The sequence below is a fragment of the Orcinus orca genome, chromosome 14 (genome assembly GCF_937001465.1).
Source record: "Orcinus orca chromosome 14, mOrcOrc1.1, whole genome shotgun sequence".
NCBI classification, from domain to species: Eukaryota; Metazoa; Chordata; class Mammalia; order Artiodactyla; family Delphinidae; genus Orcinus; species Orcinus orca.
In genome coordinates, this window is record NC_064572.1 from 82,255,783 (window position 1) to 82,530,957 (window position 275,175).

Here is a 275,175-nt window from a genome sequence, read left to right on the forward strand (position 1 = left end):
GTGGGATCCTCCTGGACCGGGGCACGAACCCGTGTCCCCTGCATCGGCAGGCGGACTCTCAACCACCATGCCACCAGGGAAGCCCTTTGCCTCCATTCTTTTTCCGAGGTCCAGGATCACCTTCACTATCATTATTCTGAATTCTTTTTCTGGAAGATTGCCTATCTCCACTTCATTTAGTTGTTTTTCTGGGGTTTTATCTCATTCCATCATCTGGTACATAGCCCTCTGCCTTTTCATCTTGTCTATCTTTCTGTGAATGTGTTTTTTGTTCCAAAGGCTGCAGGATTGTAGTTCTTGCTTCTGCTGTCTGCCCTCTGGTGGGTGAGGCTATCTAAGAGGCTTGTAGACGTTTCCTGATGGGAGGAACTTGTCTTAATATACTCTTTTGTTTCTAGAGGAAAGAAAACAAAGAAGGAAGTGTGTGTGTGTGTGTGTGTGTGTGTGTGTGTGTGTGTGTGAAAGAGAGAGAGAGAGAGAGAGAGAGAGAGAGAGAGAGATTAAACACAAAGACAGCATCCTGTCTGCCCCAGTTGAATATTCAGAAATAGACGAAAAATCTTCAAAAACAACAATATGCTAAGTCGCCCAGGGTTTTCTTTCTCAGGTGTTCGTGGGTGACAGGTGTTCTCTAAATCCAGCTCTCTTGTCAACTCTTCAAGGTGTTTCTGACCATATTTCACAGGGAAAAGACTGGTGATGGAGTGGAACCTCTCCTGGGCCAGCCGGGGGAGGGGGGTGTCACCTGCTGACTGGAGCGGCTCATGCCTGGGGGCACTGCCACCTGTCACGATGCCCAGGCAGCTGAACCATGTCCCGGCAGACTGTCTGCAGTCCAACAGGAATAGAAAGCATCTGTTTTTGCCATTTGTGTGTGGTTAGTGGCAGCTCTCAGCACAAATCTGAAGCAAGGCTAAAGAGAAACGAATGTGGCTCCATCCACCTGGAGTGCCGGTGGTTCCTCAAAGCCTTCAGGTGTTCTATGTCTGTGCATTTGCATAAAACATTCCTTCTGCAGGAGATGCCTTTCCTTGTAGGAAAGGTTCAGGACTCAGCCCAGACATTACCTGTTTCTTGGACAGCTGACACAACCTTAGCAAGTGCCTTGAAGGGCAGGCCTGTAGCATCTTTGTCTCTGTGCTTTCAGTGAGGTCCAGAGACCCTCTGTACTTTATTGAATGAAAGGATGGATGGATGGATGGATGGATGGATGCCATGTGGAAAAGTGAATGTGATTGCTTTAAGACGGTTTCTTAGAATTAGCTTATGGACACAGAACTGATGTCCTAAAGAATTAGTGAAAACTAACTGTGAACTTCTCAAGTGACAAACACAGACTCTTACGAGCAAGCCTTTCACAGATTCTCCAGGGTCGATACCAAAGCCCCACGCCCTGAGGAACCCACCCCAGCCCACATGGGCCTTTCCGTAGGAGCTCAGATCTTTCCACAAGAAAAAACCCTCTTGATTCCTCTTTGGATTTGTACAGCGAGCCTCACCAAAAAACAGCACAGCCCAAGGGAACCAAGAGCCTGGGTCTTGTCTCATCATGTGACTCAATACGAGGGCTTTGGGTTCCAATAGTTGGAAGCTGCAGTGATGGGGTGGGGCCAGTCCAGGATTTCAGGACCATGGGGTTGAAGTTCATTGGCCCTTTGCTTGTCTTTCTATTGTGGGCACCGTGCCCACTGACGGAGAGGATATAATGTCTGAAACTGCCTTCAAGTCCACGTGGATGCAACTCACCGGAACCTGGACAGAGTGAGTGAAAACTCCTGGAAGCAGCCAGCAGCAGTCAACCTGCTCTCCCCAATTCACATGCTGACCCTTCTGTTCCCTCTCTTAATTGACCAGAGAGATGGCCTGGGGACCACTTGGGTGGCAAAGAATGTGGGCTTTAGAACTAAACAGACTCTGGTCCTAATGCTAGACCTGCCACTTCTTATTGTAGAACCTGGGCCAGTTGCTTGACTTCTAAAATCCCTCTGTAAAATGGGGATATTAATGTGCTGTGAAGTGGAAGGATGAACCAGCATGAAGACACCCAGCGTGCTGCCGTCACCCAGGAGGTGTTCCCCCAGCCCTTTCCTCTGTTATGACTTTATACTGATGAGAAGAAGGAGAAGCTGAGTGTGCTCTCCTGAGAGGACCTCAGCTTCCTGAAAAAAGCAGGGGAGGAGTCTGAGGGCTGGGCGTGTAGGAGGTAGGAAGGGGGGGGGTGTCTTCAGGAACAGAAGGCGCGGGGGGCACCCACAAGAAGCCAGGAGCTCGTCTCCAGGCTTATCTGCCTGGACTGCGGCGAGGGGAGCGCCTCTCAGGACTCGGGACTATCTCAGCCAGGACAGCATCACATCCAAAGTGGGTATATTTAGTAGATAAATAAGGAGTAAAAAGATAGTCAATATAATGATTCGATATGAAAATGCAAATTAAAACTGCACTGAGATACCTCTATCCACTATTACAATGGATATTTTTACATCACTGACAATACCAAGTGGCAGTGAGCATGCAGAGAAACTTGAACTCTTGTACATTTCTGAGAGTAATGTGAAAATGTCACAACCATTTTGAGAAACAGTGTGGCAGTGTTTTATAAAGCGAACATTTCACAAGTCTATGAGTCAGCATAACCCTAATATTAGAACCAGATGAAGCCAGTAGATGAAAAAAAAAAAAACTCGGGCTGGTATTTCTCAAAAACACAGATGCAGAAAAACCTTAAAATCTTAGTGAAAAAGAATGGCTAACTAGGAATGCAGAGTTAGTGTAGCATTAGAGAGTTTAATTAATGTATTTCCCTAGGCTAACATTATAAAGGAGAAAATACAAAGAATGACACTTTCCCCAGGTTAATCTATGGATTTAATGTCACCCTAGTCAAAAGTCCAGCATGTGTTTTGTTTGTTTTAGTTTTTTGAAGATGGTAAGTTTAATATAAAGAATTATTAACTACAGTTAGGCTACTGGGAGCTCTAAAGAATATCGGAATAGCAGATGTTTTTTGAAACACAGTAAGCAATTTAATTTCTTATTCACTTGTGAAGATACAGTTCCCATTAAATAACAAGAAAACAAATTGTCCAAATTGTATGAGCTTATATAGGCATTTCTAATGCAAACAAAAAATTATAATGTATGCAAATATCAATTGTCCCCTCATCTCCCTCCATAAGCCATCCCACTAAAATACCTGCTTTCCAGCATGTTTTTTAAAAAACTAAATTGTCAAGCCAATTCTAAAGTTTATATGCCATCAAAGGACACTGTTAAGAAAAGGGATAGATAAGCGATAGATTAGGAGCATAGCTGCACATATAAATATAAGAAATGTCTTATATCCAAAATATATTTTAAAACGCCTACATTCAATAAGAAAAAGACAACAGCCTACTTCAATGTTAGTTGCATTGTCACATTGTACAGATACTTTGGAAACCTGTTTGACAGTTTCTTATAAAGTCAAATATAAATGTAGGTATTTGGGGCTTCCCTGGTGGCGCAGTGCTTAGGAATCCGCCTGCCAATGCAGGGGACATGGGTTCGAGTCCTGGTCTGGGAAGATCCCACATGCCGTGGAGCAACTAAGCCCATGTGCCACAACTACTGAGCCCGTGTGCCTAGAGCCCGTGCTCCACAACAAAAGAAGCCACCGCAATGAGAAGCCCGCACACCACAACGAAGAGTAGCCCCACTCGCCGCAACTAGAGAAAGCCGGTGCACAGCAACGAAGACCCAACGCAACGAAAAATAAAAAAAAATAAAATAAATTAAATGTAGATATTTACCGAAAATAACTAAAACATATGTATACTTAAAAAAAATAGTACAAAAATGTCCGCAGCAGTTTTATTCAGAATATCCCCAAATTGTATAGAAAACAGTTGTTCATTGATAGGAAAATGGCTAAACGAAATGTGACAGATTCATGCAATAGATTTCCACTCAACAACAGAAAGGAATGAACTAGCAAAACACAGAACATGTTTAGCATGGCTAAACCTTAAAAATATTATGCCGAGTGAAAGAAGCTTGATATAAAAGAGCACACACCATATGGTTCCATTCATATGAGGTTCTAGAACTTGCAAAAATAATCTATGATGATAGAAAGCAGAACAGTAGTTAGCTAGGAGGTGGATTGACTGGAAAGGGGCCTGAAGAAACTTTCTTGGGTGATAGAAACATTAGGGGGGTCTTACTAAGTGTGTGGATTACAGACGATGCATTAATCAAAACGTATCGGTGGTACCGTTCGGATTTGTACTTCTCACTATGTAAAGCAAACCTCAGTAAGAAAAGGAATTCTTATAATAAAAAATTTTAAAAGTGGATCTGCACAGGAGAAAGAGCTGCTTCTGGTACTGGAGCCACAGCATATGGAACAGAATGACTCAGGTGACCTGATTGGCTGCTGGACCGCCTCACGGGCGGAGGGGTGGGGTAGAGGGAGGGCCCAGTCATCCACTCCCATCTGCCTGGGTCAGGCTAGTGTGACACCCTTGGCAGGATCCTCAGGAGCTAAAGCTACCATATCTGGTTGAGAGAATAAGTTCTGATGCTGACAAGTGGTGTTTGAGAACATGTGGTCAGCCTTGGGTCTGAGAGAGGCAATTCCTTTCCTGTAACAGCCCCGCACTTACCTCTCTGCCATGAGCCAATAGATTGGTTTTCCATAAAGTGCCCCTTTGTATTCAATCAAGGTAAAGAATTGATTTTTCATGCTTTTTAAATCTTGCTAAGCCTCAAAAAGAGTTGTCATTTAGTAAAGAGATTTATGTCTGCCTCAGTTTCCCTATGTTCCCAAACCAATTTCCATACGAAAATATCACCTTGATGTCTCTAGCAAATCTTTTTCTCTCTGTCTTTCTCACACACACACATGCACACACACTGCCTCTGTCCCTGAATGCATATACAGAGCAGGACCTGATAAGCACATACAGACCACTTAGGTATGGCAAGCTGAGCCCCGTGATCGTTCTGACCAGGGCACAGTCAGGAGGAGTGAATCCTGCCCCCTCCCCCGCCATATCCTCACAGACCTCCGAAGCTGAAGTGGTGCATGGGCTTCAGCTACCACCGCAGCAGAAGGGATTGAATTCCAGCCAGATGGGGAGGGAAGGCCCCACGATACTTGTCTCTGCCCTCCTTTTCCTGCTTCCTCTCCCCTTATCAAGTCCCTGGTGACATCCATCCTCAAGCAGCCTAGATTCACATGTGAGATTGCCTCATCTACCCAGTTCATTCCACGGATGGGGAAGTCTGAGTCACGAGAGAGGAAAGAACTGCCCATGTGCATACAGTTAGTGAGGGGCAGTGCCTAGACCAGAATCCTGAGCTCCTGCCTTCCAATCCAGGGTGCTGTCTGCTGCATGATGCTGCCGGCCCAAGGTCTCTTTCCCATCAGAGAAGTGGGCTTATTCCTATTAGACGGTAATGGAAAGTAGTACTCAGGTCAGGGGCTCCTCCCATGCTGAGGTTATCATGGGACTGCTGCACCAGTCCCGGGGGTGGGGACACGATTAGGGTGACTTCAGAATCACCAGTAAAGGGTGTCTCCCTTCCAGACCTCTGGGAACATACACACCAAGGTAAAGACCCTGGAAACAGCCTCCAGGAAGCCCGGTGGAAGCCGAGTCAGGCCACACATAGGATAGCGAGCTGCCTGGCCTGTGCTCCGTTGTATGTGACCTGTGACCTATATACCGTATGTTATAGGAGCTGTGAGACGGACAGAGGAAGCAAAGTGGTTTCAAAACATCCCACATCCCCAAATGACTGGGCAATATAATTCACTGAATATGAGCATGCGTGCTGGAGTCTGACAGACCTGGTTGTTGCCCCTCACTAGAACTGAGCCTCAGTTTCTGAGTGCACTAAATGGGAGGAAATGGCCCAGAATCTGCTCAATACATGGTAGCTGGAGCTGGCTCAGTTTTGAAGACCTGGTTTCAGAACTCAGTAGACACTTGGAGGCCAGCTCTGGGCCTCCACAGCCAGTGTTTCTTAAAAGTGACCGGAGGACAGTAGAGAAACTGGGGAGAGAGGAGCTGTCCACTGTCTCAGTGCTGATATTCCTGGAACTCAATCCCAGGCAGGAGCCTCGCGGCTTCCAACTGCTCAGGATCCCTGGTTCCAGGCAGCAGTGTGGGAGAGTAGGGACGGGAGTGGGACAAGGAACTGAGAGAAACAGCTCTTCCTGAAGGTTCTATTCCTGGGGATACACGCCAAGCTCCTGTGCTCCACTGCAGCTCAGAGACGGGAAATGAACAGAGGCTAGTCATCCTCAGAAGTCAGTCCAGACTCCGAGAAGCCATTGCTCATGGACGGCTTCAATGCCTCACAGTCTGACACTCGGGAAGATCAATCGCTCACTTTTGTCTTTTTGGAGCCGGTACAGGTTGCAAATAAAGAAGTTTCTGCTCCACGGGCAGGATTAGTGGATTTTCAAGGCAGAGTGCAAACATCACTGGCTGGCTGTGTGGACGTGGTAAACCCAGTGGAAAAGCTCCGTATCTGGGCCAGGCAGACTCTAGCCGGACGGCAAGTCCTTCTGTTTTCCCAGCTGGTGGGGGCGATTTTGGTGTAGGTTGTGGAGCCCTGGTCTGGGGACGTCGGTATTCCAATCCCAGCTCTGCCACAGGCGATGAGATCTTGGGCAAACAAGCAGCTTAGCTGCAAGCCTCTGGCACCCCGTCCAACAGTGGGATGGCAGTCCCTCTCCTATGAACCGTAAGGCCTGGCTCTCAGGGAGCTCTCAGACAAGGTTACACATATCACACACCGACTTCCTACACCACCCAGGTAGCATGCAGCCCAAGGATCCAGTTCAGAAAAGGAGGTAGAGGAGGGAAGGGTGGGAGTGATGGTTGATTGGGCATCACCGGGAGAGAAGGAAGCAGGGGGAGGGGCGCCCAATCTGGGAACCAGAACAGAGTCATGGTGATTCCACACATAGGCGCTGAGTCAGACGGGAACCCCCCAGCAGTTCTGACACCCTGGGCAGTCACTTGACCTTTTCAACCTCAATTTCCTTATCTGTAGGATGGGGGGTAACTACGGTCTCTCTCGAATAGGGCTGCTGTGAAAATTAAATGAGATTAGGTAAGGAGAGTGTCTGGGTCACACCCAGCCTTCGACAAGTGACATCCTGAGTCCCCTCAGACAGAGGTGGCTTAGCTCCTCCCAGGAGATCACCAGCAGAGGCTGCCGGGTAGTAGGCTTCTTCTTCCCTTCCCTTGGCCCACTTCCTGCTACACCTGGCCTATGGGGCCTGGGACAGCCATGGAGACTCAGGAGTGACAAAGGCCCTGTTCAGAGATCCAATTCCTCTCCTCACCGATAGCAAGCAAGTGAGCCAGAGGCCCGATCCTGTTGGAAAGATTCTGTTCAGTTGATTCTGCTTGCCCAGCTTGAGGGCTGGACCAGGAGGTATGCACAAACAGCCTGCCTGGAAGGGAATCACCAGCCCGGGAGTGGGCAGCAGCTGGCAGCAGAGAGAGCACTGGACAGTGAGTCAGGGCCCTGTGCAATGAGAGCATCTCTGCGTCACTCCTAGACCTCCCAGTGTTCCATAGGGTCACATGAAACAGCAGGTGTGTAAGCGCTTTGAAAATAGAGACCTGCTGGCAGGCTCAGGTGGAGAGGCTGGCAGGGATGTATCCCTGAAACAGATAGAGGTTCCAGGTTCTGGAAGTCATCATCTGAAAGGGACTGACCTTTCTGTCCTTCAGTCTGGCATTGGGCTGGCATCCAGGATTTGCCAGCACCTTTCTTTCCAGCCTTTCTGCAGGCCCCCCTTTGCTCCAGAGACACAAATAGACAATAGGATCCGGCCTCTGGGTGTTTGCTCAGGCACCTCCCTCCCCTGGAACACCAGGCTCCCCCTCCACTTGCGGAAATCCTGAATCCTCCATTCCCCAAAGGGATGTGTTCTCTGTGTCTACTTCAGTTGGACCTCTCTTGGGGCATTGGTGACATTTTGGTTTCTGTTCAGTTTATATAAATCTTTCATCCCTTTCTAAAGATAGCTGTGGAAAGGACCACTTCCATCTCCAACATCTCATTGGTAGGTTATGAATCATGCGTGTGTGTGTGTGTTCAAGCACATGTGTGTAATAAATACAGTGGAAAGAACATGAGTTTTCATGTCCAATAGATGTGGATTCCAGTTCACATGATGACTCTACCTTCTTAATCAGCTCGTGCTACCCTATTTATTGATGCCAACTTGGAGGGACCTGGAGCAAATTAAGGAACTTGCTGGGTCTCAGCTCCTTCACTCATCAAGATGGAACCACGATGTCTACGTTGAAGGGTTGAGGCAAGAATTCCCAATGACGTGTGTATGTGCCTGCCTCTATGTGGAACTATATTAAACCATCTGAAGGGATGAGACTCAGTCCCGTTTTTGAGCCCTCCCTCAGGGCTCAGTTACAGCACTTCATGACTCATGTTAACACAGTCGTGAATATCCCATCACTTCTCTCCAGCTCCGATCAGCATGACATGCAGGTCCGGCCGCAGTGTGGCCCCCTGCTGGGCGCACTCCAGGCCCTGGGTACTCAGCTGCCCGGTCTTACGGTCCTCAGTTTACAAGGAGCAATGGGAACCCTGTGTCAAGGCCTGGACAGGGACAGGCGTCTTGCTTCTTTGGTGAGTGCGACCTCATTGCTTGTCTGGAGATCTGTCAGAACCTGTGCTCAGTGAGGCCCAGCCTGGGCGCTGAGGACCTGGTCCTAAGGAGGTCAGCCCTCCCAGACCCCCACTGGGAGCAGGAAATATTGCTCACAACCAGAGGAAAGTGAGTTTCTATTCTTTAGGAAACTGAGTTAAAATATTCTGTCTTTCTGCCATGTTAACCTTTCAGTGCTGCCTTTAAGGAATCAGAAAGCAAATGATCTTCAAAATGATGTGAGTGTGTGTGTGTGTGCATGTGTGTGTGTGTGTGTGTGTTCACTGATTTATTACTGTTAAACCCGGTTACCTGGTCACCAACATCATTCTGATGTTGCAAAGTTGAGATACCTTCAAGTGCCAGACCAAAGATAACCTGCTTGGGAAAGTGACTGAGGGCCTCTGGAGTACGCAGAAGGGGCCAGTCGATGGTGCTAGAGGTGCTGGCTTCACCCCTAACCAATTCTGCCACTTAACCTCTTTGGACCTCAGTAGCCTCATATCGAAAATGTGGATGAGAAGCATTTTTTCTTGTCATTGTGACAGGGATGAAATGAAGTGCAATAATGTTTGGACGTGTTTTCTAAACTCTTATGCGCTGTAAGAGATTAGTTAACACTTCACACTGTACTTCCTACACACACTGATGACCCTCCAGCAAGAGTCTCCAGGCCAGGGCAGCAGGCCACGGTGGGAGGATATACCCACGTGACGAGTTGGCCTCCAGCCGCTCCACCTGACCGCTTCTCATAGAGTTGGCTCTTCAGGGCCTATGGTCATGGACCACCCTCATCAGAATTACCTAAAGAACTCACTAAGAATGCAGAGTCCCAGACCCCGGAAGTATGGCCCAAGAATCTAACTCTTTAGCCAGGACCCCAATTTATCAGGTGATCCTGATAAATACTGAAGTATGAGAATCGTGGATCCAATGATGCTCATGGAAACATGTTAACTCAGTCATTTATCCCACAAACAGTTACCTGGTCACCAGTCTCTCGCCAGGGGCTATTTGTGGGGACAAAGTCTTTGGGAAAGGGGAGATGTGCAGGTGAACAGCTCACTCTGATGCCAAGTATCTAATGAAGATATATCCAACCCTGAAGTCTGTAGGCCACACGACAGGCCAAGAGATGAGGAGATTGCTGGCTTTCTGTTCCGTTTCCTCCTCTGCCGGGCAACACTTCACACACAGTATCTTAGCTATTTCTTCCCAGAACTCTGAAAGGTACAGAAGGACAATGAGACTCCTCGAGGTTCAGTAACTTGCGGGATGCTGTGAAGTCAGTGGTGTGTCAGTAAGTGTTCAGTCTCAGGGTGGGCAGGGGAGCCCTGATCCACACACCTTCCCCGGGGGATCCTGAAAGAAGGACAGAAGGGCCACAGTCCCTGCTCCATATCCTGAGGGGGAGCTGGGACCCTGCCTGCCCAGAGTTCCTGGGGTCTTCACCAAGCCACCCTCCTCCCCTTTTTCCAAAGAGTTCCCGCATGGTGTATCATTTAGGTCTCTTACAGACTGGAACTTGCTGCCTCACCAGACCCGGAGCAGGTGGTATGTGGGCTGACAGACGGCCACAGTGGAACGCAGGCCGGGAGCGCTGCGTATCAGCCACACCAGGGCTCTGCTGAGACTGGCCGTGCACGAGCAGGCCTGTCCACCTGTGAGCGCTCAGGGTCAGATACAGGCCTCTCCTGGCTGAGGGAACACCTAGGGGGGGTCACGGTGTGTCTCAGTGTCTCCCCCCCGCCACGCCGCCGCTGGCTTGAGGATGCTGCTGCGGCCCCAGCTGAAGGGTGATGGGAAGAGGGCACCGTAAACCAAGCGCCCCCAGGAGTGTAGCAGCTGCCCTGGGGACAGGCGGGGGAGGCCTTGGAGATAGCTGGGGCCAGGGCCTTGATCATGGAGGTTGGAGAGATGTGCGTTCCTTCCCCTCCCAGCAAATGCAGCTTACCTGAGCGCCCCCAGCTCAGCCCAGAGAGGGAGAAGCATCAGCCCCGGGAGGCTCAGCGAGGACAGGTCGGGTAGGACCTCCACGGTCTGGCCAGGCTGGCGCTCGGGCTGGGACGGGTGGCCCTGAGGCATGAAGGTGCCCAGACATCCCTCCCTTTTCTCAGGCAGACTTTCTTGACTCAGCCCGTCTTTGACACACGTAAGGAAGGATTCAGGGGTGGGGGTGGGGGACAGGAAGCTACAAAGAGCCAATCACCCTGCACCGGAGGCTTCAGGGCTGGTTCTTTCCGAGTGTGTGTGCGCGCACCCGCGCGCATCAACGGGAATTCTGTGATAGAAGCAGCCAGATTCTGGAGGGAGAGAGAGAAGAGGAGAAGATTGAGAGTGGGAGAGACAGACGGATAGAACAGCAGTGGGAGAGAGAGAAGCGCCGCAGAGGGGAGACAGAGGGAGGGAGGGTGAGGGGGAGAGGGAAAGTGTAGGGGAGAGCAGAAAGGGAGAGCGAGCAGAGAGAGGGGAGGAGGAGAAAGCACGGCTGTCGGAGAGGGCGCGGAGCGGAGCCGGAGCGCGGAGGGAAGGGGCGAGGGCAGGGGGAGCAGAGGCGGAGCCGGGCAGCAGGCGCCCGCCCGCAATCCGGGATCCCAGGGCGCTCTAAGCTCTCGGTTCGGCGACGCACCGGCGCTTGCACGGGAGGTGGCGCGGGCGCCAGGGCTCAGCCGAGCGCGCAGGTGCCGGCCCGGGAGGTGGCGCGGGGCTCCGGGGTGGCCGCGCGCCCCCCGGGGGGCCATGGCGGCGGGGACTGGGGGGCGCGGGGCGGCGGCGGCGCCGAGGGGCTGAGCGGGCGGCGCCATGGCGGCGCCGGGGTGCGGGCCCTGAGGGCCGGCGGCGGGCGCGCACCATGAACTCGTGGGACGCGGGCCTGGCGGGTCTGCTGGTGGGTACGATGGGCGTCTCGCTGCTGTCCAACGCGCTGGTACTGCTCTGCCTCCTGCACAGCGCCGACATCCGCCGCCAGGCGCCGGCGCTCTTCACCCTGAACCTCACGTGCGGCAACCTGCTGTGCACCGTGGTCAACATGCCGCTCACGCTGGCCGGCGTCGTGGCGCAGCGGCAGCCGGCCGGTGACCGCCTGTGCCGCCTGGCCGCCTTCCTCGACACCTTCCTGGCTGCCAACTCTATGCTCAGCATGGCCGCGCTCAGCATCGACCGCTGGGTGGCCGTGGTCTTCCCGCTGAGCTACCGCGCCAAGATGCGCCTCCGTGACGCCGCGCTCATGGTGGCCTACACGTGGCTGCACGCGCTCGCCTTCCCCGCCGCCGCGGTCGTCCTGTCCTGGCTGGGCTTCCACCAGCTGTACGCGTCCTGCACGCTGTGCAGCCGGAGGCCAGACGAGCGGTTGCGCTTCGCCGTCTTCACGGGTGCCTTCCATGCGCTCAGCTTCCTGCTCTCCTTCGTTGTGCTCTGCTGCACATACTTCAAGGTGCTCAAGGTGGCCCGCTTCCACTGCAGACGCATCGACGTGATTACCATGCAGACGCTCGTGCTGCTCGTGGACATCCACCCCAGGTGAGGGCTCTGGGAAGGGCTGCGCGGACTCGGTGGGGGAGGCGTGTCTTTGTGGGAGGAAGGGGGTCCTCGTCTCCCCCAGGCTCTACTGTGTGGCTTTGGGCAAGCCCCTTTAACACCGAGCCTCCATTTCCTTTTTGGAGAACTGAGGTCGGGGGGAAGGGCCACCGTTGCCTGTCTCAAGGCAGGTGCTTAGAGCATCAGCAAAGCAGGACCACCAAAAATCGTGGGTGAAACAAATAGGTACATTTTTGAAGCATTAGGGTAGAGACCACAGAGGAGCCGAACTTTGCTGGACTTTATACTTATTTTATGCTTGTAGTTTTCACTGTAAGTAGCATAGAAAAGGCAGCAATCTCTGCTCACTGCTCTAAATGGTTCTAGTCAGGCCCTGAGAGCGTGGCCCGGATGCTTAGGGCGCTCCTGAAGAGCTCTTCACACGGGAACGTGCTGCTCTGCGGCTCTTTCCTTTCTCTGGCGTCTGGCGCTGCCTCTGTCTCGTCCTGTGTGTGTGAGTCCTCGGGCTGCATCTTCCTCTGTGGGTCCTTAAAGGAGCATCTGAAGGGCTTTGAGGGGACGGGGGTGCTCTTCCTACCTTCCCAGACAGCACTGTCCCGTGTCTCCTGGACTTGAAGCCTGGAAACCCCTGCAGAGGGAGACCGTCATCCTGAGGCTCCGGTGACAAAACCTGCCCACCTTCCACGTTCACCTGGCCTCTGTTTCTCAGGAGGGCAGCTCGGGGCGGGCAGTTCAGGTTCACGTACCCCCCCGCCCCTGCCCCTGCCCCTGCCCCTGGGAAGTCCTGCCATCCTTCGGAGCCTCTGGGGAGAGAAGGGGGACACTCTTAGCTGAGGTGTCCTGAGCTCACCTTGGCTTTCCCCCAGAGAAGAGGGGAATGGCCGCTGGTGCCCCTGCAGTAGACTCTGCTGTTTTATATCCTGGTGCCCCAGACGCTAGAAGGGGGGTTTTGGTGTCAAGATGGCGTGAAAAGTGAGGCAGGCAGAATGTATCAGTGTGGAGGAGGCCAGTGGCAGGGAGGGAGCTCGGCCCCTGTCGTGCGGATGCCTCCCCGGCCAGGGAGAAGCTTGTGGCTGAGGGGGACAGACCAGAGGGTCAGTGTGACCAAGAGCTCCTTCAGTTCTGGGATTTTTCTGCCCGCGAGCAATACAAAGAGAAGACCTTGAACGTCACTGCGTCTGAACACAGGACATGTTCCCATGTGTTCCCATGTGTGTGTTCCCATGTGTTCCCGTGTGTCCATTGTTCCCCTCAGGATGGCCCTTCCAGATTACATGCTGGACCAAAGCTTCTAGTCACAGAACCTTCCTCCCAGAACCATGTACAATATGTACATGTAAATGACACCAGGGCATGTGAACCATGTGTGAAATTGTGTGAGCCTCACACACACAGTCCTATGTGTTCATGTATCAACTGCATGGGTAACACATCATTCCATGTCACAGGTGTGGCCCTCCTGCACACTGCCACAAAGGCGTGCACGGACTCACTGCATGTGGCCATCCATGGTTCAATGTCATTTAAGGATCACAGAGCTATTCCCCTTCCTAGCACCTTGGGGTGGGAGGACCTCACTTTAGAAGGTGCGTCACCCCTAGGACGTGCACGGGGACTGCTCTAGAAGCTGTAGGCAATGTTGTTGAACTCTGGGAACTTGGACAATTTCTGCAGCAAGCCCACTTTCCATGAGTCTAACAGCGGAGGAGGGAATGAGATGGGAAAGGAATCAGTTCTTATCTAGACCAGTATAAACCCCGTCCCCGCCCTCCCTCCAACTTCCAGAACAGGAGGGCAGTGGCTCCTTTTCAGCGCATTTAGGATGTAGGGTCGGCTCCAATCCTGCCGGTCTCTCACGGACTCCAGGCCAGACACTGCAGAGAGAGCTCCCGGGGGTGTCAGGAAAAGAGGCGGTTGCTCGGCTGCCCTCCGGTCCTCTCTTCTCTCCTCCACTTCCCGCCGGGGAAATTTGACTGCTTCTGAGCCCAGGAGGCTCTGAGTAGACCCTCTTCCCAGAGCCACGGACAGGGCCCTGCAGGGCCAAGGAGCAATGCCGGCCTACGCTGGGGAAAGGAAGGGCTTCCGGTGGGAGGATTGCCCTCGGCCAGTTCAGACAGGCCCCGCTGGCTGAGGGCTGGCCTGAGGTTATGCAATAGTGGGCAGGTGGGACAGCACTGCCCCATCAGTGACCACAGCCTGCCTTTCTCTGTGGGGTCGGTTCCCAGAGTGAGAGCCTGGGTGGTGGGCCACACGGGAGGGCACCAGCTCCCTGACAGTGGATTCACAGACTTCTTTCTTGGCGTCTCCAAACTCTTCCTTCCCACAAATGAGAAACTGCAGAGCTAACTCGGGGGGGCTGCCCCTAGGTCCCCCGAGCCTTAGGCACTAAGGCTTCAGGAAGTTTCCTGGCCAGTTGGTGCTGGGAGCTGGGGGGCGGGGGGTGGGGGTCCAGTCCCAGATCAGCAGAAGCCAGGCTTCCTTATCCGGGCAGCCAGGGTGGCAGGTGGAGGTGACTTTGCTCACTGGGAGATTCACTTAACAGCCACCACACTGATGGCCTCCTGGGACTTAATTTTGAGTTCCCTGAGGCCCAGGCTGGCATTTGTCAAGAAGCTCCCTAGTGATGCCAGCTTCCTCCTGCAGAGGGTTAAATGCAGTGAGTGACACACACACCCCCCCCACAAAAGGTCAGGGACCCTCTGCTCTAAATTAAATCAGGGACCCTGAGAGACGTCGCCCACTCCTGCCTTTCTGGGGTGGTTTCTCGAGTTACTACAATCATAAAAGAACTGGGAACCCACCTGGTCTCCAACCGCTCAGTGTGCTTGGTTCAGTTCTCCCAAACCACAACTCCAGACCAATTATAACCAGATCCTCTCCCTGGTGCCACCAGAGACATAGAAGGGGAGCCCGGACGTTGGTGCTGCAGCCCTTCTCTCCCCGTCCAGCTGAGGGCTCCACTCACCAGCACAGGTTAATGGCTTCAGACTAGACTGTTGGTGAAACATACTCATTCTTGTGATCAAGGGCTACGGGGGGCTGGCTGAGTGCCGAGCCGGAGGGTGTCAGAATTGTGCCACAGTAGAGGGAGGGGTTCTCACTGCGCCCTTGACTTTGCAGATGAGGAAGTTGGGAGCCCCAAGGAAGGGGGACACTTGCCGTATTTGATAGATCTGGACTGTGGCTTCACCCAAGGCTCACACCTAGGTCTGCTCCTAAGGTTTACGGATGGGGCGATAGTGCCAATGGAGTTTCACAAACCATCCACAGGAATAGTTAGGATTTCCAAATTCAGCTTACAAACTGTTAAACGAAATATGTTCTATCCTCCTACTTTGAGAAATATACATTTATAACACTTGGCAAGGCTGGGTTCAAATTTAGAGTTCTCGGGCTTCTTGGAGTGCAGCCTTGTACATGGCAGGGGAGCTGAGCTGGCCCCACGCCACAGCCCACCTCATCCCCCCGCCCCGACACCCCAGCATGGAAAGGGGCCTCCTCACACAAAGTGGACACTGCAGGCTATGCCTCCACATGTCACTCACGGATGTCTCCCCTCCGGCCTCAAGCCAAGCACGCGGGTGGGACAGCCCTCCCTCAGGAGGACGGGCCCAGGGGAGATGCCTGTGCACTTTCTGGAAGCCGGATCAGGGCATTTGGGCAAAGAATTCCGTGTCCCACGTACCTAGAGCTTGGTCTAGAATGGAGGATGTGGGTTCTGGGTGGGCACATCCCCTTGGCCCTGTGAAGTCTTCGTTTCGTGGGGAGGTGTGGGTCCTTCAGTAACCAGGGCCCAGGACAGGGCCCCTCTGGCCAGGTCGAGGGCAAGGCTGCTCACATCAGTCCTAACCCCAAACTCAAGGCTCTTTGCCACCAATCGGTCAGCTCGTTCCTTTGTCTTTTGTTTCATTCTCCAAAACGCCAGAAAGCAAATCTGGATGTCTCCCTGCGAACTCGAGAGCGTGGCTCTCGACTGGCTACCGTCCTCTGGCGATCAGTCAGGACCCAGACCCACCGTCTTGTAGCCACGATCGCCTCATTTACTGACTTTTCAGATATTCCCAGTAGCATCCGTCCCTCTGCTCTATTACGGAAGCCTCCTGGGGAACATGTCTTTGACCCTACATGCCACAGTGCTGGAGGGCTCATCTCCTTTTGGCTCAAGGAAACTCTGTGTCTCATCTCGGCCCTGGGGTCGCCCCACACTGGTACAGTGCTTGCACTCTGAGCAAGCGAACCCGGGCAGGAGAGTTTTGGGCCTCTCACCCTCTGCACTGCAGATTCTGCTGGGGAGTCCAAGGACTCCAGCTGCCACCATCAGGCCCGGGAATATCTGGGCGTTAGCGTAGCTAGACACAGCGTGCCCATGGCTCAGTGACCCAATGGGGGGACACCCCAGATTTTGGTGGAAGGAGACCTGGAAGGAGTCCTGGTCTGTCTTGAACTTACTTTGCAGCCCTGGGCACGGCATAAACCTTTCTGGCTCTCCGTGTCCTCTTCTGCAAGTACGTACAATGACTGCTTACAGGGCTGCGAGAGTTCAAGGAGCTCAGTTTTGCAAAGCTACGGCGGGAAATAAATGACAGCAAGTGCAAAGTGATTTTATTATGTTGTTGTTTTCGGAGCTGGTGAGCTGCTCTCACTCTGGGCTTAAACAATACTAACGATAAGCCAGAGAGCTGCACTGCTCCCCTCGGAGCCTGGGGGGCTGCCCTGCTGTCCTCTTGCTGCCGCCTCCCTGGTCTCACCTGGACACGGGGGTGGGGGGCACTGGGCACAGAAGTCGGGTCCATTCTCTTCCTTTGCAGGAGTTCAGGGATGCAGCCACGTGGTTCCAGACTGGGTGTCAGGAACTGGTGCTGGCCCTGCCTGCAGCCCACTCTCCAGGTGGGCAAGTCCCTGTCTTCTTTGAGCCTCAGTTTCCCCATCTGTGAGCTGGGTTGGGTGGGTGAGAGCATCTTTCATACTACACAGGACTGTAGAGCCTAGCCAGCCCGCCGCAGAGCAGACACATGACCAGGCCCGCGTGGATGTTAGCCAGGCGCAGCACCCATCCCACACACCCGCTGTGCTCCCACAGCACGCCAGGTGCCACTGAAATTACGGAATAGCATCCGTCGCGCCCTGGAGACCCAGAGAGGGTCACAGAACCAGCACGAGAGCCCAGACGCAAGTTCAGACCTGTCTGGCACAGTTCCTGGTCGCAGCACTCTCTCTCTCTCCCTCCCTCTTTCTCTCTCTCCCTCCCTCCCTCCCTCCCTCTCTCTCTCCCTCTCTCTCTCTCTCTCCCTCTCTCTCTCTCTCCCTCCCTCTCTCTCTCTCCCTCCCTCTCCCTCCCTCTCCCTCCCTCTCCCTCCCTCTCTCTCCCTCCCTCTCTCTCTCTCTCCCTCCCTCTCTCTCTCTCCCCCTCCCTCCCTCTCTCTCTCTCTCTCTCTCTCTCTCTCTCTCTCCCTCCCAGCTACCCTTGTAAATGCAGCAAGAGAATTTTTCCCGTGGGAGGGATCCCAGTGGTTTGGGGGTTCAAGGTAGTGCTGGCACATAGTCGTTGTTTTATAAATATATGCTGAATGGATAATAATTAGCATCTGCACTTAAGTGCTTACTCTGAGTCAGCACTGTCCTAGGTACTTTCTGGGTGTTGACTCAGTTAATCTCAACAGAACCCTACCAGATAGGTACCCGTATGATCCTCATTTTAGAGATGGGGAAGCTGACGCACAGAGATGCTGGGTAACTTGCCTGAGGCCACACGACAAGTAAGTGGGGAGGCCTGGATTTGAACCCAGAGGTGTGGCTCTGGCACTGCTCACATGCTTACCGCTTCCCTGTCAAGCAGACAGGACTCATGGAAGTGTGCATGGCCTGACAGCCACTGACGAGTCTTGCTTTGTCTGAAAAGCTCAAGATTTTTAAAGTCTCACTTTAAAAAATCTATTCTAGAGCAGATTTCTACTATCATCTCTTTTGAGAAGGTCACTTAAAAATGATTGAGTCTTAATTTTCCTAAGATGCTTTTAAGGGTTGTTCAGTAATTCAAAGACATACACTCATTAGGTGTTTTCTGCGTGTAAGGTGTTGAGCTTTGTACTGTGGGGACCCAAGGAAGGAACGTGTGTGCAGAGTGCTTGCTATTTTATCCTTCTCTCCCGTACAAAGCTTTGTAGGAACAAATAAAATTAATTTCCTGTAGGATTTTACAGCGTAGAAGAGTGACATTGATTATTCTAGCCTCTAAAGTGGCCGTTTTATTCCTGTAGGGTCACTGAAATGTTTCTGTGTATCCTTCTGAAGACCTTCAAAGCTTTAACCAACATCTGTCTTTAAATATTCCTCAGAGCTTTGGGGCAGGATTGTCTGGTGTGGCAGGTGGAGGGCTGCTTCTCCTGGGGAGACAGCTGAGTCCTCAGACCCTCAGCAGGAACCCAAGTCCCTCCTTAAGGGCAGGGGCCGGGGAGGGCAGAGGAAGCTCCTCACTCCTTAAGAGCTTGGTAGCTGGTGAGTCACTTCAGTCCCTGATAAATGGTAGCTCTAGTTATAAGTCATCACTATGAAATCTTCCACAGATAAGTGAGGAACCAAATTCAGAGAGGTTGAGTGACTTTCTTGAGGCCACATAGCTATGAGGGCACAGCTGGGACTAGGACACATAGCCAGCACTTGTTCAGTCCTCAGGGTTATTCTAAATGTCTGGGAAATGGATAACATGGTCAGGGCCACAGACTGGAGGAGGGCCCGGCCCCAGAGCACCACCGGTTTCTCTCGTGTCCCCTTGATTCATTTATGATGACTTTGGTGCTCATTTTCGAGGAGATGCCCAGAATGCTGTACTCCTCTCGTGGGGTGAGTATACTGTGATGCCTCAGGACACCCAGCTCAGGCCCCAAATCTCCCGCAATTCCTACATCGATTACTGAGAGTTTGGGGGGAAGTATTTTCATATTAAACAAGCAGTCCTGTGTCATGGAGAATGTGCCAGACACGCTGCTAGGTTGACCAGTGTCCTGATTTGCCTGGGACTGCAAGGCCTCCCAGGATGTGGGACTTTGAGTTTGAAAACCAAAACCATCTCAGGCAAACCAAGATGAGTTGGGCACCTCACTGAACACAGACCTCCAGGGTGGGGACCTAAGCCTTCTCTCCACGCCACCTGTGTTGTGCGTATGTCACAAGAGCCACAGGACTTTGGGAGAGGACACTGCAGACACCCGATGTAAATGGAAAGGGAGGAGACTTCAGACTGAGTCTCGCTGTGTGGCTTCAGGCAAAGTCTCCCCTCTGTCCCCGCCCCTTGGCTTGTATTTTTCAGATTTTCTGAATGAGGTGATGCCCCAGGGCCTCCCCAGGGATGTGTGATGACCCCAGTGAATTGACAGATGACACTCAAGCCTCCAGAGTCAGATGGCCTGGGTTCAGCTACTGCCATCACTTAGGGAGACCAGCCATCCTGGGTTGCCCGAGATGGAGGGGGGATCCTCAGACGCAGGCCCTTCTGTTTCTAAAACCAGGACGGTCCTGTGTAAACCATCCAGGCTGCAGGACCTTTAGTGCTAAAACTGGGACAGTGCTGGTTATCCGGGACAAGTTGGTCACCCTACTGCCACCCCTCACCAGATCACTGTGTGATCCTGAGCCCGTTGCTTAACCCCTCTGTGCCTCGATCTCCCTCCTTATCTGAAAACATGAAGATTACAATTGTATCAGTCCTTTGCTTATAGAGATGTGAGTATCAAGCAACAAATGCATATGAACCCCCATCACAGTATCTAAGATGACACATATTAAAGACTCAAGAAATGTGAGTTATTAATATTAGCTATTAGAAATTAATTCATAATGTTAGTCATGAGTAAGACCATTTCAGCCAGTATGAAATCTGTCTTTACTGGGCCAGACTCCAGTTCCCAACTCTCTAAGTTCCTGGAAAGACACAAGTCAAGGGAAGAAAACATCCTGCAAGAATTTCAGGGGGCTTCAGTCCAAACTCACATAGCATTGTCCCTCTGTGATCAGGAATCGGATAAAGAAGAGTCTCGATTAAGTATGAAAACGACGGTTCTTGTGGAAGGAAGGGGAGGCTGCCCTGGCGTTCGTGCTGCTCACGGACCTGGCTTCTGTTGAACAGACTGACCTAATTGAGGTGCCAGGTCACTGCAGCCCAAGCCTGTCTCTGCCAAGTTATCGTCACTCCTGGGCAACTCTGTCCACAGTCCTCCTCCCCATCCAGTTTTGGAATCATGTGATTTATTTGAAAAGTAAACAGTAGGAACACATGCCCACGTTGGGCCCCATGGTCTGGCGCATGTGAATCCTTACAGCTGGGATCGTCTTTACGTGCATGCACCTTGGCCGTGGAAATGGACAGACTGGCTGTTGCTTGTGCATTTCCCCATGGCTGCAGGAAAACGGTTGCAAGAACCACTGCTCCCAGGTGGCGTGAGATGTCAGGCCTCGAAAGGCCGGGAGCAGAGTGGAGTCAGGAGCAGGGTGTGGTTAGAGGCGTAGGTGGCCATCCGCGGAGCTGTGGCCCCGATTCTCCAGGGACCTGGCCGTCCCGTGGCTTCACCGAGCCTCGTCTCTGGACAAATCAAGTGACTTCTCCTTCAGTCACCTCATAATGCGTTACCTGTAGCTCCGGGCAGGGCTGAGGCTTTGGGATGGAAGAAACAGGGCTGAAGGTGTGGAGGAAAGGAAGCCCTGGGCCACACTGCACACAGAGTCCAGGCCATCCCAGCTGGAGAGGACCAGCTTTCAGTCACATGGACATGGGTTCAAGTCCCGCCTCCACTTACCAGCTGAGCAAATCATTTGGCCTCACTGTACTCATGGTCTTCATTGTAAAGCAGGGCAGGTAAAATCCACCTGGCAGGTTCAACTGTGGTAAGATAAGAATCAGATATTACTTAGGGAGTGTGGACTCGGGCTGGCCCATAGCACGTGATAAGTGAAGGATATGAGTACTAATAGTGAGTATATTTGCACTTGCTCGGGTGCTGTGCTAATCGCTTCAGCTGCTTCACGCATCTAATTCTCAAAGCAGCCCTTTGCGGCGTCTTATTATATTAGTATCCACATTTTACAGATGATGACCCTGAGGCTTAGTGATGTCACACAAGGTGCCCAAGGTCACGTGCCTACAGCTCAGACTTGAGCTCAGGTCTTTCTGGCTCCATGGTCAAGTTCCTACACTCGCGGCCACTGCCTGCGTGTACAAATAGTAACTCGCTGTGACCTGGCAGGCCCCCCCCATGACTCACCTGACCATGATTCCACTTTTTCCTCTCTCACACGCAGTGTGCGGGAACGCTGTCTAGAGGAGCAGAGGAGGCGGCGGCAACGCGCCACCAAGAAAATCAGCACCTTCATAGGCACCTTCCTCGTGTGCTTCGCACCCTACGTGATCACCAGGTGAGCTTGGCGAGCGGGACATGGGCTTGGGGCAAGTGGGGCGGGCACGGGGCTCTGGAGAGCGAAGCAGGGCCTGCGTGGCCTTTCGCCGTGGCCAGCCTTGCTTGGCCACATGTCTTCCAGAGGCTGGATCAGGGGATGAGAGTGAACTTGACAGGTTTAGCGAGAAGGGCACACACTTTTTCTCTTCAGCCTCAGATTCTTTTGGATTAGACTCCGGACCGAAAGGCAGTGAGACTCTCTCCCACTTGATCTCCAAATCACATCATTCTAACCCTCAGTCCCCAACCGCAGGAGACCCGAAAGGAGACGACAGGAGAGGAAAGAGAGGGGATAGCACCCTGCAGGGACTGGGTTCTTACTGCCCACTGAGTGCAGGAAAGCCCAGCTCGGCATCCTCAGCCCGGACACCCTGCAGAGCCAGTGCCACGTGCCACCTGCATAGGGACCAGGGAGCATGCTGCATGGGCCCACCTGTCCCACGGCTCCAGGGATCTGCCCCTGTTAGTTCAGGCAGTGTGAGCTTGTCACGTTCTCTCCCAATCCCAACCCCCCATGCCGGCCAAGGTTGCAGTGTGCTGGCCTCAGGGCTGTACGTTCCAGAAGCCAACCTGCTCCAGCTACAGAATTTTCCTCACACGTTGAAGCCAGCAAAAAAAAAAAAAAAAAAAGTATCACCCACTCAGTTTTGCTCACTGGAGGGGAAAATACCCACACAAATTAGTATCCAGAATGGCTTAGCTGTTTGGGAAGGTGACAATAAAAAGGACTTTGATGTTCTATTAGGAGGTGGACGTGGAGCCTGGGAAGTAGGATCTGTGCAGGGTTTTGTGTGCACGCACGTGCCTCTGTATGGAAGAGAGAGCGCACGGCCCATCCCCTTGCATCCCCTGGCATCCTCAGTTGGCAGGGACATGGAAGGGACGCCCTGCCTCAGCGTCCCCCAGAGTCGCGCTCTGGAGAGGAGGGGCTCAATGTGCCCAGGTCCCCCTGTCTTTCCCTGTCCCTACTCATACTGAGCTGAAGCCTGGCCCCCCATAGCTGCTTTCTGCAGCCCAGGAGAATGTCTGTCCTCTACTAACAGAGGCCCTGCCAATTTGCAGACAGTGAGCTGGGGTTCCCCAGAGCAGCCCCCATTCCCCAGACACCACAACCCCAGAGTGTCTGTCACTGTCTTTTCTGTGCATGCCACTCTCTCTGGGGGAAAGCCAGGGGGCCTGCATTTCACTTTAAACATAGGACATAGGACTGTCTGCAGGTCTCTTCATGGGTCTGCCCCAGGCAGAGCAGAGCCATCAATTCTTCCTTCTAGAACTGCCCGCTAGACCTCAGCGCTCCTGACATTTCTCCATGGGAGACCATCCTGTGTGTCGTAGGATGTTAGCAGCATCTCTGTCGTCTACCCACTACCCGCCAGCAGCACCTCTTCCCTCCTGCTCCCCAGTTTTGACAACTAGAAAATCTAGTCAACCTGGGGACCAGAATCACCCCCGGGTGAGAGCCCCTGGTCTAGGCCCGCCACGTCCAGCCAGGATGCCGAATACCATGTCATAGCATCTGATAGGGAAGCGTCCCAGGCTTCTGAGGCAGGAGCAAGTGAAGTGGGCTTGGCTCTGCCCGGGGACAATCCCAGCAGAAGGGACAGCATGAGCCAGGTCTAGAGCCCTGCACGGGAGCCACCAGCCACAGGTCCCTTTGAAGCGCTTGAACAAGGCTTTTCCAAACTGAGATGTGCTGTAGGTGTAACATGCACACTGGGTTTCCAAGGCTTAGCAAGACTGTGTATATATATATATATATATATATATATAAAAAATTAAAACTTTTTATATTGATTCCATAGTGAAATGGTGAAATCTTGGATATATTGGGTTAAATAAGATTTGTAATTAAAATTAATTTCACGGTTTCTTTTCCCACCTGTGGCTCACCTTCTCTTTCTGTTGGGCAGGGCTAGCCTGTAGTCAGGGAATCTGGGGTCTAGGTGTGCCAATGCCCTTGCTCCCAGCTCCTTTTTTCCCTTGACCTCTAGCTGCCCGTATCATCCTTTTCTGACCAGGAACCCATTGGTTCCCAGGATCGCCCTTCCGGCCGCGCTGCAAGAGTGCTCAGAAGTCCCTCCCTCCCTCCCCTGTCCAGCGCCCTGCTCGATGTTGGAGTTTCTAAGCAGTGGCCAAATCAGTGTCTTCCTCTGTGGGGTCAGGTGCATTGAGGCAGGAGTCCTCGGAGGGTCTGAATGAGGGGACATCAGGTCCCAACGCTGGGTGACAGTGTTGCGGCAGAAGGTCCTTGTGCTTAATCCTCTTGAAATCACGCCCCTCTGGGACCACCTCCCTCTGTCCACACCCCCATACCCCCCCTGCCGTGACCGCGGGGAGAAGAGATTCTGATGAGGTGCCTAGTCTCTGTGGCAGCTGGGCCCCCAGGCACACCCCAGGGAGATGGACACCTGTGAACTTGCTCTTTGCATGCAGGGGAGCCCCCTGGGCTCCAGGTGTGTGCTGGGCACGGCCAGGATCACACCAGAGCTACACTTCCACCACCAGGGCAGAAAAACTGCCAAACGGGGTGGGCTTGGATGGGGGTGAGGCAGGATTTGCTCTGACACCCACCTCCAAGGAGCCTGACCCAAACTCGCCCATCTTACGCTGAGTCCGTGCTGAGAAGCACACAGTGATTGTGGGGGGAAATCAGCATCTAGTAAGGAACCCATAAAACAACCCACGCAAGGCATTCACCCTGGTATATCCTACTGTCGCCAGCACTAGAGTCGGGACCGTGCACACTCTGGGCAGCAGCTGATTCTCCTGCTGTTCTCAAGCTGGTTTCCGAGTGCAGACAAAATTACCCCAGTCTCAGAAGAAGCTGAAATCAGACTCTGCTCTGGAAATGTAGTTGAGAATTTAACGTCTTGGAGGAATTGATTCCTTATGGAGAACCTAGAGCTGTGGGTTATGGAAGTGGAAGTTTCCTTAGCAGTGTCTCATCCCGGGAGGGCGAGCTGATTGCAGGCCACCTGGGATCCACTGCCTGGGGCAAAGCCAGCGCAGTGTCCATAGGGATTCTGAAGCCAATCCAGTGAGTGACTCAGCCAGGGTTCCAGCCCGGGTCTGCCTGGAGCCAAAGCCCACGCGTGGGGCCCCTTGCCCTGCACTGTTCTGCTTCTCTGAGGGCATGGGGGTTCCCTCCCAGAGGATATAGGAGGGCACTTTGTGCCGTGACCCCCTCAGAACCAGGAAGCTGCAGCTTCTGAGATGATAAGGTCAAGGTGTTCAGGTGTCACTTAAATGCCTCACTGAGCTGTCAGTGCAGAAACCGCTATTTCCCGAGGCTCCCCAGGGACAACCTCTATCCAAGCAGCCCGCCTTGCTACTCCCCCCATTGGAGCCTTATAGGTGGAGACGTGCACAAGCATGTGGGCTCACGTCAGGCCAACCGTGGGGAATGCTGGGAGCTGGCAGAATCAGAACGTCGAGAGAGAGAAGGGGCTTGTGCTGTGACACCTGCTGTCCCTCTAAGTTGATCAGGAAGGTCCGGCTGGCAGGGAGGAGGGCCCTTCTCTTTATTCCCAGTCTATTCACATCTGCCTGATAACTTTCTCAGACTGGGAAGCAGCATTCTTGGGTCAAGAACCATTCAAGTCTTCCAGTAGATTCTCAGGCTTCCCTTACTGGAGAACGTGGAGTCTTTATAACCATACCTATCAATCATTCGACACTTGTAATGTACCCAGGAGGTACCAGTACATACCCGATTGTGCCTAGTACAGCTGTCCTGCAAGATGAGTGCTAGAGTCCTCATCTTACTGAGGGTCAGCGAGGTGAGATGAGTGGCCCAAGGCCACAGGAGTAGTAACTGGCAGAACCAAGGGTTAAAGGTCAGTGCCAGGTCTGTTGGCAATAATTTAGCCCTGTGGGCATATTACATCTCCGAAGCCTGGGGACCCGGCACTGAAAATGTAGAAATGCTTATCTGCAGGCTTTTGATCCAACTTCCTATTCCCAGGCGTCTTAGCAGGAACCCAGACATAGTATCCAGCCTCCTGGGGGTAAAGGCAGGTAGGTGAGTGAGTTGTTTCACCAGAAGCAGCGGTGGGTTCGCGTGGAGTCACCTCTGACCTCCCACCCGGCTGACAGCAACTTGTGTGGACCTGGAGTGGGGCTCAGAGCCATCGTCAGACTCGGTGGACTAACGCTGACTGTGAAGCCAACACCTCCCAGAAAGACAGTCCCCCAGCTGCACCAACCAGCCGGAGAGCCCCTGGCACCTGCACTTTGTGGCCCGTCAGATGACGGAGGGACACTTTGGCAACCTCCACCCTCGCTCTTAATAGGAGTCGCTACCTTCTGTTCACACACTCACACCGGTTCCCAGGTCCTCAAAGCCCTAGCGGGTCACATCGGGCTCTTTCCAGAGTGTCTGAGCATGGTCTGAGGACTTGCAAGACATTCGCCTCCAAAAGCTCTAATTACGTTTTTCTGAATTAAAACGTACACGTCTAGAAGCATGTGTGAGGCTATTATCTCTGCAGCGGTTCAGGCTTACAAATAATTACGGTTGTCCCAGATCGTCGGAGTGGGGCTTTGAGGCATTTGTGGATCAGACAGCACCATTATTGTGGCTTTTCCGAGTCACAGAATTATGTCAGCGAGGTTTAATATGCAGGTGGCTGTCTGGTGTTAATATTCTATTAATAAAATGCCTTTTCCCTGCTAATGTCTCATGAACATTTAAAACTCCAGCTTATTACTTATAGCTCTTCAAATATGCAGACCGGATTCTCCAGAAGTCTTCTTGGGAAGACATTGGGCTTGCTTCCCAAAAGCTATTCTGTGGCCCACGTTGCATTTGGTGCACAGCATCTGTGTGTGTGTGTGTGTGTGTGTGTGCGTGTGCGTGTGTGTGTGTGCGTGTGTGCGTGTGCGTGTGGCAGCGGGGAGAGATGATGGACGCACAGGAGGTGTAAAGAGGGGGTGTGGATTTACCTCTTTAAATTCAAGGGTTGACAGTAAAGGCCTTGACTGCCCCCTGGAACCGAGTCAAGGAGCTGGGAGGGGCAGCCTGGCACCAGGAGGGCCTGTGGTCTCTGGTGCCCACAGTCCAGGGTTCAAATCCTGGCTCTTCTACGTCCAGGCCATGTGGCCTTGGCCCGTCACTTTGCCTGGGTTCCTCCTCTGTAGTGTGAAGCACAAGCAACACCGTCGAAGGGGGCGGGTGGGAGGTGCTTGAGACAATGTTTGTCAAGCGGCTGCCAAAGCCCTGAGCCTCTGGGGACACAGAGGAGGAGCTGGGTCTGGGGCTACTGGTATTACGGGTCTTGTTCTCATCCCCAGAATTTAGTTTCTTTGGAGAGTCCATTGTCGAGCAGAATTGAGACATTGGTTTCTCTGGGGGGTCTGAGAATGCCTGAGAGTTCTGGCAAGAGTACCCCATCTTCCTCCCGGGACCAGGAGGGTCAGGCCGGCAGGGGCGGGTGAGAGGTCACTGTGGGTGAAGGGCCAGGGGGCCGGCTTCCTGGCCTGTCAGCCCTCTGCTGTGACAGCCAGCACAGAGACTTCCCGTGACCCAGATCAGAGGGCCCTGTGCTAAGAGAAAGGACATGGCTCCTTGGAGGAGTCCCCCCGAACAAATACAGGGCTACGGGGTGCAGAGGTGGGGCAGACACATAGGACTTGGGGTGGCGGGAGAGGATGGGTATCTGTTCTGTGTCACCCTGAGTCAGAATAATACCCATCTCTGTGCTCTGCTTCCGATGTGGTCCCAGGCCACACCCTGCAGCATTTCACACCTCCCACCCCAGCCAGGCTCTGACCAGACGTCCCCAGGTGCTCACAGCGCGTCTCTGAACCACCTGCGTCAGAGTCACCTGAGATGCTTGAGAAAGCAGACTCCTGCCCTGGCTTCCCCTGCCCTTGTCCTCCCCCATCAACCCTCCGCCTGACCTCTCAGCCCAGGGGATCCTCGGGGGAGCTGTGTCAGGCTGTCTGGGGCAGGCATGTGTGCACTGTGAGCGCGGAAGCATAAACGTTTCCCCCTGAACGAGCCTGATGGCTGAGGTTTCTCCAGCACATACCTCAGGCGGTGCATGGAAAGTCACCTTGGTGCTTAATGGAAGGTGAGGGCAGGGGGCAGGGAGTGCTGGTTGCGGGAAAAACTCTGCTTCCCGGAGGGCAGGGAAGGGGCAGTGCCCTGCTCCGGGGGCTGCTACCTCTGCAGACCCCAGGGACTACCCTAGTGCTCACGGGCTCCAGGAACTCCATGGGGCTTGGTGCCATGCTGGTGTTATGACCAGGGACCCACAAACAACCGGATCCTGCCTAACAACCCCCTGCATCCCCACGGGGTTCCTTAGCGGATGTGGATCTGTTTCCCAGCACTGCCGCCGTAACTAGCTTCCACTGAGTGGCTTAAACAATAGAAATGTATGGCCTCAGTTCTGGAGGCTGGAAGTCCAAGATCAAGGTGTTGGCAGGGTGGTTCCTTCTGAGCCTGTGAGGGAGAGTCTGTTCCAGGCCTCCCCCTGAGTTTCTGATGGTGAACTTGCAATCTTTAGTGTTCCTTGGCTTCTAGAAGCATCACCCCATCTCTGCCGTCATCCTTTTGTGGAGTTCTCTTGGCGTGCATCTGTGTCCAAACTCCCCCCTTTTGTAAGGGCACGGTCACATTGGGTTAGGGGCCCACCATTCTCCATTAGGACCTCACCTTAACTAATTACATCTGCAACTACCCTATTTCCAAATAAGATCACATTCTGAGGTGCTGGGGGTTAGGACCCCAACACATGAATTTGGGGAGACATAGTTCAACCTACAACAGGGAGCTATAGCGAAAGGAAACAAAGTCCCACTTTATTAACACCTGAGCCCAATAACCCCTAAACGCAGGGCTCTTGGGGCAGAGCTGGGGGCAGGGGCAGGAGACGGGAGTTCAATAATCCACCATGATTCGTAGCAGAGAGAGAAGAGGCAGAGCGTGGCAGGCACCTCGCAGCACATGGTGACCCTGCTCCCGTGGAAACTGGGACTGATCAGAATAATAATGGCCCTTTCTTGGAGGGGAGGGTGTTTGGAGGAGATGAGCAGAGCTGGCTCTGGCATGAGAAGTTGGGCTGCAGTGCTCCCTTTCTAAAAGGTCATCTGGAGGGGCCCAGATGATCATTCCCTGTCCAGATCTAGCATTAGAAAGAAGCAGTTGTAGCAATACGGAAGTCCCTGCCCCTGCCCAGTCCCCTTAAACAAATGGGGACTTGGAACTGTCAGAGCTGGAACAGAGCAAAGCCGGCCACAGCAGGCTTTGGTGTGAGGGGTCCACGTGCCCAGGAAAATAAAAAAGCGGGTCGGCCAGCCATATCCGGTGGCAGAAGGGAGCATGCGAGCTTCAGCCTGGCCCGGGGGCCACATGGGAGCAGTGCCCAGGCCCAGACTGATCCAAAGCATCTCTTTGCCTGGAGGCCTTGATGGGGGCCAGATGCGGGCTTTTCAAAGCAGAAGTCGTGTACACTGTGGACGGGGCAAGTGACAGAAGTGCTGGGTAGCCCATAACCACTCCATGGAAGGGGGATTCTTGGGGCTGGAAGGGACCTCAGAACGCATCCTGTCCCATCTGCAATGTGGAGATTTGAATCCCATCGTGGCACCTAGACAAAACATGGGCTGCAGTTCGATGGAGCTGGGTTTCCCCGTGGAGGAGAAGCCGGCTTGCTGCTCAATCTCTCTGAGCCTTGATTTCTTCGTCTGTAAAATGGGACTAACGATGCCCATTCTGCAGAGAATAATTGTAAGGTTAGAGATTGTGCACGTCACGCATCTGGCCCAAAGGAGATACTTAACTGGGAATTATTGTTACTGAGCCAGGCAAGTTCAGATTTTACATAAAATCTCTGAGAAGCAAACGCAACAGATTTAACCTCTTAATTATCTAAATGGTGAAATTTTAAATTGTCCCAAATAGTTTTACTCTGTGAAATCTGCAGAACCTGCAAATAATCATTTTGATCTTGCTGGATGGTTTGATGATATTTGACTCAATAAATCCTCCTGGGAGAGCCAAAATGCTCAGACCGAATCTAGCAATGTATAGAAGACGAGACATTCTGGAAAAGCAGTTTGGCATCCCATAGCAACAATGCGTTCGTATTCAGCTGTTCCATTGTTATTATTAGGTGTGAATTCTAAACTCGGGGGGTTTTGTTCCCTTAAATTCATCACTTCCCAAAGTAGATTTCTTAAAAGTACAGATTTCTCAAATGCCAACAGCTCCATTTCCCCATTCGGGCTCCCAAGGACAGGAGCAAAACCATGGCGGCATTACCCCCTCAGAGTCGGAGGGCAAGAGTGGATAGTGGTGCTGGAAATGGGACGCCTAATAGAAGGGCCTCAGAATGGATTCATTAAGGATCTATTCGAAAAGGGGGTCATTGCAGTGGGGGATCTCATCCCACCAGCTTCCTCCTCCTTCCTCTCCTGGGCTCGTCCTCACAACCTCAGCCCAAAGAAGCCTTCAGGAAAATCACTGAAGTTGGCAGCCCAGAGTCATAGCCCAAGCTCAGTCCTCTCCGGACCTGGGGTCTCACCTGGGCAGCCCTCCAAGCTGAGAGCCACCGCTGCCTTCCATCTTGCTGACCTCCATGCCCTCCCCCCGCCAGGTAGAATACAGGTGCTAGGTCCCAGTCTGAGCACAGATGCTGGATTTTCCTCTACCACTGACTTGCTGGGTGATGTTGGGCAAGCCCCTCCCCTGTCTGGGCCTCCATTTCCTCATTTGACAGTGGGTGGGTAATTTATAATCTCTAAGTTCTCTCTCAGCTCTGTGGCCTTTTCTACCTTATATTAATGCTGGGTAACATCTAAATATGGCCAGGGGTGCTGGACACACTTGGGAGAAAAGAATAAATGGCTTGATTTGGGAGAATTCCGTTTACACAGAGGAGGGCTTTTACTACCTCACAGCCTGGCCTTAGCACCACTGAATGGAGCTGTTCGATGGATACCTGGAGGACTCTCAGAACTGTGCCCCTTTGACACAGGAGCTGCCTCTTCCCTCACCTTCTTCCAAAGAATGAGGGTCACTTTAGGGTACCCTGACTGCTGCTATAGCCAGGGGCCACCAGAATCCCAACCCTGGGAAGAAGCTTTTCCCACCAGCAGATTCTTTCCTGATGCAAGACATACTTTGAGCTTTGATGAATATTTGCAAAATTAATCTCAGCCCTTCCTCCCAGGCAAGCTCCCGTGGACAGCGGAGCTAGGATCTGAAGCCAAGAATCAGTCTGTCCTAGTTACAGTGATCATAGACGTGACCTTATTCAACTCCCCCTTTTTCGTAGAAAACACCCAGGCCCCAGAAGGGAAACAACTTGCCCAGGGTCACACAGCAGGTCAGCTGCACAGCCGGAGCAAATGGCCAGGGTGCAATTAGCTATTGGTGCAATTCTTAGATCAGCTTGGGTGCCTGGGTTCAAATCCCTGCCTTTACAGTTTACTGGCAAACTATCAGTACTTAACCTCCTTGGACGTCTATTTCCTCACATGTAAACTGGAGATGTCTAATCTCCCAGGGTTCCACGAAATCACGTGTAAGGTGCGTCCTTAGCCCAGTACCTGGACTAAAAGAAGCGCCTGGAGAACGGCCACCATAGTTATGGTTGTAAATTGCTGTTGTCATTGTCGCGGGAGGAGGAAGCCTCAGAGAAACTGAAGCGTGGCCGGGAAGCTGGGGTCAGGGGCTCAGGCTGGAGCCTGGGATGCGCCCAGCTGTGCTCTCGTAACGAACGCCCTCCCCGTCTCTGTCCGCAGGCTGGTGGAGCTGTCCTCCGCGGTGCCCATCAGCTCCCACTGGGGGGTGCTGTCCAAGTGCTTGGCCTACAGCAAGGCCGCATCTGACCCGTTCGTGTACTCCTTGCTGCGACACCAGTACCGCAAGAGCTGCAAGGAGATTCTGAACAGGGTCCTCCACAGGCGTTCCCTCCGCTCCTCCGGCCTCACCCGGGACTCCCACAGCCAGAACATTCTTCCGGCCTCTGAGTGAAGGACGCTGCTGCTGCTGCTGGAGAGCTTGGAATGAGACGGCTGGTGAGAAGAGGGGGCGGGAGGGCTTGGGGCGCCTGGGCGGACTCCACCGGCCGCCACCATCCGGCGAGCCCAGGGATTCCGGTTCCCTGTCTTCGGGGGAGGGGCTCCGAAGCCTGCTTCCTGCTTCCTCGAGGGCAGATGTTGAACTGTCCCTGTTTATCACCAAAGGATGACCAAGGGACATGCTGTGCGCTGGCTTTTCTCTTGGAGAAGCTCCTTTGAGCTCCTAGAGTCACCAGAGACTCCCCAGGAGTCACACCCCGTCCGGTCATGATCAAGGACACACAGTGCTGGTGGCAGGTGGGGAAGCATGGCGTCCACCTGCTCACTAAGCCCTGGACGCTGGGCTCCATGCTGAAGAAAAGTGGTGACCCCCGTGGGGCATCAGTCACGCTGAGAGTGAGGCTGGCAGTGGCCCTTTAGCCCCACATCTGGCATGGCCACCCTTCTCCACATGTCGTGGTGGCTGCCTTAACCCAAATATCGTTCAGCTGGAACTCACTGACTTGTGCTCGGCTGGGACCCTTGGGCCCCCACGTCCAAGGGGAAAATGTTTGCCGACTAGTATTGCCCAACTCTTGCTGACAAGTTGTCTTAGAAATGGCTATATTGGATTCAACTTTTATCCCTCTCTTCCCTCCCCCTCCGCCCCAAAGCTAACATTTGTGTGTGTAGACAATCTTAGCATGAAACTGGTTTAAATAAGCAGTTATTACTACATGTAATAATGTTCTTTGAAGTCTGACCCGAAGTCACCTTCTTCTGATTCACATGTCATAACTGTTGGAGCAAAGGAGAGGCAGAACTGACCTGAGCAGGGTTTTAGTCTTGATTTTAAGGCACTGGATTCCATTATCCTAAAGGTTCAATATCCTAGTTTCTGTAAGTCATCAACACACAGTAGAGGCTTCCCAAGGTGATCCAGAAAGTGCCCTGTGCCCATGATGGGAGAGTGAAATTTTTATTGAAAACCGTAACTCTAAAACATATGCCAATTCACTAGCAGCCCCCGTCTTGATTTAATAAAAACCAAGGTGAGTGGACCTTGAATTAAATTAAATGCTTTCTGCCCATCCATCTTTTTATTTTTATTTTTTTTACCATTTCAAATATTGTGTGAATGCTAAGAGCAGTTCTTTCTCTATCCTCCACTCTATGTGATTCCTCCAGGGTGGAAAGGATGGGAGCACAAGGCTTCGAGGGCTCATTCTCTCCTTCCTGCTCTGCAAAGCCTAACTTTGGAAACATAGAAGGGAGGACCCATTTCAATAGGGACCAACCAGGAAGAACCTGAAGTTTTTCACTGCCAGGTGGCCCCAGTGTTGAAAAACGAAGTGTGTGCGTGTTTGAAAAGATGGCGTCTTATTAACTTTAGCTCCTCTTTTAGAAAACGAATCACTGAGCCTGGCCTACTCTTGTCTAGTTTCTAAGTTTGCATGGAGACAGACATAGCCTTTGAAGCCTTGCCACCTTCCCGTTGCAGCTGGAGGTGTGCTCACACCTGTTTGGAGGAGCCAATGGCACACACACCCCTTCCCAATTCTGTGTTCTGGGACATAAGCTTGGTAGCTTGAAGTCAGCTGTGATGGGCATATTTATACCAAGAAAGTCAGTAAAGGCTACAAATTGGGCCTTTTTCTCCACTGAGAGCTCATTGCTAAACAGCTACCAGCACATCACTGCCCAGACAGGACTTTGTGTGTTACTGAAACAGAACTGCTTGGATTCAGAGCACATCTGGCCACTCAAGTTTGAATCACAACAGACATTCCTTTCTGTGGCTCTTTCCTAGCGTCAGGCAGCTGTTCACCCTTCATTGTCCCAACATCAAAAGAACCAATGAGGTCGAGGACAAGCACAGAGCCAGGAAAGTAAGCACAATTGAGTCTGACCATCTCCCTTTCACGCAAACACTCCTTGGGCAGCAGAGGCGTAGCGGCCCAGTGGATGAGGTCAATTGACAGTCAAGTTCAAACAAACAAATACATTTTCATCCATGTCAGGTTGGAGGAATAACTGTCATCTCTTCTTGCTCCCTCTGTGGAGGCAACAAGTTATACTCCCGGAAGCAACTCTATCCCTTTCACCTCTTCTTTAGTGAAAAAATAAGATCTGTCACCTACAGTGCCACATGTCTTGCAAAGATGCATTTCATAAATTACACTGAACCTTAGGACTGCCAAAAAAACAATAAAACCAGTTGTATTGGCATCATGGTGACAACCCCCCAGATATGCCAGTCGGCTGGGTATTTTCATTATTATTTGAACACAGGCATCAAAACCCTAGGAGGAGTGAGAAGAGAATCGTTGCATTGGCCATCAGCGTCAACCAACTCTGCTAGAATTACCTTTAGCTAAATGTTTATATACAGTCCATAAAATTCTCCCCAGCTCCTTTATTCCCAAGAGAATTATCTACCTCATTTGGTAATTTATCAAACGTAACATGGTAATGTGGATTTCTCAGGTAGAACACTTAGAAATGTCCAGATCAGCGTCTATGTCAAGGGCCTGGGATAACTTCCTTGACGTCAGTCTAGAATAAGGCTTGATGTTGAAGGCCCGAACTTGGGTAGACAGCTGGGCTTGGTGTGAGAGCAATTTAAGAAGATGGAAAATAAAGCCTCAATGGAGAGGCTCTCAAATTCCTAAACCCACATCCGGGGCTCAGTTTCTAGCCCTACCTGATCTGAACTTGCAGGTTTCAACCCCATCTGTGTTGGCTTTTGCAGTCACTCTGCAACTCTAGCTTTTCTTTATGCTGCTTCTTAGAGGGGATTTCAGGGCCCTGGGAGCCACTGAGGGAAAAGTGTTGTAGCATTTGGGGTTTGTGTGTCTCCTGGTCCGCTGACCTCCCAAAGATGCTTCCCTAAGAGCCTGCCTATTTCTACCATGAAGTTGGCTGGTGGGGGACGGGAAGTTGCCTTGACTCATCTCACACCAACTGTACATTCCTTCTAGGACTCAGCTCAGACTTCTGCCACCGTGAGCAATAAACCTCTCTCCTCATGTTTGTGAAGCTAGTTTTCTTTTTCAGGATGCCCTTCTTTCTGAGAGAAGATGGAAAGAACAGGCCAAGTCCAGGTCCTGGTTGCTGTCCTTTTACATACTTTGGTGCAGGTAGCTGATGCCTTTGCAGGGCTGCAGTGTGACCCTCGGGGGGATCGCAGGCTGTGCATTTTTAGAATTTACCCAAATTCAGCATCGACTAATTTGCCTATGATTTCAACGAGGTTATTTTGTCAGGTGCCAGAAATTCCTCACATCTGCTCGTATCCTCTGGAGCACTTGCACCACAGGCGAGAGAGAAGTTCTGGATATATCTGAGGCTCCCACTACCTTTCTGGAAGGTCAACAGCGTCTGCAATGAAGCCACTGGCTCCTGAACTTTACTATCCACAAGAATCACCAAGAGACGTTGTTTAAAACTCAGATTCCTGAGCCCCTTCCCTGGAGATCCGTCTAAGGAGGTCTGGCAAGGCCTAGGATTCTGCATTTTCAGACATCAGGGCCCAGGTGACTGTGGCAGGTGGACTTCAAAGTGTCCTCCCTGAGGAAAAATGGTCTTAGACACCTGGATAAGCTCTATGGAAAACTGGCTCTTTCTAAATATCTAGGTTTCAGTCGTCTTCTATGGTTCCCTAACATGCCAAACAGTTCAGTCTCCAGCTTAATCAAGGGCTGAGTCATTTTGTCCCCAGAGGAACAAAATTGATCATGCCATGAAATTTTTAAAACCTGTTTTCACGAGACTCTGGTGGAACGGGAGAAGCTGCCCACTCTACCTCTGAAGGCCTTTGCAAAACAGCCTCCTTCCTCTCTGTGGGGCTCCTGGCTGGTAAGCACGAGATGTGTTGGGTGTTGGCAGGGCGGCAGCACTCACTGGCTCAGACACTGTGTTAGAGAAAAGGGAGCCTGGTGCTCAGAGGGCCCCGGAGGGATGCTTGCTTGCGTCCTGACACAGACTCTGTCCGGGCAGCCTGGCTGGGGGAGTCGATGGCTTCTAGCCCCTTCGCTACTAACCAGAGCCCTCGCCCCTGCCCCCTTCCGACCAGCTTCAGACCCTGGGGGCCGAGCCAGCCGAGGCAGGGCCAGAGAGAGACAGTGCTGGATGCCCACCCTTGGGTGTGGGTCTTTTGTTGGTTCCCCGCTTCATCCAGCATGGCTGACCCTGCTGGGTCCCCCACGAGCAGCTCGTAATAATGACAACCTAAGAGCCGGTGTGTCCTGAGTGAAGACTAGACACCAGACACCACGCTGAGAGTTTGGGGGTAGCGTTTCCACGAATCCTCGTAATAATCCTCCGATGTTAGCACTATGACTCTCTCCTTTTTACAGATCGGGCAGAATCTGTAGGTCCTCGGGCAGCATGTAGAGATTTGAGGGGCAACACAAAATAGGTCTCCAGAAGGGTGGGCTGGTACTGATGGGAAGTCCCCAGCTTCACCCTACTCTGGGCAGTTCAAGGAGGAGCAGGTGACTTTCCATCAGCAGCAGAGAACCCCGTGCTCTCAGCTCCTGAGCTAACACCCACACCGGCCAGCTGGGCCTTGGGCCCCTCTGGTCACGGCCACCCCTCGTCTTCTCTTTCTCTGCATGTGCTTCTCGGGGTGTTCGAGGGGAAGTTGCTCGGCAGCAACCTCTGTACCAGAATTTATGGTCCATGAGTCCTTTTCAGCTACAGAGAATCTGACTGACTAAACGTTGTAGGTGTTTGCGGACTTGTTGTCCAAAGAATTTTCCCGAAACTCTGGGCCAGTAGCCTTCACGAGCATTAGTACAACACAGCAGTGCCTGGCACTGAAGCTGACCTTTCCCCTTCACACAGATGCCAAGAGGTTAACATGGAGAAGCCCGTGCTGACCTGGTGGCTATAGTGGGGAGAGCGTGGGGAGAGGGTGGGAGAGGCTGTCGCAATACCCACCTGTCACTCCTCTGACATTTACGGAGCGCCTTCTGTGTGCCTGGCCCTGGGCTGTGTCAGACTCCGGGAGAGACCAGAGATTACTCTACAACGTGGAGGGTGGAGCTGCCCTGGAGCAGTGTGCACAGTGTTGGGGGTGCAGGAGGAGGGCTGATGCACTTGGCGGGTGGGGGAGGAGCGTTCTGGAAGGTTTCCTAGAGGTGGTAGCTTTGGGCCTGAACCTGCAGTAGGGAAGCGCCTATGACGAGACATGAAGGAGGTGTGAACAACGTGCCCAGTGGGGAGTCTAATGGGGCGGGAGCTTAGCGTGTGTCCGGGAATAGGATGGGTTGGGCACGTAGGAGGTGACATGACTCCTGAGACAGAGTGGATGTGATCTGTGGTCCTGGGGAGAGCACCGAGGTCTTGAACTTGGGAGTTTCAAAATTAGAGCTCTTTTAGAAAGAGAAAACATGGGGGGAAATCCACATATATTTAGCTATTGACAAAGAGAGGGAAGAAAGAAAAGAAAGAAGACGGAAGGAAGGGAGGGAGGGTGGGAGAGAGGCACCAAAAGCATTGCATTTAATTTGTGGGGTGTCTACATTATACAGTGAGCGGGAAGGGGGCATGATTCACTCTTAAGAAACCAACCTCATTCGGCCAGGGCATATCCCCTGATAATACACCCGAGTGGGAATAAAGGTATGTCTTCAGTAGGAAGTGTACACATTCCATAGTAACACAGGGTCCTTGTGGGCATGGCCCATACCCCGGAGACAACTGGAAGAACCCACAGCAGAAACAACCATGTGTTTGCAAATGTGACCCTTGTCCCAAGTAACAATTCAGCCTCCCCCGCTTCACACCCATCTCCGTGGCTTGCACAGCTTACTCGTGCAGTGCGTCATGTAAAAATGCATTGAGCATTGAGGGTCCAACGTTATGCATCTACTCAATCTTAGCAGTGCGATAGTTTATCACGTATACCCACATTTAAGGACTTTTAAAATAGTTTAGGTTGTTGACTCCGAAGACTGTGCGTGCCCCTTGTGTAATGCGTGTGCTCTTAGGAGCGCTGACTCAGGGTGTTTCCTGTGGTCTTTCTCTTGTAGTCCTGGTGATACTATAGTCAGCATCTTAATTACTCCTGGCGTGGAAGAGTGGTTGCACGTGTTAAATAGAACCTAAAGTTCACGTTTTGAAGAGTCTGAAATCTGTATTTGGAGACAGGAATCCCACTGGGAATTTTGAGAGTCAGATTAGAGTCATCAAAGCCCCGGCAATACCCCAGACTACTCATAGGAAATGTGTTTGGGGAGCATCAGACACCATCGCAATGGCACACAACTGATTGGTTGACCTGAGCCGGTCAATTTCCCAATGACCAGATCAGAGAGACAGCTCCTGCCTGGCAAAAATACCAAACACCCAGCCCCCAAGGGCTCTGTCCACCATGGCCCAGCATTCAAGCCATTTAATACCAAATCTTTGCTTGAATTATTAGTAACCAAACCCCATGGTGTATTTGAATGCCAAGTCCCCTCGTAAGTTGAAATCATTCCAAACCTCAACAATCCTGTTTTATAGCAAGTTTGTAAACATAATCTCTTCTGGAACATTTGAGGGACATTTAAGGAGTACGGTGTCTCACCAACCCCATCAGGATTTCCCCAGGGGGAACTTTGAAAGTCCAATGACAAATAAAAGAGGTGTCTTGCCTTACCCTCCTTACCACATGGGACATTTTTATAAACACAGGGACAGGCTAGTCTCTATATTCTTAGGCTATAGCTCGGGAGAAGGAGTTCAAACCTTTGCCATTTGGATGTGCACGTCCATTGTAGAGAGGCAGCTCCTCGGAAGACATAAATCTGTCCCTCTGCTATGGTGTTGTGTTGAGCGGATGCCAGCAGACAATTTCAGCCACCCTCATCCATCCTCCCTAATGGAGCACGGCCATCTCCCACACAGAGCTTCATCCGGCCCTGTGTCCAATGGGAGAACCACCACCTCCCTGAGGTGAGACCGGTTAGATGCTACCCTTTGAACGCCAGAAGCTCCAAGTAATGAGTGCACCCAAGTTTAATTCTTTGCATTCCTTCAGTTTTCACAGATTTCATTATTTGGGGGGTTTGTGCAAAGTGGGCTGCGGGGACTTACTTACACCGTCCATAGCTTGGACATCCAGAGAATAGAAGGGAGTCTGCACTAAGTAACTCTAAGGCATGTGCCAGCTAGTTCAGCATTCCACGTGGAAATGTACTTTATATTTGGATACTTCAAAAATACTTTTGGAAGCCGAGATTTAGAAAAACTAAAGATATTTCATTCCCGGGGGACAGAGGGATCTGCAAATGCCTGGCTCCTGTACAATGTTCTGTTCCTAAAGTCAGACCTATAGGAAAATGGGTGGGACATCTGTGACTTTGTGTTGGAGCAAATGCACCTGTCACTGTGTGCCCCTATGACTCTGCTTCCCTCTGTGTGTCCTTATGGGCGAATGTTCACCAACAGCTGCGTACTAAGCATAAAACAGATGAAGCAAAATGTTACCATCCTCTAGTGTTTGTTTACATGGTAGTTTTTACTTTATTTTCTCCTAATTTATTAAACAGAAGTACAGCTCTATTAAAACACACACACACACACACACACACACACATTACCAGAAGCCCTCCCCATGTGGCACTGTTACCTTTCGTGTGATACACTTGCCTACAGCTGTTTACTATTGCAATGGGACTCAGGACTGATGAATCCAAGGCCAATGTCGCCTGCTCTGTTTACAATGGCTTGTGTTTAGTGACTACATAACAAATGTTGTAATAAATTTTTATGAGAGAATTATAAAATTCCTGTTATAAAATCTCATCCACACTTTGTTGACCTGGTGTGAAAAAATTTTTATTAGGCACAAGTTAATTGTCGGAAATGGTGGTTTTATAATTTCATGGTGGGACGTAAGTTTACATTTCTTTTTATCTTTCTATATATCTTCCTATTTTGTACCTCCTTTTCTTTCCTGCTCCCACTGCCCCAGACACTCCTGACTGTCACACAGCCTCCTAGGGTTAGGTGTTCATCCTTTGGGACCATTTCTTTACTACCCAGGCCCCCCAGCAGTCACCCCTCCCATACACACCTGACCAGGGATTGACTGGCATGGCCCCCACCCTCCTAAATACCAGGCAACCTTTGCCACTTTTGACCCAGTTCCTTAGGCTTTGCTAGATGACTAATTGCTGCTCAAATCCCAGAGAGAGAGCAGGAAGGGCCTCAGAAGGGAAGAAGTCCCATATTCGTTGACTGCTGCAGTGTGTTGGGCCCTGTGCTAGGGACCTGCCACACACTGCATGTGCGTGTCCCCCCAGAATTCATATGTTGAGACCTAATCCTCAGTCTGATGGTGTTAGGAGGTCATGAGGGTGGAGCCCTCATGAATGGGATTAGTGCCTTTATGAAAGAGGCCCTGGGAGCTCCCTTGTCCCTCAGGCACTGAGGGACACAGCAAGAAGACAGCATCTATGAACTAGAGAAGCAGGCTCTCACTAGACACTGAATCTGCAGGTGCCTTGATCTTGGACTTCCCAGCCTCCAGAACTATGAGAAATAAAGTTCTGTCATTTGTAAGCCATCCAGTCTATGGTATTTTTGTTATAGCAGCCCGAATGGACTCAGCCACAGTTCCTCATTGAAGAGTTCCAGAGGTGGCACTCTCATTTAGCAGCTGCAGAGACTGAGCTCAGAGAGGTTAAATATCCAGCCCCAGATCACATAGCTAGTAAGTGGGGCATGGAGGTTTGAACCAGGTGGCTGATGTTAAACTCCTGTTTTCACTAAATCCATGAAGATGTCTCCAAAACGTAGGGATGATTCAGCAAAACCTCTCTTTTTACAGTTGGGGAAACTGAGGCATGGAGGAAGAAATTACTTCCCAACATCAGACATTAGACCTCAAGTGTCCTATGATCTTAGGCAAGCAGCACAGAAACTCACATTTAGAAACTCTCAAAGTTCCAACATTACCTTTGTCCTGGGGTCCACTGTGCCCCAGCTGCTGCTCCTTTAGAATGGAACCTCCTACCTAACCAAAGAATTAACTTGTAAAATTAATATCTTCATTCAAGCAATGTCTAAGAGCCAGAGCCCATGTGATGAAATACCAGCTTTGCACTAATTTACTGTGTGACCTAGAACAGATGACTTAACCTCTCTGTGCCTCTGTTTCTTCATACGTAAACTAGTGATAACAGTAATACCTGCCTTGCAGTCCTGTGGAGTCATCGTGTTCTAAGTGCTTAGAATGGTACCTGACACAGGATTAACAGTTCAGTCAACATTGGAGGCTAATATTGGACTTATCTTCCCAGATAGCATCCTGTCCCTGTGAAAGGGGATCTTGGACTCACCTGGGAAGAATTCCTGGGAAAGGCAGGCGTGAGGGAGACATCGTGGGTGAGGGGGCTAAGCCAGGGCCCCTTTATCTTACCCTATGCCCCCCCGTGCCCACAACACTGCAGCTTTATCCATTTCTGAGCAGATTCGCACGGCAGTCTCAAGCTGGACACTCAGTCCAGGGATTTTAGCAGGAAGACCCAGACATGATGCAGCAGGTGCTGTGTGGTGCTTGGCCTCCCCAACACCCTCTCAGGACCCACAGTCCCTGTCCCCACCTCACTGGGCCTACTGAGGCCTCGAGAATGACCACGATGCAGGACGCATCACTGCCCTGCGTGTGCCTGGGGTGGGCTCTGGAGACATCCTCTTGAGTGGGGTCCAGGCCACTGCTCGGATTGGGCTGAGCTGCGTGGAGGAGGGCTGGAGTGTCCTCAGGGGAGTTGCGTGTGGGTCACAGCCCAGCCCCCAGGAGAACAGGGAAGAAAGCGGAGGCTGTACCTGGGAATGGGATGCCCAGGCCAACAGGGGCTCCCTTTGCTACCAGGGGACATCTCCAGGGTCAGCCCCAGGAGAAAAGACCCTCATGCAGCCTAAGGGTATGAAGGGTCAGTCTCCTGAGCGCCCACTGTGTTCCAGATGCCCCACTAAATACTTCCAAAGCATCACCTCATTCAATCCCCCAATACTCCTGTGAGGCTCGTATATTCTTACCCGCATCTTACAGCTGAGGAGCTGCGATGGTTAATTTCATGTGCCAACTTGACTGGATCACGGGATGCCAGATATTTGGCTAAACATTTTTTTTTTTTTTTTTTTTTTTTTGCGGTACACGGGCCTCTCACTGTTGTGGCCTCTCCCGTTGCGGAGCACAGGCTCCGGACGCGCAGGCTCAGCGGCCATGGCTCACGGGCCCAGCCGCTCCGCGGCATGTGGGATCTTCCCGGACCGGGGCACGAACCCGTGTCCCCTGCAAAGGCAGGCAGACTCTCAACCACTGCGCCACCAGGGAAGCCCTAAACATTATTTCTGGGTGTGTCTGTGAGAGTGTTTCTGGATGAAATTAACATTTGAAGAGGTGGGCTCAGTAAATTGGTTTACCCTCCCCAATGTGGGCGGCATCATCCAATTCGCCGAGGGCCTGAACAGATCAAAAAGGAGGAAGGAGGAACTTGCCCCTTCCTGCCTGACTGCTTGAGCTGAGACATCAGCCTTCTCCTGCCCTCAGTTCCCCTGGTTCTCAGGACTCTGGACTTGGACTGAATTACACCGCCGTCCTTCCTACTTGCGGACAGCACATCGTGGGGGCTTTTCAGCCTCCAGGATTGCATGAGCCAGTTCCTTATGATGTTCCCTTATACACATACAAAGACATGTGCGTGGCTCTGTTTCTCTAGAGAATCCAGACTGTGTGGATTCAACCAACAGGGACGGAGCAGCTCATGTGAGGTCACACGGCTGCTCCATGAAGAGCCAGCTCCAGCTCTCTCACTCCCGCTGCCTCTCACTTCTGCAGGGACCCCATAGTAAGGCTGGGAAGCAGTGTCCAGGGAAGCATTGTTTCCCAGCATCAATATCCCCACAGCGATTTACTGTGTCCCTCTTTGCTGACTTCCAACAAGAGTTAAAAATGAATATTTAGCAGATGGTGGCTTTTTCTCACAATGGTCTATGAATGCCACTGTGGGCAGTGCTGATAATGCCCATGGAAATGAAAAAAATGAATAAAAATGAATATTTACAAGAGTCATATTTCATCCTGGCCTCTAACTTATTTGTTTTGACCCTGTACAAGGCTTTTTACTCTTTCAGCTCTAAATTTTTCATCTTTAAAAATAAAGTTATGGGGCTTCCCTGGTGGTGCAGTGGTTAAGAGTCCACCTGCCGATGCAGGGGACACGGGTTCGTGCCCCGGTCTGGGAAGGTCCCACATGCCGCGGAGCGGCCAGGCCCGTGAGCCATGGCCACTGAGCCTGCGCGTCCGGAGCCTGTGCTCCGCAACGGGAGAGGCCACAACAGTGAGACGCCCGCGTACCGCAAAAAAAAAAAAAAAAAAGTTATGGTGTAAGTTTAGACATATGCCAGTGGAAAAGAATTGAGAGTCCAGAGATAGATCCACACACACATGGTCAATTGATTCCAACAAAGATGCTAAGGCAAGTCAGCAAGGAAAGGATGGTCTCTTCATCAAATAGTGCTCAAAGATCTGGATATTCACATGCAGAAAGAAATAATAAACCTTGACCCATACATCATCTGGTGCACCAAGTTTAACTTGAAATGTATCATCAACCCAAATGTAAAGACTAAAAATATATTAATAAAACTGCCAGAAGAAAACATAGGAGAAAATCTTTGCAACTCTGGGGCAGGCAAAGATATCTTTGATAGAATGCAAAAGGCATGACCATAAAATAGAAAACTGATGAATGGCCCACATCAAAATTTTAACACACTACTCTTGAAAACACCATGAAGAAAAATGAAGATGAGCTACAGAATGGGAAACACATTTGCAATATATGTGTCTAACAAAAGAATTGTATCCAGAGCTTCCCTGGTGGCACAGTGGTTGAGAGTCCGTCTGCCAATGCAGGGGACACGGGTTCGTGCCCCAGTCTGGGAAGATCCTACATGCCACAGAGCGGCTGGGCCTGTGAGCCATGGCCACCGAGCCTGCATGTCCTGAGGCTGTGCTCTGCAACGGGAGAGGCCACAACAGTAAGAGGCCCACATACCGCAAAAAAAAAAAAAAAAAAGAATTGTATCCAAACTAAATAAGAAGACAACCCAATAAAAAGAGGCAAAAGATTTAGGCAGACTCCTCCAAAGAACATTCGCTCATGACCCCCACACAGAAAAAGATGTTCAACATTATTAGCCATCAGGACAGTGCAAATTAAAACCATGATGAGATGCCAGCACACAGGGAATGGCTGGAATTAAAGACTGAGAATACCAAGTATTGTGAAGAATGTAAAACAACTGGGACTCCCATACATCATTGGTGGGAATGCAAAATGATGGAAAACAGTTTGGCAGTTTTTTATAAAGGTAAACATACACTTATCATATAACCCAGCAATTCCATGCCTAGGTTTTTTCCTAGGAGAAATGAAAACACGTGTCTGCAGAAAGACTTGTATAGCAATGTTTTTAGTAACTTTATTTGTGATAATCCAAAACTCAACACAACCCACACATCCATCAACAGGTGGAAAAACGATTGGGGTATATTCTATAGGACCCCATGTATGTGAAATGATTTATTAAAAACAGACAAAACTAAGCTAGAGGAATCAGGCTCCCTTACTTCAGACTATGCTACAAAGCTACAGTAATCAAGACAGTATGGCACTGGCACAAAAACAGAAACATAGATCCAAGGTAGAGGATAGAAAGCCCAGAGATAAACCCACGCACTGATGGTCACCTAATCTATGATAAAGGAGGCAAGAATATACAATGGAGAAAAGACAGCCTCTTCAATAAGTGGTGCTGAGAAAACTGGACAGTTACATGTAAAAGAATGAAATTAGAACACTACTTAACATCATACACAAAAGTAAACTCAAAATGGATTAAAGACCTAAATGTAAGACCGAACACTATAAAACTCTTAGAGGAAAACATAGGAAAAACACTCTTTGACATAAATCACAGCAAGATCTTTTTTGACCAACCTTCTAGAGTAATGAAAATAAAAACAAAAATAAGCAAATGGGACCTAATTAAGTTTAAAAGCTTAGGTTTAAATTTTTTTAAGTTTAAAAGCTTTTGCACAGCAAAGGAAACCATTAACAAGATGAAAAGCTGACCCTTAGAATGGGAAAAAATATTTGAAAACAAAGCAACGGACAAAGGATTAATCTCCAAAATATACAAACAGCTAATGCCGCTCAATATTAAAAAAACAAACAACCCAATCCAAAAATGGGCAGAAGGCCTAAATAGACATTTCTCCAAAGAAGACATACAGATGGCCAACATACACATGAAAAGATGCTCAACATCACTAATCATTAGAGAAATGAAAATCAAAACTACAGTGAGGTATCACCTCTCACCAGTCAGAATGGCCATCATCAAAAAATTCTACAAACAATAAATGCTGGAGAGGGTGTGGGGAAAAGAGAACCCTCTTGCACTGTTGGTGGGAATGTAAATTGATACAGCCACTATGGAGAACAGTATGGAAGTTCCTTAAAAAACTAAAAATAGAACTACCATACGTCCCAGCAATCCCACTACTGGGCATATACCCTGAGAAAACCATAATTCAAAAAGTCACATATACCCCAGTATTCATTGCAGCACTATTTACAATAGCCAGTAGGAAGGACATGGAAACAACCTAAAAGTCCATTGACAGATGAATGGATAAAGAAGATGTGGTATATATATGTATATATATATATATGTGTGTGTGTGTGTGTGTGTGTGTGTGTGTGTGTATATATATATATATATATAATGGAATATTACTCATCCATAAAAAGGAACAAAACTGGGTCATTTGTAGAGATGTGGATGGACCTAGAGTCTGTCATACAGAGTGAAGTAAGTCAGAAAGAGAAAAGCAAGTATCATATATTAACACATATATGAGGAATCTAGAAAAATGGTACAGATGAACCTATTTGCAGGGCAGGAATAGAGACACAGACGTAGAAAACGGACATGTGGATACGGGGTGAGGGGGGGGAGCGGAGGGTGGGATGAATTGGGAGATTAGGTATGACATATATACACTACCATGTGTAAAATAGATAGCTAGTGGGAACCTGCTGTATAGCGGAGGGAGCTCAGCTCAGTGCTCTGTGATAACCTAGATGGGTGGGATGGGGGTGGAGGGAGGTCCAAGAGGGAGGGGACATATGTACACATATATCTGATTCACTTTGTTGTACAGCAGAAACTAACACAACATTGTAAAGCAATTATATTCTTAAAAAAAGACAAAACTAGTCTATAGTGACAAAAAGTAGGTCAATGGTTACTTGGGTTTGGGGTAGTGGACATCATAAAGAGACACAAAGGAATGTTTTGGGAGTGATAGAAATACTGTGTCTTTAATTGTAGTGATGACTGGTTACTCGAGTACATTGTCAGAGCTACTCAAACTGCACACTTCTAATGGGTGCATTTTACATAACAACGTGAATATAATTAATATGGCTGAACTGTGCACTTAATATGGTTAAGATGGTAACGCTTATGTTATTTGTTTTTAGCCCCGATTTTTAAACAATTAGCACACGTAAAACAATGGGTGCATTTTACTCTATGTAAATTAAAGCCGAATAAGGTTCATTTAACAAATAAAGTTATATATCTCTAAGATCTCTTCTAGCTCCCGGAAATCTTGACAAATTCTCAAAATTATCTTCTCTCACCATTATCGAAAATTCTTCACTTTTCCATACTGCTCAAAATTTTCCTAATAGGATGACATTCATCTTAAGATAAATTTAGAGGTGGAGTCTTTAAACTTTTATGTGCCATGGACTCGCTGGCAGCCCGTGAACCCTATGGGCTCCTCTAAATAACATTTTTTAAAAGAATGAATACATAAGATTTTGAAAGAAAACAATCGTATTAAGAATGTAGTTGCCAAAATATTTTTTACATATGTTTGCAGTATAGTGATAGATGTGCTTTGTTATCAACACATTAAATAACAAGGAATAGTGACAATCTCAGAATTTACCATCATTTCAAAAGATGAGCCTAAATAAGATTTTGAGTACCTGTATCAACTGTGAAGTGATGCGAAGTTACCTGTGATCTCCACTGGTGACGGAGTTATAGGCTAACACCCCTATGTTCTACTCCTCATTCATAATTGAAGTTAATGCTAAATTTTTTAGTGAAAACGAGGACCACATTTTCCACCAAATTCATGGACTAAGTTCGGTCTGTGGAACGCAGAGAATCCCTAGTTTAGTGTGTGATTTTGTCATTCGCACCTTGATGTGAAAGCAGCTTTTGACAGCCTCGTTTTGATTAACCCTGAGATTATCCCCTCAGGTTAACCCTGAGATGATCCCCTCACCCACAGGAAGCTGAGAAGGGAGCCTGGAGCACAGGGAGGATGGAGGAAGGGGGTACTGAGAGCTCGCGGAGCTGGATGTAAATGGTGGGGGTGCCCAACAAGGGCATGGGGAGGGTCTATCTTGAAGTTTCCTGATGGGCTGGTTTAACCTCTCTCCTCCTTTATTTATTTATTTATTTTTTACATCTTTATTGGAGTATAATTGCTTTACAGTGGTTTGTTAGTTTCTGCTTTATAACAAAGTGAATCAGTTATACATATACTTATGTTCCCATATCTCTTCCCTCTTGCATCTCCCCCACTCCCACCCTCCCTATCCCATCCCTCTAGGCGGTCACAAAGCACCGAGCTGATCTCCCTGTGCTATGCGGCTGCTTCCCACTAGCTATCTACCTTACGTTTGGTAGTGAATATATGTCCATGCCTCTCTCTCGCTTTGTCACAGCTTACCCTTCCCCCTCCCCATATCCTCAAGTCCATTCTCTACTAGGTCTGTGTCTTTATTCCTGTCTTACCCCTGGGTTCTTCATGACATTTCAGAAATGTGGCGCAAGGAGGGGCACCTCGTGGGTTCCCCTGGTCTGGAGAGCCCGGCTCCCACAGAAACTGGCAAGAGCTGGAGGAAGGATGGGTTGGCAGTTAGGGGCGGCGTGAGCTCCTGTCCAGACTCTCCTGGAGGCAGGCTGGACGCAGGGCAGACCCTCCCTCCTGCCCCTCATGCAGCTCCGGCGCCCCCAGCGGGCTACGCAGTGGTGCAGGGCAGGGTCCATCCCCAGAGCCCACGCCACAGCTGCCCCGCTGGCTCTCACTGCCTCGAAGGTAGCTTCCACCCAGGGCTCTTGGCTTTGCCTTCAAGGTGCTTTGATTTCTGCGCTGAAAAATTCCCCGAGGCAAAGAAACAGAGAGGGGTGGTTATCTGCTGAAATTCCTCAGAGATTTACCCACCACAACTGAGGCCCAGAGAGGCGAGGGGACCCGGCTTGGGTCCCCAGGAAGCAGGTGGAGGGGCTGAGACCCACATCAGGTCCAGGTTCGCTGGCTCTCTTCTCCCCTGAGATGCAGGGGTGTGAAGGAAAGGGCAGCGTCGTGGGCAGCGCCCGGCTAGCCCGCCTGCGGACACACAGGTGGTCAGAGGCAGGGTGGGCCTCAGAGGTCATCAAGCATCTTTATAGAGGAGAGAAATGTGTTCCAGAGAAGGGAGGAGCCTCCTGCCAGCAGCTGGAGTGACAAAATGGTACTTTGGTCCTAGGTTAGCGGTTCCCAAGCCTGACCAGGCACCAGAATCACCTGGAGCCATCGTTCCAAACACGGCTCCGGGGACCAGTCCCAAAGCCACACATCAGAACCTCTGTCGAAGGGCCCGACATCTGCACTGTCACTGAGCAACCCACGCAGCTCCAGTGTGTGACCAGGCTCGAGGACCATGGCACTGAGCCATTCCCAAGTGTGCCCTGGAAGGGGCTGGGGTGGGACCTCTGACCCCTGCCCTGGGCTCTAGCCATGGGCAGACGGGAGGGAAGAGGGCAAGGAGAATGTTCTCCCCTTGGGGAGGAAGAACGGACCTCAAATAGGTGTTGGTTCAAGAAAAAGCTTAAGGCTTGAGCCAACCCTTCCTTTTCGTTGGGTGAATCTAGACCTGAGGAGTTGGGTGCAGGGAGGTGGGGGGAGGGGGACTTCATTGGGTACAGCATCATTTTAACTCTCCGATTCTCTCCATTAGATCCAAAGAAGGACAGAGGCTGCATCTCACTCATTTCTGTACCCCAAGTGCTCAGCTCAGAGACAGGTACACAGCAGGCACTAAATAAATGCTCCTGAATTCCCATTATTAGCTATGCTGCGTGAGTGGCGCTTTCACGATAGAGTTTTCTGCCGCCTCTTGGGTTTCCGCAGACACTGGGAGTTGCTGAGAATGCTGTATTCCAAGTCAAAATATTCATTATGACACACGCTGTGTGCAATTTCCACAGACCCATTCATTACCCCATAATGTGCTTGGGGAGGAAAACAAACCGCTCTTGGAAAGGCAGCCGTGCAGTAGCTGAGGTCAGAGCTCTGTCACCACACTCAGTGGCCTTTCCAGGGCGCATCTCTGTTGACCGTGACCAAAAGGGTCTCTGGACCTGGGAGCACTGGACAGTGGATCTTCATCCAGGCAAGATCCAGTCACACATCTCAGGCAAGGTCAAGAAGCCCGAGGACCCCAGGGATGAAACCCACCCCCTGGCCCCTGACACGTGCTAATTGCAGCACGTTTATTTGCAATGCTGGGGACCCTTTCAGTCATGGGAGCAACGTAGAAATCCCTCTGTTTGACCTTTTCCCTGTTTATCTCATTAAAAAAGTAGCTGCACGGTGCAGAAGTTTGCTCCTGGTCTCATTAGCTGCCTCCTCATAATTGCAGGTTTTTAAGCAAGTTCCAGGCAGAGCCTCTGATGGAAATTAAACTCAAAGAGAAAGAGAACGAGAAAAATGCGTAGGAGCTGGATAATTGCATGCCTGTGTCTCTAGCGGTGGGCTCAGGCACACAGAGCAGCAGATGGGGTCTAAGCTGAAGGAAATATGGAAATGAAGCCCAACTCAGACAAATGGTAAAACCAAAGCAAGCCCTGAGAACACTTCTGGACAAGCCTCTAGCTCTCTAGCTAGTGTTTGTTTGGTGACGTTACCTGGCAGTTGGCTCTGACATTTCCCCCCCACCCCTGACCGTACTCCCTGGACCTCCTCTCTCTCTTGGCCAGGGAGGGTTCCGGCACCCGCTCCCAGGGCTGCAGGTCACTGGACACCAGCCAGGGCACAGCTGGCCTGCACCTTCCCTCCCAGCCTCTCCCGCCAGCTGCACTCACTTCCATCCAGCCAGCTGCAAGCCTACCCAGGGCGTTCGAGGCCTCTTTACTCTCACCAAGCAGGTACTAGATTTTTTTTTAACCTGGTGTCCTCCTCAGCTCATCCTCCAGCGTGGGCGGGAGGAGAAGTCATGGGCTCTGGAATCAGAACGACCCGGTATGGAATCCATTCATTGCCATCTTTGTGACCGTTAACCTCTCAGAGCCGCCATCATTAAAATGGTGATAATAGGGCTTCCCTGGTGGCGCAGTGGTTGAGAGTCTGCCTGCCGATGCAGGGGACACGGGTTCGTGCCCCGGTCCGGGAGGATCCCACATGCCGCGGAGCAGCTGGGCCCGTGAGCCATGGTCACTGAGCCTGCGCATCCGGAGCCTGTGCTCCGCAACGGGAGAGGCCACAACAGTGAGAGGCCCGCGTACCACACACACAAAACAAATGGTGATAATAACACCCAAACTGTTAGAAGGATTAAATGAGCTGTCTCTGGAAAGCGCTGGCACGCAGCAAGTACTCCATGTATGTTAGTTCCCTACTCAGCCTCCAATTTCTAAGAAACACGTAATGTCCTCTGGAGTGAAGGTCAGACCATTCGGGAGTTTTGGAATTGCTAGCTTTTCAGGGCAGCCTCTCTGGAAGAGACAGTACGGCTCAGTGAGAGGAGCCCTGTGGGTTTGCGTCTCCTGTGACCCTTGGCCGTAGTCCCCATCCTCTTGGGTCTCCATCTCCCTGGTGTCATCGAGGATGTGGCAAGCCGGCCCCAGGTCCGCCCTGCTCAGCTGACGAGGCTGTCGTGAGTTCTGGGTGGCTAAGGTGTGAGAACAAGCTCTGGAAACTGGTAAAAAAGGAACTTTGACTCCAACCCAAATGGGTAGCTTATGGGAACGGGCGGCTCTGGAAACCCACAGAGGAAAAGAATTCTCAAGGACTTTTATTGGAGACTCCGTGTGGGCTGGTAGCACAACTTTGGTGCAGCTGGTGCCGTGGAAAGAGCCACAGCTTTGCAGCCTGAAGAATCTCGCTGACCTGTACCTGCTGTGAGGCTCCAGGCCGATTCTTCACCTGACAGTGGGAAACGGGAAATGCATAATGGATGTAAATGCTCTTTATAAACTGTAAAGCGCAGATCCACCTGTTAGTTGTTTTGTAATTCTTCACTCTAGCCCCAAGGATGTCCGGCTCAACATTATGTTCTGGTTGGTACTTAGTGTAAAATAGATAGTTAGTGGGAACCTGCTGTATAGCGCAGGGAGCTCAGCTCAGTTCTCTGTGATGACCTAGATGGGTGGGATGGGGGTGGGGGGAGGTCCAAGAGGGAGGGGACATATGTACACATATAGCTAATTCACATAGCTAGTTGTACAGCAGAAACTAACACAACATTGTAAAGCAATTATACTCAAAAAAAAAAAAAATCCTGTAGAAGCGAATATACCCAGACCCTCCCTGAAAGCACATTTATGTCCAAGCAGCCTTTGAAGAAATTAGCCTTAACAAGATGATATTTAATGCAGATTGGGGTCTGCAGAATAATGGCTCCCTAAAGATAATCCCCAGAGCCTGTGAATAGGTTATGTTACCTTAAGTGGCAAAATGGACTTTGCAGATATAATTGAGTTAGGGATCTTAAGACAGGAATATTATCCTGGATTACCTAAGTGAGCTTAATGTAATCACAGGGTCCTTAAAAGAAGCAAGACAGGAATCAGGGCAGTCAAGGAAGGAGATGTGACGATCGAAGCAGGGGGTCAGAGCCAGAGAGAGACTGAAGATGCTGTGCCGCTGGCTTTGAGGTGGAAGAAGGAGCTCAGGGATGCAGGCAGTCTCTGGAAGCTGGAAATGGTAAGTGGATTCTCCCCTAGAGCATCCAGAAGGAACGCAGACCTGATATCCTGATTTTAGCCCATTGAGACTCGTTTTGGACTTCAGAACAATAGAGCTGGAAGATGATAAACCTGTGTTGCTTTAAGGCGCCCAATTTGTGTAACTTGTTACAGCAGCAAAAGGAAACGAATACACAGATAAATGGAAACTTCTGCAACTTGCATACAAAAATCCCAAAGCCCAGGCACAAAAAGGGAGAAACCTGGTTTAGCAGGCACACTGTGGAACAGAGCCTAATGACTAAATGTCAGTGATGTGGCCCTGGTCACAATGGCAGCTTCAGTGTTGAGGCTCTGTTTGTTTGTTTTTAAAGAAGTAGAGTAACTGGAATGAGAGAAAGGATGTTTTACGTTCACTAAGATCACTGGTCACACAGAAGCAATGGGTTCAGCTCAGGGCAAAGCAATTCCAGGAGGGCATTACAAACTAGTTCATCTCCTAAGCATGAGAGAGAGCAGGAACTCTCATACTTTACTGGTGGAGAGCAAACTGGTACGACTTCATTGGATGGCAATCTGGCAATGTGTATTACAAATTTTAATGCACGTATCTTTCAATCTAGCAATTGCATTGCTCTAAATCTATGACACAGATACCTGTACAAAGAGGTATATGCAATGCAAGGATATTCATGATTGTTTTGTTTGTAGTAGCAAAAGATTGGAAACTACCTCGTGTCCATCAGCAGGGGACTAGTTTAATGAAATATGGTTTTTATGAAACTGCCTACGTTGCTTTTAAAAGAATCAGGTGCGGCTTTAAATACTGACGTGGAATCATCTCCAAAATTTATTACTAGGTTTAAGAAAAGCAAGGTGCAGAATAGTGTATGTAATATTTTTGTCTACAAGAATGTGTATACTTTGCAAATGCATAATTTCTCTTGAAAAGATAGGAAGTGGTAACGTGATTATCTCTGGGGGGAGGATTCCAGAGCCTGGAGGTATGGCAGATAAGGTTTGATTTGCCCTTCATCTCACTTTTACACTTTCTCCTCCCATGTGCCTGCGTTACCTAGTAAAGAAAAGGAAGATAAAAGGGAAGGAAACAGAAGTCCCTGAAACCATCTCGTGGGTGTGGCTGTTAAAAGAACTGGAATGTTTACTCTGTGCAGAGGGCCAGGCTGAACCTATGGAGAAGATTTGGTCTTTGAAATAAGGAAGAATTTTCCAGCCATCAGAGCCGCCTGAAGGAGAGCCAGGCTGCCCCCGTGAGGAGTGAGTTCCCTGTGGCTGTTGGGCTGATGAAGCTTAGGCTGCGTCAATCTTTCTTGCGGGGCTACAACGGGGTCTCAAGTTTTGGAGGACTCAGTATAGTGCAGGAAGTTTCACCCCAGCTCCATATTATTATTATTTTTTGGTTTTGTTTTGTTTTGTTTTGTTTTTGCGGTACGCGGGCCTCTCACTGTCGTGGCCTCTCCCGTTGCGGAGCACAGGCTCCGGACGCGCAGGCTCAGCGGCCATGGCTCACGGGCCCAGCCGCTCCGCGGCATGTGGGATCCTCCCAGACCGGGGCACGAACCCGCGTCCCCTGCATCGGCAGGCGGACTCCCAACCACTGCGCCACCAGGGAAGCCCTATTATTATTTTTTAATAATAAAAAGGATCCTTTAAATGTAAATAGTACCATAATTCATCAAAATACTTTATAATAGTTAACTGCCTCTTAAATATAATCTTATAAACGATGCCTTCTGGAGTTGAAAGTAATGTGGATGCAATCTGTTTAACATTATCTATTTAGAACATGGTAATAGAAGTGGAAAAAATTAACAATCTCCTATGAAGTCTTCTAAAAAAGGAAATCATAACAAGTTTCTGATCAGATAAATGCCGTTCCATTATTAAAATGGGTTAAAAAGAAGTGTAAATAGATTTGAATAGGCATGTCAGTTTCCTGGGTTTTGCCCTTCTCTGCAAACTTGACTCTTTAATAGAGTTAAAACTGAATTCTTGTTTTCTGTCATAAGCAAAAAATTCCTTAACGGCAGCTCAGGAGTGACCTTAATGTCTTGGTGAAACATACTTCTTCACCTTCTGATGGTCGCTTGGTGCTCCAATCTCTAGTATATCTGCTGTCTCACCTTTGCTAATCTTCTCAGGCATCTCCATTAGGAGCACAAGTGTGATGAATCACCGTTCCAGCCACGGGGTCCGTCTTAACTCTCCAAACGCCACCGTTGTGAGGAGCTGCCACCACAGGTTGCCATAGCAACACAGCCTTTGTGACTCGGTAGATGGACCACTCTTAGGCACTGTCCACCTGGCACCTGGTACAGCCAATTATTCTTCCCAAAATTCTATTGCTGGGCTGCCCCTGACCCATTACACTTCATGGGCACTTGATGAATGAGTTTCCGACATATCCAGGCAAAGGGAGATTATTTAAAATCAATTCATGCTCTTCATTATAAATTCAGAGCTGATTAGGGGTCACTGTAGCCACATCCCTGAAGCACTCCTAGGCCTCTCGTCTGACTTGGGCAGCCCTGGGCCACCAGACACTTACTGATCTGGAGGTGACAGAGCCTTTCCCATTGAAGGACTTGGGGCATTTTGACCTTCTTTCGGTAAAAATGGATTGCTAGGGGTTGGCATTGGGCTCGGGTATCTGCCTCTCCTGGCAAATGTTATCCAAATATCATTTAAATGATTTCCAAGCCAACTTCTTCCTCCATTCAACATGCTTATTGATGTTTCCAAAGCTTTTGGACCCCAGCCCAGGTCTTATGGAAAAATACTCCTGCTTATATTCATCCAACTAAACATGAACCAGTCTCATCACGCATGTCATGATATCCTCGCCTTCAGAAGAACCATACGGTCGCCTTTTTCCAAAAATGTGTCCAACGCTAGAGCAAGGGATGATGAAGAGCTTACCTCCACCCATCCAAATCCGAAATGATATTTCGAAATTTTCTCCTCCCCAGATATCCATGCCACTGTCACACTGTCCAAGTTCAATGAAATCGTTTCTCTTTATGGCAAACGACCCTCCAGCAATGGTCGGTGACTTTACTGGCGTCGTAGCTCCCTCCAGGCCTCCGAGCTTGGAAAAGGGAGCACGACCCCATCTGAAATGCAGCCCCCAGTTGAATCCCCCTCACAACACGGGAGGAGCTATAGGCGAGGGTCAGCACTGGTGGTGCTGGTCACCAGGCATACTACCGTCCACTAGTCCTCCTGGATGACGGCCAGCGAGGAGCCGGCCACGTCACAGCCGCTCTGATGATTCTGCCTCAAATCAATCTCCCACGCTTTGTATTTTTTATGACTTTAATTTTTCCGAGGAGGTAGTTTTGGACACATTCATCTAGTTCTCCTTTCAAATCACTGTGCACGAGCATGATGTCCTGAAGAAGCCAGGCAGGCACGTGGTCTAGGAGGCTGTGGACAGGCCAGAGCCAGGCACACAGCCTTCATTGCAGAAGCAAATAGCAACAGCAGCCGCTGGCAAATCCACTGAGTCAGACTTGTCTGGACATGTGCTGCCCTCCCCGTATCAGCTACATCTCTGTGGCAGCCAAGCCCTGACTCAGAAGCATATTGAAGGCATGTTTCTGATACCGCAGGTCTCTCAATGCCTGATCACTTTCATTAAAAATCATACCCAGGGCTTCCTTGGTGGCGCAGCGGTTGAGAATCTGCCTGTTAATGCGGGGGACACGGGTTCGAGACCTGGTCTGGGAGGATCCCACATGCCGCGGAGCAGCTAGGCCTGTGTGCCACACACTGAGCCTGTGCATCTGGAGCCTGTGCTCCGCAACAAGAGAGGCCGCGATAGTGAGAGGTCTGTGCACCATGATGAAGAGTGGCCCCCTCTTGCCACAACTAGAGAAAGCCCTCGCACAGAAACGAAGACCCAACACAGCAAAAATAAATAAATAAATTAATAAACTCCTACCCCTAACATCTTCTTTAAAAAAGAAAACATCATACCCAATGCAGAAGAGAATTTCACAGTGTCTTTTTCTGGATCTTCAACATGGTTCTCTCTCACATCGTCAATGTTGTTTGCTTTTAACTGTGATTCTAATACTCCACTTGGACCTCGAGTGAAACAGGGATAGAATTTGGGGAGGAAATAGTCCATGGAGCCCAGACACCTTGATGAGCACATTCTTAAGTGGCTGTCGGTTCACTGAAGTTGAAATAAACAAAAAGCAAAACTGTCCAGTTCCCAGGTGTAAAAGAACGTCCGCAACAGATATATCGCACGGTGACACTTCCCACTGTGGACCCAGCATAGCTGCAGGGCTGCACTTCCCACTGTAGACCCAGCATAGCTGAAGGGCTGCACTTCCCACTGTAGACCCGGCATAGCTGCAGGGCTGCTTTCAACTTCCTGGAGCAGGTGCTGGAGCCATAAGCTGGTGCTGGAGGCTGGGTGTGAACCGGCGTGAGAGTGAGAAACTCTGGGGATGCAGTCGTGGGTTGGGGGCCACACTTCCGGAGCCTGACCTCCAGGACCCTGGCTCCATACTGGAACCATGTGGGGGACTTTTACGTCTCACTGATGCCTCCCCCTCCCCCCGAGACCAACTGAATCAGAATCAGGAGTCTGGGCTCCATTCTGGCCTCATCTACTCCTGTCCCACACCCAGCTCAGAGTGACCGTCTAAAACATCAATCTGATCATCCCACAACCCCCTCCCGAAACTTCCAGTGGTTTCTCACTGTACTCGGGACAAAAATCATGTCCTTGTCAAGGCCTGAAGTCCCTCCGAGTTCTGTTCTCCACCGGCCTGGCCCTCTCACTCACTCACAGGATGCGGTCCAGCTACTCACCACCGTGAACTTACCAGAGCACCACTGACACATTTACTGTGCCTCTCGACTCCCCCTGGTTATTATGTTTCACTTTGATTAAAAACACAGGTGCACATATTCCTTATTTCAGGTGTTCTCTAGGGGCAGAGGCAGCCAATTATCCCATTACAGAAATCATGTACCTGGAATAATAATTATGCCTCAGAGGGATCCAATTGCATCACTTGCATAAAGTCAAAGCATTTAGATTGCTCTTAAGGAAATCAGGCGTGCACAAGAATGACTGACTTGTTATCAGGGGAGCTACTAGCTCTGCGTGGAAATTCTACCAATTGAGATCAAGAGCACGGGTGTGGGAATGATGGATCCCTTGGAAATATGTTTAGTCTGAGATGCCGTGCGGGACTCCGGTGGGGAAGTCCAGTGCACGGTTAGTTGGATGATTTTGAAGAAGGAGGGAGAGTTCTAGGATGGAGACAAAGTTGGGGAAGCACCAAGATTTAGGAGGTAGGGGCTTCCCTGGTGGTGCAGTGGTTGAGAGTCTGCCTGTCAATGTAGGGGACATGGGTTCGAGCCCTGGTCTGGGAAGATCCCACATGCCGTGGAGCAACTAAGCCCGTGAGCCACAACTGCTGAGCCTGTGCGTCTGGAGCCTGTGCTCTGCAACAAGAGAGGCCGCGATAGTGAGAGGCCCGTGCACCGCGATGAAGAGTGGCCCCCGCTCGTCGCAACTAGAGAAAGCCCTCGCACAGAAACGAAGACACAACACAGAAAAAATAAATAAATAAATAAATAAAAATTAAAAAAAAAAAAAAAGATTTAGGAGGTGGTTCAAACTATCTGAGCAAAGAGATCACCCAGCAACTGGGTGTTCAGTGACCGTTTCTGGGGCAGGTGGAGGGAGAGAAGGATGGAGACGAAGAGAAGATGCAGAGAAAGGGACAGGGAGAACAAAACCAAGGAGTGGAGGTTTCAAGAAAGAGAGGCAGTGTGTCCAAAAGGACGAGTAAGATGAGGCCATCTCAATAACCCAGGCTGGGGGAGTGAGGGGTCTGCAGGGACTGGATCAGATATGGTTTCATTAGCAAGATGGAGGTGGAGGTTGGAGCACAGAAGACAGAGCTATAAGTGGGAAACTAGGAAGGGCCTCGACCGGTGGAGGAGAAGTGGCTGCCCCCCTTTGCACACTAAATAAAATTTAAAACATAAAAAAGAAAGGCTGGTGTCCCTGTTTCCCAGCTCCTCCCTGGCCCACAGTCCTCTTCTTCCAACCTCTCAGAGCATGGTGTGCATGCATGTGCTGTGTTTAAGTCACTTTGCTTTCAGATTCTTGCCTTTCATTTATTTAAGACAAAAAAATGTTTAAATGCATCCCGTATTAGTCAGGGTTCTCCAAGGAAATGAAACCAAATGTATTAAGAGATTTATTTTAAGAAATTAGCTCATGTGATCACGGGGGCTAGCAAGTCTGAGATTCATACGGCTGGCAGGCCGGAAACTCAGGCAGGAGTTGGTGTCACAGTCTTGAGAGAGAATTTCTTCTTCTCCGGGAAACTTCGATTTTTGCTCTTAAGTCCTCCCACTGATTGGATGAGCACTCCCTGCCATTATCTCCTTTATTTGCAGTCATCTGATTGTAGATGTGAACCACGTCTACTTCCCGGCAACACCTAGATTAGCGTTTGATTAAATATCTGACCGATGCATAAAACTAACCATCTCACCTCCTAAACGATGCAAACTGCTGGTCTCCTACTCCAGCAGGACCAATGACGGAGTGTCGTGTCCATTTAATAAAATATCAGAAAATGGAAGGAGGACGTGGGGGTCCTCCTACAGCCCCTCAAATAAGACACGAAAATTGGAAGAAGCTGTAACTCTGCTTTCTCAGAGGATGATTTCCAGTTTCTTCGGAATTCCCCCACATGGCCTGTAAGATAGAAGGAACCGTCTTACTATGGATGCAACAGTGTAGTCTCAGAGGACTTCTCCAGGAGTTAACAAGCAGTGCCTTTACAACGACAAACAGTCGGGGAGCTGATAAAATGCTCTCTCCCACACTCCGCTCTTCCAGTGTATTTAGCAAGACTAAATCGGTCCTCCAAGCTTGCTGGTTTTTTCCTCCCTTCTTCTCATGTTAACCTGTCAGCTACGTGAGCGGATGATCCTCGAGGGCCACACCTCTTCTGCCACAAGGGAAGTGAGGGTCCCCGAGACACCCACACAGCCACCTCTGACGATGCTCTTTGTCCCAACAGAATACCCCCAACCCGAAGTGAATCCGACTGCAGGATCGGTCTGCACTGCAAGTCACTTGCTTTATAGATGGGATGGAGGGCTCAGGGGATGGATGGGGGATCCCTGGGACTCCTGCCTGCCCACTCCTTGCCAGTGCCGTTGCCGCCTTTAGCTTTCTGAAGCTCTTACGACTCTTAAACTGGTACGTCCACAGTGAGCAACACCCTTAAAAACTGTGGTTATAAACCTACCTGAGAAGCGAATCAACATCTCTCCAACTGACCAATAAGGCTCAGATCACTGAGATAAAGTGTGGCTCTGCTAGACCAGGGATTTCCATCTGGGGGTCCAGGGGCCCCTTGGGTTCTATGAACTTGAATGGGGGGAAAATGCTCCTTTTTTTTCACTATCTTCTCAAATGCAGCATTCCTTCAGTTATGAATGTAGGTGACACTCCAGAGTGGTGGTCTCAGCACCTGTGCCTTTGTCACCAACGGTGATCACAGATATTTCCACGTCTCACCACAGTCGTAGCAGAACTCTCAAAATAGCATTTTTGTTCATCCCTACTTCAGAATTCCAGCCAGTGTGAGTCACTAGCCGGATCTTGCATTTACTGTGTTAATTATGAAGCGCACATACTACTGTGTCACATTTGTTTTCTCGAATATGTTTATAATTGCATGTCAATCTAATAAGTTTCTATTGTAACCTGATGTCCGTTGTTTTGTGCATTGAAAACCATGATTCTGAGGAATGCATGGCAGAGGAAAGATGCAGAACTTCTGCACTGGATCAATGCTTTTCAAACCACAGCCGTCATGGGTCATAACATCAATTTAGTGGGTGGTGACAGGCATTCTTCTTGAAGAAAAAGGCATAAAGTAGAAACTGTCAGAGCCCATCATGTGTGCTAAAGATGAACTAAACATGTATTACTGTGTGGCCTGCGTGTGCTGGTTCACAAAGCAAAATGCATTTCTTAGTATGCCTGTGCTGGAAGTGTTTGAAAGTCACAGCTCCAGACAGCAACGCTTGCAAGGACAGGGTCACGGCTCTGTGCTGCTCACCCTTGCTTATCGCTCCAGTACCTAGGATGATACTTGGAGTTAACAGGTGCTTGTCAACTATCTATAAAATGGAGAAGTGAAAAATCCAACGAGTAACCACCATACGATGTACATCTCCATCAAAAATGGTTATAAAACCATTCAAGAAATATCTTTTGAGTTTCTACTATGTGCTGGTGGGCACTGGAATTTCAGTAGTAAACAGTTAATGGTTTAGCTTTTAGTGTAGCAGAAGGAAAAATTCTGTTAATTTTGACCACACATACACACACACAAAAGAAAAAAACCTAGTGAGGCTGAGATTTTTAACACATATTTTCTGGGTACGTGCTTGTCCTGAAGACCCGGAGAAGGATTTGAAGTTGAGGCTCATGTGGCTCTTTCGTGGAGAGCCCACTGGACTCTGGTGTGAGAATAACCAAGTTTACACGAGGCTAGAACTCAAGGCCAAGTGTGCCAAGAGCCAGGACATTCCAGCAGGACGCAGGTGTTGGGTGGTTATCAAAGAAATTCCCACAAGCACATGTCTTGGGTTAATCACAACCTTCCTGAACAATGTAAGAATCGTTGACTGCTTAACCACAATCCCCTCCCTCCTAGCTCAGCTGCTACTGTCATCTGGCTGTCTAGCTCCATCTTTTTCTTTTAAGCTCACGTATTACACATTTATTAATTTTTTTTTTTGCGGTACACGGGCCTCTCACTGCCGCGGCCTTTCCCGCTGCGGAGCACAGGCTCCGGATGCACAGGCTCAGCGGCCACGGCCCACGGGCCCAGCCGCTCCGCGGCATGCGGGATCCTCCCGGACCGGGGCACGAACCCGTGTTCCCTGCATCGGCAGGCGGACTCCCAACCACTGCGCCACCAGGGAAGCCCCACATTTATTAATTTTTAAAAAACATTCAAAATACCTAGGCTTATCTAGACATTTTCTATTTCATGAACTCATCATTTCTTTTCTTTACCTTATATCTTCCTTCTGGGATTATTTCCCTTCTTCTTGAAATATATCAATTAGAAGTTCCTTAGTGGGGATCTTCTGGTGGTATCAGGGGCAGGTATCAGAGGCACCTACGGTGTAAATTTTAAGGAAACACTCACTCTGAGGTGCTAATTCTAAACTGTCACGGCCCTGAAAGTGAGCACCTCCTTAAATTCCAATGCCCCCTGGCATCTCACTTGCCTCACCCTCGTCCCAGCCCTGGAGGTAAACTTCCTGTTTTTATTTATCTAAATGTATTTATTTCACTCTTATTCTTGAAAGGTAGTTTCACTGGCCATACAAAGTTAACAATTATTTTCCTTCATTTATCTGAAGACAGTATTCCACTGTCTTTTGGTTTCCATTGTTGTTATTGAGAAATCTGTTCCTCATATAATAGTTTTCATTTTGTAAGTAATTTGTCTTTTTTCTCAGGCTGCTCTAAACCATTCTATTTGACTTTGGTGTTCTGCTGCTTAAGTAGATGTATCTAGATGTGGATTCCTTTTAGTTAATCAGCTTAGTTTTGAAGGGCTTACTGATCTGAGAAATCCCCCCATTATCTGTGGAAAATGCTTAGCAATTATCTCACTGAGTAGTGACTTTTCCCCAATCTCTCCATTACCTCTTCTAGAACTTCAAATATATGTTGACCCATCATACTTGACCTTGCATTCCTCCTAACTTCTTCACGTTTTCATCTCATTTTGTCTCTGTGATGGTTTCTGAGTAATTTCTTTAGCTCTGTCTTCCAGTTTCTAACTCCCTCTTCTGCTCCATCTATCCTGGTCTTGAGCCTCTTTGTTGTCTTCTTAATTTCTGTCACTATAGTTTCAATGTCCAAAACTTACACCTGCTCCTGGTCACCTTTTATATTCTTCTGCTCCTTACTCAGGTTTACCATGCCCTCTATATTTCTTCAACAATGTTTAGCATACTTACTGTATACTCTGGACTTGAGAATTTCATTATTCAAAATCACTGTAGGCCTGCTTTTCATTTGCTGTTTTGTCTGACTGTTGCTCAGATAAACAGAACTTACATAGGAGATTAAAGAAAAAACTAAAGCAGGAAAGGGACTCAAGATTTCTTGGGGGAAGGCACATGTTTCAAGAGGTGTTTGGGAAAGACTTCACTGAGAAGATGCCATTTAAGCAAAAACTTGAAGATGATGAGGCAGTGGGCATTGCTAATATATAAGGGAACAGCAGGTGCAAAGGCCCTGAGATGGGGGGGTGGGTCTGGCATCTCTAAGGCTGGAGTAGAGGAGTGAGAGGGAAAGTGGTGTGAGGGCAGGAAGGCAGGATGGTAAGAGGAGGCCAGACCGTGAAGACCCTGTGGATCATGGTAAATACATTGACCTTTACTCCGTGTGAGGTGGGAGCCACCAGAGGGCTTGGGGCAGAAGAATGATATGTTATGACTTAGGTTTTAAAAGAATCACTCTGGCTGTTGGGTTGAGAAATGGCTGGAAGCGGGGCAGAAGCTGGGAGAGCAGTCTGTAGCAAGCACGGCTAGAAGCGAGTTGATATTCGTCCATCAGATCTGGAAATATTTGGAAAAGAAGCACTAGGGGGGTGAACTGGGGAATTGGTTGGGGTGCGAGAGAAAGAGGGAATCAGGTTGAACGACTCCAGGATTTTTAGCCAGAGCAACCAGAACGACGGAATCTCCCCCAGGCTGATGTGGGGAAAACTGTAGCAGAGGCAGGGGGGTGAGGAGAGATCGGGGCTCAGCTGGCTGCGTCCGAGCTGCCCAGGCAACTTCTAAGTGGGGCTCTCCGGTAGGCAGAGGGGTGGACAGTCTGAGATCAGGGGAGAGGTCTGGGCACAGACACAAATTTTGGAGTCGTCGATGCAGTGAGATGAGTAGAGATAGAACAGGGAAGGGGTCGAAGACCCGAGTCCTGCCCCCAGGCCCCACTCTCAACAATGAGTGCGTGATCCAGTGATAACGCCTGGACTTCGGGGTGGTCTTTTCAGATCACTCAAAGATCGTTCACATCTGCTGACTTGAAGGACACCCGGGTGAATCATTTTTATGTGGCTGACGACAAAGGCGCCACAATCCAGTTCTGAGCCATGTGCCCAACCCCCCCGGGGCCAACCTTGCCAAGTCGACTCGGGGCTGATCCTGGCTGTGCCGTCGCACCCGCTAACCCTCCTCACACACTCTCTTTCCCGCTCTGAAGAGCTCTTCCCCATTCCGGCAACGGACAAGTGCCGCCTCATTCAGAAACAAGATCACAAGTCGCCTCGTGGACTAGTTGATGTTTAGGGGCTACAAGTATCAGGAAACAGCCCCAATCCAGGTTGGGAAAAGGACGGGGGCATTATGGGCTTCAGCTGTCAAACTACAGACGGGAGGAGAAAGGCCAGGCTAGGATCATGGATCACGTGGCCGTCAACGCCGAGGAGGGGTAGGGCCTTTGAAAAGATACACACCCCGTTCCATTCGTTCCCTGCCTATTTGAAGGGGAAGAGCCAGCGAAACAGGTCTCTCCATAATGCACAAGACTTTCCTGGCCCCGGGGCAGGGAGGTGGCCCTGTTCTCTGGCTACAGCCCCTAGCAGCCTGTTTGCTCTGATTCCTGGTTTGCTTGCCAGCCTCCCCATGCAGACTGTGAACTTCGTAAGGAAAAGGGCCACACCTATTCAGCAGCGTGTGGAGCAGTGCCCGGCAAACAAGAGGTGCTCGGGAGACAGTCTGCAGTGAGGAAATAGACACAGGTTCCTAGATGGAGCGTGTGTGCCAGGGACGCGCAGATGCCTTCTCATTCTCATCTCCGCTCCCAAAACATATCCGTTCAGGCTCCAAGAGGCCAAAGTCATAGCTCCTACCTTCGGTTCTGGAGCAGACCAAATGCTTGTCCAAGCTATTCACCGTCACATAACTGAAACTATGATGCAGTCTAACCTCTGACCTTAAAGGCTAACAAAAGCCAGCCGCCTAGTAGCCCAGCAAGCCTTCGGCCGTGAGGACCCATTAAGATTTGTGGCGAGCTGTCCCGGAGGTTTCTCCTACATCATCCAGGGCACGCCTGGTGACTTTTCATTGTGATTTCCAGGAGTACATGTCTCTCCTAAGAGGGGACGACCTGTGCACATGTGGATATAGAATTTCACGTCTGTAACATATAAGCATCCGTACACACACACACACACACACACACCCCTCAACACAGAAGATGCCTCAGGACCGCTGGTCTCCTGTCTGCAGGGAAAGTATTGAGGCTTCCAACGCTACCTCTGTCTCCATCCCGGTCTCTATGGAAACCTTGAAAACAGACAGGACTAGGCCAGGCTGAGTTATTTGTCTCCTAAATGAGGAGCCATAGCAGAGCCCAGTCCCTGCGGCTACGAGTTAATAAGACAGTGCCTTTCAAATAGACAAGCGCTACACTTCTCTGCCTCTAAACACTGGGCCCACGTAGACCAGGGACAGTCCTTCAAATAGAGCCAAATGTACCTCTGTGTGAATATAGTCTGTGCCAGGACCAAATACAGGCTGATGTCTGCGGAGGAAGAAGTATCAACTAATGTGATATAGCTACTGTTTAATAATAATAATAGAAATGAAATAATAAGAGGTATAATAGTTGAGTACTTACTATCTGTCAGGCACTGCGTGTAATGCTTTACCTAAAATTATCTCCTGTAATCTGCACAAAGATTAATCTCACTACAGTTACATAAACACCGTCAGAGTCCCAAATCCACGGGTGCCCTCCCTCTGCTGGGGGCCCCTGCAGTCTAGTTGTAGCGGGCTGTTGCTTGGGTCTGCTCTGCCCTGCACCATCGCCCTTCTTCTGGTAACTGCACTTTGGTCTTCCTTTGGAAAAGGCTCTTTCCCACTCTGTCTGGGTGGCACTGTTTGAGAGTTGACTGCATCCCAGCTCCAGGGCTGGATGTACAGCCCAGGTCTGGCTGGCCAGCACCTTCCTTAGCCATGCTCACACCAGTTCATGGATGGGTACTTGGCCCTGTGAGCATGTAGGCTTGGAACTGCTAGGCACCTATCTGGGTTGTCTATCGCTGTATTACAAGCCACCCCAAAACTTAGTGGCTTAAAGCAACAACTATGTTATTATCTCTAGTGGTTTTGTGGCTTCGCTGGGATCATCTGGGATGTTCTTCTGTGCCATGTGACGATGCTTGGGCTGTACCCGTCTGTGGGTTCTTCTGGGCTGGAACGTCCAAGATGGTAGTTGATGCTGGCTGTGGGCTGGGAGCTCAGCTGGGGCTGCTGACCAGAGGGTCTCTGTTCCCATCACAGCCTCTGTACATGTCTGGGCTTCACAGTGTGTCAAATCAGCTCCACGAGCAAGTGGTCCAAAGGGACAAGCCCAGTGTGCAAGCACTTATCAAACCTCTGATTGTCATTTCATGACTAGCATATAAACAAAATCATGCAGTATGTAACTTGATGAGCTTGGGTTTTTTTTCACTCACATAATGACCTTGATGTCCACCCAGGTTGTTGAATGTTAACAGTAGTTCGTTCCCTTTTATTACTGGGTAGTGTTCCATGGTATGGATGTATCACAGTGTTTCAATCCATTCATCTGTTGATGGATATTAAGGTCGCTTCCAGTTTTATTACAAACGAAGCTGCTGTGAACATTCATGTACATGTCTTTGTATAACATGTACTTTTGTTTCTCTGGAGTAAACACCTGTGAGTGGAATCGCTGGATTATTTAGTAGGTCTAAGTTTAACTTAAGAAAATATACCAAACTATTTCCATTTTACGTTCGCACTAGTAGGATGCGAGAACTCTAGGTCGACCACATCCTTACCAACATTTAGCATGGCTGGTTTTCTAAATTTTAGTAATTCTCTGACATATGTCATGGTATCTCGTTGTGGTTTCAATTTGCATTTCCCTAATGACTAAGACGTTGATTGCATTTTCATGTCTGTTTTGCCCTCCATATATCTTCTTTGATATATAGAATCCTAATATAAAGCCTAAAACCATAAGACTTGGAGAAGAAAAAAATATTTGTGAGCTCAGGTTAGACCAATATTTCTTAGATACAAAATCAAAAAGTATGATCCACAAAATAGCAAATTGAGAAACTGAACTTCATAAGACTAAAAACCCGTGTTCAGAAGACATTTTAAGAGAATAAAAAGGTTGCCGCTGTTTTTATTTCGTTTTGTAGAAGAGTATGCTGAGTCTCATAAAGATGAAGTGATTGGCCTAAGGTTACTCGCCTGGAACACGAGGATCAGACTTTGAACCAGATTGTGAACCGTTCCAGACTGCATACTCTTCAATGGTTATCCTCTAGTATTTCCTTGCAATGTACCAGCCTCAATTTTCCCTTTAGAAATGGGTGCAACCCTTTAAAGCACTTTCCAGTAACTCAGAGATGGTGAAACACTCTGAAACATTTTCAAAGTCCAAAAAGAGAAGAACAAAGACAGGCATGTTTAGAAAAAATCTCAACAACTTAAATACTCAGAACAGCTCCATCAATAGACTCAACACTGCATCCTCGAAGTCTATGAAATGATCACTCCTTCAGCCTCTTAGGAGGAAATGGTGAGGTGTATTCTAGAAAAATGGTTTCCAGCCAAGACTTCAAAGGTGGTCCTTCCCTCACAGGTGCTCAAGGACCCCGCTGTGTTGGCTTGAAGAGGAGGCTACATCTCCAAGCTGGGGCCATGAGAACTGTCAGGTAAGACTTGGCTGGATGAAGTTTGCGGACTCCCTAACGGCACCAATGGCAAGGCTCACTGGACTGGCGGTAGGAGGAACCAGCCCCTCTCCACCTCCTTCACTTTACTTCTCATCCCTCAGCACAAAGCTTCATCTCATCGTGCTTGCAAAGTCCACACTGAAGGCAACTTCTCTTGGATCATCTTCTAAGTCTGCCAGGCTCAGCCCCACAGGGATGCAGAGTCCAAGATAAATAAAACACATCTTAGCATGTGCTCACCGCAGTCCTCTCCACACAGCTCCTGCACACACGAACCAAGGTTAAAATAAGCACCAAAGGAGATTTTGAAGGGAAAAAGAGGATGCAGATGGGTGCTCAGAGAAGAAGCTGGTAGAAGGGAAAGAAAAGTTAACAACAATTCGCTTAGTCTGGAAGTGTCAGGAGGGACTGTGGAGAAACACAAGTATAATAGGAGGTAAAGGGGCACCATCGTTTCAAAGCACCACTGCTTTTATAGACACCAATATTTTAATCAGTATTACACCATACACAATATAGATGAATTTTCCGTAGATATCTTTCTCTTATAAGAGAATTCACAGTCATTACTAAGCATTTTGTATGTGTCAAGCACTTTCTAAAAATTATTATATTTCATCTTTTAACAGTCTGGAAATGTTGGTATTATGATCCCCATTTAAAAGATGAAAAATTTCAGCTCATAGAGGTTAGGGTCTTAGACTAACTAAGTGGCAAATCTAAATTCAAACTCAACCATTCCACTGTACCTCAGGGAGGTTTCTGTCATGAAATGGATAAAAGTCACTGGTATAAACCAAATTCTCCCGGGGTGGGGGAGGGGAGAGGGGGGTTCATGATTAACATAGAAAAAGGAGGTAGTTTCATGTGAAGAGACCACAGTAGGTAGGAAGGCAGGAGTGGAGGATACAGTGAGGGGTGGCTGAAGGTTGGTGGAGGGGTTTCTGCAGGAAAAGGGAAGCAGGAACTTGGGGGCATAGCAAAGAGTCCCTAGGTCTTTGGTCGGGCTGCCTGCACCTGAGCTGCTGGAGTGGGATAACAGAGTGTGTTATGGGGACTTTTAGCTATGGGCTGGCTCTCTCATGCAATCATTTCAAGCCAGCCGAGGGCACGGCAGGGGGTGGGGGTCCTCTGGGTGCTCAGCAACAGTCAGACTCTCCTGCTCAGGGACCCCAAGTTAGGTCCATTTGCTCCTAGGAACTCTGGTCCAGCTGGTAGCCTCTCTTCAGTCTTCCTGGACTGTGGCTTTTGGCTGAAAACAAACGTGGCACCCAGACTGTCTTGTGGTCACCCCAAAACTACCTGAGCCCCAGGCTCACCTGGGGATCAGCTGGTTCCAAAGCACAGGTAATGCCAGATCTCCCTGCCCTAGAATAACTGACTCCAGGAATTCTGTAACACTGCCAAGACATTTCCATGGGGATTGTGCAAAGTCATGTCTCCAGTTTCTAAAACTGAATCTACCTTTGGTCAGGTTCAGGGTCAGGAGATGAGAAGAGAAATCAGCAGGTTAACAGGATGACCTACATTACCACTCAGGACTGTGCTATTGTCCTTCACAAGACCCTCAAATGATATCCATGTTCAGCCCTTCTGTACCCCAATCCAGAGTTAGAGTCATCTCGAGATTGCACAGTACAGTTTTATACAGAAATTCTTCATTAAAAAAGAAAACCCACAGCCTGAGTTTTGATGGCAGAAATGTGCTATTACAGGTTCAAGAGTTTCTTCTCTTCCTCCCATTTTGTCAGTCAGGAAGGACATTCCACTGGCCATGCAAAGGCTCATCAGTAGATTGAGGGGATTTGGAAAATACAAGCTAATAAGGTGCATCTGTGAATTGGAGTAGCAAGCAAGACGAAAACCAAAGAAATGTGTCATCTGAGCTGGTTCCCTGCACATCCAGTTGTCCCCAAGGCCCTGCTTCCCTCTTCTCCCAAAACAGCATGTCCTCCAGAGCCCTTAAATGTCAGGGGGGAAAGGGACTTCCCCAGATCATAAGCGGGGCTAGCAGGGAGAAAAGGTGGGCGGTGGTACCTGTCTACAGACACTGTTCCTGTAGACCCAACATGGGGGCTATTCCAATTCACAGAGTGTAGTTGACTTGGGGGCTTATACGTGTATTCCCCCCAAACATCCCCCATACAGCACAGGCACGGGGTACACCTGTCAGGGAGACACATTTCCTCGTGGGGCTTGTGGAATCTTATGAATCAGACTCAGAGACAACCTTAGTGCTTGAAGGGAACACAGAGGCCCAATGATGTAAGATGGTTTTATCAAGATCACCTACAAGATGTTGCGAAGACCAGATCACGGGTTCCTGCTCCCAGGCAAGGGCACGGCCAGCAGAGTAGACACACATTCCACACGCACCAGGGTTAGAGCAGTCCACAAGGCTGCAAGAATCACCGTCTTCACAGGGCTGACAGGTTGCTTCTGCAGCCCAGCCATCCTCTTTTTCTGGGAACAACCCGACTGCCCTTTGTAGAACCACCCTCTCCCCCATTCTCCAACCATGTTCTTAAAATGGGCGTGATCCCCTCCCCCCGGCCCTGGAGGTGGACATGTGACCCAGGCCCAGCCACTTGGAGCACTGCATCCCCTGTGCCAAAGACATTGGGTCAGAGATGGGCATGTCCCCCTGTGAAATAATAAGAATATATATTTATATTTATACTTATATTATTTATATTTATATGCGTGTGTCTTTGCTCTCCGTTCCTGCTAATATTTGGTCTATGACCCTGGTTCCTGACACACAGAGTTCCTAAATCCCTTGGAACTTCCTGGGTGAAAGGAGCACCTTTCGTTTTTTTTTTGTTTTTTTTTTTGCAGTACGCAGGCCTCTCACTGCTGTGGCCTCTCCCATTGCGGAACACAGGCTCTGGACGCGCAGGCTCAGCGGCCATGGCTCACGGGCCCAGACGCTCCGCGGCATGTGGGATCTTCCCGGACCGGGGCACGAACCCGTGTCCCCTGCATCGGCAGGCGGACTCTCAACCACTGCGCCACCAGGGAAGCCCCACCTTTCGTTTTTATGAGGTGACTCTGGGTGGGCTTCTGGATGGGGACTGCTCACTGGAAAGATGAAGCCATGATTAGAAGCTTGGGACTTTCAGCCCCACCCCCGATTCTCCACAGAGGGGAGAGGGGCTGGAAGTGGAGTTAATAATTGATCATGCCTATGTGATGAAGCCTCCATAAAAATCACTAAAGCATGGGGTTCAGAGAGCTTCCAGGTCAGTGAGCACATCCACGTGCTAGAAGGGTGGGGCACCCCAACTCCACAGGGACAGGAGCTCTTGTAACCGGGACCCTTCCAGACCTCTCCTTATGTATCTCTTTATCTGGTTGTTTATCTGTATCCTTTATCATGTATTTTGTGATGTAATAAACTGGTGAACATAACTAAATGTTTCCCTGAGTTCTGTGAGCTATTCTAGCAAATTATCAAATAGAAAGAGGAGGCCGTGGGAACCCCAAATTATAGCCAGTCGGTCAGAAGTGCGGAGGACAACCTGGGACTTGTGACTGGCCTCTGAAGTGCGGGCAGTTTTGTGGACTGAGCCTTAACTGCGGGTAGATAGTGTCAGAACTGAACTGAATTGTAAGACATCTAGCTGGTGTCAGAGGATTGGCTGGCATGGGAAAAAAAAACCCACACCTGGAGTCAGAAGTATTCAGTGTGAGGGTAAAGGAAAACAGCGTGTTTTTCCTAGGCACAACCCAAATTTGAAGAACCACTGTCAATCCAAAAAGATTTCTTGGAATTATTAGGGGAAGGAGCTCTCCTCTCCTGTGTTGAGCTGGTAGGATGGTCTGGTACTGCTAAGGCTTATCCCCGACAAAATATGTTGAGAACCCTCCCACCATGAAGCAACTTCAGAGAAAATCGGAGACAAGGTATGAAGAAAGATTTCCCATGACATCATCTGCACCCAGATCCAACTATGCCTGATGTCCACTCACTCCTTGAAGTTTCAGCTGCATCGAATGAATTCCTTCATATCTTAAGCCCATTTCAGTTGTGTTTCTATCACTTGCAATTGAAAGAGCCCTGACTTCTATCATGAGGATGACCCTACGTACCCCCTTCAAATGGAGCTACCCTTGAGAAGCAAAGTCAAGAAGGAACAAATCAAACCCCTTTCCTATACAGGACCTCCACTTACACTCAGACCACTCCCAGCTGTCAGTTCTCTCCTCTTCTCCACCCCATAACCAACGCTACTTCCCCTCCCCTGCTTGCACCTCACTTCAACCCCCAATATCCCAAGTCCTTCTACTTTGCCAGGCCATTTTGAGCAGCCATCCCCGTCTCTGTCCCTTTCCCTCAGAGTCATTTTTGGTGCCAGGAGCCACAACTCTGTGAGGGGCCTCTCTCCTACTCCCTTTCCTGGCCCCAGGGGAACACTTTTCCTTCCTGCATCCCTGCCAGGAGAGAAGAATTAGGCAGAAGCAACATGTAGCATCTTATCGAGCTTTTCTAGGACATAAAAGGAAAAAAAATCCTGAGAAATATAGAATACAGCTTTTTCTTTGGAGGACTGGTAGACAGTGGCAGTTACAAACAAGTTTAGAAGACAGAAGTTCCTTTATTTGAATCGCTTAGAAACAATATTACTTGTTCCCCCAAAAGGTTAGTAAAAAATCACCCAAAATGTGATCTTGGTAACCTCACCTCTTCTTAGAGCTCATGTTCCCCACTGACAGCCAGTTTTGGGGAGGGGCTTAGGCTGTAATTGAGTTAAATGCTTTGAAGAGATTGGATCAGACTCTAAAAGTTGAAATAAAGGTACTCCTTGTTTTCCAGAGTTATCGGTAGGATCTTAGAGGTTCTATGCACTGGGTGTTTGGAGGTGGGGTGGGAAAGAGCAAAGGAAAGGAAAGGAAACTTTAGCAGAGCTTTAGGTCAAATCAGAAGTTACAAACTCGTGCCCACAAACCCCAGCCATTATTTTTATTTGAATTAGTGACCAACATGTAACTCCCATAACAATCCCAATTTCTGGCTTTTCTTGAAAACCTAGCAGAGCTAGTAACTCTGGGCCACCTCTCCGTGTGGTGCTCGGTAATTCCGGGCTGGGAGTACACGCTACAGATGCCCTGTTACCGGCCTGGCACACCCAGCCGCCACCCCGTCCTGCGTCTGAGCTTGAATGAAAGCAAGATGGCGTCTCCTCTCGCAAATCACCGCCTGGGAAGCCGGTTAGGGCACGCGGGTCCTGTGAGGAGTGACCGCAGCCTTTCTGCTGGTAGGAGAAGGGTGGCAGTTGTTACAGCAAGGCCCTGCCTCCCCCCAGACCTCCTTCTCCCTGAGGGTCCCCCCAGCCTCCCAGGAGGCCTGTCCCCTCCACCCCACCCTGCGCCCCGCACGGGCTGGTACAGCCACACTCTCGGGCTTGGAAAGGTAGGCCTGCGTGGGCCCGATTAACCCCAGACCATGCGGAAGAGGGTCTGGGGCTGGCCCAGAGACCACTTTTCCTAAAGAAGGACTTCAAATAGAAGATGGAGATTGGGAAGTCCTAATTCAAATCTTTCTTTAAAGAATCTTAAGGCAAGGAAGCCCCATGACCCTGTGAAACAGCCTATAATCAGAAAATGGGAGGGCTGCATTTCCGCCGGTGGCTCAGTGATGCTGGCTGTTCCCAGGGGCTGGGCGTGAAGGATGCCATTCCTGGGCTGGCACACCCTTTTCATGCCCCTGTGCCTGAGGCTCAGCTTGAAGAAGAGAAAGATGGTGCCTCCTCTCACAAACTGCTGCGTGGCCCCAGGAGCCCCGCTAAGACGGGCGAGGGATTCGCCTTTCAGGGAGTGCGTGGGGATTTGTAGAAATGACTCTCTGACCTGGCCTTGCACTAATACCTAGTTCTCCAGGGGCTCTGGGGTTCAGGAGGGCAACTCCTCGTCGTGTGGAGGCTGGAAATTGGCAAGTGGTGACAGCTACAGGAACCCCTAGAAGAAACTCCCATTTCTCTCGCCTACACTTATTTTCTATTTCCTGATAAATGTTACACCCAGAACTCACGTCAGAAACAAGAATGTAAATCAGCCTCTGGCATTTATGCTGAGTGGGGTGATTGACAGTAACTTAAGTGTGTAAGCTGATAGCGTTAATTTTTCAGTAGATTGACGCATCCCCAGGAGAACACACAGTTTCTTTTCGGGTCACAGCTACTGTCGACCACATTTTTCTTCCCACAGAAGGTACATTTCTTTTTCATGAGGATATTAGGATATAAACGTTACATGAAGCATAGGATACTTGCCGGCTTACGTATATTGTAAAGATACGTAAACAGGCAAGGACTAACACTTAGCTAATTATAACCTTTGGTTGGTTAAACCACGCTGGACAAATCCTCTCTATGTCTGACAGGCACCAGTTGGGACAATTGTCACATCTTTGAATCCATTTCCAATGTACAGAAAAATGCCATGCTTAGCCCCCAAAAGTATAACCAATTAATAAATGGTAGCATAGGCTCCGCTCCTGAGAAAATGATGACTTAGGCTTTCTTCCCACTAGCACAACGGGGAAGTAGAGGGTTTTTTTCGTGAAGACCCTTAAGAGTACAAGAGAATCCTGCCTGAAGACAAGCTTTTGTTTTTGTTTTTGGCGGTACGTGGGCCTCTCACTGTTGTGGCCTCTCCCGTTGCGGAGCACAGGCTCCGGACGCACAGGCTCAGCGGCCATGGCTCACGGGCCCAGCCGCTCCATGGCATGTGGGATCCTCCCGGACCGGGGCACGATCCCACGTCCCCTGCATCGGCAGGTGGACTCTCAACCACTGCGCCACCAGGGAAGCCCTGAAGGCAAGCTTTTAAAATGTTGTAACAGCACCTGGGTTTTTTGTTTTTTGGCTAAAGCTAATGGATTTACTCAGCTCGGTTCAAAGAGACGTGGCCTGAATATGGGTGGGATAGATGGGGGAGATCCATGGCAGCCTTGATGAGTCATGGCCTTGACTTCAGTCCTATCTAACGAGCGGAAAGCAAGGATTGGCTTGGAAGCACCAGAGGGCCTGTTTCCAGAATAAAGCAATCACCAGAGATGTCTGCAGGGAACACGGGCTGGGTGTGGTGGGAGAACACGGCCTACAGATCAGCGTCCACTCTGTGTCCATTGTCTCTGCGGGGCCGGCAAACATTTATTCACCAAATATTTGCTTTTCTGTCTCCAGGCGTATTGCCTTCCTGCTTTTTGAAGTCACAAACCACTACTCCTAACGTCCTCTTTTGTTTTTAGCTGAAGATGACATCCAAGGTGAGGGTTGCAGCCATTTCGGTGACTTAGCTGTCCTGGGCCTCTCCCACGTACATGTGTTATTAAACTTTGGTGTGATTTTCTCCTGTTAATCCATCTCATGGCAATTTAATTCTTAGACCCGCCAGGAGGACCTAGTACAGCAGAGGGGAATTTCCCCCTCCCTGACACCACCAGCTTAGCTGGACCTCCTAGGGGTGGGGTGTGTGTTTTTCCCAGAACATCTTATTCCTCCGCAGTTAGAGGACACCCATCTCCTAATCTCACCACCCCCCCACCCCGTATCCCTTCAGGAAGGCTTCAGATTTACTGGCCTCCTCTCTCCCTCCAGAAATCCACTTACTTGGACCAAGATGTTTACATCCTGTAGACCTTTTTCCACGTGTCCTTCCTGCGTGACTTTGACCTGCAAATTAGCCTAGCGCATCCGTACATTTGACAAGGAATTACCTCACCTGATTTCCTGCACCTGTGAGCTCATGGATGGTCTGTAAGCCACAGCAAACCCACTAGGGCACCACTAAGAACACCCTGAAAGTGCCATTTCCATAAGGACAGAAAGCAGCTCTTGGCAGGAAAGAGGCCTCTACAGGGCCCTCCCCTTTGTCCTGCCACTAACTTTAAACCAGGCAGCCCCATGCTATACTCGTCTCCGGCCCTAGCACACCACTCAAATCTTTTGATCACATGGTACACCTTGCCTAATCTGTTGGTTCTTTCCATAGATCGAAGAAGTAGAAATGAAAACTAAGTAATTAACAGATGACAAGGTCTCTTCCCCAGCTTCCCCTTCAGTAATCTCGTGAACAAACTGTGAAAAAGACAGCATCTAAAGAAAGATCACGAGGAATCGACAAGCCTGCATGCAGTGGGGGAGGGCCACGACTCTGACCCCCCATCTCAATGATTAACTGAGATTACTTCCCTTTTTCCTTTTGAAAACTGTCATGGCCGAGCAAGATCTTCAGAGGTGGTTTCTGGGGGACACCGAGTCCACCATCTCCCCCAGGTTGCCAGCATTCTAATTAAAAGCAACTTTCTGGGCCTCCCTGGTGGCGCAGTGGTTAAGAATCCGCCTGCCAATGCAAGGGACACGGTTTGGAGCCCTGGTCCGGGAAGATCCCACATGCCGCAGAGCAACTAAGCCTGTGAGCCACAACTACTGAGCCTGCGCTCTAGGGCTTGCAAGCCACAACTACTGAGCCCCCGAGCCACAACTACTGAAGCCTGCGTGCCTAGAGCTCATGCTCCACAACAAGAGAGGCCACCACAATGAGAAGCCCGCGTGCTGCAACGAAGAGCAGCCCCCGCTTGCCGCAACTAGAGAAAGCCCATGCACAGTATTGAAGACCCAATGAGCCATAAATAACTATATAAAATAAATAAATTTATATAAAAAAAAAAGATGGAGGGGCTTCCCTGGTGGCGCAGTGTTTGAGAGTCTGCCTGCCGATGCAGGGGACACGGGTTCATGCCCTGGTCCAGGAAGATCCCACATGCCACGGAGCGGCTGGGCCCGTGAGCCATGGCCACTGAGCCTGCACGTCCGGAGCCTGTGCTCCGCAACGGGAGAGGCCACAACAGTGAGAGGCCCACGTACCGCAGAAAAAAAAAAAGGTGGAAAGGCAATGCAAACAAAATAAAATTTTAAAAAAACAATAAAAGCAACTTTCTACCAACATCTGTCCCTCCCCCCACCTCTCTCTTTGATTTTCAAGTGGCAAGCAGCTGGACCAAATTTGGTAACATTTCCTCCCCCGCTGTACCCCTGGCCTCAGCACAGTGCTTGGGGAACAGTAGGCTTCAGTCAATCTGTTAAGTAAATGAGTCAATGAATAGAAATGTTCAGCCCGACTTCAGTTCACTTGCTGTCCTCCAGTTACCTGTGGTCCAGGATTCCTTGCAACCAACAGCGTATCAGGGAGGTGAGGGGGCAGAGATCACTGGGGTCCTCACTAGTGCAGGGCATCAAGGTGGTGAGTTCAGAGCATCTTCCACTCAGTCCTCACATGCATGAGTCAGTTTCCCGGGGTTGCCTTTCTCCGGTTGCAGGTGCGTTTGGCGACCAGCACCAGTGCCCCTGGGTCCACCTGTCATCTGAGCTTCACACTGACTTCCTGTGGGCAGTGTCCACCTCAAGGCTCTGTGTTGCTTGCATCTCACACTCGGGCCCTTCTCTGATACCCAGGAGCCCACCAGCCCTCACACCAGCTTCAGCTTCCTGTCCCTCATGTGGATAACAGCGGGAGGCATCCACCTGCTTCTCAAAGATGCTGGGGGCATGAACCGCCACTGACAACGGCAGCAACCTTGTCTTGGCCTCTCCTTCCTGCATCACCTCCCCGGCTTCCTCACTCCTGTTCCCTGGGATCACCCCCCTAATAAACTCCCTGCACCCAAGTTCTTGACTCAGACATTACTTTCAGGGAACCCCAAACCAAGGCATAGAGTTAGACAAAATATCCCATTGTGGACCCTTTTCTGCTCCAAATTCCCATCTTGCAAACCTTTTAATTATCTATCCTTTTACTAATTGCTATTCCCTCAAAATTTCTGCTTCTCGATACACTGAAAAGAACTTAGGCAAGTTACTGACAATTCCCAGGCCTCACCTGGCCCTCAGTAAAATGGAATAATTACACCGATCTTCCCATTTCACTGCTGTCTTGGGGGACAGCGCTAGGCAAGCTGGTGCTTGAGCAATGCTTTCAAAGGGACCAGAATCGCCAAAATTAGGTTTACAATTAAATCCTAAAGTGTGTCCTCCAGTTTCTTGATTTAAAAAAAAAAAAAGCCTATTTATCTTCCTTTCCTAAGAACTAAAGAATTTTTCCACTCCATTTATTAATAAAACGTTTTTAACATGAACACTTTTATTTATTTATTTATTTTGCAGTACGCGGGCCTCCCACTGCCGTGGCCTCTCCCGTTGCGGAGCACAGGCTCCGGACGCGCAGGCTCAGCAGCCATGGCTCATGGGCCCAGCCGCTCCGCGGCATGTGGGATCTTCCCGGACCGGGGCACGAACCCACGTCCCCTGCATCGGCAGGCGGACTCTCAACCACTGCGCCACCGGGGAAGCTCTTAACATGCACATTTTTAGACAGAAGGTACCACTCTGAAATGTTTCCATTACTTCTCAGCACGAAGCCATGCTCCCGCTCTCTTATATTTCTTGGAATTGCATATGCGGCCTCTGCCGAGCTCTCCGCGGTCCTGGAGCACCCGCAGGGCTCTGCTCAAAACCGAGTCTGACACGTGAGGTCTGGCACGATCCTGCTCTGCTTTCCTCCTTGCCATCATCTGTCTCTCCTCACCTGATTGTTTTCCCTCTCTAACGGGGGATCCTTTTCTAGCTCCTCAAACACAAAACACCTTGTGTCTGTCTGTGCCGTTGTACAAACTGTTCCCTCTCCCCGGAGAGGCCGTTCTTCCTCTTCCTCTCTCGGTCTGCGGGGTGGACTAGTTCATCTTCCAAATCCAGCTGAAGGTCACCTTTCCTGCCCTGCACCACCCCAAGTCATCAAAGAGAATTGACCTGCCTCTAAAACTGCTATCAACCATAAATAAGATGAAAAGACAACCCTCAGAACGGGAGAAAGTATTTGCAAATGAAGCAACTGATGAAGGATTAATCTTCAAAATATACAAGCAGCTCATGCAGCTCAATATCAAAAAAATAAACAACCCAATCCAGAAATGGGCAGAAGGCCTAAATAGACATTTCTCCAAAGAAGACATACAGATGGCCTAGAGGCACATGAAAAGATGCTCAACATCACTAATTATTAGAGAAATGCAAATCAAAAGTACAATGAAATATCACCTCACACCGGTCAGAATGGCCATCATCAAAAAATTCTACAAACAATAAATGCTGGAGAGAGTGTGGAGAAAAGGGAACCCTCTTGCACTGTTGGTGGGAATGTAAATTGATACAGCCACTATGGAGAACAGTATGGAGGTTCCTCCAAAAACTAAAAATAGAATTACCACATGACCCAGCAATCCCACTACTGGGCATATACCCTGAGAAAACCATAATTCAAAAAGAGTCACAGACCACAATGTTCACTGCAGCTCTATTTACAATAGCCAGGACATGGAAGCAACCTAAATGACCATCGACAGACGAATGGATAAAGATGATGTGGTACATATATACAATGGAATATTACTCAGCCATAAAAAGGAACAAAACTGGGTCATTTGTAGAGATGTGGATGGACTTAGGGAGTGTCATACAGAGTGAAGTAAGTCAGAAAGAGAAAAACAAATATCGTATATTAATGCATATATGTGGGAGCTAGAAAAATGGTGTGGATGATCTTATCTGCAAAGCAAAAATAGAGACACAGACAAAGAGAACAAATGTATGGATACCAAGGGGGAAAGGGGGGGTAGGAATTGGGAGATTGGGATTGCCACATATACACTATTGCTACTATGTTTTATAAAACAGACAACTAATGAGAACCTACTGTATAGCACAGGGAACTCTACTCAATGCTCTGTGGTGACCTAAATAGGAAGGAAATCCAGAAAAGAGGGGACATATGTATACGTCGAGCTGATTCACTTTGCTGTGCACCTGAAACAACACTGTAAAGCAACTCTACTCCAATAAAAAGTAATTTTAAAGAAGTAAAATAAAACTGCCGTCAGAGTCCTTTTTTTTCTTTTTTTTTTGGCTCTTGCCTCTCTTTTTCTGCCGGTGCTCTGACCATGAGGCTGCAGTCCCGGTGCCTACCAGGATGGGACCACAGCAGACACTCAATAAAGGCTTTGGACAGCAAAGCTTCTCTTAGGACAAACCTTCATTTCAAGGGAATCCACAATACACTGCTACGGGCAGGAAACAAGATTTCCTTCACGGGAGAAGGTATGATCGTGCCACAGGGTCACTGGAATGGTTGTGTTTCATTTCTGTACAGGATGCCTTTACATCGTAAAACTCCAGGAGGTACGGCGGGTACTTTGATCTCACCCAACCCAAGGCCTCTACCCCAAACCTCTCCTTTCCAGATCCCCCTGGGCTGGTACTTGCTTGGCCAGAGCTCACAACAATCATTGGTCTGTGTTTTCCCACTGGGCAGGGAACCATCTTCGAGGCAGGAACCCTCGTTCTCTCTCTCTCGAGCCCTTACTCAGACCTAAGCAGGCCCAGCGCCTGGAGACAGGCAGGCCCTCACTTGGATTCCCTTTTCATTGTACAGGGTGGTGAGTCCTTGTGAAATTCCTGCATCCGACATCACCGTTGGGGGTGGGTCAGGGATTGTTTTTTGACCAGAGAACGCTTCATGGGCTCAGCTCTTTATAGACTGGCCTTGACTCCTTCTCCACCTTCATTCTCCCTTGCGTGGAGCCTCTTGGGGCCTCTGGGGGGTGGGGGGGGGAGGTGACTGACAGGGAAGGACCTGTGTATTTCTGCATCTCTGGCCTTACAACCCTCAAAAGCACACACATCCCATCTTGATCCCAAATGACCCCTGTTGCATTGATAACACTGAGTGTCAGCACAACAGGCACAGAGAATAGACTAGAAAGTGGCCCTAAGAACCAAACCAAGGGTCTGCATGTGGAGGAAGCCCAGTAGTTGACAGCACGGTGGAGGGAAGCTCTGATCTGAGTGGGAGTCCACATACCATTGTCCAAAGGCTGTAAATCCTAAACAAACAGTCCCACAAGCCAAGCAAACATTTTCGGTTTGCCTTTTTGTACGACAAGTGTGCAGGGTGGGTAAGAGCCCTGCACAGCTTCCCCTGTACAGCCCTTACTAGTGGGTCAACCACCCCGTTAACTTTAATGTGCTCTGACCTCACTCCCTCATTTGCATAATGGAGCTGATAAGAACTTCCCCCAGGGTATTGCCGGGAGTTGCAAATAAAATAATGGCTGTGCAAGTCCTTGGTAAACTACAAAATGGCGTGTAAATGAAAAATTTTTTTATCCAGTATTCCCTTAAAAAGAAGAAAAAAAAAACAAACCCAAAGTTAATAGAATTGATTCCTAGGAAGTGGTTTTCATAAAGCAGAAATGTCCCTTATTTTCTGCGAACCTGCTCCCCCGAGTCAGCCGCAGGCAAGATGTTTGTTTCACCATCTCCTTTCGGATCACTGAAGGGACCCTGCATGCTCATCATCGATGCTGGCTCATTACGGAGGTGAGGACACCGAGTCTAAGCAGAATCAAGTGACTTGCTTGGAGTCAACAAGGCAGCGAGTGACAGTCTGAAATCAAATCTTCTCTCTCTCCTTGTAATGCCCAGGCTCTCTCCTGTGGAGTCAGTGAAGACCCCTCACGGGAGAACAAGCAGGGGCTATTTATTCAGAGGTGGTTATAGGAGGGAGGCAGCCACTATCTCTTGCATTTTGGCAGAGATTCAAAGGCAGGCAGAGGAACAGAAAGCTTTAGGGGAAACAGGGAAGGCTCCAGGTGTGCCCCGATTGGAGGCTGTAGCCCTGGGGAGGCTGGAGGCGGAATAATTAGAAGCTGAGCATCCTATGCGATTGGTTAGGGGACATACTGAACTGTCTCTGGTTAGTTCCAACTTGGAAGCAGGGACAGAAATTAGGGAAGGTGTCAATTATTGATCAAGTCCTGGCCATTTGAGGTAGATCGTTACCAGGGTTATTGTTTGGCTTCCTGAATTATCACAAGAGATGTGAGAGTCAGAATGCTTTCTGACTCCCTGCAAGTCTGACTTAGCGCAGGCTGGTTTCCTGGGCTGGCTGCTGCAGACCGTGGGTCAGAATCCTATTTTTATATATGCTCTGGCTGCCATCGATTTGTATATTCAGTTTCTCACTCCCCTCTACCACCTGACGCAAAGCCCAACCCTTCACAACAGGACACATTGCTTTACTAGGGTTCTAGGAGAACACAGATCATTTAATCCCCTATGAAGTAACTGAACAAGCACGCAAACACCCTTAGGTATTCCTTACCTTTCTGCTAACCAAAAGAAGTATTTTGAAAAGTTCCTTATTTATTGATCAGCTAGAAAGTATGAAGCAATGTTTTGAAATAGTATGCTTCTATTCTCTGCAAAGGCAAAATTATCCAAGGTCACTGACACGGATTCACCAGGCTGAAAGTTCCCACTCAGAAGTGTGACCACAGCAGCGTCCATGGTTCCATCAAGGTCAGCATACTGAAGCATTTTTCCACTCCGGAATGCTTACCAATGGCTGCTGAGTTAGGAGGTGGTACCCAGCGACAGCTTGAGAAACATTTAGAAATAGCAGGCGATTTGGTGAGGTTGTCCACAAAGGACCTCAGTGCATAATGGAACATCTGAACACAGGAGCTGAAAATACCCCCAGCAACACGGTTATTCTTTTTAGTCACCGTTCAGCATTTTGGCTTTTGGTTTCTAAAGTTCCTAGGCAGAGACTAAATTAGATAAATATATGCAAAAATGTTCCTGACTTCAGTGTTGCTGACGGGTTGGAGATGCTAACTTTTGCATCAGAGAGACCTGAATTTGAAGCTTGCATCAGTTAGGCTAAAGATCGGCTGCACATAACTAAAACTGAGGCTGAAACGAGGTAGGTGGGAAACATCGAGAGGAAGACAGCTGGGGACTGATACGGTGGCACTTTGGTGTCTCCAGGCCCCAGCTCTGCCATCCTCAATGCTTGGTTTCCATCTTCGAGGTCCATATCCTAAATGGTTGCTGGAGTGCCAGCCTTCACGTCTCTGTTCCAGGCTGACAGAAGGAGAAAGGAGAAAGAACAAAAAGGCAGGCTCTCCTTTTAATCTCACATCCTGGAATTCTCACTTACATCTCATCATCCAGAGCTTATAAACGTGGTGCCACCCCTACATACAAAGACAATTTAGAAACGCAGCCTTTTCCCGTCCATATTATTAACCCTTGAAAATGACCCTTGAATATACCCAGGGTTCAGTTACTAAACAGGAAGCGGATATTAAGCAAACCCTTAGGCTGGGTTCTCCAGAAGCAGCTTAGAGATGAGGATTTGTGTGGAAGGGATTTATTGGGAAGTCCTGGAAAATGAGGTAAGCATGTGGAAACCTTGGATCATGAATGAAGGAGTCTAAGTAAGGACTGACGTAAGCCAAGTCCCATCAGGGGTGACCTTGACCCGCCCCGCTTGGACTTCTGGGGAGAATGTACAGTCAACTCAGAAGTGTCCTGCTCAGGGATCAGGGGTTCAGAGTATTTGCACACTCACATCCATCACTCACTGGGGAGGGGATGCCCAGGGGATGCCCCGGGGGAGCATGTGTCCCCGGCCATTCTGGCTCTGCAAATACAAGTGAAGTGAACCGCAAAGCTAGAGCGCAGCCCCGTACCTAGAAAGACCATTGCTGGCTGTTAGCAGTAAGAGCTCACCTATACACAGTCTTTTGTTCGGCCATTTGTATATTTTGAACTCAAATCGAGTAAGAATTGCGTGCCTACCAGGAAAGAGAAGAGCAATTTGCTATTTGGACCTGTGAGTTTTTGCGAACAGTGGCTAAGATGGTAGCGTTGAAGCTGTAAGTCCTCTGTTGATACCTATGTTCGTGTATCTGTAGCTCAGAAAGAACTTTACCTTTCACTGTGTATTTGATGTTTTCCTATCTTCAGAGGCTGTTAATAAGTTAAATTACAAAGTCTCTGAAATTAAAGGTGCAAGGATCTGATTGGTTTATAGAGAAAAACTCTTATAGAAATTATTTCCTATAATTATCAGAAAATAAGGACCTTAAACTTCTAAAACTTTAAATATGTTAGCTGAAGCTAACTTAGAAGCATTTTAGGAATCCATATAATTAAGGCAAATCTTTGGCAAATGAGAGGAGTTTAATAATTTTGATTTACTGAAAATCACTATGTCTTCTCTAATTGATTAATGCTACGTATAATAGGGGACTTTTATCCGAAAAGGTGTTCTTTTTAGACTTACTCCCTTTTACTTATCAAAGAAGCTAACATTATTCCTAGTTAATGTTTAAGGCTCTGAAAAGTGTAAATTTGTGTTCAACTAAATTGAATCATTATTCTGACAATCTCTATATTTCAACCGTAATTATGTTTTGTAGTGTGTCAGCTTGAAGATAATGTCTAAGCTTTTTAAGTAATTTAAACCCTTGGACTGCCATTAAATTGCATTAACTAAAGGATAATCATTGGATGCCTAGATCATTTCTAAGCAAGATGAATGCTGAAACGTTGATGACTAAGCAGTTTTGCATCTATAGACCTCTGCTTCTTATTTTTACATTCATTGGGCCATATTAACATGTACATTTTTACTACTTTTAGAGGTTCCTTAAGGGAGGCATGTGGCTATAGAAATTTGTTATGTCAATTCGCAAGCTCTGCTAGCTGCTAAAATGCTGGTGTGTCACGTGGTTCTCAATTAACCAACCCATTGTTTGCTGGATGAAAGAGAAGTTACTTACTTTGGTTAAAAATTATAATTGCGACAATCAGTTAAGATTATACCAGAAGCAACAGTGAAGGGAAATACAACTGAGTACATCCTCCTATTTTTCAAGGAAAAGAGTAGTTTTGCCCTAAAGCAACGTCTCAAATTTTTTTTGTCTCTGAGTATCTTTATCCTCATAAAAGTGACAGAGGACCCCAAAGCGCTTTTGACTTTAGAGTTTTAGCTATCAATGTTTTCTGAATCGGAAATTGAAACTGAGAATTTTTAAACATTTATTTTATTGAAGTACAGTTGATGTACAACGTTGTGTTAATTTCTACTGTACAGCAAAGTGATTAAGTTATACGTATATATACATTCTCTTTCATATTCTTTAAGTTACGGTTTATCACAGGATATTGAATACAGTTCCCTGTGCCATACAGTAGGACCTTGTTGTTTATCCATCCTCTGTATACTAGTTTGCATCTGCTCACCCCAGACTCCCAATGCATCCCTCCTCAACCCCTCCTCCCCCCTTGGAAACCACGAGTCTGTTCTCTGTGTCTGTGAGTCTGAAACTGAGAATTATTTAAATGCTTATTTATGGACACATTTGAAGAGACCAGTGAATGCATGGCATGTTAATAGCATCTTAGTATTATTTTTAAATGAGTCCTGTCCTCACAGACCCCTGAGACCTGTCCTGAAGTAGAGTGTCAGTTTATTCCAGAACATGAGGGAGCTAATAAGAATAAACTTACAAAGTGAATTTTATTTGCCTTTTTTTTTAACAGATCTTTATTGGAGTATAATAGCTTCACAATACTGTGTTAGGTTCTGTTGCACAAGAAAGCCAATCAGCTGTATGCATACACATGTCCCCATATCCCTCCCTCTTGCATCTCCCTCCCACCCTCCCTAGCCCACCCCTCTAGGTGGTCACAAAGCACCGAGCTGATCTCCCTGTGCTATGCTGCTGCTTCCCACCAGCCAACTATTTTACCTTCGGTAGTGTATATATGTCGATGCTACTCTCACTTTGCCCCAGCTTCCCCCTCCCACCCCAAGTCCTCAAGTCCATTCTCTGTGTCTACCTCTTTATTCCTGCCCTGCAACGAGGTTCATCAGTACCATTAGAACACTACCTAACACCATACACAAAAATAAACTCCAAATGGATTAAAGACTTAAATGCCTTCGTTTTTAATAGCTGAATTCAGAAACTCTCACTCTTCTCCCTATTCCGAATGGCTCTATGGCTGTCTGCATGGGTTCACTAGGAAACTGGCCTCCTTTTTACTAGAATATAATTGGAAAAATTACTTATGCAACCAAGGTCTTGACTGGAATGTCATATTTGAAAATGCTGCTTATTTAATCTGGTAAGACCATGGTTTTTTTTTTTTTTTTTTTTTTTGCCGTACGCGGGCCTCTCACTGTTGGGGCCTCTCGCGTTGCGGAGCACAGGCTCCAGACGCGCAGGGTCAGCGGCCATGGCTCACGGGCCCAGCCGCTCCACGGCATGTGGGATCTTCCCAGACCAGGGCACGAACCCGTGTCCCCTGCATCGGCAGGCGGACTCTCAACCACTGCGCCACCAGGGAAGTCCCAAGACCATGTTTTTTTGAAAACAGCTTTATTGAATATAGTCTATACCATATAATACACTCAGTTAAAGTGTACAATTCAATGGTTTTTCAGAGATGTGCAACCAACCATCACCATGATCAATTTTGGAACATGTTCACTACCCCCCAAAGAAACTCCATACCCCTCAGCTGTTACCTGCACCCAATCTCCCGCTCCCCGCAGCCCTGGGCAACCAGTAATCTGCTTTGTCTCTGTGGATTTGCCTATTCCAGACAGTTCATGTAAACATAATCATACAACATGTGGTCTTTTGTGACTAACCTTTTTCACTCAGCATAATGTTTTCCATGTTCACCCATGCTGTAGCATGGATGAGTATTTCTTTCCTTTTTATGGCTGAATAACATTCCACTGTATGGCTAGATCACGTGACATATTTTCATCTCTCTTGAGTATGCACCTAGGCGTAGAATGCTGGATCATATGGTAACTCCATGTTTAACATTTTAAGAATCCTGCCAGACTGTTTTCTAAAGTGGCTGCACTTTTCTCTAAAAATAGTCCCCTTTTGTTTCTAGATCTTTTTGTTGCTGAAGGTTCCAAACATTTTAAACACATTAACCATGACTGAATCTCCACAACAACTCTAAGAGGCAGGGACTACTAAACCCATTTTAGAGATGTGAGATTTCAGAGAGATAAGGCAAGTTGTTCAACACCACTCAGATGGTAAGAGCAGGGATCACACTTAAGCCCGTCCCCCAAAGCTCCACCCCCTCCCTCTCTATCCCACTGCTCCCCACTCCACCCAGGAGATGCAGTGACCCATGGGCTCTTTCCTTCGTCCGCAGATCTGGGGGTACCAGGGAAAATTTCTCCACGGCGTTCGAAGGTCCCCCTCTTCTCCTTGCCCTGAAGAATCCCCCTGGCCCTGTGCAGTGTGTTCCGATTGAATCTGCCGAGGGCACAGAACCAGAGCCTGAGGTTCTGGAGTCTCTGCACTTCCTAGGGCTGATGGGGACAACACCCAGAGGACAATGGCCTTTGCTGTGTCCCCTTGGCCCATCTGGGGAGGCTGACAGCTAGAGCGCATGTCTAGAGGGAATGAGGGGCGAGGGAGAGTCACACAGGAAGCCGTGACTTTCAGTGAAAATTCATTAAAAGCCATAGGTATTCTTCACAGCCCGGAGATCTACTGCTGTAGCTCCGAGGTTGTTTGTCTCCCCAGCTCAGCTCTTACTTCCCTCACCCACTCCGCTGAGGCAGGTTTCCAGAGCAAATTAGGGTGTAGATCAAGATGGTCGCTTCCCTCGTAGTAATTAACCTAAAACCATCAAAGTAGATGGTCAGGCTCCATGTATTGATGCATGCTCCAAGCCTCGGTTTCCTATTTGAAAAATGGAAATAATGATATTTACCTCTAACGATATCAGCAACCGTGAGGATTAAAAGTTATATAGCACGTTGCTGGGAACATAGTGCCTGAAGAAGCATATTTAGCTGCTTCTTCTCTGCCTCTTAGTGCTTGCAGTGTGCCGGGTACCAGCCTAAATGTCCCCCAGCGTGGATCCTCACGAAAAACATGTGAGGTAGGTCCTGTTACTACAGAAGTCCCCTACATACGAACGAGTTCTATTCCGAGGAGCGCGTTCGTAAGTCCAATTTGTTCGTAAGTCCAACAAAGTTAGCCTAGGTACCCAACTAACACAATCGGCTATATAGTACTGTACTGTAATAGGTTTATGATACTTTTCACACAAATAATACATTTAAAAAACCCATAAAAAATAAAGACAACATTTTTAATCTTACAGTACAGTATCTTGAAAAGGACAGTAGTATAGTACAACAGCTGGCGTACAGGGTCTGGCATCGAGTGAACAGACAAGTAGAGTTACTCCGTGGAGGAGGGACAGGCGGTGGGAGATGGTAGAGCTGAAGGGTCGTCAGCAATAGGAGACGGAGGGCAAGCTGCAATGTCACTCACACCTGACGTTGATGGCAGAGGTTCCGGTTCCTTGCTGGATTCAATTCTATCTACCCTCTTGAAAAAACGATCCAGTGATGTCTGGGTAGTAGCTCTTTTTTCTCGTCATAGATGACATGGTAGCACCGGATTGCATTCTGAATGGCTGCTGTAACCTTCGTGTACTGTTCTACGTTCAGGTCCTGTGCCTCAAAAACTAACAGTGCCTCCTCAAATAAAGAAAATCCCCTGCCATTTCCTGTATCGTGAACCTCTTCGGTTCTTCAGTTACTTCTTCCTCTTGTCTCTCTCCATCCTTTCTCTGGGCCTCCAATTCCATCAGCTCCTCATGTTGCAAAGCAAGGAGTTCAATGAAGTCATCCTCTTGCAGATCTAGCTGGAAATAAAGATACTGTATGACTGTACTCTATACAGTACAGTAAAGTACACAAAAGCACAACCACTTGTAGAGGATGCATGCACATGAGAGCATACGCCAGACACTTGAACTTCTGTGACTGGACATGCGAATGCGTGTTCGCATCTTTGGAAGTTCGAAACCTGAAGGTTTGTATGTGGGGGACTTACTTGTATTCCCATTCTACAGATGAGAAGACTGAGTCACAGAGGTTATATAATTTACCCAAGGCTGTGCAGGGACTAAGAGGCAGGGCTGGCACTACAACCCAGATCTCCCGGCTCCAAGGACCAGGTTCCTAAATACTTTGCTCTAAAATGAGCCAGAGGTGAGTGAGAGAGGCTTGAAGGGGGCTCCAGAAAGAGGTCCTCCCACGGATGCTGACAAATGGACCAGATGTAGACACAGTCCACTAACGAGGCACTAATGAGCATGAGTGGAGCCATTGTCCCCGTTCCTCCGTCAGGTTTGCTCTTACGCTAGATTAGGTAACAAGAAACCCCAGCGTGATGCTGAACTCAGAAAGCTGACCAGGCTGTGAAGGACACGGAGCTGCACCTGTGATGAGCATCGTTCACTGAAAATCCAAATGGGGCCAGGAGTCAGGGCGGCACCCATCTGTTCAGTCGTCTGAAGTGGACAGAGAACTACGATGGCAAAAAGGCGTCCAGAATCAGGCCCAATAGCTTCTTCGGGGCTTTATTGCACATTCCATCAGTTCCTCACTGACAGTTCCCTCAGACAAGCTGATCAAATAAGGGTTACCATCTTTCGTCCTCTGATTTCCCAAATGCACCCCGACTCCCAAGGCTTCCATCACCTTCTTTGCTCCTAAGAAAGTCAGGCCAAGAGGCACAGACCGTAGGGCTGCTCCAGGACCCAATTACAGTGTTTCAGGAGGGCAGTGGAAAGAGCATTGCTCTGAGAGTCCTGCCTCTGCCATGGGCTGAGACACAACTTTGGATACTTTGTGCCTCTCCATAGGCCTTGGTTTTTCCATCTCTAAACTCAGGAGGATTGGGCTAGTTCAAGGGATGGAAACATAAGGAATCACTGCTGTCACCCCTTTCCATACCCATAGCAGACACAGCTAATCAACTGCAGCATTCTTTCCCACTGAGCCAGGACTTTGCCTCAGAATCTTTCTTAACACAGGGCTCCAAGCAACTACTACCGATAGATCAGAATTGGCCTGCAAGAGGAAACTTGGTTTCCATCCTTGGACACATTGACCTTGAGGTGCCCTCAGCTCTAAAGACATGTCATTCTCCTCGGTACATACCAGAAGGCACTGGAAGACACTATCCCATGGGCTCCAGCTCTCTGATTTCATTTTTCTAATTTTTTCTGGACTCCTTATGTCTTGACTGGGAACTTGGAGCTGGGTATGGGGATACCAACACGAAGTGGCATGGGAATTTGAGCTTCTCCAGGCAGGGTGGCGATCGCCAGGGCCAATTCTGAACCAGCAAACCTGTGATACTTTTCCAGTCCAGCCACCCAAATACCAAGTAAATACAACATCCTTTATACTACATCATGATTTAGACATTAACAACACATTGTAATAAAAAGGAACAAAATTGGGTCATTTGTAGAGACATGGATGGATCTAGAGACTGTCATACAGAGTGAAGTAAGTCAGAAAGAGAAAAACAAATACCGTACATTAACGCATGTGTGTGGAACCTAGAAAAATGGTACAGATGAACCGGTTTGCAGGGCAGAAATAGAGACACAGATGCAGAGGACAAATGTATGGACACCAAGGGGGGAAAGCCATGGGGGTCTGGGGGGTGTGTGATGAATTGGGACATTGGGATTGACATGTATACACTGATGTGTATAGAATTGATGACTAATAAGAACCTGCAGTATAAAAAAAATAAAATAAAATTCAAAAAAAAACCACATTGTAGTTTTAAAGTTGTTCTTAATATCTTTGTTACACAAAGGCTGGATAAATCTTGGGGTTTCCTGTTAAAGTCATCAAAACTGAGCTCTGATCCCTGAAGGACCCTGATTTGAGCAGCTCCTTAAATGCCTTTTAACCAAAAACACAGATGGCATTAAAAAGAGCAATGCTGCAGTGGCCACCTGGGCCCCGAGTGGGAGAATCAGGATAAATAGAGGATTCTCTGCCAGAAGCAGAAGTTTTGTGTTGATTTTACCCTAAAGAAAGACATCCAGATGGAACGCACAACCTTCTATAAAGCTTTCAGACACGCTTCTACGCAGTCAAGTATTAGACTTACTTATAAAAGTGAAGACTCTCGGGCTTCCCTGGTGGCGCAGTGGTTGAGAGTCCGCCTGCCGATGCAGGGGACGCGGGTTCATGCCCCGGTCTGGGAAGATCCCACATGCCGCGGAGCGGCTGGGCCCGTGAGCCATGGCTGCTGAGCCTGCGCGTCCGGAGCCTGTGCTCCGCAACGGGAGAGGCCCGTGTACCGCAAAAAAAAAAAAAAAAAAAAAAAAAGTGAAGACTCTCGAAGAAGTAAAAATACACTAAATAAATCCAAGTTATGAAGTTTTAATTTCTGAAGTCGCATTTTCTTAACTTATAAGGGACTCTTATAAACAACGCAGCACATACACAAGGCTAGTTCAGTTCCACGTGTATTTACTGAACACCCGCTGGGAGGAAGAAGCCGAGCCAGACTTGTGGGGCAGAGACAGAGGGGGACGACGTTGTTCTTGCCCTTGGGGAGATTCTGGGACAACAGCAGCGGGGAGAACCAGAGGTAAGATGACCCCTAGTGGAAAGGGATGGAGAGCGGTGGCCCTGAGAGGCCCCAAGGGCCCTGCGGGTCTGTCCTAATGCAACCATGTTGTGAGACGGAAGAAGGCTTCCCGCAGGAGGTGGCATTTGAGAAAGGCCTTGAGAGGAGCAGGAAGGTCTTCAGCTGTGGGGAGACACAGGAGATGCAGAGGCCCAAGGCCGCCCCTAGGCAAGATCCGGGAGGGGTAATTCTGGCTGAGAAGCAGGGGAGAAGTCCGGTTGCAGAGCAGCCCTTCTTCTTCGGAAAGAAGAAGGTGAAGGAAGACAGCCTGGGCTTGAAGGCCCAGCTGGGAGGAGCCGCTGAATTATTATGGAGCCAACGGGGAGCCCACCGACGGGGCTGCGTAGAGGAGCGGCTCCAACAGAACAGAGCCTTAGGGATCTGGAAGGTCAATTCTCCACCAGAAATCAGGGGACGCCACAGCCAGACAGGCCCCGACAGTCCATCGAGCCCACGGGCTTACTTAGCAGGAGCAGATAAGAGACCAGAGAGGCTGTCTGGCCGAGACCACACGCCAAAGGGTGGTGCCAGGTCTGGAAGCCACAGCTCCATCCTGCAAGTCCGAGACACCTGTTAATGGGCTAAGTCTGAAGACAGGCCTTGCAGAGGACCAAGAACTGCTGAACGCGGCAGATGGCATACTGCAGCCCCAAGGGCTACAAGGGCCACAGCCCCATTGCTAGACGGTGGCAATGAGACAATCACCTTGGTACCAAGTGTGGGGACCTGGCCTCCCAGTAGGACGTGGCTGGAACTGACGATCTACCGTTTGCTGATGCAGTTGGAATGGTTAACTGCTCTGAACTGCAGGGCTGACTGATCATTTCAAGGGCTTTATGGAGAGCTATATGGCGAATAGCTATATGACTACTGAACGTTAAATTTATATTAATTAAAATTATGTAACTAGAAATGCTTTTCCCAAGTTGCATAAGACACATTTCAAGTGGCTCAGTGGCCACTTGTGGCGAGTGGCTACCGTGTTAGATACACAGAATGGAACATCTCCATCACTGCAGAAAGTTCTACTGGGCACTGCTGGTTTATAGCAGGGGTCAGCTAACTATGCCCCAGCCTGGGGCCCAAATCCAGCTGCCATGTGTTTTTGTTTTTGTCTTTGGCCGAGCTGACTGACTTGTGGGATCTTAGTTCCCCAAGCGGGCCCCAGCAGTGAAAGCGCGGAGTCCTAACCACTGGACCACCAGGGGATTCCCTGCCACGTGTTCTAATAAAGTCTTACTGGAACACAGCCATGCCCATTCACTTATGTATGGTGTAGGTCTGCTTTTGTGCTGCAAGAGCAGAGTTGAGCACTGGTGACAGAGTCTTTACAGCCTGTAAAGCCTAAAATACTTACAATCTGATCCTTTATACGAAAAGTTTGCTGATCTCTAGTGTAGACTGTCAACAAGTGACATGAGGATCTTTTCTGGAAAGATGCTCACTGGCAGACCCAGGAATTACTAGTGGGTCCCAAGTGTCAGGATGACTTCACCCCACCACAGGCCCCCCTGGGGAAGGAGGTAGGGAACACAACGCTGGCAGCATCACTACGGAGCTTGACGGGGGTGCAGGATGCCCCTCCCCAAGCAGGCGCCTTCTCCAGGGTGACTGCCCTTCTCCAGGGTGACTGACCGACCTTCTCTAGGGTGACGCACCGCAGAGACAGGGGGTGGGACGTGGTGTTTGGGTGGCTGCGAGTCTACCCAGGAAAACCACACACGAGAAGGAGCTCACCGTTTGCTTTCTTTATTTTTCTATTCTTCCCAGGTCAGTGAGGCAGCAACATTAATACAAAGTGAGAAGAACTGTTTTCTTGCACGGCAATTCAATAACCCCTCTCACACCGAAGCTCACACACAATTCTAAGAGCTTTTCATCAAACTCGGTCTAATCTGCATGGTCTGGCATCTCACACGCCAAAAATAACTCCCGGAGTGATGGCGGCCGGCTTCGGAGTGCTCGTTTCCGGGAAAGGACGACTATATTGAACAGAGAGGGCTGCCAGTCAGCCTCCTTCCAGCTCTTTTCAAGTCCTAGCAGGTCAAAGAGGAGAGCCAGGCTAATTGCTCTGGTTCCTTAGGGAGGTGGGCACCTCCTGCTCTCCCCACCCAGGGAGCCCCCAGAGCTACTGCAGCAGCGGGAAGTTTGGGGGGTTCTCTGTGGACCCCACTGCACGCCAGGAGCCCCAAAGCACGTCTGCTGCCCACACTCACTCTTGAATTATTTCAGCCTTTCTCTCCCCTTCTGTGCGTGATCCTTTGTTGAAAGGGAAAACAAACTGATTCAAGAGGCCGACTGATGCTCACTTAGTAATGTCTCTATTGTCAACAGAGTGCAGGGTTTACCTGCAGCAGCGTGGGATGTCCTGGGGCCAGAGAGGGTAGATTCTCTTAGAACGCCCGTGAGCATCTCGAATGGTAACATTTGGGACAGCAGAGCCCTGGGAATGCTGCCATTCTAGCCATGCAAATTGCAAAGGCATGGGGAACTCTTGCTGTCGCGCAAACAAGAAAAGCACCAGATTCCCTTCCTGTACAGCCAGGAGGCCCTCAACAGGCAAGCTCCTCTCTCCCTCTCAGACTCCCAGGATGACTTGCTGAATCCTCCCACCAGCCCTCCTCTGCTGCCCTGCCCAAGTTATTTGGATAAATGGGAACAAAGAAACTATCCTAAGCCTCCCCTCAGGACCAGCCTTGCAACGTACACATACTCCCAGGCCTTCTTGAATTACAGAGAAAACAATGAGGAGTGAGTCCTCTATGGCGCTACAACCAGGGTGGTTTAATTTGCAGGGGTCCAGGACATGACTCAAGAGTTGGGAGGTCACCCGCGCTGTCGTCTTTTCCGCCCCCGCAGCTTCAGCCGCCTGGCTGGCAGGCTGACGGGCTGCTTCCCGAACTTCTCCATGATCTCTCTGATCCTGGCCAGGTTGGTTTTGCTGAGTGTGAAGTCGCACTGTGTGGCCCCCATGTCATAGCCGACTATGCAGTTCTTGGTGGACGAGGTGAAACCTTCTGCCTTGGCCGTGACCATGTACTCTCCGGGGTTCAGAAGGCGCCAGTAATCCCCATCACTGGCTGTGAAAAGAAAGCAGGGGAATTCAGAGCAGCTCTTTTCTAGCAGCGATATCACCAGCTCTGTTATTCCAAGACCAGCCTCCTGGCCAGAGAGAGGCTCACGGGCAAGCAGTGTGGAATTTGAGCCCCAGCAGATGCAAATTCTTGATGCATTTTGGAAGCCAAGATGTTTTCCTTTTTGGAAACCACCTTAATGGTTTTAACAGGAAGGGGACTGGGGTGTAGGCTCCCCGCAGTGTTAATACGCATGAGCAGAGATGGAGAAACAATCGCTAACATTCCTTTCTCTGTGACAATACACACCATTCATTATGAACTTGAATGTCTGAATGGTATGCCCTCGCCACAGAATGCCATCTTGAAAAGCCATCTGTGCGTGGCTTCCTGGCTTCCCTTAGCACGGCTATAAATACAGAATAGTAGTATAGGGGTGGGGCTCTTCACGTCTGAAAAAGAGAAGGAAAGGGCTACAAACGACCTGGGGGGAGGCCCCAAGGTCCACACCTCATTCCATGGTCCTCTATGAAGCAATGGAGCAGGTACACGCGGACGTTGCAGGCAGAGTCCCCTGCCCCTCCCCCTGCCCCGGTTACACCATTGGTCAGGCACCCAACAGGCACCTAACTGGACCCGGGTCCATCCTTAACTCAACGCTAGATCCTTGTTGCATAAAGTGGGGTGCTAGGCCAAGGCCACTCCTCCCCAGGGGGCCTACGCCTGCTGAGATCACTTGGACCCCTGCCATTAAAGAGGCTTCGAGACAGAAAAGGAGACATCAACTCCCACGTAGCACATGGAAGGACGACGCAGGCACCAATCCACTGAACCCTCCAAGCCAAGTTCTGATGTAGGTTGTATAATGATCCCCTTTTCTACATGAGTAATTGGATGCCCAGGGAAGTGTCACGTGCTGCACAAGGTCACACAGCTAGTGATTAGCTGGTCTTCCCAGGCCAGGTTTGTTTTCTCTCTTATGATGATCTGTCCTGCCCGGTCTAAAGAGAAAAGGCTGCATTTGGTGAAGTGCTACATAGGCCCGGGAAAGTTTTACTCATGTGAATGAACCCTGATGTCCCCTAAAGAATGGAAGAGAACTCTGTGTGAGAATATTTATCTCCCACATACACGCATATAACGCTCCGAAGCACCATGTTTAAATTCACATCACAATCTTTATGCATCTGAGACACCCCATGCAACGTGGTGAGCTCACGAGAGCACAAGATGTCATGAAAAATGAAATACGCAGGCAGTGGTTCGCCACACGTTTGCACAGTCTACTACCTGGTAAACAGGCCTCAATGTGAGCGTCCCAGGCACGCAATGCAGGCAGACGGCTCCCTGACTTTCTCAGCACTGCACCCTGTGTCTTCCTGCAGTGAAAATGCAAGGTTCTCAACTGAATAAAATGCCACTCGGTGGCTTTTCAGAAGCCGAGAGGCACGCCCAGCCGTCTTTGTCTTGCTATCAGACGGCCGGAGCCTCCTGGGCAGGCACGCGCTGAGACGTCTCTCCGGGCTCCCAGCTCCCAGGCACACCTGCCAGAGCCGCCCCTGCACCCCCCAGACCTCCCTGTCCCGTCTTGGCCCCGTGTTAAGCTGTGGGCTCCGTAAGACCTGTGCCTTATTCTTTGCCACTGAACTGTGTGTTTCAGTCATGTGTCCTTGATGAATGCCAGCTGGATTAAGTGGGATGAAGACAAACAGACATGAATACAAATGTGCTATTAAGGTGAGAAGTTGTACATATTAGCCTCAGCCACTGTAGGCACTTTCTCCCCACCAACACCGGAGTGGATTCGTTAAGGCCAAGAACCGGCCACCCGCCAACTAACTTGATAGAGGCCGCTGGAGGAGAGACCTTTCGGTGGGAGTGCCCACCTCGAGAACACACTGATGTCAGTCTGAAACACCCCCAGGGAAGGGGCAGCCCAGGTTCTCACCAAGGGAGATGTTCAGGAAGCCAGGAGTGAAAGAAATCCATAATTAACACGTGCTTGTCAGCTCTACTGATTCAAATTTATAAGACGGCTTTGTAATTCTTTTTCTCCCCAAAATAGCAGAAGGCTCTCTCCTCATCCTCTCCCCAATCTGCCCACCTTTGCTGTGCTGGCCTCCTTCTTTTCACATCTCGGGGCCCTGTCCGGGGTGTGTTTCGGGAGTGAGTGCTCTGTGGAGCTGCAGAGGGAGGTTGGCACCCAGCTGGCATCACCCAGCATCGGTGGACGGAAGGAACAACCCGGGCCCTAACGAATGGCCATTCATTAGCAGGTCGGGTTAGCGTTCCCAAACAAAGGTCAGTCACGTGGCATTCTGAGCCAGGTTTTGGGCCAACATATTTACATGCATTTAGAAAGCATCCTTACTAGCTTCTCTCCCTGTGGAATTCCACTTAATATCCCTGTTTATTTTATGCAAAATCCCTCCTGGAATAAAACTTGTCAGATCACATAAGCCTCAGACAGAAATCAAGGCAAATTCAGAGCTTATGTGGAGCAACGACGGACCCCGAAAGCAACGCAATAAAGAACCATCCGTGACACACGGGATTCCTCTGTGATGCGAACATGCTGGGAGATTATTTTGTGGGGAACGAAGGGAGATGGAGCTGCATTTTCCATTAGCTCATCAAAACTGTCTCCCTGATTACAAGGGCTTTGAAATTCCGAGCCCATTAGGCAAAGCTCTCTCTGCTGGCTTGTGGGCCCCTGGGGACATTTTATCTCCCACTCTGTTTAAAACTCTTATTTTCTCACATTGCCTACAAAAGACTAACAGTCCAAGGAATGTTTCAGGCTCTTTTACAGGCACTCATTAATAATGTTTAAAATACAAGGCCTACGCAGAACCAGATCAAATAGCCCCTTCCATCCACAGTGATCACCTGCACCTTGCAGGTCTGGCCCGTGACAAGCTTACAATCTGCATTTGTTGAATTAATGAATGAATAAGTGAATAAGTGAATGAGTGAATGGATCAGTGTATGCCTGCCTATGTGGGGCAACTATGTACCAAATGCCATGCTACCCAGTGTGCAGCCTTGTGGTCAGTGGCTATAAGACCCTGGAGGACAAGTGGACGCTCAGGAAATATGGCTGCATGAAGAAACAGGCAACTACCTTGAAAGAAGGCGATTCAGGGCATCACACCACAGTCTACTGTTTTGTGGCATTTCACCCATTTACAGAATAATTGTCCTTCTCTGCTAGGCACGTGAGCAGGTAGCCTGGTATTGAAGAACACCTGGGCCAGGTGTGAATCTCAGCCCCACCCCCATCCTAATGTCCTAGAGCCTCTGCTTCCTCACAGGTCAAAAGGGACCACTTGGGGGAGGACAGGGTGTCTTCATGCATGTGACCAGCCAGCGGAGAAAGCGGCCCTTCTCTTGTTCAGGGGGAACAGCGTGGGGCAAGGCAAGGGGGACCACGTTGAGAGTCTCAAGCTCTTGCCTCAATCCCAGCTCAGCCTCTCTCTGTGCATCTGGGAAACGCCACATAACATCCAGTGCGGCTGGCCACCCCGGCACAAGGAAGCTCTTAGATCCCCGGGCGCAGGTCAGGCCAAGTTAGTGTCAAGTGTTGTTTCTCCCAGTTCAAGTGTGTCTGCAGGCTGAAGAGATCTCTTTTATGGAAATCACGGTTTCCTTCCTCTTGCTGATGATGACCCTGTTTGCTACACCTGGGCGGGACCTGCCCTGGGTTGAATGATGCCCTGCCCCCCACACTCTCCAGTGGCCCACATCCTACTACCCAGGACCTACGAATTGACCCTATTTGGGAAAAGGGTCTTTGCAGATGTAATCAAGGATCTCAAGATCATCCTGGATTATGTGGATGGGTCCTAAATCCAATGACAAGTGTCCTCATAAGAGACAGAAGAGCAGGCGCCAGGAGGAAACGGAGGCAGAGACTGGAGTGAGGCAGCCGAGGAAGCTCAGGAATGCCTGAAGCCACCAGGAGCCGGAAAAGCCAAGAGGGAACCTCCCAGGGGCTCCAGGGGGAGCACGGCCCTGCTGACACCTTGATTTCAGACTCCCGGCCTCTATAACCGTGAGGGAATAAATTTCTGTTTCTTTAAGCCGCACAGTCTGTGGTCATTTGTCATGGCAACCACTGGAAACCAATGCAGGACCCAGTGCCCTGCTCACCGCAGCTGACAGCAAAGCAGTATCTGATGCAGCGCTCCCCAACGTCGCCCCCACCCCACCATGTAGGAAAACCTCTGCGTGCAGGTTTAAACATGCCTATGGGCACACCATCTCCAACAGAACGCTCGCTGACAATCTGACTTAAGCATCCAACCGATTCTGTTCCACGTGCATCTGTCCCTGCATCGTACTGCAAACATCAGCCATCAGTCAAACTGGCCATTTCTCACTTCCCCCTGGACACGCCAAGTGCCATTCCAGGTGACGAGAGTCCTGGGGCACGAGGGTAAGCCTGGGCTTGTTTTCGTATCATAATCGGCCAAGAATAAGGCAGCCCTTGTGCAGATGCTCGGTGTCTGCGGGCTGCTTCCAGCCAGCGCTGCAGCTCTGGAGCAAGAAGGGAAACAGCACGCAGCTGCTCCAACGCCTGAACCCAAGCCCCACCTGCCTCCTGGACCTTCAGTGGGTCCTTCAACCTCTCTGAGCCTCTGGTTTTCACCTGAATAAGGGACAGAGAGAAGCCAGAAAGCAGAGGCTGAACACCTTGCTTTCCAGGGGCTCCATGGAAAGTTGGAGAAAAGAGACAATAAGCCAGGTCAGAGGAAGAAGTTTCTGGGCCTCAACTTGTGGTTTTAACTCAAGTAAAACACTTCAAGAAAATGGATATTTCCTCTTGAGAAACAGTTCACACACATTACTTGTAGTTACCTGTTCGGATGTCATGGTTAACGCCCTCTACGGAGATAACAGCATTTGGAATTCCTTTTCCGTGCAAATCCCTCACCAGGCCTTTGATGCCCCGATGAACCTGCTCGACAAACAGGAGAAGCAGATGAGCTCACCGATCAACCGGCACGGCCAAGAGGGCCAGAAACCTAGCCCAGTGCCGCCAAGAGCCCCCCACAAAGCTACGTCTGGCTCAAAAGCTCCCCGGCTCGGCATGGATTTGGTGTGTAAATTTCTGTATTCCTTTTGGGTCCATCTACTGGAAAGTATTCCACTGGAGTTAAAATATTCCAGAGGTTTAGAAAATATTAGGATCTGAGATGGTTCATAAAAGACACATCCAGTAAAAATGGAATTTAATTTTTATAGGCACATTTATTTTGACTTTCCTGGACTCTACAGACTTAACACATAGACTTTAAGAGTCAAAGAGGGGCTTCCCTGGTGGCGCAGCGGTTGAGAGTCCGCCTGCCGATGCAGGGGACACGGGTTCGTGCTCCGGTCCGGGAAGATCCCACATGCCGCGGAGCGGCTGAGCCCGTGAGCCATGGCCGCTGAACCTGTGTGTCCAGAGCCTGTGCTCTGCAATGGGAGAGGCCACAACAGAGAGAGGCCCGCGTACCGCAAAAAAAAAAAAGAGTCAAAGAGGAGAGAAAAGACTCAAAAGCATCCCTGTAAAGTACAGTTCATCCGCAGGGCCCTTCCACTGATGAGCTGTGTCACGTGACACACACCAACTCTTGAGCCTCGTGCCTCAGGTTCCCCCATCCGAAGATCCAAGATGACATACCATCATTTCCAGTGACATTCTTTATACATATTGCTATGCCTGGGCATTTTACCCATAGGAGGCTCTTTGGCTAAACTGGGATCATCACGTTAGAATGACTAAGGCCTTTTCTCTCTTTGTTCATATATGAAATGAAAAATGAGCCTTCCCTTACAAAATTCCAGAGTGGGGATGGAGAGTGTGCTCATGGCTTCCCAGGACGGCAGAACAGGTTCACACCCTACTGTGCAAGGAAAGTGGGCTGTGGGCTGTGGGCTGCACTGACCCTCTCAGGATCCTCATGGATCAGACTTGGATGCTAAATCGCAGTGCCAACCTCTGCCACCATGAGGAGGTGCAGGTACCAGGAAGCTGGCAGCCCAAGCCCTTGGCTGAATGCCTCTTCCGACTCACCTATGAGAACCTATGGAAGAAGGGCAACCTCCCAATACAGCCTCAGCATCTTACTTCCTAATGAATGTGAGTCACGGTAGTCATATGAAGTTCCACATTCTTTTTATTTCTCTGGTTCCTGGGAGTCTATTCCTTGTAGGGGCATGGACGTTATTTGGTTAGTTTTAGTACCAAACTAGAGCCGGTTTGCTCAATGCTACAGGACAGGCATATCCCTGAGAGCAGGAGGAAAAGAAGGCGTGCGAGGGTCCCAGCATACATGGCAGGACTTCCTCACCAGCTACAAGCAGAAGCTCAGCAGGCACTTGTTGGAACTGTTCCCAGGTGACACCCGACACCTGCAGCAGTGACTCCTCAGCCTCCGAGCTGTTATGGGCTGAACTGTGTCCCCCACAAATCCATATGTTGAAGTCCTTACCCCCAGTATCTTAGAATGTGACTGTATTTGGAGATAGCATCTTTAAAGAGCTGATGAAGCCCTAAGAGTGGGCCTTATCATCTGACTGGTGTCCTTGTAAGAAGAGGACATTTGGACACGCAGGGACACCAGGCGTGTATGCACACTGAGTAAAACCATGTGCAGACACAGTGAGGAGGTGGCTGTCTGCAAGCCAAGGAGAGAGGCTGCAGGATGAAACCAACCTGCTGACACTTTAATTTTGCACTTCTAGCCTCGAGAACCATAATTTCTGTTGCTTAAGGTCCCCAGCCTGCATATTTTGTTACGCAGCCCTGGCAGACTAATACAAGGGGCCTGAGTATGCTGGCTGGACAAACACCCCTTCCCCATGGAGCAGCATCCTAGAGCCCTGGAAGTAGTCTCACTTACCACGAACCAGTGGGAGCAAATGACATCGACTTAGAGCTCACAGACAACAGTTCCTTCTGACACTGTAGTCGCTAGCCCAGGGTGATGGCCACCGTAGGAAGCGCTAATTTGATCTCAGGCTTTTGGCCATCTCAAGGGCTTCGTTCACTAGCTACACCCCATCACAGCCATGTGCCCACGTCATACCTGCTCCATGAACACGATTAAGGATTCCCGATTATTCTCCCACTCCTCAGGCAGCTCGCTCTCATGCGGGTATTTGTCACAGCCCACATAGATGGACAGCTCGAAGCAGTTTGTGTGAAGGTAGCTGAAATCGTTGAGACCTGCCGAGCCAACAAGACAACGTTTTAACTGAACAGTGCTCAAAGTGGCCCTGGGAGACAGCAAGAATGTTCAAGAATGTGATTCAGAGGACTTCATTTGAACAAGGAGGTATCAAGTGTCTACTCTGCACAAAAAATTAATTAGAGCAACTGATGGGGGACAGAATGGGGGGTTGAGATAGAGAGAAGATGCAGCCGGAACAGTCCGTGGGGAAGACAGGCATATGTAGGACATCTTTGACAAAAGGAGGACTGAAATGCTTTTTAGATAAAATTATTTTCATTTTATTAAACTCAGTTTAATAGTATTTTTAGGATAAAGGTATCATTTCTTTTTCCTTTAAAAAATTTTTTTTTCTTTTTTTTAAAATTAATTAATTTATTTATTGGCAGTGTTGGGTCCTTGTTGCTGTGCGCAGGTTGCAGCGAGCAGGGGCTATTCTTCGTTGCGGTGCATAGGCTTCTCATTGCAGTGGCTTCTCTTGTTGCGGAGCACGGGCTCCAGGTGTGAGGGCTCCAGTAGTTGCGGCATGCAGGCTTCAGTAGTTGTGGCTCACGGGCTTAGTTGCTCCGCAGCATGTGGGATCTTCCTGGACCAGGGCTCAAACCCATGTCCCCTGCATTGGCAGGTGGATTCTTAACCACTGTGCCACCAGGGAAGTCCCTCTCTTTTGTTTTCTTTTTGTTGTTTTTTATTTTTTGAAAGGTATCATTAATTAATAGTATGGCTTTTTAGTGTTTAATTAAATTTAGCTCAATAGTCATGCCGCTCTCAGCTACAGCTCTATAACTGTAGAATAAAAACTGCAGTTGTCTATTCTAATTCATAAACGTAACTATCCATCCCACCATTTACCGAGTGTTTTACATAAGCCAGAAGCTGTCCTTAGCGCTTTGCATCCAAGCTCATTTAGTCTTCATCACAAATCCAGCAGAGACGTAGGTAGCATAGCCCAGTTTTACAAATAAGAGAATTGAGGTGGAGAATGGTTAAGGACTGCATTAAGGAATGTATCCAGAATCGTGTGTCTGGACAGTCAGGGTTTGAACCCAGGTGTGTGTAATGTCTGCCCAGCCCTTGCTTGTCACTGCTGGGGGACTGAAGGGCAAATGTCCTCACCACCCAGCTGGAATGCAGACAGTCTCGTGCATCCTGACATGGCTACAACAGGACTTGGTCCCTGTATTAGTTTCTTAGGGCTGCTGTTACAAAGGACCACCAACTGGGTGGTCTAAAACAACAGAAAAATTATCCTCTCATAGTTCTAGAGGCCAGGAGTCCAAAATCAAGGTGTTGGCAAGGCCACACCCCCTCCAAAGGCTCTTCCTTGTTTCTTTCAGTTCCTGGCGGCCCCCGGCATTCCTTGGCTGGTGGCTGCATCACTCCCATCTCTGCCTCTGTCTTTACAGGGCTGTCTCCTCAGTGTGTGTCTTCTCCTCTTCTGTCCTTTATAAGGACATGTGTCACTGATTTTAGGGCCCATCTGGGTAACTCAAGATGACCTCATCTTGAAACCCTTATCTTAATGAAACCTACAAAGACCCATTTTCCAAATAAGGTCACACTCACAGCTTCCAAAGATTAGGAAGTAGATGTATATCTTGGGGGTCCCATTCAACCCACGACAGTACCCAAAATGCAAATGAATGTCAGATGGCATGAAGTCCAGTGGCTCTCTTCCCAACATTTTATTTTTGGAAACCATTTGAAATAGCAAGAACACAGTGCTACTATGTTATGTGTGAGGGCCAAGAGGACTCCCCCAGCAGAAAGCACCAACAACAAGCCCGCCCTGGCTTCTGAGGGTCAAGGCCACAGAGAGAGGAAGTTGGCTGGGCTGGTCTCTCTGTTGACCGGGGACAAAAAGCAGGTCCTCCTGCACGTCAGCCTCGGTACTCACCCGTCCTCTCTTCCCTCCTTCCTCGGAGCGTTCAGTGATACATCCCTCAGTACAAATGTCTGTTTAAAAATCACAGCTTTGGGTGTCAAGATCAATTCTGTATCGATCTGCTGCCTAATCGATAAAGTCACAGACAAAAGGGTACAAAATACACAGCCACTCTCTCTACCAGATTCCAGATTCGAACCATTCACAGGTCACCAGCCATGGGCCTTTGATCACATCTGTGATCAAATAAGGAGAGTGACAGCAGTGGGATAAAAGGAGTGGGACGGTGTCAAGTTAATGGAAAAACCCCTCACAGGACCTTGTCTGGCTGAAGAAGTTTGGCCAAAAATGCCAGGTCAGGGCTTCCCTGGTGGCGCAGTGGTTGAGAGTCCACCTGCTGATGCAGGGGATGTGGGTTCGTGCCCCGGTCCGGGAAGATCCCACATGCCGCGGAGCGGCTGGGCCCGTAAGCCATGGCCGCTGAGCCTGTGCATCCGGAGCCTGTGCTCCGCAACGGGAGAGGCCACAACAGTGAGAGGCCCGCGTACAGCAAAAAAAAAAAAAAGCCAGGTCAGCTCATTCAGTGGAACCCGAGGCGTGGAACCTCAGGCAGCGCCCACGGATCAGCACGGACAGGCCCTCCCGGGAGGGCTGGACCCCTCCGCACACACACACAATTCTCATTATCCCAACCTCCAGGCCTTGTTAGTACCGAAATAAATAAATGTGATATTTAAAACTCTGGAGCGGGTCTGCCATTTTGCAGTCAGCGCTAGAAGCACTAGAAGAATTGGCAAAATGAGACACCACGAGAGCGGTGGAAAACTTGTGCCAGGCTATCGTTAACGCCGAATTCCAGCCCTTCAGCGAATGTCATGCAGCTGAGAATCCTCCGTAAGAAATGGCTTCAAAAGTGAAACGTGCGGGCAGGAGGTGTGGGGTGATCCAGATAGCTCTTCCCGGCCGAGGCTTCTTCCTTTGGGTTCTCTCTGGGCCTGGAATCCTGCTCTGGTCACGGCTTCAGTGTGGAACACGGGGCCACGCAACCCTGTGGCTCTGTGGGGCCGATGCTGTCACAACATCTGCCTTCCTTGTGCGGGAGAGGATGCCAGACAGCAGCCGACACAAAGAAGGTCTCACATCCCTTTGGAGTTGAAATGCACACACTGCAAACGCTGTGCCTTTTGAGCTAGACTGGACCCTGCTCCCAGCTACCCACTCCCCACTAACTAAGGCCTGTCGGTGCACCGCTAACGAGTGCGCAAGACCCAGACAGAAAGAAGGAGTGGAGGGGAGGAGAGGAGGGAAGGAAATTAGACATCCCATCTCATTAATCTTCAAAGAAATGAATCTGCAGACTTCGTCACACCGCCTGCAGGAAGAATGATTAAAAAGGCTTAAGCCACCACATGGCTCTGCCACAGAAGTCCCCGAAACAATGGAAAATACAATGGATAGAAACAAATCAAATGCTGCTGATGTGATTAAGTGGCAGCCGACTTTTCAGAACGTTGCTATTGACCCACCGCTGGCAAATCCCGCCGTGTCCGAACCCAATTTAGTCACAGCAGCCATAAAACCTAAACAGATACTTCACATAAAGATTATTGTAGGATTTTAGGACTGCAGTTGAAAAAGCAGGCATGCTTTTGGCTACAGGATGTTTTCTTGATAGGGATTTGCATTTATTTTTTTTTACTTTGAACAGAGCAAAACCCTGGTGGAGAGAAATAAAACACCTCTGCTTGGTGTCTAACTAAGAAAGAAATGGCAAGCTTTCTGCATGTGTTTAAAAATGGCCAAGGGAACATATATGTCTACTCCTTTCTAATTTGTTTTCCCCTGAGTGTCACATACCTCTAAGGTATGTGAAGGCTGAATCTCTAGCAAAGGAAAATAATATTAAAGTTACTTAGTACAGTGAAATAGAGATTAAGGATATGCTCATAAAAGATGTTTCATGGTGACTATGCTACTGGAAGAGGGGGGAGGGTAGGGGGTGGGAACTTACAACTGAGTGTTTCTGACAAGCAAGACACAGAACACAACATCCACCATCTACAACCTCACAACAGCCCTAGAGGGATCATCGTCATCGTCATCATCATCATCATCGTCATCACCATCCTCAAGCCCATTTTACTAATGGAAAATATGGGCGTTCAGAGAGGTAAAGTAACTTGCCCAGAGTCACACAGCATTTAAGTGATGAACTAGAATTCGATCCCAGGTCTATTTGACACGGGATATTTTTCAAATTCATCAGCGGTTTGATCAACCTTCACAAAGTCAAGACAAGAAGCAATGAACGTTATGTTTGGGGTCTTACCATCCCAATGCAGAGGGACCTCAGGGAATGTGGCATCCTCAGCCATCCTCATTCTGGAGCCCTAGGCCAGGAGCAGCCCTGACACAGGAAACAAAGGGCTTATCCTGCAACTTGGACCACGGGGTCATCTGGCTGCTGCAACGGAACTCCTAAAGTCTCTGCTGGAAGCCTCTGTGTCCTAAGGGGATGCTGGGAGCAGTACCTTGTATTCCCCGAATCACAACAACGGGACTTTGGCCAGATGCCCTGATGTGGCTGGAAGACCTCCAGGAAACAGGATATTTGGAAAAAGTCTCGAGCATGGGATCAATGCCCCGCCTCCTCCAAGGGCCGACAGAACGTTTACCATCTCTGACCCTGTAACAGCCAACTAGCTCAGTGGCTATGAGCAGACCACGGAGTCAAACAGACCCCAGCTCTGCTCCTTGGGAGCTTGGACGGATCCCTCCCCGTCTCCAAGCCCCAGTTATCTCATTTATAAAACAGGGAGTAAGCCACACCCCTTCAAAGACTACTGTGAGCATGAAAGAGGAGTCTACAGAGAGCTCTGGCACCTTATAAATGGTGAACTACAGTAGCTATCACGCTGGTAACAATGATAAAAGAAGGCTGGGCAGGAGATGGTCCTCCCTCCCGGTCCAGCAGCCAGTCCATTGTCATCGGGCCGCATGATGACAGCAGGACCGTCATACTTACTTCCGGCCACAGTGTGCCAGGAAGCCCCATTGACAGTCCCATCCTCTTTCTGGAAGTCTTCCGTGTGGCACACCCTCCTCCTGGCATCCGTCATGAGGCGGTGAGTGGAGGCGTAGGCGTAGGCCAGCCAGCGGAACACGTGGTCGTCGGGTGTGGGAGTGTGCTCCTGCATCTGCCACGTGGACCTCGCCATGTCATAAGGGTAGGCCACCACCAGCTCCCCGCCCTGTAGGTTGCCACCCAGCACGAAGGGGATCTTTTCCATCCAGGCTATGACGGCCCTGGTCTCCACTGCCACCTGTGAACGTTCCAAATTTAAACACATTTGAGAAATCAAATAAGAAGGAAACTGCTTTCTCTCCCTAGCTTTCCAAACAGGGACATAACTGAAAAAGCAATCATTTTATGGAATCACCTGAGCAAAATTTAGAGTTTCAAAATCTGTCCTGGGAAAACTGGCCACTGTGGAAATAATGGACAAAAAAGAGAGAAACCCAGAGAAGTTTCGTTTCCTAGGAACATTCCAGTTAATGCACAAAGAGGGAATGACAGAATTAGAGTATCAACATTCTGCAACTCCACTGAATTAATGGCTCAGTCAATGGATTAATGCTCACCAATAATTACAAAGAGAGAGAACCAAACGTAACGTGTCTCCTGATGACGGAACACACACCTAGAAAAACCATCCACCCTGTACGTGACCAAACCTCTAGTCCAGGGGTCGGCAGACTTTTCTATTAAGGGCCAGATAGGAAATAGTTTAAGCCTTGAGGGCCACGCAGTCCCTGTGGCAACTACTCAACTCTGCCATTGTAGCAGGGCAGCACCACGGACAACACGCGGATGAATGAACATGGCTGTGTTTCAGTAAAACACCATTTACAAAAACAGGCCTGAGTGGGACATGGCTACTGATGGCTGTAGTTGGAAATCCAAAAAAGAGGGGATGTATGTATATGTATAGCTGATTCACTTTGCTATATGGCAGAAACTAACACGACACTGTAAAGCAACTATGCTCCAATAAAAATTAATATTAAAATCTTTTATTTTATAATTAATACCTTTTAAAATCATTTTCCTCACCCTGAAAAATCATTGTAAATGACTGTGAAATTTTACCAGATTCTTCCTTCTGCAGACAAATTATTTCTTTTGTTTTTTTTCTATCATTTCATTGATTTTGGCTCTTTTTAATCACAGTCTTTCTACACTTTGGGGGTTTCTTCTGTTATTCTTTTGCTAGCTTCTTAAGTTAGTTGATGTTCAACTTTTCTTATTTTGGAATATAATCATTCAAAGGTATAAATTCCTGAAAGCACTATTTTTTTTGCTATACTCCACACATTTTGACATTTAGTATTCTCATTATCTTTGATTTATTTTTTAGTCGCCAGTATGAACTTTTTCTTTGACCCATTACTTATTATTTTTTTTTACTTTTCTAAATACATGGTGATGTTTTCATTAACCTTATTACTGTCTGCTAGTTTAATTGTACGGTGGTGAGAGACTCATGGTCTGCCTGACTCCTATTTTCTGAAATTTGTTGAGATTTCCTTTACAGACAAGAACACCATCAATTTTTGAAAATTCTCCAGGGATTACTCAGAAGAATATGTATTCTCTACTTGTTGGTTGTAGAACTCTTACAGATCCCTATGTCAAGGCTGTTAATTGTTATTCAAATCTCTGTCTTTGCTGATTTCCTATCTATCTAACCCATCCATAACTGAGAAAGGTATTGGTGATGAGAGGTTTGTGTAATTCTCCCTGTGTTTTTAAAGAACAAGCTCAAAAAAACTAAATTCTGGACTTAAAGCAAAGACTGAAATCCAAGGACTTTCTATAATTGTGCTAAAATAATTACTTATCTCTCAGAGACTCAAGTCTAAGAAAGCTGGCAACCATATTCCAATTTTGGTCCAAGCGTTCCCAAATTATAACAGCACTTGAATCCTCAGCTTTGCCAGATGTCACTAGTATGTTAGCTTGGAAAAAAAGCAGGGATTATGTAGGGTGGAATTAGGAAATGTGAGAAAGGATTCAGAAGACCCAGAGGGCCTGAATTCTTTACTTCTCCACCCCCATAAGGCGCCCTTGGGCATCCTAACTAAACCGCGTGGTATTGCCACTGTCTGTCTCCATCATCTGACTGGTTGCTTCTAGAGGTCCTGGAGAACACCATCCTGTGCATCACTAAATGAGGCAACCACGCTGGCCGTCCTCCAGTAAGTGGTACCCACATGTGCTGTGAGCTGGAGCTCTCTTTTTTTGATCTTGCAATGTGCTTGCCTAAAATATAGCATTTCCCAGCCTTCCCTTTGGGGGGTGGATGCTGAGTTTTGACTAACTTCTGGCAAGATTTAAACAAAAGTATTATGCAGGAATTCTAGGAATGCCTAGAAAGTGAACTGACTTATCTGAGAGGAAGACTTTTTTTTAACCTTTTCTCTCCTTTTCCTTCAAAGACATGATAGCTGGAGCCCCAGATGGAACTGCCATCTTGAATTATGACCTTGAAAAATCAAAGTGCACATGCTAACATCTGGAGGCAGAAAGATGACTTGTGGGTTCCTGATGATCATGGGCTTCTATTTGGCTGGCCCTGAACCATCTGCCTCCAGGGTTCTCTTATGTGAAAAAAGAAAAAAGAACCTTTTACCTCGTTAAGCTGCTGTGACTTTGGTTTTTTCTGTTGGTGTACCCAAACCTAACACTCATATAGTAATCAAGGCAGACCTTTTGAAGGACATATAGGACAAAAGACTAAGGGTAAAGTGCATTTACAGTGGGCAGAGGAGGCAATAGAAGGCATGGGAAATTCGGCGAAAATTATTTCTTCCACGAGATACTTTTTTGCAAAACTAGACCTATGAAATTTGGGGGAGACATTTCTCACCCAATTGCATTTTTCTTTCCAAAGAAGCACCACATGTAATAAATCCATGGGGACTTGTGAAAATAAAAGTAAGATATCTCAAGTAATCAGTGAGGTCTTAAGGACAAATTTCACTGCAATTTCACTGCACTGCCAAAGATGAGGGTTATAATGACCGTAACAAACACGCACAATTGAGGCAAAGTTTTTTCGGGAAGCACCGCAAAGAAATCTAATTAAATGATTCCTCTTCTAGGAAGAATCTCCTCAAATTTCAATTTAAAAGGTAGTTATTATCTAGCACACTTCCCTACTTTTGGAGAAAACATGAAAGGAAAAAATGATTTTGTCTTGTTCTTAAACGTTATATCCTCTGCAAATACCGGTGGGTTTAACTTTGGCCTCCGCTGCTCTAGAGGTTATGGGGTCTTTTTACTCACCGTGGCATTTTCAGACAGAAACCACTCAGGGATTGCAATATAGTGATTGGGAACTTTCCGTGGGATGTTCTGTCGGTCCTCTGCCCCCCAGAGCAGTGTGTTTAAGTCAGGAAAGTTGTTGTTGATGTCTATTCCGTCATGGGTCCAGCGTCCCAGGGACCAGCCTCCCAGCTCCGAGCCCTGGGAGAAAATTCAGAATATGAGGAACCCACAGGCTTCTGGATCATTCTGTCTCTCACATACATGAGGCACCTCCGTCTCCATCTCCATTTGGGGCCTCTACGCACCCTCTGACCCAAAGGTGACATCCAAAGGAGAATATTTGGTTAATAATCTGTTAATATTTGGTGGGTGATGGATAATATAGCCAAGCAGCTCCAGAGAGGGAATGCACAGAATCATTCCTGCCATATGGCAGCGCTCAGAAAAGTATGAGGTCTCCCCTGCCTCCTCTTCCTTCACCTCTTCTACACAGGTTGAATGAAACTCCAAGTAGTAATGAATCTAAGACTGTGTCACTGCAAAAGTCAAATGCCGCCATATTAATGCTTTCTCCCTGCAATTCTGGCTCACTATTTCGCACTGCAAATCCCTAACCGGCCATTTGCACCAATAAATACAACCAAAACTCTGCACTGTAAAACTTGCATTTGATAGGTACCATTGTTTTAAGTATAGTTTTCCATTTTATTCCCAGATACTGTGAATATAATTATGAATACACAATACAACATTATACTAACTGTAATCTATACATAACTCTCTATATAACTCTAACCTATATAAATTCTATATCGTAATTGGAACGTGACATATAAACAATATATCAGAATAATAAAAATAAGTGTCCTCAGAGAACTGACGAGAGGATTGTAGGTAATAATCAAGGTCAGAACGTGCCTTAAGTGCTCAATCAATGCTAGGTGTTATTATTATTCTATCCTATTGTTCCCACCGTATATATAACAATATTATCATTCATGCTCATTTTCTTCAGTCTGTCAGTGTCTCCCCGTAATTCTCAATTACTGCCGTGCATCTTCCATAAGCCTTGCGGGTTTCCTGGTCTCAGCGGAAAGACACTTAAGAAGAAAGCTGGTAACGTGCAGTTCAGATCAATCATGGCTCAGCACATGGTGCGGGGGGGAGGGGGGGGAGAGCTGCTGTGCTGGGCGAGAGGAACGGTCCATTACCCCCTCGTAGGCCTTCTCATAGCCGTCGGGGTTGAGGGAGGGGATGATGTGGATCCGGGTCTCCTCCACCAGGCGGACGATGCGCGAGTTCCGGGCCAAGTACTCCTGGCACAGAAACTGCATCAGCAGAAGCATCAGCTCCCGGCCCAGCACCTCGTTGCCATGGGCCCCCGCGATGTAGTGGAACTCGGGCTCACCTTTACTCAAAGATGGGAAAAAAACAGAGGATCATATCGGATGCTTCCAGCAAAACAGTCCTCGTCACATTGTATTAGGAAAGAAATCTCTGAATGATAGAAACTTAAATTTTAGCCCTCTCTGTTCTTTCAAATCAACCACAATTATACCAGTACAATTTTTATTAATTCCCAGATAGTCAGATATACAAGAAAATGAGTAGAAAAGTCTCAAATGATACCAGCCACGGGGTAGGAATGTTTAGCCTTATTTGGCAAGAACAAATACAATAACACAGTGTTTAGAGTTTAAAAGTTACAAATTAGACACAAGCCAGAGCAATTATTTTTCTCTTCGGGGAGGCAATTATTTTTCTTAAAAGAACTTTGTATTCAATTTTATAAAGATACAGAGATGAATAAATGCAAGCAGAAAGTAGTGTCAGGGCAAGTCAGCAGTGACACCGTTTTGTAAAGGGGGCCTGTCTTTGAGCTTGTTCTCTTCAAAGCTCAGCTTTTTCAACGTCGGATTTGTCAGTGTGGGCGCGAGCTGACAGCACTCCTGCCTCTTTTGTTGGCCAAGCTACTGCTTTTGCGGAAATGTGATTTCACCCACAGATAAAGCCCTTACCCTTTGAAAGGCACTCCTGAGAGAAACTCCTGGAATACCGATGAACATTGAAGTCGAGAGAATCAGACAAATCTCTGCATTTAACTTGCAGTGGATTTCTAAAGGGCTCACAATTTTACCAGAAAGAAAAATCTCTGACCCCACTGCCTCTCCTCTGCCCACTGACTTGTAGGAGAACATAGTTTTGGGAGTGATTGAATGAGAAATGGCTGAAAACAGGAAATGCTTGAAAATAGGATGGAAATTTAAAAGAAAATTAAGGGAACCACCTCTAACTAGAGCCCTTAATGACCGGGGAGTCCAGAATTTTCTCCGGGAAAAAAACCCTGTCCTAACCATCTCCAGCTATTTTCCTCTTTGGTTAGCGTGACCGGTCTCAGAGATGGGGAACAGAATTAAATACGGTCCATTTGGAGAAAAGGAGGGTATTTCTTAAGCAATTTGACAGCCCACATCATAAAATGAGGGGTTCACAGAACCAAGATCTGCAGAATCTATGTAAGAGTGAGTGCGTGGGCAGCTCCCGCCCTGTTTCGTGACCATCGCCTCGCTCTTTAAGAAAGCAGCAGACTCGAAGGGCCAGAAGCACTACAGAGGGGCAGCCTCACCGACTTCGTGCTCCCCAGGGTGGTCGGAGATCTCCACGGCATACAGCTTCAGGCCCTGGTGGCTCTTGCCAATGTTGTAAATCCTGGTGATGTTGGAGCACATTTCGTTCACGACCTTCATCAACTGCGAAACAAGATGGGTTTACGGCCCTACACAAGGATGGCCACGCTGCACGGAGGGCAGACCTCTCTAGAAGACAGCCCTCTCCCACGGCCCCCTGCACACGCCCACCCTCCTGCACACCAGTGCTATCCCCCTGCCTGGAGTGTTCTCCTCGTGGCCCCTCTGCCCGGTCTTCCAGCACCTCGTGCCTGTGTTTCTCACCTCCCTGAGCTGGAGTGTCACCTCCCTGGGTGACGAGGTATTACCTTTTCACCTTGGTTTCCTGTTTTCTTATTGTGCCCTCATTAGACAGACTGAGCCTTTTCTCTCTATACCCTTGCCTAGATAAATATTTATTACTGAACATCATTTTTCTCTTACACTGTAATGAGCAATCTATGATGTCAGGCTGAAGGAACACACACGGCTTCGCCCTCCTGGAACTCAAAGTGAGGTAACAGATGGAGTGCCATCGCCACTTCATTGGTGCCAAGTAGGGGGTGCGTGGAGGCCAGGGTGACGGGAGCCGTGCAGTGAAAGCGTGAGGGACGCAGGCTTCTACGAGAAAGTGAAATATATACGGGTGGTTTCCTGAATTTTGCTTGGACAGTCGAGCTTGTCAGACAGCTGCCAAAGGAAGGGAAGAGGGTCTGCTCATCACAGGAGCCCTGGGGCAAAGGAGAGAGACACCCCCGCCAGAGGCTGCTGTGCCCCCCATCTCTGAACGGGTACCTGTGAGTGAGCTGGGTAAGTGGCCTTGACTTTCTGGGGGAAACTGTTTAGCCATCCCCAAGTGAAAGAAGTTGTGATGCAAAGGCTGTCTCTGCCAGGCACCAGACTAGCCACGCTTCCCCATGGTGGAGTCAGGTGTGTTCATGAGATAACTTCTGACAGGGTGTTAGAGACCAGGAGGGAAGCTTGGGTGCCGTGGAAGCAGCGAGGGAGGACATCCCAGCCAGGGGTGTGGGCGGGCGCCCACGGAGCCTGCGCGTCCGGAGCCTGTGCTCCACAACGGGAGAGGCCACAGCAGTGAGAGGCCCGCGTACCGCAAAAAACCAAAACAAACAAACAAAAAAAACCAAAACTATGGAACTGGTAAATCGGTATCGTAGAATTTCTGATGGAGTGGAGTGACATTGCACTTGGTTTGCCTTTTGTAACAGAGCATTCTGCACTGCTGGGTGGAGGGCGATCCCCGGGCCTCCGTGCGCATCTCTAAAGGAATGGAGCTTTTGCTGCTGGTGCTTTGCTTTTACGACACACCTACGAGGTGTTACAGCCACAGCCCTGGTCAGGCATTCAGGGTCTATTCTCTCACCACTCCTGGGAGGGGGAAACATGCTTTGCTTTATAATAACTCACTTTGTGTTATAATACCTAGGTGAGAGAAAGAGAAAGCTGACTAGAAAGGACTCTTGTTCAAAGAGGGAAGAGGCAGAAACCCACCATCACTGGAGAAACCACATGCCAGCAAGGTTAACGTAGCTTCACACCTCTCCCCATGAGAGATACATACCGAGGGGCTGACGTGGAGGCACACGGGAGTAGGCCAAGTTTTAACAAGAGACACGGTGATAATGTCACTAGCAACGTTCACCATCGCGGTCAGAGTAAGTTCTATTTCTCTACGGAATCTCATCGTGAGGACCCCCAGTGAAGTAGATAAGCAAGGAGGCCTGTCCCCATTCTACAGCTGTGGAGACGGAGGCGCAGAAGGACACTGAGGGACTTGCCCAGGGTCACCCAGCTGGTACCAGGTGGAGCCAGGGCTTCGGACTCTTGAGTTCTTATCTGTCCATGAAGGTGCAGCAGAGCGATCGAAACAAGCAATGCCACCCCTTTTGTCTGTTGTACATGGGATTGTTCCAGTAGACGGCCACAGCACAAGCACCATCTGATTTGGGCCTCTCATACCAGTCCCTGCTGACCACACACGCTCCACTAGCAGCGTGGCCCTCAGCAAATCCTGATCAGCAGGTGACCCACTGTCCTGCGTTCAGATCAAGGACCAGTTCTGCAGACACAGAGCCACTGCCAGAGGAACGTGCCCCCTGTGCTGGGTTGCCATTTAATGCCTACCCTCCTTGCCCTTTTGATGAGCTGCCAGAGGAACGTGCCCCCTGTGCTGGGATCATGACCTTGACGTTGGAAAAGGACAAACAGCATCTTCCCTGGATGCACACTTAGCCAGGGGTACAGCCTCTCAGGACGGGGTGATTCTTAGCCATAACTCATGGGAGTCACCTCTTTATCCTCTACCCACCACGGCAGTATTTTTATACCAGTCACATTTTCCTTCTTGGTGTTGTGGTATCACAAGTATCTTTTCCACGCACAGGAACGAGAACACGGGCATTTGAAGACTCCCTTCAGGAAGGTTCTTGACAGTTCCCTCCGCACCATGGCCCTCTGCAATGCTGGGAAGGATTTCTCCAGGGGCCATGGGCACCCTCAAAAACCCAGCTGGTGAGCCACCTTGCTTACTCCCAAAAAGAGTCAGAAGATTTTTTGGAGTTTGAGTCTTAATGGTAAATGTTTGAGTCTTGATGTCTAAAGTAAGAGAAAGGGACAGAATTTTCTTCACTGCCTTGCTGAGGAAGCATATTCATCCTCAACAAGGATGACATCACTGAAAGGAGGTGAAAACTGGTTTTCCAGGGGCTCAAAATCTTAAATATTACATGCATTGTGGCCCTCCAACGTGCAACCCTACCTAACAAAATTTTATTCCTTCGTTTTTAATGTAATGCGTAATTAAGAAAAGTGTCTAGAAAGGGCCAGTAAGGAAACATGGCTGAGAAACACTGCCCTCGAGAGTAGTGGGTTTTGTAAGATTCTCAGCGTCCTGAAGACTCTTGTCTCCTCATCTCGGAGGTGGGAATAAATCACATCCTGGGATCTACTGAATTCCTGGCTCGGTTGCTTCCCTCCTCTCCTGAAGGAGACAGAAGAAAGAGCCCCCTTTCCTAGTAATTCAGTTTCGAGCAATACATCAGCGGATCAGAGCGGTACATCAGAGGTAAATTACGTGCACGATGACACTTGCCGGAGCAGGTTTCATCCTCTCACACAAGTCACTGCAAGTGGGGAGCTATCCAAAGGCTCCAGGGCAGAAAGGTAGCTGAGAAAACTGACGCATCCACTCACTGGAACATTCCGCAGCATCCAACGACAATTATGAAGACGGCAATGCGACATGGCTAATGATCCCATACTAAGTGAGAAAATCTGGGCAAAGTTGTAACCATCCTCTGATCAAAATCGTATGAATTCTGTGAACACAGAAATGCAAACCCTGGATAGAAATGGGGGAAAATGAAAACCACTGATTCTTTAGGGTATTGGGTTCATGGAGGATTAACCTTGAGACTTTTGGTTTGCATTTGATATCGTTACAATATTGTTTATCCAATGAATTAAAATGTTAAAAAAAAAAGAAAGAAAGAAGGGAGAAGAGAAAAAGTCCTCTTCCATCATCTTTACTCATTTGTCTGAGAAACAGACACTGCATCTGATCAAGTGAAAACGAATTCCAGAGGGAGGGGGAAGGAAGAGAGCCAGGGTAGGAGGCATCCCGTGGTGGGCGGAGCTGGGCTTGTCTGGATCCGCAAGCCTGCTGTCCTGCCCGGGCTTCCTGCCACCATCGTCCACCCCCAGGGTCAGGAGCTCAGCGACCCCACCGCCTGCTGCCCACGACCATCCTCAGCTGCCCGGGAAATCAAAACCACTAGCCGGCTGCCTTCCAACCCACGTCTCTCCTGGGCTCCTTTCTACGCCTCATGCCACACGCCCCTTCTCAGCCAACCAACCAGAATTTCCTGAGCGTTGGGCACCTGACAACAGCAGGTCCCCAACCAAAGTCCAATCTTTCTAACCTCTCCCCAAAACCACTTCTTTTTCTCCCGCTGTGGACGGTATCCCAGGCCCTGGGAAGCACACCAGAACCCTATCTCTCTCCAACTTATTGGGGAATCCTAGGACTGGTCAGTCCCTCTCAGAAACCCCTCCCCCCATCCTTCTTCAGACCCGGCAGGTCCCTCTCCTGGGACAGAGCTCACCAGTCTACTGTCCATACAACTGCCAGAAGGATCTCCCCAAACACAGCTCTGCTCCTGGAAAAGACCTCCCGATTCTCAGACTCAAGACTAAAGCGTCTCCTGGCACTGCCAACTGTCCCAGAAACAGGCCGTCCCCTCCTGCCTCCACAGTCCTGTCCTCCTTGTACTCACTGCTCGGACCACCCTTCCTTCTGTCTCTTCCTGCCACAGGCCCTGGATGACGTCGGACCTCATCTGCAACCCCATCCCTTCCCAATCACGGCCAGCCACGCCGGCCCTGTCCCCCACATATCTCCCCTGCAACAACCTCAAAAGTACAGTTATCCAGTACACTTTACGGATTTAAGATAAAATGACAGAGTCTCTGCCCTCGCGGTCCCAAATGATGGAGAAAGGTAACTTACATGTAGACACAGAGATGACTGAGCAATTATGAATGGTGACTCATGCTGGGGAGGCCGTCAGTGCTCAGAACAATTAACTCAATCTGCATCATAATATCAGCATTTGCGCAACGGCCTCCTGCCTCCCCCGCTTCCCCCCATCCCCTTCCCGAGCCCCCGGGGCTCCCCCAGCGGGGAGAACGGCGGCTTATAAATCAGTGCTCCAGAAATAATTCTCACACGCGCTGGTCGCACACATTCTCACGACTTCCCTCCAAGCAACGGCTCTTCTGCTTTCTTTTCCTGCTCCCACGTCTGCTTCTCATTTTTGTGTTGTTTGTAAATGTCTCTCGTAATACTCGATAAACTAACTTTTTTTTTCCCCCTGAAGTAGAAAGATTTCTACAGCAATCCAGCAGACTCCATACAGGGAATTGCTGAAAGTGCTGGCTTCTTTCCCATCCCCAGGAGCCAGGAGTCCAAATGGCAAATCACTTCTGGCTTGAACACTCTTCACGATTGACAGATGCCCCCAACCTCCGACAGTTTCCAGGTGAGTGCTGCGGGGTCCTGAGAGATCGGAGTGGGTCCCCCAGCGTCCCCTGCAGGGGCTGCATGGCTTTCTCGGGCTCCTCTTAGCTCTAACATCTACCAAGTGATGGGGACCAGAGTCCCCCAGGGTAATGAGGCACATCCATTAGCTCTCCTCATATGAGAAGGACCTCCATTCTCCATGCAGGACAACTAGTTAAAGATATCACACTCTCTGTGCAGTGAGCTCATTTTAAATGCATTTAGATAGATTGCTTTTGACATTAACTGCACCAACTAAGTTGATATTTGCCTAATATCTGGGCAAAAAGATGTCCCGAGATGCCCACTGAGCAAAGCTGTGTTAAGACACGAGTGCTTCATAAAATGGAACGGTGAGCAGTCGCATAAACACCCGGAAGTGGAGAGCAGCAGGGATGACTCACAGACCTCAAGTCCAAACACAGACCACGAGGCAATTTCTTTAGCACATCCCACCTCTAAGTCTGTGTCGACAGGTGCCTGGAAGCAGCTGTGTGTATCTCAAATTAAATGACATGGAGACTAACCGGGTTTGTTGACTCCCTGGGGTGAAGCAGAGAGCCCTCGTGGCAAAGCCTCATTGCTCCGACCTCAGGAAAGTCTCCTGCCCTTGTACCGCGTGGCTGGTACCGCTCCCTCAGCATCTATGAGCCCTCGCTTTGAGCCATGTTATTTTGGCCTCTGGTGAAGGCTTGTTCATTAAACATAGTTGTGAGTACATTTCTCTGTTCCTTCTCTTCCAACAGATTCTTACACGTCTAAGGGTTTCTCATTTGCCAACACTTGCCCGCGCTTTGTAGCACAAGGCTTGGGGGGAACGCTGCACAGGATTACACAGGCAAAGCACTCAGCACAGGGCTGCTTTTTCAGCCTGTCCTAAAAAACTCTTGGTCCCTTCTTCCTTCTGCACCCACTAGACAGATGTTGTCAATAGCTCAGGATTACTTGGTGTCTGTCATTAAATCTGGGGCCAATCTCATCTGGGACGTCTTTTCCTCCTAACAGTCTATAGCACTGAGAGCCATAAGGTATCAACCAGCTGTTCTGAAACCTGCCTGTATATTAGAATCACAAGGAGAGCTTTAAATAATTTAGATTCCCCAGTCCCTTTTCCTCAGGATTCTGCTTTAATTGGCCAGAGGCAGGTTTCAAGTATAGGTATTTTTCCAAATTTCCCCCAGTGATTCTAACACCGAGAATCAGAGAATCAGAATAACAAGGGGAGTGTTACATAGTCCCTCGTGGCTCAGTTTCGCCATCAGTAAGACAAGGCCAACAACAGTCCTGCGCTCCCAGGGTGGTCAGAGAGACTGCCCATGTTAACATAGGTAAATTCCTAACGTAGGGAAATTGATGTAGGTCGCATGTGAGAACTTCCTGCTATTACTATCACCAGTGTTATTCCAGATTCTTTTTCTTCTTCGACTCTGCACATGACTATTGTCCTTAAATCAGTGATACCACTCAAACACACAGCGATGTATTTTTTTGAATTGAAGTATAGTTGATTTACAATATTGTGTTAGTTTCAGGAGTACAGCAAAGTGCTTCAGTTTTATATAGAGAGAGAGAACATTATTTTCCATTATAGGCTACTACAAAATATTGACTCTAATTCCCTGTGCCACCCAGTAAATCCTTGTTGCTGATCTATTTTACATATAGTAGTTTGTATCTGTTAATCCCATACTCCTAATTTATCCCTCCCCCTCTCCCTTTCCCCTTTGGTAACCATAAGTTTGTTTTCTATGTCTGTGAGTCTGTTTCCGTTTTGTATATAGATTCATTTGTATTATTTTTTTAGATTCCACACATAAGTGATGTCATATAATATTTGTCTTTCTCTGACTTACTTCAGTAAGTATAATATTCTCTTGATCCACCCACATGGCTGCAAATGGCAATATTTCATTCTTTTTTGTGGCTAATATTCCATTGTATATACATATACCACATCTTCTTAAGCCAATCGTCTGTTGATGGGCACTTAGGTTGTTTCCGTGTCTTGGCTACGAACATTTGGGCACATGAATCTTTTCCAACTAGAATCTTCAATTTTTTCTGGATATATACCCAGGAATGGGATCACTGGATCATATGGTAGCTCTATTTTTATTTTTTTAAGGAACCTCCATACTGTTTTCTATAGTGGCTGTCACCAATTTACATTTCCACCAACAGCGTAGGTGGAAGAAGTATAGTATTAAATCTGAAAGCTTGGCTTCGAATTCTGCTTCAATCACTTGCTGGCGAGGGAGGTTTCCTCTGGTCACCTGAACCCCAAGGCATTCTCAGCCTCGAAACTACAAGCATTTCCTGTGGCTTCAACAAACCATAAAAGCACAAAAACAAACACCTACGTGCTTCTGGGCACAGGAGAGATTTCTCTTTGACAAACCTGGATCTTACCTGACGCATTTCCTTATAGCTGTGGTGCTTAAAATCCAGGTCATCGGTGGTGGTCATTTCATTCCGTCGGTGATAATAGTTATTTGGATCTAGGGACAGAAATATGGTTTTGAATTCATCCACATTACTCTATTACTTGTGGTGGCTGTGTTAGGTGCCTGATTTGTGTGGGAACACAGCTCAACCTCTAGCTTCTAACTTTCGCACAGAGGTGAGAGAGCCAACTTTCAAGAAGCATCTTAAGAGTCAGAACTACCCAGTGGGGAGAGCCATGGGCCTGGAGCCAGAATGCCTGGGTTCCAATCTCTTCTACTTGTGTGCTGTGTGACCTTGGATAAGTCACTGTAGTTTTTCCTTAGTGTCTTCACCCATAAACAGGGGAACACTGGTACCTCCCTCACTGGTTTATTGTTAGTATTCGTGCCTGGCAAACAGTCACACTAAATGAAGGAAGGAATAAGTGAATGAATGAATATCACAATTGCATGGAAATTTTCAGAAGTGCGGTGGACTCTATCACTTGCTTGCCCAGCATGCAGTCCACTTTCATCCTTCCTATCAGAAGCCCTGTGTTGTTTGGGAATCCCCTCTTCTCCACTTCTAGGAAACTGACCTCATGCCTTAAGCTCCAGGGGTCCTACATGACTGGTCTAAGCCAATCAGAACATAGCACTCCTGGCCACTCTTATTGGTCCAGATTGAAGGGAAGGACTTTAATGGCACAGAGGAGTGAGCGAGAATCTCTCCAGAGTAGAGGACAGAGAGAACCTCTGAGTGAACCAACCCTAGATCCCCATCAACCTCCCTTGGGACTTCCAATCACCTGACATAAAGAATTCCCTGAACTGCTAAGCCAGTGGGAGCTGGGGTTTCTGTTGTTGGGGCCGAAGCACCCTAACAGGCATAGTCAGGACGCATTAGAAGTGGTGACCCCTGAGGACTGGGGAGGAGATGTCTGCTCTTGACTTAATTCTCTTACAGATAAATTGACTTTTTTCTGTAATTCCTATAAGCCGATGTCGTTTATACAACTACAGAAACAATGAGCACTGAGAAGGAAGGAGGGGCAAGGGAACAGGAAGAGCTGGAAGGGGGATGAGGGGGCAGGGATCGTTCAGTGGGCCCTCTCCTGACCTGACAGAGTCGGAGGCTTACAGAGCCTCAGCCAGGCTTGCCATCTCCAGCCCCAGCTCCGTGCAGCCAGAAATCCCGGTCAGCGCAGACCCCTCCCCAAGGCAGAGAGCACATGGTACTTTAGACAAGTTAACCTACTAACTCCGGAACCACGTGAGCAAAGCTGGAACCATAGCAGCTGTCTGATCCAAGTGGCTCAAGGGATAATTCTGGAGGTGATGGCGGTGGCGGGTGATGGGAGGACGAACACCAGCTCCCAGTGGTATTAGGAGCAGGGAGTCCTAACTCTGCCACCAAGCAAGGCCACAGACCAGCAACACTGGCTGCTTGTAAGACGCAGCCTACGCCTACTGAATCCGAATCCACATTTTAAAAAATCCAGAAGTGTGAGAAGCACCGTGTTAAAGTACTGAGCGCACTGCCAGCAGGGTTGAGGTCCGCAGTGCACATCACACACATCTGCGATCACGCGAGCTGGCTGCCTGTCTGCAATCCACAGCCACCTGGCGTGACTGCCACCTGGAACCTACCTGCCGAGGGCCCCTTAAAGACTGGCTTCACCCTTGAGAACTGCGGCCACAGGCGGCACGTTGAAAATCACATATAGACCCACGCACCAAAAACGACTTGGTGTTTAATATTCACAGAAGGTTTTCCAGTAACACTATCAGAAACAAATAATCACCATTGAAAAAGAAATAATGCAAACTGGCATTCTGTTCCAGAAAGAAAGCAAAAGTAGTTCAGGTTCAGCAAAGGCCCCCAGTTATGTTCCAAGTTCTCTCCTTTGGGGAGTGCAGGCTGACCGTACCCTCCAGCAAGCCTCCTGACCTTTGATTTCCAAACCTGCATGTTTCAAAGCCAAGGTAAAGCACATTTTCACATTACTTTACACTGAATTACTTTACACTGCTGATTCCTTAGAGCTATTCAACACCCCGCCCCCAAGTCCCAGGGGCCTCTTTCACAAGACTCTTCTTGAAAGCCCCTTTTGTCTTCAAACGCAAGTTATGTCTTCAAGGTTCTTAAAAAGGACTGAAGAAAAACTCAGAACTCAACGTAGAAAGATCTCCATGTTTGGCAACATCCTTCCTTCCTTGAGACTAATCAATTTGAGGATATGCATACAAGTTCCAGAACTGACTCAGAACCACAGGTGAACATTTTCACAACCTTCAGTCTTCCACCTTTCGAAGAAATACTTCTAAACTTGTCCACTTATTCTGATTGGATAAAGTTTTATTGAGAACCTATCAGGGCCCCAACACTGCAGGTAAGGAGTGAGAAGCAAGCCCCGCCCCCCCGCCTCCCTGGGGCCCATAGTCTACAAACCCACCCCGCTAGTCAGCCAAACCCACTGTCCCCTTCTCTCTTCTGTGGACAAAAGAATCCCAGTCTCCTGTGGGGAATCTATTCTAGATGCTTCCAATGGAATAGCCTTGCCCAGCACTCACAGGTATGGGCGTGTGATCCAGGTTCAGCCAATGAAAACACACGTCCTCTGGTCACAGCCACTGGCTCAGAGATGGTCCCAGGATCCAAGCTGAGCTGATAAGATGACTCCTCCCAGAGCTCCTCCCCACGAGGGTCTCCTGCTGGCGTCACTCACATGGTGGATGAGTTTGGGGTGTTAGTGGCCAAGCTTCCTGCCTGCACGGTGGTGGGAGAGGAGCCCTGACTGCACAAGAAGGCCCTGAGATTGCAGACCTATTCCTACCTGAAGCTGGAGTCAGATCTACCCCGGGAATTTTCATTCCTGTGAGCGAAAATTTTCCTTCTCCCCCGACCCCTCCCAAGGTAATTTGAGTAGGACTTCCGACATTTGAAACAGAAGTCCGGATTTAGTCTGCAAGGCTTTTATCCTTGCAGATGGAGCTCTGGAGAATCAGTCTCCTGCTTCCTTTCATGTGGCTGGTTTCATATATCAGATGTACTGAAAACCAGCTGATTCCTTCTGGAACACCTTAGTAATGGGAATAGACAAACTGCAGACGGGGCACATGGAGTCTAAAACTGCCCTCCCAACATTACGTCTCTTATTCGGTGACCCAAAGTCCTGTTCCGTCCCAACGGGGCTACTCATTAAGCCTCTTTTGGGTTGAATGATGGCCCCCCTCCAAAAAGATATGCTGCAGTCCTAATCCCCAGGACCTTAGGACGTGACCTTATTTGGAGAGAGGGTTTTTACAGAGCTAATGAAGTGTACATGAGGTCCTTAGGGGGGGCCCTATTCCATTATGACTGTGTCTATCCAAAGGGGAAATGTGAACATGGAGAGAAGCACGCAGGGGACACCATGTGACAGTGAAGGCAGAGATGGGGGTGATGCATCTAACAAGCTGAGGAATGTCAAAAGTTAGACAGCAAACCACCAGCAGCCGGGGGAGAGGCAAGGAGCAGACTCTCCCTCATGGCGTCAGAAGGAACCAGCGCTGCTACACCTTGATCTCAAACTTCTACCTCTAGGACTGTGAGACGATAACTTTCTGTATCCTAAGCCACCTGGATTTTGGTACTTAGTTACGGCAGCCCTGGAAACGAGTCCACACCCCGAACGTTCCCAGCTCCTCACTGATGTGGACACTCGCTATTCTCATCCCTAATCCGGCACCAGCTCACTACACTATGCAGACCAAACCCCATTCCTGGACATCCAAGGGGACACCACCATTCTTGGACCGTTCTGCTCAGCTGTTTGCTGCTCTGGGGGTTGGGACCTTGCTTTGCGGGTGCTCAGCTGGGAGAGGAAAGGCTGTCTTTCCTGGAAAGGGGGCTCACTGCAATCTACCATCGCTAGTCTCATGACACGCTTTATCCATAGAGACACTGCAGATTAGAGGTTACCCCGTGGAGGGGGATCCAGAAGTGATTACTCAGTGGGTCCAGGCTGGTTTTGGGTCCATGACAAAGTTCTGAAACTAGAAAGAGCCAGTGATCATACAACCCTGTGAATATACTATCACTGAACTGTATGCTTTAAAAAAGCTTAATTGTATGTTATGTGAATTTCACCTCATTTAAAAAAAATATTGCTGGCCTCCAAGTGCTCTCTGAGGACTAAGGAGGATACCAGAAACGCAGCCACCACAGATCTTTCTTTCCCTGCCACGAGGCCCACCCCTCACCCAAGGAAATGCCCATCACTGTGGCCTTGTGACCTCCCGAAGCCCCGACACCCCCAGCACGGAGCCCTGAGCACAGATGACCTGGTACCATATGCAAACAGCACCAAACCCCTTCTGCAAAGAGCTGGCGACCTAATGAGAAGAAGTCGCACTTGTCCAGCGCCATCTGACTGTTCTTATGACAAGGTCACTCCAAAAGGGGCAAGGGGGAGACGTGGACCCCCAGGCAGAGCCCATTATGATCTTAGGTCATTACTGTCAGTGCAAGCATCAAACCCACAGCTCCATGTGGCTCCGAAGAGGGAGCAGCACATCATTCATGCTTATTTCCTTGCCGCCCCGCCTCATATAACCCCACCGCATAGCATCTCCACCACGCTGCTCGCGTGAGTCCAGGAAACGCTCTGATTTCTTGGCTGGCTCACCTTCTCCAGGAAGTCCCAGGGCCGATCTGAGGCCTGACTGACAGGAGAAACTGTCAGGAAAGACAATTTTCAAGAGTGTTGTTGTTTATACAGTTTCCTAAGATAATCAACATCAGGCAGTTGGACAAGAAGAGAAATCACACGTTTATTTAAACTCAGAAGGGCAAGATGCCTTCTGCAAAAGGGGGGACAGGCTGCAGCCAGCAAGCCTGGAGCCCCCTGAACTGAGATGGATTCACTGGGGAAAAGACGCCGCCACGCCTCCCCCACTGGACAGCGAGAGCTCTGGGAGCAGCAACCGTGGCATCTTATCTCAGAATCCTTGGGCCCTGACTCCGAACGGGTGCTCCTGAAGCGTCTGATGATGAATGAATGAGTGAGGAATGAACGGATGGATGGATGGATGGATACTCCAATCAAGTTATGTAGAAAGGGCTAGTTACAAAAAGATAGCACTTTCCAGGGCCCAGGTGACCTCTGAGAAGAGGCCCACTTTATGCCATGATGCTATTACCTTACCACTATGGCGGAACAGAGAATGGAGGGTAGGGTGGAGCGAGTGGTAAATGAAAAGCACATCCTCAGGATTGAGGATAATTATGGAACATTATGCCGTCTTTGAATCTGTTAGTGTACTGGTTTCCTAGGGCTGCCATAACAAAGTGTCATAAACTAGGTAGCTTGAAATTTCTCCTCTCACATTTCTGAAGGACAGAAGTCTGAAATGAAGCTGTCAGCAGGGCCGTGCACTTTCAAGGCTCTCAGAGAAGATCCTTGCTTCTGGTGGTTGACAGCAATCCTTGGCTTGTAGCCTCATGATTCCAATCTCTGGCTCAGTCATCACATGCCTTCTCCCTGTGTGGCTCTGTTTTCTCTTCTTAAGGACACCAGTCATTGGATTTAAGGCCCACCCTAACCCAGTATGATGTCATCGTTAACTACTCACATCTGCAAAGTGCCTCTTTCCAAAAAAAGGTCACATTCTGAGGTTCCACGTGGACATGACTTTTGGGGGGAGTGTGGTCTGACTTGGTGAAGGAAAGTGGAAGGTAGTAAAGCAAATAGATTTAAAAGGTCCTTGCAGTTATGCTGATCCAATAGAACCCATCCTTCCCCCAATTTATACAAATTGTTGAGAGGGGGTGGGGCAGGCTGAAACATTATTACATTTCAGCGAGATTGTAGGTGGTCTTACAATTAAAACATTTTCTCAGTGGCTTATGAATGGAGGGTATGTGTATGCAGAGAAAGGAGACACAGCATCTCAACGGGTCCTGGCCTGCCCAAAGGAATGATTCAGGGGCAATGCCCTTTAGCAGCTCCTCCATGCTTGAGGGACACAAGCTCCTTTCCACAGATCTTTGTACAGCTCACCACAAGCTCCTCTGGGTCAAATTCAAGACCCTGGACCACTTGGCACTGTGCAGAGAGAGGACAGTTGCTCAGACCTGGTGGCCAGGAAGACGAGGTGGGAGGAGTGAAGACTTGCCCCAAAGAGGTCAGAGTCTCACATTCATAATAGAAGCTGCAGACTGGCACCAGGGGCTCAAGCATTGCCACCCCCTGCCCTGCAGGGTTATTTCCCAGGACCCTGGGCACAGTCCTGTCACCCTGTGGGGAAATCGTGTGCAGAACAATGGAGCTCTTTTTTGAACGAGGCAGAGCACATTGCAGTGTTGTTTGCAACAGCAAAATACCTGAAAACCACCAAGGCTGTGATCTACAGGTCAGCTGGCGTGTGTCTTCACCTGAATTCTTCATTATTAAAAATTTATCTTACGAAGCTCTCCCCAGAGTTTCTGATATGCATAGATCCTTAGTCCAAAATGGACAAGTCCATTCAAATTTGGGGAAGAGGACTTCCTTTCACTTTTTAAAAAAATGAACAACATTTAAAAGATTTGTTTGAATTAAAAAATTTTTTTAAATCATGGTAAAACACCCATAACATAAAATTTACCATTTTAACCATTTTCAAGAGTACTGTTGAGTAGTGTTACATATATCCACACTGTTGCAGAAACAGATCTCTAAACCATTCTCATCTTACAAAACTGAAACTATAACCATTAAACAACACTCCCCCTTTTCTATTCGAGCTTTAACAATCCTATTAATAGACCATGGTATAGGGTAATTCATTTTCTAGTTCAAAAATTTCTGGACACATTATTCACGAAGACTTAAAAAGAATCTTCCCCTTCCTCTGCTCTCACCTGAGAGTCCACAGGAAGACAGGGAGGACAGAACAGAGAAGAAGCAGAAGCAAAGGTAAATGAATTTTTCATAAACAAGAGTTCCAGGAAGAACAGACTCTGGGCGTTTGCATGTAGAGCACGAAGTCACCTTGGGTTTGAGCGGCTGAGTTGCTTGGGTCACCCCTGCCTTTGGCCTCGTTAACTTGCATAAAGGAATTGTGTCGACAAGGCAACTGAGCAAGGTTCAATTACCCACGTGGACATGGGGCCCCTGTGCCACCCCAGGCCCTCAGATATGACCACCGCCAGGCGGCATGCACAAAGGCCAGCTCCCCTCTGGGCAGACTGCTAAGTAACTTCTAGAAGAAAAATGGCCCTAAATATTCAGGGTTGGAAAATAGAACCATTCCAAGTCCATACATACTTGAAACCCATCCAGATTTCACACAGTAATTCTGTCTTTGTGTTTAAATTGCTCCCAGGACCTATCTTCAAACATACACCCACCAAGAATAACTTAACAGGAAAATATTTATTTCATGAGACTCTCACAGGCTGCCCTTTGCCCTTTACCAACGACAGATGAATTCCCGCCCTCAGAGAGAAACCGTGACCCTGCTTTTTAAAGCAAGCAGACCAAGGCTGTGCTGAGTGACATGGCACAAAGAAGGCCTCACAGACCCCCGCCTACATCTGTGCCTGTGGATGCAGTGAACTCAGGAACGCCCAGCAGGCCCTGGGCGGCAGCAGGCGACTGTCACCCCAGGCTGAGCCAGCCACAAAAGGGGGCCCGGATCCCAAATCTGGATCATCCTTGGAAACACATACTTCCTTTCCACCAGCAACCCCAGCCACTGTAACCTAATTTGAGCAATAATCCCATATTTACACTATAATTTTGGACGCGCACAATGACACAGAAACAAAGATACGCACTGTGGGATTCTGTAGAGAATCAAAACACTGGACACAACTGAACTTCTAAGAGGCAGTTTGAAAACATGAGATATTGTCCGCAGACTAGGATAAAAGCATCCACAAGACAGATGGTCTCTAATAGTTTAAATGATATGAAAAAAGTTTGCCATCTAGTAAGCACAAATATATAACAAAGAATCCGTCTGGTGTGAGGGTAAGTAGGTAGGTAGGTAGACCCATCTTTCTCACCAATACAGAGCGTATGTTCTACAAATTCATACTTGGCAAAGCAAGATCATGGATATTACGGGATTGAGGGAAAAGCAATAAACGACAGGAAATATGCTTCGAAAACTCAGTAACTGTAAGTTCACGGTGTGGGGGGTGGGATGGCTGTAGAAATAGCGCGACGGATATAGCGGCACCTGAGACATCAGAGCTGGTGGTGCCCTTCCCCTGGCAGGGGGAATCCAGAGGTAGCAAGGCCTGACTCTCACTAGACAAGAAAACTGAGGCTTTCCTGGGGGAGAAAGTATAGGAGAAAGAACCCGAAGCTGTGCTCCTCGTTCCCTACGGCCTGACTGTGGGTGGACAGGAAAGTGGAAATTCCTAGAGGCCCTAGTGAAGGGCCTTAGGAATGTTCTGGAGGCCAGCTTCCTTCCCTGGAGATGTCTGGACAGGATGAAGGGGCTGCCACATAAGGCTCCGTATGCACACGAACTCATAAGTTCTGAAAGGCCGACAGAGCAGCAAAGCCAAACAAGATCGGCCTGTCCAGAGCAGACACCAGCAAGGGTCCACGTGCGAACTCAAGCCCCCATCTTCCTGCCACTCTGCGGTCACACCCAGATACCACGATGTGAAGACAGGGCAAGGGGAACACAGCCGAAAGGAGCAAGCATTTTCCCAAAGACACAGGCATCCAAGCAAAGTTACTTTTACGGAGAGACTATGGACATGGTCAAGTTTAAAATTAACTCCTACCACCTCCTCTACCCAGTGTAGCAGGAGCAGTCAAGGGCAATTAAACGTGTTACCAAAAACAATGTTATCTAATTTTTTTTTTGCCTGCTTCTGAGTAGTAGCTTTGAGTGAATTTTCAACCTTGCAACATATATCATCTTAAAATCCCAGTAGGCAAAACCACAGCTGACATGTTACTTTAATACACCAAATGTTCATGGTGCTTCTGAGTGGGGTTATGGGAGATTTGTATTTATTTTCTTTTTGTTTACCTATGTTTTCTAAATATTCTGCGATAGATGTGGTATTTTTTTACATGAGAAAAAGATTGTGTGGCTCATTTTTATTCACCTTGCTGGCTAAGCACCTGTGCTCCGTCAGCACTCCTGCCCTGCAGGAAGCACGGGCAGACTCACCTGGCAACGGGCGGGCAGACTCACCTGGCAACGGGCAGCCGAGGATCTCCATCCTCATGCAGATGCTCCCATTATCGAACCAGGACCGTGGGTTTATGCGGATGTAGCGCGCCACCATGGGGACGGGCAGCTCGTTGAGGACAGGAATCTCCTTTTCACTGTTTCCTTCAAATATCTACTTATGCACAAGGGGGAGAAAAGAGAATCTTTTAGAGCTTGATTATCAAGGCATGAAAGAGTCAGTAATTCACTCATTCCACAAGATCTCGAGCAACACCTAACGTGAGCTGGGCATTGAGGGGGAAGGAGAAATGGATCAGGCCTGGACCCTGCCCTCAGGAAGCCCCAGTCTAGTGGGGGGGCCAGGGAGGAGGAGGGGCGTTATATTTAGATGTCATAGGTGAAATCTACTAGTGCCATGGCAAAGAGACATCCACAAAGCTCTGGGATGTCAGAAGAAGGAAAGGACCAGGCAAAGCTTCAGGGATGAGGTGCCATTTGAACTGGCCTTGAAGGAAAAGTCTTTAGATGTGTGGGGATGTGAGGGATTGTAAAGCAAAGGAAGCAATGGCTGGAGAAGCCCAGAGATGGGATTCAGGAGAAGAGCAACCATCTCCCTGTTACTGGAACACAGAGGAGTGTGTGCAGGGTTGGGGGGGTGGGCGGGGCGTGGTAAGTATGATAAAGAAGGTTGAAATGGAGGCTGCAGTCAGATCTTGGAAGGCACTGGATACCACGTTTGGAACTTGCACTTGAGAACCCGAGGAAGAGGGTGATAGGATCGGAACTGGCTAACCCGGAGGGAAGCGTGGAGCTGAAAGACCAGGGTCGTTAAAGAAAGTTCAGGAACTACTATAAATGACTAGCTGTGCAGGTCCCAATATTCCCCATGGGCCGCTGACCTTCCAGGGCTGAGTTGTGACTTGTGGAAGAGACTGAATTCCAGCAGCTCTGAATTGGAGCCCTAAATGTGGGCCACTTGGTTCCGAGCTTCAGGGTATGGAAAGGGGGTCATTATCCATCAGACTGGATGGCTGGTCTGGGTTGACACAGAACCAGGCAACATCCAGGTGCAAACACTGGTCGGGTGTCCACTGCCTCTGCCAGGCCCTGCACAGCCAGACACCAAGGGTGTGGTCGGAGGGAAAAGAGACTCACCATGTCTCCAGATCCATTCTTAACAGTGACCCACGTATGGCTGTCATTGCTCACCATGACCTTATAGGAGGTTACCCAGTCACTCCTAAGAAAAAACAAAACACCATTGGGACTACACACTTAAAAATGTTTCCCTCTTCCACGCAGAGGTGCAGCAATAGAGAAAGCAGGTCCCAGAGGTGGACAGCACTGGGTCACACCCTGGCCTCCACTGCTCACCCTCCTTGTGGCCTTGGCCAGGTAACAGACCCATCTAGGCTACAGTTTATTCATCCACGAAGTGGGAATTATAAGAGCACCAAGCTTAAAATATTAATGTAAGCATTAAATGGTTTCATACTCTTTAAACACTTAGGACAATACCTGGCCCCCAGGAAGAACTAAATGTTGGTCACGCACATAAACGTACACAAATAACTTACGTATTTGTTTATGCTGAACATTTACGTCACACACAGTAGTAGAGTTCCACGTGGGAAAGAAATCTCAGTAAAAGCGGCAAGTTGGCCTAGAAATTTCATGTGGAAAACTGTTTGGGAACATAACGAACTAGATCCCACCAACCACAGAAACAGCAGGCTGAGTCTCTAAGACACACGAGGTTTCTCCTGGGCTGTCACAGCCGTGCAGACAATTCTCCCACCCCACTCCACAGCCAGCAATAATCCAGTGATATCTGGGCCCCAGGCCAGACCCCTTTCATCACATCCTACTGCACAGAAATTACTGAGGGGAAAAGAGCCAAAAGTTGACTTCCCAGAGTGGAGGTCAATTTGATAAGCAAAAAAAAAAATGACTTTCCTGCGGAAAACACATTTTTCAGCTCTGCCTCAGTTTTCTTTTTTTTTTTCTTGCGGTACTGGGGCCTCTCACTGTTGTGGCCTCTCCCGTTGCGGAGCACAGGCTCTGGACGCGCAGGCTCAGCGGCCATGGCTCCGCGGACAGCCGCTCCGCGGCATGCGGGATCCTCCCGGACCGGGGCACGAACCCACGTCCCCCGCATTGGCAGGCGGACTCTCAACCACTGCGCCACCAGGGAAGCCCTTGCCTCAGTTTTTTATAACATTAATTGTTAAGCAACATAGACAAGTCTTCCTGAGCGTCTTCCTTTCAAATTTCTTAAATATTGGAACTAAGCACCAATGTACTAATCTTTTAGAACATTCCACCAGCTGAAGCATTTGGAATCCTTGTTTTCCTACTGTGAAATCTCCTTGGACTCAGGATCCAGACAGATCCCAAGAAGGTTCTCAGTTTCTAGTCCAAATCAATACTGTCTAGTAAAGTTTGTTTAGAAAGAGCTGCTGGCTCTATTCATTCTGAATTGCCTGACTCGTTCAAAAATTATTCTTAGGTGCTTTTATATGTGCTTGGAAGCCAACTCTCTGCTGAACTTTCTCCCTTCTCTCACCTGTCCACCAGCTTTCTGTGACTACCTGCTGGGAGCCAGGATCTATCAAACAACGTGCTCCTCCGCAGGAGGTTACGGACTTGAGCCCACGCCTGCAGATTAAGATGCGCTAAGCACGCCTTTCGAAAGGCCCCTCAGCAACAGCTCAGGCCCTTTGCACCGGAAAATGATCCTCACCCCAAACAGCAAACTGTTTCCAACATTCAAATCATTTCCAAATGACTTGCATCTGCAGTTCCTTTGCCATCTGTTTTTCTGCTGATCACGCCCCACAGTGACCCAGCGAGGCAGTCAGCAGAGGTGAGGGGTGGCAGAGGTGAGGGGTGTATCCCTCACCCACGCGTGGGTGGAAGTGATGAATTTAGGAAGCCTCTCAGTCAAAAGAAGCACACAAACAATAAGAGAGGGGTGGAAAGAAAAATTCAAACAAGTCCTCCAAAGAAAAGGGGAGAGAGAAAAAAGGAAATGCAAACCAAGTAATAATTTCTCAAACTTAAAAAAAAACAAATATGGACAAATCCAACACTTATGTTTGAAGGGTAATTAATGATGTGGCTCAGCCCTCTCTTCTGAACTGCAGACCTACATCACATCCTTCTGCCTAGCTGACCTCTCCACTTACCGTCTCAGCGATGTCTCTAATTGAACCCGCCCAAACCAACTGATTTATTTCGTCCACTCTGTACCCCAACCTGGGACCCCCTGCCTCAGAAAAAGTACTGCCATCCACCCAGGGCAACAAAATCCCGGAGTCCTCCTTGGCCCCCCTTTCCCTCTCTCCCCTACAGTGAAACCATCACCAAGTTCTGTCAATTGTACCTTCCACATCCTTCTAGAATCTCTCCACTCCCTCCATCTTCACTCCCACCACCCAGCCCATTCTCTCTGGCCAGGACTATTGCAGTTGCTTCCCACTGGTCTTCTGAAATTTAAACTGCCCTCCAATCTATCATGCAGTCAGAGGTTTACTTTTCTAATGAAATACTAATATGTCACCTCCTGCTTAAAGTATCAGCTATGTTAGTATTTAGACCAAATTCCTCATCATGTTCTATAAGACCCTTGCTTACCTCCTGTTTTCCATGCTCTTTCTTTCAATTCCTGATACTGATTATACTCTCTCTTGCTTCAGGGCCTTTGCACATACTGTTCCATTTGTCCGGACTCCTCTTCTCCTGTTCTCTGTCTGCCTCTAAACCAGCGGTCCCCAACCTTTTTGGCACCAGGGACTGGTTTCTTGGGAGACAATTTTTCCACGGACCGGGGAGGGGGATGGTTTTGGGATGATTCAAGCGCATTACATTTATTGTGCACTTTATTTCTACTATTATTACCTTGTAATATATAATGAAATCATTATACAACTCACCATAATGCAGAATCAGTGGGAGCCCTGAGCTTGTTTTCACTAGCCACTCACTGATAGGGTTTCGATATGAGTCTGCAAACAATTGATTTGTTATGGTCTCTGTGCGGTCAAACCTCTCAGCTAATGATAATCTGTATTTGCAGCCACTCCCCAGCGCTAGCATCACCGCCTCAGCTCCACCTCAGATCATCAGGCGTTAGATTCTCATAAGGAGCGCGCAACCAAGATCCCTCGCATGCGCAGTTCACAGCAGGGTTCGCGCTCCTATGAGAATCCAGCGCCGCCGCTGATCTGACAGCAGGTGGAGCTCAGGCGGTAATGTGAGCGATGGGGAGCGGCTGTAAATACAGATGAAGCTCCGCTTGCTCGCCTGCTGCTCACCTCCTGCTGTGCCGCCCGGTTCCTAACAGGCCACGGACTGGTACCGGTGTGAGGTAAGGGTCAAGATACATTGTTTTCCATATGGGCTTTCAATTGACCCATAACCATTTATATGATTACTTTCCTATTGCACATCAACGGCACCATTGCTGTAAATCACGTGACTGTACATGTGTGGGTATGTTTGGGGATGCTATATTCTGTTCCATTGTTCCTTATCTTATGCTAAACACACTCTGTCTTGATTTCTGTAGCTTTATAATAGGTCTTTGTATCTGGTAGTGTACATTTTCCCATTTTGTTTTTGCTTTTCACAATTTCCTTGACTGTTCTTGGCCCTTTGCATTCCTATATAAATTTTAGATTCTGCTTGTCAATTTCCAAAACAAAGCCTTTTGGATTTTAATTGAGATGGCATTGAATCTATAGGTCAGTTTTAAAGGAATTAACATTTCCAATATTAAATCTTCCAATCCATAAACATGGTATACCCCTCTATTTATTTAGGTGTTATTGTATTTATCTTTTGTTAGATTTATTCCTAGATAGTTGATGTTGATTATTTTATAAATAATATTTTAAGTTTTATTTTCTCCTTTTTTGTTGCTGGTGTGTAGAAATATAAATGCTTTTTGTATGTTGACTGTGTATCCAACCACTTTGCTAATTCATTAATAATTCTAAGAGTTTGGGATTCCTTTGGATGTTGTTAAGGACATGATATGTCATCTGAGAACAATGATAGTTCTGTTTATTTCCAATTGTTAGGGCTTTATTTTTTTTCTTGCTTTATTTATTATACTGACTAGGATCTCCAGTTCAATGCTGAAAGAAATGCTAATAATAGACATCTTTGTCTCATTCCTGAGATTGAAGGAAAGGTTTAAGTATTTCACCATTCAGTATTTCACTACGTTTCCAGTAGGGGTTTTTTTCCTTTGTTTATGTGTTAGTTTGTTTTTATTGTAACCAAGTATGAGTTCATTCTTTCTCACATAACAAGAGAATCTGGATGTTTGCAGCTGCTAGCACTTATGCAGCTGGTTGACTGTACCAGAGTCAACATCAGTAGACATTCATTTTTCATACTCATTGGCTCCAAGGGTTGTAAGATGGGTTGTAAGATGGTTGCTGCATCTCCATATCATGTTATATTCAGAAAATATTGAATAGAGTCTTTCAGCTTCTATCAAAATACTTTCTAATGTTATAACAGGAGAATATGTAATTCCTGCTGTTTGGACTATTTCTTTTTTTCACATTATAAAAAACTTCTAGTTCTCAAAATGAGTCAGTACATACAAGCTTTGGAGTCATAGCAGGAGCTCCAAGCAGAGTCTGCAGTGTGAGCCCCAGTGCCCCTCACTGCAAGGAGCTTGGCTATACTCCACCATGGGCTTTTGGTAGATATGTTTCTTCAGATTAAGAAAGTTCCTCTTTATTGCTAGCTTAAAGGGATCTTTTTTCTTTTAAACACAAATGGCTATAGAATTTTCTCAAATGCCTTTTATGCATCTATCAGAGTGATCATATTATTTCTCTCTTTAGTTCTGTTTATGTGGTGAATTATAGCAATTGGTTACAACTGTGGCTAAACCACACTTACATTCCTGGAATAAATCCCACTTGGTGGTGATGGATTGCTGGATCCACATATTGCTGGATTCAATTTGGCAATACGTTGCTTAGGATTTTTTGTATCTATGCTCAAGAAAGAAATTTTTTCATAAATTTGCTTTTTGTAATGTCCTAATCAGATTTTGATATCAAATTTATGTCAAACTCATAGGTGGGAAATGCTTCCCTTTTTCCATTTTCTGGATTTTTTTTAAGTGCTATAGCTTTCTCAAATGTTTGGAAGAACTCAAACATTCTGAAATTGGCAGTTTTCTTTGTGGGACAATATTTAATAATGAATTGACATTTTTAGTAGATATTGGACCACTCTGATATTCTATTTCTTCTTCTGTCAGTTTTAGTAACTTGTGTCTTTTGAAGAATTATTGCGTTTCAGCTATTTTCAATATTATTGGCACAAACATGTTCTTAGTATCATTTTATTGTCTTTTTCGCGTCTATAAGATTTTTAACAATGCTCCCTTTTCCAATTTTGGCATTGGTAGTTGATTTTTTTCCTCTTTCCCTGGTCTGCCATGAGTTTATTCATTTTATTAATCTTTTCAAAGAATCAACATTTGGCCTTGTTTACTCTCTCTATAATTTGTTTCCTATTAAGAACCATATGAAACTACCGTTTTTATAGATCAAAATGATTGAATATCAGCAACTTCCTAAGGCTCAAAGTAATATTTTATTAATTTCTACTCTTATCTTCATTATCTTTTTCTTGGTGATTCTTTAGGTCTGATTTGCTGTTCTTTTTGTACAATTTATTGAGATCACTGATATTCAGTCTTTCTGCATTTCTAATATGTGCATTTAAGGTTAGAAAGTCCCTTTCAGCACTGCTTTAGCCACATGCTATAATTTTGATATGTCATACCTTCATTATCATTCAGTTCAAAATATGAATTCCAGTCGTGATTTCTTCTTTGATCATGAACTATTTAGGAGTATAATTTTAAATTTCCAGTTACTAGGGATTTTCCAGTTATCTATTTATTACTGATTTCTACTTTAATTCCATTGTGGACAGAGAACATACTTTAAATCATGTCAATACTTTGGCATTTGTTGAGGTTTCCTTTATGACTCAGCATATAGTCAACTCTAACGTTCCATGTGCATTTAAACTAATTGCAATTCTGTGATTGTTGTATGCAATGTTCCACACATATAATTTTGAACAAATGTATCAACTGTGTTGTTCAGATCTTCTGCATCCATAATGATTTTTCATCTGCTTATTCTATCAGTTATAGAAAGATGTAAAAAGAATGCCAATCTGCCTATGAATTTGTCTGTTTCTCCTAGTTCTCGCAATGTTTTCTATATATATTATGAAGCTATGTTGTTGAGTACATACGAATTTGACTGTGATATACTGTTGGTAGACTGACTCTTTTATGATTATGAAATATCCCTTTTTATTTCTATCAATGCCTCTTGCCTTAAAGTCAGTTTTGTCTGATAGTAGGATAGCTAAACTTGCTTTGTTTTGGTTAAGATTTATATGATATATTTCCTCCCATCCTTTTACTTTTAACTTCTGACTGCTTAAATTTAAACTGTGTCTCTTGTAAATAGCATATAGTTCATTTTTCTGTATTTTTCCTTAGGTGCAGTATGATAATATTATTCTTCTATTGGATAATATAGTTCATTTAAATGTAATGTAATTAGTACTATATTTGGATTTATATTTACCATCTTACTATTTGTTTTCTATTTGACCCACCTATTTCATGTTCCTTTTTTCTACTTTTTGAATTTTTATTTTATGATCAAATATTCTTATTATTCTATTTTCTCTTTATTAACTTACTAGTTATACATTCACACTATTTTTTTCATAATTACCCTAAAGATTACCTATGTACCCTTGAACTACTAGTCTTATTCAAATTTTAATTTCTACCACTTCCATGATAATACTAGAACCGGTACAATAATTTAAGTCCATTTATCCCTCTATCTTTTACATGATTTTTGAATTTATTTTTAATTCTATAAATAAATTTTCTAAGACATTACTACTATTGTTTTGTATGGTTGATAATTATAAACCTACTTATTTAACCTTTCTGATATTTTTCATTTATTTTTGCATTTTCATATTTCCATCTGAGATCATTTTCTTTCTGCTTGAAGAACTCCCTTTGTTATTTCTTTCAAAGCAGATATGTTAGCAATAACTTTTTTCAGTTTTTACTGTCTGAATAGGCTTCATTTCACCTTCATTTTTGAATCATATTTTTTCTGGGAATTCTAGGCTGACAATTATTTTCTTTCAGTACTTTAAAAGTTAGATTTTATTAGCTCCTGAGGCATTGTTTTATTTACACACAGACAGACATTTTGAAACTATTGTTGTGACATTTAGTAAATAAATGTACAATAAGAGTATGAGTAGAGAAATGAGTGCTAACCACTTTAGCTCAAATCCAGCATTGTTGCTTACTAACTACATGTACTTGACAAGCTATGTAACCTTTCTGGAAATAATGATACCTACAAGGAGGTTATATGTTAATTTGTAAGTTGAGAGATGTTATAGTATATTGGTTACAACCTCAGGCTTTGAGGTCAAGAAGCCCAAACTAAACTCCTAGTTCTTCCACTTGCCAGCATGAGAGTCATGTGACCTCTGGGCTCCAGCTGTAAGACAACTGTGAGGTAACAACTCTATGTCTTTGCACAGTGATTAGGGAGTGAATGAGGTAATGCATGTAGAGTCTGAGCATAGCACCTGGAACATAATAATTGCTCCATAAATCTGAGCTCTTAATAAGAATAATATATCATAATTAATATACTGTCAAATTCTATACCAACATCTAGGATTACCAGTTGAACTATAAACATAATTCTCATGTTCCCTTCAGACACTTCCAGAGAGCGACTGATATTCGGGCTTAACTCTTTGTGCCCCAGTAATAATAAAAATCTGTCACAGCTACAAAGAAATAAAGAATTAATTCCTTTTTATTTAAATTTAAGAAGGTTGGTAATCCAGGGTGATAGAAGAGATATTTGCCCATCAGTAATGCTGGGGTAGGACTGAATTGTCTGAAAGTTCTACCTGCATGAAAAGATGAAGGCAACATGGAATGTGTGAAGTCCTGCTCCTAACCCTGCAGCCATTACATTGCAAATACCATGCCAGCCTCTGAGACTACAAAGATAAATTAGACATGATCTATTTACTCAAGATTTTTACAGGTTAATGAGGGAAATGGGGAAGTAAACTAGAAATTTCAAGAGAATATGATTAAGTGCTGTGAAGTTGTGAGAGGGCAGAGAAAGGGTGTGCGGCCAAGGGGAATGAAGGAGGTTGGGGGCAGGTTAATGAATGCAACACACTCCTTATCTAACATAAAAGCTGCATATTTTATTCTTTTGTGACTGACACATCCATTGTTATTAGAGAACCAGCTTCAAAAACTGGAGCTATAATGCCCATGCTTCCTGTCTCCTAATCCTTGGAGAAGGCTTGACATTCACAGCCCTTTGTGGCTTGTTTCCAGTTCCCTCAGAGAGATTTTCCACATCACAAAACCACCTTGACATTTAATTCTCTGTGACTGGAGATTTCAACTCAACTGCAATGCAGCCCAAGTAAAGATGTGCTTGTGTCAAAGACTTCCTGACTGCAGAAAGGCCGAGAGGCTCTGCTGACTCTCCTCTGGGCTCCAGCCACCTCCCTCACGTAAAACAGAAACAAAAATAAAAAACAATCCCCCCTCCCCCAAAATTCTATCCTGGTATGAGATTACGCTTCCCACCAATCCAGCCTTCCTTCAGATCAGGAAAACAGAGGAGGTGGGCTACAAGGCAAAAAACCAGGACACATTCAGATATTTTACTACCTAATGTTAATTTGGTTAAAATAAAAACCAAGAATGTCCCCCATCGACGAAATGGTAGACTAAATGCTTACAGAGCCTTCTGCTTCAGTACAACGAGATCCTGGTTACGTTAAAACAAATGAATGTTTTAAAACACCAGTGGGCTTGCAAACAAGTAAAGGACATCTCCAAGGAAAAAAAAAAGATCTGTGAACTGAAAAAAAACATGAACAGTGAGCAAAGAAAAAGGGCAGAGTCGCCCTAGGGAAAAATGCACATAACAGTGCTGGGACCAAAACACTAAGCCTGGGGACAACAAAAGGTAGGGAAACTGATTCAGGGACTTTTTCTTGGACCCTCAAAGGGGGCTAAAATGACTTCAGAACAGCAGTATCCATCCAGCTCCCAAAAGAAGCACACATGAATCCCCTCTAAAGAAAAGAGCCTTCAATTTAGGTTCTCAGAGGTTTCACTAAGTTCAATCACGTAGGTGCTCACAATTTTTAAACAATCAGTAAACACACAAGAAAACATTCTCTATGGGAAAGAAGCAGCAGAAACAAAAAGCAACAAATTTAGATCCCGAAGAATTTAACTGACTACAAAGAAAACTGAAAAGAAACTAGAAAAATTATTAGACCTGATAAGAGAGTTCAGCAAGATGACTGGACATAGGCTACTATACAAAAATTAATCATAGTTCTATACATAAGCAGCCAAAAATAAGATACTTAGAAATAAAATGAGCAAAAGATGTGCAGGACATTTATGGAGAAAACTTTATTGAAAGACATTTCAAAAGATATAAATAAGTGGAGATCTATATACTATGTTCATAGATAGAAAAATGTCAATTCTCAATAAAAATCCCAATAGCATAGTAAAGAAACTTGACAAACTGATACTAAAATTTATAGGGAAGAAAATAATAAGACACTTTATAAGAAGAAGGAACAGGGGGCAGGGGGGAGTTGTCCTATCAAGATATTAGGACTTATTTATAGCCTCAGTAATTAAGACACTGTGATATTGATGGATGAATAGACAAATTGTAAATGGAACAAAATTGAGAGCCCAGAAACAGACTCATGTACGTATATAAACTTGACAGAGATGTCTTACATATCAATGGGAACTAAATAAGCTATTACAATGTATGTCCAAAGGCAACTGGATATTAATATAAAAAGAAGTTGAAATTGGACCCTGTATTTCACACCTTTTACAAAAATCATAACCAAATGGATTAACTACTTCAATGTGAGAAGTAAAACTTGAAACTTAAAAAAAATTAATGAACATATGGGAGAATTAGTTTGTAACCATGGGGTATGAAAAGATTTTATATATGACACAATCATTCTAATCATAAAAGACAAATAAATTGAACTACACTAAAAATAAAAACTTTTGCTTTTCAAAAGACACCGTAAAGAAACCAGTAGGAGAAACCTTAAGCTGAGAGAATATATTCCGAGCACATTTCACTAACAAAAGGATTAATATTCAGAATATATTTTTTAAATTCTATAAATCAATGAGACAAAGGAGAAAAACACAATATAAACATGGAGAAACATGACAGGTATTTTACAGTAAAGGTAACAAAAATGGCAAGTAAACATGGGAAAGGAAGTTCAACCTTATTAGTGATTAGGGAAATGCAAGTTAGGACTACAGTGAAAGATACTGCTTTATATTGAAAACACACTCTTTATATTGAAAATTTCGGAGAATGGCAATGCCCAATGTTGGTGAGGATGTGGAGTAACAGGAACTCTAAAGCTACTGGAGGAGAGGCTGCTTGGACAACCACTCTGGAAAATGACTTGTCATCATTCCATTAAACTCAACATTTATGCACCTTCCAACTCAGCCATTCTGCTCCAAGTACATACCATGGAGATCCCCTTGTACATGCGCTCCAAGAGACATATACAAGAATGTTAATAGCAGCATTATTTTTAAAAGTATAATAAAAAAAAGTATAATAAAATAAAGTAACAAAAAATTGAAAAGGGGTCAATTCAATCTCCATAAGGCATATTCCCAAGGTTAAATGGCAGTACAAATTACTGAACTACAATTACGGGCACACAAACAATCCTTTGAAGCATAATGCTGAGTTGAAAACAAGTTTAAAAAGCAACATAGGGCTTCCCTGGTGGCGCAGTGGTTGAGAGTCCGCCTGCTGATGCAGGGGATGCGGGTTCGTGACCCGGTCCGGGAAGATCCCACGTGCCGCGGAGCGGCTGGGCCCATGAGCCATGGCCGCTGAGCCTGAGCGTCCGGATCCTGTGCTCCGCAACGGGAGAGGCCACAACGGTGAGAGGCCCGCGTACCGCAAAAAAAAAAAAAAAAAAAAAAGCTACATAAAGTGAAAAATCTTTTTGATAAAGCTCAAAAAGAAAGAAAATTTCTTGCATATGTTATACATACAGGATAAGATTGTTTTTAAAAGGCAAGGGAATAATAACCCCCTAATAAGGAGAATGGTTTCACTTTTGGGAGGAAGCAAATAGGTGGGATCAGGAAAGAGCACATAAATAGTTTCAAAAGTATTGGCAACGTTCCAGCTCTTCAGGTGTGTGGTGGGTTGCTGAGTGTTGGTTTTATTATAATGCTTAATACCTTAAGTGCATGTTACATCAATGGTTTTGTAACCATCAAACATTACGCAATGAAAAAGGTAAAATATTTATTTGAATATTGTGGAATAGCCTTCTGCACAGGAAAATGTCCCAATCATCTCTTGGGACAGGACGTATGTGAAGATGCTACATTCATCCTTAAAGACATATTTTAAGAAAAAAAACATAAAATCTTTGCCCTGGTAACTTCTTATAAATACACGATAATTTTTTCTTTGAAAGAGCAACTATCTTAACATGTCCTAATAATAATTCCTATGGCCTTCAGTTTACGAAATGCTTCCACACACATGGTCTTACTTTATCTCAGACAAACAAGTTAAGTTTGTCATTAAGGACGTGGCTGTGAGCTGGGCTGGCAGGAGGCGAGCTGGGCTGGCAGGAGGAAAGGGTCAGATTGCTTTTCATTCCTGTTTCTCCATCCTGGATGCTCCAGTCTCCCATCCTTTGGTTTTCATCACACTCCTCTTTTCCCTCGGCTCTGGGTGCAGGATTTCAGGATCCCCAGAACAATCACCAACCTTTTTGGGCTATTGAAACAAGTTCTCCGGAGCTGCACATGGGGACTAGTAACTGTTCTCAGTCAAAAAATGCTTACAACTTAAACCTATAATCAGCACTTCTCAATCCCTTGCAAATAATCTCAATTTCTACAAAACACGAACACGAGCTGGTGTGTGGTCACAAAAACAATTTTCAGAACTTAAAAAAAATCGAACATTAAAAACATAACCTAACCATGCAAACTAGATCTTAATCAACTTTTCTAATGAGTATTATGTAACAACAGTTGTTTTCAACAAGTAGAGATGAGAATCTCAACTATTTGAAGGTGTGTGCCAAAAATGGGAATTATATCTGTCTGGACACATTGTTTTGTATGTTCAGCCTAATATTTTCAGGAGTTATCTTTCCATCTATATCTTTCTACATGATTACCTTTGGAGCAGATATTTTAGGCAGCATGACCCCGCACCTTGGCCACGGCTGAATGGCCTAAAGGTGGGCGCCAGGCCAATCACAGTACCTTGAAGATGTGACCACAGTTGATTTGCCTACACTTGATACTTGACCCAAGATAAGTCAATACATTCTTCCCTGGGATTTTGTATTTGAGACCACGTAACACTCACAATTGTAAGTTGTAAACCTTGAGTGCTGATGGCAGTCCATTCCCCATAATGTGGCTGGAGAAGCAGAGGCCAGTCTAGAGGCCAGACGCAGAGCAGAGTGGGCCTGAAGAACAAAGGAGCTCCGAGGGGACCTCAGACAGTCCCAGCAGCGCTACAACCCCAGGCTCCGGCGGAGGAGCCCAGCTCCACCTCCACTCCTGCTAATCGGCTCCCTGACACACCCAGTGTGCCTCAAAGCAGACTTGGGTAATTTCCACCCAAGGGAGTCCTATTCAAAAACTGCTAAGTTTTTGCTAAGTCTGAGCGAGGCAGACAGTACGAGCCTAGGCTGGGAAGTTGGTGACTACTGTTCTTCAGGAACAAACCAGTTAAAGTGTTACCAGCTGTGTGTTTGTGACCCAGTCCAATGGAGCTAGGACTACATAGCAAAGATAAGATATTGGAGTGGGTTGGCTACATCTTGCAGCCTCAATAAGGAATTCATTACATTAAGAAGAGACAATGTTCAGTCCAGACTGATTCACTTGGAAACAGGTAAGGAACAGCGAGTCAAGGGCAGGTGTTGTTAGAAAGTCCTACCGGCCCCACCAACCAATCTGAGTCTGCTGAGGGCCAGAAAACCAAGTACCCAGCCAGCCAGCGTGAGCCGAATGTCCCACCGCAGCTTGAGGAGAGCTTGTGGATTAGAAAACAGAGATCACCACCATGACAATGGGGATATTTGAGAAGAGCCAAAAGAATCAGAGAAGCCTGGTCTCCCCAATCCTTCCCGATACCTTCCCTGTGCTCCCAAGCAACACTGAATGCAGTCGGAGGGCAGATCAGCATTATCAGTACCGTCTGACAACTGCCGTTTGTGAAGATTAAATGAGCTAATGTATATAATATATGCGTCGACTCTGGTACTCAAGAACAGCAGCTGGGCTTCCCTGGTGGCGCAGTGGTTGGGAGTCCGCCTGCCGATGCAGGGGACATGGGTTCGTGCCCCGGTCCGGGAAGATCCCACATGCCGCGGAGCGGCTGGGCCCGTGAGCCGTGGCCGCTGAGCCTGCGCGTCCGGAGCCTGTGCTCCGCAACGGGAGAGGCCACAGCAGTGAGAGGCCCGCGTACCGCAAAAAAAAAAAAAAGAACAGCAGCTGTACTAGAAATATAATACCATCCTCTTTCAAACCTCCTGATAAAAATAGTAGGACCACACAAGGAATATGTAAGCACCAAATTGGAATAGATATGTATGGATGGTGGACTGTAAGTGATAGGATATAAAGCCTTCTAAGTAGTCTGGAATTTTGGTTTCTGCCCAGAGAAGGCCATGTCTCTCCGGCCTGCAAAGCTCTGTATTCTGGCCAGTACAAGCATGCGTACTCACATGCGCGCACGCGCACACACACGCCTAGTAGGACCAGGGTTACCATCTGAAACAAGGGATCAGTGCTCACTCTGGAATGTCTGCTCCCAAGCACCCCTGCTTTGGGCTTTATGCTCACCGGACTCCTGTTTCGACCTCTAGACTTTGAGAGCCATATGGGTTTCCTATGGCTGCTGTAAGAAATTCCCACACATTTACTGGCTTCAAAGAACACAAATTTACTACTGTACAGTCCTGTAAAACAGAAGTCTCATTGGTCTAAGGTCAAGGTGTCAGTAGGGCTGGTTCCCTTCTGGAGGCTCTAGGGAAGGATCTGTTTCCTCGCCTGTTTCAGCCTCTAGAGCCTCCTCCATTCCCTGGATGATGGTCCCCTTTCTCCAACGTTGAAGCCAGTGGTGTCGCATCTCTCTACCCAGTCTTCAGTAGTCATGGCTCCTCTGACCACAGCTGGGAAAGGTTCTCCCTTTTTAACCCATATGATTAGATTAGGTCCACCTAAATAGTCCAGAACCCTCTCTCCATTTCAAAGTCCTTGACTTAATCCCATCTGCAAAGTCTCTTTCACCATGTAAGGTAAGAGATTCATAGGTTCTGGGATCAGAATGTGGACATCATGTGGGGGGGACACCTGCCCACCACAAGGACCCCACTCAGACTCTAGTTCCACTCTTAAACTCACTCCAGCCCCTTCCTCTCCTTCCCTAGGCTTGTGGGTCCAGACATGTCCTACCACCTCAGTCCCAACAGGATAAAACAATGGTTGGTTAATTCCATTCAATGAATGGGAAGCTTAGGGCTTAGCCAAAAACCACAGCCACAGAAATCTAAGTCACCCTGCCCATCTCAACACACCAGTCTCTCAAAGTGGAACTAGAATCCAGATCAACACTGAGGAAATTCCTTCCCATCTGACAAATCAATGTTTAACGTCATGGTTCATTTACCATAGGTGAAGTTTCCTGGTGTTTCTCAAAACATTTGGTTCCTTCTACGCGATGTTAGAAGCCATGTGCCAGAAAGAGGCACACTCTGTTTTTTACCCATCATGAGCCCAGCTGGCAAGAACAAGCAGGTCATCATATTGGCCACTGGAGACTTCTAGAAACACTTCCAATTCCAGCCCAAGACCCGATATGCTCTCCTGAGCACTCCATCAACCACGTGGGTAGACTCTCACTGCACTGTGGAACACCAACAGGCCCTGAGCAGTGCTACCAACTGTATTTGACTGGGAAGAGGCCCCCAAGTCTGAACGTACAGCAACAGTTCTCAACTGGGGGTGATTTTGCCCCCCGGGGACATTTGACAAGGTCTGAGACATTCCTGATTATTATGACCGGGGGATGGGGGTTAAGTGGGGTGCTACCATGGGGGGCACCTAATGCATAGAGGCCAGGATGCCACTAACAGCCTAAAATGCACAGGACAACTCCCAGAGCTAAGTTATCCAGCTCAAAATGCCGAAAGTGCAGAGGTTGAGAAACACCAGTCTAAACAGGTCAAAAACAAGATGGTAATTCTCCATGTGATTTGTTCAGACAATTTTGAGATAAATGCTACTGGCAATTTCTTATCAAGGAAACTGAGAAAGGGGGTTTTCAGGGGTTCGTGACATTTTAAATACCGGGATGGATGCTGGCTAATACACACTTCCTCAACATTCTCCTGTTTATTCACCTAAATAACAAGAAGGACTCAGAAACAGATACATGACCAGCCAAGCTGGTGGCTGAGTGAGTTCACAGAAGGTGGCTTAGCTGTCTGACGGACACATGCAATAAATAGCTGAACAGTGAACAGAAACTGGTTTTCTCCCTAGTGTTCTGGAAAACCCCTGAATGAGGTTACACTGGGACTCTGCTTATTAAAACTTGTCTTTATAGATGGTGCCAACCTCAGCTCACGCCGTGTTCAGCCTAGCATAGCTGCAACCCGTGTTCACTCGAGCAACACGCATGTGTCAGACCAGGAAGAGGGAGGGTGCCAGGCGTTGGGTTGGAGTGAATCTCAAAGTAAACCCGGCCCTCGTCTCAGGGAACTTACGGTCTACTGAGGAAGACAGAAATTGCATAATTAATTGTACAATTACTTATTAAACTGCAACTGCGATATCGTTCAGAGGAGACATACAGAGAGTTTATAAATGGAGGGGGGTGCTGACTTAGTCTAGGGCTGGTTGGGGAAAGCGTTCCTGGAGGGTGGTGTCTGAGCTGAAATGTGAAGGATGAAAAGGAAGTAACAGGGTGAAGAGTGCTTTGCATTGTATTAAAAATTAACACAAGAGATTCAACATGCAAATAATAATAACTTCAAAAAAGTTGGCAGGAGACAATGAAGGGAGAATAAGAGGAATAAAAAGAAGAATAAGAATTTCCCAGAACTGAAAAATATGATCCCTTATTTCAAGGTCACATCAAGTACCAGCTACGTACAAGGTGCAACACTGGGCAGTTTTTAGCACGAGGGCTATAGAAGTAACCCTGAAACTTCACTGAGGTGAAATAATTCAAAAGTTTGTAAGTATGAACATACTCAGATCTTCATACTGTACAAGAGAAGACAAAGAGGCAATGGAAAAATGTTTCCAAATTATAAGGGATAATCATCTGTTTCAGGGATGATGAAATGTTATAAATTGACTGCTGTGATGATACCACAACTCTGTGACTATATTAAACATAATGAATTATACACTTTCAATGAGTGAATTGTAAGTTATGGGAATTATAGCTCAATAAAGCTGTTAAAAATTCTCAGGGAAAATTATTTCCAAACTACCCATCAAGGGTGAGGTCAACAAAAAATGCATTTTCAGGCGTACAAGGAATCCAAAATTCTACCTCCCGAGCTCCATTTCCAGAAGGCATGTACCACGAAAATAAACAGAAAAACAGAGAAACCTGGGATCTAAGAAATACAGAATACAACTCAGGAGAGATAGGAAGAGAATTCCAATAGGCATGACAAGAGCAATGTAATAGGCTTGAAAAACCTACAAATTCAGATGCCAGCAGAGGCCAGATGGCTCCAGGAGGGATCTCTCCAGGAAGAAAATGAAAGAGTGAATTGTTCATATTATGGACACATTCAGAGGAGATTTTCAGGTCTATCAGACAGCTTCGGAATGAATTAGTGAGAAGTACCTTGAAAACCAAGGAAACCATTAAAAAGAAGTGATTATTAGCTCCAGGAAAAGCAAAAAAGTTCCACAGGAAAGGAAAGGTAATTATAGCATACCATGTGACCCAGCTACAAATCATAGCTCAACGATGATCCTGATGCAAAAATTAAACACCAATTTAGCTAAAATTGATAATATAACTCCTTTGGGAGGATGGGAGGAGACACACACACACACACACACAGAAAGAGACACAGACAAAGAGAATAAGTGTGTGGTGTGTGTGTGTGTGTGTGTGTGCGTGTGTGTGTCAGAGGTAGGTCAGAAAGAGATTTAAATTCTTCCTTTTCATAGTAGAAAGTCAACAGATAAATAATTTAAAAGAATCAAGAAAGAATACTAAAGCATTTTGTTCAGAAACACAGGGTTTAAGAAAAATAAAACAGAAGAAACAGCTGAAGTGTTTGCAGTAGTTACCTTGGGACACCAGGAAACAGGACCAAGGGGTATGGGGACACGGGCTACTATTTTTAATTATAAGTAGTGCTATCTGACTTTTTAAACTATACACATGATTTGTTCACTACAGAATAACCCCCTATTCTCTCTTTCTCCTTCTGCCTCATTCCTCCGGCACTTTCTCAGCTTTTCCACCCAGTTCAGGGTCATTTTCTTCCACCGCATGCAATTCCAACAAATTGAGGTGAATTTACATCTTGGTTATAAACAGAAAGCAGGATTAAAAAGCAGAGTTTCTTTTTTCTTTTTCTTTTAAGAGTTCGCATTTTACTATGTTACTTTGGAGAGAAAGTCAGTGGAATTTTACGTGAGCAAAATTGGAAAGCATTTTGCTTTTTACTTCCCGTCGCCTGCCTTGTGTTCTAAATGTATTGCCAAGTGACTACTCTGTTGGCCACGCTAATGTTATTTTTCAGGTAGACTTTAAAGAAAAATCGGAGATCAGAAGGTTATGTAAAAAGAAGAAAAATAACAACTGCTTTGAAACTTAGCAAAGATTTTAACTTTAAAAAATGCTTAGAAATACCATGGGTTCAACATTCCCTCAACCTGGATGGGAGCTAGCGAAGAATGAAAAGTCTCCCCCCAAAAAGAGAGGCCTTGGTAGAAAATAGGAAGCACTCCACCAGGCATGAAAGATGGTATCAAGGAAGCAAAACCCACACCAGGAGAGCTGAACGTTCTCAACCTCAGCTGGAGCAGACAATTCCTGGTGTAGGATGGCATCTTGGAAATGCAAGGGAGAACTGGGCTCGAAGACTCACCGGGCCACGTACTAACCGTGCCACCTCTGGCCTTTGCAGTTCTTTGCAAGAGTAAGTGGTTAGATACTAACTGCCAAGATGCTGTAAGGAACAAAGTTAACACGTATGATGCACTTACTACTGAAGCAGCTCAACGCGCGGCAGATATTTTCATCGTGACTGTTTCGGAAGGAAAGGTGACATCTTCCAGCGCATGACATGAGGCAGCAAAGACTCAGGTGGTCAACTGACTGCCATTCGCCTGACCTAGTGGAAGGGGAGGGGCCAGTGCAGAAGAACTCGCACCCAGAGGAATCATGTCTTTGCCTGTTTGAAAGCCTACTTTGCTCCCAAATCAAAACTACGAAACACGGTTTGGAAATTTCTGCTGAGATGGTTGGACACCTACCAGCTATCCCAGGAAGACTAGAAGCTTCTGGGTAGAGGATGACGATGGGAAAACGTCAACTTCCGGACCTATGCTGTGCCTTAACCACAAGTGAGAAGGGATTTCATAATGTGGAGGATCCACTGGCTAGACTTCATGGAGGCCTCTCGCACCACGTGTTCTACACAGATATTCAATGTGTAGAGATATATAAAGGAAAGAATCAATCTGAAAAAAAAGAAATTAATGAACTCAAAAACAGAAAAATAGCGGAACTAATAAACAATGCCAAGGAATGCTTGCTCTTTAAAAAAAAGAGGGAAAGAAATGATAGACAAACCACTGGGTAACATAATGAAGAGAAAGAGGAAATTCACAAATACTTAAAAATAATAAGGAGAAAATAATCACCAATCAGAAGAAATTAAAAGAATCTGTAAGACAATTTTGTTGAATCAAATACAAATATTTTTGAAAACACAACTTTTCTAGGACAATAGAATTTATCAAAACTGATGGAAGAGACAGAAAATCTAAACAGCCTGAGTACCACAGCAGAAAGCAGGCCAGTCATCAAAGAGCTCCCTACCATGTGTTTGTTGGCCATATGTACACAACTATATATAAAATAGATAACTAATAAGAACCTACTGTATAGCACAGGGAACTCTACTCAGTGCTCCGTAGTGACCTAAATGGGAAGGAAATCTAAAAAAGAGAGGATATATGTATACATACAACTGATTCACTTTGCTGTACAGAAGAAACTAACACTACATTGTAAAGCAACTATACTCCAATAAAAATTAATTTTTTAAAAAAAGAGCTCCCCTGAAACCACATGCCTGTATGTATTCAAAGCACAGAAAATTTTATACCAAAAAGCAACAAAGATTGCTCACAGAAAGGAAACTTTAGCCTAATGTCACATCTGAATATTGCTGCAAAAATCCTAAATAAAATATTAGCGAACAATACCATCCATAATTGCTCAAAAGAGATGAAATTCTTAAGTATAAATCTAACAAAACCTGTATGCTAAAAATTATAAAACACTGATAAAAGAGACTGAAGAAGATTTAACTAAATGGGAAAACGTGTTTGTGGATTGGAAGACTTGACACAGTAAAGTTGTCAATTCTCGCCAAGTTGATACACAGTTTAATACGATTCTTATTAAATCTCAGTAAGACTCTGTCACAGATATAAACAAGGTGATTCTAAAATTAATACAGAAAGGCAAAGGAACTAGAATAGTTAAGACAATTTTGAAAAAGAATAATATGGGAGAAATCCATTTACCCAGTTTCAAGACAGTGTATAGCTATAGTAATCAAGACTGTATGGGATTGGCAGGGGGACAGACACATGTATCTATGGAAGAGAATGGAGAACCCAGAAGTAAATCCATACAAATCTGATCAACCTATATTTAGCAAAGGTGCAAAACCAGTTCCATGGTGGAAGGACAGTCTTTTCAACAAATGGTACCAAAACAATTACTATAGATCTATAGGCAGTTATATATCACTAGGTTTACAAGATATATCATTAAACCTCACTAAACCTAACACTTTATATAAAAATTAACTCAAAATGGATCATAGATCTAAAACATAAAACTATAAAACTTTAGAAGTTAATAACGGAGAAAATCTTTGGGATCCAGAGCTTAGTAAAGTGTTCTTAGAAATGACACCAAAAGCACAATCCATGAAGGAAAAAAATCAATAAACTGGACTTGATTGAAATCACAAACTTCTTCTCTGAGAAGCCAGTGTGAAAGCCAATATTAAGAGGATAACAGATGAGCTACACACTGGGAGAAAATATTTGCAAACCACATATCTGACAAAAGGCATATCTAGAACTGATAAAGAACTCTCAACACTCAAAAGTAAAAACACAAACAAGGCGATTAGAACATAGACAAAAGACACAAAGAGACATTTCACTAAAGAAGACATACAGGGGACTTCCCTGGTGGCGCAGTGGTTAAAAATCCGCCTGCCAATGCAGGGACATGGGTTCAAGCCCTGGTCTGGGAAGATCCCACATGCCACGGAGCAACGAAGCCCGTGCGCCACAACTACTGAGCCTGCGCTCCGGAGCCCTGCGTGCTGCAACTACTGAGCCCGTGTGCCACAACTACTGAAGCCCACGTGCCTAGAGCCCATGCTCCGCAGCAAGAGAAGCCATTGCAATGAGAAGCCCACGCAGTGCAACGAAGAGTAGCCCCCGCTCACCGCAACTAGAGGAAGCCCGCGTGCAGCAACGAAGACCCAAGGCAGCCATAAATAAATAAATTTATAAAAAATAAAAATAAAAAAAAGAAGACATACAGATGGCAAATAGGTACATGAAAAGATGTTCAGCATCATCAGCTATTAGACAAATACGGATAAAGACCATGATGAGACATCACTACACACCTATTAGAACAGCTAAAATAAAAAATAATGACAAGACCAAGTACTAGAAAAGATGCAGAGCAACTGGATCACATTGCTTGTGGGAATGTAAAATAACACAGCCACTCTGGAAAATCCTTTCTTACAAAACTAAGCATGCAACTAACACAGAAAATTACGGAGGAAAAAAAACCCCATTTTTTTAAAAACAAAAAACAGTACAAAAAGTTAAAAGGGATAGCTGAACAAATGGAAAAGCCAACCCCATGTTCTTATATAGAGGAAGACACTCTGATCTTAGGGACGCCAGTCCTCCTGCAATTTAACTAAGGCATTCCCCTCTAACATATCACCTGAAATTCTTTTGGGGGCTAATTTGGACTTCTTGAAAAATTCATATGAAAAAAGAATATGGCAAGAATAGCCAGGAATATTCTGAAAAGATTAATAATAAGGAGGAAGAACTAGATCTAAGAAATAGTAAAACAGTACAGTACATGCTGTAATAACTATACAGCAGTTTGGTACTGGCATAGAAAGACAGCAGTGAGACGGAATGAAAAGTCCAGAAGTAAACTCCATAGAAGACAGGAATTTAGAGTATCTTGTTAGGGGCACTTTAGTTGGTGTCTTAGTCCCTAGATTAGGCTGCTGTAACAAAACACCACAAACTAGGTAGTAATAAACAACAGAAATTTATTTCTCACAGTTCTGGAAGCTGGAAGCCCAAGATCAGGGTGCCAGCATGGTCGGATGAGGGCCCTCTTCTGGGTCACAGACTTTTTGTTGTGTCCTCACATGGTGGGAGGGGCTAGGGAGCATTGTGGGGTGTCTCATAAGAGCACTAATCCCAACCATGAGGGTTCCACCCTCACGACCTAGTCATCTCCCAAATGCTCCACCTATAAATACCATCACATCAGGCATTAGAATTTAACATGTAAATTTTGGGAGGACACAAACATTCAGACCACAGCAGTTGGAGATAATATGGAAAATAAATAATGTTGGGACATCCTAATGGCCATTTGAGGGTAAAAAGAGTCTGATCTATTACATATACCTTACATCAAAATACATTCCATATGGTTTAAAATGTCAATGTAAAATTTGAAATCATAAAAATACTAGAAGAAAATATGGGGAAAATGACTTATACCTTCAGAAGGGACAAGGTCTTCTAAGCATGATATAAACCTTAGGAGACTGATTAGGGTAACCATATAAAAATTCAAAATTTTTGTACATCAAAAGGTCCTCTAAGTAAAGTGATAAGAAAGAGAATAATTGGGAAAAGCATGAGTAGCTCAAACCACAGTCAAAGAACTAATTTCGACTGGATGTACGGTAAGATCTGACAGTGCCCATTGTGGGTCTATCACACTGGAGTTTCATGGCAATGAGTCTTGCTAGTCAGATTCTTCTCTCCCTCCACCTCGCAAGAGATAGAATCTCCTCAAATCCTCAAAAACAACCACCATCAGCCTCAGCACATATCATCTGATGCAGCAAACGAGCATTCATCTGCTAAAAGGTCGCTAATAACCACAACCTCTGTTGAATAGCACTGGGTGTCGTCCACTTTCTCATGCAAGTTGGGAAAGCACTATTAAATCCCTTTTCAGTCAGCGAAACAGGAGTCCAACAATCTCTCCTAGTTTTTATGCCAATTTTCTGTTGGAAGCTGGCAGCTTTTTCTTCCTGTCCCTCACCTCCTTGACAGAACTCAGCAGCCTCAAATCCTGGCTGTGGCTGAGGGATAACTCTGGGCAAGACCACTACTCCGCAGAGTCTAACTTTTGTGGCTTCTAGAAACATTTTGGGGAAAAAAGGTTTATCTTTGCCCTACAATAAGCATGGCCATGCCTGACACTCAAGAACGTTAAGTGATACTGACTCTGGTTCTCTCCCTCTCTCCCACCTCTGTCTGCCGGAACCACAATCACACGGTTAAATGGTTCTGCCACATTCTCGGCGCAGACAAATCTTAGACACTGAAAACCAACCCACCAATTTATTGGATTTTTCACTTTGGACTGGTTACCGTGGCTATCTGAGAATTCAGACCATAGGAGGGAATGTTACAAACTTAGAAATATTGTCTGTTTTCCATTACCTCCAGTACAAATTGTCTACCAGGGAAAGAGGGGGGAAATGCCACTTTGGGGGCCAAGTCCAATAAATCTGGGTGAAGGGGGAGGCAGTTCCTAGTTAAGAAGCCCCACTGCAGAGAACTAAAAGAAAAAAAAAAAAGTATTTAACGTCCTCCAAATCTAAAAGAGACGCTTGAAAGAGCAGGAAGAAAGGAACCAAAGAAATGGCTCACGGGAATCCTAAGGAATGCAGAGGAGAGCACTGGCCCTGCTTCTGTTCAGTTATATTGTGCGTGGAGCATGACGGTCCAAAGCTGGGTGTCTCCACTGGGGGCTTGCACCAGAGAGGGGAGGGGGGCAGCCAAGGCATGTGAGGGCTTTTGTGGGCTGTGGGTACTTTTGCCTCTCTTAGCTTTCTATAGCTGCTATAAAATTACTGCAAACTGAGTGGTTTAAACAGCACAGATTTATTAGCTTATGATTCTGGAGGTCAGAAGTCCTGAAATCAAGGTGTCAGCAGGGCTGTGTTTCTTCTGGAAACCCTAGGGAAGAATCTGTTTCCCTGCCTTTCCCAGCTTCCGGAGGCGCCCAGATTCCCGGCTCATGGCCCCTTTCTCCATCTTCAAAGCCAGCAACAGCAGGGTTCTTCTCACACTGCCAGCTCTCTGGTTCTCTCTTCTCCTCCCTCCTCCACTTTCAAGGACCCTTGTGAATACATCGGGCCCACTCGGATAATCCGGGGTCATCTTTCTGTTTGAAGATCAGCTCATTAGCAACTTTAATTCCATCTGCAATCTTGAGTCCCCTTTGCTACAAAACCTAACATATTCACGGGTCCTTGGGACTAGGACCTCAACATGGAGGAAGAAGAGGCCCCTTCTTCCATTAAAAAAAAATTGTTTTTAATCATATTTTATGACTGCATTGGTATAAAGTGAATATATTAATGTTATATATTTTCCTCGACCTAAAAGTTCATTTACTTTCTCCAGATTATAAAAGAAGTTCGACACTTTCCTGGGCCCCTAAAGGTTACAAGGCCCCAGGCATCGTGCCTGCTGTGTCTGACAGGTAGGTCAGCCCAGGGGCAGCCATGCAATGTCCCTGAGAAAGTGCTCAGATGAAGTACAAACGAGCCCACTCACGGGGCTTGAGGCCTGGTGAAAGCCGAGAGTGGTAGTGGGAGAAGGAGGGAGCAGAAAGGACAAGCATTTTCACAAGCTCTCCAAGCCTCAGTTTCCTCATCCACACAATGGGGACAAGAAAGGGATCTTCCAGGCAGAGTCACTGAGACACCCCATGAGGTAACACAGAACCTCAGCAGCTCGAGTCTAGGCGTTTTATTTAAAGGAATTTCCTGCCGACCAAAAGTATGCAACAAAATACAGATGTGTCACAGGAAGATTTGCACAAAATGTCAGGCTCTACTTCGCCGCCGCAATGTGACTGATTCAGTTCTGAAGTCTTTCCTGGTGGGCGACTGGGGGCTCTGGAGGTTCAACTCTGGATGGCTGGGGGCTTGGGGGCTCGGAGACGGGAGGGGTGAGGTGAAGCCACTTCGTAAGTAACTGCAACCACAGTTCATTGAGCATCTTCTGGGTCCAGAAGGTGTCAGCGTTTTCCATCTGCGTCTCACTGAACGCTCAACACAAGCTCTTCTCTCAAACCAGGAAACTGAGGCTTGGAAGAGTGAGGAGAACACCCGGACCACCCACCTACGCAGGCCTCCAGTTAACATCTCTTAACATCTCTAAGACCACGCAGAAGGAGCTAGGGCCGTTGGGGAGAGACCGTGGTCTGAGCGCTCCAAGAACGTTGGCTGGAGAGAGGAGAGAGGGATGGGGGAGGGGGGAGTTAACACGTGAGCAGTGCCCTCCACCAAAGAAGGGAAGGAATCTTAAGAAAACGGCAGAATGACAGACACTTGTAGGGTCCTCACCACATGCCAAGGACTCTCTTAACTGCCTGATGTGTATGAACTCATTTAATCCCCACAGCAATCCAGGCACTATTATCATCTCCATCTTACAGATGAAGGAACAGAGGCACAGAGAAGCTCAGAAACACACCCAAGGCCATGCAACCAGGGAGTCTGGAATCCCAGCCTCACTCTGGAATCTGAACTCTGATCCGCTCGGCTATACCAGGTGAGGACCTGGACATCTGAACAGGAGGGACACCAAAGGAATACGAGAGCTGCGTCCCCACGGGATGTGGCTTCTTTTCTCCCAGTGGTTATGCACTAAAGAGCCCCCTATGGTGGGCAGACATTGGGATGGGGGTGGGGGCCGTGCAGCCTCAGGAGAGGACAGTATCAGGACATGATCTGAGCGGTTCTGAATGATGGAGTAGGGGCTGGGGATGGCAATCATGGTGACCTTCCCCGTGCAGTGCACTGATCTAACACTGAGGATTCAGTGGCAAACCAGAGCCAGGCCCTGTCTGCTCCCTGGGGGTGACACCAGTGCAAGTACAAGCAAATAACCAGGGAATCAAACAGGGCCAGGTGAGGACACAGAGCTACAGAGAGTGGGCTTCAGAAGGCTGGTCAGAGAACGCCTCTGAATGCAGGGACGGTTGCGCCTTCAGGCAGAGGAAATGGCAGATGCAAAGGCCCTGAGGCAGGAACATGCTTGCTTATCTGCTGAACAAAGAGAAGGCTCCTGGGCTAGGACTGAACGAGCAAAGGGAAGCACGTCAAACAGGCAGTGGCAGCCAGTCCACACAGGCCCTGTGGGTGCAGGCATGGGAGCATTATGTGAGCCAAGCTGGAGAGGGAACAGAAGAGAAGAGGGGTGAGTGCACCCAACAACCTTCCGGAGGGTTTCCTGGGGAGTCAGAGCCAGGGGACAAGGACCCTGGAATAAAGCCGGGTGGAAGCTTTATCTCCACGAAGGAGTTCTAGCGTTGCTTCCTTTCCAGAGATTTTACCTTCTGAGAACTTATTCCTTAGTCACTGGTACCCAAAAAACCAAGTATGAGCCATACAGCCACAAGGGAGAGCTTTATTCAATTTCAAGTAACTATGCCTGCATTGTGGACACATAACACAAAGTGAAGAAATGACTGTGCGCCTGGCCTTCTACTTGAACTTGGAGATGTTTTCATTGAAACCCCTCCATTTTAGCCAAACTCAGCAGTTCAAAAACTGACAGTTTTCAAAGAGATCAGAAAGGAGTTTGGAAACTTCTGTCTCCCCCGCCCTCCACAGGTGCCAAACATTTCATTTTGCCAATAACAGGGGGACGCAGCAGGACACGTGCTGAAAACACACGCACACTCTCTCCTGAGAAGATGGGTAGGTGATTCATGAAGCACCAGCAGCCTCCCTTTGAGCCCTGCTCCCAGGGGCTGCCGGCTGTCCTCCACACTCCTGGCCCAGCCCGGCGCCCCTTTCCTCTGCGCCCTGGCACGCTGCTGCGGGGTTGGGGCCCAGACTGCCAAGGATCAGTCTCCAGGGAGTGGAAAACCAGATGGAGTTGACGAGAAAGGGATGGACCGGGTGGATACTTCTCACTGTGGAAACCAGAGGTCCAGCCACTGGGTGGAGCCCCAGGCCAGGAAGGTATTGGGGAGGTTCCATCTCCATCCCTGTCTCTGGACCAACATCCTCAGCGCTTCTGATTTGCCTCTGCTCTTCATTTTCCTTCTCACACAGACCCCACCATCTCTTCAGCTGTCTCCTGATCCCCCCTCCTGAGCTAGGGTCCAGCGCGTCTTGGAGGTTCTCCCTACAGGGACAGCACTGAGCAGCGAAGCCTGCAACCCCAAGATGCCCAGACACCTGCTCCTCTCCGGCCCTGACATCCAGTCATCACCTGGACGGCCCCCCGTGCAGCCCCCAGGTGGCCAGTGTCCTCCCCTTGCAAGTTTCTACCTTTTCTGAAGCTTCCTCTTCCTCAGGGGCTCTGTGAACTTGACCTTAGCTTCTAGGGAATCAGCTCTCTAGCTTTGACTCCTTCCTGACCAGCCCTGGATCTCAACCTCACAACCCTTCACCCTTAACACGCCGTGTCCTACCAGGTCCCGCAATGCCCTTGTCCCTGGACCTCCTCCAGCTGTACTGCCACCAACTCTCCACCGCCCCCCACAGGGGAGAAAGTGCCAACGGTGGCAAGTGGGACCATTACGATTTTATTCCATGAGCTCGGGGGCCCAGCCCAGTCCTTTCTACAAAGGGACAGGGAATCTCCCTGGCCTTCTTAAGTTTCCAACCCCTAAACCTGCCTCACTCACCGTCTGCAGAGGACCTGCCTCCTACGCCACCAAGAATAGAAAACCCTCTGGTGTGAAGGCTCTGAATCCATCTCAGTACTTGCGCCCTGACTCTTCTATCTCGGAACCAGGAGACCCTGCTCCTTCCAGGTGAACCCCCGCACCCGTGTCAGCGCCACCCATGCCCCTTAGGGACCTGCCCCATCGGCCACCTGCCCCTCCTGTGAATACAGCTGTCTCCAGGAAACAGAGCAGCAAACAGGCCTTTCCTCGACCTTGTCTTCGTCTGCTTTGGGTACCCCACCTCCTCCTTTGCTTCACCATCAGAATTCTCAAAGGGGAAGCCCACACGAAGAATCTCGGCTAAGACTTTGCACCGACAAACAGAAGGCAAGCTTCTTCAGGCTGGGACTGTCTTTTCCACCATCTTTGTGTTCCTCAGCCATGAGGCTGGCTCACAGCACACGCCATTCATCTTGCTCTAATTAGCCAAACTGCTTGTAAAAACTTCAGCCCGCCAGGCAAACCTTCCCCAGCCCGCACCTTACAAACCCATCAAACTGCTGTTTCTCCCTAAGGACACATGTACAGACTCTCAAGAGAGGATGAGAACTGTCTCGTTTACTAAATAAAGTTTAAAACATTTGGTTATTTTAAATTGCCTGTATTTTGCCCAAGTTATTAGAAGCATCTATCCACTTCAGACAGAATAATTAACTTTTCAATCATCACATTGGCTATAACTGCAACACTCATAGATCTAATATACTTCCTGAAATCAGGAAAACAAAAGATTGGCTTTTACTAGTATATTAACATTTCTCTAAATTGCAATGTAGTGGGGAAGGATTGTTTATATTGGTGAAAAATATAAATTATTCAATATCATGAAAATAATTATATTTTATTACTTTCAAATAGTATGAATTATTTGAAAATTATTACAATGAGAATCATAAAGTTTTTCATCAACTTGGTTAGGAACTCATCCCGGACCATGGCTAAGCGTCGCGACCTGCCGTATCACCTTTCACAGGTTTGATAACAGACCTCCCACCCCCATCCCACGACGTGTACGGTGCCGATTCTAGCTGACCTGTCAACATACTGGATTCTTCCAGGCTGAGCGCTCCCTGCAGGCAGGCCAGTTCTTATACAGAGTGCTCAATAAACAGATGGGAACAAATAAGATGATGGCTGTTCATTTTAAAATACCAACCACAGAAGTTTTATAAATGAAATATTTTCATAGTGTTCTGAAATATATATTGTAACTCCAAAGTGCTCCTGTCTTCTAACAACCAGATAGATGCTACTTAGAAACAGCAACATCCATTTGGCCAACCCCCAAGAGCCATCCCCCCATTTCCCCTCCATTTCTAAAACATCACCAAACAAAGTGCAGCACTCTGAGATTATGGTATGTCTGCCCATTTAACTAGAAAAAATGAAACTCTAATTCCAACTCTGCCATCGCTTGTCTAAGGTTGAATTCTACATCTGCCTGTTACCCTGCAGGATTCAAGAAGAAGCAATCCGCGCTTGGAGTGCTGGCAGGATTGTAACTTGCAGAGAGGCACCCTCAAGCTGTTTAGTTCCCTTGTTACACAGTGATACTTTCATAATGCATCCTCCAGGGGTGGTCCTGTGAGGGGTCAAGGGGAGGCCAGGCAGGCAATGCTCTCCCCACCACCATATTCACAGGAAGCAGCCTCATCTGTCTGTATTTTCTAAATGTTTCCAGGAAAGACTCTATATGAAGGAAGGTCTGTGGCTAAAAATAAAGCTTGAAAACCACTGTTCGCTCTAGGTGCAGAGGGAAGCAAGTCCCATTTATTGAGCTCTTATTACGTGCTGGGTAATTTTAAAACATCATAACATAATTCCATTTAACTTTCACCACATCTTTATGAGTTAGACAGTAGTTAACCCATTTTACAGAAGAGCATACTGAGGTTCAAAGAGAAATCTCGTAACCAGCAAGAGTCAGCCATGACATTATTCCAAAGCCACATTGTTTTATGTGCCTCCACCTCTAAACATCCTTATCGCTTCTCAGTCTACTCTTTCCACGTCCCCTCCCCTCTCCCCCTTACAGTTTAAGCCTGCTTTCAGTCATTTACACTCACAATTAATTAACTCATTACCATTTGGTGTGAATGACTCTTTGCCAATCTGCTACTTCCGTACAATATTCATTCATTAAAGAATCACTGATTGAGCATCTATTAGATGTCTGGTACTGGGCCAGGTCCCAGAGACACAGACTATCAAGGCATTGCCTCTATCAAGTTCTCACAGACTAGCGGGGAGAAATATGGAAACCAATGAATAGGAATATTAAAAGTGGTACCGTAGATGGCTGTACTGGGAACAGCACGAGGATAGAGGCCCTGGAGAGGGAAAGAAGGACAGCTACTGTCTTCCTTACTATTGATATTTGGTGATTTCTGTGGTTGGCAAGCTTTCTGGTCACAGTACCTCCAGCGCCTCTGGGGCAAGGGGCTCAGACACCAAAATGTACCCGAGACTGTTTCCTCCTCACTCCTTAGTACAGAGTCTGATTCCAGGAGGTAAGATCAACTGAAACTCATCAGATTTCATTTCATTGTCCTTGACCTGAAATACATTTATACATTAAAAAAACTGACTCTTAAAAGCAATTCTATCCCTTGCCTCCCTCTGAGATGTTCCTGTCCCAGGCTTAGTCAAAGAAAGATACTGTTCTACTGCAATTTCTTATTCACCCCAAACCCTCTTGTGTTTCCAGCTGAAACAGAATGTAAACAGTACTCCTACCCTGCTCTTTCTTTCTAATCCAGTAATAACCCAACTACTGCTTCTCTAATGATACTGAGTAGACAGGTTAATATACAAGCATTAAGGTAAAATCCCTGCTCTCATCCTTACTGATGACCTCAGATCAGTCTTTCTTTCCAAGTTTCTATTCTTCTTGAACAATTCAACTTTGTTTCTTCTAAAATTCTTGCCTTTCAGAATCTACACAGTGAAAACAATTGTTATGGTAATAAGCCGCTGATTACAGCAAGACACACCACAGAGCAAAAATCAGCTATATGTGAACACACACATAAGTGCTACTGAAAAGTAAAGTGAATAAAATGTGAGTAGCATAAATACATAACCAAATGTTGTCAAAATATACAAATTATCCCCGCTCTGGAAATTTATTTGAAGGAAGTAATTCAAAGGAAGAAAAAAGTATATAAACGCTTTCCTGTAAAGTATGTGATAGCAGAAAATTGAGACGGTGATAGAGGCATGGCTGAGTAAATTACAGGCTATTAAAAATGATCATTATGAACTCTGAGTAACAGCATGAAAATGTTATGGATATGTTTTTAAATTAAAAATAACAATTGCATATGTAATATGATTACAAATCTGTAGAAAAATTATGTTTGCTCAAGGACAGTGGAATCACGGGTAATGTTTTTAAATGTTGTTGGAGGTTACAGTATTGTCTTTACGATAAAAAAAGGTTCAGAGGAAAACATGATGAGTCAGCCTGACAACTGTCATTTTGTAAGAAAGTCCCCTTTACGGTGACAATGACGGGCAGTTAAACGTGAGCACTGATGCCACGTTCCCTCCTCTTATCCCGGTTTTACTTATTTGTTTGTTATTTTTTTGGGTTTTTTTGCGGTACGCGGGCCTCTCCCTGTTGCGGCCTCTCCCGTGGCGGAGCACAGGCTCCGGACGCGCAGGCTCAGCGGCCATGGCTCACGGGCCCAGCCGCTCCGCGGCATGTGGGATCTTCCCGGACCAGGGCACGAACCCGTGTCCCCCGCATCGGCAAGCGGACTCTCAACCACTGCGCCACCAGGGAAGCCCTGGTTTACTTATTAACGTTGATCTTTCCAGGCATTAAAATGAATCTAATCAACACAGACAGACTTTACATGGTTGCCAACTGGTAATCAGTAAAACCTGAAAGGGACCCAGACATGGGATTTGAGTGTGCAGTATAGTCAGGGCAGGGGGAGGGGTGGCAGGACAGGAGGGCTCTTTGCTGACTAGGTCCACAGTCAGTTTCCTAATGTCTAAATATAAGGCATTTGTGCTCTTGGCTTCTCAGTGTAGACAGATGTTAGAGGAATTGAAAATTTCTTGTTTAAATTAAGAAAGCACCCAAGGTCCTGCAGCCCCTCCTAATTCTTGCCTAACGCCCAGTCTCTGCATGTTTGCTGTCTACACAGCTTAAGCCACAGGACAACCCCACAGATATAGTCCTGCCTCTGTCTCCACCACCATCCCTGGGCTGAAGTGGAAAGGTTTTGTTTTGTTTACATATATATTTTTTGTTTATTGTAGTAAAATACACATAACATAAAATTAACCATTTGGAAGTGTGCAATTCTGAGGCATCAAGTACATTCACACTGTTGTATAACCATCGCCACCAGCCATCTCCAGAAATTTTCATCGTCCCCAACTCGACTCCATGCCCATTAAACAATAACACCCTATCCCCCTCCGCCAGACCCTGGCAGCTACCGTTCATCCCCCCTTCTGTCTCTATGACTTTAACTGTTCTAGGAACCTCATGGAAGTGGATTCATACAGTGTTTGTCCTTTTGTGTGTGGCTTATTGCACTGAGCATATAGTCCTCAAAGTTCATGCATGTCGTAGTGTGTGTCAGAATTTCCTTCCTTCTTAAGGCTGAATAATATTCCGTGTATACACGTACCATGAGATGAGTTTTAAGGAGCTACAGCCCACCTCTCTTGGGACTACTATTATTACTGACCCAGCCCTGATCCCAAGCTCAATTCTGAACAATGGGCTCTTCCATCTCATTGTCAGGCCCCAGACGGACTCCTCCTTCAATTCTACTACTCCTCCAGTGGTTCTTTATTTGGGAACCTGCTTAGAGTTCATCTTTCTTCCCAGAATCTGGAAGATTCATCCCTTCTACCCCAGGACAGTGGCTGGAGACCATTACCTGTCACTCACTGCTTGTGCAGAGTTCCTACATTAGGCTGTTTGCAGCCCACCAGGGCACCAGTAGCTCGCCCCGGATCCAAGACGGCAGCTACCTGCCTATCCTGCCTGAGTTTGACAACACCTCTGTCTCCTCAGCCTAACCCATGGATCCTTCTCTCTGCTCCGGTATCAGGGAAGGTGTTGATCCAACAGATGCACCTTCCCAGCATGTCTACAGCAAGGCCAGCCTCCTGTCCTCACTGCAACTTTCCTCCTTTCTATTGCCTATCCCCAGATACCTCTCTGCAACTTCCCTGACCCTGTCTAAACTCTAGAACTTTAGACTCAAGGCACAGAGTCTAGGAAGCACAGGTCCAGCCACACTTACAGCCAGAGCGAGTTCCTCCCTTGAGTGATGACACCAGTGAACTTGGTCAGACGTCTGGCATCCACTTCAATCCACTGATGGAGGTCGTTCCTTCCCGCGCACCACGCCCCGTCGTAAAAATCATTTTCATTAATACCTGCCTGAAAAGAAAGAGAGGGGTGCTCTTCACTACTATATATAAAATAGATAACTAACAAGTACCTACTGTATAGCACAGGAGACTATGCTCAATATCTTGTAATAATCTATAAGGGAAAAGAATCTGAAGAAGAATATACATATATACATGTATACATGTGTGTGTGTGTGTGTGTGTGTGTGTGTATCTGAATAGCTTTGCTGTACACCTGAAACTAACACAACACTGTAAATCAACTATACGTCAATTAAAAAAGAAAAAAAAAGAGAGGGGTGTTCTTCAAAAAGACCCAGAATAGAAGAAAATTAAGACAAAATTTTTTATGAGATTTTGAGGAAGGGGGTTGGGAGGAATAGAAGAGAATGAGGAATTGGAAAAAAAAATAGTCATTGTGCCCTGAACTCCTTATTCTAAATCATAAAAAGGAGTTGCTTATTATTAACAAGCTGGAAATATTTCAATATGATAAGTCCTCCTCTTGCCCAGTGTAAAAGATGAAATTTAATGAGTTCTATTACTCATTCGTCCAACAGACACAGACCGTCTCCTACATACCAGCCTACACATGCCAGGTGCTGGGGGTACAAAGGTGAATCATCCCCTCCTAGAATCTCAGGATCCAGGCAGGAAGAAAGACAAGAAAATAGATGAATTAGAACATAATAGGGAATGTGTTATTTCAGGAATAGGAGCAAACTGCTATGGGAACACTCAAGCCTAGCACAGCTAACTTGGTCTGGGGGAGACCACGGACAGGAAGCCCCAAGTCAGAGATGATATTTGAACTTGGAGTTGAAGGTTAAGTTTATCTAGTGAAAATTTATTTATTAGCATTTAAGTCATTTGATGTGTCTGAGTGTCAGCTACTACTACTACCAAAGATTCCCTTGATCTGAATTTACAAGGTACGTGACGTTTCTGTTCTGGAATTTTCCCTGTATTATTACCATGTGAAGAGACAATGCCCTGACCTAAAAAAAAAAAAAAAAGACAAGTGAGCCAGGTGAACCTTTCTAATTTACTAAGATCTTCTCTACATGAATCCCATTTTCCTATGGTTATTTCACAAGTGCATAATCAGATGAAAAAAAGTCTGAGTGACAGTCAACAGATAAGCATGATAAGCCAGTCTATCTTCCCTACCTCTGAGTACTCTGCAGCTCAAATTCTTACTTGTAATGGCCAACACTGACGGGAAGCTCAGAGCTCAGCTATAGCAGAGGAAGAGCTTGGCTAAGGGTCCCATTAGCGGAGCTCATCCGTCACTGCACCAGCTGACATAAGCCTTTATCAGGACCAACACAGCATACGCATTCCCAGTCCATTCCTGAAACAATCTTGAAACAGCTTTGAGAGAATGTCAGAATACTAACATATCATGGTCTTCTAAAAGCACTGCCATCTCAAATGAAGGTGAATTAAAAACTGTTAGTCTACATTCTCCAGAGACCCAAGCTCTCAGTGAGCCAGCACCTCCATGTCTGATGGTACACAGGGCGTCTGCAATAAGGACCTAGAGGTGCTGCAAGGTTCTGCCTTCTAGAGCCATCTAAGAAAAGCTAAATTTTGCAAGTGTGTGTTAATGGTCCTACCTGTGCTTCAGTGCATTTTGTTAAAGTGATGACAACTCTTAAGTATAACCCCTCATCTCCCAACATTACCAGTCAACAGGGAGATCACCATCCCAGCCTGAAGGCTATAATTACACAATTGCTCCCTTTCTTCATCTAAGGCACTTATCCCCCCAGTGGAGGAGACCTGAAACCCATTAACGACCTACAATATCACAATTCATCTTCTTTCAAGAAACCATAATACACACTCCGTTTTTGTTGTGGTTCCTCTTTTCTCATAAACTGGTGCTTAGAATAGCTTAATTTATTAAAATTAACCTTCACCTTGTCTTTGCTATATGTCAAGTAGTGGCCCAGCAACAGAAATACAAAGGTAGATGACACAGGCCGTCCTGCCTTCCTGGAGCTCAGAACAGGCAGGTGGACTGAAGTCCCCTCACGGTGCTTGTGTTCTGGTCTTGGCATCTCAAAATCACCCACTGCACAGTGTGTTGATTAAGAGCTTGTGCTCTGAAGTCCTATCTGGGTGCGAATCCCAGTTCTGCAACTTTCATACTGCATTAATTCAGGCAATTTGCCTAAATGCTCTTCTGTGCCTCAGTTTCCCCATCTGTTCAAGTGACAGGATGCTGCCTGTGCTTTCAACAGGGCCTGGCACTTAGAAGCATGGGCTCAAAAAGAATTGAACACTCAGTAAATGCTAGGTATCAGTAGGCCTAAAACAACGAATATTTGGTAAATCATGGAAATATGGGTGTTTTAAGAATGATTTCACACTGTACAAAATTCCAGGGAATTGCAATCCTATTCCAGTTCATTGGTGTCACATTTTCTATAACCTCAAATATCCAGAATACAGTTATAAAATCTGAAAAAAGAGGAGGCCCACCGTCTAAAGTTCTTAACAGGAGTCCATATTGCCCCCTCCGGCAACCTTTGCAGTCATTTTTGGCTGTCACAACTCGGGGAGGTGTGTGCAACTGGCAACTAACAGATGGAAGCCAGGGATGCTGCTAAACATTCTACAATGCACAGGACAGCAACACCTCACAAAGCGCTGCCCGTCCCAAAATGTCAATCACGCAGAGCTTAAGAATGCCAGCTTATGGGCTAAGCAGACAAGAAAGAGCTGCCCCACAGCCCAGGATGTTCATCCCTACAGGACCATGAAAGCTTGGGGCAGCTGTCCTCGTGTCATTCGGCCAAAGTCTACTGACTGGTACCCGACATTCAATTTACAGTTCCCGTTTTTGCCAGTCTGGATAGTTTGCTTCTGCTGCCCATCTCAGTTCTTCCTGAGCACCCCGGACAGTCAATTAAACGTAATAAGGTGTCAGGAGATTGAAGAGCCCTTCCTGAAGCTGACTCTTTGGGAAATGACAGCCACCTCTGCAAAATCAATTATACATTTATAAAGCAAGCATCTGGGAGAATTCAATGAAAGAGGAGGTACCAGCCCCAGAGATGTCACCAAATTACACCAGAATGCCAAAAATGATATTAGTAAAATGTCTGCTACTGTAGGATGTGCTCCACAGAAATGAGGCAGAACACCAAAAAGAGGAAGATATCAGATCCAGAAAAAATGGGTTCCGACATAGGAGGGACTTCTCAGAATGATGGTGAAGAAGTCCTGAGATACTAGTGATGTAAAAGACCCAGAAAGCAACCTATTCAGAATACAGCAGGTCAAAGGGCTCCCGAAAGAATGTCTACAGAAACACAAAACAACAAAAGTCAGACTGAACATCACTGAACAGATCTGACCTTATAGAAAGTTATATTGAAGGTATTTTACAGACCCAGACTATTGCAGGGTGTGGGGAGATGTTTTTAAAAACATGAGCAGTTCCAGGAAAACAAAAAGTTGTCAAGAAATTATATAAAAGAAACGATTTCTTGGCTCAAAACTACAATAATTCTTGGCTCAATAGTAAGCAATATTTATAGTCATAACAATGAAAACCTCAAATGTAAATTTATCCAAAATCTGAGATGCGACTTTATGGGAAAGATTAAAGAGGGGTAAAGGAGTGATTTTAAAAATGAGCTGAAATTCTCATCTTCCGTAATAAGAACTCAAAAGATAAAGTCCCAAATTTATATAAACCAATACATATCGATACGTGCATATCATTTAGAAATTAAGATTTAAATGTCCAAAGAAACAATTTAAAAGAGTTGGAAGTAGTTGCCCCATTCACAGCATTCAGGGGCAGTCGGGGGTGGGATGGAATGTGGAATGCCTCAACAGGAACTACTGTTTTGTTTTCGTTTTTTTACAACTTTACTAGGAATAACTGACAGATACAATTATATATATTTAAAGTGTACAACATGATGATTTGATATGCATATACATTATGGAATGATTACCAAGATCAAGATAATTAATGCAGCCATCACCTCTGGTGTTAACTCACTTTTTTGTCTGTGCGGTGAGAATGCTTAAGATTGAACTCTCAATAACTTTCAATATTATACAATACTGTATTACTAACTATAATCACCACACTATATGTTAGATCCTTTGAACTTATTCTTCTTATAACTGAAAATTTATACCCTTTAACCTACATCTCCCCATTTCCCCTCCTGCTCAGCCCGTGGCAACCACCATTCTATTGTTTATTTGTTATAATCCTTTAATGTTTTGATTTCTTTAACTACTTGCTCATAAAACTGATTAAAATAAATTTTAATGAGGAAAGGAAAGGAGATGCACAGATATAAATAGTAACTGATATACAACCTACTTTTTTTTTTTTTTTTTTTTGCAGTACGCGGGCCTCTCACTGCTGTGGCCTCTCCCGTGTGGAGCACAGGCTCCGGACATGCAGGCTCAGCGGCCATGGCTCACGGGCCCAGCCGCTCCGCGGCATGTGGGATCCTCCCAGACCGGGGCACGAACCCGCGTCCCCTGAATCGGCAGGCGGACTCTCAACCACTGCACCACCAGGGAAGCCCTACAACCTACTTTTAAAATTATTCTTGACTAGGCACTCTGATCTGAAGTGCCAATGAAACTAGACGAAGCACAAAGAAAAGAAAAAAAAAAGCAAGCTGCAAACCCTCTGAAAAAAATGCCTCTGCACCTCCAGCTTGTGCGGAGGTTGGTGTCTTCAGTGGAGTCTCCTATTGCAGGGGGACCTTCAAGATAGCAGAGAAGTCAGACGTAGAGATCACCTTCCTCTCTACAAATACATCAAAAATACATCTACATGTGAACAACTCCTACAGAACACCTACTGAACGCTGGCAGAAGGCCTCAGACATCCCAAAAGGCAAGAAAATCCCCACTTACCTGCCGTGTGGCTGACAGGGTCTTGGTGCTCTCGCCTGGTGTCAACCCTGAGCCTCCGAGGTGGGAGAGCCGAGTTCAGGACATTAAACCACCAGATGCCTCCCAGCCCCACATAATATCAATCGGTGAGAGCTCTCCCAGAGATCTCCATCTCAAAGCTAAGACCCAGCTCTACCCAACGGCCAGCAAGCACCACTGCTGGATGTCCCATGCCAAACAACTAGCAAGACAGGAACACAGCCCCACCCATAAGCAGAGAGGCTGCCTAAAATCATATTAAGTTCACAGACAGCCCAAAACACACCGCCGGACACGGCCCTGCCCACCAGAAAGACAAGATCCAGACCCACCCACCAGAACACAGGCACCAGTCCCCTCCACCAGGAAGCCTACACAACCCTGAACCAACCTTACCCACTGAGGGCAGACACCAAAAACAAAAGGAACTACAAACCGGCAGCCTGCGAAGGAGACTCCAAACAAAGAAAGACAAACAAAATGAGAAGACAGAGAATTATGCAGCAGGTGAAGGAGCAAGGTAAAAACCCACCAGACCAAACAAATAAAGAGGAAATAGGCAGTCTACCTGAAAAAGAATTCAGAGTATTGACAGTAAAGATGATCCAAAATCTTGGAAATAGAATGGAGAAAATACAAGAAACGTTTAACAAGGACCGAGAAGAACTAAAGAGCAAACAAACAATGATGAACAACAAAATAAATGAAATTAAAAGTACTCTAGAAGGAATCAATAGCAGAATAACAGAGGCAGAAGAACGGATAAGTGACCTGGAAGATAAAATAGTGGAAATAACTACCACAGAGCAGAAAAAAGAATGAAAACAATTGAGGACAGTCACAGAGACCTCTGGGACAACATTAAATGCACCATTTCAGGGGTCCCAGAAAAAGGAGAGAAAAAGAAAGGGTCTGAGAAGATATTTGAAGAGATCATAGTTGAACACTTCCCTAACATGGGAAAGTAAATAATCAATCAAGTCGAGCAAGTGTAGATGGTCCCATACAGGATAAATCCAAGGAGAAACATGCCAAGACACATATTAATCAAACTACCAAAAATTAAATACAAAGGAAAAAGATTAAAAGCAGTGAGGGAAAAGCAACAAATAACATACAAGGGAATCCCCATAAGGTTAACAGCTGATCTTTCAGCAGAAACTCTGCAAGCCAGAAGAGAGTGCCAGGACATATTTAAAGTGATGAAAGGGAAAAACCTATAACCAAGATTACTCTACCCAGCAAGGATCTCATTCAGATTCGACGGAGAAATTAAAACCTTTACAGACAAGCAAAAGTTAAGACAATTCAGCACCACCAAACCAGCTTTACAACAAAAGCTAAAGGAACTCCCCTAGGCAGGAAATACAAGAGAAGGAAAAGACATACAAAACAAACCCAAAACAATTAAGAAAATGGTCATAGGAACATACATATCGATAATTACCTTAAATGTAAATGGATTAAATGGTCCAACCAAGACACAGACTGGCTGAATGGATACAAAAACAAGACCCATATGTATGCTGTCTACAAGAGACCCACTTCAGACCTAGGGACACATACAGACTGAAAGTGAGGGGATGGAAAAAGATAGTTCATGCAAATGGAAACAAAAAGAAATCTGGAGTAGCAATTGTCATATCAGACAAAATAGACTTTAAAATAAAGGCTATTACAAGAGACAAAGAAGGACACTACATAATGATCAAGGGATCAATCCAAGAAGAAGATATAGCAATTGTAAATATTTATGCACCCAACATAGGAGCACCTCAATACATAAGGCAAATGCTAACAGCCATAAAAGGGGAAATCGACAGTAACACAATCATAGTAGGGGACTTTAACACCCCACTGTCACCAATGGACAGATCATCCAAAATGAAAATAAATAAGGAAACACTAGCTTTAAATGACACATTAGACAACATGGACTTAATTGATATTTATAGGACATTCCATCCAAAAACAACAGAATACATTTTCTTCTCAAGTGCTCATGGAAAATTCTCCAGGATAGACCCTATCTTGGGTCACAAATCAAGCCTTCGTAAATTTAAGAAAATTGAAATCGTATCAAGTATCTTTTCCAACCACAACACTATAAGAGTACATATCAATTACAGGAAGAAAATGTAGAAAATACAAACACATGGAGGCTAAACAATACTCTACTAATAACCAAGAGATCACTGAAGAAATGAAAGAGGAAATCAAAAAATACCTAAAAACAATTGTCAATGAAAAAGCGACAACCCAAAACCTATGGGATGCAGCAAAAGCAGTTCTAAGAGGGAAGTTTATAGCAATACAATCCTACCTCAAGAAACAAGAAAAATCCCAAATAAACAACCTAACCTTACACCTAAAGCAATTAGAGAAAGAACAACAACAAAAAAACCCCTCAAAGTTAGCAGAAGGAAGGAAATCATAAATATCAGATCAGAAATAAATGAAAAAGAATTGAAGGAAACAATAGCAAAGATCAATAAAACTAAAAGCTGGTTCTTTGAGAACATAAGCGAAATTGATAAACCATTAGCCAGATTCATCAAGAAAAAAAGGGAGAAGACTCAAATCAACAGAATTAGAAATGAAAAAGGAGAAGTAACAACTGACACTGAAGAAATACACAGGATCATAAGAGATTACTACAAGCAACTATATGCCAATAAAATGGACAACCTGAAAGAAATGGACAAACTATTAGAAAAGCACAACCTTCCAACACTGGACCAGGAAGAAATAGAAAATATAAGCAGACCAATCACAAGCACTGAAATTGAAACTGTGATTAAAAATCTTCCAACAAACAAAAGCCCAGGACCAGATGGCTTCACAGGTGAATTCTATCAAACATTTAGAGAAGAGCTAACACCTCTAACTCTCAAACTCTTCCAAAATATAGCAGAGGGAGGAACACTCCCAAACTCATTCTACAAGGCCACCATCACCCTGATACCAAAACCAGACAAAGATGTCACACACAAAAAGAAAACTACAGGCCAATATCACTGATGAACATAGATGCAAAAATCCTCAACAAAATACTAGCAAACAAAGCACATTAAAAGGATCATACACCATGATCAAGTGGGGTGTATCCCAGGAATGCAAGGATCCTTCAATATAAACAAATCAATCAATGTGATATATTATATTAACAAATTGAACGAGAAAAATCATATGATCATCTCAATAGGTGGAGAAAAAGCTTTAGACAAAATGCAACACCCATTTATGATAAAATCTCTCCAGAAAGCAGGTATAGAGGGAACCTTCCTCAACATAACAAAGGCCATATATGACAAAACCACAGCCAACATCTTTCCCAATGGTGAAAAACTGAAACCATTTCCTCTAAGATCAGGAACAAGACAAGGATGTCCACTCTCACCACTATTATTCAACATAGTTTGGGAAGTTTTAGCCACAGCAATAGGAAAAGAAAAAGAAATAAAAGGAATCCAAATACGAAAAGAAGTAAAACTGTCACTGTTTGCAGATGACATGATGCTATACATAGAGAATCCTAAAGATGCTACCAGAAAACTACTAGAGCTAATCAATGAATTTGGTAAAGTAGCAGGATACAAAATTAATACACATAAATCTCTTGCATTCTTATACACTAATGATGAAAAATCTGAAAGAGAAATTAAGGAAACATTCCCATTTACCATTGCAACAAAAAGAATAAAATACCTAGGAATAAACCTACCTAAGGAGACAAAAGACCTGTGCGCAGAAAACTAGAAGACACTGATGAAAGAAATTAAAGATGATACAAACAGATGGAGAGATATACCATGTTCTTGGATTGGAAGAATCAACACTGTGAAAATGACTATGCTACCCAAAGCAATCTACAGATTCAACGCAATCCGTATCAAACTACCACTGGCATTTTTCACAGAACTAGAACAAAAAATTGCACAATTTGTATGGAAACACAAAAGACCCCAGATAGTGAAAGCAATCTTGAGAAAGAAAAAATGGAGCTGGAGGAATCAGGCTCTTGGACTTCAGACTATACTACAAAGCTACAGTAATCAAGACAGTGTGGTACTGGCACAAAAACAGAATATAGATCAATGGAACAAGGTAGAAAGCTCAGAGATAAACCCACTCACATATGGTCACCTTATCTTTGATAAAGGAGGCAAGAATACACAATTGAGAAAAAACAGCCTCTTTAATAAGTGGTGCTGGGAAAACTGGACAGCTACACGTAGAAGAATGAAATTAGAACACTTCCTAACACCACACACAAAAATAAACTCAAAATGGATTAAAGACCTAAACGGTAAGGCCAGACATCATAAAACTCTTAGAGGAAAACATAGGCAGAACACTCTATGACATAAATCACAGCAAGATCCTTTCTGACCCACCTCCTAGAGAAATGGAAATAAAAACAAAAATAAACAAATGGGACCTAATGAAATTTAAAAGCTTTTGCACAGCAAATGAAACCATAAACAAGATGAAAAGACAACCCTCAGAATGGGAGAAAATATTTGCAAGCAAAGCAACTGACAAAGGATTAATCTCCAAAATATACAAGCGGCTCATGCAGCTCAATATCAGAAAAACAAACAACCCAATCCAAAAATGGGCAGAAGACCTAAACAGACATTTCTCCAAAGAAAATATACAGATTACAACAAACACATGAAAGGATGCTCAACATCACTAATCATTAGAGAAATGCAAATCAAAACTACAATGAGGTATCACCTCACACCAGTCAGAATGGCCATCATCAAAAAAATCTACAAACAATAAATGTTGGAGAGAGTGTGGGGAAAAGGGAACCCTCTTGCACTGTGGGTGGAATGTAAATTGATACAGCCACTATGGAGAACAGGATGGAGGTTCCTTAAAAAACTAAAAATAGAACTGAACTACCATACGACCCAGCAATCCCACTACTGGGCATATACCCTTTGAAAACCATAATTCAAAAAGAGTCATGTATCACAATGTTCATTGCCACTCTATTTACAATAGCCAGGACATGGAAGCAACCTATGTGTCCATCGACAGATGAATGGATAAAGGAGATGTGGCACATATATACAATGTAATATTACTCAGCCATAAAAAGAAACGAAATTGAGTTATTTGTAGTGAGGTTGATGGACCTAGAGTCTGTCATACAGAGTGAAGTAAATCAGAAAGAGAAAAACAAATACCATATGCTAACACATATATATGGAATCTAAAAAAAAAAAAAAAAAAAATGGTCCTGATGAACCTAGGGGCAGGACAGGAATAAAGACCGAGAGGTAGAGAATGGACTTGAGGACATGGGGAGGGGGAAGGATAAGCTGGGACAAAGTAAGAGAGTAGCATTGACATGTATACACTACCAAATGTAAAACAGATAGCTAGTGGGAAGCAGCTGCATAGCACAGGGAGATCAGCTCGGTGGTTTGTGACCACCTAGAGGGGTGGGATAGGGAGGGTGGGAGGGAGGGAGACGCAAGAGGGAAGAGATATGGGGACATATGTATATGTATAACTGATTCACTTTGTTATACAGCAGAAACTAACACACTATTGTAAAGCAATTATACTCCAATAAAGATGTTTAAAAATAAATAAATAAAATAAAATTATTCTTTAATTATCCAGGTGTCTACACAGCACCTACTATGTTCTAGGCGTTATGCAAAATGCTTTGCTTTATGGCACATATAGAAGACTGCGAATCTCAAAGTCACTCTGCTGCTGTGAAATCATTGATCTCCATTGTACATATTTCATGATCATGGGCTGCCTCTATACAGAAACATCTGGAAGCAAATTAAAAAGTTATATCCAAGTGAATGTAACTAGTTAGTGATTCCAGGATAATTAAAACAGCTGCCTGCCACTTTGCAAACATAGCCCAGTGCTATTTGGACAGAAACAGAAAAGAGTAATAGTTATTTTTAAATACTTTTGAGAAAAAAATATTAGAAGCAGAGGCTGAAACGTCATAGTTACCGACGAGTTAGCTCCTTGGGAGGCAGTGGTTACCTAAAAATGTTAGATGTGACATCTGATTATTATAGGTAAGTAACTAATCTCCCATAAAAGGCCATAACGTGGTCTGAATACCTACCTTCAGTAAACCTCTGTGATAAACCCATAAAACTGCCTGGGTGCAAATCAGCTGATCCTTCTGCAAATTAGCAGAGCTCCCTGCTAGTTCAGGCCTTAGTCACCAGTAAAGTTGGTTAAAAAGAAACAATCATTGTTTTGAAGCCATTTTGTAAACCCCAAACCAATTTTTAAAAATTTTCTTGCACTGGCTAAGGAAACCAATAAACATCTAGAGTATGAAATTAAAAACATTTAAAAATAAAATCTATTAGGAATTCCCTGGTGGTCCAGTGGTTAGGACCTTGCGCTTTCACTGCTGATGCCCTGGGTTTCCTGGATTGGTTTTCCTGTTTTCTCATTTTATATAAATGAAACTTTCTGTAGCTACTCTTTTGTGCCTGGCTTCTTCCACTCAATGTGAAATCTGTGAGATTCATCCATATTATTGCAGGTAACAGTAACTTACTCCTTTTCACTGTTGTATAGTATTCCACTGTGTGCGTATACAAATGACTTATCCATTGTAGTGGTGATGGACATGTGGATTATTACCATTTGGGGGTATCATGAATAATAATGATATGAACCTACCTGTACATGTCATTTGTACACATATGAATGCATTTCTTTTAGGCATAAGAGTGAATTTGTTAGATTAACAGGTATGAGAATGTTGAGCTTCAGCAGATACTGCCAAAGAGATTCCCAAAGTGGCTGTGCTATTTCACAATCCCAGCACTGTATAAAAATTTCTATTGCTCCACGTCTTTGCCCACACCTGATATTGTCCTTTTTCTTTTTTTTGAATTTTATTTTATTTTTTTATATAGCAGGTTCTTATTAGTCATCAATTTTATACACATCAGTGTATACATGTCAATCCCAATCACCCAATTCATCACACCACCATCCCTACCCCGCCGCAGCTTTCCCCCCTTGGTGTCCATACGTTTTTTTCTCTACATCTGTGTCTCAACTTCTGCCCTGCAAATCGGTTCACCTGTACCATTTTTCTAGGTTCCACATACATGCGTTAATATACGATATTTGTTTTTCTCCTTCTGACTTACTTCACCCTGTATGACAGTCTCTATACCCATCCACGTCTCAACAAATGACCCAATTTCGTTCCTTTTTATGGCTGAATAATATTCCATTGTATACATGTACCACTTCTTCTTTATCCATTCATCTGTCAATGTGCATTTAGGTTGCTTCCATGACCTGGCTATTGTAAATAGTGCTGCCATGAAAAATGGGGTGCATGCATCTTTTTGAATTATGGTTTTCTCTGGGTATATGCCCAGTAGTGGGATTACTGGATCATATGGTAATTCTATTTTTAGTTTTTTAAGGAACGTCCATACTGTTCTCCATAGTGGCTGTATCAATTTACATTCCCACCAACAGTGCAAGAGGATTCCCTTTTCTCCACACCCTCTCCAGCATTTATTGTTTGTAGATTTTCTGATGATGCTCATTCTAACTGGTGTGAGGTGATACCTCATTGTAGTTTTGATTTGCATTTCTCTAATAATTAGTGATGTTGAGCAGCTTTTCATGTACTTCCTGGTCATCTGTATGTCTTCTTTGGAGAAATGTCTATTTAGGTCTTCTGCTCATTTTTGAATTGGGTTGTTTGTTTCTTTAATATTGAGCTGCATGAGCTGTTTATATATTTTGGAGATTAATCCTTTGTCCGTTGATTTGTTTGCAAATATTTTCTCCCATTCTGAGGGTTGTCTTTTCGTCTTGTTTATGGTTTCCTTTGCTGTGCAAAATCTTTAAAGTTTCATTAGGTCCCATTTATTTTTGTTATTATTTCCATAACTCTAGGAGGTGGATCAAAAAAGATCTTGCTGTGATTTATGTCAAAGAGTGTTCTTCCTATGTTTTCCTCTAAGAGTTTTATAGTGTCCGGTCTTACATTTAGGTCTCGAATCCATTTTGAGTTTATTTTTGTGTATGGTGTTAGGGAGTGTTCTAATTTCATTCCTTTACATGTAGCTGTCCAGTTTTCCCAGCACCACTTATTGAAGAGACTGTCTTTTCTCCATTGTATATGCTTGCCTCCCTTGTCATAGATTAGTTGACCATAGGTGTGTGGGTTTATCTCTGGGCTTTCTATCTTGTTCCATTGATCTATGTTTCTGTTTTTGTGCCAGTACCATATTGTCTTGATTACTGTAGCTTTGTAGTATAGTCTGAAGTCAGGGAGTCTGATTCCTCCCACTCCGTTTTTTTCCCTCAAGAGTGCTTTGGCTATTCGGGGTCTTTTGTGTCTCCATACAAATTTTAAGATATTTTGTTCTAGTTCCATAAAAAATGCCATTGGTAATTTGATAGGGATTGCATTGAATCTGTAGATTGCTTTGGGTAGTATAGTCATTTTCACAATATTGATTCTTCCAATCCAAGAACATGGTATATCTCTCCATCTGTTTGTATCATTTTTAATTTCTTTCATCAGTGTCTTATAGTTTTCTGCATACAGGTCTTTTGTCTCCTTAGGTAGGTTTATCCCTAGGTATTTTATTCTTTTTGTTGCAATGGTAAATGGGAATGTTTCCTTAATTTCTCTTTCAGATTTTTCATCATTAGTGTATAGGAATGCAAGAGATTTCTGTGCATTAATTTTGTATCCTGCAACTTTACCAAATTCATTGATTGGCTCTAGTAGTTTTCTGGTGGCATTTTTAGGATTCCCTATGTATAGTATCATACATATCATATAGTGTCATCTGCAGTGACAGTTTGTCTCTTGTAACATTCTTTATTTTAAAGTCTATTTTAAAGTCTATTTTATCTGATTTAAAGTCTATTTTATCTGGAGTATTGCTACTCCAGCTTTCTTTTGATTTCCATTTGCATGGAATATCTTTTTCCATCCCCTCACTTTCAGTCTGTATGTGTCCCTAGGTCTGAAGTGGGACTCTTGTAGACAGCATATATATGGGTCTTGCTTTTGTATCCATTCAGAAGGCCTGTGTCTTTTGGTTGGAGCATTTAATCCATTCACGTTTAAGGTAATTATCGATACCTATGTTCCTATGACCATTTTCTTAATTGTTTTGGGTTTGTTTTTGCAGGTCCTTTTCTTCTCTTGTGTTTCCCATTTAGAGAAGTTCCTTTAGCATTTGTTGCAGAGCTGGTTTGGTGGTGCTGAATTCTCTTAGCTTTTGCTTGTCTGTAAAGCTTTTGACTTCTCCATCGAATCTGAATGAGATCCTTGCTGGGTAGAGTAATCTTGGTTGTACATTCTTCCCTTTCATCACTTTAAGTATATCTTGCCACTCCCTTCTGGCTTGTAGAGTTTCTGCTGAGAAATCAGCTGTTAACCTTATGGGAGTTCCCTTGTATGTTATTTGTCGTTTTTCCCTTGCTGCTTTCAATAATTTTTCTTTGGCTTTAATTTTTGCCAATTTGATTACTATGTGTCTCAGCATGTTTCTCCTTGGGTTTATCCTGTATGGGACTAGCTGCGCTTCCTGGACTTGGGTGGCTATTTCCTTTCCCATGTTAGGGAAGTTTTCAACTATAATCTCTTCAAATATTTTCTCTGGTCCTTTCTCTCTCTCTTCTCCTTCTGGAACCGCTATAATGCGAATGTTGTTGTGTTTTATGTTGTCCCAGAGGTTTCTTAGGCTGTCTTCATTTCTCTTCATTCTTTTTTCTTTATTCTGTTCCACAGCAGTGAATTCCACCATTCTGTCTTCCAGGTCACTTATCCATTCTTCTGCCTCAGTTATTCTGCTATTGATTCCTTCTAGTGTAGTTTTCATTTCAGTTATTGTATTGTTCATCTCTGTTTGTTCTTTAATTCTTCTAGGTCTTTGTTAAACATTTCTTGCATCTTCATGATCTTTGCCTCTATTCTTTTTCCGAGGTCCAGGATCATCTTCACTATCATTATTCTGAATTCTTTTTCTGGAAGGTTGCCTATCTCCACTTCATTTAGTTGTTTTTCTGGGGTTTTATCTTGTTCCTTCATCTGGTACATAGCCCTCTGCCTTTTCACCTTGTCTATCTTTCTGTGAATGTGGTTTTTGTTCCACAGGCTGCAGGATTGTAGTTCTTCTTGCTTCTGCTCTGATATTGTCCTTTTTTAAAAAGCCATCCTAGTGTCTATCACACCTCGTTGTGATTTTAATCTGTATTTACTTGATGACTAATGATAAAGAGCACGTTTTATTATGTTTATTGGCCATGATATTGCTCCATAACCATAGCAGGGCTCCAGCATGCTGGCTTTGCTTTAGTTCCTCAAATATATCATATTCTCTCCACCACAGGGCCTTTGCACACACTGTTCCATTCAACCTGGAATTCTCTCCTATCCCCTCTGCCAACTCTTCATCTGATAAACTCTTAACTTCTAATCCTGCTTCACATCTTGTAGCCCATCCTCAGGAAAGTCTTCCAGATTTCTAGACTGAGGCAGGTTTGTTGGGCATAGCGAGCCATGGTGTTATGGGTTGGATTATGTCCTCCAAAAAGATATGTTCAAGCCCTAATCCCTGGAACCTCAGAATGTGAATTTATTTGGGAATAGGGTTGTTGCAGATGAAATTAGTTAGGCAATGATAAGGGCCCTAAACCCAATGACTGGTGTCCTTATAAGAAGGGGAAATCTGGATACAGAGACAGACATACAGAGAGGAAAGATGATGTAGGAGCACACAGGGAGACCTCCCACGACCACAGAGGCAGAGACTAGAGTGATGCCACTACAAGCCTAGGAACATCCTGGGCCGCATGGGGACCAGAAGCTGGAAGAGGCAAGGAAGGATCCTTTCCTCGCAGCCTCAGAGGGAGTGCAGACCTACAAGCACTTTGATTTCACACTTCCAGCCTCTGAATTGTGAGAGAATAAATTCCTGTTGCTTTAAGCTGCCCCGTTTGTGACACTTTGCTATGGAGGCCCCAGGAAACTAATGCACCTGGTCCTCTCCTTCTGCGTATGCATTACAGGTTGTAATTGGGCATTCACCTGTGAGATTTTTTTTTAAATAATTTCATTTCCCCATTACATTATCCAAGGCCAAAAAAACATCGGAGGAGGCATCCTTGACTCCTCTTTTTCTCACACCCTCTTCCAAACTTCATCCACTTCATCGGAAAAGCCTACTTTCAACATATCCAACATCCAACCACTTCTCAGCACCTCCACACTCCCGTCTTGGCCGGAGCCAGCACTACCTCTTCTCCGGGATGCTGAGATCAGCCCCTGCCACACCAGCCTTCCGCTGCTCCTTGGTAACTGGTAATGCCTGGCCTGCTGTCGGCGCAGGACACTCAGGCCACTCCCACTGCCCAGATGCTCCTCCCACAGCTACTTGAGTCCCTGCTGATCCTTAAGCACAGATATTACCTCCCAAAAGCCCAGACCTTGATCACCTTTAACTATAACCTGCCCCTTCCCCACAGCCGGCCCTCCTGACCCCACTGTCGGCTACAGGTTTGTTTTTCTTCTCTCCGTCACACTTATCACCTTCTAACATTCTATCAAGATTTTTATTACTTTTCTTGCTTTCATGTGCCTCCCTCCCTCTAGACCGTAAGCTCTCAGATGGCAAGGATCTCTGTCTGTTTTGGTCTCTGAGGCATCCCAAGCATCCAGCACAGGGCCCAGGACACAGGAGGTCCTCCACAAACATTTGCTAAAAGATCAGGGACTGTTTCTGGTTTTGCTCATCATCGTCTCCCCAGGACTTGTGATTTTTAGTGTCTGCCTAGCACCAATAAGGTCCCCAGGAGGTGGGGTTTTTAACGAAATGAATGAATACAAGAAAGAACCTGTTCTGATCTTTCTTTCCCTCCTCCCTTCCTGTCTTTCATACTCTCTCCACACGAGTCTTCCCTGCTTGTGCAGTGTGTGCTGTGTCCACTGGAGCCCTAGCTCAGAATGACCTGCACCCCTGACTCTTAACTGTACACGTCCAGGAGACAGTCTGGCTGGCCTGCGTGTGGCTGGGCAGACAGCCCAGAGGGCCCATCCCCACGAGGCACCATTTGAGAAGGCACAGTTGGGTTGTGCCAACTGAATGGACACGAGGTCCCATGGGGGTGACTGCTGACACCCCTCAGACTTCTCTGGGTCTTGCCAGGATGTGGGCCTGGAAGGTACTAGGTGATGCAGAAGCCAGTGGTCAAGGAGATGAGTCAGAAGATGGGGTGCTGGGGGAAACCACAAGCTAGTGAACACACTGAACCTTCTCGTGGGCACCTGAGACGCACCAAAGGGAGCACGGAAAACCCCACGGCCGGAAAAGTTCAGTCTGAGCCTCAGCTCTGCACTTACTGGCTGTCGGGTTAGAGCAGGTCAGTCAGCCTCTGACTTCAATTCCTTTTCTCTAAACCAGAGTTTCCCTCTGAGTATGCTGAAGATGAGATGAAATATTAACTTAAAGAAATTTAGTAAAATAGTAAAGAAAAATCCACATGGCAAGCAGAACGGAGTCCACTCCTGCACCAGGGAGTCGGCGCTTCCAGAATGGCCTGGGATCCAAAGGTCAGGCGTCTCTGTTACTCGGGGCTCCCCTGTCCTCGTTGCCCTGCTCTGTTGCTAGTTATCACACTCGCGTTTCATGATGCTTCCGAGAATGAGACCAGTACATCAACCTCATTATGGCAAATTCTCACTTTGAACTTTCCAAAAGTCATGATTTAAAATACTCAGTCCTGCTATTCCCATAAAAATCCTAATACCTCAAATTCCAACATCTTGGCATCCAAACACTGTGTCCCAGACTGTTTCTTGAAGCCAGATGCGGAATGAAATCCCTTTATCGGAAACGAGCACAACATTCCTTGATTTGGAAACTGTCCCCACTGTGATGATTTCTGCCTCTGCAGCGCCCAGCAATAAACAGCCCCCAGTGAGGGCTAGTCGAGTCACAGCAAGGGTTTGTACAGCCAGAAAGAAATGGGAGGCTGACAGGCAGAGAAATGGGATGGTGTGAAGGAACAGACAGGCTTTGGGGTCAGAAGACCTCGGGTGCAGATGATTCCAGCAACAGGCAGGAGAGGGGGAGAGTGGGGTGACGCCTGAGAAAACCATGCTGCCCTGGGTGGTCCCCATACGCTTCCCGCCCAGATAAACGTGGGGCACCAGGTATCTCAGGGCCAAAGAGGACAAGGGGACAGATGTGTGGGATGTGCCCATGCTCGTGAACTTCGACATCAGGATAAAACTTGGTTCAATGCTCTATAACCGACTCCCTGTGGGTATATCTAAAGCTACGGGCATTGGCCATCTTCATGGCTTACACCTCATGTCAGGTAAAAAGATGATCAGGTCATTGGCAGTGGGTTCTAATATCAGCACCCAGGTGCTCTGTGGAATTTATTGAATGGAATGACTTACAAGAGGAGCTGTGTTTCGTTCCAGTGGTGCTGAGAAATGGTTCAGAGAGATGCTATTATAACCACACATTTCCTCATCAAAGAGGGCTCACACACGTGAGACAGGTCGTGGGCCACAGAGAGTCAAATAATGGTGACCAGGCATTGCAAAGACGTCTGCAGGTGTTAATGCCCCATGTTTTTTCTTGCAACCTCAAAACACCAGCTCTTTCTTTAAAACTCTGATCAGAGGGCTTCCCTGGTGGCGCAGTGGTTGAGAGTCCGCCTGCCGATGCAGGGGACGCGGGTTCGTGCCCCGGTCTGGGAAGATCCCACATGCTGTGGAGCGGCTGGGCCCGTGAGCCATGGCTGCTGAGCCTGCGCGTCCGGAGCCTGTGCTCCGCAACGGAAGAGGCCACAACAGTGAGAGGCCCGCGCACCGCCAAAAAAAAAAACAACTCTGATCAGAATATCAACTCTCTTACATTCCCGATGATAGGCAGCAATCACGGTGACACCCTGAGGTCCGGCCAGGCTCTCAGTATTTCATTTCTTCCGATCACATGTCAGGCTTATACTTACCATAACTTTAGAGTCTTAAGAATGAACTCGAAACCCAGCCCTTTGAAATGGCAAGTGCTGCTATAAGGTGCTCAAGCTTTGCAGCTAAGAGAGCGTCCAGCATCACAATGGTGGTGGGATAAATCACCCAGAGAGTAGCGCTGTCTCTGACTCCACCTTGCTGAGCTTATGAGCCACGGAAAATCTCTCAGGGTCCTTAGAGGATTCTGCTGGGACAGGAGAAGTGATGAGCTGCCAGTGAATGACCCACCTGAATACAGGAGCACCTCCTAAAACCAACCAAAGGCAAACGCTCCAAGTGAGATTTTAGAGGTCATTACTGAGACTTTCTCTCTGAGACCTCGAATGTTCATTTCCAAGCTGCCTGTGACTGGTCCCAGAGCAGAAGAAGCCAATGATTGTTTCTAAATGCGATCACAGCCTCACAAGTGAGTTAGTATAAAAGGATCCTGGGCACACTGGAAGAATCATCCTAGGTGAGAGGACAGACCTTTGCTACCCTGCTGAACTGGATCTCTCCCTTGAATTCCTGAAGATCTCTCTTGTGCCAGCGTACCAATGAAACGTGAACCAGGGCTTCTCCTCCAAGCCAATATTATTAAATGGACACAAGCAAAACTCCACTTGCAAAAAAGAGAAGTTATAAGTTGAGTTATAAGGTGCTTTTAGTCTTTCAAAGTCTTATGCTTAAAATGAGGACAAAAGAATGCTACAGACCGAATACTTGTGTCCCCTCAGTATTCATAGGTTGAAACTTAATCTCCAAGGTGATGGTATTAGGATGTGGGGCCTTTGGGAGGTGGTTAGGTTACGAGGGTGGAGCCCTCTTGAATGAGATTAATGCTCTTATAAAAGAGACCCCGCAGAGCTCCCTCACTCCTTCCACCACGTGAGGACAAAGGAGAAGACAGTCGTCTATGAACCAGGAAGCAGGCCCTCCCTCACCAGACTCCGAATCGGCCGGCACCTTGATCTTGGACTTTCCAGCCACCAGAACTGTGAGAAATAAATCTGTGTTGCTTCTAAGCCCCCCAGTCTAAGGCATTCTTCTATAGCATCCCCCAATGGACTAACACCGAGACAGGTGTTTCTGCTATAACGTGGCAAATGCAGTTCAGTAAACGCTCATCGTCTGCAAAATCTTGCACTTATAAAATCCAAGTTCACAGGAAAAATAAGGTTCAAAATCTATGCAGCTCTGTAATCAGAACAACAACAACAATCAATTCCAAAAAACATCACTACTGGTAAGGAGACACGTTAAATTGATTGAAAACAATTTTTTTTTTTTTTTTTTGCGGTACGCGGGCCTCTCACCGTTGTGGCCTCTCCCGTTGCGGGGCACAGTCTCTGGACACGCAGGCTCAGCGGCCATGGCTCACGGGCCCAGCCGCTCCGCGGCATGTGGGATCCTCCCAGAACGGGGCACGAACCCGTGTCCCCTGCAAAGGCAGGCAGACTCTCAACCACTGCGCCACCAGGGAAGCCCTGATTTAAAACAATTTTTTAAATACAGCTATAATGATAGAATTTGACCTTAAAAAACCACAGTTAAAGCAGTATGGTGGAAAGGGGTGTAAGGAAGAATGGAAGCTGCTGGGTTGTGAGCAAATGGGCAAAGGACCTGAGCGGTAAGCATCCTAGGACAGGGCACATGGCCACCCTGAGCCAGGGCACCGCAGAGTGACGAGCACCATGGACAGGACCGAGTTCTTCCGAGGCTTCTGTCCGCAGCCGTGTTGATGGTCCCTGGGGTCAGGGCTGCCGCCTGGTCCTGCAAAACACTGATGTACTGGCAAAAATGGTACATGAACCAACCCTACTTCTGTGCCACAATGACATCATCCCATACTTGCCAATCACACATGAGCAAATTTGCAATAACAAAACACCAAGACGTCCAACCTGCCTGCACCAACCCCATCCACTTCGGGGAGACTTCAAGGCAGCCACGGTGCCCTTCGCATTGCAGCAGCTCCCCAGGAGCACCTATGAGGCACATACATATGTGCAGACACAGTGCTGACAGTGTGGGAATCTCAGAAAAACAAGATTCACACGACCTGGGGAGGGTGACCCATGAGTAAATCAATGTGAGATAAACGTCAGAAAAGAGACTTGCACATGGTTTAATAATCATCCGGAGATGCCTAGAACACTTTAGCTGTTGGTCGCGACAGTTTTATGGGGTCGTTTGGAGCAGCAGCTCCAGGTTTAAAGCAGCTTGGAGTCACATCCTGCCTCTCCTGGGAAATCTCAACAAAGTTACTCTACCGATCCATGCAGCTGTTTTCTATGAGACAGAAGTAATAATAATAATAGTCCTTGTCTCACGCCAAGGAATAAATGAAATAATGCAGGTAAAGCACTCAGCACAGCACCAGTGACTATCAGAGCTGCTTCCAGCTCTCCTTCTGCTGGAGGCTGAGGCATCTGGAGGAAAGGGAACAAACAGGAGCTTTTCTTCTTGGCTCTGTAAGGGCCGTACAGTTCCGGTACATAAAGGGCACTTTGCAACGGTCAGGTGAGTGAACAGATTTTAATGGGCACGAACGTGGCATTTGAGAATTGCTGAGGATGACTCTCCTTCTTCCTCCTTCTGATCCTCACATTCCGAGAAGTGAGCGAAGGTGAGCATCTTGCCTAAAGCCTCTCGGCTCGTCAGCAGGAGGACCAGGGAGCGGCCGAGCCTGAGTTCTGGGTGGATCACAATCACGCCTGCAGAGCCTGACCAGCAAAGGGCTGGACTGACCTCGCTCACATCCTGCACTAAATACATTTAAGTACGGTTTCTAATTCCAATACCTTGCTGTTTCTCACACATAAAATTCCATTAGCTTGACAAGCCTACCAAATACTCAGATGTGAGACAAGATGTAGTTATGTTTAAACTGCATTCAAACTGCATGTGTGGGAAGATGCATTTTGGGGCACCTGTGGCAGTGGAATCACGCTTCCCCTGGCACCAGTTCTGGAAAGTGGGACCCACCAAAGGGTGTCTGTCCTTAAAGCTACCGAACACTTTAAGCAGAGGAGTGAGAAATCCCAGTAAATGTTTTAAAATTACAAATCATCTCATTTCACTGCTCAAGGAATCCTGTGAGTGCTTGGGACTTCCATGTTTCTGATGAGGAAACTGAGGCTCAGAGACGTGAGATAATTGTTCCCAAAGTCCCCACATCTAGATGTGTCAAGGTCAAGGTCTGAACTCAGCCTGACTGACTGGACTGCATGCGGTGTGTCCACTCTGCCCATGGGTTTCCCAACTGGAAGCACGTGACCCCCATCCTCTGCCCCCCCCACACATATTTAGGACTAACTGGGCCTCTCCATTTCTGACCGGAAGTGTGGGTAAATGTGAACACTTCCTCTTTCATAAAGGATAACTTCATTTCTAGAGAAAGAATCCAAGGCATCAGATGACAGATCCACTAAGAAATGCAGGAAGCAGGCCTGTAGACATTTGGATGTAGCCCTGCTCAGGTCTGACTTTATTTACTTGGAGGACTGCAGCCCATGACAGATGCTAGAGGCACTCAGATTATTAGCAGGTACTCCTGTCTGCACTTTGAGAGTGCATCCTCTGGTAAAACAGTGTCCAGCTGTACACATCCAGATGTTTCTTAACAGCTGTTATTAAAAAGGAAGAAGAACAAATATTTTTAAACCAACTTTAGATTTCATGAAAGTTCATTCTGAAAACGTTCTACCTGAATTCTTCTGAACTGAAAAGTGGTTACGGTTGAGTGGTTTGAAAGTCTATTTGATGCGGTCGAGAGGAGGGAAGAGATGCTTGGAGTCGGAGCTCTGCTCAGATGTCCCCCTGCTGAGCCCAGGGGCTCCCTGGGAAGGGGTCTCATCCACTCTTGTCCAGTTCTCAGCACGGCAGCTGCCCGTAGCATGTTTACAGTGACAGCCAGGGGAATGAGTTGTCAGCTCTGCCGCTTAGAAGCTGTGAGCCTTGAGTGCAGCCTTGACGACCCCACATCGTGTGCATGAAAGGACTACCTTCCTCCCCGGAGGCTTGCCGAGACGGCACATGTGCCAAAGGGCTTGGAAACCACACAGTTATGGATCAGGTGGGGAAAGAAACTAAAATATTAGGGAACCACACTCTTGGAGAACCACATAGGATGGCATGGGATCAAACGCCAACCTGAGAAGGGGTAGATCAGCTGGAACCAGAGCAGGAGGGAAAAGGCACCCGAGATGCGTCACGAAAGACGTCACGAGCTAATCCTAGAACCCGCGAGCACTCGAAGTTCCGTGACAAAGGGGAATGAAGGTTGCAGATGCAGTTAAGGTTGCTTAGGATGGGGAGATGGTCCCAGACTATCCAGGTGGGCTCAATGTACTCATAAGAGTCCTTAAAAGCAGAAGAGGGAGGCAGAAGAGAGAACCAGAGAGGTGGCAGCCTGAGAAGGTCTCAACCTGCCACCGCTGGCTTAGAAAATCAAGGAATGTGGGAGCCTCTAGAAGCTGGAACAGGGTAAGAAACAAGTCTCCCTGAGAACGTCCAGAAAGAACACAGCCCTACCGACACCCCGACTAGAGCCCAATGAGCCGTCTATCCTCCAGAACTGTAAGAGGATGAACCTGTGCTGCATAAGTGGCTACACTTACGACAAGTTGTGAGAGCAGCACAAGGACGCGATGTCATGGCTGAACCAGGGTTTACACTGCTTGGGCAAAGTGGAGGGAGGGGACGTTGCAGGCCGGGGACCTGCTTGGGAAAAGGCCTGCAGCCAGGAAGCGCACGGTGCAAGGAGGGAGCCTGGAGGAGCCCACCTTCCAGGAGCAGGACCTTGACAGCACCGAGGGCCAAGGTTACGGAGGCCTTTGAGCCTCCGGGAGGGAGGCCAGACACGATGAACACTACTAAGGGTTTGACCTGGCGGAACACAACGGAAGGAGCCACAGAACAGCCTGGAAGAAGCAAGTGTGGCAGAGGTGAGAAGCATCAGCAGGGAGGCAAGAGAGGACAAAGGTCACTGCCGGCCCATGGCCGCAGCTGCCCAGACTTCTCTCCCGCCCTTTTCTCACAGATCAATCACATGGAGGTGACCTATCTGGGCCCAGGAAGCTGCAGCATCCTTTTTACTAACTAGTCTCTGGAGACACGTATCCTGAGTCTCAGGGCTCATTCTCTAAAATGCGGATTCTGCAGCAAGGCCCTCCCCATCGTGAGAATTAGAGCTAATTCGTGTTAAATGCCAGACACGGAGCCTGCCCCGAGCTCAGTGAACCATCGCTGTGTCTGTGGCCAGAGCAACTAGCCCTGCTGTCAGAATCCTTCCCCCGGCGCCGGCGCCTGTACCTGGATGTTGAGTCTCCCCCGATGCGCCCCCAGGCCGTAGCGCTTCGAAGTGGACGCGTGGAGCTGGAAGTCTGTGATTTTTAAGGTTTCCAGACCAAGAGGCGGGCAACCTGGAAAGGACAACGCTTATTAAAAACAAGGACAGATGTTGACAGAAACGAACTTCTGGTTTTCTAAATCTGGCCACGTGCTTCTCCGTCTTTCCCCTGAGCTCCCGCTCAGCGCTGCAGCCCCACTCACTGGTATGCGCAGCGTTTCCGGACCAACGCTGTCGATTCAACTGTTGACATTATGCCAGTTTTCCTTCTTGTCGGCATTTCCTTTCTGGGTGTTTTTGCCCTGATATTCCTTCTGTCTGATGCTGTCCATGCTACTGTCTAAGGCTGTTTCCAATTAAGGATCCTTCCGCAGTGTGACTCAGCCAGGGAGAGTTACTGGTTAGAAATTTCAGAACGATTCCATGGCTGAGCTCTGCAAATTAATCAGAACTTGTTGATTCTGCTTCAGCAACTCTCGCCTTTGTATTGTGAATACTGATGAGCAGAGCAACAGAAAAACACAAACGAACAAACAAACCTATTGTCTTCCATTCCTGGCAAAAGTGGTAATTTTGAGAATGGCTACTCCACGCAGTTTTGTCCAAGCTGCCCCTGGAATAAGATGCTAGCACTTGGGCAGGCCCTTGGCCATCATCCCAATCCAGCCCATCGTCCCTACGGATAAGAGCTTTAACGGCAGCCCTGGGGCCGGATCCCAGGCCTCCTGACTCCTGGGCTGCTATTCTCACCACCCACCCTACCGTGGGGCTGGAAATCTCCAAGTGATGCTACCTTCTTCAAATCTGGCCCTGGAGAAAGAAAACAAACACTCGGGAGGAGAAGTGAACAAAATCTACTTCTGTGAAAAATCCCTAGTGTAACAGAGGTAAATTTTAAAAGCCCTGTGGGTCACTGCTGAGACGGAAGTGCCCCTGGGGATCCCTGGGGATGTGAGCGTGTCTGTCCAGCCACAACAAACCCCTGCAGGGAAAAAGCCCTTCTGGTCCTGGGAGGCTGCAGGAGGTGGCGGAACAGTGCCCGCAGGGCATGCTCTGCAGGCACCAGGTAGAAAGTCTGTCCAGGTGCTACAGCCAGAAGAATTCAGACCTGCCGGGACCTGAGACGCCATCAAGTCCTCCCCTTGAGTTCTCAGAAGAGGAAACCGAGGCCCCGAGACTCAAGGCGAACCACCCGAGGCGTCCCTGCCAGCAGCAGAGCCACGCCTCAGATCCCGGTCTCCAGACTCTCAGCTCCGGGCTTTCAAACGATGCCACGCTCTCCCCTGCCCACATCTGCCGGGAGGCTGCCTGTACCAGCACAGGGAAGCAGAGGTACTGCTGCCCAGCATGGTAAAGAGCACAAGAGAGGAAGTGACAGTTCCACTGGCACCGGCCTGATGCTGCCCCAGGATTCGGAAGCCTTCAGGTGGCCTCGTGATCATTCTCAAGATTCTTGGCAGGTCTGCTCAACGTCCAGAATAAAAGCTGCCTCTCCTCCTTGGACTCACCCGCAATGTAGAACAATACCACGTGGGAAAGAAAATGACACAGGGTGATCACGAAACCTGGCCAGCTCTCGAGACCACCTCTTGGTCCTCGAGGGGACACCTGCAGAACTTCACTCAGCTGCGGCCTGGACTTTGACACAGTGGGGGACGGCTGCTACCAGAGCCCCAAAGGCTGTAAGCCTAACAAAACCCACAGAATGAATCAGCCGTCTCAAGGAAACCTCCGTATCTTCAAAACGGGAACTCCAGAAGGGCAGAGGGGACAGGAAGCAGACGAGCGGCCTCCTCCCAGCCACGATTCCTGCCTTGTCCATGGCTTCCAGGAGACAAGAGACAATCACACTAACACAAGGCTTCTCACTGGCAACTCCTGCATCCAAGGGCTGAGGGGAAGGAATGAGAATCTAGAACCCACTATCTGTCAACAGTCAAAAGGGCATCTTCAGTCAATACTTAGAAAATCATAACCTCATCACTCCCATCATAACCTCAGATTCTTGCTGAAAATACTGCTGGACTAATGTGTCAGACACACACACACACACACACACACACACACACACACACACACACACCCCACATGGGACATAAGAGCTGAGGGCTCTGTGCAGTGACTCCCCCCAAAAGAGCCCAGTGCGTTCTACCTGCCAAAGAACTCCAAAAGCAATGCTAAGTGGAAGCAAGAAGCTAGAATTCCTTTGGTTTGACATTCTCAAAGATACATCCGGCCCCTGTCCAGAGAGCAGTCCGTCATGATACCATCTCCCAACAGGCAGGACTTTTCTCCATCTTTAGAAAATATTACTCAGGAAGCCGGGGGTGCTGCCTCGAGGATCAAATAAATGGAGGAGACACAAGTGTTTCAAAGCTTAATTTAAATCTCCACAATCAGAAAGTCAAAAGGCCAGGCAGAGTGATGGCATCATTACTGGAGCATGATATGTTGGTATTATAATCAAGATTATAATGTCAACTGAGGAGATAATTACTAGGTTGAAAGAGTGCTTGAAGTCAATGGGAAGCTCATTCCCAGCTCTTCACCCCTCCCCTGTGTTCTGAGTCCCCAGCCAGGCTGCACGGAGGTAGTAGCTCTGGCAGTAACTCAGCCAGGACTCAGCTCCTGGGCCAAGCTGTCCCAGCAGCAGCCCCTGAACAGCCCTCGAGGCAGCTCCCTGTTCCTCCTCCAAAAACAAACAAAACCCTTTATCATCAAATCACATTTTTGTTTTTTCTAAGAGGAAAAGACTCTAATCCTGGGAAGCATGTGGGTAGGGAGAACATGAAAAAAAATGTGTGAAAAGAACACTTCAGGAAAATATTAATTAGAGATGGGAGATGTGTCATAATCTGGAGGAAAGAGTGACAGTCGTCACAGATGACTCGACTTTCCTCTTCCAGGCAGCGCGGCTCCTGGGAACACCCTGTGCTGAGCGGGGCACTGCCTCCCAGGCCTGAGCTCTGTTCCCAGGACGTGGGCGAAAAGGGGACCCTCTGCCTCATTCCACACCTCCCCTTCGACAAGTGCACGCAGGCACACACACGTTTAACTAAATCTGTCCCTGGCTAAAATTCTCTGCATTGCAGCCACTTTACAAAATGGACATTAGCACTATGGCAATATATTTATTACTCTCACCACCATCAATTACCATATGTGCATGTATCAGCTCTGTAACAAATCAGGAGTGCTCATGGCATTTCATTTTGTGGCCTATAAGTTACGGAGCACAGTCAGACTAGAACACCCTCAGTGCCCTAAATCTGTCTGCAGGCGAGGCTGTTATGAGAGTCAAGAGAATCATTTTAAAAGGTTTGGGGAGCAATGAAAGCAACTACCATGAGTCAGAGCCTCTGAAGACACTTTGTCATTTAATCTTCACAAGAACCGTGAGAGATGGGCATCACCATCCCCATTTTACACGTAAACAAGGACTCAAAGAGGCTTACACGGAGTTAAGCAGCTCCGAAGTACCTGAGTTAGAATTTGAAAATCAAGTGTGACATAAAATCCCAGGCACGGTCTTTACGCCACCGCCCTTGGACTTGAAAACTCCACAGTGTGGTACAAATGCAAGTTGCATGGTGGCATTTGGGGTCACAGGGAAGACAGGAAGTGAGGCTGGGACGGGGGTCACCAGTTGGCAGAGGGGAGCTCAGAGTCCAAGGTCTTCTGGCCTGCTGTGAAGTCTGCTGGAAACAGAGCAAAGGGTTCTCCATAGACCTCGAGAGCACTGCCAGGGGCAAGCTCACAGCCATGCTGAACTTTTGCTGTCATGGTCGCCTATAAACCGAATAAGTCTTAGAACATTCTTTCCTTCGCCTTTCTGAACTTGACATTCCCTTGGATCAGTGAGAGTGTGAGGGCCCTTCCTGGTGCACCGGAGAGCGTTTGCAGTGGCTCTTTGCCCGTCTCAGAAGTCCCTGGCTTCCCAGAGGGCACGCCTCCCTTGGGGTCTTGCAAAGGAGCTAATCCCAGCCTTATCTAATCACCCCTGGAAAGCTCCTCCCTCACTTCTGGACTCCTTCAGGCAGCAGTTCTCACCCTGACCCAACATCAGAATCTTCTGGAGAGAAAAAAAAAAAAAAAGATGCCTAGACCCCCTCCCCAGAGACTCTGATCCACGGGATGGCAGAGGGGCCCGGGCCCTAGTCTAAGGCTCCCAAGTGAATCTTCTGAGACCTTGGTTGGCTGGTGTCCCTTACCTGTAACGCTGCACAGACTCGGGATTCTCTTTCCCAGGCCCCAGGGGGTCAAGCAGAGGAAACTCTCAGGGAGCTGGGTATCAGCCCACGCTGGTGGAAGCCACTCATGCCTGGAGCCTGCCAGACCCTCGTGTAATCTAGAAGCTCCGACCTCAGATCAGTGGTGGTCTCACATGCAAAGCCTCCAGAGACTTCGTCCCTCAACACCCACCCCTCTCATCCTACCCACCCCAACCTAAGAAAAGCACAGACCACACTGTGAAGGTCCCAGGCAGCAACCGTGAGTTCTCATCATTGAAGTCCCAAAGCCCAAATCGGTGTTTCCCGCGTGAATGAATGAATGAATTTGTAACACAATCCAATATAACTAATGATCACTATGTCTGCATCGTCATGGAAAATTAAGTCTGTTCTTTACATATCGCTTATAAAGCCAAAAAAGGAATAATTGGTTCAAAATAGCACTTCTCAAACCTCAATCCCTTGCTTATCATCTCCATGAATTTTTCCAGGCACTATTGCTTAATTGATTACTCTTACATAATTTTTAATTAAGTCAAATAATTTCAATGGAAATATGTTAATGTCAAAAGAAATCTTATTACTAGAAGATAACATAGAAAAATATATTCATGATCTTGGGGTAGGTTAAAAAAAAGTTTAAACGTGAAACAAAAGTACTAAAGGAAAATATTGATGAACGGTCTATATTAAATTTAAGAAGATCTGTTACTCTAGAGACACAAGTGCTAGAATGAAAAGGTAAGCCAGAGCGTGAGAAGGTATTTACTATGCATATTAATAACAAAGGACTCACATCCACGATATTTTTAAGAAAAGCATAAAAAACAAACAAAAACCATCCTATAAATCCATAAGAAGAACAATGAGCAAAAGAGCTGAAGAGGCATTCGCAAAAGAAGATATCTTCATGGTGAGTAAACATTAGTCATTAGCTTTCAGGAAAATGCGAATGAAGACCACAGCGAGATACCAGGCCATACCCATGAATACGAATACAACTAGAAAGACACAATATCAAATGTTGGTGAGGAAGTGAAACAACACTGCTGGCACAAGTGTTAACTGGTACAACCAATTTGGAAAACTCTCTAGGAGTATTTACTACAGACCCTCAGGCCCTGTGACCCAGCAATTCTACTTCTAGGTATACACGCAACAGAAACACCTTCATACACATGCCAAAAGATTCATGCAAGAATGAGCCTAGCAGAACTATATGTAATAGCCAAAGACTGAAAACAATTCAAGTGTCCACTAATAGGAGAATGAATAAATTGTGGGACAGTCATGCAATAGAAAACTATAAACTAATGAAAATAAGTGAGCCGTAGCTCTACGCAACATGGATGAATCGCGTACACATAATATTGAGTGAAAGAAATCAGCCACAAAGAGAGTACAATGTATGATTCCATGAACGCAGGCTCAAAACAGGCAAAAATCATCTCTGACAGTGGTTGTCTGTGAGCAGGAACTGGAGGAAGGCCTCAGAGGTTCTGGTCATGTTCTGTTTCTGATCAAGACGACAGTGATAATGGCGCATTCACACTATATGGGAGTGGTGTAGGTGACAACCCAATAAGTTATATCCTTATGATTTCTAGACGTTTCTGTATGCATGGCACACTTCAATACTAATAATTTTTAACAGGCTTAGCTTTTCCTGACTATTACATCATATTAGTACCAGACTAAGTCTGTTTATCCAACTCAAAGAGTGAAAGAGAATTATGCTGAGGTAATAAAGCCAATCGCAAAAAATTGTATACTGTATGATTCCACTTACCTAACATTCTTAAAAAACAAAATTATAGAAACAGGACACAGATGAGTGGTTGCCAGAAGCTAGTGACTGGGGAAGGGAGGGTGTGGCTATAAAGGGGGAGCACCAGGAAGCCTTATGGTGATGGAACTGTCCTGTATCTGTGGTGTTTATTTCCATGAAACTACACGTGCATAGGACCACGTACACCCACACATGCCCACACATACGCGCACATGCATAACTGGTGGGGTCCAAACATGCTCTGTGGACTGTACCAATGCCAATGGCCTGATTTTGTTATTGTACCAGTTACCCAAAATGCACTGGAGGAAGCAGGCTGAAGGGAGCACAAGACCCATTTGTTTGCAATTTCCCGTGGGTCTATAATTACTTCAAAAGAAAAAGCTTTTGGGGCTTCCCTCGTGGCTCAGTGGTTAAGAATCTGCCTGCCAATGCAAGGGACACGGGTTCGAGCCCTGGTCTGGGAAGATCCCACATGCCATGGAGCAACTAAGCCCATGCGCCACGACTACTGAGCCTGCACTCTAAAGCCCGTGCACCACAACTACTGAGCCTGCACTCTAGAGCCCACAAGCCACAACTACTGAGCCCACGTGCCACAACTACTGAAGCCTGTGTGCCTAGAGCCTGTGCTCCGCAACAAGCGAAGCCACTGCAGTGAGAAGCCCGTGCACCGTAACGAAGAGTAACCCCTGCTCACAACAACTAGAGAAAGCTGGCACACAGCAAGGACAACCCAACACAGCCAAAAATAAAAACAAACAAATAAATAAATAAATTTATAAAAAAAGAAAAAGCTTTTTTAAGGGATCTTAAAAGGGACAACCTTCTCATAATGTGTTCAGGGTTATTTACCATAATTCATAAAGTCGCCAGTTGTACGGAGGCATCATAGACTTTGGGGAACTCTAGCTTAAAATGTTGCAGCCTCTCCCAAACTCATCCTAAAAAACTATGAAGAGGCAGATAAGTAAAGACTCCCACCAGTGCTTTAACCTAATGCCAGAGGTGGAAGAACATTCATCACATGTGAGTCCAATGGAGACAGTTGGGAAAAAAAATGGAGATGACCAGAGGAAGGACAGAAAAACCTTTCACCCCTCTTGCATGCCTCCATTTTGAAACCCAGGGTCTGCAGCAACTAGAAAATTGGACATTTATCTCTAAAGCCCAGATGGGGCTTTCTGAGGTGGCTGGGTGCTCACCTCTCCCCCCAGCCAAGTTTCTACAACTGTTTGGATCAGAAGTTCTTAAAACACAACTGGACAGGAGGTAGGGGGAGGTGTGGCAGTCTGACAGTGTGGGGACAAAAAGAACACTGATAACCGCATATGAAGGTGATTATAGTTCCCCATGAATCCCAACAGATCACAGTGTCTAAGAACCAGCAGTGAGGGAAGGAGTTCGCACCTAAGAGCGATGATGTGTAAAAGATAAAAGGCTGCTAGGAAGTGCAAACTGTACTGGGGGTTTTGCATGCTGAACTGGTCAACATCTGTAGATCTGAGGCAGGGCTTAGACTGTCCCCAGGGGAGAAAATCTGACTCATTCAAAGATGAGTAAAGAACAAAACATTAAAAGAGGTACACCATCCAAAAGACTCCAAAAGAAATAATGTGATTTGATATAATAACCAGGAAAATGTTGTTCACCCTAAGTATAGTGCAAGAGACATGGCCTCTACTTGCCATGAAAAGGATATGCTGAAAAAAAAAGATAGAAAATATTTAAGATAAGCCAAACATCAAGAAAACTAAAAATCCAAAGACAGAATTAAAACCTACAAGGAAAGATCTATTATTTTTGAACTAAGCTCTTTGCCAATGCAGTAGGGAAAAATAAATAAAAGCCTTGAAACATGGAAAGGAAAAAGAAAACTGTCATTATTTAGTGTACATTGATTCTGTAGCCAAATCCAAGTTAATATATGAATAAATTTATAATTAATAAGAGTTTAGCAAAGTTGCTGGGTATAAAATCAACATTCACACATCAACTGTACTCCTGTACACTAGCAAAAGAGAATTAGAAAACTGAAATTACAAGCATCACAGGATGTCAATTATCTAAGAATAAATCTATTTAAAAATGTGCAAGGCCCATGTATTGAGATATATTTTGAAAGATGTAAGAAATACGGAGATATACATGTTTGTGGATTAGAAAACTCAATATAAATATGTAAATTCTCCCCTAATTGATGTTATGGAATTAATGTAACTCTAATCAAAATTCCAGGAGGAAAAAAAAAAATTCCACAAGAGTTTTTAAAGAACTTGACTACATGGTGTAAATGTGTGTGTGCGCACACACACTTTCAGTGGGTCAATAATAACCAAAACTTTTGAAGAAGAACAAAGTTCTGCTCTATCAGATATCAAGATTTATCATAAAGCTATAATAATTAAGAGAGTGAGATATTTTATGTATGGGTAGAAAAATGAAGTAATGATAAAGAAGAGAACTGGGAGCCTGAAAACAAAGCCAAGCACATATGGACACGACAGCCAACACCTAAGGGCAGCACTGCAAAATAGTGGGGAAACAGTTATTATTCCATTTGGGTTCTTACAAGAAAAAAAATTAAACTGAACTTCAATCTCCTATCACAAACAAACAAAATCCTTTCTAATGTATAAAAACCTAAATGAGAAAGAGAAAAAAGGAATTAGAAAGTAGTATAAAATGTCTTTATGACTTTTTTTTTTTTTTTTTTTTTGCGGTACGCGGGCCTCTCACTGTTGTGGCCTCTCCCGTTGTGGAGCACAGGCTCTGGACACGCAGGCTCAGCGGCCATGGCTCACGGGCCCAGCCGCTCCGCGGTATGTGGGATCTTCCCGGACCGGGGCACGAACCCGTGTCCCCTGCATCGGCAGGCGGACTCTCAACCACTGCGCCACCAGGGAAGCCCACTATATAGCTTCTTTAATGTCACATAAAATAGATATTTAAGTCAAAAAGTAGTGTTAGTCATAAAGAAAGTCAATACACAGTAGGAAAAAAAAACCCCACAATTCTCCAGGAAGATGAAACAATTTTAAACTTGTAGGCATATGCTAAAGGGAACACTTCTTTGCTCCTGGCTTCCATGAGGAGGGATGTTCCTGAGGGGAGTTCCATACCTCTCTCTGCCACCTGACTCACTCTGCCCTTGGGGTAACCTGTCTGACTGGTACACAGGCACGGATAAATGGTGTGTATAGTTCAGCTCTGCCCTCCCCTCCTCCCTCTTGGAAGCAGGATGCCCTCGGGGAGCATGGTTCCACTTTTCCGCACGGGCTCTACTCCTCTCGGGGGAGCAATGCCCTGGTCTAGAGCCACCTACAGCTGGGAGTGGGGATGCCTGCACCTCTTGGGGTTCATTCGCACCCATCTGGTTCTCATGCCAAGACACGTCTTCCAACTCAGCCTCTATCAGAAGAAAGATGGCCAGTGCCCCAGTGAATGACTGATAGGAAGCTCATTCAATGGGACCTAATAAGGTAATAGTAACCCTTACTGAGAATTTACCATGTGTCAGCCACTTGTGCTTCGTTCAAGTAATCTTATTTAATACTTATCCCAATCCTATGGGCATGTCCAAGTATTAGCCCCCTTTTATATTTGAGAAAATTGAGGAAAAAAGAGGTTAAACATCATGCCCAAGGTCATACAGCTAGTGAGCCAAGGACTGGGCTTTGATCTCCACTCAGTTTGCTTTCAGAGTTCTTCAATGCACTGTATTGCAATGTATCAACAGAGGGGCCCTGTCCTTCATATATAAAGAGCTCTTATAAATCAATACACACACATACACACACACACACACACACACACACACACACACACACACACACTAATAGAAAGTGGGTAAAAGCTGATAAAAGTACAAGTTGGTATAAACTTTTCTGGAAGACAGGGATCACATCTGTGCAGTTCCTCCTCAAGGAAACAAGCCCAAGGAGTAGGTGAGCAAAGCCACGGACACCAGGGTGCACAGCAGAACTGCCCACATCAGGGAAGAACTGGAAACAACGTGAACATTAAAAAACACCATAACAGTTAGGAAACCATCATAAAATGGAAAATTATGTTATGTAATGTTGTAAAAGAATATTTTATGATGAGAAAGTAACAGCATATTAAGTGAGAATAGAAGGTTACAAAATAAGACTAGTTCAATTTTGCAAAAAGCGTGTGTGTGATCTATACACATACCTGTGATGTTGTTCTTGCACACACACACACACACACACACACGCGTGCGGAGAGGAAAAATCGGAGAGACACACTCCAAAATGTCCACCATGGTTATAATCTCTGGAAGGTAAGACTGTGGATTCCTTTCATTTTCTTCTTTGCGTTTTTCTGTATCTTCCAAATATTCTACAAGGCGCATTCACTATTTTCATAGTTCAGAATGTCTAACAAAGCAGTAAAGAAATCAATTCTAAAACAACTTCCACTTCAAGTGGGTTAAATTTTTTTTTAAGTTTTAGCACGTGACAAGGCAAATTGGGTTTTCTGCTAAATCCATCCAGAGTCAGCAATGCAGAATAAAGACGGTCTCACACAGAAGGTTTGAGAAGATGGAATGAAGGCTGACAGTGTCACAAGAACAAAACTCCAAGAGCGACAAGAGCACGTGTGCTGTGGCCTCGGTCATGAGGCTTCACAGGAGCTTCAGCACTGGAATCCCTCCTCCAATGATGGACTAGTGTGATCTTGGTCACCGAGAACCACAGCTGGGGTCAACTGGGTGATAGAAATGAATGGAACCTTTTAGTGCCACCAAACCAGTGCTACTGACACATCAGAGCTCTGTTCCCTGACCCCTTGTCTGGGAGATATTTCTAGGCCGGCAAGTCCACTGTGGCTCTGGTTTCAGACTGAGGCTCTGAAGCCCATGGCCCTGGGCTGCCCACACGGTGTCAGTCAACACACTCAGTGTGCCGTCAACTGCAGACAGCATGAGCCCAGGGCCCCTGATCTGACCCAGTGAAGACCCTGCCATGGCAAAACCACTGGAGGAAAAAATAAATCTCTCTAAAGTGCAAGAGGCTAGAAAGACCTCAAGGGACACAGGTTTCATTTTAGAGATTGAAGAACTTTTTAGACATGTTTGAGATGGAGCTGAAAGTGGAAGAAGTAGCAAGGATGGAGGAGCCCTGGGTTTTCCAGTGTCCACATCTTTCAGGCTTCCCAACCAAGGCTTGTCCAAGAGGGTGGTGTGATTCTGTCCAACTGCCACCCCTCGCCTCCCCTCTCACTTCCAAAGGAATCCGAAATACAGATGTGATCCTTTATCACAGCATATTCCAGGGTAGCTGAGACCATGTCGGCCCCGTCTCCTCCCAAATCAGGAATCTGGGACTCACTCTACTGCCCTCCACAGCCGTGCCAGACATCTGGGGGACGACCAAGCTGAGCCTCCGAGAGCCATCTGGCCCTGCAACAAGGGGCAAGGCTCACAGCAAGGGCTTGGATGAAAAGCTGAAAGCCAAACTGTCTGTGATACAAAGGAAAACCCTCGAGTTTCACACACACACACACACACACACACACACACACACACACACACAAGGTAGGTCAATCCCCAAGCACCGTACCTGGTAGAGGCCTCAAATCTCACCCAGCCCAACACGAGGCAGAGTGCTGAGGGCACTCCATTCACCGACACGTACTGCTTTGGGAAACCACCCTATTTCCATGATGGCAGGAAATTAAGCTTCTTTCCTACAGATCAAAGAGCGCTTCCTGTGGAGGCCCAGTTCTGCTGATCTGGGCCATGGAGAATCCACCTCAACACGCATGGAACACCCGATCTCCACCCCAGAACACTAGTGCCGACAGCGCGGGTGCGCGATGAACAGGTTTGTTATTCTGGTCAAGTACCGCTGCTACCTACGCTGGGCATTTCCTGACGTGAATCACACAGGGAGCCTCTGCTCATAAACATACCTAGCCTCCCATGTCAGAAAAGCTGTGCGCAGGAATCACTGGATGTGAGAGAGGAGAGGACCAGGAACATGAGGAAGAGATACAGGAAAGCAAAGGACAGGTGACCAGGGCAGGCTTCCGAGAGAACCATCAAGTTCTAAGGCAGAAGCCAGCAAGCTACAGCCCAAGTGAGGGCCAAACCCAGCCCACCATCCGTGTCTGTACGGCCCATGAGATAAAGAACCGTTTTTACATTTTTTAATGGTTATTTAAGTACCAACATAATACGCTCAACTTTGCATGTTGGCCCATAAGGCGTGTAATATTTACGATCTGATCCTTTAAAGCTATCTGCCAACTCCTGTAACTAAGGCATGGAAAGTCCCAAGACAGCAAATAAAAATCACAGCTAATGTTTGCTGACAGCTTACTGTGTACACTCCACTCTGCACACATTATTTCATCTCCACAAAACCCTATAAAAGACATATTATCCCCTCTTTACAGATGAGGAAACTGAGTCACAGAGACAGTAACTTGCCCGGAGCGTCACAGCCAGCGAGGGTAGAGCCTGACCCCAAAGCTACCTCTGCATCACCAACTGAGACACTTGCCCAGTTCCCTTCGGAGGAAACACGTGAGTGAGCTTTTCGCACAGGGCATGTCTGAGAAACAAGATCCTGTCTGGTTGGAAAAAAAGGGAGGCAGAGGCCAGAGATAAGTCAAATCATGGTGGGCTCTGAATGGCAAGCAGGGAGTTATTCTGCAACCAGTGCATGGTAAGTGACAGGGTATACGCTAAGCTCACTGCGATACTCTTTACAGCAGCAAAATATTGGAGACAACCTAAACGTCCTTCACTTAAGAGGTTAAATAAATTATAGAACATCCATTCGACAGAACACGATGCAACGTTTTAAAAAATGAGGGTTTTCATCTTCACTGTATTTGTCAGCTATTGCTGTGTAACAAAACACCACAGACTCTCAGTGGCACTTATTCCTTAGTTATCTACAGATCAGCTGGGCTCAGCTGGTGGCTCCAGGCTGCAGATCGGGCCCATATCTGCTTCACTCATCTCCCAGGCTCCTTGGACCAGTGGCCTAGATGCATGCATTCTTCTCATGGAGATGGCAGGGTGCAAGGAGCAAATGGAAACAAACAAAGTCCCTCAGCACAGAACTGGCACCTTGTCAGTTCACCTTATTCTATTGGCCTCACCTAGGCACATGGACCAGCCCAAAGTCAAGGGGCTTTCACCTTTGTGAAGGCAACTGAGAAGGCATATGGCAAAGGCTGTACATACAGGGAGAGGGGAAGAACTACACCAATGATTCAACCACTGCATATGCTATTACAGAACAATATCCAAGATGTATTTTGGAGACTCGCCACAGCTGACACTGAGCCTTAGTCATGGTGACGGCCATGTACATAATCTCTCCCTTAAAGCTAAGACTCTCTCAGGGTGAGTCTGAAACAGGAGGGAAGGCGACGGGGCACAACCTTTAAAAGAATGACATCACCGGGGCTTCCCTCGTGGCGCAGTGGCTGAGAGCCCGCCTACCGATGCAGGGGACTCGGGTTCGTGCCCCGGTCCGGGAAGATCCCACATGCCGCGGAGCGGCTGGGCCCGTGAGCCATGGCCGCTGAGCCTGCGCGTCCGGAGCCTGTGCTCCGCAACGGGAGAGGCCACAACAGTGAGAGGCCCGCGTACCGCAAAAAAAAAAAAAAGAATGACATAACCACTGGGGACACGACAAAAACTAGTTAGAACCAACTAGGTCCAAGATGGCCGAAGATTCGACTTCCAGTGGGCCCAGAAGATTCGACTTCTAGTAGACCTTGAGCCTCATCATACGCTCACTGTAATGTATTAGCTGCTAAATGACACACCCACCGGTGCCATGACAGTTACGAGGCCAACCATAAAAGGCCAAAAAGTGGGCGGTGGCCCAATTCCTGGAAATCCCCGCCCCTTCCCCAAAGTTGGAATAATCCTCCCACTCATTGGCCTATGAAATTACCCAGCCCATAAAAACGAACCACCCCGTTATTTGGGGGCATCTCGCCTTCTGAGATGGCCCACACTCTGTCTGTGGAATGTGTTCCTCCCAAAGCCCTTCTCGCCTTTTGAGACAGACCACATTCTGTCTCTGAAATGTGTCTCTCTAAATCCACTTCTTACCTATCACTTTGTCTCTCGCTGAATTCTTTCTGCAATGAGACATCAAGAACCTGGGCTTCATTAAGTCCAGAGACCAGGTCTGTCATCTCAATTAAAAGACAGTGGGTTCAAGTCCCAATCTGGGTTGTGCGGTTTCAAATCCACATCTAACACGAGCCCTTTGATGCCAGTCACTCCCATAACTCGGTGTGGTTAATATCTGTACTACCCACCGCCCTGAAAATGAAGCAGGTGACATCTGGTCCACCTGTCGCCTTGGACACAGTGTAAGTGACAGCCACCCTCCCCGCCCCTTCACTCTGCCCCATCTCCAGCGAGGCCCCCAGCTCGATCAGAGGAGATGCTGAGAGAATGATGGATGTGGGGTCCTGAGCCCGCCCAGCTGTCCATCCAAGGCCCTGTTCTGCCCAGCGCCACCCGCAGGTGTCTCCTCCTGGTCCAGACCAGTGTTCCTAACTGCTGCACCGCCTGCCTCCTGCACATGACCTCCCCTCCTCACCATCTCTCTCCCTCCCGTATTTGCATACCAGGGCCCACACAGCTTCTCTTCCCCCCACCCCAGGGTTGCCCTCAATTCTGTTTTAATAGAAGAGCAACGTGAACAAGGCTCACAGGCCGAAATCACGTCCAGGGCGCTCAAAGGATCAGAGCCGGAATGGCTGCCTTGGGGACGAGGGGTCCCAACTGTTCAGACAGGGCCCTGAGGTGAAGGGCGGGGGAACAATCCTGAGCGGGTCAGGGTGGGGAAGGAGAATGTTCGTGTGGCAGATCAGGAGGTAAGTGCGGACTTCACAGTGTACGTGCATACACACGTGGGTACAGAAATGGGCCTTGAAAAACCTCCGCGAAAATGCCTTTCAAAATTGTACCAACTTCCAATTCTGGTAATGGAGAAGTAAGATAATTCAAACCGGCCCTTGTGCTAAAGCTACTAACAAAACTGGAAAAACTATTTTTAAAATATGTTTGAAAGCATCTAAGAATTAACAAGACAAGAAAGAACTCTCTGGCCCAGATGTGACAGCAGCAGAACCCAGAGAGGTGAGGCCAGACTGGAAGCCGCTTTAGCCCTGTGACCTGTGATCCTGAGAAACAGCTGGTGTTTTCTCAGCCTGCTGGGGCAACAGGACCAAGAGTCATGGCCGAGGCCCACTCAAGGTGGGAGTCTCACTACCACCCATTTAGTTGAAACCCCAAAGGCCCACACTCTCAGGGTGAACCGGCAGGAACACAGCCTTGGCACCCCTTGGGTCCTCCACACACCATCCTGATATGCTGGGCCCTCCCAGGGGCAATGTGTCCAGTGCACACCTGCCCACTTTATGGTGGAATAGAATTCTCGTTACTAAGCGATTGCAGAAGTTCACTGTTGTGGAACTTCTGTTCCTGTTTTAGGAGGCACTGCTAGTCATATCTATGATTTCTCCAATGGCAAGTTCTTGGTTAGAAACACAGCCCCAGATCATTACACTCTGCCTAAGGGAGCACACAATTCCCTTTGTGACAATCAACTCCGTTACACGGTTTATGGGCTCACGCGGCAACTGAAATCGGATCCTGCCTCAAATTTGTGAACTGCTCTATTTATTTCAAGCAGCTGAGCAGAAACCAGCAAATCCTGGGTTCAAATCCCTGTTTCACAACTTGCAAACTGCATAACGGTAGGCAAATGATCCGTATTACTGAGTCTCATTTTCCTCATCTGTGATGGCGACGATGACAATGATAATATCCACGATACTCAGAGGGACATCAGGAGCCGTGAGGTATGAGGCCCAGTGCTTGGCAATTACTGAGAGCGTAAGTGCATAATACACGTTCACTATTACTAATATCAGCACAAATGTCATCCTAGATACCATACTTTAGAGTAAGAGAGATAACGATAAAGGTAATTGTAATAGTTAGTAATAATAGTTATAGCTCTAGCTAGTGGGCCAGAGTTTGTCCATAAGTCTAGAACTAATGTCTTTGACCATCCTAAGGTAAGTGATTAAAGGACCAATATTTTTACATGATTGTAAAATGCCAGGCCTAGCATTACATGCTTTGGAAGTAGAATCCTCAACCTCTGCCACTGGAGGCCCTGGGTTCGGCTGGGAGATAAGAAATGCACACACAAGGCTGTGGGCAGCTACGAGGCCCCACAAGAAAGGAAATGATGTTGTCTTCGAGGGGGGAGGGGGAAGGGCAGGGAAGGCAAGCGCTCCAGGAAATTCGGAAATGACCTTAGTCAAGCTGATGAGAAAATATGGCTGTGAGTTACTGTGCGAAGCAGGAGAGACAGCCTGTGAATGTTCTCACCCCCGTATGGACGGTGCAGAAGGGGCAGCAGACCCCAGGCAGACCCGTGCTCAGGACTCGGCTGCTGCGCCGGGGCCTGCGCCCTCCCAGGGCTGGTGATGAAGCAGGGGCCTCACTCACCCTCTCTGACAGCGTCACGGGCCACAGGGACCCTGTGGTCATCACCGGCAGCCTTCTCAGAGCTCTTGGTTTTCATGCCTTTTCTGTTGCTCTTTTTACCTAAAAAGAAAAGAGAGAGAGAGAGAGAGAGATGCCTTTACTGTCACATATGTCAGAATCATCCCAGGCTGGTGAGGACTCAGCCGTCTTCTCCTGCAAAGCAGCTGTCTCTACCCTCTGCCTTCCCGGACCCCAGTGAAGGCACCTTGGACCCTGAGGGGCCGGTGGTTAAAGGAAAGGAAGTGTGTTATTGTGAGCACCCAGGGGAATAACCACTCCTAATAAAAACAATGCACACTTGCAGGTGGTTACTGTTCTGAGACCGCAAAACGTCCTGCAGAGTACCTCTGACCCTCCCTGGGGCCCCAAAAGTGACACCATGTCTAATTGATAAAATGGAGCTGGAACTCCAGACCTCTGACCCCGGGGCAAGATTTCCTACCATGCTGGGCTCCTCCCACCTAACTCTCCAAGGCCCCGGCTGGGTACCTGGAGGTGTGATGATGCTGGAGGGACTCCTTCCTGGAGCCCAGGGAGTCTGCCTGCTCGCACCTCGCTGGCCCGTCCAGCTTCCTCTCACACTGGACTCTCTCTGCGCCACAGACACTGGCTTCCTCTCAGCCTGCAGTTCATATTTCCTGCCCACCAGAACTCGGCATGTGCTGTGCCTCCTCCTGCAACATCCTTCCATTCACTCTCCATCTACTTAACTCCTGTTGCTCTTGCAGATCCAAGCTCAGCCACGCCCTCTTTGAGATGGTTTTCCTGAACTCCCCACCTACATCAATGTCTCCTTGGATGGGCTCTGAGAGCACCTGTCTTTGGTCAAGTTGCCTCTGTGTGGAGCCTGAGGCAGGGGTTTGGTGCAGGTGATGTACTGAGGGAGGGCTCCAAGGAGAAGAGAAGGGAGGAAGCAAGATGAGGCAGAGGAAGGAGCTAAGCTAGGCTGTGTCCCCAGGCAGAGCCTAACTCAGCCTGATCCCATGGGGAGCTCTGGAGCTGGAACTGCACGCAGTGTTGCCCCACCTTGAGATAAGGGGCCACCTTTTCCTATGCTGGTTTGCCTCTGGCTACAGACTGTGGGGGAGGGGTGTGTGTGGGGTGGTGGGAGTTGTCTCCTTCCAAGGATCGTGCTCCAGAGAGGGGAGCAGCTGTGAGCCATCACAGCCAAGCCCCAGCAGCTGTGGGATGGGTGTGCCAGTGGGAAATGAGGACCTGGGTGTGGTGTCAGCGGCCCCCACTATGGCTCTGCACACCCGTCCTGTGTAGCATCATCAAACACATGTAAATATGTTGTTCTGTTCACGGGGGCAGGAACTGTGTCTGGTTTTGCTCATTGCTCTCCCTCCAGAGTCTGGTTAAGTCTTTGAGGAACAACTGATCATGAATGACCGTGAGTCAGTGGGTGACCAATGAGACAACAACAAGAGGAATGGAAGGTCTATGGAGAAAGATACTTAGTTTGGATTTTAAAAAGCAAGTTGAAATACCAAAAACATCTAGTGGCTTGTGCCAATTAATGAAATCATTTCAGATAGTTCTAGAGTCACTAAAAAAAAAAAAAAGATATTTATCAAGAAAACCTTAAATCCTCAAAAAATTCAAGGGTGCACTGGGCCCAGCCACAGGCAATCCCCTCTCTATCATATTCTTGGGTGATACCTCCTGGGCATATCTTTCATTTTTCATGTAAGCTAAAAAAAAAAAAAAAAAAAAATCACAAAATTAAATGTCCTCCTCGGGTCAAGGAAATCAATAAACCAAAACATTCAGAAAGGCCAGAGGAGGAAGACTGCCAACCTGAGTGCAGCCGATGACATCAGCCTAATGTCACCTCGGCATCTGTCCTGTTTTTGTGGGTAGGAATGCCAGCCCGGCAACCTCCAAAGATGACTTCTTCTGAAAGAGCCTGATCGAGGGTCTGTAAAAATCTTGATTGTTTGGAAAATTGGGTGCCACAACTTTTGAGAATCAAGCGTCTGATTTGGCAGAAAGATAATATGTTAAGGGAAGAAAAAGTTTTATAAAACATGAGAGGAAAAAGCCATCCAACCCCTCCCTGGAAGCCGGCCATTCATTGCAGGCCTTCCCTCTGCCTGGGCAACCTCTACAGGGCCTCCACGGGCAGCATGGGAGACAGAGTCAGAGGACACAGCCCCACGCACACCCTCAGCCTCACTCCCCTGGGCTGGACCCACGCCCCGTACTCAGCTCTGGGAATCCAATAATGGCCCAGATGTGAGGCAGATGTGCTATCACCGCTGAGACCAACATGTGGGGAACAGATTCCCTGCAGGGAGTGGCAAAGGGACCGAGAAAACAGGCAGGGCACCTGCCACCTTCTCTAGGGAAGACGCACTTCCAGGACATGTGCCTACAAATCTGGTTCCAGCCCCAGGCGGCCAGGTTCTGTCACTGCACCGACCATGTGTGGCCTCGGGGGACCCACCTCACCCCTCTATGCTAATTCCCCTCATCAGTGAAATAAGGAGACATGGTACCTGCCTCGGTGGAAGTTACGGAGAGGAAAGAGATGACATACATCAAAGCACTGAGGGCCGTGCCTGACCTGCAGTGACCTCTGAATAAAAGACAGCCTCCACCTCCTCACCCTTCCTGTTGGTCCCAAGTCCCGACCGTCACAAAGCACCATCCCAGGTGCTGGAAGAGTAACAGCCAACACGTGGAGCACAATTTACAAGGCATTTTCACATAGATTAAAACATTCGATCTTGGCAAATACCCGTCGAGGGCAGGAAGCTTGCTACGAACATTATTCTACAGAGGGGGACACGGAGGCCCAGAGGAGAAGAGACCCACCCGAGGTCACTGACAGAGAGGAGCAGCAGAGCAGGAGCCTGACGCCAGGCCTAGGCCCTTCCCTGCCCCTTCTTCTCGTACAGCGAGAAAGGCAGCATATGGTCTGTACGGATGACAGAAAGAGTGAAGTGGAAATAATGCACAGAGAAGGAGCCGGGACCAAATCAACATCTCCATCTGGGCTGCGTGACAAAACTGAGCTCCTTAAAAGTAGCAAACTGAATTGCCGATGCAGGCCACGTATTCTATTCTGGTCCATGGTGATAAATATCACACTCCTTGATTGACAGGAAACTATTTTTTCCCCTCTCTATACTAGGAGCTTACAGTAGCAACCCCAGAATCCGAAAAAATTCTTTGCTGCATATGTGCATTTTCCCAAGAAATTCCAGCCCTATGGCACCTGTGCTCCCTCTTGTGAAGGACGCAGCCCCGCCCTAAGCTCCTTGCCTGGCTCCTGTGAAGGAACCCGCATGAGGAGGAAGGATGCAAGAAACCAAGCCACTGCAGGTTCTCGGGAGCTCCCCAGAGAAGCAGCCTCGCGGCACCGGGACAGACAATAATTCCGCTTTTCTCAAACACCATGCAACCAAGGAGGACCTTGCAGGCGAACGTGAAAAGCCGAAACAAAAGCAGTTAGAAACCTGTGCTCCCGGGACTTCCCTGGCGGCCCAGTGGTTAAGACTCCAGGTTTCCACTGTAGGTGGCGTGGGTTTGATCCCTGGTCGGTGAACTAAGATCCCGCAGGCTGCGTAGAGCAGCCAAAAAAAAAAAAAAAAAAAATCAGAAACTCGTGCTCCCTGTGTGTGTTAGCAAGAAAAGGATCATGACACAGGGAGGGGACAGCCTGTGTCCTTATCGAGTTCCCAAATCTGAGACCGTCAAGCTCCTGGCAGAAGGAGGTTTCCCAGGGATCTGGTGAAGCCTGAAAAAAAGGGGCTGAGTGGCTGAAGGACGTGCCTGCTTCCGTCAATCAGTGACCTGAATGGTCTGGGCTGGAGATGGAAGCACCAGTGCAGTTTTCTAAGTACTTTTTTAGCAGGGCTGGATCAAAGTCAATCGATCCATCAGCCCGTCCATCAATCAATCAAAAGCCCTCCCCTGCTCCTGCTTGGCTGTGTCTTCCCTGGGAAACTAGCTGATCAGACCGTGTCCTCCTCTGGGCTGGCCTCCTGTGCAGAAGAAAGACCTTGGTCTCGTGCAGAAGACTTGGCCTCCACCCGGGTCCCCAGGGCAGAAGGGAGAGCCACGCCCAGCCTCTGTGCAGCAGCGGTCACCTTCCTGACCTGCAACGAAGCAGGAAGCCCTGAGCCTTTAAAGAGATACCCCGGTAACCACAGCAGGTGGGGTATGCCAGCCCTGCAGGGGGCACTGCTGGGACTTGCTGGTCTCTGTTTGGGTTCTGCCTGGAACCAGCCTGAGACAAGGCCTTGGAGGCTGGAGCGAACGTGAGAGGTGATTTCATGAAGCACAAATGAAGAAGTGGAGGGAGTGAGACGCAGCGAAGGAAACGCCAATAACCCGGGCTGCACTGCTAAGCGGGACCCATCAGGACTCAACGTAGCTGGGGGACCTGAGGACACTGGGTAGGAGCTGCCTCTGACCTGTCCCTCGAAAGACTGCGAGGCTGTGCATCGACCTTCTAACCTCACACCACCTTGGGAAGCTTATTATCATTATTTTTCCCCTGTCACAGCGAGGAATTCGAGGCGTGAAGATGTCATACGTGCCCATGAGTGGCAGAGCCAGACTTTGAATCTCTCTGAATCCTGAAAAAACTATGCCAAACCCTTCCATGCGCCTCTCATGGATCAAGTATTCCATAAAAATCTAGAGTCTTAAATGAAAAGTCTTAAATGAACATTTGAAGGTGTCTTGTGTGGCTCTGACCATCCTACGATACCCAGATCAGTCGTCGATGGGATCCCAGCCAGTTACGAACACTAGCCCTTCCCGTAGCCATCCAAAGCCACCCCAGTTTTATGGGTTTCATGATCCCAGAAAAGCAGTGATGGGGGCAGGGACCTCAGAAGGCCACAGAAGGCAGAGCCATTGCTGGAGGTGCAAAGCCTGAGAGCTCAGGCTCCCTGGCCACCTCAGACATCCAGCGGAGACCCCCACCTCAAAAATCCAGGTTCCAAGGGACTTCCCTGGCAGTCCAGTGGTTAAGACTCCACGCTTCCACTGCGGGGCGCACGGGGTCAGGAACTAAGATCCCACATGCCACGTGGCGTGGCCAGGTTCCAGGGCCCAGGCTGCTGTTGCCACGGGACTGAAGCCACCACCCACCGTGAGGTCTGGCAGCCAGGGATGCCCAGGGCACGCAGGAAACGCGGTGGCTATTTTCAAGAACCACAGCATCCAACCTAGCTTCCCCAAACACGCAAGTGTCTGTCCCTTCATTATCCACGCACAAACCCTGGTTTCTGGAACCATGGGCACAGTCGAGAGGAGATGTGCCAGCGCGAATAGCTGACTTTGGAAAGCGTTTTGGAAACAGAGGTGGTGTCTTAGAAAGCTGCTTGCTGATGTATGTGAGAAGACCTTTTTTATAAAAAGTCCTTTCCCTAGGAATTTTGTAGGGAGTTGGACCAAGCACTTTGGATTTAACTCTTCAAGAGAACATATAATACCATGATATAAAGATTTCTTGTTATTTGTTTAGGCGTGCTGATAGCCTTGTGATTGCTTTTAAAGTATATAGTGAAATATTTACAAACACATTCATCTAATCCTCACACTCCAGCTTTGCCCGGCAGAAGACATTTCCATCTGAAGGCCAAACCTTGCAAGACGCCCTGAAGAGTGTTGCAGCAAAAGCTTAGAAGTGAAGCTCTTTCCAGCAACTAGCTGGCAGCGCTTAACAGAAAGGGCTTTGTTTATAACCAAATATGCTCAAATAACAACTCTTTGATTATCGCCGCCCGCCTGCCCCCCCTCCCCCCCAAGCCGGGGCAACACAGTACAAAGTGCAAACTCTCCAGTTCTGGGCACAGACATACGAACAAACATGGATCGCTGCCCACTCTGCGAATTCCACGGACTCAAGACCATGGACCAAAACCATGGATGCAATGCAGGCACGCGTGTATTCCAACAGAGGTGCGTGCTCCCAGTCCTTGAAGAAAGCAACAAACAAGCAGGAACCCAGAAGTTAAAGGCTACTTCTAACCCAGTGGAGGGGGGAGAACAAAACATCTTCAAATCACCTATTAAGAGTCTTGTTTATTAACTTGGTTGTTTCTTCCTACCACTTGGGAGGGAAAAGGCAAATCAGTTATATAACTGTGGTTTACTTCTCTGTTCCATTTTTTTCTCTACAAAGGGTATGGCTCCAAACCAAGTCCATCAATTTGGAGATGACATGAGAAGTATACCCCAAATCCACTCCCACACCCAGAATGTGGTCCGTCATCTCACTCTTCACCCTGGGATGATGAAAACTGGGGCCAGGAGACTCACTCTTTGGACCTCAAAGCATTCCAACTGCAGGGATCTAGAAAATATTGAATTTGGCTAGAAACAGCTGAATAAATGGAATTAGAGAGAAGCAGCTTGCCAGGTCCCTGTGAAGAAGAACATGCTAGCAATCAGTACTATTTATCCAATGGATAAGCAACCTCGCAAGGTGGTGTGCGCCCGTCAATAGAAACGTGTGAGCCAAGACTTGTGTTGAAGTAAACTTCCAGGGGCTTCCCTGGTGGCGCAATGGTTGGGAATTCGCCTGCCAATGCAGGTGACACGGATTCGAGCCCTGGTCCGGGAGGGCCGTAGAGCAGCTAAGCCCGTGAGCCACAACTGCTAAGGCTGCGCTCTGGAGCCCGTGCTCCACAGCAGGAGAGGCCACTGCAGTGAGAGGCCCGCACACTGTGGCAAAGAGTGGCCCCCGCTCGCCACAACTAGAGAAAAACCCGGGTGTGGCAACAAAGACCCAACACAGCCAAAAATAAAAGAAATAATTTTTTAAAAAAAGTAAACTTCCAGGCCCAAGATGGAGTTGCTCTTACCCGGGGTGCCGCATCAGGAAACAAAACTTAGATAAGCTTCCTGTTCCTAACAACCTTAGTCAGAAATAGTTAGCCAGTTCCCCAACGCCAAGCCAACTCTGGGTCTTCTCACCCCAAACAAAGTGGACTGTGACACCCCAGCCAACCAGATATTTTCTATGTTCTCCTTCCTTGTTCTTTATTCTTTGTCCTATAAAAGCTTCCTGCCTTCCGCCCCATTTTGCCATTCTCCACAAGGAGACTGTCCATTTCATGAAAGTGTTAAAAAAAAGTTTATATCACCTAAATTGTCTTCTTCAATCATTTTTTAACACCGAGCAGCCCACTGTCGGAATCTTGCAATAAACAAGAACTTGCATGCAATGAACACTTAGGTTCCTTGAAGTTCTAAAATTCTGGTAGTTACTGATGTTCACAATGAGGGCCTCAGAAATTTTATGATATTGAGTCCCAGTCCACCACAGAAAAGGATTTCACAGTTCTGTATCCTGATGGTGGTGATGGTTCCATGAATCCATAGATGTGAGACAATGCAGAGAACCACACACACACACACACACACACACACACACACACACACACGAGTGCATGTGAAAACCAGGGAAGGTAACCTAAAAGTTATAAGTATTGTACCAATGTCAATTTCCTACTTTGACATTGTATAGAGCAGTGATTCTCAACCCACTGGTGACAGGTGACAATGTCTAGAGACATTTTTAGTTGTCACAACTTGGGGGAGGGTGCTACCAGCATCTAGTGTGTCAAGGCCAGGGATGCTACTAAACATCCTACAATGCACAAGACAGCCTTCGCCCTGAGACACACGCACGTGCACAGACACACACACACACACACACACAATTGGCCCCAAAATGTCAATACTGCCAAGGTTAAGAAATCCTGTACTGTAGTTCTAAAAGATGTTATCATTGGGGGAAGCTGGGGAAAGAGTATACAGCAGCGGTCCCCAACCTTTTTGACATCAGGGACTAGTTTCATGGAAGACAATTCTTCCACAGACGGGGGGTGGGGGGATGGTTTTGGGATGATTCAAGCGCATTACATTTATTGTGCACTTTACTTCTATTATTATTACATTGTAATATATAATGAAATAATTATGCAACTCACCATAACACAGAATCAGTGGGAGCCCTGAGCTTGTTTTCACTTGCCACTCACTGATAGGGTTTTGGTATGAGTCTGCAAGCAACTGATTATTATGGTCTCTGTGCAGTCAAACGTCTCTGCTAATGACAATCTGTACCTGCAGCCGCTCCCCTAGCATCACAGCCTCAGCTCCACCTCAGATCATCAGGCGTTAGATTCTCATAAAGAGCGCGCAACCTAGATCCCTCGCATGCGCAGTTCACAGCAGGGTTCGCGCTCCTATGAGAATCGAATGCCGCCACTGATCTGACAGGAGGCGGAGCTCAGGCGGTAATGTGAGCGATGGGGAGCGGCTGTAAATACAGATGGAGCTCCACTCGATCGCCCGCCACTCACCTCCTGCTATGCCACCTGGTTCCTAACAGGCCACAGACCAGTACTGGGGACCCCTGGTATACAGGATCTCTCTGCACTATTTCTGCAATTTCCTGTGAGTCTATAATTACTTCCAAATAAAAACTTTAAAAAAATTTAAGATTTCACTCTATTCAGCACATCAGGGCTCTACTTCTCCGGAATCTGTCAGCCACTCGTGGAAGAATGCAATGCTCTCAATTAACCAAAGGATTCAGCTGTCCAAGCCACTTCCAGGAGAATGTCAGCCCATGACATCCATTGCACATTTCTGTGGTAGCATGAAAGAACAGTCAAGGGGCAAGTCAAACTCACACCAAGATCAAATCCCCAATGCCCTTGGCTCCTTAAGTATACCTCCCTATGGGATTCAGACAAGACTCCCTCCTAGACCCTGACGCACAGAACGTCTGCCTTCCATCTTCCCTTGAGCCCAGCCCTTATGCAAGATACCGGCTATCTGGAAAATACTTCATCATCTGCAAAGACAAAGCACATGACAGACTTTTCAATGAGTAGTTACATATGCTTTCGCTTTCTTTTTCTTCTCTAAATCTTACCTCTCACTCCCACCTCAGTGTCTAGACAGTGCCTGGTAGGTAGCAGGCACCATCTACCCAGTCCAGAAGTTCACAGCAAACAGAAACGAATGCTTCTATTATATCACGAGCAGTACATATGTCAAGCCACGCCTTAAGGGGGGCAAAATCATCTCCTCTTACTGCAATTTAACTGCACAAACTATCACTGACCCCCCCTAATCAAAGTCAGTCTTAACCAAGCTCCCCCACTTGGGGTCCAGGATAAAGGGTTCCAGTGGTCAAGTGCCATAAAAGGCGGGATGGGGAGAACAGCCTTGAAAGTGTTTGACCAAGGTCACACTTTTTTTGTCGGAGTCGGGGAGCTCTGAAAAGCCCCACACAATTTATTAGAAACACACACTCCAGGCAGGAGGCCTGGAGGCAGCTCTCCAGAAGCTGAGTCTCTGAAATTTCCAGGGCCCTGTTTTTATTTTGGGGAATCAGCAATGCAGCCCTCAACACACCTGCAATAATCTTCTCCAAGCCGCCAACTTTGGTGCTTTCCAGGAGGGCAGGGCCGGGGCTGTCTTGCGCTCCCCTCCCCCCAGGACCTCACCCAGCATCTGATGTTGGAAAGGTTCTCCGTAAGGACCTGCGGAATTATGAAGAACTCACAGAAGGGCTAGCACAACCACGAGCTGACACACTGCAAGCTTTTGTTGAAAAGCTCATCAAACAGCTGACAAGTAAGGTAGCAGGCACTAGTCGTCTTGGGCAGATAGAGATGCTGAGGTCCGGGAAGCAGAGCGCTGAGCCCCAGACCCGGGCGTTAAGTGCAGTCCTCACACTCTCAGTCTGCGGCTTCTTCCATGCTCCCCTTGCCGTCCCCCCAGTAAATACCAGAACCTAACAAATGTGTCTCCCACCCACCTCTCCCAACCACGCCCAGCGCTGTGCTAACCACATAGCAGATACTAAAAAAACAAAAACACATGCCAGCTTGATTCAAACTACCAAACAAAAAAGGTCTTGAGTTAAAAGCACAGGAGAAGGGCTTTCAAATCTCCCACGCCAGCGAGTGACCCTAAGCAGCTTGCCTATGTGGTCAGAGCCTCAGTTTCCTCATCTGTCAAGTCACAAGAATACCCACCCCTCAGAGCCCCTGAAAGAATGAATGAGACGGCTGCCCGTAAATCTCCTAATAAAGTCGCAGCGGATGGTCTACAAATATGAGTGTCTTTTCCCAGCTCCTATTCCTGTTACACAACTCACAGAACTGCCTGCAGATGTACAGAGTCGCCCACAGACTGAAATATGGCAGGACTCCCCCTCCAGGTAAGTGCAAAGGAGCTGCTGAGATGGGCCCACACACTCAAGAGTTCTGGGCCGCCATCTCCACTCCTTCCCCACTGCCTCGCTGCTATCTCTTGTGAACAGTTTAACCAAACAAAGGTGATGCCTTTCATGCCAGGAGCTGTGTAATGGTGCCACTGGCATGTATCTCCTTTCAAGGAAGGCCGTTACAAGGCCGGAGAATTTGGCCACAATCCTGCCTCATGCCTCAATCTTTAAATACTAGGACCGCAGCCCTCTGCAATTTCAGCAAAGAACATTTGGGACAATGAAGAGAAAGTCCCCCTTCTCAAGGAGTGTAAGAAACTAAATGGAAGTCATTTCCCCAAGACGGGGCAGGCAGAAAGTGGGGATGCAACTGAGAAGGCTGGAAGAGACGGCTGGCCTCAGGCGCCACTGGGCTTCCCTAACCCCTCCTCCGGCACAGGAGTCCAGCTGCAGCCCAAGGCTCCCCGACAGAGGCTCTGCCATCCTGCCCCTACTGGACAGAGGATTCAAGGGACCCACAGAAAGTAGGAGGGAGGGGGCCGAGAGGGGACCCTGCCTGGGGAAAGGCCCGCCGCTGAGCTCTCCCCAGAAGGCCACGGTGCCGAAACAGACCAACTAGTCACATTGCCAAGTAGGAAATTCACTCTCAAGAAAACGCCCTGGGAGAAGACTGAAAAAGTAGGCAGAGTAGGAAGAAGTGTCCGGCAGAAAGATCCTTTGCCCAGGAAATTTCAAACTTGGGGCATTGGAACCAGCTCCCCAGGCAGCTTCCCAACTGCACAGTCTGTCTCCACCTGAGAGGGGACCGCCGGTCAGGTTTAAGTTCCAGGGCGCTCAGAGGGGCCCGCGGGATGCGCAGTGCAGTGGCTAGGAAGGGGGTGGGGGGCAGCGATGGGGAGGTTCACCGGTCTCTCATCCCAGACACACGGACTGCGAAGCCAGCGGTCGCCTCAGACCCGGCGGGCCACCGCTGGGACAGGCGCACAGCCACGGGCGCCCCCTCGGGCCGCGCAGCGCAGAAAGTTACTTACCTGGCGGAGGCGTCTCCGGACCCAACTTCTCCCTCTTGGGAGCTTTCTTGGGCTTGGTCGCCTTCTTGGGCGCCCTGGGCTCGGACGCGCGCAGCTTCCGCTCCTCCTCGCCGGGCCCCGCGGGCAGCGGCGGCGAGAAGGGCTCGGGCTCCAGGCGCGCGTAGTAAGGCTCCCGGCTCCAAATCTCTTGCACGTAGTAGTCGGGGTCCTCGACGGCTGCGCCCTGGGCCGCGGTCCCTGCCAGGGCCACCGCCAGCAGCGCGAGAGCCAGCGCCAGCGCGGCTGCCCCCCGGCGGGCCATGCCCGCTCCTCCCCGCGCCCGGGGCAGGGTCACGGTCGCCGGGAGCGCCGGGCGGGCGGCGGGCGCGGACAGCGGCGCAGGGCAGGGGCGCCGGCCTCAACAGCGGGGCGCACGGGACGCGGAGACAGACGGCCGGCCGGCGGCGCATGTGACCCGCTCTCCGGGCTGGGCTGGGCTGGGCTGGGTTGGGCTGGGCCGGGCCGGGGCGGGCAGGGGCGCGCCCAGACGCGGGGCGGGCGCAGGGGGGCCGGCCCCGCCCTTCCCTCCTCCCTCCCCTTCCGGCCGACCCCGCGGTGGCGGGCCCTTGGAGCCGGGTGTCGGGAGCCCCCTCCACCCCATCTACTGTCTCCAAACCTCCCCCTTTGCCCGCACTCCCGAAGCCGGCCAGAGCTGGGCGCCTGCTTCCCCAGAGACTCGAAGGAGTTTCCATCTAGAAGGAACCTCGAGCCGTTTTACAGGTTGGGGAACCGTGACCCGCGATGAGAAAGGATCGGCCCAAGGTCCTAAAGCAAATTAGAGCCCGAAGCCTAGTCTCCAGCTCTCCTGACCCCTACCCCGTCCCTGGCTCCACATCAGACACGGGTTCCCCACCGGCCAGACAGACCTTTCCTCAACCTGACCATGATCCTATTTCAGGAACTATGAATGAGGAACCCAGGTCCCCAGGGCTCCGAGGAGTAAAGTGTCGGGGAGGAGAGGGGCGGAGCCCTGCTCCTGACTGAGAAGGGACCCTGTTGGGTGAGGAGAGAAGAGGAGTCATCCTCCAGCTGACGTCCTGGCGGTCACAGGGCGCATTTCGTTCATCCGATGAGGAGGTTCCTGTCTTCAGGGCAGGGAGCTCACACTACCTTTTGAAAAAGTAGCTTATGTTCTTGGAAAACTCTGTGTTCATCTTTCAGGCTGGGATGTTGGGGAAATGGGGCCTGCATTGGTTTTCTATTGCTGCTATAACAGATTACGACAAATTTAGTGGTTTAAAGCAACACATACTTATTATGGTACAGGTCTGCAGGCTAGAAGTCTGAGCGGGGGTCACCAGGCTAAAATCCAGACTTCGATCACCAGGCTGCATTCCCCGGTGGGGCCTCTGGGGAAGAATCTTCCAGGCTCACACAGGTGTTGGCTGAGGTGAGTTCCCGGAGGTGGTAGCCTTGAGGTCCCCTTTACTGGCCGGCCATCAGACTGGCCAGTCTTCACTCCCAGGTGCTGCTGTGTTCCTTCTCTTGCTGGCCATGAGGCGTTGCCGGCAGCCTCTCTCTGGTCCTGTATGGGGCCTCTACATCACAGAGCCAGCGCTGGCATGTTGAGTCCCTCCAGTGGCTTCAAATCTCTCCCCTTCTGCCAAATCTTCCCTCTTCCCAGCTGGGGAAAATTCTCTACTCCTGGATCGGATGGACCCACCCAAATAATTCAGGATAATCCCCTTCTCGTAAGGTGGTGACCTCCATCACATCTGCAAAGGCCATTTTGCCATGTAAGCTAACCGTTCATGGATCCCAGGATTCAGGTAGAAATATCTTTGGGGAGCCTTTCTGCTGACCCCAGGGACAGACTGACCCTCAACTCGCAGTTGGGCTATCACCTTCCCAGTCCCTGTGGACCCTACCATTCCAGGGTGCCACTGAGTTGGGTCTGGGCACTCAGGCAAGGCCTCCCCATTTCCCTGGAGTCACACTTCTGAGCCCACACACTGAGCAGGCTTGGGCCATCCCCTGTCTCTGGCCTCCCCTATTTGCCATCTGGTTTTCTCTCATTATCCCCACACAGACCGATTAACCAGGCCATCCTTTAGGGCAGGTTTCCTGGGCTCCCAGACCTCAGGCCAAAGCAGAATGGATGGGGGCGGGGGGGGGCAGGCTGAGGCAGGGCCCTGCCCTATCCCCAAGGGCCAGGAGGCCTTGGACTTGGTTGTCAACTTCCCAGGACATGCTGGAACCCAGAGCCCGCAGAGGTCTCCAGAGTGAGAGAAGAGGAAGGCCCCCTTCCCTTCCCTCTACTCTCCAAGTAGGCCTGGGCTGGGCTGGTCCATGACCCCCTCTGGATGCCTTCCCACCCTCTTCCAGGATATATCCCCCGGGGCTCACTCACAGGGGCTCTTTTATCTAAAGCCAGGCACTCCAGACAACAAAGTAAGTGCACACGGGGCTTCAGTGGCCAAAAAGCAGCAAGTGACACACCCAGAAGATCCAACCGGCTGTGCAAAGCGCAAGCGAGAGGGTCACCTGGAATCCTCCATCCAGGCAGGGTTGCACCCTGCACTACCTCCACCAGAGACCCCAGAGCTTGCTAAACACGCAGATGTCCAGGACCCACCCCAGACCTACAGGATCTCCTGAGGGGTGGGACTGGGTGCTGGCACGTCTAGAAGCTCCTCACATAATTCTGATACAGTTAAAGTTTGAGACGAACCTTCTCCCTCCCATTTTACGGGGGAGGAGACTGAGGCCCAGACTCACCCAAGGACACAAAGCAAACTAGTGGCGGTCAGACTAAATCCTTCTCTCCTGCCTTTATCCAATCGGTAAAGTCAGGCAGCCTGAGTCTTGATGGCCCCAAACCCACAAGTTTTGAAAACGTGTTGCTTTCCTGTCACCTCTTAGGTAACTAAAATAACATACACCTCCTCTGCAGCGTCTGGTAAGCGATCAGAGAATGTCCCACTCAAACGTGATTCTCAGCACATCCCTCGAATCAGGAAATGAATCCCACTAATCACTGTTCTCTGTATTATTGCTTGCTTGTTTGTTTTCCGTGGAGAGGCACATAATTAAAGCAAGCAGAACAAACAGAACAAGAATTGGCACTGATGCCAATGTAGCAACCTGCTGCACGGTTCCTGGAGCTGCCTTTGTCTCCCTCTGATTCTCCATCTCTGGGGCTGCTCGCCTGGAAATTTGCAGGGCACAGCCAGAGTTCACGAAGTTTAGGAAGAGGGGTTGGCCAAGCTGACCTCATTCCTTTGTTCACCAAGCCGCATCCTGCTTCTCCACCCCAGCTTATCTGCCAGGGAGGATTCCTTCATTCTTCAGCTTCCCAGATGAAGACTTTGCCCCATTTATGCTTTACCTTCTAAGACTGCTGACACGTCTCTGAATCCTGTTGCTTCTTGTGGCACATCTTTAACTCACCTCTTCCTCCATTCCCACTGGCAGTATCCTGGTCCATTGCTCAGAGCCTCGCGTCAGGTTACTGGGACACTTGCTTGGCAGGTCTCTCTGCTTCTGGCCTCTGTGACTTGCTGTCCACCCCACATGGGAAGCTACCAGCTTTCTCCCTGAAGCACCCATGTATAATGTTGCTTGCCTATTGAAAAACCTAAAGTGCTTACGCATCTCACATAAGTCCAACCCCTCTGCATAGGACTCAGGCTCACGCACCCACCCAAACTTAGTTCCCCCAGTGCACCAACCAGCAACAATACTCTTCACTGCCCCTTGCTCAGTGTCTGTAAAATCTTTATAAACTGGTAATTATTATAATCTGCTAATTTCACATCCTCCACAGACACAATAGAGTACAAGAAAGATGGAACATTCTCAGTAAGTCATTGTTGCATGACTAATCATGAGTAAGGGGCTTTCATGGCAGCAGCAGAGAGTGCTTTTTTCTGAGACCTTTTTGTTCTCAACCTAATAATGTATTTATTTAACTTAAGTCTAGGACCCTAACAAACGGCTGTTTTCATCTCCCAATAGTGTAAGTGGAGCTCAGTAAAGTGCTAACTAATCTTGAATATTTGCCAAGCTATGAAAGCAACCCCTCCAGCTGGGTGTGGTAGCTGGGGCAAATTTGGAAACCAGAATGGCAGCTCAGAATCCCCTCTGGTTTCTGAGTTCTTCAAATGGTGTTTTGTTTTGTTTTGTTTTTAAGTCAACTCATGGTTTGCTTCAGTTGGGAATCTGTTTATGTGCATTTCTGTTAAGCAAGGTGAGCCAGTGTTCATTCATTCATTCGTTCCTGAGACTCAGGATTCTGCTAAGCCAATTTCCGTTCCCCAGCAAATCTGTACTTGTCAAAAAATCCTCAAACACCTCACAGAGCTAATAATTTTTCAAATATTTATGAGCCCCACAGAGAAGATTTATGTTAAGCTGCTTGACAAGGAACAATAGAGTGTACAGGTCCCGGGAACATTCTGTTGAAACAAGTGTTGTCAAGACATCAATACTTTTATAGCATTTTTCATAACGAATTTTCACACTTGCTCATTTCCCTAATTATCCCTGAGACGTTTACACTCAGAGAGAATGAAAATGGATTTTTTTTTAAATCGGTAATTTGAAAAATTAGCTGCTATATAAAGAAAAATACACGTTCAGGCACAGTCATTGCTAAAAATATAGTCTCGAGATAGCTGCTCACAAAGAGAGATACTAAGTTGTTATGGCAACGATGATTATAATTACGAAGCTGGAGGGTTTTTCCCGTTCATCACTCTGTTGAGATGTGGTAGTTTAAATGGCAGTGTCCTTTGTAATGTCCTCCATCTCATTACTACGTAATCACCCATTTCATATTTAATTTTCAACATGTTTGTTCTTACTCCTAGACTCTATAGATTTGGCATCTTTTGATAAGTTTCATTCTTAGTTCATGGGTCCCGTACCCCTGCAGCTCATTTTCTCTCCTCAGTATTGCCTCTGCTCTGTGATTTCATTTTTAGTTTGACCTGAGGAAACTTGCTTTGGCTTGAGATATTCCATTTGTAAACAATAAGATGCTCTTGTCGAAACTGTTAAGAAATCATACCAACAGACACTTGGGGAGACATTGAACTCAGATTAGTCAGAGGCTGCCCAGTATTCCTGGAGATGCAGCATTCCTTGGTCACCTACTATGTACAGGACAATTTGCAGGTATGATCACATCTAACCTTTGTGCTGATTTCTCTCCATGTATCCATGCCCATCTCTATCCCCCTCGGTCGTCTGCATCCTAAAAGCTGACCCTTATGGAATGAACATCCTTGCCCTCTGGTTTCTGATTGGTTATGGTCAATAAAAGGTGTCAGTAGGAGATGGGGGGTGGGGGAGAGAGATCTGGGTACTACTCCTTCCCCCAACCCTTCCATGTCCCTCCCTACTTTGGCCCCAGGGGTCCTACTGTTGGCTGCATCTTTGTGCTGCCCTGAAGCCCCCCTCCTCAGCTCCTGTTCTGCAGGCCGATGGGCAGTAATGACTTCCTGCAGGTCTAAGCCTGTTCCCACTAGTCTCTGACCCATCACAGGGCCCCAGATGCACTTAGGCACAGGCCCACCCAGTGCTAGTCCTGAGGGGTTCTTGGGGGTGGCTTTAGCTGCCAGCAAGTCTCTAGCCCCTTCTTCCAGTGGGATTGCTTAGGATCTAAATTCCTCACAGTGGAAATTCTGGAGCTGTTTCTGGGGTCACTTAATGCATGAAACCTAAAAGAGAAGGAGTGTTCATCTCTGTGGAATCACTGTTTGCATGAAAAGGAACTCAGTGTGAGAAACCAGGACACAAAGTCTAGGAAGGTTCTTTCCTGTCCCCCCAGCCCACCACCAACACATGGGGCTGCCGCACTCTAGCCCAGATCAGAAAAAAAGTTTTCAAAGGTCTGAAGCTCAGGCCTTCCCCTTTCTCTCCCACTGTCAGGGTACAGGGCTCTCTGAAACAGTCCACAAACTCAGGGAGGCCTCAGAAATGGAAAAGACCACCCACTCCTATAGCTTATTCTCATGCAACCAAACCCAAAACCAGGTGTTGTACTGCAGTTTCTGCAGGAGAAATCCCTGATCTGTCCACATCACAGAAGATACTGAGCTTCATAGAATAGAGACCAAAAATATAACAAGAAAGTATTATAAGCGTAATAAATTTGAAAATCTAATAAATTCCTAGGAAAAATATAAAATGCCAAAGTTGACACCACAAGAGAGAACCCAAAGAGACCAACAATAGTAAAGAAATTAAAATGGGAGTCGGCCAGTCTTTGTAAAGAAGTTCCAGTGGTTTTAGAAGTGAATTTACCAAACTTTTTAAAAGGCCAAAATTCCCATCTCATAACAGTTTTATTCTAGGAAACAGAACAAGAGTGAAAGCTGCTTAGATCATTTTATGTGGCTACTGTAATCCTGATTCTAAAACCACAGGATGGAAATATATGAAAATAATATAATGAGCTCATTTTACTATGAAAACAGATGCAAAGAAATCCTGAGTCACGTGTTAGCTAACTGAACCCAACAGCTTCTTTTTTAATACAGTATAAGAAAGCTAGCCTTGTTTTAGGAAGACAAGGTTGGCTCAACAGGAGAAATCCTATCTATGTAGTTCATCACAGCAATGGACCAAAAGACAGAAATTGTCTGATTATCTGAATCAATGAATTGTCAATGCATTATCTGAATCTGAAAAGCATTTCTTAATATTCAACACCTAATTAGTAAAGAAACTCTTAGCAAACTACAAATAAAAGGGAACTTTCTTATCCTGATAAAGGTTATGTACCAAAAATCTATAACAAACATTATAATTAATAGAATCAAATTTAGGTACATTCCCTTTAAGACTGGATTCAAGGCCAGGTGTCCACCATCACTGTTATTGTTTCACAGGGTCCTGGAAGCTGTGGCCAATGATATAGGGGAAAAAAGGATAAAAAAGTGTAAATTTAAGAAGGAAAGAGAAAAAATCTTTATTATTAAAGATTAATCATCTGACATTTATCCAGGAAAGACCAGCAGAATCATCAGGCAAAATAAGACATAGTTTTTGCAAGATAGGTTGATGAGTAAAAACCAGTGATAGGGCTTCCCTGGTGGCACAGTGGTTGAGAATCTGCCTGCCAATGCAGGGGACATGGGTTCAAGCCCTGGTCTGGGAAGATCCCACATGCCGCGGAGCAACTAGCCCCGTGAGCCACAATTACTGAGCCTGCGCGGCGTAAGGAGCCTGTGCTCTGCAGCAAGAGAGGCTGCAATAGTGAGAGGCCTGCGCACCGCGATGAGGAGTGGCCCCCACTTGCCACAACTAGAGAAAGCCCTCGCACAGAAACGAAGACCCAACACAGCCATAAATAAATAAATAAATAAATTAAAAAAAAAAAAAAAAACCAGTGATAACAAATCAGACAATATAACACAAGATAAGATCAATTCACAGTAGTAGCTAATTATGGCTGCAACTATCAATACTTCGGAATTTATCTAACCAAGAATACAGAAGACCTGTAAGGAGGCAACTCTGAAATTTTAGTTAAGAACTTAGATGATGTCCTGACCAAATGACAAGATAGAATTCCATGCTCTTTCATGGATAACTTAGTATCATAAAGATTCAATTCTCACCCCTACATATTAATCTATAAATCAATTAATTGTAAATATAAGTAAATTCTATACAATAAAAAATCTAGTTGGATTTTTGAGAAATTCAATACAGTTATTCTAAAATACGTATGGAAAGAGAAAAGTCCTGAAATAGCTAAGATAGCGTTAACTTGTCCAACTAGGTATTAAGACACATCACAAAGTCACAGTTGAAAAAAGGGGGGAAAAAAGAAATAGAAATCATGGTACTGGCACAAAAACAGACCACAGACAAACATAACAAATGAGAGAGCTTAGAAACAGACTTACGTGTAATGGGAACGGTACACAATGTGAGAATGTTATGAAGCAAGGTAGAATTTTCACTCTGTGGCATTGGGAAATCTGGCTTTCTATATGGGGAAAGCTAAAACTGGATCCTTACCTAAGACCACTCAAAAAGGTAAACTCCAAATGGATTAAAGAGCTAAATGTGAAAAGCAGAACCATGAAGATAATAGAAGAAAATATAGGAAAATATCTTTGTGACCTAGGGATGGGGAAAACTTCTGAAATAAAACCTCAAAAGTACAAACCACAAGGCAAAATAATTGGCGAAGTTGCTTATATTGAGATAAAGGATTTACATTCCACAAAGGGCACCCTGGACAACATGAACAGACAGATAACATTTTGAGAGCCAATACCCGCAATGTTTAAATCTGACAAAAAATCAATACCCATGATATATAAGGAAGAAAAGCCCCAGTAGAAAAATGGGCAAAGGATCTGAACAGGCTACTCACAGAAGAGAAAACTCAAAAGACTAATGATGTATAAAGAGATGCTCAAAGTCATTAGCAATCAGAGAACTAGAAATGATGAGGTACCAACTGGCAACTATTAGCTGCACAGAAACGAGAAAGCTGGATAGTGTCAAGGGTCGGTGATGATGTGGGGTTATATGACCTCCCCTCCAGCATTGCTGGTGGGCATGGGGGCAGGTGACCTCCATCTGGAAGGCAGACTCATGTTCCCTGATGCATTCCTAAAGAACTCATGCCCACCACACCTGTGCTCGTTATTTGTATAAGACAAAACGTTAAAGATTATGAACCCAATGAAAAAGAAAAATGTAGCTGAGAAGCATTTTTTTCCCGCTAAAATGCTTCTGCCAACAGAGAATATTACATGAATGCGTGATCAGATCACAGAAACGATATCTACATCGCCATTTGCACACAGAAGACTTTGGTCAACCAGCTTAACTTACTTTCTTCTTTTCCACTGAATTGAATAAACCGATCAATTTTGTGGCACTACCTTCTAGAGTCAACCCAAATTAATGATTTGGTAACGCCAATTAACTTTTATTCTTCCATAACTTTCGGATGACTTTTAGGAAGTAACAGATGTAGGAATAGGTAAGCAAATGCAGTATATTAAAAGCATTTGTAATATGCCCTTTTGCCATTTAGGGACTATATTATATAAATACCCCTGTACCATAAGAAAAGTAGATCCCTGTTCTCGAGCTACAATAACCTGATTTAGATCACAGCACTAGGCATATATCAAAAGCAGGGCATAGTATTTTTTTAATTCAATTTAATTACATCTACTCTTCGGGGTACAATCAGGAAACAATTTTTTTAAGTCTTGGGTCTTTCCTTCACACCTGGGTATCACTGATGATTTGCTCCAAGTTGTAATTCACATGCTGAAAGGCAGAGTGCTTTAGAAGGGCTCGGGCATAAAGGATGGGGAGCTCTGGGAGCAGCAAACACTTCCTTTCCCTTCCCCTGAGCACATTTTCTCCTCCACATGGAAAGGAGGGTAAGCCGTCACATCCAGTTATAGTCTGTAGCTAAGAATCCATTTCTACTTCTAAGAAGGTTGAAAATCCGATGCTTTGTGTATCCAACCCAAATTGCAACCACTGTAACAACCTGGATAAAATTCTTAAATCATTTTTAAACCCAAACTACCAAACTCCAGTGGATAAAGCAGAAAGCCTGTCTGTTTACTGTTTCCATCCTCCGTCCCAGAGGTAGGAGTGAGGGCTGTTCAATAATTGAAGTGCTTAAATTTCGTATTTTAATGTATAAACAACCTCCAAACAATTACTGATCCAGGAGAGGCCCATCTGAGGACCTGCAGACCGGGGCACAGATAGGTAGCCCATCAGAGTCAGACCAACATGGGCCTGAGGTCCTCCCTCACCCTGACTCTACCCCTCACTAGCTGTCAGCCTGGAGCAGGGGCTGACTGCACCATCCTAGTCTCAGTTATGCATCTGCAAAGGGGGAGAAACCCTCCTGACCTAATAGAGAATTGTGGTGAGACTTTAATAACGAGATGCCTGCAACTGCTTAGCCGAAAGCTTGGCACATAGTAGATGCTCAGTGAAGGTGAGCTGCTGCTCTTGTGATTATCTCGTCCTGGCAGAGCAAGGTGCGTGCTCATCACTGCCTAATGGAGAAAGGAGACCCCACACCATGGCCTTCACTCTTTCCTGGCTCCCCCCGCCAACATCACTACCACCCCCAATTTGCACACACTGTGGCCAGTACCTGGATGCTCTCTGGTCCTTCCTTTCCTGGCAAACTCCCACTTGTACTTCAAGGCGCCCCCCTGGGGAAGCCCTCCCTGACTGCAGGTCTTCTCTCCACCCCACAGGCTCGCACAGCACCCTGCACATGGCTCCCACGACCCTCAGGGCATTGTGAATTCCCCACTGCCCAGTGAGCTCCTCCAAGGGAGAGGGTGCAGAAAGCACTTGGCTTCTCTCCCACACGCAGAAGGTGTCCGGTACACGCTAGCTGCATGGCTGCATGAAAAGAACTTAGCAGCGTCCAAAGCCTGATTTCTCTCTGGGTCCCCTTCAGCACCTATCCCAATGCCTGGCACACAGTAGGTGCTCAATAAACAGTCATGCATTGAAATTGACTTTCAAAGTCCACATCACCCAGACTGCATTTGCCTCCAAGTGACTCGTCGGGCCTTCCAGCGCAGCCTGGGACCCGGGGTACCTGCCTATCCTTTATCATCACCTGCCACATTTATCATCACCCAGTCCTCAGGTCGTCCCCTGACATGGGTGAAGCCCTCCTAGGGATGGGTGCACAGTGTGAGGAGGAAGACCCTGCTACTCCCACAAGAACAGAGACCAGGGTGCCTGCCCCCCACCTCAGGCTGGGGGAGGGGGCTTTGCAACGTGCAGAGAGCGCTCCCCAGCTGCCCCGGCCACTTTACATTTTACAAGGGATCTTGTTCTCAAAAGAGGAAAGGAGGAAAAGCCAGAACCAAGCCAATTAATTTTTTAAACACCCCAGAGATCCAAATTAAACAAGGTTTGCCAGACACAGCTATAGCCTGACAAAGATAGGAGATTTTCAGTCTCTGGCGTGGGTTAGCCTGGCCAGGACCCGTCCTTCTCCTGTCAATTCCCACCCAGTTAGAGGAGATTCCTGAGTTTGCCCCACTTCAGCTAACGCAGCTCTTAGCTCCTTCTTTGGAGAAAAAAATCCATGACACTTATGAAGTGAAATAAAAATAGCACAACAATTGAAATCAACATACAAGATTTTCTTTTTCAAATGAAACCTTTGCAGTTATAGTTACATAAATGAAATACCTTTCAGCCTTCAGGTCTCAGTTTAAATGTCACTTGCTCAGAGAGCCTTTTCTGGAAAATTCTATTTCATTCAGGCCTTACCCTGCTCTCCTCATTTCCTGGCTCTGCATCCTTCTTTTCCTTCATGGCACCCATGGCACTCTTTTCTGATTGCTCTGATGCTTGAGTCAGTAAGAGACAGGCTGGTTCGGTGACTGAGAGAGGGGACCCTGGATCAGCTGCTGGAGTTCAGAGTCTGACTCAGTCACTCAGCAGCTGCGCCTCGATGTCCTCATCTGCAAAATGGGGGTAACAGTGCTCCCTCATACATATACAATGGAATATTACTCAGCCATAAAAAGGAGGAAATAATGCCATTTTCGGCAACATGGATGGACCTAGAGATTATCATACTAACTGAAGTCAGACAGAGAAAGACAAATATCATTTGATATCACTTATATGTGGAATCTAAAATATGATACAAATGAACTTATTTACAAAACAGAAACAGACTCACAGGCATAGAAAACAAAATTATGGTTAAAGAGGTAAAAGAGGGGGAGGGATAAACTAGGAGTTTGGGATTAACAGATACAAACTATATATATATATAAAATACATAAACAACAAGGTCCTACTGTATAGCGCAGGAACTATATTCAATATCCTGTAATAAACCAGAATGGAAAAGAATCTGAAAAAGAATGTATATACCTACATATATATATGTATGTATAACTGAATCACTTTCCTGTACACCTGAATCACTGTAAATCAGTTATACGTCAATAAAAAATTATATAAAAAGAAATTTAAAAAATAGTGTCCACCTCACAGACCTGTGGGGAGTAAATGAGTTAATTTGTGTAAGGTGCTTAGAACAGGGCCTTGCCATGGGAAGGGCTAAATTATAACTCCCACTTTTAGCTTCAGTGCTTTTATTCACTAAGATATGACCACACCTAGCACCACTCCTGGCACAGGGCACGTGGTCAGTAAAGCCTGGGTTCTCCTCAACCCCAGCCTCAACCTGTGTATCCACACTCACCCCCTCCTCTCTTATCCATAAACCCCTTCTCAGGCCAAACTGAGCATCTCCTTCTGCATTCACAGGTCAGGCTCTCCCACCTTCCTCCAGTGCTGTCCCCTCCGCTGCCACCTGTCCAGCCCTTCCTTCTGGTTGTGTCATCCCTCCCCCAGCTCCCTACCCCATGTCTACCCATGTCAGCGCCCAAGCACTGCTTCCTCCGTCCTACTCTTCCCTAGTGAGGAAGTAGCCCTCCTGGCCATGGGAAGCTGGAGTCCCGGGCAGTGCAGCCAGTGACCACGCTCTGGGTCAGGCAGGTGGCAGCTGTGCCAGGAAGTCACCCCAAGACAAGGACAGAGCAGGGCTTTGCAGCTCCCTTATCAGGTGCTTGCCTTCCCCGTACCCTGAGCTCCCCTCAATCAGGCTGTTTCTAATGGGCACCTGCAGTGAGGTGGTCCCTTCAACAAAGACGAAGAGGGAATAAGAGAAATAATGAGGAACGCGACACAGCTGGGCCATTAGCAGCCAAGGGTTTCCAGATTTAAGGACGATGTGACCTTGGCGATGAAGCTGTGGTCCCAGAGAGAGCAATACAGAGACAGTCACTTTGGTTCCAGAGATGCGGCGCTCTGTGCCTCAGCCTTTCAGAGCCTCAGTTGCTCCATCTGCAAACTAGGGAGCTGGGCAGGTGACCCTGAAGGCTCCTCCTCCTACTTCAGTCCCTGGCCTTCTGGTGCACAGTGACCAAACCACTGAAGCTTTCAGTCCAGGGCAGAGCATGCCCATGACCAAGAGATGGCCCACCCAATACATCAAGTTCCAGACTTCCCTGTGGCTCCCAGGGCCCAAGCTGCTTCTCGTCTGCCCCACCCATCACATTCAGCTCCTCCTTTCCACCCAGCCAACCCCTTCCCCGTCCCTGTGAACCCCGGTGTCACCATCACAGCCCCTCCTGCCCAGTGATTTACCTCATTTCACCACCTCCCTGCCTCCCACCCCCAACCTCACCCCACTCCATCCTCCATCCTCCATCCTCCATCCTCCAACCTCCATCCTCCATCCTCCATCTTCCTCCATCTTCCATCATCCATCCTCCATCCTCCATCTTCCTCCATCTTCCATCCTCCATCTTCCATCCTCCATCCTCCATCTTCCTCCATCTTCCATCCTCCATCCTCCATCCTCCATCCCCCATCCTCCATCTTCCTCCATCTTCCATCCTCCATCCTCCATCTTCCTCCATCTTCCATCCTCCATCCTCCATCCTCCATCCTCCAGCTTCCTCCATCTTCCATCCTCCATCCTCCATCCTCCATCCTCCATCTTCCTCCATCCTCTATCCTCCGTCCTCCATCTTCCTCCATCCTCCATCATCCATCCTCCATCCTCCATCATCCATCCTCCATCCTCCATCTTCCTCCATCTTCCATCCTCCATCCTCCATCTTCCTCCATCCTCCGTCCTCCATCCTCCATCCTCCATCTTCCATCCAGCTTTGAGACTTGGGTGCTTCCCTGCCATCTGGAGGATGATGCCCAAACCCCAGGGTCTGCATGAACTGGCCACCTGCCAACACTCTCCCCATGTCTTCACCCCACCAGTGATGCCCAGGTACAGAAATGAGGTCACACCATCTACAACGCTCCCCCACATTCTTGCTCACCCACGTCCACTGCCAGGAATGGCATTGCCAGCTCCAGGCAGCCTCCGCCTGCCAGCTCTTCCACCTGCTCCCACTCCAGCTTCCCACACCTCCATATTTCACTCCAGAAGTCTCCTCGGGAACATGGGAAGACCATGTGCTAACCTCATCACTTAACTTTATCCAGCCTCAGTTTTCTCATCTATAAAACGGGACACTAATGCCTACCTAGCTCAGAAGAGAGCTGGAATAAAGATGCTTCACAAACTGGAAACACCGTATAAATGTCCAGCCGGTGCCATGTTGCACCTCGCTTATCCCTCCTGCCCGCCCACAGTAGCCTCCACACTCCAGTAGATGTAGCATGTTTCAAACAGCTAAGGATGCTGAGGGGTCTGCCAGATCGCCACTCCCCAGACATCCCTGATATAAATCATGTCAGTCTCCCTCAGCTGCCTCTGAGCCTCTGGGCACGTGTGCAGGATATCAGAATAAAGTGTAAATTAAATCCAGAAGCTGCAATCCTTCATAAAAATCACACTGCAGATTCCCCACCAGGGATGCCAAACCAAAAAAATAATCATAAATAAATACTACATTTTGCCCCATGGGCACCGGATTTCCCCCGACTTGGCTCCACAAGGCCTGGAGCCCCTCTGAAGATGAGAAATCTATGCAGGAAACCTCTCACATTTTCTTCAGGATCCAATTCGTTCCCAAGCATTTTCCAGAAGGAGAGAGAGAAGCAGGGTCCCAAGCCACCAGGAGCCAGAATGATGAAAATGACTCGCAAATGGTGCCAGTGGGAGGGAGGGTGTCAGCACTGCTTTCCGCATGGCCACCTCCCCCGCAACAACCAGCCCTTGTTTCCTACTGGTGAAGTTTCCAACTGCCCAGCAGCTGCCTGATGGGAGGCTTCTACCCATCTGGAGCTCACTGGCAGGATTTATGAGTTTCTGGCCCTACGTGTTCAGCACAATGAACTTCATGCTCAGAGGTACCTGTGAGAAGCCCCAGAGGGGTGTGTGTGTGTGTGTATGTGTGCTCTAAACAGTTGCATTGGGACTTCTCTGGTGGTGCAGTGGTTAAGAATCCACCTGCCAATGCAGGGGACACGGATTCGAGCCCTGGTCTGGGAAGATCCCACATGCTGCAGAGCAACTAAGCCCACGAGCCACAAATACCGAGCCCTCATGCCACAACTACTGAAGCCCACACGCCTAGAGCCTGTGCTCCGCAACAAGAGAAGCCACCACAATGAGAAGCCCGCGCACCACAATGAAGATTAGCCCCCGCTCGCCGCAAATAGAGAAAGCCTGTGCACAGCAACGAAGACCTAAAGCAGCCAAAAAATAATAAATAAATAAACAGCTGCATTTCCAGGGGAGCTCCCCTCTGCGTGGAGTGTTTGCAAGAGGCTGCCTAGGGCTGGTAGGATACCTGTTCCTGGTGCCAAAATGATTTGCTAATGTAATTAACATATGGGCTGAATCTGAAGAAGGCGGTTCCAATCGCAGTGACTATTTTTAGAGGTCTCCTAATGGAAAACTCTTTTCCTTTCAAACCACACAGCTTTCTATAATTAGGATAGAGACTATTATTCAAGTCAGATCTCCCCCCCCCCTCAAATCTCTGTGCTTTATACGATGTTATCATGAAAATGCATTTAGTTGGGATGGACGACACACAGAGTGAGCCGCCTGGCCAGGGCAGGTGTGATCAGGGTACCCATGGTGTCCTTGCCCACCCCATGCGGCAGAGGCAGGACAGTGTCACCATCACAAGCCCCCTAGCGCCACCCCATGGCCCACCCTGACCCTGCCAGCGATCTCTGGGTGACACGGAACCACCCATCCTTCTGCAGTTTTCTCTTAGGAAGCAGCTGAGGGTCCCTGAGAGCATTGACATATCTAGAGAATGATTTTTTAAATGTTTCTTCCACTGTTCTGGTTATAGCGCCATAGATATCCTCCCACAGGTTCATTCACACACTCAGAAATAGTTCGTGAGTGTCTGCTTGGTGCCGAGAGGGCTTGGACCCTGTGAGGGTCTAGGACACACAGATGCGCATGGGAGCCAACCCTGCTGCCTTAGGTAGCTTATGTTCTAGAGGGGGGAGGGGTTAAGTCAGCAAAGCAATGTATCAACAAAAGACAGCTTTGGATAAATACTTAAGTAAGAAAAAGAAGGGAGAGAGGAAGTGAGAAATGAAGGTAGGGTGGGGTGAGGAATAACAGAAGGAAAGGGGAGGGGAGGAGAGAGAGAAGATGGGAGGGAGGCCCAGGGTGCTCTGACAGGGACAAGGGGAAGGGGTCCGCTCTGGGGTAATGTTGGGTGGGGAAGCCCTCTCTGAGCAGTCTCGGGACCACCACGTGCGTCTGCCTGAGGTGCCAGGGACACTGCACGGGGACCAGGCAACCAAGTGGAGTCTTCCAGAACAGGTGGCGTCAGGCAAAATCCATCCCACCCAAATTCTGTCTCTATAAATTCAGACTGCAGTCCACACTACGCTTAACTTTTTTTTTTTAAGCCATCTTTTGCTAAAGTACCGAATCCAGGTTGAATAAAGTAATTCGCTGGTGCCATGCCAGAAAGCAGCGATGTAATTTCTGTTCTGCGCTGGTGTGCTTGACACATGGAAGCCTGTGTCCCTGCCATTTGCCCCCTTTCCCCAGCTGTTCTCTTGGTTCTCTGTGCCTTGGTCCAGGGCTCCTTGCATCCGATGTGGCTTAATTGCTGGGCTATTCTCTTTCCAATATTTCCAGAATATTTCTCTTTCCAATCGCACGTTACTAAATTTCTGTTGACACATCCCCAAATGTAGAGGTTGACGGTCAGTCTCTGACGTCTACAGCAGGACTCGAATGGAAAGCCAGTAAAAGTTCCCTACGCGACAGCTTTCAAGAAGGCATCTGATTTCATTTAGAATAAGCCAAAGCACAAGCGAATGACTATACCATCCTTCTCCCCCTATTGTGCTCTTTGACCATGGAGGGGAGGATGTGGGCCTTTTCCATTGTCCAGGGATCGTACCACCCAGGAGGGCCTTGGGGGGTCATTAGGTAGGACCACCACAGGCCCACTCTGCAGACCAGCCTGGAATGCCTGGATGGGGCTCTGAGAGCCACGTTCCCTGAGCCCAGGTTGGCCAAACCACACAATTGGGCCCCTGCCTTGGGATACCTGGCTGAATTCTTTTATTGTTTCCCTCTGTGCATCCATGGCTTTGGATGTGGGGTCCCTCTTCAGGCAAATGACCAAGATCACGAGTTCTATCCCCAAAGAGCCCTTGGATGTCACATCAGCATTAATCAAGCCTGACACCTCTCCCCACCCCATAGGTTCTGGAGGCCGGCCCCCTGGTCCCCCGGCCCCTGCCTCACCTCAGAGCCAGGCCCACAGGTGGGGGCATTCTCCAAGCCCCCTAGTTCTGCAGGGTCCCAGGATTCTCCACCTCAGCAGGCCTCCCAATAGTGCCCACCAGATACAAGCACCAGTTTGGTTCAGACAAGTCAATTACAAATATCTGTGGAAACGACCTAGACTGTAACAGACGCAAGACACGGGTATCGACAGCTTCTCATCCAACGACACGCAACTCTCTGACTCACCATTGGCTTTGTATTAGTTTCCTGGGTCTGCTGTAGCAAAGTACCACCAACTGGATGGCTTCAGACACATGAATTTATCCTTTCCCAGTTCCAGAGGCCAGGAGTCTGCAATCAGGGTGTCCGCAGAGCCACGCCCCCTCCAGAGGCTTGCAGGGAGGAGACTTCCTTGCCTTTTCCGGTGTCTGGAGCTCCAGGTGTTCCTCGGCTGTGGCTGCATCCCTCCCACCTGCGCCCCCCCCATCTTCACACACAGTCTTACCTCTGTGTTTTCACATCCCACGCTCCCATGTATCCGTGTTTGTGTCCAAATCTCCCTCCTCTTACGAGGACAGCGTTTGTATTGGGTGGAGGTCCATCCTAACACCGCTCCCCCCTTAACTAGATTAAAGCTGCAGAGACCCTATTTCCAAATAAGATCACATTCCTAGATACCAGGAGTGAGGCCTTCAACGTGGCTTTTTGGTTTTTTTTTTTGCGGTATGCGGGCCTCTCACTGTTGTGGCCTCTCCCGTTGCGGAGCACAGGCTCCGGACGCGCAGGCTCAGCGGCCATGGCTCACGGGCCCAGCTGCTCCGCGGCACGCGGGATCCTCCCGGACCGGGGCACAAACCGGTGTCCCCTGCATAGGCAGGCGGACTCTCAACCACTGCGCCACCAGGGAAGCCCTTCAACGTGGCTTTTGAAGGGCCACAGTCTAACCCATAACAGACCTGGCTGATTTTTCCCCTGATGTATATCTAGTTTGGTGGCTCTTTCATTTACTAATTCATTCAACAAGTACTTATTGAGCACCTACTGTGTTCCAGGCATTGGGCTACGTGCCAGGGTCTCCTGGCCTTGGGACTTCTCGGTCCAGTGGACAAGAGAGAAGGTAACAGTGATGAAGTGTTATTCGGGGATGCTGAGTGGGGGCAGGGCAGCACCTCCTCCAGGCGGAGCTCCTCCCCCAGTCCTAGAGCATCCCGGCTGCTTCGCAGGGAGCAACGATGGATCTGAGAACTGGGCTGGATACCGGTTGTCCAGGCAGAGAGATCTGGATGGAAGGATTCTCAAGAGCACAGCGGGGAGAGAAGCTTGGGGTCTCTAGGAGACGCGGGGGATCCAGAAAGGCTGAAACAGAGACGTGGGGAGAGGGGAGGCTGCAGAGATGCGAGGGGAGCACGTCCAGAAGGTCACGTCAGGCGCTCACGGGTCACCCAGTGCCTCAGATAACAGGGGTCACTGTTGTCCACCCGCTGTGGGCAAGCTCTACACGTACCACCTCCTGGGACCCCCGTGGCAGCTCTGGAGGGGTTCTCATGGCCACCGCACACGTGAGGAAACAGGTTCATCACCCAGGGTCACACGAGGCGTAGCAGAGGCTGGACTCTGGGACTCTGCTCCAAAGCCCAGGTGACAGTCCCGCATCTGCAGACTGGTCCTGCCAAGACATTTCCCAAGGGGCAAAGGAGAGCCAGGGTTCGTTTTTTTTACCTTGACACTCTCTGGTGCACTCACCTTGGGCCTCCCCCTTTGGGGAGCACTGCCTGCCAGGGCTCAGGAGCCCCAATCCAGTCCAGCCTGCAAGGCAGTTAACTCACTTCATGCTGGGCCCCCATAAACAATCCACTCTTGCCACTTTACCTCCCATGACCTATTAATACATTCTTTAAAGACATCCTCAGTACAGTGGGCCACCTAGTTACTTTTGTCCCTCTGAAGTCAAAGAACAGGTTCTATGGTATTTTTGCTGTGGTTTCCGCTGCCAGCTGGCTCTACAGTTCATGAAGGAGAGAACTCTTGTCTCTTTATCGCCCTCTGTTGCCGTATCCACAACTCTGACAAGGCCAGTCCACACTGTAAGTTTCTTGGTGGTCCAGAAATGCCCAGTCTGCTGCAAGACCGCTTAGTGATACAGACGGTCCCAGGCTCTTCTCTGGAGAGAGGAAGAACTCTAAATCCACACAGTTCTTATACTTGTCAGCCATTGGGCTCTCTGCCCTGATCTGATTAATGAGTATAGCGTTTGGCGGAGGCATTCTTGGAAGAATCTGGGTCGGTCATGTATATACAAAAAATAAAAGACGTGCTGTGGGTATTTTTAGTTGAGCACCGCGGATAGCTATGTTTATTAAGATAGGAGCAATCAAACTCTGGCTGTTTTAAGTTATACACAGATACACCAAAGAAGCGCTGCCTCATCTAAATGTGGGTCACAGGATAATCTAAATGAAAATCCCTGTGTTCCAAATAGCATTTGGTGAATGACAAGGCTAGAATACATTTCCCCCGCTCTTGATTCTCTTCCTAATGACGGTTTGGGTAGCACTGGCTTGGAAGAAGACACTGGGATTATTGCGTTGTGACTGTGTTTATGTGTGTAGGTGGGTGTGTGCATACGTCGAAATGAATATAAATATGTGCCACTTCGTTCTCGCAAGAGAAATTGAAGGTGGCTCACAAAGCTCCCCGAAACAGAAAGGAAATCAGACAAGGAAATGAGGGCAAGTGAGGTAGAAAGTGGGAAAGAAACAGAGAGAGGAGGGCTTCCCTGGTGACGCAGTGGCTGAGGGTCCGCCTGCCGATGCAGGGGACGCGGGTTCGTGCCCCGGTCCGGGAAGATCCCACATGCCGCGGAGTGGCTGGGCCCGTGAGCCATGGCCGCTGAGCCTGCGCGTCCGGAGCCTGTGCTCCGCAACGGGAGAGGCCACAACAGTGAGAGGCCCGCGTACCACAAAAAAAAAAAAAAAAAATAGAGAGAAGAGAGGCAGTACGTGTAAGGACAGGAAGGAAAGAAAAATGGGAGGAGGGGGAGGAGAAAAGAGAAGAGGAAGTGGTGAACACAAAGCTTCTGTTTCCATGGTGACCATCAGCTCCAGGTCCACAGAGAGAAAGCCCCGGAAGATGGCATGGACTGTTTAACTGGATGCAGTGGGCATCCTTCCAAGTGTCAGTCCAGCCCAGGAGGCAGCATCCTCCTTGCTCTGGAAGCTGCCCTCAGCCCGTGCACTGTGCCACGCGCTGGCCCTTGGCCACACCTGACGGATGCGGCGACCACTGCACATTCTCTCCCTTGGGGGTTTGGAGTTCGGGCAGTCAGTGTTGGCTGGTAGCTGGACCTGTGGATGGAGCATGTAACCGGGGAGGGGCTCTAAGTTGCCCTGTGGGCTGAGAAGCAAGGAAAGTGGTTACGGTCAAATTGAAGGTCGAGGGCTTCCCTGGCGGCGCAGTGGTTAAGAATCCACCTGCCAGTGCAGGGAACACGGGTTCGAGCCCTGGTCTGGGAGGATCCCACATGCCGCGGAGCGGCTGGGCGCGTGAGCCACGGTCGCTGAGCCTGCGCGTCTGGAGCCTGTGCTCCGCAACGGGAGAGGCCACAACAGTGAGAGGCCCGCATACTGCAAAAAAAAAAAAAAAAAAGAATGAAGTGCGAACTCCTTTCTCAGGCGTTTTCGCTTGGACCCGCTCTGGTCCTGCCCCGCCGCAACAGCTGCTCTGGCCGTTCCCCATCCCTCCCCCGACCAACTTCTTTCATTTTCTCCAATATGCAGAGGGCCTTTGCACACACCATTCCTCTGCCTGAACGCTCTGTGCCCTGCCCTTCATACTCCTGCTGCTTCCTTCTTTCTCTTGCTCTGCGTGTGATCCCCCCAGGGAGACCTCCTCCCACCCCTTTATCCAAAATAAGCCCCACCTACTGCACTCCATCACGGCCACCTGCTTGTTTCCTCCCTGGCACTTAACACAACTGGTAGGTTTTTATCAACTTGTCGCCTTGTATAATGTCAACTTTCCCTGCTGGTCTGTAGCTCCCTGAGGACAGGGACTGTGTCTGATTCACCGTCACTATATCCTCAGAGTCCATCCGTAGTAGACATTCAGTGAGTATGATTTTGAAAGCTAAGCTGAGAGAAGACAACAGGAGATGGAGAAAGTGTTCTCCAGATGTTCGAGCTCTGGTTCTGGTTGCTCCGGAAGGTGGTGTGCAACCCCAGCACTGGAGTTCCACTGAAGACGTCAAGAATCTCCCAGAAAAGCCCCCTCCTGGGTTTGAGCAGGTTTCTGCCCCTGAAACCAGAGTCCTCTCTAGCACCTGGACCAGAGCCTCTATTCGTGCCCTCTGGGAAACCAGCATCAGCTCCGGAAGCTTGCGGATTCCAGGGCACTTGACATAAGGCTTGCTCTGTTCTCAGGCTTGGAGTTTGACGGGACACCTTATGCCTTGGGAGGAAGTTAAATCACTGTGAGAGGAGAGATCATCTCAGCCACCACTCACTTCCAGCCCTGGGAGCATTATGTTGGCCACTGTGGAGCCTGGAATTGCATCCCGGGGGGAAGGGGCAAAGTGGTGTTATTTGTGTGACAGGGGTGGCGGGGTGAAGAGGAGAGGAGAGGAGAAGGAGCCTGTGGTGAGGGCAGGGGTCCTGACGAGCTATGAGCCAGCTAAGACTCTGGGTTCCCCTGGGATCCCATATCCAGGTCTAGGTTGAGACGGCCAAGCCTTCAAGACAGGCAGTTCAATGCATCCCCCTCCCAACACACACACACACACACACACACACACACACACACACACACACACACGCACGCATGCATACGCACACACGTGCGCGCGCACACACACACACACACACACACGCCAGCCAGGAGTGACAGACAGATTCCTGCACTGGAAGGGATGATGTTATAATAGGAACACATACCGAACAATCAATGAACATGACAACTTCATATAGAGATCTGAGCCAGGGAGAGACTAAAACAGGGCCATGTTATCATCCCACAGTCCCACAGGAGTTTCCATGCACTGACTTTGGCCTTTTATCACAAACTGCCTTAAGTTTTCTCTGACTGTTAAACCTTCCGTGTGTGTGTGTGTGTGTGTGTGTGTGTGCGTGTGTGTGTCTGATCTCATTAACTCAGAAGCTCCTCAAGGAAAGGGACCTTGGGGCTCACTCCTCCCTCAGCTCAGAGCCTGGCATACAGTAGGCATCAAATTAATGTTTGTTGGTTTGATCTGGCTAAGTTATGGCAAGGGTCCCTTCCATAACTCAGATGGAAGGATAGGGGGCAGGAGGGAAGCAAGGAGAGGCAGGGGGAGGAGAGGCTGAGCCTGGCTTTCTTGAAACTGAGTGAGGTTGGGTGGAGGCACAGACATTCAGAAAGAGCTTGAGGCAGAGCTGGAGGGAGTGGGAGGTGGAAATAGATCTACACAATCACCAGATGCCAAAATATTCAGAATGTTCATGCATCTCTTTGGAACATCTCCCTAGAGAAGCCCGTGGAAAAGATCCTTCGTTCCATTTCTAATTAAGGATCCACTTTGATGTGCTCAGCCACAGAAAGGAAAGTTACAGTGACTAACATTTTTAACGTCATTCAAAATAATTACATTACACAGTCATTTCTTACACCTGGCCTGGACATTTTCCCAACACTTTCCTTCAAAATGTACCATGGCAAAGACATCAGGGAGTTGGAGAGACCACGGACAGAACCTTCATTTTAACTGTCACCCTTGGCAGAGGGCTGTAATGGGCTTCACAATCCCTTTGAAATATTTTTGCTATTGTGTACCCATAGTAACAGACATCATGCCTCCAATCTGAATGGCGCCTTCCTTCCTGACAACTGAACGTGCTCTCACTGATATCCTCTTTTTGTACATTGAAGAGGGACGAAGAATTACTTGCCCCATTTTACAGAAGGAGCAATTTGAAGCAGCCCAGTAAACACTAATATTCACTGAACGCTCACCAGACCCCAGACACTGAGCTTCTCATACGCTGTCATTTACACCCAGCAACCTTTGAGGTCTGAGCCAGGATCCAAACCCAGGCTAAGAACACACATGCTTAAACACGGTGCTATATCATTTGTTCAACAAGTGTTTGTTGAGAATCTACTACATGCCAGGTACAATGCTGTGTGCTGGGGATACAGTCGTGAGTGAGAGAGACAGATCCCTGCACTGGAAGGGATGACGTTATAATAGGAACACATACCGAACAATCAACGAACATGACAACTTCATATAGAGAGCTGAGCCAGGGAGAGACTAAAACAGGGCCATGTTATCAAGAGTATGTAACGGGGGGGGGCAATAAATTATGAATTTTGGATTAACTGATACACACGACTGCATATAAAATAGATAAACAGGGACTTCCCTGGTGGTCCAGTGGGTAAGACTCCGCACTCCCGATATAGGGGGCCCGGGTTTGATCTACGGTTGGGGAACTAGATCCCACGTGCATGCCACAACTAAGAGTCCGCATGCCGCAACTAATATTTTTAAATATTAAAAAAAATGGGTAAATAACAAGGACCTACTGTATAGCACAGGGAACTATATTCAAAATCTTGTAATAACCTATAATGGAAAAGGATCTGAAAAAGAATATATATATATATGTATAAAGCTTAACCACTTTGTTGTACAGCTCAAACACTGTAAATCAACTATACTTCAATTTTTTAAAAGGACAATGAGAAAAGAAAAAGTATGCAGCAAGTGGAGGAGGAATTAGCGGCCTCCCTGAGGAGGTGACATTTAAACTGAGAATTGAATGACAAGTAGAACACAGTTGCAGGAATATAGGGCAAAGCATTCCAGACAGAAGCAAACACAAGGGTCTAAAGATGTTCATATTACTTGACTCAGTAATTCCATCTTAAATATCTATTGTAAGACAATAATTCTTTTTTCCCCACTTCTTTAAACTTTATTTTTGCATGTAGTAGATTTTTCAGAACGCGTATATACCTTTCATTTATTGGGCAATAATCTCCTAATAAGTAAAATGTATCTTGCGGGCTGAAAATTCTGGACTCTGTAGGGCAGGCCTGCAGGCTGAAAACTCTTGGGCAGGAGCTGACGCTTCAAGGACAGTAATTCTTAGTATAGAAAAAGATATTCACGGCAGCTTATTTATAATCACGAAAACAAATAGAAATGACCTAAAATCCAATAGGAGAAAATATCAAGGAACCATGACATATGCGCTTGATGAGATATGATGCAGTCATGAAAAATAACTTTACAGGCTTCAATTCTGGAGGGGAGTTACACCCAGTCTATTTTTCCCACTGATTATAACTAAAAACTCCAATAGGATAGATGAAATAGCTATCAGAACACTCTAAAAATAAACAATAATAAACAGAGTGGAGAGAGAAATCAAAATTTGAAGAAATGCAGACATGGTAGTGAATGTTCTGGGGTCCCCCCTGCCCCTGTATTTTCTGGCTTAGACACTAAGGCAGCCAAATCTTGGAACCGTGCAACAGATGTGAACAGAGTAAGTTCCAAGAGAAATCCTCTCTTTCTGGGCAGAGAATCAGCAAGGCGGGCCCTGCAGTACAGATTGTGGGGGGGAAATCCCCATTTTGTTCTATTTTTTTTCTCCTTTTCCTCTTCCAGCCCTTCCCTGAACAAGCCCCAGTTGTGAAGCTATAATCTTTTAGCATCAGCGGGCATGGCAGTCATTCGAGCACTTAAAATTCTGAGGAAAGTATTTCCTCTGACTAGTGGAACTTGGAAAGGGGGCCCTGTGGTCCAAAGAGTGAGGGGGAAGGATGCCTGTTATTTCATCTTTTTTTCCTAGCTGCTTTGCCCTCACGGTGGACCCAGTCCTGGGGAGTGGGTGAGAACACAAGGAAGTTAAAAACCCCAGCTTTCCAGCCAGAGCACCAGGAGAGGGACCCTGGGAGCCGGAACATATGGAGAACGCTGGAGAAAGAGATCCCGGAGTTCACTCTGTGTATGAGTCCCAGGCTCACCTCTGAGCTGTATGTGTGCAAACTGACACAAAGCAGTGGAGACAAGGCTTTGAGAACGTAACCAGAAGATGACCACTATCCAGGTCCCAGACCGGACCCTGTGTGGTGCATATGCAGAACACATCTGAACAGGACTGCAGAGGCTTTGAAAACTAAACTGCATTGAACCTGCAGCCCACAGAAGATGGGTGGAGACTTGTGGTCTAACCTTAACCAGGTTGGTTGCCTGCTGACACAGAAAAAAATCAACATTTACCAGAGGCTTTTAACAGCACTCAGAGTCTCATGACATAGTATTCAAAATCCTCAGGATACAATCCAAAATTATTCAACATACAAAGAATCAGACAAACTCGAACCACTCTCGAGGGAAATGACAAGCAACACATACCAACCACAAGATGACCCAGATGTTGGAAGTATGAGACAAAGACTTTAAAGCATGTATGACAACCATACTCCATGAAGGAAGGATGAACACTCTTGAAACAAACAGAAAGTTTAAGTTCTCAGCAAAGAAACAGAACCAATAAAACAGAACCGAGTGAAAGACGAAGTACTAGAACCAAATTTTTTTTAATCAGTGGAGGGCACAATAACAGAATGGAGATGACAAAGAGTCAGTTAATTTGAAGATAGATCAATAGAAATTATCCAGTGATAGAGAGAAAAAAGATTGGAAAAAAAAAAATCTTGGAGTCCTTTAGGACAACATCAAAAGGTCCAGTATTCATGTCATTGGAGACCCAGAAAGATGTAAAAAAATTTTTTTAATAAATAATGTTTTTTAATTCCCAAATTTGGTTAAAAAACCATAAATTTACAGATTCAAGAAACTCAGCAAAACTCAGGCAAAATAAACTCAAAGGAAATCATGCCAAAATACAGCATAGTCAAACTGCTGAAAACCAAAGATAAAGAAAAAAACCTTGAAAGCAACTAGAGAAAAATGACATGTTACAAATAAGGGAACAACAATCTGAATGAGTGCAGGTTTCTCATCAGAAACCATGGAGACCAGAATACAGTTGACAAATTTTTAAAGTTCTCAAAGGCAAAAATGGCCAAGCCAGTATCCTATATGTAGCAAAAATATTTATCAGAAATGAGAATGAAGGACTTCCCTGGTGGCGCAGTAGTTAAGAATCCTCCTGCCAACGCAGGGGACACGGGTTCAGGCCCTGGTCTGGAAAGATCCCACATGCCGTGGAGAAACTAAGCCCATGCACCACAACTACTGAACCCCTTGCACCTAGAGTCCATGCTCCACAACTAGAGAAGCCACTGCAGTGAGAAGCCCGCGCACCGCAACAAAGAGTAGTCCCCGCTCACCGCAACTAGAGAAGAGCACACGTGCAGCAGTGAAGACCCAATGCAGCCAAAAATAAATAAATAATAAAAATTTATTTTAAAAAAGAGAAAAAGAAATGGAAGTGAAATAAAGATCTAAAACCAATATAATTTATCATTAGTAGTCTATAAATTAAAAAGTAAATTTAAAAAGAAAAACACAAAATTATTTCACAAAGGGACTGTAGTAACTTTGAAATTTTTCTATGACATAATGTTTTTTTGTTTGCTTGTTTGTGCTACTTAAAGTTTATTTTTCCAGTAAAACCCTCAAGACCGCCTAGTATTCTGATGAGTCTAGGCTGTGTTTTTGGTCCCCACCAAAAGGCCTGTTGTCCAGTGCATTCTGACCCTGCAAAATCCTCAATTCTTTTTTTAAATTCATTTTTTCTTGAAGTATAGTTGGATTACAATGTTGTGTTAATTACTGCTGTACAGTAAAGTGACTCAGTTATACATATATATACACTCTTTTTCACATTCTTTTCCATTACGGTTTATCACAGGATACTAAATATTGTTCCCTGTACTATACAGTAAGACCTTGTTGCTTATCCATTCTATATAAACTAGTTTGCATCTGCTAATCCCAAACTCCCAATCCAGCCCTCTCCCACCCTCCTCCCCATTGGAAACCACCAATTTATTCTCTATGTCCCTGATTCTGTTTCTGTTTCATAGATAGATTCATTTGTGTCATATTTTAGATTCCACATATAAGTGATATGGTATGGTATTTGTCCTTCTCCTTCTAACTTACTTCACTTAGTATGATAATCTCTAGTTGCATCCATGTTGCTGCAAATGGTATTATTTCGGTGTTTTTATGGCTGAGTAGTATTCCATATATGTACACATATATGTACACATATGTACACATATATGTACCACATCTTCTTTATCCATTCATCTGTTGATGGACATTTAGGTTGTTTCCATGTCTTGGCTATTTTAAATAGTGCCGCTATGAACATAGGGGTGCATGTATCTTTTTGAATTATTGTTTTGTCTGGATATATGCCCAGGAGTGGGATTGCTGGATCACATGGTAATTCTATTTTTAGTTTTCTGAGGAACCTCCATACTGTTTTCCACAATGGCTGTACAATTTATATACATTCCCACCAACAGTGTAGGAGGGTTCCCTTTTCTCCACACCCTCTCTAGCATTTGTTATTTGTAGGTTTTTTAATGATGGCCCTTCTGACCAGCGTGAGGTGGTACCACATTGCAGTTTTGATTTGTATTTGTCTAATAATTAGCGACGTTGAGCACATTTTCATGTGCTTATTGGCCATCTATATTTCTTCTTTGGAGAAATGTCTCTTTAAGTCTTCTGCCCAATTTTTGTTTGTTTGTTTGTTTGTTTGTTTTCGAGTTGTATGAGCTGTCTGTATATTTTGAAACTTAAGCCCTTGTCCATTGCATCATTTGCAAATATTTTCTCCCACTCTGTAGGTTGGCTTTTCGGGGTTTTTTTTTGGGTTTTTTTTATGCTTCCCTTTGCTGTGCAAAAGCTTGTAAATTTGATTAGGTCCCATTTGTTTATTTTCATTTTTATTTCTATTGCCTTGGGAGACTGACCTAAGAAGGCATTGGTATGATTTATGTATGACCTAATGTTTTAAAAAATTATGATGCAGAATTACATAAACCGTATGATTCCAATTACATTCAAAAATAATATTTCTAGAGAAAAGGTTAAGTGAAAGTAAAATAAAGTATTTTAGTGACTTCTTTTGGTAAAAGAACTATTGACAATTTTCCACTTCATTTTATTTTTCTATATTTTCCAAACTTTCGGTGGATAATCAACTATTTTTACAATGTTAAAAAATTACCTCTAAAAGCTACCTCTGGTTAGTTTGGACAAGGATAAAGTAGATGTTTCCATTTTAGTACAAGAAAAATAACAAGTCTAGAAAAAAGACGTAAGACAGAGTGCCTACCAGTTGAAGAATACAGCAAACTCTTCCAGGCTTCAGCCATTTTCATGAGGCTCCAATTTCCCAAGATAACTGGACAAAATAAATCACCTAAAGTTCAAAGTCATTACACATTATAGGTTTGGCCTGCCTGATAGTTCTTAATTCTGTTTATATGGGGAAAAAAGGTCTTTACAGAGAAGAATCTCCAGGACGCTAATGGTAACCACTGCTCCACAGCTGATAATGTCATCAACTGATAGGAAAACAAACAAACAAAAAACCACAAAAATCAGCTAGGCTCAACAGCCAAAGCAAATTTATAAGCTTAAGGGATGCTCAGTCAGTGCAGGAGACAGACGACTGGCAGCCCACCCATCCCACGAGACAACTGTGTAAAGGCAACTGACAAAGGAGCATGAGTTCAGGCTCCAGAGAGGCTGGGTTGCCAACATCCCGTGGGCTGAATAATTCAGGGGCCCTACGGGATGGTGACGGAGACAGCCATGTGTGCCATTGTCGGCCTGAGTGAGGAAGGGAGAGACAGATACTTAGGGAGGTAAGAAGAACCCCAGGAGGCATGGCAGTTCAGAACCAAGGGTTACAATTCGTGGCAGCTTCCAGCTCTGGGGAGGAAAGCAAATTCCTGGCTTCTGCCTCTTCCAGCAGCTGAAAGGGAAGAAATGAGGTCTGAAAACTGTGATCGCTGACAGAAGCCTTCCCCCTTCACTCAGCTCTTTTCCACCAAGAAAAGCAATGTCTCCCCCTGTCCCCATCTTGTTCCATTCCAGGATTTCTCAGCCTGCACACTCTTGACGTCTGGGGGCACATATTTCTTTATTGTGGACCTGTCCTGTGCACTGTAGGATGTTTAGCAGCGCCCCTGGCCTCTAACCAGTAGGTGACAGTAGCACCTACACCCCCGCACACAATCGTGACAACCAAAAATGTGTCCAGGCTTTGCCGAACGTCTCCCGGGGTGCAAAGTTGACCCTGATTGAGAACCAGTGTTTTACCCATTTTGAAAACTCCATGGACAGTGATTTCTGAAGAGCAAGAGGTGGGTCCAGTTGTCTTAATCATAGGTATAGTTGCTGAGATCAGAAGAGCCCAGGGAATAAGGTCAAAAAAATGTAAGATTCAAGATTTTTTAAAATTTAAAGTGGGTAAAATTTTGTGGGGCTACAATGCAGTTTTCCCCATGTTAATTTGTTGCTGTTCCCCTGGAACCCCTGTGTTTTGGGTACTCTTTCATTCATTCAAACAACACTCATTACGTGATGAGTTTCCAACGCTCCTCACTCAGCAGCAGGCAGCCTGATCCGCTGGAATCTGTAACGACCTCCCCAGTTGTTCTGCATAAACAAACACAGAACTTTACGGTTTATAAACTACTTTGCTTTACCGAGTCTCACAACGTTTCTGAGAGCTGAGCTTAATCTCCCCAGAGAAAAGGTGGCTCAGAGAAGGGAGAGAACTTTCTCAAGTGGGTGGGATTGGGGGCGGGGAAGCTCTTCCCTATGGGATATTCTCAGCTCTAGAATGCAATAGGAACAGAAGGGCTCCCTTTCAAAACGCCAGTGCAGCCATGGATTCAGGCCAGAATCATTGGTGAGAAGTTGCTGGAAACAAGACATTCACACGATACCAATGTACCACCCCATGGATGACTAATCGCTAAGGAAAAAGTGGTCTTAACGTGGAGCCGTCTCCCTGTTGCCACCTTACCCAAGTGATCAGATCACCACCAGTGGCACAGTCTGATGCCGTGGGCTTCCTGATGCCTACAAAATTCTCTGATGCCTACAAGTACATCTACCAAGCAGCATTTCACCAAAGAAATGGAACAAAACCTCTGGACTAACTCCCAGTGCAGAGGAAATACAGAGGCTAGAAGAACATATCAAGGCCACAGGGACAGAATCAGACGAATCCAGGACGTGGGGCATCCTACAAGACAGCTAGCCTGCACGCTTCAAAAGTGAATGTCTTGGAAAAGAAAAACCAAATGGAGAGACCATTCTAGATTTAGAAGGATTAGAGGCAAAACAACCGAAGGCAATATGTGTGTCTGAACTAGATTCTGGTTTAAAAAAAAAAGCTGTGAAACATATTCTTAGAAGAGCTAAGGAACCATGAGCATAAACTGGATATTATGCAGTTAAAATCCTTGTTATTTTAACTGTGTAATATTATTATACAGTTGACATCATTATTATAATATTGTTATTTAACTGTAATAAAAGTATTGTGATATGAGAAAGCATCTGTTCTCAGGAGATTTGCAGTGAAGTGTTAGGATTTAGGTGTGAAATGTCATAATAGTCAGAATTTATTTCCACATGATACATGTGTGTGTATTGTGTATACAGTACATATATATGTGCAGTAGGTAGAGATACCAATACAGATACAGTCTTACAGAAAGAAAGAAATCAAAGGTGGCAAAATGTTCAGTTGAATGTAGGCGAAGGGTACAAGTTTGAAACTTTGCTGTAGGCTTGACAAATTTTATTAAAGTTTAGAGGTTTCAGTTCCCATAGTAATTCACTAATATATATCCATTCAACTAATGACAATGGGTACCTGCTGTACACAGCCCAGCACTGTACTTGAGCCAGTAACCTCAAGCCCAGCTGGCAGGGTCACTGACCTGAGGAAGCCCACCGCCCACAGAAGGGTGGGAGGAAGATTTTAGCCCCAAATCTGGCACTTTTTCTATCACTTCACATACAAAGTTTTAGCAGGGAGAGATTTGGGGTACTATCCACTGGCTAGTTTTCTCAATTCAGCGTTAATTTCTAGCACATAAAAACATCATCTACTTTTGAAAAGCTGAGAGAAAACAGGCTTGAATGCCCGGCTAGATCTTCGGCAAGTTTCCAGAACTCATTAAGCAGAGATTATTAGAAAGAATCTCACACACTGATTAATTCTGTTTTCCGGTAAATCAAACATCATCTTTGCCAGCCTTTGCTAAATCTGCAAAACTTGTCAGCATTTTGATTGCTAATTAGTGTACAGAGAGAGAGCGTCTTCAAAAATTATTTCACAGAACAGAGTGAATTTACTGAAATGCATAAATCCAAAAAACACTCTAATTTGTAAACATCCTCTTGGAAATCTTCTGCCTGTGCCAACGTATTTGTACACTGCACACAGCTCACGAAATTCGCATCTCCCAAGTCTCTCTTGTGTTTCCAGGGGGCTCCTCCAACTCCGTACTTCCTCACCCACCATGCTTAAGACGCCTCGTTTCCATCTCTCACTTTCCTGTCTCGCTCCTCCTCTAGACTGTAAGAGTTGCTCATTCATCATTCATTCATCAAATATTTACTGACAACCTGCTAAGTGTCCAGGATCTGGAAACTAGAGATACAGTGGTGAATAAAACTTGTGGAATTTAGAGATAGAACCACAACAAATTGCAATAACTTAACATAGTCGAAATTAGTCTCCAAGATCTGTATATTAGAACAAAATGCCCTATTTTCACTGATTCCCAGTGAAATTCCAGAAACATACGTCTGCATAATGCTTTAAATGTACAGCAGGATTTCAGGGTTAAAAGGGCTGCAGAGATCATATATCCCCAGCCCACCACCCGCCTCTTTTGAGAAGCTACCCTGGACATATCCTTCTCATGGCAGATCCCAAGAGGGCCAGAGGGCAAGGCCAGCAGTGCCTGTGCCGTGTGCTTAATGGTCCAATCGCCAAATCAAGTCACCATCCAATCCCAAACCCAGGGGCAGTGAAGAGCTGGGAACATGAACCCGAGCTTCCCATGACCAGCCTTGCAGTGGAGTTCCCTTCCCCCTGTCTTCCACTCTGCTTCTCTGCTCACTCCTACTGTCCCTAAGTTTTAACCAGACACCACCTTCTCTGAGGAGCCCTCCCTGGGTCATGCCCCTTGCTGGGCTCCCCGGCACCCTCGGCTTACCTCTTCCATAGCAATTATTGGAATCGTTTGTTCACATCTGTCTCTCTCCCTCAAACCGAACTCCCATGGCAGTCACTGCTGGGTGCCTCCCAGACAGCCATTCTCCCCTTCTTTGGACCTTAGAGGACATGAATTTTGTCCAGGGCAGTGGACAAAATGGCAGTGGGTCCTGATTAAAGTATTCTCCTTCCTGTACTCTTTTGCAATTAGACTGGCCCACAACATAGTCTGGCTTTCTGCAAAGCTTTCTTGAAGAGGATAGATGCAGCTAGCCTGGCCTCTCTTCTGTTTTTGTCCTTAACTCTTCTCCCACTCTTTATGCCTAGAATATGAATGTGACGTCTGGAGGTGCAGCAGCCATTTTGCAACCATGAGGATGAAAGCCACAAATTAAGGCTGGTGTAGCAGAAAGATGGAAGAGGATAGAGTACCCAGTGGCTTCTGAGCTGCTGCATCAGCCCTGTACTGTTTGGCTCCAGATTTATTGTTACGTGAGAAAATCCTTCTACTTCCTTGAGTTATTTGCTGTTCAGGTTTCCTGAGTCCCAGCCGAATGCACCCTAACTGATTGAGCCTCTCAGAAAAGAGACGGATTTACTGATTGGTATATTCTTAGACCAAGTACAAGGCCTAGCACGTAATATGAACCCAGTAAACACTCATCTGTGGATAAGCACATGGGCCTCACCAAGCCCTGCCGACCTTTTTCCCTCATTCCCACCACTACTCCTTCTTGATGTCCAGGCTCCAGCCACACTCCACGGGCAGCTCCATACATACCCCATGCTCCAGCTCAGCTTTGGGCTCAATATTGCCTGCCTTATAGAAACAACGGTCTCTCTTCTCCTCATCTCCCTTGAGGTCTCCTTGAGGCTTCTTCTCTGGAAGCTTCCTGTGTCCCACCCTCCAATGATACTAGGCCAGCAAAATGGCCCCGTGCCTCAGTTTCTTCATCCATAAAATTGGCATCATAAGGTACCTGCCCCAAAGGATTGCTGTGAGAATTGAGTGAGATCACTCTAACAGACCATCAGAAGAGCATAATTGCTTACTGCATGCCAGGCACAATTATAAACTCTTTACACACCACTGATTCATTTACACACCACTGATTCATTTTTTACCTCACCACTGAGTCATTTACTCTTTTTCATGATCCTATCAGTACTAGCGTCATCCTCACCACATAGATGAGGAAATTGAGGCACAGAGGGTAACGCACCTTGCCCGAGGTAACACAGCCTTTGAGTCTTCTCAGCCAGAAGATAGAGAAGAGCCATCCATCCCTACAGGCTTCTTTCCAGATTCCTGGCCCACAGAATCTACAAGCATAAAAAAGTCGTTGTTTTATGTCACTAAGTGTGGGGTGGTTTGTTACAGAAGAGCAGTCACTGGGACACGGGGCTGCCCCATCGGGTGCCCGGGAAGCCACCTGCGACCCTGAGTGGAGCAGGGAGCACTCCTGCAGGCAGCCGGCACTGGTCCCTCTGCCAAATGGGAGACTGAGCCAGGGAGTCCTCGAGAAGCCTTCAGGCCTGACGACAGAAGACTCCTGAGGTCCTTTCAGGAGATCTGAGAAGGGGAGCTGCCACCGGAGATGGGGTGGGGCAGGCAGTGCCAGGCCAGGTGACGGCCAAGAATGCCAGCAGGACTGGCTTTGGGCTGGCCACAGCAAGGGGTCTGAGAACCAATGGGCTGGGGCCCTGGCTAATCATCCCCCAGACTGAATGGGGCTGACTCGGCCTCTGGAAATTGGGGGCTTCCAGGTTGACCCCATGGGTGGCATTATGAGTCAGAGTCTCTGGGGCTGCTGCCCAAAGGGAAACTGCAGAACAGCAACTGCATCTGAGACCAGGTAAACTGAGGACCTGGCAGACAACATGCATCGGAGGAGGCAAGCTGGGAGGCCGTCCCAGAGGAGGCCGCGTTTGCCCCTGGACCAGCTGCTTCACACCGCTTGGGGTCCTGTTTTGAAGGGAGCGCTCTGGCCAAAGTTCCGGTCACTGTTCCTGCCGTCCCACCTCGGCCCCTGCCGGAAGTGTTCCTCTGCCTCTCACAAGCCGCCTCTGCGAACGGCTACCTCCTAGTAACCTGCTGCCTAGGAGCTCCCGACTGCATGACAGTCCAGAGAGAGAAGCAGCCCTTCCTGGGCCAGGTGTGCACCACACACGTGCACAGCCCACCCCCTGCCAGCTCTCACTCACAGCCAAATACCTGTCTATAAACACCAGGAAGGGGCAAGACCTCGGGGACACACAGCCCCAGACGCTGGTCCTGCGCCCCCGTGACCAGGGCCTCGGTGCTTTGCCTGGAGACCCTGCTGAAGCAGACTTGACAAATACTGCCCCTCCCCGCTCCCCCCTCCACCTGCATGACCTGACCCGGAGGCGGCCGCCTTCCCCGGGAAGCCCAGCTCGGCCCCGCTCAGCCTCTCTCTCCAGCACAGCTATACCCTGCCCCCTTCTCACCCCGGATAAATAAAGGGTGGCTTCACACCTAAACACCCTGATAACTTTACTTTCTTGGGAGAACCCACGCCCACGTGCACACAGGGGGCCTATAACGCAGCCCCCAGCTCTTCCCATGAGCCTTTGGTGTGCCTCCCAGACCTTCTTTCAAGTTGCTGATGTGAGGTCATGGGCCGGCTTCCCAATGCACCATCTGACCTCGAGGCAGAGGTGCCGTCAGCGGAATGAAAACACACTGGGGCGCACTCTGCCAGCAGCCCCGTGGCTCCAGCTCGGTTTATCTTGGGCCTGAAACATTCCAGAGGAACGCAGTCCTCCCTCTGCCAGGGACGGGCCTGGAGGAGTGGCCAGCAGGAGAGCACTTCCTGCCAGTCCCCTCTCTCGCTTAGGCAGGCAGCCGCGTCTTCAGAGCAGCCTGGCCTTCCAGGGCCGTCCAACCTCTAAGTGCACATGACCCAGAGATGACAAGCACTCAGACCTCCAGCTGTGGAGTCGGGATCTCAAAATTCAAAACATGCCTGACAGCTGCCATGTGCTTTTAATTTCCCTGTTCCTGTAAAAGCCAGGCTGGGAAAAAGACATCCAAAGTGTGGATCCAACAAGTCACTAAAAGAATGCTCCCAAAACAATTCACAATGGCATTTCCTGACATTAATGTTAATTGCATAGTTTAATGTTCAATTATCACCATCCTCTCAGAGTTGTGGAAAATAAGTGGCCCAGGAAGTTGCCGGAGCTTGGTAATGCACTAATAAATCTTCCGTCTCCACAAGAGCAGATCTGAGTGCAGGTAGGGCACTTAGCCACACTGGATTTGCAGTCATGTCCAGGTTTATGGCCCAGGCTTCTGAGTACCCAGTCCTATCCATGGGGACAACTTGACCACAGCTGACCTCAACGTTGAGTATGGACCAGTGAGGTCCCCAGTTATGGGCTGAATGCTTGTGCCCCTCAAAATTCATATATTGAAATCCTACACCCCAATGTGGTGCTATTGAGAGATGAGGCCTTGGAAGGCAACTGGGGTTAGATGATGTCATGAGGGTGGAGCCCCCTGAAGGGGATTAGTGCCCTGATAAGGGCCGCAGGAGAGCTTGACTGCCTCCCCTGCTCTCCTCCACCTGAGGATGCAATGAGTCTGAAACCTAGAAGAGGGCTCCCACCGGTACCGGACCATGCTGGCACCCTGATCTCAGACACCCAGCCTCCAGCTCTGGGAGAAATAAATTCCTGTTGCTTAGAAGCTGCCCAGTCTGTGGCGCTTTGTTACAGCAGCTCAAGCAGACTAAGACGTCAGTCAAGGAGGATCCTGAAAGCTTGGGGGGAGGGACAGACCACCACCACTGACTGGCCAAGAGACCGGCAGTGGGAGGGGGCGAGGGTGGGAGAGAGCCCCAGGTGTCTGTCTGTTACTTAACAAAAGAGAAAGGGAGGTGAGGGGGACCTTTTGGGAAACAACTCCTTGGACAGCCGAGAACTTATGGAACTTCCATTCCCGGATGTCTGCGTGTAGATCTGCATGGCTGTGGACATGTCTGTACTCAGGTACTTAGTCGTAAGAAATTAACATTACCCAAAGAGAGGTATGGCCTTGCCCTCGGCTCCTGGGAGGTGACTTCTAAAGCCTTGGGACGTCCTGCCTGGTAAGTGACTTGGTTTACCTGGGGGTCCTGAGCCACAGCGGAGAGTCTAGAACTGTGATTTATGGTGGGCTTTCTCTTTGGGCCATGCTTTGTCCGCTCAGCCACCAGACAGGCTACAGACTGAGGTCAGCCATGGGCAATCAACCAGGTCTACGTGACCCAGACCCCAAAAAACTCTGGACCCCAAGGCTCAGGTGAGCTTCCGTGGTCGGCAAAATTTTATGTGTGTAATCCACATCACAGCCAGGAAAAGCCCATGATTCCACCGGGGGAGATCATCTGGGAGCTTCACGCCTGGAACTCTCCTGTGCTCTGCCCCGTACACCTCCTCCCACGGCTGATTTTAATGCTTCCTTCCCCTGTAATAAACTATGACCCTGAGTAGAACAGCTTTCAGCCTGTTCCGGGGTCCTTCTCGGGAGCTGTCAAGCCTGAGTGAGGGTGTAGCCGATGGGTCTTCAGTATTGTGAGAGGTTTCTGGCTTCTTTTCCACCCCTGCACCTGGGGAAGAGCAGCCCCAAACCCGTGAAGAAGTGGCATTTGCAAAAACTGATAAATTGGACTTCATCCAAAAGGGACGATGCTGGGCTTCGCTGGTGGCGCAGTGGTTGAGAGTCCGCCTGCCGATGCAGGGGACACGGGTTCGTGCCCCCGTCCGGGAAGATCCCACATGCCGCGGAGCGGCTGGGCCCGTGAGCCATGGCCGCTGAGCCTGTGCGTCCGGAGCCTGTGCCCCGCAACCGGAGAGGCCACAACAGTGAGAGGCCCGCGTACCGCAAAAAAAAAAAAAAAAAAAAGGGACGATGCTTATCATCTCCTCCCACTGCACTCATTTGAAACAAACAGAAGCATGATAAACATACCAGAGTCACAGTCCACCAGCTGAATGAAGAGTAAGACACTTTCTGCGAAATGTTGTCACCAGAGTATCACTGAGAGGAACACTGCCTTCCGCAGACCAGGTGCCACGCCAGGAACGTCAGACAGCCACCGAGGATGAAATTCACAAGAGTCTGACATAACATGAGAAACGCTTAGGCTGTCGTATTAAGAAAAAAGAAAATCAGGACTTAGGATCATATACAGAGCATAAGTCTGCACGTGTTTTATTAAACAGGGTGATAGGCGTTGATGAAGTTAGAGATGGTGTGAGTGTCACGGCAGCCACCTTGAAGTATTTTTCTTTGTCCAGTGCTTTGTCCAGAATTGGTCCTTGGTTATGTAAGTGCAGGGTCAGGAGGCGCCCTTGCCAGGCACCCTGGTGTTTGTGTTGCAGGGGGTGGACGGCAGTACTGAACTGCTCTTGGGCACCTTTCCAGAGGCCTCTCAGCCCACTGCTCTCTTCACCTCCGCAGCAACCAGCCCTGGGCGGGCTTTGCACTACCGGAGAGCTCTCACCCGCAGCTTGCAAGTGAACACCCCAAGGGACACCCTTGACCAATGGGGTCACGAGCTTCCCACTTTGTTTGTTGGGTGGACAGTTCTAAGACACATTCCACAGGTTTCTCAGAAGGTCTGCAGGATCAGGCAGTCAGCTGCCTCTTGCACCCTCCTACTCAAGAATGCATCTTTGTGGGCTTCCCTGGTGGCGCAGTGGCTAAGAATCTGCCTGCCAATGCAGGGGACATGGGTTCGAACCCTGGTCCGGGAAGATCCCACATGACACGGAGCAACTAAGCCCATGCACCACAACTACTGAGCCTGCGCCCTAGAGCCAATGAGCCACAACTACTGAGCCCGCACACCTAGAGCCTGTGCTCCACAACAAGAGGAGCCAGCTCAGTGAGAAGCCCGCGCGCCGCAACGAGGAGTAGCCCCCGCTCACCGGAACTAGAGAAAGCCCGCGTGCAGTGCAGCCAATGATTAATTAATTAATTAATTTCTTAAAGAAAAGAATTCATCTTTGTGTTGGCTCTGCATCCCTCTGTGCTTCCCCTGGCCACACTCTGCTCTTTGTGGCCTCATCCCCAATGACACTAAGACAGTGTTCACTGAGAGTTGCTCCTCCCCGGGAGCACAGGGCTCTGGGTACAAGATGGACCAACTTGCATAAGGAACACAAGAGCCTCTAGGGAAGGAGGGTCTAGAACTCCAAGGCCTGTACTCTAAGCTCCAAGTGTGGAAGTGTGGGTGATACCTAAGAGATGTTTTCCTAGTATGGAAGGTAGCAAAATATACCAAGCGTTCCCACTGGGAATACACAGGAGAGGGGGGACGCTGAGCTGGTGGCCCAGACTCTACGCAAGGATGCAGGGCTCACACAGGGAGGACTGGCTCTGTAAAGCAGCATGAGCTATGACAACAGGACCCTAGAGCACAGCTCCAAAAGATAATGTGCCTGGTGTCTGCTGGAGTTGAGACCAGTGGCAGAGACGGGAAGATCACAGGATCCCGCCACCCTGGCACAGTGCTTGTGCATTAGGGATAGTAACTGACCCAGGAGGTGTAAATCAAAGGTCACCTTAGATGTGACCTTGGAACCAAGCATTGTGTCCTGGGCAGGGAATGGAGTGTGAAGACATCACAAGGATGGAGAAGCAGGACCATCCAGTCTCCATCAGCAACACCACATGGAAGCAGGAGGCAAACCAGTCCTCCGCTGACCACCCAGCGTCCAGGCCCCCTGGTCTAGTGTTGACCCAGGACTGGTTGCCTTTGGATTAAGCAAGTCCCAGGTGTTCTGATCCTGTGAGGGGAGGGGGATGTCTCGAGATGGGTGAGCTATCAGAGGGACCAAGAAGAAAACCAAAAACTGATGTCCCCATATTTGTACTTCAAGAAGCAAGCAAAGAAGCCCACCAACATCTGGGCAGCAGCTTTTTTGGGGAATGGCCTACCAGAGCCTTATGCTCTCCTACTCGGCCATGGCATCTGTTCTGACCTGCCTTCCTCTGCTCCTAGGCCTGCGGGGCCTGCGGTGTCTGTAAGGATGGCTTGGGTTGCAAAAAAACAAAGAAACTTCCAACTCAAACTGGCTTAAAATAATGATGATTCATTATCTCACAATATCAGAAGCTCAATTCCGCCCACGTTGGCCCCTCCCTTCCACACTCCCAGGTAGGTTGCAGGGGGCCAATGCAGCCTTAACGAGGTGCCAAGTCCGCAGGAAGAAAGGGCATCTTCTCTCCCAAGCCTCCTTCTTGAGAGAGAGGAAATCTTTCTTCCCAGAAGCCTCCCCTCCAAACTCCCTCACCTCTTGTTGGCCAGACTGGGTCATGCCTGCTCTAGAGCCAAAATGACCCCGCTGTCCCCACCCCTGCAGCTGGATGGGGAGAAGGCTTGCGGGGAGGACGTTTTGCCTTTCTTTTAAATAGAGCTAAGATTTCATTGTTCCTAGCTCAGAGAGACATAAACACAAAAATACCAAGAAAAAATCTCCAGAAAAAGCCAGTTCTTAAGAGGTTTCCCCACCCCGCTCCCTCTCCTCTCTGTCCCCAGGGTTTCTCACACTTTTATTACTTGGAGATCTGTTTTCAATGTATCCTCTGGCTCAGTAGGTCTGGGGCTGGGCCTGCATTTCTAACAAGCTCCCAAGTGATGCTGGAGCTGCTGACCTGGGATCACACTTCGAGTAACAAAGACTCAGACCATAAAAGGTATTTCACAGCGTCACGGAGCAAGTGGTTTCCAGCTCAACAATGTCCACATGCTTGGTCAGTGCCTGTGATTCTCCTGGTCTCGAGATGGCTGCAATCCTCCAAGAGTGACCCCCAACAGGAGGCAGAAAGGGGCTCTTTCCTCACGTCTGTTCCTTTTACGAGGAAGGGAACAATTTCCCCAGAAGCCTCCAGAAGATGCCCCCTGATATCTCATTGGCAACCGCTCTTGCCTCACGGCCACCTGGGCTATAGGGAGCCTGGGGGAGTGAGCACCTGGTGAAAGAGAACGGGGGTTACCATGGCAGAGGTAACCAAGCAGGAAAGGGGAATGGCTGCTCGTGACCAGCCAGCAATGTCCACCACAGCCGTCTTTCAAATGCTCCAGGCCACCCCTATATGCTCTGTCTACCAGGGGTCAGTGGAAAGGGAGAGGGGTCATGCCAGGTTTCAACATGAGACAGGTAGTGGCAGCGACACGCAGGTGGGACACAGCACGGGTGCCCCACAGCCCAGACGGAACCCCAGCCCTCCCAGCCCATCTCACCAGACAGCCTGGAGCCAGTGTGAACAACACACCCGGACTCCCCAGCTCCCTCTTCTCTGGGAGCAAACACATCATGTTTCCTGGTAACCTGGATACCGCATCAGGGATGTAAAGCCGAGACGCGTATCCGCTGAGCCAGCTGCGAGCGGCGGTGCCCATTAAACTTGTCCCGCAGAGCCACGGGACGCTAAGTGTTGGGAACCGAGGTATCATTTTTTCCCAGAAGTCATATGCTGCCCCTTGGAAACAAGGGTTACCATGGTGATGTTTTCTACCTGGGCCTGCCTCGGGTGAGGTTGGAAATAAGACCCAGGTGTTTAAGCCAAACCAGTAAAGAGGCACAGAGCAGGGCCCCGTGGGCGGAGGGCTGGCGGGTTCGACAAGTCTCTCCTCTTGGTGTCCTGGTGGGTTTGGACCTTCTGGCTCACGTGGCGGTTCTTGGTGACACAAGAGGAGCCCAGCTTTGGAGTCAGGCAGACCTGGATTTAATCCTGCCTCGGCCACTGACCTGTGTGTGGCCTTGGGCGAGTTATTAAACTGTCCTGGCCTCAATTTCTTTGTCTTTATAATGGGGGAGGGCAGGGAATAGACCCCGATTTGCAGGATTGTTGGCATGTAAACGAGACTGTGTATTAGCAGCGCGGAGCCCGGCGCCTGGAGCGGAAGATGGCAGAGGACCAGCGTCTGGGCGCGCAGAGGCCACGGGCGCGGAGGGGGCGGTCTGATGTGACTCCCCTCCCGCCCAGACAGGCAGGCAGACTCATGCCAACTGGCACGAGAATGAGATGAAGGTAAACGTGGAAGACGTTCTCAATCTGCCGTGAGAATTCCTGTCCCGGCGACTAGAAATGCTCTAAGTGTGAGTGATCCGCGCTGCCGGGGAAGCCGGGCTCGGGACCAGGAGCCACGTGACCGGCTCTCCGTGAGAAACACTGTGAGACACCCCGGGAGCCGACGGATCAGCCGGCACCCCTTCCCGTCCACAGGCAGGGCTGTCTGGGCATGTCCACGGGGCATGGTGGTCGTGGAATCAGAAGGAGAGCCTTAGAACAGATGCTAAACGGCCCCACCTCACCATCGAGGTGCCTCATCCCCAGAACCAGGATCCTCCCAGCGTCCCGACCGCAAAGCCCCTGCACCTCCACCGTCGGGATCCCACCCTCCCAGGCTCCCTGTACCCAGCTCATGTTGGAAGCTGCAGTCCCAGCCAAAGGGCAGGGAGGACTGAAAGTCTGCAGCCTGGTCCTGGCCCTGGGAGGGTCCGCCCACATTTGCCCCAAGGCCTCCTCTTACACCCATCCCGTGACTGAGAAACCCTCATCCTGAGGTATTCAGACATTCCCAGGAATTCAACCTGGTGAAGCAGTTTCCAAGCCTGGGAATCACTTTCCAGCAAGTCTGCACATCTCTGATCGAAACACTCTTTATGTTGATTTTAATAAGAGCACCCAATGAACAGGCTTACTTCCCTCTTCTCCAAGTTCTCGGGAGATACCTCAAGGTCCATCTAATAAACATTTGTATATGTCAGTAGTTTCTCTCTTTCAGCTTCCAGCATTTAAAGCCAACACTGAATGTTTGGAGTGGGGACAGGGGAGCAGCAGTTCATGCTGCTCCGGAGCCATGGATTAGACCGAGATTCCGACACTGGTGGGTCCAACACGGTGGGTAGGGCCTTCAGAACCATTGGATGAGCCGGGTCCTTCTTCCTGGAGCATCTGTTGTCTCCACAGTGAGTATCTGCATTTCTTAGGGCTGCCATAACAAAGTACCACGAACTGGGCATCTTAAACACAGACATATATTTTCTCACAGCTCTGGAGGATGGAAGTTCAAAATCGAGGTGTTGGCAGGGCCATGCTCCCTCTGCAGGGTCGAGGGGAGGACCCTCCCCTGCCTCTACCAGCGTCTGCTAGTTGTTGGCCTTCCTTGGCTTCCGTGGCTTGTAGGTGCCTCACCCCAGTCTACCTCCTTCATCACATGGCATTCTGCCCTCCTGTGTCTATGTTTCTGTGTCTCTGCTCCTCTTATAAGAACACCAGTCATGTTGGATTCAGGGTCCACCCTACTCCAGTATGATCTCATGGAAATCTAATTACATCTGCAACAATCCCATGTCAAATAATATCACCTTCTCAGGGACTGGGGGGTCAGGACCTCAACATATCTTTCTGGATGACACAATTGAACAGTAACAGTGAGTAATTGAAAAACACTGTTTTTATGTTTAACCCAAGATGGATAAATGAGGGAATAAAATGTAAAATTTGCATGAGCTAAAATGAAGACCCTCATGCCTGCTGTAGGCTGGACCCCAGACATCCTTCGCCTTCCTCTGCTTTGGGGTGCGCTTAGGGAAAGAGCCCAAAAGCCGGAGTCTGGGGCCATAAGACCTCGTTTTGTCACTTACCTTGGGCAGAAAACAACCAAAATACGTAAACTGGCAGTCAGCAGGTGTGATGTGCTCACAAGCATGCGTGTGGGATGATTTGAGGGCAGACAAGCTTGCGGGTGTCCTTTCTGGGTTATTTGATTCCTAGGGGCCTGCACTTCTCATTTTCTTTGAGCTAGGTGACAGCTCTGTAAGTCGCAGAAAACTTAGAGAATGCAAATGATTTGTCTATACATGTGCTGATGAATTCTGTCCAGAGGAATGGCACTGACTATGGCCCTACCAGTTTTGCATCAATTTCTATATTTGTTCCAGCATCCCCAACTGCCCCTTCATGCATGCTCTTTGAATCTTCCTTTGAACTGGTTATAACATACTATTGGTTTCCTCATTAAATGGTGAGTTAAAGAAACTTAACCTATCCATTTCTTATTTTCTGAGATTCATGACCTTCACAAAATGATCTTTCTACAGGGGCAACAAGGTAAAGCATTTGAACGGACAAGTTCCCGGCAAGTTGAGAAATGTATGGTCACAGATGACGGCAGCCACGACCATAATGATCCTATCAAGATGTGATACCTCCAGGGATCTCTGTCGTATCCGGCATCATCTCAGAAGGATCTGCCAGCCGCTCAGGCTGAGTGATCAGCAAGGGACAAATCTTCAGGTGGCCGGCAGGCTGCGGGGAGGCCAGACGCCCCCTCAGGCCTCACAGACAGCTGGATTTCAGCTCCACGAAGTGCAGAGAGGTGAGGTTAGGTCTGAAAAATAAACAGGATCATAAAAACCTCCCCACTGGCAGTGTGGTCGGGCCCTGTGCGTGCCAACAGGCTGGAGCCAGGTTGCCGAGACATTGCTGACAGCCCTGGTGGGAGGAGGTCCAGGCCGAGGCCTTGGAGAGGTTGTCCAGCACCACGAATCCACCTGCCCATAAAGCACAGCCCGCCTTGGGCCTCCAGGGCTTCGCCTTCCTGCTTGTCTTCCCAGACAGAGGAGTCAGAGCCCCTGCTGCCCCACAGAGCAGAGGAGTCTGTGCCGCTGATGACCCGAGAAGGCATTTCTGTCTCAGGACTGAAGCGAGGGCAGGTCCTTCGGGGCATTCTAACTAAAGACACCCAGGGCCTTGGTCACCTGCTGCTACTCCCACCTGAGGCCATCCTGCAAGGCTCCACATCTCAGGAGAGGATGTGCCAGGCCTGAAAGGTGAAAACATCAAGAACTCTTCATCCATGACGTTGCACAAGGAGCCTAAGCTTGAGTGTGAGGCTGACCTGGGTTCGAATCCCAACTCTCTCCCTTGCCCGCTGTGCGACTTCAAGGGAGATGCTTGACTCAACTTCCTCAGCTTATAATGGAGAATAACAATCGTGGGCACCTGGTGGGTTGTGGGATTACCTGAGAACATAGGAGACACGCCTGGTTCAGAGCAGACTCTACCTAAATATTGGTTCCCTGGATGTTCCCTCCTGTAGGGTGGAAACAGAAGGTCCGATGTAGGCTCTCAAAGCACTAGGTTTTGCCACGTTATACTTCTGGCTCTGACACAAACTTACTCATGTCTGCTCTCTGGGTCTTTAAAATAAGGGGACCTGAACAAGGTATGGAATTCCAGCATTCCACCTTGCCATTTTTCAGGACATAGGAAAACTGAGTTGTTTTCTAAGGAATGACTGCAAAATTTCAACAAAAGCGTCCCGACTCTTTTCCTCTTGACCCTCCCCAGAGAGACAGGAATGTCTGGGAGGGGCAGAGCAAGTCTAAGGAAGGCCCCTCAGAGTTATCTGCAGAATTTTCTAAATCCTCCACACCACTGCCCTCCAGAAAGCAGACAGAGTCTCGACTGCATTTCCAACATTCTGCCTCCACAGGAAAGAAGCTGCAGCACTGCTTTCCCTCATTAAGATGCTCGGCCATTGTCAGACATCCCAGGCCAGAGAGTGGGCTCCGCAGAGCAGGTATGGGGATTCAGCTGCCCCGGAGAAGCCAGCTAGCCGCAGGTCAGTGTGGGCAGCTGGGCTTCTTATTCAAGGTGATGTAATTCGCTGGCCTGGAAAGTTCACTGCCTCCGTGAAGGAATCAGCCTCCCCGTTTCTGCCAGGGGATTAAAATATTCGGTGAAAAACATTGCTGAGAATCAAAGGGAACCAGTGCAAAACGTGTCCTGAAATAACTCCTGGGCTGCCCCTCTGACAACTCTTCACCCCAAGCTTCTGGTAGCAACATCAAGTTCAGGAAAGACCCAGGAGTGCAATTTCTTTCCCTCTCCTACAAAGACCATGCTTTTTCCGGAAGACATTTTCCCCCTTGACAACTATTCTAAGAATGCAAGGAGAGTCCTTCTTTTCTTCTAAAAATCATGCCTCCAGACTGGGAGCTGTGCTAACACGCCTGCACCAACAGCTGAGCCGAGTCGACAAGACGCTGCTGATGTGAAGATCTGAGAGCACAGAAGGGATGGATTTGGAACTGCAACCCCACCCCAAGGTCCCTCTCACGAGCTATTTCAAGTGCATTTGAAGTGATTCTGTTCATTGGAATCCATGCATCTCCCTGCCTCTGAGAAACTGGATAAATTCTGCACTGACCCTTGTTCCGAGGTCTGTAGACGTCCACGCGTCTGGTGGGGGGCCAGGAAGATGTTATGTTAATGTCCTCAAGGTCACCTCTGGCCCTCAAGTTATGGTCTGTGCCCCCTCCCATCTCCTCCCAAGCACACCCTCTGTTGCTCGGACCTGGACTCTGCAGTTTCTACACACACACACACACACACACACACACATACAGCATGGTACCACTCATGCACGGCATTTGTGTGTTTCAAAATTTTTATGGGGCAATTGGAGTCAGGGAAGGAGCGCCTGGGCAGAGATTACTACCTGTTCACCACAATAGGCTCCCTTCCTCTGGGCACATAGACTACATATCCCACCTGCCCTTGCAGTGTAATTTGATCATGTGACCTGAGTTCTAGCCAATGGAAGGAGAGCAGAAGTGAACACGTCTCAGTCTAGGCATACAATAGAATATTTTCTGGCATTAAAAAGAAACGAAGTACTGACCCAAGCTGAACCTCAAAAACATTATGTCAGGATGAACCTCAAAAACATACTCAGTGAAAGACATAAGAGACCACATGGTTTTATGGTTTTACATACATGAAATGTTCAGAATAGGCAAATCTATAGAGATGAAAAGTAGATTATTGATTACCTACTGGGTAGGAACAGTAAATGGTTACAAGGGATCTTATGTGGGGTTAATGTGGAGGGGATAGTAAAAATGTTCTAAAGTTACTAAAAAATTACTGAATGATACATTCAATGAAATGGGCAAATTTTATGATATACAAAATATACCTCAATGAAGTTGTTAAAAAATAAATAGAAGAAGTGAGCATGCCATTTCCAGGACTGGTCTGTAAAAACCTCCCACATGTTTTGCTCCAGGCCCTTTCCCTTCACCCTGGCTGATTCAGACTGTGGTGGAGAAGAGACCGAGGAGCCTGGGTCCCTGAGTGACTCCGTGGAGTACAGCCACACCCACCATGCTCATCTGTGAGCAGGAAGTGAACTGCTCTATGTTGAACCACTACTTGTTTGAATTTTGTTGTTACAGTAATTCCCTTGCATGAATTTGTACAGACAGTTCCAGGGCAACCACCGTATTTCCATCTGAATGGCATTCTGGTTCTTTGGTAACTACCACCACTGGAGCTGTGTTTCTTCCAGAAGCCCTTCATTTTCCTCACATCTCACTGGGTCCTCTCTTCCACTTCACCCCTTCCCCAGTACCTCTTGAATTGCCTTCAGGAACTCCAGGTCCTTCTCTCTCAGTCATGTAGAGCATCCAAGTCAGTAGATGACCAAGCATGGCAGGTTGTTTCCAGGGCAACCAGGGGAGAGAAAAAGGAGGTGAGGAAATTATCCCTGTGAGTGCTGGGGGGTGGGGGCTGAGCCCTTTGTGGGGTGCGGGAAGGCGGGAAACTTATGGCGTCAGATTCTACCAAACTCTGCTGCCTTTTTCCCATCTCAAGCATCCAAGTGTTCCTGCATCTCCAGAACTGAGATGGCAAGAGGTTGGTAGGAATCAAAAACATTCTTTGAGTTGTAAAAGAGAAAAGATATTGAATGTTAGCATGGAAGAGATATCGAAACAAAGAGATACCTCCAAGCTACAAGGATCTGTGTACAACATGTGGAATATAGCCAATATTTTATAATAATATAAATGGAATAGAACCTTTAAAAATTGTGACTCACTATCCTGTACGCCTGTAATTTATATAATGTACATCAACTATACATCAACCAAAAAACATTTAAAAAAATGTCTCCAAGTGTGCATTTTATCTGCAATAAGCAAAACGATTTTTTCAAGCACCATTGAAACTGAAGGAGACAAATCCTGGAAAGTTTCTGGGGCAAAAGCAGTGACAAAGGGGAGCTAATTTTACAGGCCTGTTGTTCACTGAAGGGATGGGTATTTTCTTTATTCGGCGTGCTGACGCTGTCGGGCTCTGACGCTGCGGAATCCACGCCCACGTACAACACGCCTTCCTCTCCTTTCTGCCCGCACTGCCTCAGAGCGCGCCTCACCTAGATTACCGAGCCCTCTCTCTGCTGCTCCAGCCTCCTCGCTTGTCGCCTGCAGCCCACTCTCCACAGCCACGCTCACAGCCAGGCTGCTGTCCTCCTTACAGCCCTTTGGGCACTCCTGCAGTGGTGCAGTGCACAGCCCGCCCGTCTGTACCCTGTGGTCCTGGGTGTAACACAGAGAGACTTTCAAGCTCTTTGGGCCCCCAAATCTCTGTGACCTCACCTGTCACCGTGTGTGACAGGAACCTTCTATCTAACCACTTAGAATCCCCGACGGTGCAATGGTGTGCCTCTAGATCTTTCCGTACCCTGTTCCTTCTGCCTGGAACTCCTCCCACCTCCCTTCCTCGCCCAGGTATTTTTCATTCGCCCTTCAAAGCTCAAATCAGCACCCCGTCCTCCACAAGGGTGCCTCTGTCCCCCTCGCTCAGTCCTCTGTGCTCCTCGGGGCACGCTGGGGACTGTCCTGTGTGCTCCCTGAGGACAGCCATCAGAGAGAGCTTGTTTCTTCTGTACCCACAGAGCAAATACCCACTTGAGAGGTCAGGACAGGAAGGCTCTGCAGGACAAGTAATAAAAACCCAGGGGATGTGGGAAGGGCTGCACAGAGAGAGCTGGCCAAGACAGTCGTGATAGCCCTTCCTTAGGGAGCCAGGCGCCTTGTTTTATTATTTTATTTTATTTTTTAATGGAATGGCTGAGTTAAAAGCTTTTGGTTCTATACTGGGTTTCTAAGTTGGGCTTGTTTTTTTTCTTTAAATGAGAAACAGATTACAATGAAGGCATTTTGTTATGTATATTAAATGCAGACACATCCAGAGAAAACAAATGAAAAGGCAGACATAACACAAGCTTGTGCATCAGTGATCCCATGCATATGCATTAGCTCATGGTCCCTTAAAATAAGCCAGTTTCTCCAGCCTTTCATTATGCAGAGAGGGGAGTATTTTCCAAACACTCTCACAATTAAGGGGAAATGGCCCTGGCAGAGCTCTCCCCTGACACAGCCCTTCATTACGTGCTCCTTTCCTCCCTGCCCACTCTCCTGTCTGTGTGAATTGACTAGTTCTACCCCTTTGGTATCTTGTTCCTCACCAGCTAGAAGGAAAAAATACTTATTATTTAAACAGGTCACAAATAAGCAGACGAATATACTGACTAAATGCAAGGGATGTGGAGTTAGAAAGCCCAGGTACAAATGTCTCTGCCACTTACTACTGGGCAAGTGACTTCACTTCTCTAGCCTCAGTTTTCTCATCTATAAAATGGGGATACGAATATGAGGATTAAATAGAATGATGCCTGAGCAGGGGTGCCTAGCATATAATATATAATTATATTTTATAAATTGTGCACACTGAGTGTATCACTTACCCCAGAGAACTCAGTGTCTTGGGCTGAAAAGGGGTCTTAGAGATCATCTCTCCTTACAGGAGAGACTGACCTGGGGGGCAGGGGACTCACGAGGGCAGTTGGAAGCCAATTCTTATTGAGCACCTACTATGTGCCTAGCCCTACACTCAGCATCTGGTCCTGGTGATTCTCCTCTTTCTAGCACTCTGTGCTCCAGGTAAAAGGCATGAGCCCAGACTTGCTCAGCTTTGCTCCTGCCCATCAAGCCCTAGAAGGCATCCTGCAGCCACTACCCCTGCACATCCCCATCCCCCATCTGGGACACCCTGGCAAGTGACAGAACCCCACCATTATCATCACCAAAAAAAGGAATTTATCATAAAAATACAGGTTGGATTATGAACTCCAAGAACTAGAGAAAAGTCGGGCTTCTGGAAGAAACAAAACTAGGACTGGTGTGCCCTCGGGAACCCAGGACACCTCCAATTCCCTGGGTGCATCTGTGCCATTATCTACAAAGCACCAAGAATGGTACCAAATGCTTTACGTGTATTATCTTACCTGATCCTCCCACAACCCAGTGTTCACACTGGGAAACTGAGGCACAGAGCAGGTACTGGCTTGCCCAATCTCTCCAACCCATCCATCAGGGAGCTGGATTCTGAACCACAGCCTGGCACCGTTTCACTCTGACTGGGCCAAGTGGGTCAGGTGCTCCCAGCACCGGACCTGTCAGCATGGCCTGGAGGCGGGGAGACACAAACAGCTGGAAGTGGCCCTAAGGACAGAGGGTACTTCTGTGAGGGAAGAGCCAGGAAGAGACACAACGTGACCCACTCCACTGTCACCCTCTGGTCATCCACTGAGACCCAGCAGAGAAAGCTGTCCTCCAGGGAAGCAGCCCTCTTCCCAGCCTGGAGCCACCGTCGTGCCCACTTTTAGGACAGTGCCTGGCACACAGCCACCCCCACGACTCCCATGGGGCCCTGAGTCCTATGTGAGGGTTTCCCTGGTGGTCTCACACCCAGCAGAGATGCCAAGAGGCCTGAGAGTGTCGGGTCGGACCCATCTCTGTCCCCAGAGACTGCACAAGCCTGTGCACAAGGGCTGCTCGGCACAGGAATGAATGAATGAATGAATGAATGAATGGTTCCCCCTCCATGTCTCCCTTCCCTCCACACATATCCCCAGTTTCTCTCTGTTCAAGCCCCAGTTTGACAGGGGCACAGCCAAAATTGGAGAAAGGGGGGCCAGCAGGCAGCATGGCTGCTCTGGGTAAGTCTGAGGCCCAAGCCGTACACCTGGCCCAGATATGAAGAGGGCGCCCTGATGAAGAAATCGGGGAGGGGCAGAAGGAGGGGCCGCAGCAATCTCCTTCCAGGAGGCCTTCAGATGCTCCTCTCCTTGTCTACCTCCAAGGGTTCTGCCCTACAAAGCAAGCCAGGGCCAAGCTCAGGGCCCCCCACTGGCCATCGACTCTTTCTCCAAGGACCAGGTGTTCACAGAGCCTTCCAGCCTGGCCTAGACCCCTGATCTCCAGCCAGCAGGAAGCAAGGCGACCCCCACCCACCCTTCACAGCCTCTGGTCTGCAGCCCTCACCTCCTTCCTTGCCCTGGGTATGTTGAGTTAAGACAGGCACCTCCCAAAGGCATGGAAATTCTTTCTTCTTCTTTTTTCTTTAATGAAGCAAACCAGATGGAAAAGAGAAAACTTGAAGTGTTTTAAGAATAAAAACTTTATTGTTGTTGCTGTTAAAAGAAAACATGCTCATTAAAAAAAAAAAAATTCAAGCAATATAAAATGGACCAAAAAATCTCTTCAAAGTTAAGGGAGGAAAGGAGTATAAAAATTATAAGAACTCGAGGTTATTATATTTTGATATGATAGTATGTTTCATGTTTGACTTCCTGCTATGAAAGATGAGGGAAATTCCACCTTCCTCTCCCCTCCCCTTCAAATTCAGTTACTGGCATCACTGTTTACACGGGCCTCATCCAGGGTAGAATGAACCCTATGCTCACCACCAATCCTTTTAGGATGGTGTCTTGTTTCTGAGATCTGGAGTTTGATTCCTCAGCTTCTGTCAAAAAAGGCTTTTAGGAGCCGTGTGCTCATGCTTAATGATGTCTGTTGTCTTTATATCCCAGGGAGCGCTGGGTCACATTTCCTTACCCTTCCAACTCTGCAGATCCTGGACGCCATCCTCAGGCACTGGACGCTGTGGGGGAATTTTTGTCTTGTTTCGTTTGGCTTTGTTGTTTATAGGATTCTGCCTTTCTGTTCAGTAGCTAAACATGGTTATGATTCAGAATTGATCACTCTGTGCATTTTTTGTCTGGGATACAAGGACTTTGTTGAATAGAAGATTTGAGTCCTTCTTCTGGTGAGTTTACATCTCATATTTCCTTTCATTCTGTTCTCTTCTCTGGAAGCACCACCATCCTTCTCCTTCCATATAAATCATCTCCACAATCCTTTTGGCATCTTTGTGCAGGCTTGTTTTGCGTGGTTTTGTCAAACTTGTGTTTTCAGGTTTTTGTTGCTTTGAATGAGGTTTCCATCTCTGCAATGTTTTATTTTTCTTTCCCACTTGTTTCCTAAGCTCCGTCCGTCAATTTGCCTTTCATCTCTTTCTGTCGTTACAGAATCTCTTCCTTAAAACATACACAGATGTCAGTGGAGCTCAGGTTTCCAGCCCTTTTTGCCTGCAGTTTCTTTGGATTGTGGAGGATTCATTTGATCTTTCCCCGTCCTTCCTTGAGCAACCCCTCTTTGGAAACATGTTATTCATCTGACTTTTTCTTACATCCCTTTCCTCCTTGTTTGCTTTCTTGCTGTATCTGTGCATAGGTTTTATGTGGACTCCTTTCTGTTTGTCACTGAGTTTAATGGGCTCAGCTCTGTTCTGAAAAAATAGATGTGGGTAGGAAAAAATGGCATGAAAGCATCTAATCAAGTCCAGCCTTTTCCTGGGGCCGTGACTCTGCCCATGACTCATGCCCAAGAAGCAGTGTGGCTCTCCACGCTGCCCCACCTGCAGCATTGCCCTGAGTTAGGAAGATGGTCACAGACAAAACAGTGGCCAGAAGGTGTGGCCGCCTCCTCCCGCTTCACCCCCTGGGCCCTTGACCATGCTGTTCACTGAGGTAGGACACCAGAGGATGCGTGCATTGGAATGGAGGGAATTACAAAGCGGGGTGGGGTGGGAAGAGTCAGAGCTCTGTTTTGGCCACTGTCTGGACACACTCTCCACCCAGATGGAGACATCACGTCAACAGTTGAATTTAAGAATTATTTCTTTGATCTTTTTCTTCTCTCCACTTTCTTTGCTATTCTCTTTCTGGTTTTCTTCTGCAGATACTAGACTTTCTAACTTGATCTGCTAATTTTCTTATCTTCTCTCATCTATTTCTCCTTTTTCCTTTTTCCTTTTTTCGGATTTCTTCTGATTCTTCTATGGATTGGGTACATTTATTTCTAACATATTTTTAATCCCGAGAGTTCTCCTTGGGGTTCTGCACTGTGATGTGCAGTGTGGCCACAGCTGTCCCCAGCCTCTCCTCCCTCTCTCCCTTCCCATACGTGGCTTACCCTGGACCACCTCTCATGCACACGTGATCACCCCCAAGCTCTTCATAGTCTATGGAATTCCCCCCATCATGCAAATAGCCTCCCTTGGCCGTGCCGTGGGCCTAGAGGTGCTCATCCAACCAAGTGGCCCACTTGGGGGAAATGGACTCGGGAAGGAGACCAGCGCAGGCTCTGGAAGTGCTTTGGGGCAATTAGGACAGGCACTTCCAGGATTCTGAGAACTGGAGCCTCACCCAGAACGAAGGGGACACAGGCTCCTGATGGGCATGTCAACTTGGTTTTCGGACTCCTTGACCCTCTGGGAATGGACATGGCCAAAGGAAGGCCAGGGAGGGGTAACACAGAAGATTCAGAGCAGGCCAGCTCTAGGCATCTTAGGACATCTTCTGATCTCACTTGTGTCTGGGACAAAGGAGAGAAAACTTTTCTCCATCCCAAGCTCAAAGAAACAAACTTCCACAGAGATTTTGGTGGTCCCAATCTTATAGCATCATCTAAACCCTCCCAATTAGTCCCCACCTGCCATCACTGTGATAATGCGCATCTTCCAGGGGACAGAACTGAGGAGACAAGAGGGAAGCTGTGGGGTTTGCCTTTTAGGGGCCCCACCTTCTACGCAGACATGCCATGCTCTCCAGCACAACCACTTAAGTCCTGATCTCCCATAGCCCAGAATCTCCTGTCTTCTTGATGCCTAAAGCCCATATGTCAAAATTCCAAGTTATATCAACATATATTCTAGCCAGGGAGACAGTCAGCCATCTAATTAGTTGTTCTCAGCCTTTAGGATTGCTGGAACCAGTGCTTTTAATTTTTTTTTTTAACATCTTTATTGGAGTATAATTGCTTTACAATGGTGTGTTAGTTTCTGCTTTATAACAAAGTGAATCAGCTATACATATACATATGTCCCCATATCTCTTCCCTCTTGCATCTCTCTCCCTCCCACCCTCCCTATCCCACCCCTCTAGGTGGTCACAAAGCACCGAGCTGATCTCCCTGTGCTATGCGGCTGCTTCCCACTAGCTATCTATTTTACATTTGGTAGTGTATATATATCCACGCCACTCTCTCACTTTGTCACAGCTTACCCTTCCCCCTCCCCATATCCTCAAGTCCGTTCTCTAGTAGGTCTGCATCTTTATTCCCATCTTGCCCCTAGTTTCTTCATGACCATTTTTTTTTTAGATTCCATATCTATGTGTTAGCGTACAGTATTTGTTTTTCTCTTTCTGACTTACTTCACTCTGTATGACAGTCTCTAGGTCCATACACCTCACTACAAATAACTCAGCTTTGTTCCTTTTTATGGCTGAGTAATATTCCATTGTATATATGTGCCACATCTTCTTTATCCATTCATCTGTTGATGGACACTTCAGTTGCTTGCATGTCCTGGCTATTGTAAATAGAGCTGCAATGAACATTGTGGTACATGACTCTTTTTGAATTATGGTTTTCTCAGGGTACATGCCCAGTAGTGGGATTGCTGGGTTGTATGGTAGTTCTATTTTTAGTTATTTAAGGACCCTCCATACTGTTCTCCATAGTGGCTGTATCAATTTACTTTCCCATCAACAGTGCAAGAGGGTTCCCTTTTCTCCACACCCTCTCCAGCATTTGTTGTTTGTAGATTTTTTGATGATGGCCATTCTGACCAGTGTGAGATAATATCTCATTGTAGTTTTGATTTGCATTTCTCTAATGATGTTGAGCTTTCCTTCATGTGTCTGTTGGCAAGCTGTATATCTTCTTTAGAGAAATGTCTATTTAGGCCTTCCGTCCATTTTTGGATTGGGTTGTTTGTTTTTTTTAATGTTGAGCTGCATGAGCTGCTTGTAAATTTTGGAGATTAATCCTTTGTCAGTTGCTTCATTTGCAAATATTTTCTCCCATTCTGAGGGTTGTCTTTTCATCTTGTTTATGGTTTCGTTTGCTGTGCAAAAGCTTTTAAGTTTCAATAGATCCCATGTGTTTATTTTTGGTTTTATTTCCATTTCTCTAGGAGGTGGGTCAAAAAGGATCTTGCTATGATTTCTGTCATAGAGTGTTCTGCCTATGTTTTCCTCTAAGAGTTTGATGGTGTCTGTCCTTACATTTAGGTCTTTAATCCATTTGGAGTTTAATTTTTGTGTATGGTGTTAGGGAGTGTTCTAATTTCATTCTTTTACATGTAGCTGTCCAGTTTTCCCAGAACCACTTATTGAAGAGGCTGTCTTTTCTCCACTGTATATTCTTGCCTCCTTTATCAAAGATAAGGTGACCATATGTGCATGGGTTTATCTCTGGGCTTTCTATCCTTTTCCATTGGTCTATATTTCTGTTTCTGTGTCAGTACCATACTGTCTTGATTACTGTAGCTTTGTAGTATAGTCTGAAGTCTGGGAGCCTGATTCCTCCAGCTCTGTTTTTCTTTCTCAAGATTGCTTTGGCTATTCGAGGTCTTTTGTGTTTCCATACAAACTGTGAAATTTTTTGTTCTAGTTCTGTGAAAACTAGAACAGTGGTAGTTTGATAGGGATTGCACTGAATCTGTAGATTGCTTTGGGTAATATAGTCATTTTCACAATGTTGATTCTTCCAATCCAAGAATGGTATATCCCTCCATCTATTTGTATCATCTTTAATTTCTTTCATCAGTGTCTTATAGTTTTCTGCATATAGGTCTTTTGTCTCCTTAGGTAGGTTTATTCCTAGATATTTTATTCTCTTTGTTGCAATGGTAAATGGGAGTGTTTTCTTAATTTCACTTTCAGATATTTCATCATTAGTGTACAGGCATGCAAGAGATTTCTGTGCATTAATTTTGTATCCTGCTATTTTACCAAATTCATTGATTAGCTCTAGTAGTTTTCTGGTAGCATCTTTAGGATTCTCTATGTATAGTATCATGTCATCTGCAAACAGTGACAGCTTTACTTCTTCTTTTCCAATTTGGATTCCTTTTATTTCTTTTTCTTCTCTGATTGCTGTTGCTAAAACTTCCCAAACTATGTTGAATAATAGTGGTGAGAGTGGACAACCTTGTCTTCTTCCTGATCTTAGAGGAAATGGTTTCAGTTTTTCACCATTGAGGACAATGTTGGCTGTGGGTTTGTCATATATGGCCTTTATTGTGTTGAGGAAAGTTCCCTCTATGCCTACTTTCTGGAGGGTTTTTATCATTAATGGGTGTTGAATTTTGTCGAAAGCTTTCTCTGCATCTATTGAGATGATCATATGGTTTTTCTCCTTCAATGTGTTAATATGGTTTATCACGTTGATTTATTTGCGTATATTGAAGAATCCTTGCATTCCTGGGATAAACCCCACTTGATCATAGTGTATGATCCTTTTAATGTGCTGTTGGATTCTGTTTACTAGTATTTTGTTGACAATTTTTGCATCTATGTTCATCAGTGACATTGGTCTGTAGTTTTCTGTCTTTGTGACATCTTTGTCTGGTTTTGGTATCAGAGTGATGGTGACCTCACAGAATGAGTTTGGGAGTGTTCCTCGCTCTGCTATATTTTGGAAGAGTTTGAGAAAGATAGGTTTAGCTCTTCTCTAAATATTTGATAGAATTCACCTGTGAAGCCATCCAGTGCTTTTAATTTTAAGTTAAATCAGGGACTGAGATTGGGTTGAAAGCTTAAAACAAAAACCTAAATAAAACAGAGCAAGAACAATTACCAAACTTCCCTCCACCCAACACCACAGTCCCATTAAAGAACGCAAGTCAAAACACAACAAGAGAGAAACCGCATACTCTCAGTGTGGAGGGTATTACTTTAAGCTGAATCAACTTAGCTTTGTGAAAAACTCATTATATTTTCTTTATTTTTTACGTTTTGCCTTAGACCAGGGAACACTTGCTTCTTTCTTCATTTTTTCCACATAGTCCAATGTTTGGAAATCAATTTTTTAAAGCACGTAATGGGAAAAAAAATTTAAAAACCATTAGGTTAACAGAGTCATGCCAATGCCCAGATTTCTAAGGCAGTGGTGGGAGCACATAGAAAGAATGGAGAAGGACTAGATTTGAAAGCTCTGCTCTTGGACTTGGCTTGTTTCAATTCTGTTTGAATATTCAGCCTCTGTGGGCTCAAAACAACCCCTGATACAGGCAGGTACCTCTCTTGCACCTTCTTTAAATCCAAGCTCATCTCTCCCAGGTAGAGACTAGACGGAAAGCTCTTCTTGTCCTCTGCCTGCAATGTCCTCCCTTCGCACCTTCCCAAAGGTGCTTTGGAGTCCAGCCCGGGTCCTCTCCCCAGGGAGCCCTGGGACCTCCCTCTCCACTTAGCCAGCCCCTCTTCCTTCTCAACTACCTCCATCCCGTCTCACATCCCTCACAAGGGTGTCCACTGGTCGAGAGCTAGTGACGACGTCACTCACCTTCCTCTAGGAGAAGGAGGGGAGGGGCGTACTCAGGCTTAGGCTGCCTTCTCCTCCCCAGCTGGACATGGGCAGGGCTTAGACTGGGGACCAGACTGAGATGCCCTGGCTGTCCCGCCTACCCTACTTGGAGGTGGTTCTCTCACTTTAATCCACATTCCTCTCTGGTGTGTTTCTGCAAAGTCTCTGGTCACACTCCAGCACTGCCATTACTGCTGATGCCATGTCTATAAACATGATGGTCCTGGGGCTATATTAAGATTTTATGAGTCTCTTTGTAAAAACAGAGTAAGAGATTCAGTGTGAAATTCTTCTCCTTTTTAAAGTTTCCCCTTCCCCTCAGCTCCCATCAGGCACACCAACCCTGGCCCCAGTTGGCTTCTGCTCTGTGATTTGCAAATTAAAGTAAATGCTGCTTTTTCTGGAAAGAGATGGGGTGGGCTTCCCTCCCTTCTCATCCAGTGTTACTACAAGATTGGGTTCCCGGTCCCATTTTTCTTGGCACACAGGCATCAGAGAGGCTTTCTAAATGGTGTGCTTTTCCCTCCCCAAAGCAAGCACGGCTCAACAGTCAAGCTGCACTGTGAGAATGTGCTAGGATGGCCAGCTGGCCTTGCTTGCCTGCGACACCCCAGGTTTCAGCACTGAAAGTCTCGTCCGGTAAACTCTGGGTCCCAGGGAAACCTGGGAAGCTTTGTTGTCCTAGAATAAAGGCTTGTTGCTGAATCATCAAATGTTAGAGCCTCTGAGCTCCAAGGATTTCCAAATGATAGAGAGCTACAGAATCCTTCTTCCAAATGAAAACTTACAGGAAGAACACTAAGCAAACAGGCTGGAGCGCCTCCAGTGGACAGAGGGCAGGAGCCTGCAGACCATCTCACCTCCACTCTGTGGTCCTGGAAGAATAAGGCATCAGCTGGGACACTAGGACTCCTCTGACATCATCCAACCCCTACCGGGCCCCCAAGAAGCCCAGCGGCCCCAACTCACCCCAAACTGGATGAGAAACCGTAGCCCCCAGAGGGAAACGCTTCCCCGTGGTTGGAGACAGTGGGGCTCAGACGAAGGACTCCTCTTCCTTAAAAAGAGGCACCGAGATGCACCAGCCCACACCCTTTGCCAGTGCCCTCTCCGACCTCCCACGCATTTGCTTTCTAAATTTGGAACAATCCATGCGCTCCAAACCCAGTCTCCGAGACACCACCACCTAAAACCCTCACACAGACATACCCCCGGGGCCGTGGCTCTTTAAGGGGGGCCGGCCACCCCGCTGCTCAGGGACTCTGACCGGCCATGGCTTGGTTTGAACAGATGGAAGAACAGGCGGTGCAGGGGGTGTGGTCTGCGTGTCTACGCTGGGCTGTCCGCACTCTGCGTCTCCAAGGTTAATATCCACCTTCTTCCAAAGGCCGTGGGTATCTACAAGCTTCTGCTCCCACCTGATACCCACATCTTCATGTTCTCCCCACACGAAGCCTCAGCACGGTGCTGGGTCTGTTCTCTCTGCACTTCAGAAGCGGCTCCTAGCTTTACCCTGAACCTGGAAACCTCCACCCTCAGTCCACTCCCTGGCCAGCCCTGCAGAGCCTCCATAACAAAACATGGCCTGATTCTCGGATTTCGGGAGGACTGGCCAGCCTGCGCATCTCCCAGCCTTCACTGCGCTGGCACTCAGCCACAGACCCTCCTGCCCTGGAGGGGCCCTGGGCCGGGGAGCACCCCTCGGGCTGAACCTGCAGCTACTTCAGGGCAAGAGCAGGCTTTCTTGGAAACATGCATCCAGGGTTGACAACCTCCTCAAGGGCTCTGAGCAGGGGCGCCCCCTCTCCATCTCCCCTGGGAGTCCTGCTGTCCCCACAGGGCTGGCCGAGGCTGCTGTCTCCCTGAGAAAGGTGCTTAGTGGTAAAAGATAAACGAAGCACATTAGAATTTTCAAGAGTTTATTTGAGCATACATTGATTAAAATCAAAGGGGGTTAGGAGCGCTCCACGGACAGGAGCAAGGGAGGTTTTCATAGAGAAGATGTGGAAACAAAGCAAGGAAGTAATGAGACTGGCTACAGCCTGCCTCACTGGCGAAAAGCTAGTCGGCTGTTTGGGGTCGGTTGTTCTACGTCTCATCTTCTCCTATTCGAGTGCATTGTCCCCGGCTTAGGTTTCGGCCAGCTTACCTGGGCTACCGGTCTAACGGCCTCCTTGTTTAATTACTTTTACATCAGTGACATGAACCTTTAATTCCTCACTCTAACCCTCAAATGGTCAGGACCTGTGAGTGGATGCCATGATAAAAGAACTGTGAAGAAATCTCAGAGATTTCTTTTTATCATGACAACACCGTGAAACAAGTTGCAGTATGAGCCCCTCTTCCGTTTGTAGGTGGAGAAACGGGGGTCCTGATCTGCCCGAGCACCCCGCCCCGCCCACCTCCGCGCGCATGCGTGAGTGCCACGTGCCTGACCTGCGCTCACGGGCACCGGCCACCAGCGCCGGTTCCACTTTGTAGTCTGAGGTGAGCCTCTGCGACCGGCAGAGCCCTCGCGTCACCCCTTCCCCAGGCCATGTCACCCATGACCCCAGGGTGTCCCTACGATGAATGACTCAAGCAGGGAAGGTAGGAATCTGTTTCTCCCCCCTTGTCCCACAGCCACTCCAAACAGTGGCTTCTCTCCACCCCAGGCTTCCTTTTCAAGAGGGTCGGAGCTCCTGCCGCGGCTCCCGGATTAACCAGAGGCTTCCTGCGGGCCTGCGTCCGTCTGGTGCTTTGCCACTTGCACGGAAATCGGTACCAGAGACGGGGGCCGAGTCAGCAACGGAATCGAAGGAAGCCCCTGGGACCGCAGATGGGTCTCTGGAGGCCCTGGTGAAGCCCCCAGCCCCACAAGGGGCTGGGAATCCGGCCAAGTCCCTCCCCCCACCCCAGGCCTGTTTCCTCCCTGTTAGATGGAAAGCCAGACCAAATCACGTCCACCTCTCTGCGTCTAGCCTTCTCGTTGTAATTAATATTTCAACTGATCACATGAGTCAGAGGAACCTAAACAGAATGAAGATGATGAAGCCAGAAAGGTTTGGTATTGGAACTCACCCAGTGCACACACCATGGGATCATTCCCCCATAAAAAACCGATCGAGACGTGGTCCGACTCAGCAGAGGCCAGCCCGTATTGTTTAAGCAGGGAGGGAACGGGAGCTGCTTCCAGTGAACTTTGTTGGAAAGAATGGCCTGCCCAGGATGGGGGGGGGTGGGTCGGGTCTCAGAGGTAAACACCGGCTGGGGGACTAAAGGGGCCTCGTGCAGGGTCCAGTTTGGGTCCATTGACCCAAACGGAGGACGCTGCTGCCCGGGCATCATGGCATCCTCTGCCTCCTCCAGGCCCCGCCCACCTCTGGACACGGCTGAGCCCCGGAGGAGCAGCCCCTGCCAGTGCCCAGGCCATCAGGGCGGGCAGTGGGGAGGCTTCCCGTCTCCCGGTAGCTCTCAGTAGCTTTGCATATCTCTGGGGACTTCTGGAAAGATCCAGACCTATATACAATTTCAGGGTCTCCTTACTTTGCCAGCGTCTGAGACTGAAATTCAACCTCTAAGCATTTAAAAGAAACAAGAGGAAAACTCAATCCCCTTTCCTTCCATAGCACGCTGGGACAGAGCTTTGCGGTTTCAAATCTCCTCACAAAAAATACAGCAACTGCGGTGGATGGAGAAGCCCAGAGAGCCAGGAGGGGGGCAAGTGTTGCCGCCTCTGCCTGCGGGCTGGCAAAGCCCAGGCACAAGCGGGTTTCTGGTTGTGGAGTGGGTCAACCCTGGCTCAAAGTGTCAAGTGGAAAAACAGAACGTTCCACAGTTTGAGAAGACTTTGTATCTATTGTGAATGAAAAATGTCGCCTGCAATATCAGTAAACAAGGGCTGTTGCAGCCATGAAGCCACTGCCGCTGCCCCCAGTGGTGAGCCCTCAGGGGACTCAGGATGGGAAGGAACAGAATACTGGCCCTAGACAGCTAAGGTGCACATCAAGGAAATGATTTCAATGAGCCCAGACGCTTGCATCTTCCCATACACAGAAAAGTGTTAAATTCATTAACTTGAGTTATCTGGTTTTCTTTTAATTAACAATAATCTTTTGATGTTTCGACTACCCGGTATTTGTTGCAAAATCCCCTATATATCCTGGCTCTTCCCTTACCTCTTGGGAGCAGTCGCTCTGATCGGTGTAAGAGGCTGCGTCCTGGGCTTAAGTCCTCAGTTTGGGCTGCCAAATAAAACATAGTTCTCAACTTTTAGGTTGTGCTTTTTTTTTCAGTCGACACTATCCATCCATCTCTCACAGATTACATAACAGGTACTCTTCTAAGCATTTCTCAAATGT

General features: G+C 47.5%; 2 protein-coding genes, 1 non-coding gene and 1 pseudogene across 9 annotated transcripts; 2 read left to right on the plus strand and 2 right to left on the minus strand.

Moving 5' to 3' along the window:
* Positions 1-11,014: 11,014 nt before the first annotated feature.
* Positions 11,015-34,701, plus strand: GPR26 (G protein-coupled receptor 26). 2 transcript variants are annotated; one of them, XM_004265737.3, is made up of 3 exons: positions 11,015-12,196; positions 21,506-21,619; positions 31,414-34,701. In XM_004265737.3, exons 1-3 carry the CDS (start codon positions 11,529-11,531, stop codon positions 31,643-31,645), a joined length of 1,014 nt encoding a protein of 337 aa, XP_004265785.1. In that variant the 5' UTR covers positions 11,015-11,528; the 3' UTR covers positions 31,646-34,701. The 2 variants fall into 2 exon arrangements, with proteins under 2 accessions (XP_004265785.1, XP_033276707.1); XM_033420816.2 differs by lacking the exon at positions 31,414-34,701 and adding an exon at positions 25,625-26,123.
* Positions 34,702-42,632: 7,931 nt separating this feature from the next.
* Positions 42,633-42,713, plus strand: LOC117199941 (small nucleolar RNA SNORD35). The gene has a single exon (XR_004481316.1). It is a non-coding gene; the product is annotated as a small nucleolar RNA SNORD35 (small nucleolar RNA).
* Positions 42,714-53,130: 10,417 nt separating this feature from the next.
* Positions 53,131-55,542, minus strand: LOC101289783 (polypeptide N-acetylgalactosaminyltransferase 11-like; annotated as a pseudogene).
* Positions 55,543-58,319: 2,777 nt separating this feature from the next.
* Positions 58,320-214,419, minus strand: CPXM2 (carboxypeptidase X, M14 family member 2). 6 transcript variants are annotated; one of them, XM_049696772.1, is made up of 14 exons: positions 213,806-214,287; positions 202,523-202,621; positions 185,934-186,043; positions 161,560-161,699; positions 128,952-129,036; positions 127,818-127,968; positions 118,615-118,703; positions 111,089-111,212; positions 109,674-109,870; positions 108,481-108,660; positions 105,157-105,454; positions 100,103-100,242; positions 97,887-97,986; positions 58,320-58,474 (listed from the first exon to the last, which is right to left on the minus strand). In XM_049696772.1, exons 1-14 carry the CDS (start codon positions 214,104-214,106, stop codon positions 58,335-58,337), a joined length of 2,154 nt encoding a protein of 717 aa, XP_049552729.1. In that variant the 5' UTR covers positions 214,107-214,287; the 3' UTR covers positions 58,320-58,334. The 6 variants fall into 6 exon arrangements, with proteins under 6 accessions (XP_049552729.1, XP_033276704.1, XP_033276703.1 ...); XM_033420813.2 differs by lacking the exon at positions 58,320-58,474 and adding an exon at positions 66,693-66,804; XM_033420812.2 differs by lacking the exon at positions 58,320-58,474 and adding an exon at positions 85,588-86,175.
* Positions 214,420-275,175: the final 60,756 nt, after the last annotated feature.

Coding starts and splice junctions, on each gene's coding strand:
- GPR26 (XM_004265737.3), top strand. CDS start 11,529: ATGAACTCGTGGGACGCGGGCCTGGCGGGTCTGCTGGTGGGTACGATG. Junction 12,197..21,505: donor CTCGTGGACATCCACCCCAG/GTGAGGGCTCTG, acceptor TCTCACACGCAG/TGTGCGGGAACGCTGTCTAG. Junction 21,620..31,413: donor GCACCCTACGTGATCACCAG/GTGAGCTTGGCG, acceptor CTCTGTCCGCAG/GCTGGTGGAGCTGTCCTCCG.
- CPXM2 (XM_004265736.2), bottom strand. CDS start 214,106: ATGGCCCGCCGGGGGGCAGCCGCGCTGGCGCTGGCTCTCGCGCTGCTG. Junction 161,700..185,933: donor GGGGGAGACTCAACATCCAG/GTACAGGCGCCG, acceptor CTTTCTTTTCAG/GCAGGTATTAATGAAAATGA. Junction 93,033..97,886: donor TAACCATGACATCCGAACAG/GTAACTACAAGT, acceptor TTCTTTTCACAG/CCAGTGATGGGGATTACTGG.